The 238,459-nt window shown below is 51.8% G+C and overlaps 8 protein-coding genes and 2 pseudogenes across 16 annotated transcripts; 3 read left to right on the plus strand and 7 right to left on the minus strand.

Moving 5' to 3' along the window:
* Positions 1 to 737: 737 nt before the first annotated feature.
* PIGQ (phosphatidylinositol glycan anchor biosynthesis class Q) lies at positions 738 to 16,740 on the minus strand. Its single transcript, XM_081090371.1, has 11 exons — positions 16,607 to 16,740; positions 12,167 to 12,865; positions 9,403 to 9,534; positions 9,128 to 9,248; positions 6,976 to 7,102; positions 6,500 to 6,653; positions 6,246 to 6,357; positions 5,401 to 5,481; positions 4,685 to 4,799; positions 3,025 to 3,086; positions 738 to 2,134 (listed from the first exon to the last, which is right to left on the minus strand). The coding sequence occupies exons 2-11, from the start codon at positions 12,853 to 12,855 to the stop codon at positions 1,982 to 1,984; spliced, it is 1,746 nt and encodes a 581-aa protein (XP_080946497.1). The 5' UTR covers positions 12,856 to 12,865; positions 16,607 to 16,740; the 3' UTR covers positions 738 to 1,981.
* Positions 16,741 to 21,817: 5,077 nt separating this feature from the next.
* PRR35 (proline rich 35) lies at positions 21,818 to 23,877 on the minus strand (the record flags this gene model as incomplete). The annotated part of the gene is made up of 2 exons (XM_081090488.1): positions 21,818 to 22,513; positions 22,781 to 23,877. 2 exons carry the CDS (start codon positions 23,875 to 23,877, stop codon positions 21,880 to 21,882), a joined length of 1,731 nt encoding a protein of 576 aa, XP_080946614.1. The 3' UTR covers positions 21,818 to 21,879.
* A 9,211-nt stretch (positions 23,878 to 33,088) lies between these two features.
* CAPN15 (calpain 15) lies at positions 33,089 to 49,832 on the minus strand (the record flags this gene model as incomplete). 2 transcript variants are annotated; one of them, XM_081089536.1, is made up of 12 exons in its annotated part: positions 33,089 to 34,737; positions 34,804 to 34,982; positions 35,059 to 35,225; positions 35,301 to 35,533; positions 35,703 to 35,864; positions 36,283 to 36,435; positions 36,516 to 36,641; positions 37,449 to 37,672; positions 37,749 to 37,932; positions 38,012 to 38,220; positions 39,145 to 40,591; positions 49,651 to 49,832. In XM_081089536.1, 12 exons carry the CDS (start codon positions 49,830 to 49,832, stop codon positions 34,560 to 34,562), a joined length of 3,444 nt encoding a protein of 1,147 aa, XP_080945662.1. In that variant the 3' UTR covers positions 33,089 to 34,559. The 2 variants fall into 2 exon arrangements, with proteins under 2 accessions (XP_080945662.1, XP_080945661.1); XM_081089535.1 differs by having other exon boundaries at positions 35,059 to 35,533.
* Positions 49,833 to 65,725: 15,893 nt separating this feature from the next.
* Positions 65,726 to 173,011, minus strand: RAB11FIP3 (RAB11 family interacting protein 3). 2 transcript variants are annotated; one of them, XM_081089538.1, is made up of 15 exons: positions 172,092 to 173,011; positions 111,709 to 111,802; positions 99,199 to 99,290; positions 90,388 to 90,599; positions 86,147 to 86,296; positions 83,191 to 83,325; positions 80,204 to 80,239; positions 75,211 to 75,304; positions 74,035 to 74,138; positions 70,455 to 70,595; positions 69,106 to 69,187; positions 68,153 to 68,290; positions 67,763 to 67,918; positions 67,506 to 67,646; positions 65,726 to 67,386 (listed from the first exon to the last, which is right to left on the minus strand). In XM_081089538.1, exons 1-15 carry the CDS (start codon positions 172,698 to 172,700, stop codon positions 67,273 to 67,275), a joined length of 2,298 nt encoding a protein of 765 aa, XP_080945664.1. In that variant the 5' UTR covers positions 172,701 to 173,011; the 3' UTR covers positions 65,726 to 67,272. The 2 variants fall into 2 exon arrangements, with proteins under 2 accessions (XP_080945664.1, XP_080945663.1); XM_081089537.1 differs by lacking the exon at positions 83,191 to 83,325 and having other exon boundaries at positions 172,092 to 172,830.
* LOC308518298 (CDC42 small effector protein 1-like) lies at positions 130,661 to 130,899 on the plus strand (annotated as a pseudogene). Its single transcript has one exon. The product of its transcript is annotated as a CDC42 small effector protein 1-like (transcript).
* LOC308518024 (small ribosomal subunit protein uS8-like) lies at positions 155,090 to 157,395 on the minus strand (annotated as a pseudogene). The gene is made up of 2 exons: positions 157,125 to 157,395; positions 155,090 to 155,204 (listed from the first exon to the last, which is right to left on the minus strand). The product of its transcript is annotated as a small ribosomal subunit protein uS8-like (transcript).
* Positions 173,012 to 175,283: 2,272 nt separating the features above from the next.
* On the minus strand, positions 175,284 to 195,062 carry DECR2 (2,4-dienoyl-CoA reductase 2). 3 transcript variants are annotated; one of them, XM_081089540.1, is made up of 9 exons: positions 194,870 to 195,062; positions 194,219 to 194,287; positions 191,951 to 192,002; positions 191,209 to 191,344; positions 190,812 to 190,936; positions 190,600 to 190,693; positions 190,298 to 190,402; positions 189,620 to 189,828; positions 175,296 to 175,427 (listed from the first exon to the last, which is right to left on the minus strand). In XM_081089540.1, exons 1-8 carry the CDS (start codon positions 194,947 to 194,949, stop codon positions 189,620 to 189,622), a joined length of 870 nt encoding a protein of 289 aa, XP_080945666.1. In that variant the 5' UTR covers positions 194,950 to 195,062; the 3' UTR covers positions 175,296 to 175,427. The 3 variants fall into 3 exon arrangements, with proteins under 3 accessions (XP_080945667.1, XP_080945666.1, XP_080945665.1); XM_081089539.1 differs by lacking the exon at positions 175,296 to 175,427 and adding an exon at positions 187,228 to 188,544; XM_081089541.1 differs by lacking the exon at positions 189,620 to 189,828 and having other exon boundaries at positions 175,284 to 175,427.
* Positions 195,063 to 196,657: 1,595 nt separating this feature from the next.
* Positions 196,658 to 200,133, minus strand: NME4 (NME/NM23 nucleoside diphosphate kinase 4). 2 transcript variants are annotated; one of them, XM_081089950.1, is made up of 5 exons: positions 199,805 to 200,133; positions 198,100 to 198,233; positions 197,721 to 197,822; positions 197,509 to 197,621; positions 196,658 to 197,080 (listed from the first exon to the last, which is right to left on the minus strand). In XM_081089950.1, exons 1-5 carry the CDS (start codon positions 199,893 to 199,895, stop codon positions 196,957 to 196,959), a joined length of 564 nt encoding a protein of 187 aa, XP_080946076.1. In that variant the 5' UTR covers positions 199,896 to 200,133; the 3' UTR covers positions 196,658 to 196,956. The 2 variants fall into 2 exon arrangements, with proteins under 2 accessions (XP_080946076.1, XP_080946075.1); XM_081089949.1 differs by having other exon boundaries at positions 196,658 to 197,182; positions 199,805 to 200,130.
* An 8,746-nt stretch (positions 200,134 to 208,879) lies between these two features.
* On the plus strand, positions 208,880 to 218,523 carry PGAP6 (post-GPI attachment to proteins 6). Of its 2 annotated transcripts, none has more exons than XM_081090100.1 (13): positions 208,880 to 209,172; positions 212,391 to 212,568; positions 212,648 to 212,840; positions 213,086 to 213,213; positions 213,413 to 213,681; positions 213,769 to 214,088; positions 214,654 to 214,744; positions 214,825 to 214,948; positions 215,421 to 215,557; positions 216,330 to 216,508; positions 216,577 to 216,723; positions 217,370 to 217,486; positions 218,107 to 218,523. In XM_081090100.1, the coding sequence occupies exons 1-13, from the start codon at positions 209,052 to 209,054 to the stop codon at positions 218,401 to 218,403; spliced, it is 2,301 nt and encodes a 766-aa protein (XP_080946226.1). In that variant the 5' UTR covers positions 208,880 to 209,051; the 3' UTR covers positions 218,404 to 218,523. The 2 variants fall into 2 exon arrangements, with proteins under 2 accessions (XP_080946226.1, XP_080946227.1); XM_081090101.1 differs by having other exon boundaries at positions 208,903 to 209,172; positions 214,897 to 214,948.
* A 1,563-nt stretch (positions 218,524 to 220,086) lies between these two features.
* On the plus strand, positions 220,087 to 223,285 carry MRPL28 (mitochondrial ribosomal protein L28). Its single transcript, XM_081090102.1, has 6 exons — positions 220,087 to 220,109; positions 220,269 to 220,566; positions 221,329 to 221,481; positions 221,817 to 221,951; positions 222,037 to 222,123; positions 222,844 to 223,285. The coding sequence occupies exons 2-6, from the start codon at positions 220,279 to 220,281 to the stop codon at positions 222,949 to 222,951; spliced, it is 771 nt and encodes a 256-aa protein (XP_080946228.1). The 5' UTR covers positions 220,087 to 220,109; positions 220,269 to 220,278; the 3' UTR covers positions 222,952 to 223,285.
* Positions 223,286 to 238,459: the final 15,174 nt, after the last annotated feature.

Consider the following 238,459-nt stretch of genomic DNA (forward strand, 5'->3'; position numbering starts at 1 on the left):
GTCTCTAGGTTCTGCGACCAGTTTCTGTCCAGGATCTTTTGCCATGTTCTCTCGCTAGGTTCTGTCTCTAGGTTCTGTGGCCAGTTTCTGTCCAGGACCTTTTGCCATGTCCTCGCCAGCGAAGTTCTTCTGTCTCTAGGTTCTGTGTAGGTTCTGTGTCTAGGTTCTGTCTAGGTTCTGTCTTCTAAGTTCGGTCTCCTGTTGTCTTGTTACATCTGTATTTATATCAGTTGATTCAATCCTATCAATCTCTATTACAAAGGTTAGGGCGTTTCTTATCTCCATTCCAGGGAGTAAAGATTATGTAGCTTAAGCATGATTGTTCGTAGTTAAAGTGATTAATTACCTGCCTGGCACTTAGTTGAGGGGTTTTATTCCCTCCCTAACTTCAAGGGAAAATCCCTACCTGGGGAAACAACCTTTCTCAGAGAGGTGACCTTGGTTAAAACACATAGTGCCAAGAAGGTGAGCAAACATATTAAGAACAGTATGCCATATATGCCAGGTCTTTTGAAACAGCAAGGATGGACCAGCTCCCGGCAAGAGCCTATACACCCACTCACCAGGCCTGCAGAGTCCTGCTCCAAGAGACAGGGTGCCCAGTGCCCCCATCTTGGCATCACCAGAAAAGGTGTGGTAGTCATCTTAGAACAAATAATGGGAACCAGATGTCTGACCACCCCAGTAAAAGAAAGCCCCCCAGACCCATTGCACACAGGACATGAGAAGGCAGAGCATCACACTCAAACACATGAATCTTTAATGTCACATCAGAGAAAGACTGAGCCAGGATCTATCCCAGCAGATGCTGGGCTGGTGAGGACTTCCATAGGGGCCCCCACTGTGATCGGTACCCAAGGAGTGTGGGTGGCAGAAGTGGACAGTTCTGAGTGCCCACAATGGACAGGAAGTACTGCCCCCACCCCTACCCCCTGACTATGGCATGTGTGTGATGCCCTATCTCCAGGTTTCCTCACGCTGGGGATTCTGTGGCTCACACCCACACAGATTCTGTAGCCAGCCAGCAGGCAGATGCAGCCTGAGTGCCAGGACCCCTCCCCAGGGGCTACAGAAGCATCTGCCCAGGAGCTGCCTGCTTCTGCAAGAAGTCTGTGAGGGGAGATGGAAGAGTTGGCCAAAGGGGCTGTTCCTGCAGGGACACAGGGCAGGCGTGTGGCAGGAACAGGGCACCGGCTGGGTGGGCACTCAGCTTCTAGCAAGGCAGCTCCGAGCACCCCATATGGCCTGGCTTCACACAGGGATTCTCAAAGGCATGTGGTTGGCTCCTCCTGCAAAGCAATCTCCCCAGGGAGCATCACAAGTAACACTGTGCAATTTAGGGCATGAGGAGCACTGCCATCCAGCTTCCTGGGGGGTCCTGCCTCATTGGGGCTGTTGGTTTGGGCCAGGAGTGGTTGCTTGGATCCCCCATACTGGCCACTCCAAGGAAGGAGATGCTTGGGGGGTCAAAGTCTCAGGAAGTGTTGAGTGCAACCTGGGAGGAGCCCCTCCACCCAGGCCAGAGCTGGACCACCAGGGAGCAGCCAGACCTGTCAGCTCACCCCACTGAGAAAGGAAATGGTGGGCAGAGGTGGGATTCTGCAAATCCCTCCTGGACAGGGTCTGGGTCTGAGGAGAGTCAGGGGGGTGGGGCTCCTGGGTAGACCTGGGGGGCGAAGGGCATTGGGCTAACAGTGCCATCACAACAGATTGGAAGTGCGTCCTGAGGCAAACAGAGCTCATTTTGGAGCACAGGCCAGCTGACCAGGCTGGCCACCCCTATGACCTCAAATTCAACCTCATAGTTGGGAGGATATGTGACAGGCAAGGCTCAGTGGGGCCTGCAGAGGTCCCAGATGAACAGGGGGCAGGGAGGGTAGAGTGCAGGGCCACATGCTACCTGACAGTCAACATCACCCTGGCAGGGTTGAGGGCTGATCATGTCGCGCAATGGTGCTGGGCAGGCTGGTGGCCAGGTACCTCAGTCCTGCTTGTCCCCTCTCTGCCTCCAGGGGTAGATGAGCTCCCCGAAGAACAGCTTGCGGCACAAGGAACCCCAGGAGTGTTTGGGGTGGCAGCCACAGCTGGGGAGGCGGTAGGTGTGTACCACACGATTGTAGGGCAGGGGGTTGATCTGGAAGCACAAGGGTAGCAGTCAGCCCCCAACTCCCTGGGGCTTGAGCTCTCTAGGCCTCAAAAGCCCACACAGGGGGTTGAGGGGTCTCCCTGGGGCCAGCTCTGTGCCAGATGTGCTCTTGCCTGTGGTCCATGGGGTAGGATGAGTAGCTCGGGAGGGAATGACCTGTTCTGAGCAGGCTGCAGGGAGGAGAGTGGGCTGGGCTGGCAGAGTGCAGACCCCTCCACCCCAGGACTCAGGGAACTCCCAGGAGCCTTCTCAGGGACACACCTCACATGAGAAAACCACAAAGGGCACCGGATGCCTCCGCATCTGACCTCTCCCAGTGACCCTCAGGCCAACCCCACCAGCCTGGACCCAACACTGGTACCCAGTGAATCATCTGGGGCGGGGAGGGGGGGTTTCATCTGGCAAGTAGCCTGCTCCCTCCTGAAGGCCTGGGGCTTCAAGACTGTTTCAGATAAAAGTCCAACAGAGAAGAGATGTATGTCCCGATGCCTTCACCAAATTTGTGCTGTTCTGCCTGGAACAAGAGCTTTTGGAGCCAGGGCAGGATTCAGGGACCCATAGCCAAGTAGGCAGGAGCCCTAGACAGCCAAATGCATCTGACAGTGCAGGGGATCTTGTCCATGGGCCCTACTGGGGAAGGTTCCATGCAGAGGTCACGGTGCAGAGAGGCCTTGGGGGTGGGAAAGTCTCCCTTTGGGCTGTACCCCTCAGTTCTGCTGGGCCCTCCTGCCTATACCTTACCCTGGGCCCATGATGCCCTAAACCCAGGGCAGCAAAGAGGGGCCTGATCCCAGCTGCCCAGGAACATGGGCAGCATCATGGGGTAAGGAGAGAGATCTGTCCACAGACAGCAGCTGAGGGGTATACAGAGCCCTTACCTGCATCAGGAGGCGGAGGGGTCTGCCAGCCTCATGCTCCAGGACTTGAAACTTCACACCAGCTAGAAGGAGAGCAGGCGTTCCTGAGGACGACAGTGGCCTTCCAGGGCTCCCAGGGCCCAGAAGACAGCCCCCATCAGTCCTCCTCCTCTGTCAGCAGAGAAAGGCGTGGACAGAGGAGCTCTGGCGGTGGAGGCCGCTTCACGTCTGGGCAGCACTCTGAGGGCTGCCTGAGCTCTTCTGTCCCGCCTGTCCTTCCCATATGCCTCTGTGAATGGGTTGCTGGGCCAGTATCAAAGCTTCCTGCACAAACCCACTGAGGGAAAAACTGAGTGTCTGGCTAGCAGTGGAGCACAGCCTGTGCTGTTTTCCAAATGAGACGTGGGTTTTCCCACGGAGCCAACGGGCACTTGCCGGGCGGCGGCCGTCCTACTGGCATCTAAATGTCTTCCAAATTCTATGTGTGTGGCCAACTGGGACCTACCATGCGCCTGGCCTGCAGTTTGGACACCCACCCCTGGGCATTCCCAGGCTGAAGGTTTTTTGAAAAGAGAAATAGGAGCTAATTATTATTTGATGAAGAGGCCCAAGGCAGATTCAGGGAAGAAGAGAGGAGACAGCGGCATCTGGGGCCTTTAATGTGAAGTTAAAACAACTCTACTCTGGCAGTGAGCCAGGGCATGGGGGAGGAGGGTGCCAAGACTTTGTCTCTCCACTTGTGCTGTCCTGGCATTCTGAGGTGCAGGCTGGGGGCCGAGTGAACCTGGGCAGCACAGTAGATGGGTCCCTAGCCTGGCCATCTGTAGGGAAAGAGCCTTGTAAAGAGGGTTTAAGGGCATCCAGCAGACAGACTTTAGGTCCAAAACCCGTGGAACACCCATATTCACATCCTCTGGCTCTGAGCTGGCTGGGAGCAGCCACAATGAGCTCTTGGGTGTGTCCCAAGCTGCCCAGCTACAAACTGGGGTCAGGGCCTCCCGGGCATTGTGGTCAACTTGGGGGCCACATGAACAACTGCTGGACAGGGGCTGTGCTGGAAATCTCCAAGTGCTGTGTTCAAAGTCCCTACACCAACCCACAACCCTAGGACCAACTGGTGGGGACAGCCTCCCCTTAGATGCATGTGGCCAACCCAGAGGTTAGTATCAGCATAAAAATGGGCAGGCACTTGCACAAGGGATGGCCGGGGCAGCTGGGATGAGGGGCGCTGTCCCAGCAGACCACTGTACCAGGTAGGAGTACATTCTTGTCACACAGATCTAGCCAGCCCAGCATCTTCCATCCTGGCATGTTGCCTCCAAAATTGAGAGTTACCAGCAGGCACACACAGCCCCACACAACCACACGAGCACACATCTTCGAGCCACATGCAGGTGCTACCTACACCACTGTGGGCAGACTCAGGGCAGATATTCACACTTGTCACAGAACAGGGTGAAAAAAGGAAATCTCACCCCTGACACCTGAGCACCAGCTGGGCCCTCTACCTCCAGCTCAGTGCAGGCAACTGGTCCAGCAGATGGCCCGGGACCAGGGGTCTCTGTCCTCCCTTCCCACCCATCCCATGCACTCCACCGCTTCCAGGCAGGAGGCACACATGGTGCAGTTGGTGTTCCTGCAGGGCCCACAGGTGTGTGCCTGCCCCCCAGCACAGACCTACCTGAGAGTCTGTAGGGCCGGCAGAGCCGCAGGCCGAGCGCATACAGCGGCAGGGAGTTGACAAGGTCCACGAGCAGATGAATCAGTCCCTGCACAGTGACCACCAGGAGCCGGAGCTGCAGCACAGACAGTGCTCAGGGCCTCTGAGCCAGGATCATGGCCAGAGCAGAGCAGTCTGACGGGTTCTGGGCCACAGTGAAGGGTGACCAGGGACTCAAGAGCCTTGGGAGAGCATGTACCCCACTCTGAGGAGGGCCCTGATCCTGTTCCAAACCTGAGGCGCAAGCACAGCAGGCAGGGAAGCAGAAGGCAGGAGAGGCCGGCCCTCCCACCAGGTCAGAAGAGATGGTGCTCTGATCCTGGGAAATGAATCACTGGCCTCTCGGCCCAGGTCACCTAGGTGCTGCTCCCCTCCTTCTGAGTCCCCACCACCATGCCAGGCATGGGGAGACTACCACCACGACCTGCCCACCTTGGGTCCTGTCCTCCTTGTACCCACCTAAGTGTCCCAGTGCGGTGGGTGATGGCCCCCAGGGTAGAGCCCCGACACACTCCAGGGCCCAGCACACACTGCCCAGAGAGTTTAGAACAGCCATACCCCATTGGCCTACAGCCTGCCCATAACTGCAGGCTGGCAGGCACATCTGCTCCAGAACTCTAAGCACTGCGGGCAAGGCCCCTCAGCCAGGTGTCATGCCCCGAGCCCCCATAGCTCACCAGGGTGAACACCAGGTAGTACAGGGCCGTGGTGGGGAGCAGGAAGACCAGGATGGTGAACAGCAAAGTCCCAATGAACAGCTGCCGGGAGAAAGGCACCCTTGGCATCAGCTGGAGCTCACACTGGGGACAGCCCCCCGCTTCCCTCCCCACCGAGCCCACCCTATAACTGAGCAGAAAGGGGATGCCTGCCGGTAGGACCCTGGCTTCCTGAGACAACTCATGAAAGCCTGCTGATGACAGCTCTCTCCAGCACTGGGGGGAATGAATGCGTGCCCTCCGGACTCAGTGACACACGGGAATTGGGGGCAGAGAGAGGACGAGCCAGTAAGGTGTACAGCCACATACACCAAAGACAAAGTGTTGTAAAAATCATGCAGTAAAAGGCACGCCCTGGAGGGCAGCACTCAGGTTCCATGTGTTAGGTCTGAGCAAGCTAATGGGATAAGTCAGAACCAGGAACCCACTGCCTGGGTCACCTCCAGCGTCCTGTGCCTAGGGTCATGTCTAGGGCCCACTGCCAAGTCACTTCTAGTGCCTGCTCATCACTGACTCCCTAGGGCCCAGTAGCCTCTTGAGAGCAGGGTCCACCTCCCATGGGGATAAGGTTCTGCACTGCCTGAGGGCCCCACATGACTCTGCATCTTGCAGACTCCCCAGGTCCCCCAGGGTTGATGCCGACCCTGTGGCAAGTGAGCTGCAGGACAGGAGCAGGCTGCCTCCTCATGGTGCCCAAGCAGCTGCACTGGCCAGGCCCATTTAGAGGGGTTGGCTGGACTGGAGTTGGGAGGTCACACTGGCCAGTTGAGGCCAGGGTGCACCCTCCCCTGCATCCTGCTAAATACCTGGTCCAGGTCATAGGAGCAGGAGTCCACCCGCTGGCGCAGAACATTCCACTTCTTCCCTCGGAACAGGCGCCAGAGTGAGGAAAGGCCACAGATCTTCAGGCAGTACAGCCTGCAGGACATGGGCGCCATCAGGACTGGGCCTGGGTACTGCACCACCCCTGTAGCCACCCAACCCCAGGGCCTGTCTGTGGTGCCCAGGGTACGGAGGGCTGCACTGGGCCAGCCTACAGGGGTGGGGAGCACACACCCACCTGGCACCATAGACATAGAAGCAGTAGATGTGGAAGGTGAGGAGGGCGATGATGTCCGACAGGATGGACAGGGCAACTGTCAGGCCCAGGCAGGCTGAGAGGCCCATGTGCCACAGGATTCGCTCGATGAATGGGGACATGAGGTGGATGTAGCCTGGCAGGAGGGGGGTCAGCCCTGAGGGGGTGCTCAAGAAGGTCCTGGTCCCCCACAAGTCCTCACTGAGGATGGTGCCCGAGTCCTCTGGAAACTGTGAGTGACAGACTATGCCACTGGCCATCCCTCAGCAGAGTAGCACAGCTGGGCTCCACACACACTGGACACCAGGAGGGCAGGAAGCAGGGACCAAGGGGATGGTGCCAGGCCTGGGCCCCACTGCCCTGCTCACCCAGGGCCTGCGTCCCTGAGGGCACAGGCTTTAGGAGCCAAGTCAGGGATCCCTGGGAAGTCCCATGGGCCACCCACCCCCAGCACTCACTGATCCATAGGTGGATGTGGTACAGGAAGAAGCGGCCCAGCACCTGGTCCAGTGCCCGGTTCATCTTGAGCCCGGCAGGTGCGCCCATCAGCCACTGCAGCAGGTGCTGCAGCTCCTCGGCCACCCACTGTGAGGACACAGGGGCATGCTGTTCACAAACTGGGCCAGCCCGTCTGGGCGGGCAGAGGTAGCCCGGGCCCCCTTTCCAGGTGTCTGGACTGCCATCTTCTATCATGATGGGAACATTGGATTTCCCACACTTGTCTGGCATGGAACCCCTCTTCACAGATATTCTGGGATTCAGGGCTGAGAGGCACAACCTATGATGCCAATAGTCTGTCCCTGGCCTTCTGGATAGGTAGCCCCTGATGGGAATCAACCTCAGAATAAAGCATCCTTGCCCCATCTCACCACTCTGGCCACTGTACCCACAGAAGCCCTTAGCCCCAGACTCCAGGATATGGGACAGACCCAGGCTCACTGTGAACCTTGCAGGGGGAGCCTGTGGGCCCACCCAGTCTTCCTCCACCAAGGACCCACCCCACCACCAGCCACAGCAGAGGCCTGGGCCTGCTCTGGGTGGATGACCTCAGGTGAGGGAGAAGGTATCCAGCCTGTCAGGGGCCCAGGTAGCAGGTAGGAGAATGGGAGGATCCCCTAAAGGGAAGGATACATGGGGACCCAGAGTCAAGATCAATGTCGAGTGAGGGCCCGAGACAGCACAGGGACCCTCACCAGCAAGCAATGAAGCTGACCAGTGAGTGTCCTGGCTGCCCTAGGAGGAAAGCCAATGTCCCTGTGCCATGCCGGCGCCAGTGGGCAGGCCATGAGGACTCTCAGCCAATGCTGTGGCCACAGTAGTGACATCCCTGCATCACAGACAGAGGTATGCCACCACCACCATCCCTACCCCCAACCCCACCTGCCTTGCAGGCCGCTCCCAACCCTGTGTGAAGGCCTCAGCCGTATCAGGAGCAGTGAGAAAGGGAACAGAACATTCTTTATAAATAGAGCTTATTTAATATTTAAAGGATAAGAGCTTGGCAGAAGGAAGAGGCTTTCATTTTTCAATTAAATATTTATATTTCTGAGCAGTTTCGCAGAAAGGGGGTCTAGGGTGAACTTGGCCACAGGCAGAGCACAGAAGAGCAGGCAAAGTAGCCAAGCCTCTTTCCCAGGCCCCAGACTCTCTTTTCTCCTTCCTCTAAGCTGGGCCACTCTGAGAAGCCATGGACACTCAGCCTGTGAGGGCTCCTGCCCACAGAGTCCGGTCTGGCCACAGTAGGCCCAGTAAACAACCACGCTGGACGATGATGATGGCCAGAGGAGGCTGAGCCCACAGGGCCACCCAGTCAGGCCTCAGTCACAGAAGGCCCCTGAAGAGGCCGGTGGGTAGCTTAAGAGGCCAGAGGGATTGCCCTAACCAGGAAGACAAGCTCCCAACAGAAGTGACAGGGTCTTTGGCTCTGAGGAAGGCTGGCAGAGAAGCTGAATGCAGCAGGGGGAACCCTATAAGGATGATGTAGCAGGGAGGAGGGGAGTAGCACCCGGGCCCCGGAAACATTGCCCAGATGTGCAGGGCAAGTCCAGCAGCATAGCAGATGAGCTGGTACCTCTGGCTCTCAGCATGGGAACTACAGAACCAACGCTGGGAGCGAGGTGACCACTGAAGGATGGGAGGCCAGAGCTCAACCGCGCACAGACAGCCCTGAACACACAGGTTTTCATGATGCTGAGCATGCAGAGGTCCCAACCCAAAAGGCAGTCAGGAGAGCAGAAAGGCATGCACTGGGGGCGGCAACAGGAACCTAGGACACTGGGCCAGGCCCAGGGAGGTGGGCTCTCCCTAAAAGGCTTGACCACAAGGTGGCCCCCCACACACGGCCACCTTCAGGAAGAGAAGCTAGAAGCCAGGAGCTGCAATTTGACCCAGCGTGGGGAGGTGGGCACCTGGCAGATCCAAGTCTCCACGGCTCCTAGGGAACTGATCTAGGGTCAATGAGAAGGATTGCTCTTGTGGCCACAAAACGTGGAGGGGAAGAGCTGCTCTAGCTAGTTGAGGGGCCTCTGCTGCCACCCCCCGCCCCCCCGCCCCCCGCCCCCGGAAAACAGGGACTAGAGTCCAGACCTGGCTCCATCCCATCCAACTCACATCAGCCACGGGAACAAGGGCATCAGCCAGCTGCCCAATGCGGTCTTTCCCATGGAGCCAGGACAACAGCGTGAGGCCTAGGGCCACGTCAAGGAGCACGGAGACAAGCAAGTTGGCCTTCCTGGAAGGAGGGGTCCAAAAGGAGTGGACGGTGAGGGCGGCCTGGCCAGAAGGGGTCAGCGAGGATGGGTCTGGTGCAGAGAAGGGGATAGGGAAGGGGCTTAGCCTATGGCACATCTGGCCGCTGCTGAGAAGACCCCGGGCAGGCCCCGAACCTCATCAGCTGGGAGGCATTCTCGGCCTTCTGGGTGCTGAAGATGAACGTGAGCTGCTCCAGCCGATGCCTGAGCTGCTCACACGTGGAGAGCTTGCTGCAGATGAAGGACAGTGGCCACAGCTTGAATACCCTGTGAAGGAGCAGAGGTGGATAAGCCTTCAGCTCCTCCTGGGCTGTCCTGCCTGCCAGGGAGCAAGGGCTGCCTCAGTGTTACCAGCAGGCCTCACTGTGCAGACAGGAAGCCAGGCTCAGCCGGAGTCCCTGGTGGCACCAAACATCGATGGCCACACTGTGATCTCAGCAGGGCAGGAACACGGGTGGGAGGGCCCAGATAAGCAGCCCAGTGGGGCTCATGGCACATTCACAACCATTCACTGGGAGCCCGAGCATCTCACAAAGAGCTGATTCCAGGCCAAGTGCACCCGGCAGTGGAGAGAAAGCACGGTATTGTCACCCAGCGCCTTGCCGTGCTGGATGGGGGATCCTCGTCAAGGGTCTCTGGGCTGCCCTGGACTCCCAATGGGACTGACTTCTCTCCAGGCAAAGGAAGCACTGAGATGCTCCCACAGACATTCAAACGTTGAGGGGACACGCTTGCAAGCAAAGATGAAGACAGTGCTGGGTTGCAACTCAGCCATGCCCAGAGCCCCTTTCCACCCACAACCTTGCTGCTGGCAGGGGAAGAGAAAGGGCTGGTGCACAATACAGAGCCACCAACAAGCCGCACTTGGACTCTTCAGAAGAGGTCCAACCTTGAAAGTTTAAAGGCTTCATCTCCAATCGATGAGCTATGACCAAATCCAAAAAATGAAAAAAATAATAAATTAAGAAATAAATGGCCCTAACTGGTTTGGCTCAGTGGGATAGAGCATTGGCCTGCAGACTGGAGGGTCCTGGGTTCGTTTCCAGTCAAGGGCACATGCTTGGGTTGCGGGCTTGATCCCCACAGTAGGGGGCATACAGGAGGCAGCCGATCAATGATTCTCTCATCACTGATGTTTCTATCTCTATCTCTCTCTTCCTCTCTGAAATCAATAAAACTATATTTTAAAAAAAGATTTAAAAAAGAGAGAAAGAAATGAAACGGGTTCAGCATACCTCCTGCCCCCTCCCCATCAACTCCAATCAAATGGAAGGTGGCCTCGCACTGTGCGCACAGACCCCTGCCTGCACAGCAGTCTCCCCAGGGTTCAGACCAGCCCTGGGCAGCCTAGGCCCCAACAGCACCCTGGGCCTGTCCTGGGGGAAACAAGGGGCTTCTCTACTGCACGGTGACGGCCATGACTCATCCATACCCACCACCAGTCCTTGACCAACCTCTGACTGATGGGCTAATCCAAATTTGGGGCACATGAGTAGTCATTAACCTTTCCTGGGTCCTTTGAAAGCTGTTAAAAGCTAAGAACCTTCTCTCCCCAAAACTGTAGCTAGGCCCAGACATACTTTCACATACTTCATTCCAAGGGAATCATGAAGCTCTGAAACCCCCCATCCCTGCAGCCTCCACAATCTAAGGCGTGTCCACACACAGCTGCCAAGGTCTCTCTGCCAGAACAGGCCCTTGTCCTGATGAGCAGGCAAGGTCAGTCCCCAGACCAGACAACTTAACCCCTAGACCTAAGGGGAGGGGGTGCTCCCCCACCAGAGAGATGGCTTATCACAGCGAGAGGGGCCCCTACAGCCCTGCCAGAACTCCCTGGTGCTGCCCCGCACTCCCCAGGGCCCGTAGGGGCTTTTATGAATCCCTTGGCCAGGCCTGCAGCCGGGAGTGTTCCAGGTGATTCCAGAGTGGCCAAGGCTGGAGACCACCACACCACACCCATGACTGTCAGGGAGTGGATACACCCCCCACAGCCTCCAGGGCTGTCTCTCCTGCTGGTGCCGGGACAGGGAAGTGGGCGGGCCTAATGTGTCTAGGACAGTGATGGCGAACCTTTTGAGCTCGGCGTGTCAGCATTTTGAAAAACCCTAACTTAACTCTGGTGCCGTGTCACATATAGAAATTTTTTGATATTTGCAACCATAGTAAAAGAAAGATTTATATTTTTGATTTATTTTATATATTTAAATGCCATTTATTTTATTTTATTTTTTTAAAAAATATATTTTATTGATTTTTTACAGAGAGGAAGGGAGAGAGATAGAGAGTTAGAAACATCGATGAGAGAGAAACATTGATCAGCTGCCTCCTGCACATCTCCCACTGGGGATATGCCCGCAACCCAGGTACATGCCCTTGACCGGAATCGAACCTGGGACCTTTCAGTCCGCAGGCCAACGCTCTATCCACTGAGCCAAACCGGTTTCGGCTTAAATGCCATTTAACAAAGAAAAATCAACCAAAAAAATGAGTTCGTGTGTCAGAGGTGATAGGTGTCATAGGTTCGCCATCACTGGTTTAGGAGGATGAATAACTCCCAGGCAGGGTACACAAGCCCTCAGCCAGCAACAACCCAGTCTGTCCATTGTCTCACCTCCCTCAAAGGCTGGAGCTGAGGTTCCCCCAGTACCCCTACCCTGTGGGTCCTATGCAATCGCTGAGGTTGCCAGGAAGCCTGGCTCTTCCTCAGGAGTGCGGGCACCAGAACAGCAGCCACCACCAGGATGCCCTCTGAGATACCAGGAGAGGAAATATGGGAAAGCTGAAGTGTGGAGGACAGCCATGAGCCTCCGAGCGGCCCTGTCTGGGCCTTCACACTGAGGGGGTGGGCCTAGGACTTAGGAGTCTGACTCCTTCCTACCCTGGCCCCAGGGGTACCTACCGACAGGTGCTGGCAGCTGAGATGAGTGACAGCAGGTAGGCCATCAGCAGGCAGACGGGCCCCGAGGCCTGCTTGGCCAGCTCCACGAGAATGCTGGCCTCCACTCCCTCTGACTGCCAGTGGCTCAGCCGCACGAGGCCCTCATCAAACCGGTCACTTCGGAAGAGTGCCTCGCTTCGTGCCACTGTGTCGAAGACAGCAGCCAGGCCCCTAGTGCTGGCCGTGGCATCCCCAGCCTGGTGGTCAGGCAGGGCTGTGGGCGGGTGCAGCTGGGACAGCAGCACCTTGCGCTGATCATAGAAGATGAGCATGACTTGGTCTTCGCCGGGGGCACTAGGGGAGGTAGGCACCTGCCGGTGGGTGGCCTTGCAGCTCCAGAACTTGCTGCCCCGCTCCCGGCACAGCTGGAGCCAGGGCTCGTGGGAGAAGATGGCGCCCAGGCCTTCCAAGAAATGGCCCAGGCTCTCCTCGGGCTCCTGCCGACGGTGGCACCAGGTGCCCAGCACAGCCACGCCTACTCCGCTGGCCTGCTGCACCTGGGCCAAGAGCTCCTTGACCTGGATGGGGATGAAGGGAAAGTGCACCACGGCCAGGACCACAGCACTGCTCTGCTCGGGGACCCAGCGTCCAACCAGCAGGCCGCTGTCTGCTGAGGCACAGCACGTGGGGAAGAAAGCCTTCAGCACCATGCTGGGGACACTGGAAGAGAGGGGAGAGGCTCAGCTCAGAGCTGCTGCTGCCACCAACACCAGCCTCCATGGCCCCAGGGGGCTGGCATCCCTGTGGCTAGAGGCCACGGCCAATGTGTGGCACAAACACTCTGATGGGCCCAAAGCCCACTGGTTGGAGTAACCCAGTTTTGGGTTTGGCCATGGAGGCTGGTGGGAGGGTCCCTGGTTGTCCATCTCCCATGGGCGCTGCCCTCCCTTTGCCCTGAGCCAGTGATCGGCAAACTGCGGCTCGCGAGCCACATGCGGCTCTTTGGCCCCTTGAGTGTGGCTCTTCCACAAAATACCACATGCGGGTGTGCACGTACAGTGCGATTGAAACTTGGTGGCCCATGCACAGAAGTTGGTATTTTGTGGAAGAGCCACACTCAAGGGGCCAAAGAGCCGCATGTGGCTCGCGAGCCGCAGTTTGCCGACCACTGCTGGGCTGTTGTGAGACAGGCCCCAAATCACCCCTTATCCCCATCCCAAGGCAGGTCAATGCTTTCCCCCATTTCAGAGACAAGCAGGTCTCAGTACCACTCACAGGGGTTTTGAAGATAAACAAAAGGTTTTAACTTTTGTTTTTAAAGACACTGATTAGTTTTTTATGTGTAGCACATGGGAAAATGTAGTCTCATTAACAATTAAAGTAATGCAAATTAAAACTCTAAACAACCTTGATTTACTTACTAAGCTAGCAAGAATGAAGATGAACATTTAAACAATTGCTGCTGGGCTGAGGGAAACCAGACATGCGCACACTGCTGGTGGCTGTGGGCACTGGCGCAGACACCCCAGAAGATGCCTAGAAATGTGCCTGGTCACCTGAGCCCACCCCCCTGCCCAGTGAGCCTCCTGGAGGAGCCTCAGTGCTCAGAGAACAGGCTCAGCTCCCACAGGGCCTCCGCCTGCACCTGACCCCCAAGCTATAGCCATGCCCACCCTGCCCTGGGAGCCCCATCCACCCGCCACTCCAGGGAAGGGCTCCCAACAGGGGAGTGTTTCCTCTCGTTACAGCTGGGCACCTTCTTTGGGAAGTATTCTTCCAACCATGCGGCTATCACAAGTGGGGGTGGGAGAAGTTCACTAGCCCTGGGGAATGGAAAGACGCCATCATCTTCTCTCAGGAGAAGGGACACCAGCCTTCCTGGCCCCTCACTACCCTCACATGGCCTCTGAGCAACAAGAACAGCCCCAAGTGGGAATTTTGTGGGACCCTGAGCCTTAACTTGCCCAGAAGCAAGCTCACTGGGGATGAGGGTTTCTCAGCAATCACCTCGTTCTTCCACCTGAGCCCTCCCAGATGGGGCCTGACCCAGCAGGACCTCCCCCAGCATGGACTGAGGGCATTCATATTGAGGTGTGCCCTTTCTCAGACACTGGTGGCCCCCACCTCATCGGCATAAAGGGCAGAGCAGCCACCCTGAGCTAAGACCCCCAAGCTGGAGCCCCTACTGGAGGGAGAAAACGCAGGCCTTGGACTGAGCCTGGGGCTCCGCAGGCCCTCGGGGATAAGGGGAAGAGACACACACATGTTGGGGCAGTGTGACACTGGCAGGCACAGGGAGCCTTTTCCTGAGGACCAGGGGGCACTGGGGGGCCTCACACAGACACAAATGCCCAGGGTTTCAGAGGTCACTGATGCAGCTGCTCTTCTCCCCTGCAGGTAGCCAGCTTGGGACTGGAGGGTCGAGGCCTCTCCCAGCCAGCTTGTGAAAAGGGCCTCTCACAGCTATGGGCTCCAGCTGAAAGGGCCCCTTTGAGTCCAAAGGCCCCTCCCCCAGTGACCAGGGAGGGCAGGCAACAGTGTAGCCGCCTGGAGCCAGATCCCCATGGCCATCATCCAGGGCATCCAGAGCCAACTGGTCTTCCTGAGCCTTCTGCAGGGACTGCCCTCCTGAGAGGACAGAGCGATTCTGCCTGTGAGGGACCCGGTGTGTCTGGCTTGACAACCACCCCGGGGGACCAGCCAGCACAGTCCAAACCTCAGTGCCAGCCTGTCAGGACACCCCAGCTCAGCCAAATGCCACCATCACAGCCTTCGTGGGGACGGCTTTCCCAGGAGCTAAGGAAAACTGCTCCTTTGGGAAGTGTTCTTCCAACCAGGTGGCCACGTATGGGTGGGGGTACGGGGGGGGGGTCACTGTAGAAGCAGCAGCACAAGTGGCCCAATGGCGGGCAGGTGCTCTGAGGGAAACTGACTACACGGTATGTTCACTGCGGGGAAATCTGTCGCCTTGTACACATTGTGCTTCATCTACAAAGTTTACCGGGGAAAAAAGAAAGAAAGAAAGAAAAAAGCAGCAGCTCCTCATGTCTAAGAAAGAGCGGAGAGCAGAAGTTGATGTTCTTATCCGTGGGGCAATGAGAAAGAACTCTTAACAGATTATGGAGCAAATTCCCATCCCTGCTCCCACCTCAGCCTCTGGGAGTGAGGAGCAAAAGAAGTCTGCTCAGATCAGACAGCCAGGAAGAGATGAAAGCGCAGGCGATCGATAGCAGAGGTGCAGATTCAGAGAGAGCTGGGCGGTAACTTGGGCAACATGCACGCCTTTAAAGACTAATAAAAAAAACACCCCACAAACAACAAAAACAAGGACCCATACCTAGGAAAGCCTCCCCTGTTAGAAACGGCACCAGGTTCCCTTGTGAAACAGCCCATTCCCAGATCAGCCAGGACCTCTGGGACGCTCGCCCCTCGGAACCAGAGGCCAGTCTACCTGACGAGGTGGAGCTGCACTCCCTCCCTCATCCTTTGCACAGCTGATTCCGGGACAAAGCCCCGGTATGGCTGGTCAGGGGCATCTCGCTGGTGCAGTGGTTCTCAACCTTCCTAATGCCGCGACCCTTTAATACAGTTCCTCATGTGGTGGTGACCCCCAATTTCATTGTTACAAATGGAACATAATTAAAGCATAGTGATGAATCACAAAAACAATATGTAATTATATATGTGTTTTCCGATGGTCTTAGGCGACCCCTGTGAAAGGGTCGTTCGACCCCCAAAGGGGTCGCGACCCACAGGTTGAGAACCGCTGCGTGCAACCAACCAACCCTCCTCCGAAAAGCCTCCCGGGCACGGCTCCTCAATAGCTCACAAGAACTAGTTTTTACCCCACGCTGTTTGTGTTTAAAAAATGCATTTTCCATGTTTTGTGAACAGTGCCTCTCCCCCTCTGGTTCAGAAGCATGGCCATGAGTCCAGGATTCTGTTGTTCGCCCTTCACTGCAGTCAGGGACCAACACAAAGTGCTGACAGCCGGTGTCCTTGACCCTGAACGCCCTTCCCCAGGGTCCACGGCCAGACCCAGGCTGGGTGGGTCAGCAGCCGGAACGCCTGGCCGGGCGCCCTTCACCCCACAGGGTACTGGGCCCAGCCTCCCCACCAAGAGCACCCACAGGGCCCGGTCACAATCCGCCCGGCCTGGGGAAACGGCCTCCGGAGGGGGCCTGGGAGCGGGAGCTCGCGGGGGCCGCTCACTGCCCTCCTGGCCGGTGGCGGCCCCGTTTTACTGATGCTGAAACAGAGGCTCCGAGTGGCAAGAGGGCTGCGCCGGCCCGGGGGGAAGGCTTCAGGGGACCCTTCCGCTCCTTCGCCGGCGCCTGGTCCCGCCGCGACAGGGGAGTTGGGGTCCACAGCCCCGGGCCTGGGGCCGGGGGGAGGCGCCGGGGAGGGGGGGCTCCCCAAGGTCACACCGCACGGACATCAGCCCTCCCCGCGAATGCTCACCGGCTGCTCCCGAGAGCCGTGCCCTCGGGCGGTGGGTGCGGGATGAGGTTGGGGATGGCGTTGGGCGGGCCAGAGCGGACGACAGCAGCCGCAGTGCCAGCCCCGCTGTGGCGGTGCCTCGGGACACGAGCCCCATTTCCGCCGGCTCCCAACGTTGCCGCGCGACGGTCCGGCCCCCAAAGGCGCTCGGGCTGCCCGCCGGCCTTGCCTGAGCGTTCCGCGCAGGCAACGTTCCTGTCCCCGGAGCCCGGGGCAGGCGCGCGTCGTTTCCTTGTTTTTCCTTCCTCGCAGCGTCCTTGTTCCCCCACAGCCTCCTTGCTCCCCACCCCGCAGCGTCCTTGTCCCTTCCTGCGGCATCCTTGTGGCCCCCAACAGTGTCTTTGTGCCCCCTCCAATCCGTCTGCAGCACCCCAACACCCCTGCCTTCCAATCCTTCCACCTTCCCACAGTGGCTGAACCTCCCCGGTTTCCTCATCTGAGGGACCCAGGCTTTTGAAGGTCCCCCACCCTCCCAGGGTGAAAGGACACCTATGCCCCATGTTTAATTCCAGAAAGAGCTGCCTCGCCACCCCCAGGCTGGCCCCTCTGAACACTGGTTTCTCACCCACCCCACACCCGCCCGAGAGACAGGTGGGCTAGGAAGTTGTTGGCCCTGGAGGACCAGCCAGAGGCTTCAGGCGTCTGATCTGATCATCAGGAGTGGGCCTTGCCTCTTCTGCTCTGGGGTATAATACCCTAACACCAGTAGCAACAACTACTGAGCACCTCCTGCATACGTTTTACATTGACCCATTTAATGCCCCCGCCCACAGGGGCTGGGACGTATGGAGGGAACCTTATCAGAGGTGAATGGCCTAAAAACTACAGACCCCAATATCCTGGTGATAGACAGGAGCACCCCGTCATCAGCCTTCAGGAGCAGGACCAGGCACTGCCCCCTCCCCCTGAAGACCTCTTGCTGGCACTAGGAGCCTGTCTGGGCATCAGACTCAGTCACCCGCACTTTCCCACCGTTTGGGGGCCTCCTTTCCCTGCTGTTTTTAAGTAGCAGGAATCTGTCTTCAGCGGAAGGCTCTCCTAGACTTGACCACTGCCTGGAACCCTCCCAGCACCTCCACCTAGGAACTTGGAGCTGTTTGGTCCTGGTTTACAGAGGAGAAAACGAATGATCAGACAGCCTGTGAGATAGTGTCACATGGGAGACGTGGCCAGGGCCATGAGGGCTCCCAATCCAGCCAGGTGACACCCAGGGTAGCCCCTCCTCTGCCGCCCCCTTACCTCAGCTGGGCCACGAGAGGCTGCAGGAGGCTCGGAACCTGGGGCGTCTCTGAGGATGGGGATTATGAGGAGCCGCACCCCTGTCCAGGCCACCCAGCCCAGCCGCACCCTCCCTGCCTGCCTGTGACTGATTAGGAGGCCGGGACTGGGGCATCTGGTGGGAGATCCTGCCTGGATAAGTGCTGGCAGCTTGTCCAACACGCCGAAGATCTCCAGGCTTCAGCTGCTGGTCCCACAACTCAGGCCTCCTGGGCCCCGAGCCAGAGGGCCAGGGCCTGAGTGGACATGGGAGTGGTGAGCGCTGGGGCATGGTGAACTGGGGCATGGAGCAGACCTAACTTTGGAGGCTGGGAGGCAGTTGATCTGTGGCTGCTGACAAAGTCTGAATTCTCTCCCAGAGAAGACAGGAAGCCAGCCCAGGGCCTGGCCCACTAGGTGCTCAGCAAATGTGCAGGATCAGGAAGATATGGCTGGTGGCCCTGGAGGACTCTGCCTCTCATGGTGATCTGGAGGCCTGAGGGCTGGACCCATGCACAGTGAGGGGGCTGCTGCCATCTGAGCCCACCTGGTCAGGGCAGCTATGAGTGATGCATGTAGCTGGCCCCTGCGTCCATCACCATGAGCTGGCTCTGGGGCACAGAGGCCATGCCCAAGGGCTTCCCCGGCCCCTTGAACACCATGCAGAAGGCTGTCCTAGCCCAAGGGAAGGGTCAGCCTGACACCGCTGCTTGTCTGCCACAGTAACGTTATCCTCTGAGTCAGTGGCCACACCCAACAGGCTGCCAAAGCTGTGGCCCATCAGGCCCCCCAGGGAGCCCAGTGGCTGGCAGGCACTTCGGAACAGCTAAGCATCCCCAAACTTCTCACTCACAAAAAGCCCCTGTAGACCCCAGGCCCACCCAGCAGGGCCCCTCCAGACCCAGCCTGGAGGCTGGGACCAGCAGCTCCAAAGTGGGTGCCAATGTGAAGCTCTGTACAGCTCCAGGCACGTAGTCTGTTACCAGGAAGGGCATCCACAGCCAGCCCCCAAGGGCCCAGGAAGTGCCCACCATCACCCAGTTCCGCGGGCACTTGGGAAGTGTGCTGGAGTGTGTGGACAGCCCTGTGGACAAGTTCACTGACCACCATGAGTGCAGCAGCTTCACAGCCACATCCTCTGGCACGAAGTCCCTGAACCCTGGCACCCAGCAGGACAGGTGGCAGCAGAGGGTCCCTCAAGGCCCGGCACAGAGATGCAGGGAGCAGGCTACCCAGGGAGCAGTGCAGACCCTGGGCCCCCTTCAGCCCCGCAGGCACCTGGATCTTCCTGAGCAGCTAGGAGTGAGCCGAGTCTCCAGGACAGTCCAGAGCAGTGGTTCTCAACCTGTGGATCGCAACCCCTTTGGGGACCCTTTCACAGGGGTCGCCTAAGACCATCGGAAAACACATATATAATTACATATTGTTTTTGTGATTAATCATTATGCTTTAATTACGTTCAATTTGTAACAATGAAATTGGGGGTCACCACAACATGAGGAACTGTATTAAAGGGTTGAGAACCACTGGTCCAGAGTGAGGTGAAGGTCCTGGGGGGCAGCTGGCCAGCTGGTGGGGAAGTCCAGAGGTCAGAGCAGGAAGCCAGAAGGTGGTGTGCCACCAAGTCACTATTGTTGGGCCAAGTTTGGGGCTGCTAGAGAAAGCATGCCCCGCGGTGTACTGAGCAGCAGCTGCCTCAGCTCCCCTGTGCCCTTCCAGGCAGTGCTGGTGTTCTGTTTCTCCAGAGGAGGCAACTGAGGCGTGAAGGTGGGGGTGGTGGTGGGGGAGGGAGCTGGATTCAAACTCAGCTCCACCAGGTCCTGAGCCTGGTTCAGCCGCAAAGCCAGCAGCCAGCTGTGTCTCTAGGTCCTATTTTCCCAGCATGATGCCTGGAATACGGTTCTGGGGACATGGACCATGAAGGTTGCTGTGGGTTTTGCTCTGAGACCTGAATGAGCTTGTGGGCATTGAGATGTCCCAAGATGGGGGTGAGGGTGACAGATGAGGAGTGTTTCTCAAACTCACTTGCCCATGAAACCGTTCCTTCCTTTAGGCAGGGAAAGTGATCCTTCTTGGGGACAGCCCAAGCCCCTGCCCATTGGTACCACACAGTCCCTGGAGACTTCCAACCGCTGAGGGATGAGGCCAGGGTCCTGTCCTACGCCTCCCCACCTGCCCTTACCCAGGGAGGCCAGTGGGAAGGGTCTCCTGCCCAGGGCCAGACTTTGGACCCTGCTCCAGCAGCAGCCTCTATACTTGGAAACCAGAGCCTGAGGGAGGGGAAGGGGCCACCTTGACATGGGCAAGGAGAAGGGGGCAGGAGAAGCCCCTGGGCCCTATGGAGCCCTGACACTCCACTACGAAACCCCAGGGACTCCCAGTGCTGCTACATTCCTGCCCTGGGGCCCTTGCCCTGGCCTCTGGGACATTCTTCCTGCTGCCCCCGCTTGGCTGGATGCCACTCATGGTTAGCGCAACCAACCCCTCCCCAGGGAGGCCCCACAGCCGTCCACACCCCACACCCTTCTGCGATGTCAGTCATGGGCTCGCTCTTCAGAAGGCTCTGAGCAAACACCTGCAGATGAAGCAGTCCCACCTCCCACCCCTGTCCCCCAGCAGGACCAGGGTCCAGGTGGAGGACTTCCAGGGGTCCATCTGTCCCCCCACCCCTACAATGGGCAGGTTGGGTCCTGTCTCTCTGTTCCCATTTCTGCACCCGTGAAGCTGGGGTGACCTCCCCCAACAGGGCCAGGCTCATGTCTGCCCTGTGGGTGATGAGAAATCAGGGAGCAGCAGACACGACACCTACAGGTGCCGATGGGAGGCCCAAGGCTCAGGGCCTGGGGGTTCTCTGGACACTCCTAATGGCCCACAGTCCCCTGCGGCTCCTCTGGGAAGCCCCTGGAAGGTGGAGGGTCAGCCTCTGTCAGCAACTCACAGGTCTCCCCGCCTGGCTGGCTTACACGCCCCCTGGACACTGGCTCTTAACGCCCCTTGGTGGGGAGGGAGGCGATGCTATCTGCTGCCCGTACAGTTAATGGGGCAGCCACAGGTCCTGCTCCGACTGGCCCCAGCCCGGCTGGTCCAGCTTCGGGGAGCCGGGCGCAGGCAGGAACTGCCTTCCCTGGGGCTATTCCTGAGCGGGCCAATTCTCAGGGAGAGAAGTGATTAGCTGGGTCCAAGGGTCCCCTAGGAGCCCCTCCCTACCTGCCCCCACCCCAGCCTGTGGGAAAGGCCAAGTCCAGCCTGGTCGTGCTGGGAGGGAGGCAGCGAGCTGTGAAGGCCACCCGATGCCTATCATGACTGCAGGGGCTGGCAGGGGCCCAGTGGAGGCCATGCTGGGCAAGCAGCCCTGGGCCACAGAATGTGGGGAGCACCTTTCAACTGCGGTGGCAGCAGCCTCCAGCATGGATCTGACATCAGGGGTGCCCTGCCAGACACAGGGGCTGGAGGCATGCCTGGAGGCCCTGCCCACCACCAATGTGCTGACACGCTGGTCTGATGCACACCTGCTTCTCCTTGCTCGGCCCCTCCCGATGGAAAGCCCCCACTCTATCCCCAGGCTCTGCCCCTCCAGGGAGGGCCCAGTCTACAGGAGGCAGGTCAGGGTCTGAAGGTGGACACCCGGCAGGCGGCCCAGGACACTGCCTGCCCGGATGCAATGGCTGGTCCATCTGCACGGGGGGAAGGTGTTCCGATGGTGAGAGTGCAGCAGCAAGGGAAAGAGGAGGCTCAGACAGGGTGTGTGACGGTGGCTTCTCTTTTAATGTCCACAGCTGTGATCAATAAAAAGCCGCGACTCTGCTGTCCCTGTGTGGCCCCAGAGACAGGCCGCGGCTGTGGTGGGTGGGGTCTGTTCACGGGCATGCTGGGCAGGCTCCAGGTGTCAGCCCCTGGGGCAGAGGCAGGCAGGGGGCCAGGTGCTGTGCATGGGATTGGGGAAGGGCCTCTGTCTGTTACGGGGGCAGGAGCTGTGGTCAGACCTCGGCACCTGGGGGGCTCTGCAGGCCAGAGGCAGCCTCGGGAGGCCAGGAGCCCACAGTCCTGCCACGGGAGCCCCAGCTGCTGCCAGGAATGACAGGGTCATCTGGGGCTTGGAGGGGGAGCCCCGGGGGAGGGACACTGGAGTCAGCCTCGCACTTGGTGGTCTGGCCAGAGAAAGGCTCAGCCACTGTGGGGCCCAGCATTCTGGGTGGCTCAGGGGCTCCCTGGGCCAATACAGAACCCAGCTCTGGTTGCCCCCAGGACCCTGAGGACACCTCGGGCACCTTGGAGGGCGTCCGTTTCACAGAGAGGTCGAGTGGCACGTCTGGGGGCCGCACGGCCTGCTCCAGCGCCTGGTGGATGGTGAGCAGCTCCCTGCGGATCTTGCCCAGTTGCTCCCGCAGAGGCCGTGGGGCCAGGCCCCTGGCAGGTGCCAACTGCCCCAGGCGCTGCTCCACCCTAGCATAGTCGCCGAGAGCCCGGGTCAGGTCCTCACACACATGCCCAGGGCCCCCCAGCACCAGGCCCGGTGGCTGCTGGGGCAGCGGGGAGACAGGGCCCAGGATCTCGGGGTCGCCTGGCTCCTTGTCCTCAGGCCAGAGAATCACGGAGGGGCCATTCCGCAGGCTAGGGAGTAGGAGCCGGTCAGAAGGCTGTGCTGCCCCCCAGTTCCCCAGCCTCTGCCCCACTCTCTCTCGTGCCCCCTGTGCAGTCTGCCTCCCTGGCCTAGAGACCCGGGGCCCCGGAAGGACAGGCAGACTGGCTCTCTGGTCTCAGTATCCTCCCTGCGGCCGGAAGCACATATTCCTGGACACTAAGTCAGAACAGAGGCGCAGCCCTCCTCCCCCAACCTCAACCCACCCCCCAACATGACGGGGGGACCCTGACACCTACCTGCTCTGGGAACCAAAGTTGGCCAAGCTGGAGGGAGCCTTCGGGGGCTCCAGCCTGCTTCCCGGGGGCAGCTTCCTCTTGGGGTCACTCTGGGCCGCCAGCTCCAGCCCTCCCTCCTGCCCTGGGTCCCTGGGGGCACCACAGGGCCAGGGCCCACCCAGCCCAGGTACTGGCACTTTTAACAGCCCGGGGGCCAGAGTCCCAGGGGGTCCCTTGGGAAGAGCAGGGGGCTTGGCAGGGGCAGCGGCCTTGCCTGCCTGCAGCCCCAGGCTGTGCTCCAGGAGCAGAGGGTAGTATAGGCGGGGGATAGGGGTGGGGCGCTCTAGGGGCTGCAGGGCAGGGAAGGCAGAGGCTGGGGGAAGCAGGGGGCTGGCCGAGCCCAGGAAGGGCATATGGGCTGCTGTCGCCAGGGAGGGCCCCAGGTAGGAAAAGAGGCTGGGGCCAAGGGGGTAGTTGACTCCCAGCAGGGACAGCTGGAGACTGTGGGCCTCAGGGAACTCGCTGGAGGTGGGCGGAGGGTAGCAGGGGACGCTGCTCTCAGGGCCCACTGCAGCTGAGTCTACCACAGCCATGCTCCTGGGGCCCCTGCCCAGCCCTGGCTTCCATGACTCGGCCAGGAGCCCTCCCAGGCCCACACCCTTCTGGGCATCCTTGGCTGCAGGGGGTGGTGTCCCTGGGGATCCCTCAGCCTCTGGCTTGGGGCCCCCAACACAGCGGTGCAGGGAGAGAAGGTCAGTGACAACGAGGTCGGGCGTGGCGGGAGCATCTGGGGGCCGAGCCCCTCGGGGTCGCCTGCCGGGTTCTGTGGGGTCAGAGGGGCAGTCTGTGGCGGGCTCCAGGGGCTGGGCTGTGGCAGGGGCCCGGCGGCACGCCCAGTCGGGGGAGTCCAGCAGCAGCGAGAGGGAGTCCTTGCAGAGGCTGTACTTCATGTGGTTGTACAGGTGTGACTTCTCCAGGCAGGTGAACGGGCACTGGAAGCACTTGTAATTGTAGGGCTTCCCCCAGGGCCGCGGGATGTAGTGGGGCTTCTTGGGCTTCCGTGCCCGTGCCCGCGCCCCGGAGCCCAGGCGGCATGAGCCCGCCACCTCTCGGGACATGGCAGCCTGCTAGTGGACTGGCCACGGCACCATGGCCACCTGCAGACAAGGGGGCCCTGGTCAGTGCCTCGGTCAGCTCCCAGAGCTCCAGGGGTATAGCTGGGTATGGCATTGCCTCCTCCCGGAGCCTGGGCTTCCCTGGCCTTTTCACATGTAGCTCGGACCTAGAACACCCTCCCCACCTCCCCCTTCAGTCCCTCTCCACCCACACTTCTAGAGCCACCAGGTGTAGATGATAAAAATGCAGGTATCCAGCCCTGGCCGGTGGGGCCCAATGGCTAGAGCGTCGGCCCACACAGAAGGGTCTCGGGTTCGATTCCTGGTCAAGAGCACCTAACTGGGTTGCAGGTTCCATCTCTGCCCAGTCAGGGCGTGTGTGGGAGGCAACCAATCGATGTGTGTCTCTTACATGGATGTTTCTCTCTCTCTACCTCCTTCCCTCCCTCCCTTCCACTCTCTCTAAAAATCTATGGAAAAAAAGATCCTTGGGTGTAGATTAATAAAACAAAACAAAAGAACAAAAACAAATGCAGGATGCTCAGTTACATCTGACTCAAATAAATGACAAATACTTTTTTTTAAAGTATAATCTAGCCAATATTTGGAACCTACTATAAAAAGTATTTGTCGTTTACCTGAAATTTAAGTTTAACTAGATATCTGGTATTTTATCTCTGCCTCGGGCCCCGCGAGCCCCCAGCAGGCCCAGTTCTGGGGTAATTCCATCCAGACCTGTTTCTGTTTACCCAGCGGGCACTGGTGAGTGACTGGGAGAAGCTGCGTGTGACCAGGCCTGGTCCTGGGGGGCATCAGCTCTTCCTTGTCTTACTCCCCTGCAAAGACCCCCTGCTTGTGCCAGGAAGCTGAGATAAAAGCCACTGAGATGAGAAGCTGGCAGAAGGCTCGAGCCCCTATGTGCGCACGCATGAGTGTGTGCTCCTACTGGGTACTCGAGCTTTCTGAGGGGGTCAGCCTCACGTGGGGTGGGCCAGGCTGGGGGGCGTGGACGTCACAGCATGGCCCCCCAGCACAGCCACCTGCTCAGCCTGGCTCCATCTGGGTGGCTGCGGGCAGGTCAGCAGCCGAGCCTGCAGTTGCCGAGCTCGGCCAAGACCTCTTCCTCTTCCCATGCCCTGCATGTTCACTCAGAGCCGTTCTGCACTCCATCTGGGCCACCACCTGGGCTGTCCACCTCCCCGGTGTGTGCCTGCGCGGGGCGCCAGGAGAGTGTGTGCACACTCACGTATGAGGCTCTAGTCGAGCTCTCACTCAGTGCCTGGAGGGACAACCTCTGCCCCGCTGGGCCGAGTCGGAATAGAGTGGACCTCCAGGATTCATGGGGTCCAGCACCAGCACACCCAAGACTCCCACCACACCCCGTGTGGACATGGTAACTGCATATGAATGCACTCACAGCGCAGGCGGGGTGCGAGCAGACACTCAGACACATTCAGGTGCAATGTGCCCACACATACATGCACACTACACACATGGTCACAGACACTCTCATAGATGCAGACGAACACACTCATCCTGCTCCCCAGGGCTCAGGGATGGCCCGTGGGTTAGGCAGGGGGGCTGGGGCAGCCGGGCAGCCACAGAGAGCAGGTTTTCTCCCTGCTGGCCTTCGGGCTCTGCACATGGCAGGCAGTCATGTCTGCCGCTCTCAAACACTGGTGGGCACCCCCGTGATGGGGACGGCCAGAGCGGTAGAGAAGGCTGTCCATGCGAAGAGGCCTTTGAGAGGGGGTTAGCACGGTCAAGGCCAGGACGTGGAAGGTAGGGTAAGCAGAGATTAGGGGAGCAGTTTGTGGATGTCTACATCTGGGAGGGGATGGGGCTCCAAGAGGGGTGAGGGATTGGGAGGAGGGGGCTGGGAGCAGGAAAGGGCTCGGGGCTCTCCGAAAGGCTGCAGACTGCCCTGGACTTAGTGGTGGGTGTAGAGGCAGGCCCCAGCCCCCAGCCCCCCAAGATACAGATGACAAATGGGCATGTATGCTGGGGAGACAGAGACGGCTGTGCTGGGGCCATCGATCACCCAGCCCTGGGAGCCACACAGCTGTGCTGCCTGGTGCCACCGCCCACCTCACCTCCCAGCCCAGTCCCTGGACTCGGGGGTGGGGGGTGGGGTGCCCTCCTGGGCCCCAGGACTCAGGAGGAACGAGTGGGGGGCTTGTCCAGGAACCATCTCAGCAGCTGCTGGCCGCACAGGGACCCAGAGGATGCCTGACACCCACCTGGCATGCTATGCACAAGCATGAGACACCCCCAGACACCAGCACGCACCCGCATGCATCCAAAGGCACATTCATTTGCACACGTGTCCCAACCCGTGACTGGGTGCATGCCTCCAGAGGGGCCTGCACCCACATTGTGCCAGCCCAGACCCCCGGATCCCACTAACCTTTCCTTGTCTGGGGGAGAACTGGAGGGGAGAAGGGACGCTCAGCTCCTGGAGCAGCTACCAGCCACCGAGGGATCACAGCTCACCCATCCCGCTGGCCCCTTTGGGACTGGAGCACCCCACAAGGTGTAGGGCGGAGGGGGTGAGCAGGCTACTCCGTAAGACCCCAATCCCCTCACCCTTGCCCTCCCCAGCCTCGCCCTGGAGGGCGCCCTCCTATAGGGATGGGGCTGCTTCGCTCAGTTATCCGGGTGCACGGAGCCTGGACGCCGGGAAGTGGGGAAAGTAGTGTCTGGGATACTCCCCGAGTCCCTCCGCCACACCCCCCCCCGCCCCCTCCCCTTGCCCTCGCGCCCAGCCTACCTGCGCCCCGGCCGGAGCAGAGCCCGCGGCGCCCCGTGAAGTCTGCGCGTCGCCCCCAGGACCAGGCAGAAACTTCTCGCTCCTTCCCCACCCGGCACCCTTTTCTCCCCACCCCACGCGAAACCGGCTCAGGCTCTGGGGCAGCGACACGGACTCCCGCGGGGGAAACTGATGCCCGGTGCTGGGAGCGCCCCCCCCCGCCCCTCCGCGCGCGCGGGCTGCAGTCACTCACTTGGCAGCGAGTCCCCGAAGCCTCCGCCACCGACCGAGTACCCCGACGCCGGCTCGCACCCACTGAAGTTGGCGGCAGGAGCGGCCGCGCGTGCGCCGCCGCGCTGGGCTCCGGGGGGCGCTGCGACCTCCAACGCGGGCTCGCGGGGGCGGGGGAGAGCGGCCGCAGGTTGCGGTCTCCCCTCGGCCACCCCAGGTGACCCGCTGTCCCCCAGCCCCCGGGCACAGTCACCCCCTCGCGCGCACTCACCAGCCTGGCGCGCCCAGGACCTGCCCAGCTCGGCCCGCGGCGCCGGGAACTCCTGGATGGAGCGGTGGCCGGTGACACCAGTGGCACCACCAGGGACGGGCAGCCAGCGTCGCGGAGGAGCCAGGAGAGTGGAGGCGCAGGTGTACAGACGAATGCGGGGCGCCTGGCACCGTCCCCGCCCCCCGTCGCCTGCAGGCTGCCGCGGGGGTGCGCGCAGAGGCTGCAGGTCTCCCGGGGTCCCCGCAGCGGTGTGATGGGGTGTCAGCGGCCGAGGGCACATGGAGAGGGGCCGTCAGCACTCATCCGTCAGGGCAGGGCTCTGGCCCCTGACAGCTGCCTGCCTGAGCCAGGGCCTAGGGGCCAAGCCCCAGGACAGGGGGTGCTGTGGGGAACAGAGCCAGCCTGGGGCGGGGGGTGCTGCAGCCCAGCCCAGGGGGGGACAGCGGGACAAGAATCCTTTTCTGGCCGGAGCCGGTTTGGCTCAGTGGATGGAGCGTCGGCCTGCGGACTGAGGGGTCCCGGGTTCGATTCCGGTCAGGGGCATGTGCATGGGTTGCGGGCACATCCCCGGTGGGAGATGTGCAGGAGGCAGCTGGTCGGTGTTTCTCTCTCATCGATGTTTCTGACTCTCTGTCTCTCTCCCTTCCTCTCTGTGGGAGAATCAATAAAATATATTTAAAAAAAAAAAAAAAAAAAAAAAAAAAAAGAATCCTTTTCTGGCCAGCCCTGCCTGCCCAAGCCATGCCTCCAGCGCTGTTTCCTCTTCTCCAGACAGGAGGCTGAATGGACTGCACCCCCAAACCCTTGCCCTTCCCACTGACCCATACATTCACCCCCCACTTCCTGAAAGCATTACCACCTCCTCCAGTCCCAGCCCAGACTCCTCACTCCCCTGGCAGGTGCCCCAGGAAGATTGTGCAGCCCTCCACCTTCTGTCTGCGCTCCTCTCCACTGCTGGAGGGCCTGCGGAGGGGGAGGGGGGGCGGCCAGAGAGAGGCTTATATATCCACAGACCCACCATGCGCCCCGCTAATGTTCCCATGGCCGGAGCTGCTCCCAGCCCCACCCAGGTTATACCAGCTTCCACATTGTTCCCCAAGATATCAAATCTTAAGCCTGGGGTCCCACTGCTTCTCAGCTGGGTCCTCATGGAAATTCATCTGGCCAGCCAGTTCCATCTGGACACAGACACAGACAAGCCAGGGCAGAGCCAGGCCATGTTTCTCCCAGCCAATCTGCCTCATTCAGGAGAAAATACCAGAGGTGTGTGATGGTGCCATTCAGGCAGGGTATGGGATCTGCCGCCAAAGCGGGGAGTGCTGCTCCAGGCTGGCTCCGTGGAGGCACAGAGGGCCCCATGAGAGTTCACTTGGCTCTCCCTGTAGGCTCAGCTATAGGTTTCCTGGAGTATCCCCAGCTCAGTTTGGGGGACAGGAGTACGCAGGGGAAGGAAGGAGTACCCTCTAGGGGCCTCTGGGTGTCCCACCTCGAATGGGGAAAAGAGAACTGGAGAGAACCGGACCCAGAGTTTAGCATGTCTTGGGCCCTGTGAGCTGGCCTCAGTTTCCCAATTTGTGCAGGAGGGGGACAGGCCATGGCCCAGTTATTGGCACAGGTGTCCTTGTTCAACCAACACGTGTTCATAAGGAACAGGGTCCCGAGTTTCTGGGGGCAGCCAGTGTGAAGACACTGATGTGAGGGTGAGTGTGCAGTCCAGTCTCCCTTCTGCTCCAGTGCCACCTCCCCTGATGCCACTGGGGGTGCTCCATTTCTCCCCATCAAGTCCACGGAGCAGGAAGGGCTGCAGTGGGTGGCACAGCATGCCTGCTTTCTCCTCTCCGCCGGCCTGGCCTGGCCCGGCTGACCAGCTGACCGTGCAGGCAGCCCCGGGCCGAGAGACAGCTTGAGCAGCCGTCACGCCAGCAGTCCTGTGGAGAGTGGGGGCCAGGAGGCCTGCTCCTTTGCACACAAACCCAACCCAGGACGTGCCCAGCCAGGCCCAGGCCCCTCGTCACAGGCACTGCCCAGAGAGGGCAGTGGGCACAGGTCCCCTTGAGACAGTGTAAGTGGGGATCCCCGATCTTGGCCACGTGGTCTGGGCTCTGGGAAAAGGAGGAGGTGGCCACGGCAAGAGAGTTCAGCACCAGCCATGGTGGCTGCCATTGTGGCCTTCCCCCCCCCCTCCCCCCCAGAACTTTGGGTGAGCGGAGAGATGGCAGCGCCTCCAGAGGAACTCAGCACCCAAGGGGCATGACCTGGGTAAGTTTCTGGGCTTCCAGGCGGGGTCTGTGCAGGGGCGAAAGTGGGCCCTAATCTTGCTATCTGGGGTGGTGGTGGGGGTCCTGGGAGCTCGGTTGCAGCTGCAGCCCAGGGGCCTGTGCATGTGTCAGGCCAGTCCATCAGGTGCACAGATGACCGTCCCCAGCACCCGAGACCAGGCGAGGCCAGGACACCAGCGCCAGCCCCCCCACACCCTTGGCTTTCTGCTCGAGGCTCTCCAGGCACATCTGCTCCCGCACAGCTGGTACACACTGTGCCTGGGGCCTGTCCCACTTTCCACCCAAGTGGGGTGTGGGGGTGGGTGATATCCTGCCCAGTGGGACTCACCCCACATATTGGGGCAAACTTGGGCCCAGGGAGGCCGTCTGTCTCCTCAGGCAGTGACAGGCACCTCCGTGGCATGGGGCTTGGTCCCCATGTTGCCCTGAGTCCTGGCACCCTTGCTTAGGTCCCCTCACTTGCAGAATGGGTGGTGGAGACTTACTTATTCTCCGGATGCTTCTGGCACCAGGTCCTGGGGAGCAGCCTTCTCTCCTCAGCTGGTCCTGGAACAGGGTGGTGTGGGGACCCGTAGCACCTTCCCCTGCCCTCAGCCAGAGCTCATCTTGGCCATTAACCTGCCCAGCTTGCCCGCAGCCCCCCGCTGTCACCTCCATTAGTGCCTGAATGTGTGTGTCTGGGGGTGGGATGTGGGGGTAGAACGGACAGGGGGCCCAGGGAAGGCAGGGGGCGGTGGCACGGTGCCCAGTAGGCCTGTCTCAGCCCCTCAGTGTACACACACAGCTTTTGCCAGGACAGGGGTAGGGACTGAGTTAGCCTGCCCAGTGGATAGAGGAGTGGGGGTGGGGGCAGCGGGAGCCCCCAGGCAGGGTCTGATAGACCCTGAGAGGGGTCACACCGTGCAGGTGATGGCCGTGGCTCGCTCACCCTCTCCCTGATGAGCCCTGGGTCATATGGCAGCCTTGGTGTCCACAAGCCCCTGGGGCCCAGAGCAGGGGTCATCCTTGGCACTCTTCCACCTTGCCCACTCGAGGTGGCCTCAGGGAGCCAAGGCTGAGAGGGGTGGGCCCAGGGCTTGGCCGTAGGGGGTCATACCTGAGGTCACTGCTCCCAAGAGCACTGGGGCCCACAGCAGGGTGGGGGGAGGGGCCGAGCCGGTGATGGGGCTGGGTGTCTGTGTGGACGGGGATCCCAGCACGTGTTCACGACTCCACTGCAGTGACATGGAGCGCTGGGAGTCCCCGGGGAACCTGTGAGGGGCTGCCAGAGCTGGCCCACCGGGAGGAAAGGGGCCCAGCGGGGAGGCTTCTGATACCAGGGGCCCGAGAAGGCCTCTGCATCTGCTTCCTGGGCCAGCAGACTGTCCCGTGCCCACTTCCAACGTGCCGCGTCCTGCGTCCTCCCGCTAGCTGCCCTCCCCGTGTGCTCTGCCCCCAGACGCACCAGGCCCCCACCCACTCTGGCGTGGGGTGTGGAGACTCGGTGTGCCCCAGACTGCTGTGATGGAGGGGCTGCAGTGGGAGTGAGCTCCCCATGGTGGGCGGCATGCGAACTGGAGCAGGAGCCTTTGTATCGTTGAGGGAGCAGCCTGGCCAGGTGGGTGGGATGAGTGGCTTGAGCCCGAGCCCCCACCCAGCTTCAGCCAGCACTGGCCAAGCAACGCCCCAGGCCGACAGCAACCATATGTTGGCAGAGGAGCTGTGTGCGTTGTCCCTTGGGCCCCCGGGGCCTGGCCTTCCTGGGCCTGTCATAGCCGATTTTTCCTGCCTGAGTGGCAGGCTGGCCAGCGGGTGGGGCTGCAGAGCCTCTGCATGGCTCCAGTCCGTCCCTCATGGCTCTCAACAGGGACCTGACACCGGGGCGGACCCAGGTGCTGGCCCCCAACATATCCCTGCGCACCCCACCCTCTGTGCTCCCATCCGGATCAGGTTGGGTCCTTGAGAGAAGCCGGCGGCCGGGGGCCTCCCTCCTGCTGGTTGTGGGTGGGTGGCCAGGGGTGCACATGGGCTTGGCGCCCCAGCCCTGGGGCAGGCGGGAGAGGGCCGGGAGCCCCGGCCTTGTCAGTCCAGCGCCCAGAGCTGTGTAGAGGGAGGCGGGAGGCAGAGGCTAATTTGTACACTAAGTGCTTCTGACAGGAATGCCTCACAAGTGCGAACACATCACCGCCCGCCCTGGGAAGGCCGCCTTGGCCAATGGGTGGGCAGAGAGACAGCCTGGGAGAGGGGCCGGAGAGAGGGCCGTGGGGCACACAGGGCCAACCCAAGTGGCAGAGACAAGGAGGGGGCCAGGGGTGTTGGCAAGGGGGAGGGTGGGGAAGAGAAGGGGAGCAAGGAGCCCTCGGAAGCAGAAGCCCCAGCAGTCAGAGGGCGAGATACAGCCGGCTGAGGTGGGGAGCCAAGCCCAACAGTGAGGAGGGCGACAGTCCCATCTCGTGCCCTCTCCCTGCTGTGGTCATCTGCCCTGTCCACTCCCTGGCCTGGGGTCCAGGTGCCACCCTGTATGGCTGAGGGCACAACCGGTGGTTTACCCTCAGGCTGGGTTAGCTCCCCCACCCTCTCCCCACTAGCGGCCTCAGCCCCTCTAGTGGTTGGCCCTGCCAGCACGCCCTTCAAGCTTCAGTGTCAGGACTCAGGGTCTTGCCTGTGGGGTCCTCCAACTCCTTGGACACTGTGCCCTCTGGGCTGGGGCACCTGGCCCTTCTCTTACTCTCCCTGTTGGAACCTCTTCCCCTGCAGGCTGGGGTCTAAGGGGAGGGGTGCTGGCTGGGGTGAGCAGTGTCTCCAGGCTGGCCACGGGGATCGGCATGCAGCCCCACGCCCCACTGCGATGACCCCTGCCTGGCCTGACACCACAAGGATGCCAGGCACCCACTGGAACTAGTCCAGGCTGCCTGGAACGCCGCAGGGGTGACCGAGCAGCTTTCCAACGACTGGAGGGTCTACGAGGCCTGGCCCCTGCCCCACGGGAGAGGGTCCAGCGTGGCCAGCACAGCGCGGAGGACCAGGGCGGGTGTCTTTGGGCGTCGAGGTGAGATGTGTTGTGGCAGCTCCCCCGCTGCCCGAGGCCCGCCTGGAGCGAACACTGCTGGTGGCTTTAATTGCTTTCACATTCGATAGGCTGGCCTGTGACAGGCCTCTTACACTCGCTGCGTGCCAGCCTCTGTACCCCAGACCCCCCCACCATTCAGGGAGGAGCCTAGACTGAGACCAAAAACCGCATACCAGGTGGGGGAGCTGGCCTTGCCACCTGTGACAAGAGGATGGTGCCTCCCAGAATGAACAGGAGGGGACCCGGGGCCAGACAGTAGCAGGTCGCAACCCGCAGGAGAATTGAAACTTTTCTTCCTCAGCGGCCCCCATGCTCCATCTGCTCCTGCCTGATGACTGATGAATCCAGACAGGCACCCCCAGAAAGGCGTCGCTGGGAAAAGCCGCACATCCGTACTATCCTTCTGTCTGCATGCGGCTGAGGCTGTGTGGGGACCAGCCTGCCGACCACCACACGGTCTGGCCCAAGCCTCTGCTTGGACACTTGCTCCTTTCTGGGTCAAAAGCAGCTGGTGAGCAGGGGGGCCCTAAAGGCTCCTTGTGAGGATGAACTCCGGTACCGGCAAGCCACCCCCAACGTCATGGGTTCTGCACATCCAGGCGAGGGGAGGGGTACAGACAGATGAGGAGACAGCATTATAAAACAAAACATTTCATTTGGTCCATCAGAGCCTGAGTCTGGAAACACCATGGAGAATCATCCTACGGGGCTGGGGATGGCTGATAAAATAGTCTCTGTGTGAGAAGAGCTGGCTGTATGTACAGGGTTAAAAATATTCACAGCTCAAGAGTAAAAGGAGAAAATATAAAGGAGGCCCAAAGGGGAGTGCAGTGCTTCCTGGTGTTTCTCCAGTTGTAAACCCCCCCGCAAGCCCCAGGGAAGTGAGGGGTGGTGGGCAGAGCCGCCCACTGCCTGGGGCGGGAGGGCAGAGGCCAGGCAGGCCCCTGGAAGCTGGCCTCATGTCCACAGGCAGGTGCAGGACTTTGAGCAGCCATGGGGGAGGATGGCTGGGAGGCAGCCCAGCAACCTGGGCTTCTGAGGCAGGGGAGGAGCTGGGAAGAGCCACAACCTACCCTGTGTGCCCAGACAGGGCTGGCCAAGGATTTCTGTTTGGACCCTGGTCTTCCTGGCAGAGGTCAATGGTGCTGAGGACAAACCACCTCACCAAACGGCAGCTCCTGACCCACAGCCCCCGGGGCATGGCTTCGATCCTGACTAGTGGTCCAGGAATTGCATAGTGTCGCCAGAGGGGGCAGGCAGCTAGGACCCTCCCCATCCCTGGTCCTGAGCCCATGGTCGCCAGGCATCTGCCTCCTGGGATACACTGCTGGGATTCCAGGGACCCCTGCTTGCCTTGTGGGGCCGGAGGGGGTGGGAAGATGGGCTCTTGAAGCAAGCTGGGGATAGGAGGCTCATGCCCCACAATGGGTGGTCCCTGCTCATCTCAGGGTTCCAACCTGTCCCCCACAAGGGGGGTGGTCCCTGCTCACACTGGGGTACTGGCCTCTGACCCCCACAAGGGGGTGGTCCCTGTTCACATTGGGGTACTGGCCTCTGACCCCCACAAGGGGGTAGTCCCTGCTCACACTCAGGTCCTGGCCTCTGACCCCCCACACGAGGGTGGTCCCTGCTCACCCTGGAGTCCTGGCCTTTGACTCCCACATGGGGGTGGTCCCTACCCATCTCAGGGTCCCAACCTCTTACTCCACAAGGGGGTGGTCCCTGCTCACCCTGGGGTCCCAGCCTCTGACCTGCCCAGATTTGGTTTTGTAAATGGAGCTCTTGGCTGCCTCACACAGGCAGGAGGCCCCAGGCCCACAGGAACGGGCAGCCTCACCTCAGCCCTGGCAATCTGAACCCGGCCTCGAGGCAGGCTGGTCAGAGGAGCTGGTGCACAGTCCCCTCTCGCTAGAAGCGGGTTGGAGGTATTCTGCTTGGTGGCTGGGAGGCCCGGGACAGGAGGGGGGGCAGGGAGGAAGGCCCAGGAAGTTTGCTCTGTGGCTTGCAGCTCCCTGGGTGGGGTCCTGAGATTCTGGTTCAAGCATCTTCTGTTGGGGTCTCCCTCCTAAAGTGCATGTGGGAGGCAGGCAGGCGAGGGCAGGGCAGTCACAATGGCCGGGGCATGTGCAGGCCAGCAACCTCGGGCGTGAGTGGGGGGCTGTGGGTGCCCCTGGAAGCTGTCCAGTCGCTGAGGAAGGCCTGGGCTGCCTTGCGGTGTGCCAGGCGATGAGTGATGGAGAAGCCGGCGTTGCCCTCGAGCTGGGACAGGATCACCAGGACCTGCCTGGGGGAGGGGGCCGGTGAGGGCCAGTGGAGGCCAGGGAGTCAGAGGGACTGGGGCGGTGCCCACCTGTGCAGGGGTGGCACACTGTCCTGGGTGCGCAGGCTGCCGCGTGTGGACACCACGTTGAAGCTATCGGAGCAGTCACACTGCACATGCAGGTAGGACTTGGGGTGCCGGTTCTCCACCACCACGATGAGCCCCGCCCAGCCATGCGTCAGGTAGTAGCAGGTCATGCCCTCACGTCCCTGCAGGGACAGGGCAGGTGTGGGTAGGGTGAGGCCTCCTCCTCCCTGCCCCTCCCCTTTCCCCTGCCAACCTCACCTCATGCCGTTCCCCTCGGCTCTCCGTGAGCAGGATGATGGCGTCTGCCAGCGTGGTTGACTGGGCCTCCACGGGCTCCACCATGACCAGCCTTGAGCTGTACACAGCCAGCACATGGCCAGGTGGCTCCAGGGAGCAGCGCGGGACCCCTGCTGAGGGGCTGGAGGCTGTGGAGGGTGTGAGTGAGGGGGCCTGGGGGCTGCAGTGGGGAGGGTTGGGATCGGGCTGGGGGGCAGTGTTACCTTGTGTGGCGGCCAGTGGGCCCGGCGTGGTGGGGCTCCAGTGGTTGAAGGCACAGCACACCACGGCGTACTCGCCGGGCTCCAGCATCACGTCACAGTTGACAAACTTCTTGACGGCTCGCTTGCTGTGGGCCAGCAGGCGGCCCAGGCTCAGGCGGCCACCGCTGCCGAAGGAGGCTCGGAAAACCAGGACGCACAGGTCCAGGAGGTGGCTGTCAGCCGAGTCCGCGCGCCTACAGCCAGACCCAGGAGGGGTCACGGGCAGCACCTGCCATCTGTGGCTCTACTGCCCCATGGCCGCACCCTGCCCCGTTTCCACAAATCCCCCAGGTCCGCCTGCCCACCCCAACCAGTGCTGTAGTCCCACCCACCCTCTCCCCCACAGACCACAGCCTCCCTCACCTGCTACCCTCCTGGAAGAGGGCGAACTCCAGGGACGCACGCTCCAGCACGGTGAGCGCTGTCACCCCGATGGGCCCACTGGCTGAGCTGGGGAAGCAGCCCTGCACCCGCACCTCATGCCAGTCTGAGTGCACTTTGCAGATGTCCACGGAGTCGAAGTACCTGAGCAGTGAGAGGACAGCCCACTGAACAGCTCCAGACACAGGAGCCCAGGCACCTCCCTAAGCCTCTCCCCCTCCCCAATCTCTGCCCCACTGTGCCCTGGCCACTTCCTGGGACCAGTGTCCTACAACCCTGGTCCTGGCTGTTGCCCATAAACACCACTAGGAGGCCCCATGCCCAAGGATGACCCAGAGAGGAAAGAGTCCTGAGGGCAGAACCCAACGCCCATAGTCTCTTTTATCACCCCCACCTCCGCCTCAGGTCTCAGGGGGACAGGCCGGGCTCCCAGGTAGGACACACTGGGTCAGGGCAAGGGAGTGAGGGCAGCGACAGGTCAGGTGGGCCTAAGTGAGGGTGGCTAGAGCACAGGTGGCCATGAGGTAGACATCGGACGCCCAGTGCGGCAGAGTCCAGGTACCTGATGAAGTCGCTGTACTCCATCCAAAAGACGCCTTCACTGCTGCCGTGTGGCATGAGCTCACCACGCAGATGCCCCGGCCAGTGTGGCCACTCATCCGACCAGCTGCCGTTCCAGGAGAAGCGGCCCCATGGGTTCCGGAGGCGCAGGAGCCTGCGGACCATGAGGCTGAGGGCCATGGCTTCCACACACATCCACATGCCCTGGCTACCCATGGCCGGCCCAGATCCTACCTGGAGCCCTGGACATCACGGACATCCAGGATGGAGTAGGCGTGGCGGGGGCGCAAGCCCAGGCTCTCGTAGGCAGCATCGTCCACCTTCATGTTGCCCCCCCCACAAGAGGCGCCCATGAGGAACCTGTGTAGGCAGAGTGGCCTAGCTGACCGGGCAGGCTTGCTGAGCAGGGGTTCTTAATGATGGGGCCCCGTAGGAACCAGGAGCCTCATTCACTGAGGAGGGCTCACGCACCAGGGGACTTGTTACCCTGAGGGTGGGGGTCCTGCCTGCCTGTGGGGGAGTGCAGGTCCCAGGAACACAGGAAAGACACACAGGACTCAGGAAGTGTTGGCCTGCTCCCTACACAGTGGCCCAAGAGCTCACAGGGTTTGGGCTGGGAGTCGGGAGGCCTGGGTCCCATCAGCTCAGGGCCACAACTTCCGAGGGGAGGGGGCAGTGGTCATGCCCAGTATCAGCTGAGAGCAGGGGGTCTCAGCACCAACAAGCCATCTCTCTCGGGCTTAGGATTTGGGGCCCTCCTTACAGACACGCTGGCCAATGCGTGCGGGTCTCAGAAGGCAGCCCACTCCCCCCAGGTGCCTCCATGGGCTAGCCCCACAGGTCTCCAAGCAGGTGCTGATGGTCATCATGGCCCAGGTCAGGATGAGGCCTGCTAGGTATGGGCTGATCAGCAGTATTCTGCCTACTGCCCTGGACTGGCAGGTGGGACCCATGAGCCAGCAGTGGGAGATGACAGGGCTGCAGGCCAGGCCTTCTAATTAAGTGTGGTCAGCCCACATTGGAAACATCTTATGAAACACAGGCTGTTGGTCAGAGGGTACTTGCCCCTGAGTAGCCCACCGCTCCAGGCCCCGGCCTGGCTGTCCCCTTGCCTCCTCTTTCCTCTCCTCCCAAAGCTGCTGCCGCTGCAGCACCCGCCCCTCTTACCCAGCCTCCTTAGAACTCAGCATTTTGGCCCAGATGAGGTCAGTGTCAACGGGTTCCTCTCGGGGGTTAGTGGAGCTGACCTGCAGCGCCAGGCTCTCACAGGGGGCCCCGGTGAGGGTGGCCAGGCCTTCGATGGCGCGCCCTGCCTGGAGGGCAAAGTAGGAGCCGTGCAGCTTGGCCAGCGCCTTCTCAATGAGGGCCACCCACAGCTGCTTCCGCTGGGCCTGCAGGGAGGGGCCGAAGTCACGAGGCCCACCGAGACCCTCCCCTCGCCCACCCCACGCCCATCCTCCCTACCACCTGCGAGAAGAGGAGGAAGCCGGCCTCGTCGCAGGGCAGCATGTCATCCACCAGCACCGTCGTCCACGTGCCGTCCTTGCAGAGCCGCACCTGGTAGGCGCCCTCCGTGCACAGGCTGCGTGTGACCATCACCCGCTCCACCAGGTCAGGCCGCTCCGCCAGCACAGCTAGAGCACTCAGGAACCTGTGCAGAGCCGGGGCCTCACTAGAAAGCACAGCCAGACTGTCCCACCACCCAGCCTGAGCAGATACCCCAAACTCACCAGCAGTTGCCCAGCAGCCCCTGTAGGATGTCTGAGGGTCGGAGAGTGTGGAACACGGACCAGGAGGTGCTATGGTCCCTGAAGACAGAGCAGTTGATCTCATGTGGCCGCAGCCACTGTCTCACGCGCTGCTGGACACTGTCGCCTGCAGGGAAGCCCACAGACTTGGGCCCGGGTGGAAAGCTGTCATCCACGAAGTTCACGCTGTTCTGCAGAGACCATAGCCACATATGCTCAGGCTGAGTTGGGCCGCCCCAGGCCCAAGATGCACCTCACTCCACCTGGTAGGCCAGGACAGCACCCTGAAGATGCTACCCAAGTCCCAGAGGAAAGGGGGTAGGTGTGTGTGTAGCTCCCCTGACCCCTGTGGTGAGCTCAGCTGTGCAGGCATGGGGGACTGTAGCCAGCCATGTCACTGAAGCCTGGCGACAGGTCAATGGGAGGTATGTGTGCCTCAAAGAAATGGTGAAGCCACCAGCCTGGAGGCTGCAGAGGTGGAGGGCAGGGGGCACAGGGAACCGGGCAGCCTCCCCAGCTGGTCCATGGCCCACCACTTAAAGGCCCCAGGAAGAGAGGTGGGAGGACCCAAGTGGGATGGGGAAGGCAGGACAGAAGACCAGAGGGGCCGTGAGGGTGGGTTATTGGCAGTGACAGGGGCAGCAGCCCCCCTCCCCCAGTTGACCTGAGGGTGACACTATCCTGGGCTCAGGCCTCCCACAGCTCCAAGGGCAAGAGAACCCCGAGTTCTGGCCATGTCTCCACAGCTGAAGGAAACGCAGGGCCTGCCTGCTGGCATGAAGCCTGTCCCCACCTCCTTGTGGCTTCAATGGCTATGGGAAATCACACCTGAGAGGGGTCAGGACCATAGGCTAGGAGGCCATGGACTCTTGTGGGCAGAGAGAAAAAAGGGACAAGATGTGGATAGTGGGGGCCAGTCACTCTCAGGTGAGGGGTGAGTAGGTGCCAGGCTAATGCTCAGAGCTGGGGAAGAGAATGCTGCCTCTCTAGCCGCTGGTCCCTCCCTCTCCGTGGCTGGAGAAGGGCCTGCAGGAAAGGACAAAAGACGCAGAGAGAGGCCCACGGGAAGGGGAGCATCAGCCCTGGTGGGTGGCTACTGTCCTGAGGGGACTCACCTCCCGGCAGAAGGCCACGATGTTCTCCCAGAGGGCCTTGGCCTCGCCCTCGTCCGTCTGCCGGCGCTTCTCCACCAGCATGCTCTCCCTGCGCCGCAGGGGCACCGCACCCCTGCGCTGGGCCTCCAGGAGCTGCGGCGTGTGGCAGGCGGCACAGTGCTTAGCCCGTGGCCCATTGAGCAGTGTGCAGGCAGGGCAGGCCCACTGGCCCGGGCGCTCAGGTGCCTCAGGAAAGAGGCGGCCGGCTTTGTGGGCAGTGCAGAGGCTGGGCTTGTCGGCGCTGCAGTCAGGGCAGCGGACAGGGGGCTCGCTGTGCTCCTGGAAGCCATGTAGCTTGGAGCAGCCACATGCAGTGCACCTAGGGGCCACTGTGGGGTTCTTGAGTGTGCACTTGGCGCACGACCACGTGGTGAAGTCGGGGCTGGAAGGGCTGGCCGGCGTGTAGCGCACGGCATCGCCGGTCAGGTCGATGACATCGCTGCCTGGAGCGGAGGCACAGGCTTCGCACAGGCTGGAGGGGCCAGGGGCCGAGCAGGAGCTGCAGCGGCGCAGCACAGAGCCGCCCTCGGCCTCCTCCTCCTCCAGAGCGCTCAGCCGCTTGCCTGACAGCAGCTCTGCCAAGCGGGAGGCCCCAGTCGAAGTCCACCCTGGGCTCTGGGGAGGCCCCTTGAAGCCAGCAGGGGGTGAGGGCTGGGTGGCCTCAGGCACCGGTGGCTGCAGCTGGGGGGGTACCTCACGGCGGCTGCGAGGCACGGGGTTGTTCTGCAAAGTGGGTGAGAAGGGGCTGAATGGTGGCACCCGGGGTGGCTCCTGGTCAGCAGCAGAGGGAGGGTCGGCCTCAGCACCTTCCCCCGGCTGGGGTGGGGCAGGTGTGATGTGGAAGCCGGCGGGGGCCACAACTTCAGGGACCACTAGGGCCTCAGGAGGAATCCTGGGCAGCGAGAGTTTCCGGGGGCCGCCACAGGCAGAGCAGGAGCTGGCGACGGGAGTGTTGTGCAGTGTGCAGCGAGGGCAGGCCCAGCCGCTCCCAGGTTCTGCTGCCCCGCCCTCCTCCTCCGGCCGGCCCGCAGCTGGCTCCATGGTCACTAGTTCTTCTGTCTGCACTGGACCCGTCTCCTCCTTGCAGCTGCCCTTGGGCTCCACCAGGATGGTGGGCGGCTTGGATAGGACCCCGTTGATGACTGGCAACAGGGAGGTACCAGGCACGGGCTCTGGGGCAAAGCCACACACCTCGCAGGCCTCCTTGCCCAGGAAGTTCCGGAATGTGCATCGGGCGCAAGACCATTTCTGCTCCTCCACGCTGAGCCGCAGGATCTGGTCGAGGTCAGGCTTGTGCCGGGGGGCCTCACAAATGGAGCACTGGCGCTGGCCGGCCGGGTTCAGGAAGGTGCAGCGCGCGCAGGACCACTCTCCAACCGTGGCCATGGACCCGGGCGAGTGCGTGTGGCTGCAAGGGAAGGCCCCAGTCAGTAGAGGCCCACAGGATGGGGCCCAAGTCTCCACCTGGGACGAGGGGGGGGTCAAGCCAGCAGGATCTGTGCCTTTCTGGGTTGTGACAGACATCATGCCTGTGAGGGGCTTGAGGACTCTGAGGAGTAAGAGGCCCCCCAAAGCCTCCGAAGAACCCCACAGCTCTGTCCTCAAATCCTTTCTGGAGGGTGGACCTGTGGGCAGAGGAATGCGGCTGAGCCACACCATCTCAGTAACCACAGGGCTCTGCTTGTGCCGCCACAGGAAAGGACTGTACTTGCCCCACAGGATAAAGGGCACCAACAAAGCACCCACAGTGAGCAGCATGCCCTGAGGTGGAAGAATGCATGCTTTCCTCCAGGTCAGGAACTCAGCAATGCACGTCAACATTATACTGGAGGTCTAGCCAGCACAATTAGGCAAGAAAAAGAGATAAAAGGCATCTAATTGAAAGGAAGAAGTAAAACTATCTCCATTTGCAGATTAAATAATCCTACATAAAATCCCAAGAATCTACAAAATAACAACTACTAGAGCTAATAAATGAATTCGGTAAAGTTTAAGGCATGAGAACAACACACATAAATCAGCAATATTTCTGTGCCAGCAGTGACCAATCTGAAAAGGAAGTTAAGAAAACAATACTGCCCTGGCCAGTGTAACTCAGTGGTTAGAGCATCGTCCCATATCCCGGAGGGTCATAGGTTCAATTCCCGGTCAGGACATATACAGTGGGGCCTTGACTTACGAGTTTAATTCGTTCCGAGACCGAGCTCGTTAAATCAAATTACTCTATCAACTCAATGCAAAAAATCGGCCGAGAGACAGCTGGTATCTCAAAAAACTCGTTAGTCGGGACACTCGTAAGTCAAGGCCCCACTGTACCATGTTTTGAGTTCGATCCCTGGCCGGGGCACATGCGTGAGGCAACCAATCGGTGCTCCCTTCTCACAATGATGTTTCTTTTTTTCCTCTCCCTCTCCCTTCCTCTCTCTCTCTAATCAATTAAAAAGCATGTCCTTGGGTGAGAATTAAAAAGAAAGAAAGAAAACAATACCACTTAAAATAGCACCTAAAATAAGAAAACATCTAGGAATAAATTTAACCAAGGAGGTGAAAGACTTGTATTCAGAGCTACAAGAATTGCTGAAATTAAAGACCTAAATAAATAGAAAAACATCCTATGTTCATGGATTAAAAGACAATATAATTATGATGACAATACTACTGAAAGCGATCTATAGATTCAATGCAATCCCTATCAAAATCCCTATGGCTTTTTTTTTTTTTTTCCAGCCATGGAAAAAGCTGCTTCTATAATTCACACCATATTACAAGAGCTTCCAGGTGGCCAAAATAATCTTGAAAAAGAGGTAGAAAGTCGACAGTGTGGTACTGGTGTAAGGACAGGCTATATGTCTATACTATGTGGCTTTTATGACCAATGGAACAGAATGGAGAGGACAGAAATAAACCCTCACATATATGATTGAGTGATTTTTTAACAAGGGTTCCAAGACCATTCAATGAGGAAAAGATAGTCTTTTTTTTTTTTTTAAATATATTTTATTGATTTTTTACAGAGAGGAAGGGAGAGAGATAGAGAGTTAGAAACATCGATCAGCTGCCTCCTGCACATCTCCTACTGGGGATATGCCCGCAACCCAGGTACATGCCCTTGACCGGAATCGAACCCGGGACCTTTCAGTCCGCAGGACGATGCTCTATCCACTGAGCCAAACCGGTTTCGGCAGATAGTCTTTTTAACAAATGGTGCTGGACAACTAGATATAAACACTAAAGAATGGAGTTGGGCTCTTAGCTCACAGAGTATTCAAAAATCAACTGAAAATGAACCAGTGACCTAAATGTAGGAACAAAAACTGCAGAACTCTTAGAAGAAAATATAGGTAAAATTTCATGACCTTGGATGTAGCAATGGATTAGCTGTTATGACACAAAAGCATGGGCAAATAAAGAAAAAAACTGGACTTCAAAAATAAAGTGAAAAGACAACCTGCAAAATGGAAGGAAATATTTTCAAACTGTATTATCTGATAAGGGTCTTGTATCCAGAATATGGAAGGAACCCTTAAAACTAAACAACAGAAAACAACCTGTTTTAAAAATTCACAAAGGACTAGAATAGACATTTATACAAAGAAGAAAACAAATAGCCAATACGCACATGAAAAGATGCTCATCACTAGTTATCAGGAAACGCAAATCAGAACTTGCTGTGAGACACCACTTCACACCCACTAGGACGGCCAGAATCAAACCTGCTGGTAAGTGTTGGTGGAACTGTGGAGAAACTAGAGCCCTCCCCGACATGGCCGATGGGAATGCAAAATAATAGTGCAGCTGCTTGGAAAACAGTCTGGCAGTTCTTAAAAAAGTTAAGTTGACCTACCATATGACCCAGCAATTGCACCCATGGGTATCTACCCCAAAGAATTAAAAAGTAGTATTCTAACACACACACACACTCTCTCTCTCTCTCTCTCTCTCTCTCTCTCTCTCTCTCTCTCAATTCATAATAGCCAAAGATGGAAACAACCCAAATGTCCACCAATGAATAAAGAATGAAATTCTGACGCATGCTATAACATGGTTGAATCTTGAAAACATGCTAAGTGAAAGGTGCCAGACACAAAAGACTACATGTTGTATGATTCCATTTACAGGAAACATCCAGGACAGGTAAATCCATGGAGGCAGAAAGAGGACTGGTGGTTCCAGGGACTGGACTGCAATTGTATGATGGGCACAAGGTTTTCTTCTGGGGTGATGAAAATGTTTTGGAACTAGGTAGAAGTGTAGAAGTGATGGCTATACATTGTGAATTTACTAAGTACCACTGAATTGTTCACTTTGAAACCGTTTTGTTACGTGAATTTCATCACATAAAAAAAGCCTGAGTACATGAGAGGGCAAGGGTGTGCATGGTCATCGCCACGCTGGCTCCCAGCTGCCTCTCTGCTTCTGGAGTTTCCAGGAACCCCCTGGGTAGGAGCCCATTCTGACACGTGCTGAGGGTTACAAGTATCTGACCATAAAATGCAGCCTAGCAGTGTTTGCAGCACCCACCGAGTACATTCCTGTCTAGCGGAGGACACAGCCCTTTATCCCTATGCCAAGGCCCTTGGACTGACCATCTCCAGCCATGGGTAGTGACCCATCTGCACTTCAGCAGCCCTTGAGCTCTGCAGGGGCTGAATACTCTCCACTCATCTGCCCACCTGGACCACTACAGGCCCCGTTCTGCCTGGCAGAGGTTCAAGGAGGCAGCTCAGTGTCTTGAAGCAACATGCAAATCCTCTTCCTCTCGTAGCCCGTGTCCCAAGGTGGTGGGGGCCAGGCTGCCGAGCCTAGGGAGAACGAGTGTTTGTGGGGAAAGGGGAGGGACACCAGTGTCCTGAGCAGCCTGTGCCAAACTGCTAGCTACAGCCGGACCTGAGAGGTCCTGTGTGCAGCAGGGCACTGCCCTTCTGGGATGGACGGAGACTGGCTGGGGGAAGGCACCTGGGTGTGGCTGTAGAACGGATAACATTCAGGGTGGGCTCCACCACCTGGAGCTTCTATCCCAGGAGGCCTCTGGCTGTGCATCAGGGGGTAGGGAAGCTGCTGTCAGACATACCCAGGACAGGTTTACACTTCAGGGGTATGGCAGACCCTCAGGCCCTGGTCCTGGAGTAGGGCCCCCAAGGGAGCCTTGTACCACAGGCCAGGTGTGGCCAGAAGACACGGTACTCCAAAAGTTGCCAGGCCTGAAGGACAGGGAGGTGGGAGTCAGGAGACCTGCACTTGGCTCCCACCTCCCACCTCCCACCCCCTTAGAGTCCCCTTGCACAGCCTGCCCGGAAAGCTGCTTGGAGCCTTGGAATGCAGCTCCCTTTGCTGGCGGGTTCTTGGGCATCTGGCCTGCCCACCTCCCCCAAGGCTGGGCCTCGGCTCCTCCCGGTGCAGAAGAAAGGCGTCAGGCCAGCAGCAGGGCAGGTGGGATGCTCCCGAATGGTTCCTCCCACCCAACATGGGTCACAGGTCTGAGGGGAGGGGGAGGCTGACCCCTTAACCTGCCTCTCAAGGGCTAATCTGGCTTCAAGGGGGTGTCCATACACCACACACACTCTCCTACACGGCAGCTCTGCTGGCAAAAAAATCAATTGTTCTCTACAACAAGGCACGAAGCTTGTGCTTCTAATGCTAGGCTCACACCAAGCCCTTTTGGTTTAGGAAGAAAGAAAACTTGCCTCTGCGATAACAAATAGAAAAACCCACCCTGGGCAACACAACTGTTTCCCAAGGTCCAAAGCAAGCTCTGTGAGCCGCCTTCCTGTGTGACTCGGCCCCGGGGCGAGTGAGTGGGCACCCAGCACCAGCACAGTGGGCCGGCCAAGGGCCAGCTCAGCTTTGGCCCTGGCTTTGGCGCTATGTAAAACCTAAGAAATCTGCCTGGACACCACTCTCAACCCTCTTCCCACTGTTCCCCATTAGAGAAGGGCCCACAGTCAAGATGTGGCATACGGTGTTCCCACCCCCACCACGTGCACGCACAGGTTGGGGCCTAGGCAGCCTCCACCCCAACCCCAGGCTCAGGGGATGGTCCCCCGTCCTGTGCACCCCACCTGGCCTGGGAGGTCTCCAGAGAAAAGACTCAGGACCCTCCTAGGACGCACCTGCCTTGGGCTCCAGGCGCCTGCAGGTCCCAGGCACGCTGAGCAAGGAGAGCCTGGCACACACTGGGAGGACAAGGACCCCAAGTCCTGCTCACTGTGTAACCCACCAGCTGGCCCGTCCCTGGCCTGGGCTGGCTGCACACAGGCAAGGTGTCTGCTGGTCCTGGACGGCACCTGGGGACAGGGCAGGTTCCACAGCTGCCCTGGGGACATGGAGAATCAGTAAGATTCTGTCTGGAGTTCAGAAAGGTTTAAATGAAAATAGTGCCTAGAAATCAAATTTAGCCCTGGGGAAAGTGAGCTGGGCGGCCTTCTGGCTAGGAGGCTCTGGGGATGGTGGTGGCACAGCTACAGGACTGGCACAGTGCCCCCTCACCGACCGAGCAACCCGCACCTTACAGCTCACACCCATCTTGGTGTCATTGGTGGTGAGAAGTGGCTCAGGGGTCAGTCAGTGATGAGTAAAGGAACCCTGAGCAGGGGAGCAGCTGCTCTGGGCCACCCTGACATGTCTCAGGCCCAGGAGACACTCAGCGAGACCCAGAGACCTGAAGTCCCTGGAGTGTCCAAAGGTGAGGCCAGACCGCCAAGTAAAGCCTAGAAATAAGAGAAGGTTGGGAACCTGGAGTCAAAGCAAACCCTCAACATAAAATGTTCCCAAGTTCTATGACACTCACTCAGAGGCTCCATGACACAAAAGCCATCACTTCCGGGGGAGGAAACTGGCTGCCCGAGCTACTCCTTCCAACAGAAAGACTGAGTAAAATGGAATATTGAGACAACTGCCCAGAAAAATTCAACAACAAATACCTTCTCTACCCTCATTATCCGAGTCACTAACACTCACTTCTAATTAAAAGGGAGGTTACAGAATTGCTCTTGGGGCTCCCTGTGAAGTCCACACAGTGCCCAGGACATGCATGTTTGCAGGGACGTGGAGCGGCCCCATCCTGGGAGATGAGCTTTTTGCTTCTCTGGAAAGCTGAGAGCAATAGTGTCCACACACAAAGCCAAGCCACTGGACCTGAGGACCTGCGGCTGGGCTCCTGGACTCCCTGCTGGTTCCAAAATGTGCTGGAGGCCTCGTCTAGAGGTCACCTTCAGCCGGCCTTGGGTCATCCTCCTCGTCTCTGTGTCCCAAGGGAAGGCCCAGAGCTTGTACACAGCCAATGCTCACACCAAACATTGTTTGTTTGCTTATTTACTTATCTTTGTTATTGATTTCAGAGAGGAAGGGAGAGGGAGAGAGAGAGTAGAAACATTAATGATGAAAGAGAATCACTGATTGGCTGCCTTCTGCACGCCCCCTTCTGGGGATCAAACCTGCAACCCGGGTATGTGCCTTTGACTGGAACCCTTCAGTCCGTAGGCCAAGGCTCTATTCACTGAGCCAAACTGGCCAGGGCCCAATAGTTTATTGATTAAGATGAGGAGCTCCTGGGGCATCAAAGTTCCTGCCCCCGACTTCCAGTGAGTTCTAGGAGATGTGGCCACGCCTGCTCTCTTTGCTTCACCACTGCAATGGGGCTCTCCTGGCCACGAAGGCCACATGCTGATGTGGAGGCAGTTTCTTAGAATGAGAAAAGGCAACACCAAGTCACCAGGCTGTTGGTTTAAGGGTGTGAGTCAAGATCCAAAGTCTACACACACACACACACACACACACACACACACACACACACACACACACACAATGCTCGCAAGGCCTCAGGAAGCTGCCTGGCCAATGCCACAGGGTCCACAGCTCGGCTGCTGCTCACCCGGGGGCCCAGCCTCTTTCCCCGGGACCCAGTAATTCTACTCCTACCAACTTATCCTAAAGAAGTAAGTGAAAATAAAAAGACGTGTGTAGATAGATGGACATTTGAATAGATGCTCAACATCACCAACCATCAGGAAAATGCAAATCAAACCACCACGAGACACCACCTCACACCCACAAGAAGGGCCAGGATCAAAACCATAGAAGATACGTGTTAGCCAGGATGAGGAGAAACTAGGGCTCTCCCCTACATTGCTGGTGGGGAGGCAAAATGGTATAGCTACTGTGGAAAACAGTCTAGCACAGGGGTGGGCAAACTTTTTGACTCGAGGGCCACAATGGGTTCTTAAACTGGACCGAGGGCCGGAACAAAAGCATGGATGGAGTGTTTGTGTGAACTAATATAAATTCAAAGTAAACATCATTGCCGAAACCAGTTTGGCTCAGTGGATGGAGGGTCGGCCTGCGGACTCAAAGGTCCCAGGTTCGATTCCGGTCAAGGGCATGTACCTGGGTTGCGGGCACATCCCCAGTGGGAGATGTGCAGGAGGCAGCTGATCGATGTTTCTCTCTCATTGATGTTTCTAACTCTCTATCTCTCTCCCTTCCTCTCTGTAAAAAATCAATAAAATATATTTAAAAAAAAATAAATAAATTCAAAGTAAACATCATTACATAAAAGGGTACGGTCTTTTTTTTTTTTTTAGTTTTATTCATTTCAAACAGGCCGGATCCGGCCCGCGGGCCGTAGTTTGCCCACGGCTGGTCTAGCAGTTTCTTAGAAAATTAAATATAGCACGGCCGGCATGGCTCAGTGGTTGAGTGTCGACCTATGAACCAGGAGGTCACGGTTCGGTTCCTGGTCAGGGCACATGTCAGGTTTTGGGCTCAATCCCCAGTGTGGAGCATGCAGCTGATTATCTATCTATCTATCTATCTATCCATCCATCCATCCATCTCTCCATTTCTGAAATAAATAAAAATGTATTTTTAAAAAGTTAAATATAAATTTGCAATAAACTTCAGAAATTCCACTCCAGGTATCTACCCAAGAGAAATGAAAACATACATCACCCCAAAACTTACATACAAATGTTCAGAGAAGCGCAATACTTAAAAAACAAGAGGAAACAACCCGATGTCCAGCAGCTGAGGAGTGGATAAACAAATGTGCTCCGCAGACAATGGAATGTTACGCAGTCATAAAAAGAACGAAGCATTAACACACGCTGTACATGGACAGACCTTGAAAACATTATGCTCAGTGAAAGAAGCTAGACACAGGACACATAGGATTCTGCTGATGTGAAATTTCTAGAAAAGGCAAATCCACAGACACACAGGAAGCAGAGTGGTTGTCCGGGGATAGAGAGGCATTGCAAACAAGCAGGATCTTTGTGGGGCATGAAGATGCCGAAAAACTGGATTGTGGTGATGGTGTCACAACTCTATAAACAGACTAAGAAAACCTGAAGTGTATACTTGCTGTGAGGGGTGAATGTGACAGTAGTACGTAAGTTATATCTCAATAAAGCTGGGATACAGAAATGTTCACTAGTACATCATCAACACAGTAACAAGGAAATATTCTCTAATAATTCACTATACCGCATTCCCAACTCTCACTAGTCCCTCCACCGTCCTGCTCCCGGCACGCCCTTTTGGACCTCAAGCCTCGACCCCCTCCCTCCCCATTCTTGCCTACTAGGTAACTTACAGACCGCCAAGACTCTCCCACTCAGCTCTGCTAACCCCTCCACCCCCTCCCGGATGCCTCCTCTGCTAGGGACTCAGGCCTCAGCTCCAATGCCACCCCAGGAGGCTGGCCCCACTCCTGCAGGCCCATTAGGACCCTGTTTGCTGCCCACCTGGCAGGAAAGCCCAGGATACACTTTTGAGACAGGAAGATGTCTATTACCCATTGAACCCACGCTGGGGCACCCTGAGAGAGCAGGGGCTACCACCACCTCTGCTCCAAGGTCTGCGGAACCTGAGCACCGGCACCCCTCATCCAGCAAGGCCTCGGGACAGGGTGAAAGCAGGGGCGTCAATGCCAGGGTGGGACATTGGAGCCTGACCTGCCTTCACACTAGTCACTCCAGCACCTCTGAGGGGTGACCCAACCGGTAGCCTGAGCTGAGAAACTTGGGCCAGTCCGGCCGCATGAAGGGAGCTGGCATGTGACGGTCAGCCCCTGTGGCACCACAACCCTGCCCCCCGCAGGCAGCCATGTCAGAGCAGGAGTGACACACACAGACGGGTTCCTGAGCAGTGTCCCCCAAATCCGGTGGGAAGCAAGCCAGCATTCTCAGCGCGTGCCAGCACCACCCAGGCCTGGGGTTGGCAGGCTCCCCACCCGCCAGGCAAAAAGCTCCAGAAGCTGCCCCATCACAAGCACCAGACGGAGACCCAGCCAGCTCCTCCGCCAAGCATGGAGCCACCCCAGAGCCTTGCAGGTCTCGTGCCATTAAAGGGAAGTGAGTCACCAGAGGACCCTAAGATATAGGGTCCCCACTTCTCTGCAAGCCCCTCTGCCAAAGGAGGGGCGCCATCAGAGCAGCACTCCCACCCCTGGGGGCCCGCCATCTTTCTTACCTTTGGGCCTGGGGGCGTGGGGTTGGGTGCTGCCGGGTAACCAGGGCACTGCCCCAGACAGGTCCCCCGGAGCCGCTCCTACAACAGCCGGCTGCTGCCGGGGGCCCTGGGAAGGACGGCCCCCCGGGGAAGCTGTGATCCGACTCGGTCTCGGTGGCCAGCGAGGAAGCGGAGTTCCCCATGGCCCCCGTGACGGCAGCCGCACCGAGAGCTGGGCCTGGTCACATGCGGCCAGAGCATGGAGGGAGGTGAGCACCCACACAGGAGACAGGGTGGCCGGCTGGTCAAAGTCACACAACAAAAATAAAGAGAGAGAATAAAGAGAAAGAGAAGAAACAGCATGACTCACGGGAACAAAGCCCCAGGAACTCTGGGAGGCCCCCCAGTGCAAGTGGCCTGGAGGCAGGAAGGGGCAGCCATGGGGCAGGAGCTGAGGGCCTGCGCCTGACCCAGCAGCAGGCACCCTGCAGCACCCACTCCAGGTTCCTCCACAGCAGAGGCCCCCACAGGGCGGAGGGACAGGCATCGACAGAGCTGTACCCCCAACACGAGGCACACTGGGGCCGGGAGCAGGGCTGCAGGCGCTCAGCCCCTGCCCCGCCTGCCCCATAGCCAGCACCCCTTCTCTGTTCTTGAAAACCCCTATCAGCCCGTCAGCTGCCCATAGGGAAGGATGAGGGTGCCACCAGCCACTGGTCTTCAAAGAGAGGCATCTTCAGTGAGAAGAGAAATGACACAATTTTGCTTTATTGTGGAGGAAAGAATCGGGGATATTTAACCGAAGGAAGAGGAAAAACAAGGGAAGTGAGCACAGTGGAGCTGGTGCAGCCCTCAAAGCCAGGCAAAGACCTGCACAACACTGTCTCCCCACCGCCCTTCTGAAGCCCCCTGAAGGAGACCGCCCTGTCCCAGAGAAACGTCAGGGCCCAAGAGGAGATGAGTGACTCGAGAGGCACTGGGAGGCTGGCCAGGCCTCCAGTGGGAGCCCATCTACACTGCAGGGGAGGCCCTACCTCCGCTGGCCAAGAGGAGGAATGAAACACAGTCCAAGAGCATCCACCATGAGATGGAGGTGGCACATCTACTTTCAAACGAGGCATCACAGTCAGGTTAGGGAAGATGCCACCCAGCCTCCCCTCACCCACTCAGCCAGGCTCTGGGCCAAGGTGGGCATCTGCTTGGCTTTCCAGCTGTGCAGGTGACCACCAGCATAGCCCCATCCCTAGGCCCCCTGTTACCACTGACACCCTTCTCCCAGCTCCCAAATAAGCCCCACGGTAACGGGGCCAGGGGCTGGAGTGAACCTGGGGATGCATCCTTGCGGCGCAGGCCTAGGGTTTGTGGGTGGGACTGTGCAGGACTCCCTGCACGGGAGTGAGAAGCAGCGCACACAGTTCTGGGAACCAGCAGGGGCCAAGCACCATGGATGGTAGAAGCCTGTGACCCCTACCCCGTAAGACGGGCCGAGGACCCCTGCAGCAGTAACGTTTGCCCAGATGCCTTTTCTCCAGGGGACATGGGTGGACAGAGCAGCACCAGCCCTGACCGGCCTGCTGGCCCCACAAGTCACCTGACACTCAGGCCTTCAGCACAATTACAGCTGAGCAGTGTGGCAGCGACCCCGTGGTGGTCCACAAAGCTGGCCCCAGGACTGTCTGCTGGCTCCAGTCTCCAGGAACACTGTTCAGTAGGAGCACCATGCAAGCCACAGAGGTTGTTTCCAATTCACCAACAGCCATGTAAGAAAGGTACCACAGACAGGTATGGGAATCTCGGTAACGTACCTCACATAACCCAACACATCAAAAATGTTACCGCGTCAGTATGAGACCGGTGAAGCCACGCGGGAGTCCCGTGACACCATCCTGGGTCAAGGTCTTTGGACTCGCTCTACTGTGGTCCATGCTCATCTCTGCATGGACGGGCCACGCGTGCCGGGAGCTTCCGTACTGGAGAGCATTAAGCAGGCACAGGGCACACCACCCGGGGTCAGTTCCACATCAACCTGGGTCACTCAAATCACCAGCCTCATGTTTACACGTCGGACATCAGAATGAGAACGGCCCCCACTCCACACAGGAGCCCCTTGAGGAAAGAGGGCCCAGGTGTTTCTGGCACTCCCCTTTCGCAGCTAACCTGAACAGGTGAATAGAGAGAGGGGAGAAGACAGGTGAGGCTTGAATTAGGGCCATGCCCAGCAGAGGTGCCATGGAGCAGAACTGCTCACGGTCCAGGGCTGGTCTGTCCCTGACCAAGAGCTTGGCCTATTTCTACTGGGAGAACAGAGGGTTAGGCAGTGTGGGGAAGCCTGGCCTAAGAACGCCAAAACCATGGTGGGGGACAGGGTCCACAGTGCCAACACCTGGCCCATGCCCCTGGTGACACCACCACGGGCATCTGATGCAGGCAGAGCCAAAGGCACAGCCAGCCCCAACGCAGAGTGAGGATGTGGCCCCGGGTCTCCCAGGGACAGGTGTGGGGCCACGGGCGCCGGGCTCTGCCTGGAGGAAGGAGCAACAAGGTCCTGTGCGAGCTGGATGTGCTGCCCAAAGGGCAGGCTCCCAGAGGACCCACCTGCTCTTCAGCAGTGCCCTTGACAGCAGGGCAGTGAGAGCTCAGGCCGGTCAGACAGCTGGGTGTGTGCTGGTCCCCCAACCCTGCGCACAGTGAGAGCAAGAGGCACCTGAGCAAGGCCAGCTCCCTGACAGGCCTTTAGGAAACGCTGACCCTGCAGACCCCATCTGGGGCAGGTGGGAGGCCTGAGGGGTGGGCTATGTGGTAGTTGCCAGATTGCTCCCAAAGGGAAGGGCAGCACAGGCCCTTCACTGGGGGCTTAAGGAGGACAGAGGCGGCCTGGAAAGCCCCCCAGAGAGAGCTGGTTCCAGAAGGGCCTCTCTGGGGATGACAGTGCCCCAACACCCACACCCTATCTTGACCCAAAGGGAGTGGGGAAGAGCTCCCGGGAGTGAGTCCAACAAAGGATTGCCCTGGTTGGGCAAGGTACGTGGCCAGTGTGGGCTCTGCTAACCCGAGGGTCCCACCTGCATGGCACTGACGTGGGAAACTCTGCCAGGGCAGGGTGGGTCTGTCCACAGCCGCTGACTCCTCCTCAGAATAACCGGGGATGGGAGCTTTACAAACACTGTTGCCCAGGTACTGACCTTTGATACGGAACCCCAGGGCCACCTCAGAGCAGAACAGACCCTGCTCCCAGGTGACAAGCCTTCTCCTGCAGAACCTGCTCTTCCTCTCACCCCAGGTGAGTGTGTGGCGAGACCATCTGCCAGCCCTGCACTGGGTCCATTCTTTTATTCCTTCATGTGCTGTTTCATTCATTCAGCAAATGCCCATCAGGGCCCTGCTGTTTCCCAGGCCCTGTTTTAGGCACTGGATACGGCAACACTCAGGAACTCTGCTGCAGGGTGCTCACTTTTTGGCTGCTGTGCCTTAAGAAGAGCATGATGTATGTCACACATCTCCAGGCAGAAGCCAGAGAGCACAGATGATGGCAGCACCAGCCTCCTGGGTTGTGCAAAGGGACAGGACTCCGAGACAGGGCACCTCAGGAGGAGCAGCTCTCCCAGAGCCCCGCCCCCACCCCGTCCTCCTGCCCTCACTCAGGAACTGCTGCCCTAGATTTAAATGGGGCGGAGGCCTACATCTGGCCTTGGAAGCATGAAGGTGGGGCTGCTGCCGCCCCCAGAGCGCGGGTGTTTGTTAATCCACAGGAGCTCACTGGTCTGTCCGCCAACTCTGGGGCGAGGCGTGTGCCTAGAATGGTGCTCGAAGGACAGCTGGGGCCCATCCCCCAAGATGAGGATGGCCCTGCATGGGGTGCGCCTGTCTCAATCACGGCAGGTTGGATCCCAGTAACGACAGCCCACCTCACCTGCTCCCCACAGCGCTGGGGGCCCCTGAGGGTGCGCGCTGAGACCTCAGCGTGTGAGGCAGGAAAGGGTACTTCCCTGTGGGTGGCAGGTGAGTTGCTCTCACCAAGTGAGTTTCCCTGGCCCAGGGATGGGGTGAGCAGACACCAGCAGCCGGCAGCCATGGGCCCATAGAGGGGGAGGTGTGGGCCACAACCAGATCCCAATGGAGAGGGATTGGGATTTACGCCCTGTTGTTCCAGCGCCCACTCCTGGGGCGCCCTGAGTCTGTGCCCCCTAGGCTAGCCTGTGCAGCACAAGCCCCGTTGCCCCATCCCCCAATCATGGTCCTTCGCCAACTGCAGCACCCTGACAGGCCACCGGAAATCAGCCCCGGGACGGGGGCCCAGGAAGGGGACAGAGGGAGAGTGGCTCACCCAGGGGACACCAAGCTTTTCTGGGGCATTGTTGCTTGTGCCCGGGAAATCCATGGCCACCACCCACCATACCCAGAATCACACCCACCAGACGCGACGTGAGAGCTTGTAGATCTGTCCCTGCGGCCTGAGGACGCTGCTACCGGGGCGGACACCGAGGACGGGAAGCTCTTGCCTGAGTGAGGGAGGCCTCCCGTCCCTACCAGAAACCAGGCTGGGATCCCACCCCGGAGAGGGCCCCACCCCAGGGAGGGCCCAGACTTTGACCTCCCGGCTCCCGGGGACTGGCAGGACAGCATTCTCCTGCTGCCACCTGCTTCCTCAAGTGAGTTAGCAGCTCCCCCACATCGACAGCTCCACTAGAGATGGAGGACAGTAGGGCAGAGTCAGGGGATGGGCCCTCTGGGACATGGCTGTTCCATCTGGGGGAATACCAAGGGAAGACAGACGGAGCCAGCAAAACAGGTCTGACTTGCGGTGTGCCCCTGAATGACAGGACCATGGCCCCAAGCCTTAGACGCACAGCGCTTGCCAGGCCATGAGAACCAGGCTTTGTCAGGGCAGGGGGCTGGGCAGAGGGGTTCTGTGAACCAAGGGTTCTGCAGAGAGAGGGGGCACCCACACTGCACTCCAGCCCCACCATTCTACCACTGGTCCCATAGCCCAACTAACCCACAGCACTGGGAGGAGACTCACCCCCCACTGTGAGAGGCCTGAGCTCTCCCAGAGGTCAGTGGCACAGTGAGCTTGCCAACAGCACATCTACCCAGAGGACATGCCCCTCTCCTGGAAGGTTCTGGACTCTGGCCTTGGAACAGACCCAGCGCCCAGTCTTAGTGGCTCAAGCCAGAGTCCACTGAAGAGCAATGGTGACCAGCCATATGGTCCAGGCTTGGTGGCACCCGTGGCTTTTGTGCTGGGCCATGTCTTCAGGCCAGGCCACATGGAGGATGCCCCACTTCCACACACAAGGCCTGAACAGGGAATTGCCCTCAGTTGCCCTGAGAATATTCCCATGGGAAGTGGCCCAGGGACTACGCCTCCCCCCCAACCCCTTTAAAATCTTTTTATTGATTTTCAAGAGAGAGGAAGGGAGGGAGAAAGAAAAACATCGACGTGAGAGAGAAACATTGATGGGTTGCCTCCTGCATGCATCCCAACCAGGGACCAAAGCCGCAGCCTGGGCATGTGCCCTGACCGGAATCAAACCAGTGACCTTTCAGAGCATGGGATGACACTCAACCAACTGAGCCACACCGGCCAGGGCAGGACTACATCCCTTTTGAAGCTGTATCAGTCCCTTACCCAGAAGAGGCCAGAGGTCGCCTGGGATTAACATGGCTCAGCCAGCTCCTCACTGCCTAGTCCAAGGCCCTATCTCTGCGCCAACCAATGTGGCAGGTGGGGCTGTTCAAGATCCCAGGGCCCAAGGGAACAGGGCCTTGCTTAGCTACCAGGGAAAGGTGTCCACGTGGGACAGGGCTCTGGACAAGCAGCCAGGCACCCACTGAGATTCACCTGGATCCAGGGCCCGGCACCACCAGGCGGCTTTAACCTCCAACCACTGCTGCAGGCTGGGTGGCTCCAGCCTGTCCCCGTCCTGTCCTTCCTAGTGTGGTGCAAGGGCCCAGAGGCCTGCCTTGCTGCAGCCTCCCCCACCCTCACCGTTGCCCTCAAACACCGAGGACGGGCACTCCCCACCCGAAGGGCCTGCCACCACCAAGAGTGCTGACCTCTGAGAGGTTCAGGAATAAGAGCTGTGGGCTCCAAAAGTGTAACTCGCACTTCTTGTGAGCAAACTTGGGAAGAAACACACCGGTCCCAAATACCTGCCCATCAGACAGGGATGTGCGGCCCAAACATGCTAAAAGGCACTCTTCTCTGTACGTCAAGCTCTTCAGTCCCTGAAGGTCCAGGCCACCGGCTCTAGGACAGGAGTCAGGGCTCCTCGCCATGTGCCCCCGCCCCCGCCCCCGATGTTTCCTCGGCCCAGGCTGAGCACCTCTGAGACACTACCTACTGACCCTGGTCACTGTGACGGACCAGCTGACAGGTTAGATTTGCTCTACTTTCTGAGGCACCTGCTTTCTGGGGTGGGAGGAGACAGGCCTCTCAAAGTCAAAGGCACAAGTGAGGAGGCCGGAGGACACCCACACGGGATGTGGGGCTGCCTCCTAGGAGGTGAAAGGGTCCCCGTGTGTCCTCCTGAATCTTTGGAGCCGTACACCACCTCAGTTGTGCATCATAAAAAAGGAAATTGTTTTTCATACGGTTCTAGCAGAGAAACGGGACACTCCCAGGATTTTAATTTCTAGTTCACAAGTCCAATCCTGGCTAAAGTTGAATACTATTTTTAATGGGAAAAGAGAAGGTACCAGACAAGCACTCTTGTTTTTTGGCACTTCTAACACTTATTTGCCAAGTGGTGGCAGCCCTGCTGGCACCCACCAGCCCAAACCGTTTTGGGGGGTGGGGGCATGGAGCACTCGAGCCTTCAGCTCACCCCTAGGAAGGCAGATGGGGGGCTCTCTGCAGCCACCTCCAGAACGGCAGGGGCTCCAGGACCCGCTGCCTTTCCTGCGATGTGGCAGGAGCACAGCATCAGGCAGGGGCAGAAGGTCCTAGATCTAGAGACTTCATCTGCCCACGTGAACTTAATTCCAAAGGACAACTTTTCGGAGAAGGGTGGGTGTGAGCAGGGACTGGCCTGAGGAGGAATTGCCTCTGCTTCAGGTCTGGCTGTGGTGACACAGGAGGAGCAGGAAGCTGCAATGACTGCCTTCCTCTGGACGCAGACACACGTGACAACTCCAAGGAGCAGCTATTGACCAGCTTCCCTCCTGATATCCGAGCACTTGTCCAGGCACAACCCCCAGCCCAGCCACCAGGGAGGTGGGATGCAGCCCTGTAAGCTCCCCCGATGTCAGAAAAGCCAAAGAGCAGGGCCTGGAGCTGCCGCCGCCAGAGGGTAACAGTGTCTGCAGGACAGGAGGTCTGAGAGCAATGCAAGCGCACACTCTACTGTTTCCTGGGAACCCACCGGTGCTGCTCCTGGACAAGTCCTTGCAGAGGGACAATACATCATTGGCTTCTAGAGTAGCCCCTCCTTTGGCATCAGGAGGCCTCACACTGCCCATCCTGGGGCCTCTGTGCTGGGCTAGGACACCTCTGTCCTCCCACAACCCCTGGCTCTCTGCACCCTGGCAACAGGCCATCTGCAGAGTCCCCACTCAGACCCCTCCAGGGAGGTGAACAGGGTCCCTGTGTGTCCTCCTGTGTCTTTGGAGCCGTACACCACCTCAGCTGCGCTTCATAAAAAAGGAAATTGTTTTTCATCCAGTACTGCTGCCATGACCCACAGTGACATGATGAGGTGTGGCTGGGCAGGTCCCCAAGCCTGAGAAGTGGAGGCAGCCCAGCCTCAATCTAGAGCCTCCGTGAAGCCCATTCAAAGAGGGCAGAGGCCAGTGAGTCTACTCCTCATCTCCAAAGAAGCCCTGGGGTGCCATTCTAGATGCCCTAGGAGTTCCCTTTGGACTTCAGAGCCAGGGTGGCCAGAGGTGCCTGCTGGCAAGCAGCTCACAGAGGACACTCACTGACCATCTAGTGAGTGGAACAATGCTGGCAGCCAGGTGCGATGTCAGAGCCCAGTAGAGTGGGAAGAGGGGAAGAGAGAGAAGCTGTGTCTGTTCTGAGAGGTCTGGCAGAAGAGATTCAGTGAGAAACGAGATTATGTTACTGCTGTGAGGCAGTCCCATGAGTGCTGATGCTGAATGGGCACAGATGGAACCAGAGAAATAGGTAGTGAGGACGTGCCGGGCAGCCCAGGCAACACGGGCAGCGAAGAGAAGCTGGCTGAGCCAAGAGCCCCCTCAGAGTCCTGGGGGCATGGGGTGTCCTTGCTCAGGATCTGGGTGTGAACTTTTAATGTCAGATGAAGAAACCACCCAACCCAGAAAACGCACCCCACCAACTCAAACCGTTTCCATTTAATCGTGCCACCTGCCTTGCCAGCACCCTTCTGTGCCTGGGGTAGTGAGCAGTGTGCAGAGGGCCAAACCAGAGGCTGCTCTATCCCCAAAGGCCATGACTGTGGGTAGTTGGCCCCACCAGGTTCTTCATTGACCAGCTGGGACTCATGAATGACATCTTGGTTTGGGGCATTTTTAGGGCTGCTCCTCAGTAAAATGGGGCTTACTAGAGCGCTGCCTATGAGACAGGCCTGGAGAGCTTGGTGCAGAGGGGTGCGAAGGGGCTTCAGTAAACGTTACCACTGTCAAGCCAGTCAGGTCTGGCCTCTAGGTAAAGGGCAGAGAAACTGGGAGCTTCCAGCATGACCGGGATAGGGAGGGTCCTATGCGGATGCAGGATTAGGGGGTCTGGTCACTTCCTGCTCTCAGAGCTCAGGTCTGGGGGGCTCAAAGCAGACACAAGATCAGATGGGTCCCTGCCTATAGCCCTGCAGCCACTAAGCCTTGGGCCCAACAGAGCTTAAACCCGTTTCTCAGAAGGTCATGAGGGCATGGGCCTGTCTGCTTAGGAAAAGCAGCTCCAGAAATTTTCAGATGCAAAGGGGAAGGAGGAGGAGAGGAGTGCTTGTCCTGGGAGCAGACCAACCGGGGAGGAAGTAAGATGTGCCCATCCCCACGGCCGGGCTGCCCCGGCTTCCTGCAACACCACCAGCCAGGCCACAGGGCCCAGGTCCAGGCTCCCCTGACCCTGAGGCTCTCCTGCAACCTGGACCGGGAAACACTATCTCTCTCTCTTCACATCTGAGAAAGTCACTCAGAGAAGAAGGATGGAATTACCCCACCACCTGCCCAGCGTCTGGGGGCTGGAGATAGTCACTCTCCACACCTAACGGACACGCACAGCCATCCAGACCTGGGCAGAGGGAGGATTCCAGGGATCCCCAGAGGAGGAGTTCCTGGGAGGAGCTCAGACCCAGTTCAGCACCGAGCTGAGCCATTTCCCCCAACTTGCAGGACCCCAAGCTCCCTGGCCTGGTTACATGGAGTTTCTGTTGCCTGCAGCCTGGTCCCTGAAAGCCATCCAGTCAGGGCCACGCGACCACGCAACAGGGGTTCACTCCTCAGGGCCAGGAGGGCCCCTTTGTGGCCAACAGGAAGAACCGGATCCGCCCCGCAAACATTCTCAGGGATTATCCTTTGTAACTTCCTCGTGTCGCTCCAGCGCCAGGCCAGGGGGGAACAGGGAAGAGGAAGCGTGGGGTGGTCAGTGGGCACACAGGACGCGCCTGCGCACCCCTCCCCCCATTCCATGGGGCCACCCCCAGGCAGCGTCCAGAGTCCTTCAGTGGGGAGGGCTGCGGGCACTACGGGGCACATCACATCCCCTAATGCAGCCGAACCAGGACGTTGCCTGGAAGTTAAGGGCACTCAAGGGCAGGCAGGGGCTGAGGCCGCCGTCTGTGTCCGCAGCCATCCTGGGGCTGGCTTCCCAGGGACCAAGATGACCCGGCCCCCGTCTCCCCTCTGCAAGCAGTGAACCCATCCCTGCCCGGACTCTGTCTAATGCCCAGGAGGCGCCAGCGAAGCAGCAGGTTGACCTTCGCTCCGAGGCCGGCAGCCCTGCCGCTGAGAAGCGCTGCCCACCAGGCCCGGGCTCCGGCGAGGGTCCAGGCCGCGCCCCTGGCCCGGCTGGCCGGACTCACCTCTGCAACCCGGCGGCGCCTCCTCCGTCCGTGCGGCCTGGGCGAAAGGGCCCCCGGCCCGCTCGCCCCTGCCGACTGACTTACAACTTCTGCCACTGGCCGCCCTGCCCCGCCGGCCTGCCGCGCTGAGTGGAGGAGCCGCCAAAGCGCCCAGACCCTGCTGGACACGGCCCGCGTCCGGAGCCTAGCCTACGCCGCCTCCGTAGCGTAGCGCCCGGCCCGGGCCCCGCGGCTACGGCGCGCCCGGGGCGCACGCGGCGCTGTGAATCGCGCGCCGGGACTACTGTTCCCACAGGGCAGCGCGGCGCCGCCAGGCAGAAAGCTCGGAGCGGTGCCGGGGGCGCGAGGCAATCCGGGAGTTGTAGTCCTCGGGGTGGCGGTCTCTGAGGCCCCAACTAGCGCCCTCCAGGCGCAAGCCGACTTTCTGGGCCTCTCCACCCACCACCGCCACTGGAGATGGCTGAGCCCCGGGCATCGGGGAGCACTGCGTGCCGAGTTTATCGAGGAGTAGCAAGGAGATGAGCTGAGTATGAGACTGGGACTACAGCTCCCAGGATGGCCTGCGCCGGAGGAAGAGACGGGACCTCAGTATCCGCCTCTTCCTAAGCGCATCCGCCTGCGCCTTGCAGGTAGAAGCATGGGGCTGCGGCTGCCGACTGCAAGCGGGCTCCCCGTACCAGCACCCAGCTCCGCTCTGGCCCTATGAGTCCACGGGGCTCGCAGACCTTCCTTCCTCCAGAGCCTCTTCAGTCCCTACCCCACCCGTCCGCTACCTCGAACCGTCTCTGCAACTTCTCCGTCCCTCGGTTCCTCTCTAGGGCTTCACAGTCACATGCTCCAGTTTCGGTGGGACCGACCTGGTTCTAAGACACGGCCTTGGCACTTAGAGTGTGACCATGTGCGGCGGTGGAATCAGGGGGCAAGTTCTCTGAGCCTGTTTCCTCCTCCTTAAGAGAGGGAAACCAGTAACTAATTGGGCCATTGGGAGGACGAATTGAGATACCACCACCGAGCAATTAGCCCAGTGCCTGGCCGGAAGGAAGTCCGGAGACGTGGGAAGCTGGTGTTACTCCGTAGGGACAGAACCCGCCCCCTGCACAAGGGAGCCTCCTCAGGCTCAGTCTCCCTTAAAGTTCCCTGTGCGCACCTCTGAGGTCAGTCTCACACCCAGCTGCCACGAAATTGGAGCCCTTCTGCCATCGGTTGCCTAGATGCCCTGGAGGCAGCAGGACATGCAGGAGAACTGAGTCATCAGTTTACCAGACGCAGCTGAGAGGCGGCAGTGGGAAGTGGAGATGCAGAGCCCCAAGGACTCTGGCGCTCAGGGACGGACACATGGGGTTCACGGGAAGGCACTGGCCATGCAGAAGGAGATACGGAAGCAAAGCCCATCAGCTAAGATTCAGGGAGTATTTTTGGTTGTGGTTCAATTCTGCCTCAAGATGGAGTGGAGTTTGACAAATAGGAGGTTGGGTAGTGTTTGCGCCAGTGCCCATAAAGGCTGAGCTGACCTCAGGAGGACCTTCGTGGACAGGGGTCTGCTCCTGGGAGAACATTCCTGCCCCAGGGAAGCTTCCGTCTTACCCTCCAGATGCCGCAGTGTTCCGATGTAGACTGGGGCTTCAGCTGCAACCAAGGTGGAGCTGCTTCCTCAAGGCTCCAAGGTAACCTGCCTGCAGCACTGAGCTGTAGAGTGACTCAGCCCACCCCCAGCTTCCTTTCCTGCATTAAGGTGACGAGGCTTCTGACCATGTGTGGCTGAGAGGACTGAGTCAAGGGCTGACTCCCCCGGTTCCCTTCCCTGAGAATGTTTGCGGGGCAGATAGGGGTGGTTGTGTCAAGGCTGGTGTCCATAACCTTGTCACCTCTCAATAAAAGAAAGTTGGTGTTGAGCCAGTGATCAGCTAGCCCATGTTCCTGCCAGCTCACTGCAGGTTTTTGAAGAGCCAGGCCATGCAGGGGGGTAAGGAGAGAGCAGAAGCATCCTCGCCCTCCCTAGTAAGGAACCAAAGCCTACTGGGGAGAAAGCCCAGTCACCAGAAGAAGGTCTTGGGAGGCGTCTTCTCGTCTGTCGAGGTGTGTACTGTCCCAGCAGGGAGCTGGAAAGGACGGGTTCAATGTGCAGTGGGCTGCAGGAGGACCAGAGCAGCAAGACGAGGGACACATCTGTAGAGTCAGCTTGTGATCATTTTAAATATTCTGAGGCACACAGATGTAAATTTTAAATAACTGTAAAGTAGAAGGTAAGTGACCTTTGACCACCCAGACCTTGACCGGTACCATCCCAGCCAGTACCCTCACAACTCTAAAGATATAGAAGATAACTCGGCCAGTGTGGCTCAGTGGTTGAGTGTCGACCTATGAACCAGGAGGTCAGGGTTCGATTCCCGGCCAGGGCACATGTCCGGTTGCAGGCTCGATCCCCAGTAGGGGGGTACAGAAGACAGCCAGTAAATGATTCTCATCATTGATGTTTCTCTCTCTCTCCCTTCCTCTCTGAAATCAATACAAAATATATATATTTAAAAAGATACAGAAGATAGATCCTATGAGGGGAGGAGGGGGGAGGTGTGAACCCACCTAGAGAAGGGGTAGGAAGGGCCAAGCAGAAAGATCAATACAACCATCCCTGTGCAAATCTACTTGTACCCACACTGTCTTTGAGACACAGCAGTGAACACATCCCAAATGCCCTGTGGAGCAGAGATTAGCAGGATGGGGACACAGGAACCTTTATGGGTGTGACAGGCATGTGTGACCCAAGGCCAGCAGGCAGGCCCAAATGCACCTGTGTTGGGACTCAGGTGCCAGTTGACTTTATGGAATGACGGGTAATCAACTGCCCACTCTGTGAGATGCCCTCACAGGAAAAAGTAAGGGTCTTTCTCTGAGCCTTATCTCCAATCTCTGAAATGCCAGCAGGTGGAGCGGCAGGTCCTGGGGCAGCCGAGCTGGGAGCAAAGACAGGTACTCCTTTTTTTTCTTTTGTTAATCCTCACCCGAGGATCTTTTTCTATTAATTTTAATTTTTATTTAATTTTTTAAAATAGGTATACTTTTAAAAAAATATATTTTATTGATTTTTTACAGAGAGGAAGGGAGAGGGATAGAGAGTTAGAAACATCGATGAGAGAGAAACATCGATCAGCTGCCTCCTGCACACCTCCTACTGGGGATGTGCCTGCAACCAAGGTACATGCCCTTGACCGGAATCGAACCTGGGACCTTTCGGTCCGCAGGCTGACGCTCCATCCACTGAGCCAAACCAGTCAGGCTCTATTAATTTTTAAAGAGTGGGAAGAGGGGTGGGGGGGAAGAGACACATTGTCTCCCGCATGCACCCTGACCAAGGCTGGGGATCAAACCTGCAACCCAGATGTGTGCCATGAATCGAACCTGAGACCCTTCGGTGCGCGGGCCGATCCTAGACACTGAGTGACACCAGCTAGGGCCAGGAATTCTTTCAGCGGGGACAAGCTGGAGCAGGCCTGAGCTGAGGGCCCAGGCGGCGCACATGGGACAGCTGGAGGAACCAGGGACTGCCATCAGCCTTCTCTCAGGGGAGGGTCAGAGCCTTGCTCTGTGCTCGTCAGAACTGACCACTGTGGGGGGGAGAGGGGGGCTTTGTGGCCAGGCACCTCAGGGTTGGAGGTGAGCATCCCCACATGGGAGGGATGCCCTCGGGGCTGGGGGGTGCATGCCTTGACACGTCCCACTGTGGCCCCCTCCAGCACACTCTTTGGGGTTTGCCCAGGGCCCGCCCCTCCTGCCCTGCCCTCAGCCACCTGGAAGAAACTCCAGGTAGCCCTTCCTGGGCCGCAGCCAAACACTGCCCTGTTTCCACTGACAAGGAATTTTCATCCTTTGTTCACCCAAGTATTTCCCATGGGGCTAGACTCCTCTCTGCAGGGCCAGGGCAGGGATTTTAGCATCAGCTGCTGGAGGGCCACCAGGTGTTTAAGAGCGCACATGCACGGGAGGGGCTGGCAGGCCTCAGTGGGGTAAAGAGGAGGAAGCAGCTCCCCACCTCCCTTTCCTGGCTTTGGCCCCCCCTGATGGAGAGGACCCCTCCCCACTTCCAGCTTCTCCTCCTAGGCAGACGTGGGTCCTGCAGGCGCCGGACAGACACAGGGCAGGTGGGAGGCAGGTCATCCAGCGTCAAAGCAGAGGCCCTGGCCGCCTCCTGGGCCAGCAGGCCCCTCTGCAGCAGGCTGGAACAGGCCCTCTAGGACCCCCACTGACACTCTGAACCCGCGGCGGCAGTGCTTTGGCGCCCCCCAGTGACTGAGTGGGCCCAGAAGCCTGGGGTTGAAGCCAACACCCCAGACACAAGGTTGCCCTCTTGGCCAGGATTGGGCCCAATGGGTGGCCTGGTGCCAGTTCTGCCAACGGTCTCTCTGATGGCGGCCTGGGAGCCTTATCTTCTGAGCACCAGGAGCACAGGTGGGGACCAGGCGTGTGCTCCACATTGTCCGGCCCTGCCCTGGATTCCGGGTGGGAGGCTGGCTCCAGGCAGAACCACACCCTCCCAAGCTTCTTCCGTAGTGCCACCCCACAGTGTCTGGGGCTCCACTCTGGGCACCCCTGGAGTCCTGCTACACCCTCACTGATGAGGCCTCTGGCCCTGCCTACTGCTGGGCAGGCTGTATCCACCTGTCACCATCCTCAGGTCGTAAAGCCCATGGAAAGCAGCTGGGGCCAGCAGACCTGAGCTCAACTCCCTTTTGTTGGCTGGGTGGTTGGGACAAGGTCCTCAGCCTCCCTGGGCCTTAGTTTCTCCATTTGTACCTGGCATGCAGGCAGCTCAGTGTAAGGGTGGAGGGGGGATGCAGTTTGGGAGTTTAGCTAACTCCCTTTCAAGTGAGATTTAGTAACCTTCTTGTTGGTGTTCCTGTGACTATGGTGGCAGCTGAGCTCTCCTCCCAGCCTGCCTCCCCTTTGTCCCTCCCAAGCCCAAGCCTGTTGGGGTCTTGGCCTTTTCTGGGCCTTTGATTTGGGTACTGTGCATGGCCTCACCTGGGGTCCTGATTACATGTCCCATGGGACAGCCTGTTCACGAACCCGAGACTTGCAATGCTGCCCACTCAGCCCATCTGGCCCTGGGTGTCATGTTGGCAGCCGGGCTGCACGCAGGGGCCAGGTCCTACCATGATCTCATGGCCCCATGTGGCCCTGCTCCAGGAGTGCCTTTGGACAAGCTCTGCAGGGGGCCCAGCCTGCAGGTGCCATCCTGGGACCTCAGAGGTTTACAGCGAGGCCAGAAAGATCAGGAGGGGCTGGCTTGACTAGGCCGCCTCCTGCTGTCTGAAGTCAGATGACACACGGTTCCCAGGGCCTCAACCACCACCAGGCGGTGCTGAGCCAGGCCCACGGCACGCCACCTCTTGACCCCCACAGGGGAAGGAGCCGACTTCTGTGTGCGCAGCAACAGCTTTAATCTGTGGTGACACTGTCCTAGCTTCGCCCTTCTGCATCCAGGCCCCTCACTCTGCTTGGAAGAGTTTTTTTTTTTTAATAATATATTTTTATTGATTTCAGAGAGAAAGGAAGAGGGAGAGCTAGAAATATCAATGATGAGAGAGCATCATTGATCGGCTGCCTCCTGCACGCCCCCCACTGGGGATCGAGCCCAAAACCCGGGCATGTGCCCTTGACTGGAATGGAACCCGGGACCCTTCAGTCTGCAAGCCGACGCTCTATCCACCGAGCCACACCAGCTAGGGCTGGAAGAGTCTTTTTTTCCCCCAAAAAATATTTTTATTGATTTTAGAGAGGAAGGGAGAGGGATAGATAGAAACATCAATGATAAGAGAGAATCATTGATTGGCCGCCTCCTGCACGCCCCCCATTGGAGGGGATGGAGCCTGCAACCCAGGCATGTGCCCTTGGCTGGAATTGAACCTGGGACCCTTTAGTCCACAGGCCGATGCTCTATCCACTGAGCAAAACCAGCTATGGCTGGAAGAGTCTTTCTTGAGAAGATGAAAGCAGGGTCACTGTGCAAGTCAGTGCCTGGTGTTTGTGTGAAACATCTCTGGGCAATTTGTCTTTAGTTACAGTACTGCTGAGTGATGGACAGAAACAGACCCAAGGCTGTGTCAGCAGGGTGAGGCTGGGCACAGAAAGCAGAGTTCCCATATTTATTATCATACATACATACATATATATATATTTCATGTGTATACACAGATAGTTTTCTCTCTTGGAAGTATTAAAAAAATTGATCAACCTTCAATCTATAAAAAATACCTACTCTACATGATAGAAAAATCTCTCCTCCAAGTTTACACTGATTTACACCCAAGGCTTTCCCCAAAATATACAATACGAGGCAACGTCTTAAGTCTTAGTGTAGAAGGTGGGCCATGTAGAAGATGGAGGGATGCAGGGCAACACACATGCTTACACGCACACACACATGCATACACCTCCCATACGCGGTCACACACAACAGTAGCCAGTTGGTGGTGGGTCCTGGCCCACCCGGGAGTGGAGGCTCCTGGCCAGTGCTCGGGCTAAGGTGGGCGGCAGGCCCAGCATCCCTGTGGGGGTGACACTGCTGCTCCTGGCAGCGCAGGTGCTGGGCAGTGGTAGTGTAGAGCTGGGCAAGGGAACCCCCACGCTGCTGGGAAGGCCTTGTTCTCTGCTCTTGATCTGTGTCCTTGGACAGCCTGCCCTGCTCAGCCTTCTGCAGAATGTACCTGGGGAAGAATGATGACTTCTAATGACTTTGGACTCCTGGAGGAAACATTTGGACTCTGGCCTGGGAAAGTGGGACTTTACCCGAGGCAGCAAGATCTGCACAGAAAATGGGATAATCCAGGAGGCCAGGAAGGCCACGCCCCTGGGAAGGTAGCACCTCACCCTGGCCCTGTCTATACCTCAGGAGTCAGAGGGGTCTGGCAATGTCCACCCCTCCCAGATAGTACATTCCACACCATTAGACTCTGAAGTCCTGATTTCAGAGCAGAGGCCCCAGCTCCCACAGGTTATTGTAGAGAGGGTCCAACTGTGAGAACAGACGCATGGCCGGAAGCCCCTGGGCCTGAAGCTGGACTGAGGGACAGCCTGAGCAGCTCAGGGAGACAGCCTCAGAAAGGCTTGGGGGAAGAGGGATGGGCTACAGCTTCTGGTCAGACCCTGACTCGCACCGGCCTCACTGCCTGTCTCTTTCACATACCACCGCATCTGGGGCCTCTAGATGGTCCAGGTGCGGCCGGGCCTTGAGTGGCACCAGGTCAGGATGCCTGTGCTGACATGCATAGCTGCACCCCAGGTGGGGACCCATTTCCTTCTTTTCCCCCCTGACAGGGCAGGATAACGGGAGGGTCTACTATGTGAGAGGGAGCTTATGGAGAGGCTCATCCCAGCATGAGACACTGTCCTCACATCTCTGAGAGGAGGGGGCAGGGGAAGGCCAGAGCTGAGAGCAGGCCCAATCCCACCTGCATCTGCTGTGGGTTCCAGACCAAGGGCTTCTCTCTCCTTCTCCCTCTTCCACCACCCCATCTTTATGTGCCCCAGCTCAGCTGTGCGCTCTGGGCTCGGTGGCCATGGGACCTGCTATTCTTGGCCCACGTGCGCCGCGGCCATCTCTGTGGTGTTGGTGGAGTCCAGAATCACCCTGGGCTGGGCTTGGCTGCTTCTACTTGACCTCCAGGATGGACGGGTTGGTCTCCATGATGGCCACGATGATCCTGTCAATGTAGTCCTGCAGGCGAAAGTTGATCTCTTCCTGCTTTTGAATCGCTTCCATGAGCTGTGGGAGAAGCAAGAGGTGGGCACTGGGCACAGACTATGGGCACTTTCTTGTTTTCTTTTTCTTTTTGAGACTGTGGGCACTTTAGAGCCCCAAGCCTAGGGGAGTGGATACATTACCTCATCGCGGGAGACCGAGCTGATCTCTGCAGCCAGAGACTCAGAGAAGGAGGTGGAGAAGAGGTTCTTGGCGCCCTGGATGCTCAGGTTTATGATCTGTCCATTGAGCTCATCGTTCTGCTCCTTCAGGTTACGGTTATCCTAGGGTGGGCAGCATGACAGTGTCATTCCTGGGCTGTCACCCTCCAGAGACCCCTCTTCCAATGCGGGTTGCCAGTAAGCTTCTTCCAGGTATAAGGGTGTCTGCCCAGCAGTACCTGCTTCAGCCTGCGGACCTCCTGCTCCAGCTCGCTCTCCCGGGTACGGCTATTGTACTCCTGTAGGCCTACACTGTTGCTCCGGCCCCTCCTCTGCTCCGCCTCCAGCTTGAAGAGCTGTAGGTGCTCCAGCTGCTTCCGCAGGTCCTCAATTAGCTGTGTGGAACCGCAGAGTGAGCAGCCAACCCAGGCCCTGGTTTCAGAACCTCTGCATCGGTCTAAATGCCATTTCTGAGGAGGAGGAGGAGGCCACGCTTCCCAAACACCACCATGCACCCAGCACCTCCCCCACCCGCACCCCCGCTGAGAGCAGCGGGCTCCCAGCTCACTCCAGACGGGCCCTGTGGATTCTGGGACCTCACTAAGTGACAGTCCTGGGCCTGTGTTCACCTCCTGGGTTGCCTCCTTGTCCTTCTGGAATTGGTGTCTCTCATGACTCAGCCTGTCCCCCAGCTTCCTCCTGTTTTCCTGCTCGTCACTGAGCCGCAGTGACAACTCTTCAATCTCATCCAGCAACTTCTGTTTCTCCTGCAAAGTTAAACACTTGCCATGGTCACACTCACCTGCCACCCCATACACATGGCTTTCCTCAGCTGCATGTGTCCCGAGTCTCAGTTCACTGACATCCACAGGGCTGCACCGGAGCCTTCCTGTCAAAGCCCAGGTGCACACACACAGGCATGCGCTCTCAGGGCTGGTGCCTACCCCGAGTGCAGTGCATATGGAAGGTGGGTTCTTGGTGTGGGCACCTCCCCCCAACAGTACTGCTTCTAGGGGAAGGCAAAAGCAGACCCTGCCCCCTGGCCACTCAGCAGGTGGTATTCGACTTGCTCAGGGTTCAGAGCTTCCCAGGAGGCACTTGACAGGAAGTGGAGGATGGGGGAGGAGAAGCCTCTCAGTGAACATCTGCAGAATAGGGCGCGAGGGGTCCAGCTGAAGTCGGCCCCTCAAAGACATCCCTGGGTTCAGACCGTGGGTCAATCGACGCATGAACCTCTGACCCAAGGATCCTGTGTCTGTGGGAAAGCTGAGCAGCCAGGCAGGCTCCAGCATCTTCCAGCAACGGGCAGTGGCCTGAGCTGAGCTTGTTCCCTCACACACAGACCCAGCATCATCAGCCTGCTCTTTGGAGCACCAGTTCCCCAGCCTGTGCGCACCCCTTGGCGGGCCATACCCCTGCACACCCATTAGCTGGCTGCGAGCGCCCTGCTTTGGATAACCCGTCTCAGCACATCCCGGTCCAGGGGGTGTGGGGAAGCATGTAGGCCAGCATGACTGATCTTGGTGACCACACAGTGCGAGGCCTGGCCCTGCCCACTCAGCGCTCCTGGCAGGCAGCTTACCTCCTCCAAGTGTTCGATGTTGGCCTTCAGACAGGGTGTGCAGGACCTCAGCTCACTATTCTCCTCGTCCAGTTGCTGCAGCCTGGGATATAGAATGAGGCTGGGACCCACTCCCTAGGAATTCATCTCCTTGGGGTGAGGGAGGCTGAGTGTCTTGGAAATCTCAATAGGGGCTTCCCAGGCACCCACAGAGGCTACTCCCCAGTGCCGACAGCCCAGCCCTTACACACACAAGTGCTCTGGGCCAAAACTTTTCATGGACTAGGACAGCTGTTAAATACACTCTGGGTGTGGGGATAATTTCAGGTTTATAGAGTAGTTCCAGACACAGTGCAGAGTCCCTGTGGACCCTTTCAGCTTCCTCTTGAAGCATCTGCTCATCACTGCAGCAGGTTCGTCACAGCCCGCCCACCCCCACCCCAGACTCTGGTCACCAAACCATGGATGCAATTCAGCTTTTCCACAAGGGCCCCTCGGGGCTCCCTCCCGGGACCGCACTGCACTTAGTCGTCTCCACTGTCCCCTGCGCGCTGGGCCGTCTCGCAGATTCTCCTGGTCGGTCATTACTCTGACGGTTTTGAGCAGCCTGGTTACGTATTTAGTAGAACGTCCTTCCAATTGGGTCTTTCTTGTGCTTTCTCATGATTAGCTGGGTTATGGTTGGGGAAGAACCCCACAGAAGTGAGGCGCCCCTCCTGTCACATCAGATCAGGATGCCTAAGTCTAAGTGGGTGATGCTGACCTGGGCACCTGGTTAAGGTGTCTGCCAGGGTCTCCTCTGTCAAGTTCTACTTTTCCCGCCTATTCTCCGTATCTGGAAGACGGTCACCGAGTCCAGCCCACGCTCCATGGAAGGGAGGACTCAGCGCCACCCCCGGGAAGAGGGATCTCCATGTATTAGTTGTAATTCCTCTGTGAGGAAGGTGCCATCACATTTAGTTACACTTTGGGTTGTGGGCCAATGCTATCAGTGGTGTGTGTCCCACCTTTGACCTTCAGTTGGCTCATGTAAGGCTTATGCCTCCAGAGAAGCATAAAGGTAATTTTAATTTTGTCAAGTTGCCTTAAAAAAAGATGGATACTTTGACAGAGATAAAATCCAACTAGAGATAGATTTAGAGAAACTGCTATCTATGGAGGGTCATTCTTTGAACTTAGATCTTTTGTGGCCTTCAGTAGAGTTTTACAGTTTTCTTCACATAGATTTTCCAATTTTTCTAGAATAAAATTTGTTCCTAGACACGGTACCTTCCCGGGGTGGGAGGGTGGGGCTGTTGTTCATGAAAGCATCCACTTTTCACTCTCGTTTCTCACTGACTTGGCTGGGGGGTCGCGGCGGCCTTGCCTACCTGGCCTGCAGGCTCTCGATCTCGATGCTCTTCTCTCTCTCCATCTTGCACAAGAGCTCCTTCTGCTTCCGCGCCTCTTCCAGAGCCGTCTCATAGGCCCTCAGCTCCTGCTCCTTCAACTGCTCCTCAAGGGCATTGGCTCTGTGAAGGCCAGGGGAGGAGGTGAGGCTTCCTGCCCTTCGACCAGGGCCAGATGCGCATCGGGACCCGGAGAGGGATAGGAAGGCTGTGAGCTCTAGAGCAAAGGGCAGTCTGAAGCAGGAGGTGCCCCACCTCCAGTCTCTGCTCCCCCTACACTAAGAATGGCATGTGGACCGGAGACACCCTGATGGGCACAAGCCCCTGAGCGCCCCTTGCAATGACACTCCAGGATCTGGTGTACAAACCAGCCCCACCCAGTTCATCAGCAGAGGTAAGGGTTCAATAAGAACACATGAACAAAGGGAATATTCACATGGGGATCATGGCCTTGGCCCTTTCCCAGACCATTATGCCCAACCACAGGAGGCAGGAACTGACCATCCCAAAGAGAAGGGCTCCAGGCCCTGCCCACAGATGGCATGGAGCCCATAAGCTGTCCCTGCACACAGGGCTTCTCATCACTTCTTGGTGCCTCACACCTAAGAGTAAATGGATGGCCAAAGATCACCAGCTACCACAGGAAAGCTTTTAACAGAGTGGCCAAAGCAAACAATAAAAGGACCTCAAAGGAAACGCACACCATGCAGGCAATAGGAGGAAAAGCCTTGTGACTAACAGAGCTAAGATACCACATCCACAAAACAGAGGTGATGTCCCTGAAGGAACAGATGGCAAAAAGTAACTTAGAAATTAAACATATGAGGAACATCGCCCTGGCTGGTTTGGCCCAGTGGATAGAGTGTCGGCCTGCGGACTGAAGGGTCCCGGGTTTGATTCTGGTCAAGGGCACATGCCTGGGTTGTGGGTCCCATCCCCAGTAGGGGACGTGCAGGAGGCAGCCTATCAGTGATTCTCATCATTGATGTTTCTATCTCTCTCCCCTCTTCCTTCCTCTCTCAAATCAATACAAATATATTTTAAAAAATATGAGAAACATTTTAAATTAATAGAAGAGTTGAAGAAGAAAACCAAGGGAATTACATAGAGGGGAAAAAAGAACAGGAAAGTCAAGGATATGGGAGGAAAGGCCTAGAAGGTCTAATATTTGAGGAATAGAAGTTCAGATTGCGGCCGGAGCTCCATGGCGCAATCGGTTAGCGCGCGGTACGTATAAGAAGTTCAGATAGATAAGAAAATGAAAGACACTGGAGAAACTCTAGAAATCTTCCTGGAGCCGAGGGCACACTTTCCAGATTTAAGTTGAAAACCACGTGCCCAGCACAGGTGACAAGAGGAAGCCCTCATGTGCTGAGGATGAGAACAGGGCTACACAGCGGTGCCCGGCATCCCACCCACAGTTCGGGCTGGAGGTAGCAGGGCCATCAAGTTCCCAGGGAACCTACTTCCAAGGAGAATCCCAGCCGCAGCCCCACTGCCAGTGGAGGGTGAAACATAGTCTCAGATATGCAAGGTCTCAAAGAACCCGTTTCTATGCACCCTTTCCCAGGCAGCAATGGGTGATATCTTCACAATATGAAGAAAAATGGGGAATCCAGAAAATAAAGAACCAAATGCAGAGGAAGCATGTGGAATTCCTGGGATGGTGGCAGGAGAGCTGTGCCGCAGGGCTGGTATGGGCTGACAATGTGACACATGGGGACACCAAGAAACTGCAGCAGAAGCATGCTGTTTAGGAGAACTGGGGCCAACACCAGAAGAAACATCCGCAGGAACTGGGGCAGGCCCTCCTGTGAAAACCCCTAGAGGGTCTCGACTGCACAAGAGAACTCGTTTTAACTTCATTAAAGTGATGTAGCCCTGGTTGGTGTGGCTAGGTAGTAAGAGTATTGGTCTGTGCACCAGAGGGTCATGGGTTCAATTCCCAGTCAAGGGCACATACCTGGGTTACAGGTTTGAGCCCTGGGCATGTGGGAGGAAACCAATCAATGTGTCTCTCACATAGATGTTATTCTCTCAATTTCCCCCTTTCCCCCTCCCTTCCACTCTCTAAAAAGCAATGGAACAATATCCTCGGGTGAGGATCAAAAGAAAATAAAGTGATGTGTCAGTAGCATCCAGGATGAAAACATTACGACAGGAACCAAGCCTAACCCTGATGCCTATGGTGCGCATGCCATGGCGGTGTGTGTGGGCCTATGTTCCACGCTGTTAAAAGCCCTGAGTCCACTTGTTCAGGCCATGGGTGCAAAAACAAGGCTTCGAAGACAGGGCTCTTCTTGCCCGCAGTCACAGAGTGTGTGGCAGCCCGCTTGTGTAGATCCCCCACACACCATGCTCCCCGCCTCTCAGGCCCCTCACCAGATGCACTGAGGCAGCACACCTGGCGGCTGATGCTTCTGGGCCAAGCTCCTCATGCTCAACAAGAAGCACGCTGCTGCAAACAGCATGAGGTTACACAGAATGATGAGTTTCAAGACATTGAAACTCACACAGGATTCTATAAAAAGTCTGCACAGCAGGAGTGGGGAAGTAACCCCGCCTCCTCCATGCGCACAGTAGCTCCTCCTCAGTTCACACATCTGTTATTTCTTCACTGTGCTCTCACTATCAGGATCAGACTGCGCATCCCACCATGCACCCAGCGGTTCCTACTCGCTTCTTGTTTCTGTGGCTAAGTATCTGTGAGGACCTGCATGTCCCAAGGACAGGTCACGCTTCCAATGCAAAGGGCTCTGAAGGCACTGGCTCCCTCCCAAAGCCCCCACTTGCTGTCTGTGGCCCTGGCAATCATGTCATCTCCCTGAGCCTTGGTTTCCTCTGTAAAATGGGGACAGTAGTATCTGCCTCGCAGGGATTGTAAAGATGAAACCAGCCAAAACCGGTTTGGCTCAGTGGATAGAGCGTCCGCCTGCAGACTAAAAGGTCCCAGGTTCGATTCCGGTCAAGGGCATGTACCTGGGTTGCGGGCACATCCCCAGTGGGAGTGTGCAGGAGGCAGCTGATCGATGTTTCTCTCTCATCGATGTTTCTAACTCTCTTTCTCTCTCCCTTCCTCTCTGTAAAAAATCAATAAAATATATTAAAAAAAAAAAAGATGAAACCAGATGATGTGAGAGAAGTGGGCAAATCACAGCAACTCTCAAAGCCAAGGAGCCCAAGTCCAGGAACGAAGGCCTGTGGTTAATACTATTTCCCCGGGATGGGCTCTCAGAGTGGGGACACGAGCCAGAGGCCTCACATTAGAACCCCAGTATGCCTCCTCTCGCCTTGTAGCCTCTGCCACCCCTGAGATCAGGCTCCCTCCACCAGGCACTCTGTGCAGGCAGTGTGGGTGCTGGCCTCAACTGCTCCTGAGGGAGGGGTGAGGCGGTGCCCTCTCCACACTCTTTCCTTTGAGGCCCTAAATGGGTTGAAGACAGTACTAAGTTGAAGCCACGCTCAAAAGGCAACCCCGCACCATCCCCTGGGCTGGCTCCCAGCAGCAGGATGGAGGGCAGCTGCAGGTGAGAGCCAACCTCTGCGCAGCAGCCATGCTCACCTGTGCACCAGCTGGAGATTCTCCTGCCTCAGTCGGCTGTGTTGCTCCCCATTGGCAGCGGTGTCCTTCTCCAGCTCTGACACCCGCTTCTCCAAGAAGACAACCTTGGTAGCAAGACAGTGTTCATTTGGCTCCAGTGGGTCTATCTTTTTCATGGAGACTATCCCCATAAAAGAGGTAGTATGGCCCCCACAGGCGTCAATATGGATGGGGAACACGCCATGGCCTCAAAACTACAAGTGCAGATGCCAGCAGGTGGCCTGGAGGTGGCACGACAGTGCCTTTGTGATGAATCTGTGATGGCTTGTGGGGCACCTGCTCTCTGCCAGACCCAGCCCGTGGAGACAGCCCATGGCAGGGGACTCAAGGAAGAGAAAGGCCCTAGGATTTGGTACCTCCCTTCTCAGGGAGCTCACTAACAAGATAGTAGACAGATACCCACATAGGTGATAAACAGAGGGAGACCTGCAAAGTAGATATTGTAGGTGCTGTAGAGAGGAGGTGAGGGGAGACAGGAAGGGTACAGGAAGAGATGAGGGAGTACAGGAGGAGGTGAACAGGGGCGACAGGATGGGGTGAGGGTACAGAATGGGGGGAAGGGTATAGAAGGAGGTGGGGGGGGGCAGGAAGAGGTGAGAGGTGTGTGCTGCCACTTTCCTCTTCCCCTCTTTCTGAAGCTGGTCCCTGTGAAGTAGGGGCTGTTACCATAGATGGCCTGTCCCCACAAAACCCATTTACCAGGCTTCTCTCAGGGAACAGCCCATTCTACACACTGTGTGATGGGGTGAGTGCCCTCCTCCCCCAAACCTCCAGTGCCCCCAAATCCTGCCTCCATGGGCCCTGGTGAGCTGGGTCTGAGTCAGTGCACCCTGAGCTGACACCTACAAACACGGGCTGAGCCACTGGCGCTCACCGTTGTGTTCCCACGGCCGCTGTCCCCTCTGCCTTGTGTGTGAAATGCTGGAGACCGCAGGCCTGGCAGAGGGTCTAATGAATTAGCCCTGTGGAGCTGTCACTACTCCCGACGCGCTCTATCTGCTTGCCAGGATGAGGCCTGGTCCCCAAGTGCACCTCAACAAATACACCCCAGTGTGGGCCCACACCCCGAGCACAAGTCCTGAGACTGGGACCGTGTTGTCCACAGGAGGTCCTCTGGTCCCCCGATCCAGGGCCTACCTTGTCCGCAATGTCTTCTTCCATGCCCTCCAAAGGGTCTGGGGGAGGGTCCTGCAGGGCTTCCATGGTCAGAGCCCCTGACTGCTGCAGGTGCCTGTGGAGGAGAAACAACAGCCCAGTCCAGAGAAGGTCTTTCACCAGAACAAAGAGAGAAAAGAAGACGGGAGAGACCAATCCAAGTTCTTCAAACATGAGCATTTCTAGGTCAGTCTGAAAAGCAAATCCCAGCAGCCTGGGACCCAAGTGTCCACCGAAGGGAGTTCTGGGCAGGACGCTATTACCGAGGGGCTAGAGTAAGCCAGCTGGACTATGTGTCCAAAGAGTCCTCCAGCTGCTCTTTGGAGCCTGATAAGCCCAGCCCTCTCCCACCAGCTGATGGGGCAAGGGTACTTTGTACTTGGGTAATAAAATAAGAGGTGGTTCCTCCCTGAGATACGATATAATCACATCTTCCACTGTGGCCCATGAAATACTAATTCGGGATCATGACTTCTGCACACAACGTCACCTACATGCATCTTGATATCTGATTTTTCAAATGTACTCCCAATAGCAGCAATAGTGAGAGGCTGGGGGGAGGGGGGGCTGTCTTTCTGGGAAAGGCATACAGGCACGATGCCCCCTGCCAGAGCAGCTCCAAGCACTTAGCACCAGTGGGCACACGTCTCCAGCCATGTGGGCCATGCTGGGTGGCGTGCAACCTAGGACATAGGTGAGCACAAGCCCCGGCTGTCCTGTGGAAACCCCTGGGGCTCCACACACTTTAAAGCTCTTTGCTTCAGTCCTCAGCCATTGGCACCTTAGCAGGTACTCAGCAAATACATGTTCACTCACCCTGGAGATAATCTTATTAATTGTAGTGATACTATATCAGCTGTTATTTACCTGGTGCATGTAAAACTCTCAGAGCATTTGGACAGAGTCTGCATATACTGACCCAGGTTCCCAGTTGACAGTCTGATACTCAGAGCTGTGTGACTTTGAAAAAGCTACTCACCCTCTCTGAAACCTATTCTCCTATATAATGGGGATCTGCAGGCTATTATTTAAATTAGGTTTTATATATATATAAACAGCTCCGATAAGGACATAGCACAGGGTAAGGATTCAATAAAATACTATTAAAAGTCACATTGAAATTTTCTACATTATCTTTATAAAAGGTATCACCTTCTATTTCCTTTTTATTGCTGACTTAGATTGTATATTTCTTAAAATTTTTTTGACTCCAGAAATGTTCTAAGGGGAACAAAAAAGAAGGGCATCTTCATCCCTGGGGACCACGAGTCCCTTAAATGTGTCCTTGGTGAGACACAGGAGAACCCCTTGCATTTCATCTGATTCCCCAAAGGGCACTGAACCCTAAGGGCAGGGCCACCATGTTCTTGTCCAATTGATGTTCTCAAACACCAATGACTTTGACCCCAAACACAAGCTCCTGATGCCAATCCTGGGATAGAAAGCTGCCCACCCCAGACCCAGAGACCATGCTGAGGAGGGCTATGGCCTAGGGCCTGTCCCACAAACCCGAGCTCCTACTAGGGGCTCACGGCACTTCTGAACAGCTGAACCTGGGAATGGGCGGTTGTACCCAGTCCCCAAGCACCCAGCATGTGGCTGCCTCAGGGAAAGGCCAAGGTTTCCTGGCGCTGTGGCTGAGGGTCTTGTTTATTTAAACCCACCCCTACTTAGGAGGCCTACCCGGAGAGGGGACTATGGGAAATGCCTGATCATCCCAAAGGGAGGCAGGTAAAGTCCGGCAGGTGCCAAGACACTCCGTGTCAAGACCTGCTTTCTGCTCTGGGCAGTCCCACTGGCGCTCCCTCTGGTCCTGAGGCTGGCTGTGTGCCAGTGCGGTTCTCGCTGGCACACCGACCCCAGAGCCCTTTCCATCCTTGTTAGATACAAGTCAGGTCACAGAGGCCAGAGCTGGTGGCTCCAAAACCCATACTCCAGCCACACTGTCACGTGCAAAGAGCTAAAACACTGTGAAGAGTGAAATTACAACAGTTATTTTGCGTTTTCTTAAAATTCTGGTGGTGGTATTGAGGGCAAAACAGCAGCAGATTAAAATTGTATCTGCGAGGTATGTTTGTACCGACCACAAAATATGCCTCTGTAAACTCTAACTGCACATTCCTGCAGATTTGGCTTTTCTATACCAAAGGGTATCTGTGAAGGAAAAATTAAGTTCTCAGAGGGTGTTTCACGGAGGGAGCAGGCACAAAGCCCAACCATCGAGGCAGCTTGGGCCCTTAACAACCCCAGGGGCCCTCAGTGTCCCAGATGTGGGGGGCTGAGAGGAGGTGACTCAGATTTTCACCTTCCTTAGTTTCACCAGCTGTAGCCTATTTGGGATAAAATATGAAAGTGGTGTTATAACTGTAATAAAGTGGGGTTTGGAATTAACATTATACCCCTAAGAGCCTGGATGCTTTTCTGAAAGGGGTGATGTGAGAAAACAAATGGGGAAGGTGAATTGGTGATATGCAGCTATGCTTGCTCTGGATCCTAAGCCCTCAAGATGATAGAGGAGAAAAAACCACACGCCACACACAAAATGTTTACATGCCCAAGAACAAGGAGAACAGAAGAGGAAATGGCACCAGGAAAGAGATGTCCAGTGGTTAGAGCACCGGCCCACGCACCAGAGGGTCGCAGGCTGGATTCCCAGTCAAGGGCACATACCAGGGTTGCAGGTTTGGTCAGGGTGCATGCGGGACGCAACCAATGTCTCTCTCTCCCACTGATGTTTTTCTCCTTCCTTCCCTCCCTCCTTCCTTCCCTCCCTCCCTCCGTCTCTCCCTCCCACTCTCTCTAACAATCAGTGGGAAAAAAAGCGACAATGTCCTGGGCATGGAGGGCAGAGGAGGGCCGCAGTGAGCCAGTGAGACACTGGAGCCAGCGCTTCCTCTGGAAAGCCCAGGAAGGACTGGCACCTGAGAACAGGGCAGTAGAGATGAGCAGAGGATGGGAGGGGCAGCACCCACTGCACCCTTGAAAAGGACTGTCCTAGACCAGGAGCAGCCCTGGACTCAGGACACATGGCTTACAAACAGAATGCACCCCCAGTCTGCAGACTAAACGGTGGGCCCAGCACAGCTCCCCAAACGCTGGCAGCAGGCAGCCAGGCAGAACTCACTCTGGGAAAACTGGCCAGCCTGGCTGGAGAAAAGATCTACTGACACAGGGGTCTGCCCACACCGCACGCGGGCCAGCGGTGAGCAACCACTTCAATACGCACAGAGAGGGCACCCCCAGTTGTTGGAGAGAGACCTGTAACAAGAATGGCAGAGCCCAGATGAGAACCCAGGGAAGAGATGGGGAGGAAGAGCCGGTGGCATGGGGGTCACAGGAGACAAAGCCAGAGTAGAGAGAGGCATAGGGGGAGCAAGGATGAAGGCATGTGGAGCCACAAGCAGGAGTCCTAGAAAAAGCAGAAAGTGGAACAGAAAACACTGTCAAAGAAACAGGCTGACAAAGCTCCCCAAAACTAAGGGACAGAAGTTTCCACAATGAAATGGCACAGCTTTCATTCAGCCCAGCATAATTAAGGGGAATAAGAACTCACAGGACTGATCCCTACCAGGATATAGAAAACATCTTAAAAGCTCTCAGAGAGGGAAAATGAGAAAGCATTAGACCTCTCAGCAGCAGCAGCAGTCCTAGTACCAGAAGGTAATGAGCAACGTCTTAAAACACTATAAAGGGAAATCATTTACAATCCAGATTTCTAGACTAAGCCAAACTATAAGAGTAAAACATTTAGCAAGGTCTCAACATTTATCTCCTGGTGGGGGTTGGGCGGGACTTATCTCCTGGGTACCTCTTTTTCCAACAAGCTACAAGAATATATGCTGGACAAAAAATGCAGATTAAAAAAAAAGGAAGACAGATTATCAGGGAGTGAGATGACCCAACACCTGAAACAAATATCTGGATCCCACAACGTGTGTGGGAGAAACAGGACCAGGGCAATGCAGCCTGCACACACCTGTGCAAAGGGCAGAGGCTCTGGGAGGGAATGGCCAATAGGCCCAGGGCTGCCGCGTGGCCCTGTGAGAGGGCTGGGCAGAGCAGCACAGAAGATGACGCAAGGGCTGGGTAGAGGTGGGCTGAGAGGTGCAGTGGGGAATGGGGACATCTATATTGGTGTCAACAAAAAAATAAAACCTAACCAATGGACACAGACACCAGGGGAGTGAGAACATGAGTGGGGGGGTGGGGGGGCAGTGGGGGGATAAGGACACATATGTAATACCTTAATCAATAAAGAGAAAAAATAATTAAAAATGAAATTAAATTTAAAAAGAGTTGAGAAAACACAGAATATTACTTTAAAAAAAATAAAAGATGAAGCAAATAAAAACATGAAGACAATCACTGACTCCAGGAGAAACAATGGCTTGTCTTAAAAAGGAAATATAGTACACGGTTCCTCTAGAGAATGCTGGCATCTTATAAACCCTGTGGAAATTGCTTTTAGAACTAGCATAGTAGGGGAGAGGATAAATGTATGTGCTGTCATCTTTCACTGTAGGAAGCCAATAAACAGTATCCAAAACTAAAGAATGAAGAAATGATCACAGAAGCATGTTCTTTAGAAACCCAGAGTTAGGCACTTCTCCTTCCTCTTCTCACCCTGGTGACCCAGGGGAGGTGCAAAAGGCAGATCCAGACCTGGACTCCATCATGTTCTGGCTCTGTGAAATGAGGCCCCTCTCTACAGCATACATGGATATATGGGCCCCCTTCTGGACCTTGTTGGTGAAACACTTTCAACATAAACTTCCTGGTCACAAATTCAGGTCCCAATCCACAGCTTTGAAAATTCTTCTGAAAATCCATCCCCTTGAATTATTTTTAATCTCAAACCACGAAAAGCAACTTTCAAAAGTTTAAGACAGTATTTTCTAAACATGTTTTTGAAAAGAGCTATAATTAGTGATACATTTCAGAAGAACATCTCAATAAGTAACCAATGGTTTCCTACCTTGCCACCTTCTTGCTGGAGAGCCGCTTCGTTGGACTGTGCAAAATCAAAATAAACAGGAAAATCGTGTCAGAGAACAGACAGGGAGGAACGGGAGGAAACAGGAAATTCAGGCTGAAGAGATACGGGGATGGGGGTGCGTCCATAGGCATGCAGCACCGTGCTTGCCAGGCCAGCTCCATGCACAGAAAGGCCCACTCAGCAAAACACTCAGGAACATGGGCGCAATTGCAGGGGCTTGTCAAGGACTCAGCAAACTGTTATTATTTCACGCCCCAAAGAAACTTCCAATAGAGCCACAATCAGACCTCAGTCAGAGGCTGACCCCGTGTCTACACCCTCCAGCTGGTGGCACTGGGTCCAAGTCATTGGCCAATGCCACATCCCAAATGCTTTTGAAGCCAATTACCCTCCAAACAGTGGGCCCCCACATGAAACATGACATGGGCCTGTTTGTAACATAAAGTGTTGTCATCGGTTTTAACTTAGGCACTAATACTTTAAAATCACCCCTGGGCAACTTCCCTGGTGCCAGCACCCAGCAGCTCCCAGTGCCCAGCAGCTTCCCCTGACACATCCTACGGCAGTTTTGTAGCAAAATACTTTTGGTGAGACTCCTCCCAGTGAATAGCTTTCCTGGCAGCCAGAGAGCAGATTTCCAGCAAGTTCTAGATGGTAGATCCAAAAAAAGTCACATCCCCACCGCTTCTCACAGCCCCTCATCCGTGAGGCACAGTGACATACTTGCCACCCAGTTTGCCATGGCTACACCTTCTACGCAGGGTCGGCTCTCAGCCCTGGGTGAGCTGGGTGGGCTGGCTGTTTTGTACAGACGCTTTTCCTACATTCCTCCAAGTTTTCTCTACTCTTACTAGCTGACCCCTTGTTATAGTTAGCCATAATTAACCAACCTCTCAGGGAGCAGACTGGCAGTTCAGTGACTGGGTTTAGAATTTGAAAATATGCCTCTGGGTAAAGCAGACATCTGCAACATTTTTGTAAAATTAATTGTTTTTACAGAGGGTCCCAGGTACCTGGAAAACATGATAGCTATCAGCATCTTCTGAAGCTCACAGAGTAGAAATTATATCTTATGTCAAAGCATCCAGGTACAGTTTGGATTAAATCACCTTTTATCTTCCACCAAATACATTTATTTTGAGGCAATTCCATGGGCACCAACAGGCAAGATTCAGATATCTTTAACTGAGTGTTTACGGGGAAATGACTGACAGCTGTGTCCTGATCATAGTAATAACTTTAATGATACATTAACCAACCTGGTAGAGTCTTTCTTAGGGAATGGGTGGCTGAAACTGGAGGTGAGACCCCCCTAGCCTTGCTGGGTGTACTAGCCACGTCCCAGTCCGTTATCTGCCCCACAAAGCCTAGCAGACAGAGGTGACCATGTCAGTCCTGGGACAGATTCTCCACACGGGAAAAGATAATTTCTATGTCAAATATCTTCAGAGAATAAGAGATGACATACCTGTACCGGAACCTACATAACATGGAAAGGATAAATGACCCCTCACCAGAACACCAACGTGAAACAGAGGTTAAACTGGCTTTCCCTAAAACAGAAGCTACTGGGTCTTTGGGATCACAAGACACCACATTTTTTAAGTCTCCCTGGAAGGCACCCCTCAAAGAACACTTCCAGTTTCTCATCAGTGCTGCTGGGAATCCACCAGACTCCCTTCTGAAGCTGCCAATGGGCCACAAGTGCTGGGGCCACCTAACTGGGCCCGTGCTGGACTCCAGCCTGTGTTGGCATGTTGCACAGAACATAAGAAAAAGTGTCAAACATGTAAAACGCACTGGAATTGGAACTAGAGGCAGAACAGCAGGTACAACAGGGCCAAGTTCACAAGGACCCACCAGAAAGGCCGAGGGGGCCTTGGCTGAGGCCCCAAAGGGGGAGGCTCCTCAAGATATGTAAGAGGTTTTTAGAAGGCTACTCTAAACACACTGAAGCCATCAGGGTAGTTCAAATTTCTGCTAATTTTTATGTAACCTTCCACCCCTTCTTCCAAGAAGCCTCCCTGGATTGTTGCCTGGGAGCCTACAGCCCTGATCAGCACGTACCAAGGGGCCCACCCAGGGGTTTGCCTATATGATCAGCTAAATCAACAATATGTTTAATGAGCATGTCAATATATGCAAACTACCCAAAAACGTTTTCTAAAACTAGAGCTTGTGAAGTTGTGAGAAGCCAGCAAAAGGAACTGCTTCCTCCTGAAACTCTGACTTGAGCTGGGATTGGGTATTGGGGATGAAAAGGGAAGCAAATGGTCTGACACAAACTGGACCCAGGAGAGAGAGGAGAGAATACAGACGGATGAGGGCAGAGAGCAGCAATACATGCTGGGGTCCTGTTTTAAAAACAGGGTAGCCAAGCTGGATTCTTCTTGAAACGGCGTCTGAGGCAGCCTTACGAAAGCAAGTTCAGTATAGGGGCTCACCTAGAGAATGCGTAATTGATTTAAAACAACATCCTGAAAGCTAACTGCAAATCTGTTTTGAAAAGACCAAATCTTACTTTAACTTTCCCATGTTGTTTCATGTGACTCCCGATTAAAGAAATCTTTTAGTAAAATGAAGAAAGTAGCTCTTTCTAAGAACAGACTTTCATGAGTTGGACTTCCTTACGCAGGATACATAGCAACTAAGATCGTGTCCTCCCTCGTTTCCTCCCGAAGGGAAAGAAGCAGCTGATTAGACTGCGGCATGCACACAGGAGCAAGTAGGGTGAAGGGCACCAAACAGGCTCAACGCATGCAGGGAGGGAGAGGCAGGGCTAGGGAAGAGTCCGGCGTCTGCATGCTCACCTTCACGTCAGGACCACTTCCAGAGGAAGTCCCCCCACCCCCGGAGTGGGCTAGCCCAAGTGAGTGGCACCTGGGGCCAGACCAGCCAGGGGCAGCTGTGGACAAGAGTCCCCTCACCCTGGAGCACAGAGCAGGGCCAGGCACTACATCAGTTACCTATTCTTTTCAAGATCATTCAGGCGAGCAGAAAGGTCTTCGAGGCGGTTGATTTGCTTATGGCACTGGCTACAGTAAAACTCAAAGGCCTCATCAGTGAGGATGCTGTGCAGCTTTGTGGCAAGCGGGTCGGCGCTAGAGAGACAAGAAGTGTCAGCTGAGGAGACAGCCAGGACTGTTCAGGTTACCCGTGACTCCACACAGGGCGAGAGTTGGCCAGGCAAAAGCATATTGTCAGGTAACTGGCGGCGGAAGATTCGGACTCTTAACTTTCAGACGGCTGTAAACCCACCTCCCTCACCGTCACCTGTGACCCATGACATACACCCGCTTAAGCTGCAGGGGCTCAGCCACACACCTGCTCCTTCCTGGTCAGAGGCTCAGAGGATACAAAGTGGCCCATCAAGTACCCTTAACAAGAAGTAAGTGCATGGACACACTGCTTCCTCCTTGGTTAAGCACTCATCAATGTGAGCGCAAAGCATGTCTCCAGGTGCAGTTTTACTCACTATACTATAACTGCTTTAATACGCTCTGAAAATCACCAATATCAGCCCTGGTCAGTATGGCTGTGGTTAGAGTGTCGGCCCACGCACCAAAGGGTCTTGGGTTCAATTCCCGGTCAAGGGCACGTACCTGGGTTGCAGGTTCGCCCCCTACCCCTTGTTGGGGCACCTGCAGGAGGCAACCAGTTTATGTGTTTCTCTCATACCAATGTTTCTCTCTCTCTCCCCCTCCCTTCCACTCTCTCTAAGAAGCAATAGAAAGCCCGGCTGGTGTTGCTCAGTGGTTGAGTATCAACCCATGCACCAGGAGGTCATGGGTTCAATTCCTGATCTGGGAACATGCTCTAGTTTCCGGCTCAACCCCAGTATGGGCTGTGCAGGAGGCAGCTGATTAATGTTTCTCTCTCATCAATGTTTCTTTCTCATTGATGTTTCTCTCTCTCTCCCTTTCCCTTCCTCTCTCAAAAAATCAATAAAAACATACTTTAAACAAAACCCACCAATATTAAAGACTACACATGAATTATGAATCACCAGCAATTCTGTTATTTTTTTAAGACCTTTGTTAAAAAGTCAGAATTCTATTAGCCTCCCTGGGCTTTCAGGGCACTGGTGATGCACTGGCCAGAAGGCAGCAATGTCCCTGGGGCATGAGGACCCACAGGCTTTGAAAAGCCAATTTGGGCCCTGGCCATGTGACTCAGTTGGTTGGAGCATCGGCCCATACACCAAAAGGGTTGCAGGTTCGATTCCTGGTCAGGGCACATACCTAGGTTTTGGGTTCAATACCTGGCTGGGTTATGTATGGGAGGCAACTGATTGATGTTTCTCTCTTACATTGATGTCTCTCTCTCTCTCTCTCTCTCTCTCTCTCTCTCTCTCTCTTCTCAAATCAATAAATATATCCTTGAGTGAGGATTAAAAAAAAATTTTTAAGCCAATTTGGAAGTTCGATTTGAAGAAAGGTTCAAGTGGCCCTGGCTGATTTGGTTCAGGGTATAGAGGGAGTGTGGCCTGCGGACTGAGGGGACCTGGGCTCGATTCCGGTAAAGGGCACATGCCCAGGTTACAGGCTCGATCCCCAGTAGGGGATATGCAGGAGGTAGCCGATCAATGATTCTCCCTCATCATTGATGTTTCTATCTCTCTCTCCTTCTCCCTTCTTCTCTGAAACAAATAAAAATATATATTTTTTAAAAGAACATTTAAAGTGAAATATCAATTGTAGCACAGAAGTCACACTTGAGACAAAAATCAGTGAGACACTGGACAAGAGACAGGGACAAACTAAACAAATAGGAAGAGATTACCAAACAGGACAGAAATGCACACTTAGCAAGGCCAAGTCCCTTGGCCTTGACTTTAACACCAACACACGTGTGCATATGGGAAGAGGAGAGCTACCGAAAGAAAGCTACCACCTCACCCACTCACACTCCTAGAGATGCCTTTGAAAGGCTCCTCTCCCCATGCCGGTGGGCAGCTTAGGGGACACACATGGAGAAAGCAAGGGGGGACCCGTCAGGCAGACCCTCCTGGCACTGGCCCCCACCCGGGTCTTCTAGGTGTGGGCTACAGTCTGGGCAAAGGAAGAATCTTGCAATTGATGGTTTCAAGATACTTGGCCTTTGCTGTCAGCAAAGGTGGAGAATTTCAAGAACCAGGTGCAAAGGAGAGAGGTGACTGAAGTGCAGTCTGTTCAGCCAGGCAGGGATCTCACCTGAAGAGAAGACATGTTCTCTGATGTGCCGCCACCAGTGAAGGCGGCCAGGCCCACAGGACAAAGCACATTTAGACCCCTTGTTTGGATACAAGTGCTGGCTTTCTCCCAGGGCCTCCCGAGGGGAAGGACAGCTGGGGAGTAGCCAGCTCCATAAGCGTGGATCTCACCTTTTAGATATTTCAGTGCAAAGCCAGAACTTTCCAGACGGTTTGGGGATGTCAGATAAATATAAGGAAATGAATCAAAGAATTGTTTGTGATGTTCACGGCTCCCTCAGAGGCTGGTCAAAGGGTACATATTTTTAGCTGCAAGAGGAATAAGGTCTGAGGATCTAATGTAAAACAGAGAGCAGAACTTACACGCTCTCTTATACATACATGCACACATTCATATAGCTTCCTCAAAGCCAGCTACCAACCATAATGAGATCACAACTAGTGGCTAAGGAACCCACAGAGCCGAGTGTCCCAACACAGGTTCCGTGCCACGTGGTTCAGCTGAAGCCTCATAAATATGGAGCAATCTGGGAATATAAGTGGATGAGAAAAACTTTGCTACCTTTCACTGAGGCATAAAAATAAAATTTTGACTGTGTATGTTAGTTATATTACAATGAATAAAACAAGTTCTCTCTTGCCAATTTATGAACCAAAAGGGGAAACTTCCCCACAACTAAATATGGGGTGAGCAGGAGGAGGACACGTGCGCCAGTGCAGGGATGCATTACCTGGGGGTGAGAAAAGTAGGGTCTCTGCAGCCGTGCTCTCCATTGCAGAGGGTCTCTGGGGACAGTTCTGCCTCACTGCCCTCACCATAGTCCTCAAAATGCTCCTCATCACCTATCACCGTGACGACAGACTGGCTGTGCAGGTGGGATCTGAAAGGTAAAACAGAAAAGACACATTGTGCTCAGGGCCATGACAGCCCTAGAACTGAAGGTGTGATGAGCGCTTTCCAGCAGAAATGAGTTCAAATGTTCTAGTAGGCACCTCATGGGACCAAGGCGACACCTGCACAGGAGGAAGGAGGAATCTTTTCAAAATAAGGCTGAGTTGTTTGGATATCAATGTGGGGAAAATTATTCCTACCTCACATCATACACAAAAAAGAGAGATAATAGATCTGTAAGAAATGGACCTCTGTGATCCATTCCAGCATGGTCAGCTTCTGATGGAATTTGCTGAATTTCCCCAGGGCAAGCAGAATGTGGGGAGGAGGGAAGAGGATGTAGGAACAAAGAACTGCATGTGGGCCAGCATTATGGTGGAAACCCCCCCAGGGGGTCTGCCTCAGCTAGACAGGGGAGGTGGAGTCAGCTAGAAAGGCCTTAGCCCAATTTTTTTAAATGGCCCAATGGGAGACGGCAAGACCTAGGTGACATATGAGGAAATGGGTGACCTCATAGGACTCAGCCAATGAGGAACCGGAGGAGGGACTAAATAAATAAGCTGTGCCCTAGTCAGTTTGGCTCAGTGGATAGTGGATAGAGAATCGGCCTGTGGACTTAAGGGTCCCAGGTTTGATTTCAACCAAGGGCACATGCTGGGGTTGTGGCTCAATCCCCAGTAGGGGGCATGCAGGAGGTAGCTGATCAATGATTATCTCTCATCATTATATTTCTATCTCTCCCTCTCCCTTTCTCTCTGAAATCAATAAAAATATATTTTAAAAATAATAAATAAATAAATAAGCTGTGTTCCCTGTCCCATGTGTGAGCCTGTACAATGGATGCCCACTCTCAAGCGCGTATGAAAGGTCTCATTTTCTCCAGACCTCCGCTTCCGAGTCCATCATTTGAAATTCAGACAGGTGAGCTATTTCTCACAAGATCTGAACATGAAGGCAAAATAACAGGCTTTTAAAGAGCAGCAGAAGTAAACATTACAGTGATGTGGAGGTAAGCAAAGATTTCTCAAACAGAACACAGAAGTGCTAACTACAAAAGAAAAAGATAAACTGGACTATATAGCAAATTAAAAACATCTGTTTCTCGAAGACATCACCAAGAAACTGAAAAGGCAACCTACAAAGTAGAAGAGAGATCTCTGTGAGACTCTCTACAGAGCACGCTCGGTCCTTCCCCAGGGTGAGCTCATCGCCCTCCGGCCCCCAGCACGCTGGAGCCTCTCCTCCCTCTCTCCTCCCTCAAGTCCATCTCTGTCTCTCCTAAGCTCCAGGGGCCCTCCTTTTGCTGTAACTTGTTTCCTGAGCCCATTTCTTCTAGGGCTCACTTCTGCCTCTGTGACTTTCTAAATAAATTTTCTCTTATTAAAAAAAAAAAAAAGGTACCTGCAATCCCATGAGGTTGAATAACACTGGATAAGGGACTCATCTAAAATATATGAAGAACTGCTACAAACCAGTAAGAAAAAGACAGACCCCAGGACCAACAGACGTTGAGAGACCAAATACCACCTACTTATGTACCACTTTGCACTTCAACAGCACAGGTGAACAGCAGCCAGCAAGACTATATGGCCAAGCCAAAAAAAGTTTTATTATCTGGCTTTTTACAGAAAATGTTTACAAAATGGGTAAAAGACATAAGACATGAAGAGCAACTTCACAAAAGAGGATCTCCAAAGAGGCAATAAAGGCAAGAAAAGACACAGAAGGTGCTCACCCTCATGAGTCACCTGGGAAATGCCAGTAAGAACTATCCCACACCAACATTACATCCATGCTCTCCAGAAAGCAGACATGAACAAAGCAGCTCATGCCAAGCGTCGCTGAGGACGGGGAGCAACCAGAACCCACAGCACTGGCATGCTAACTACTATAAGCCCTGACTGTAACTATCAGTAAGTAACTAACTTCTAAAGCTGAACATGTGTGCTCCAGATGCACCACTAAGACATGTAATGTTTACAGCAGCTTTAGTCATAAAACCAAAGTACAAATCAACAGTAAATTAAAAAGCTGCAGCATATTCATACAATGTAATGTTCTACTAATAAAATAAATGATTTACAACTGTGCACAAAAATATGAATAAATCTCATAACTACAATATGAAAGGAAAGAAGTCAGGTGTAAAAGATATTTTAATCTTAAGGTACAAAACCAGGGAGAGTGATACTGCCATTAAAAAGCCAGGGTCCGGCTTGCGGACTGAAGGGTCCCGGGTTCGATTCCGGTCGGGGGCATGTACCTGGGTTGCGGGCACATCCCCAATAGGAGATGTGTAGGAGGCAGCTGATCGATGTTGCTCTCTCGATGTTTCTAACTCTCTGTCTCTCTCCCTTCCTCTCTGTAAAAAAATCAATAAAATAAAATAAAAATTTGAAAAAAAAAAAAAGCCAGGGTGGCCGAAACCGGTTTGGCTCAGTGGATAGAGCGTCGGCCTGCGGACTGAAAGGTCCCAGGTTCGATTCCGGTCAAGGGCATGTACCTGGGTTGCGGGCACATTCCCAGTGGGAGATGTGCAGGAGGCAGCTGATCGATGTTTCTCTCTCATCGATGTTTCTAACTCTCTATCTCTCTCCCTTCCTCTCTGTAAAAACTCAATAAAATACATATAAAAAAAAAAAAAAAGCCAGGTGGCCCTACCTGGTTTGGCTCAGTGGACACAGTATCGGCCTGAGGACTGAAGGGTCCCAGGTTCAAATCTGGTCAAGGGCACATGCCCTAGTTGCAGGCTTGATCCCCAGTAGAGGGCGTGCAAGAGGCAGCCGATCAATGATTCTCAGTCACCACTGATGTTTCTATCTCTCTATCTCTCCCTTTCCTTTCCTCTCTGAAATCAATAAAAATATATTTTTTAAAAACCAGGGTGGCTCTAGACAGTTTTCTCAGTGGGGAGAGTGGGTTTGATTCCAGTCAAGGGCACATACCTTGGTTGCAGCCTCAATCCGGCATGTGGGAGGCAACGTGTCTCTCATATCGATGTTTCTCTCTTTCTCTCCCCCTCCCTTCCACTCCCTCTAAAAATTAATGAAAAAATATCCCGGGTGAGGATTAACAACAAAAAAGCCAGGGTGGCCCTAGCCAGTGTTGTTCAGTGGATCGAGCATAGGTCTGCACACCGAAGGATTGTGGGTTCCATTCCAGGTCAAGGGCTCATACCTGGGTTTGATCCCTGGCCCCAGTAGGGTTGTGTTTGGGAAGCAGCCAATCGTTGTGTCTCTCTCACATCAACACATCAATGTTTCACCCTCTTTCTCTCTCTCCCTTCCTATCTCCCTTCCACACTATCAAAAATCAATGGAAAAATATCCTCGCGTGAGGATTAATAACAAAAAAAGCCAGGGCCCCTGGGAGGGAGCAGGAAGGGTCTCCTATGTGGCATGTCTGTACTATTATGACAGGTGCACTTGCATGTCATTATATAATACTTCAATTAAAGAGAAAAAATGAAAAACTCTATGAGGACCAAACAAAAAATGAAATAAAATAAGCTGAAAATAAAACTCAACCACTTCCAAGGGTGCTAAGCATGGTGGCTTCCTAAGTAGCAGAGGGCAAAACCATAAGCTGTCATTCAGGTCCACATGGGCCATGGGCACCTCTCCCACCCTCCCCCTTTCTCTCACTGGTCCTCAAATGCATTGGGGCACCAGGAGTGGTAGGGGGAAGCAGGTCTGATTAGGGATGCCATAAAGACAAGGTTCTAAGATCCTGACAGAAGACATTTACTGAATATTGTGTCTTGCCTGGTTTACAAGAATTGTGATGACAAAAATCCAAAAGACCAAGTTAATGTTTTCTCCTAGAATTTCGACTTTTGTGGCCAAAGAAGTTGTGCAGCATTTATAACCACTATAATCTGCTGTCACAGGAGGGGCATCTCCTGACAGGGAAGTCAGCTGTGACCAGGAGATGGCTCAGCCATTCTGCAGGGTCCACATTCTCTCCCACATCCTGTGATGATTCTAAACCACTCTGACACAAACCCCTATGTGAACCGAATCTGCCCATCAGACACATCTTATGCACAATATCCAGACCGTGCTGGGGTGGATTACAGACCTGCCTGGGAGCAGCAGCAGAGCACCATGGCCAGGCTCCTCCATGGCATCCAGGCACTCGGAGGGCATGGCTGAGCCGCCTGCACTATCCATGTCCCCTTCAGGCTGTAGCTCAGGATGCACCAGGGTGCTTGTGTCCTCATCGGTGAAGGTCTCACACTCGCTGTAGGTGCTCTCGGAGCCCATGTATGCGCTGTCTGTTACCTCATTGGCCTAAAAGAGAGTGCCAAGAGTCAGTCCTGGCACCTGGAAATAACAATGTCCATGTGCGGCATTCAGTGCAAAAAAACCCAACACCCAACATAACACACTGCTGCTGTGGAAGTAGAAATGACCACGTGGAGGGGGGAGCTCTCACACATGAAAAAAGTCCCTACTATATTTCTAAGCAAAAACATTAGCTTACAAAACAATTTAATATTGTTTTAAAATGAAATACAGGCAGTATGTCCAAGTACAGAAAACTGTTGGAGTAATTTTTTAAATACATTTTTATTTATTTTAGAGAGAGGAAGGGAAAGGGAGAGAAACATCGAAGTGAGAAACACTGATTGCCTTCCACATGCCCCCATACTGGGGATCAAGCCTGAAACCCAGGCATGTGTCCTTACCAGAAATGCACTGGCGGCCTTTTGGTGTATAGGACGACGCTCAAGCAACTGAGCGTATGCACACTGGCCAAGGCTGGAGTAATTTTTAGAGTTAGTTAATAATATACTTAAAAAAGATATAAAGCATCTCAATACATGGTATATCCCAGAACAATCACCCATTTTATGGCTTCCAGCATTAGAATCATTTATATCTAAGAATTAGCATTCATAGTGTAAGAATATGTCTTTTAATTTAAAAAGCCACCATGAAGCCCAGGCTTGTGTGGCTCGGCTGGGCGTTGTCCTATGCAACAGAAGGTTGCTGGTTCGATTCCAGGTTGGGGTCGTGCTCTCACATCAATGATTCTCTCTAACAATCAAGAAACTATTCTTTAAATATATATAAATATATATATACACACACACACATATCTTTTTTTATTGATTTGAGAGAGGAAGGGAGAGAGAGAGATTGAAATATCAATGATGAGAAAGAATCATCGATCAGCTGCCTCCCAAAGCCCCACACTGGGGACTGAGCCTGCAAGCTGGGCATGTGCCCCGACCTGGAATTGACCCATGACCTCCTGGTTCATAGTTTGAAGCTCAACCACTAAGTCACGCCGGCCAGGCAATAAACTATTCTTTAAAAAAAAAATGTTTTTAAAATAAAAGTCACCATGAAGCCCTGGCCAGGGTGGCTCAGTTAGCTGGGCGTCATTTGGTGCACTAAAGGGTTGCTGGTTCAATTCCCGGTCACACCCACGTTGCAGGTTCAATCCCGGATCGAGGTGCGTATGAGAGGCCACCAACAGATGTTTTCTCTCTCCTTCTCCCTAAAAAAATCAATAAAAACATATCCTCCGGTGAGGATTTAAAGAAAAGAAAAAATTCAAAAAGGTATCATGAATACCTATTATGTCTGTTCAGGCTATGGCAATGAAATTCAATTACGTGCTCTAACTTCAAAGTACTAATTAATCAAATTTTTAAGCAATTAATTATGTTCACTGGTTAAATGTATACTTTCCCACTAAACATATCTTTATTTTTACCCATGTGGACTCAGCACCTAGCACAGGTCTGGCACACAGCAGGCAGGAAGTATCTGTGGACTGTACAAATTAACTTAAAACTAAAGAACTGTGAAACGCCATTTTCAGTTTATAATCTGAGCTCTAATTAAAACATAATCGCAATGGTTAAGAAATGTAGCCAACATGTCATGCTTACAAGATCCCAAGTTTAACAATTTGCAAACAGGTAAGATTTCAGAAAGTAGCTGGGGAGAAGTGCACTTTGTACTCAGGTTCAGGTATCACGGTTGGACAGTCTGCTCAGATGTGCTGGGATAACAAAAAGTCACAGTCCTTGGCTATGTTTGGGGGCAACTAGAGCCTCACAGTGCTGCACCCCCGAGGCTCCTTGCCCCATGGAAGAGGGGCAAAGGACCATGGCCGAGCCAGTAGGAGCCTGGTGTGGCTCACGAGAGGCCCAGGTCCATCCTCAGTCTGCTGTCTACCAGCCATTTAGCACGGAATGGGGGCTCAACCACTCTGAGCCTGTCGTCTCATTTGTAAAAGGGGGGTTGTAAATGCTGATCTCAACAGGTTGCAACCATATGGGATCAAGAGAGACCACAAAGATAGGTCCCGAAACAGAAAATGAAAGACTAAGTTCATGTGTTACTGGGGGGTGGAATCCCTGCCAGCTGCTTGTAAGGCCAGGATAAAACAGGGAATGACATGAGGTGTACCTACTGAGATGTTCAGTGATGTTACTTATGTTTTTAACAGAAAACCCAATCTTCCTTGGAATCTATGGCAACTAAATTCACTTCAAAATCTGAAACCAGGAAATCACTTCAAGAGGCTCTCGTCCTACTCATCATCCCTGAGCAGGCTGGCTCTGTGCTTGTTCTGCAGGTAGCATAGGCAGAGACGAGTTACCTGAGCTGGGAAGGAGATGCCACTATGTTAGGGAGTAGCTAGAAGGGGGAACACAACCAAGAAGGCACAAATACAGTCAATTCCTGATGTCCTCCGAGGAATGGCTGCTAACTGGCTACCCAGTGGCGCTGCTCACTTGCATGGGACACTACCCAAGCAACACCCAAGGGCACTAGGAAGATCCCCACACCACACTTCTAGTGATGACGGCAAAGACCAGGCAGCCATTCAGTCTTCAGCTGAAAACTCCTACGAGAGCACTGCTCCTTACCTGCAGGACGATCCCATGGACCTCCCGCACCTCAACCTCAGTCCTTAGACTGAGGAAGCAGGCAGGGCCCACACGCCCTAATCCTCACTACACAGGGCTATTGAGGCCCCCCAGATACCCTCTGTAATAGTTTCCTGTGGAAAACAGAATTTGACTCTTAAAAAAATTATTTTTAATGTATTTTGATTGATTTTAGAGAAAGAGAAAGGAAGAGAGAGAGAAAAAACATCAATTTTTTGTTCCACTGATGAATTTGGGAGTGAGGGAGGGAGTGAGGGAGGGAGGGACATTAATTTGTTGTTTCACTTATTTACGCATTCACTGGTTGATTCTTGTATGTGCCCTGACTAGGGATTGAGCCCACTACTTTGGTGCATCAGGATGATGCTCTAACCAACAACTGAGCTGCCCAGTCAGGGCCAGACCTTGACTGTTAAGGTCAGCTTTTAAAAAGCTAACCATGCCCTGGCTGGTGTTCTCAGTGGTTAGAGCATCAGCCTGCACACTGAAGGGCCGTGGGTTCGATTCCAGGTCATGGGCATGTAACTGGGTTGCAGGTTCAATCCCCAGCCCTGACTGGGGAGCATATGGGAGGCAACCAATCGATCTCTCTCTCCCTCCCTGTCCCCCTCCGTCTTGCCCTCCCTTCCACTCTTTCTAAAAATCAATGGAAAATATATCCTCAGGTAAGGATTGAAAAAAAAAAAGGCCAACCAACCAGCCCTTCTAACAGATGCATGATGCTCTTCTCTGGGCTGCATGGACCCTCGATGGCAGCTCAGCATCTATAAGAGCAAATCAACTCAGCACCCAACATTTCTCTCCAGGAAAGAAGGTCCGGGCACTTGGGACTGTTTATTTCACCTGAAAGGAACTGCCATCATCTGTGCAGCTGAGACCGGGGCTGCAGGTGAAACCCCCTTGGAGCTTGGCCAGAATGGAAATAGTTCTCCACTGACACAGAAACAATGAGGTAGAAGCTATAAAACTCGACTGTTTCAAGCCAGGCACTTACACACTCCATTCTGGGTATCTCCCCACCTTTTAAACAGATAGAGGGCAAACACTCCCCCACCTTCACCCTCCTTTCTAAAGCAAACCCGTTCCCCTGCACCAAATGAGTCCCCCTGCACCAAATGAGTCGTACGCTGATGAAAATTGTTCACCACTTCACAAAAGGCTTTGTGTTTGAACTTACACCTTAATTTGCCCAAAATTATAAATAAATAGGATGGTGAAGGTCCTGTCCCCACAGCACAGCTATAAACATGCAGAAATCCTGGCGAGGGTATTGGTAAACAGTCTCTTATCTGGAGCTCCCTACACAGACCAAGGCCATGACAGCAGCCCAAAGGGGACAACAGACTGGTCGGCTCCATGAGCACCTAGAACAAAACCCAGGGAGGGTCAAGCAGCCAAGAGAGGGACAACTCGTTTCCCAGGTGCTGCCCCACCTGCGCAGCCCCTGAGGGTCAGTTTCTATTGGTCAAAGCTGCCTCGAATAAATGTCGGCCAGCATGTAGTTTTCCAGGGCAGCTGGGTAAACACCTACTTTTCACGAGAGGTGGAAGTCATCTTAGATCATGGCGCATGCTCACCCACAGTCTACTAGACAAAACATGAGAGCAGCTCACAGACATGCCCCATCCATTCATTATTTGCCACTAGACAGGACCTAGCTTTGCCCAGAAGCCCACAAGTCTATGCCACCAACTATAAAAATGTTTACAAATTACACATGTTAAGATGAACTCTTGTGCATCTTAGAAAACTTTACATGTTAATGGTACTTTCACCAGTTAACAATCTGCCAACAGGCAATAAGGAAGGCTGCATACAGAGCCACCAGTAAGGAACTCATGTGTGGCCAACCCTGCCTGGGGTGCCCACTGCCCAGGTTGTGGTCCCTCAGAGGAGAACGAACTGCTGGGCATGGTGTGAGCCTGTGTCCCACCACAACACAGCCTCCTCTTACCCTCAGATGCGAGCCCGCACCAGCTCCAGCTTGGAGACAGCTTCCCCATCATATCAGAAGCGAGAGGGCCTTCCGTCCAGACTCTCAACAGACAAGTTGTGCTGGGGTTTCTGCCAAACCTGTGTGTTCACCTGAAGGTACATCACTGCCAGGGAAAAAGTTTAACCTGCTCCCAGACATGCTCTGTTAAACCTGCTGTGCCAGTGGTGGGTGTGGGGGTGTGGAGGTAGGGGCAAAGTTCAGGAAGTGCCTTTGCTGGGTTCTTAACAAACAGTCATATCTCAAAACAGAATGGCTTTTGTTTTTGACTCTCTAACCTTTCAGATACAGTTTGTACAAAAGACACATTTCCCTGTTATATTTTATTAAGGCAGCTCTTTTCTCTAGCTGCTGATAGTGGGAGAGGGAGGAACAGAGGAGGTACAGCAGGGACAATTCTTATCAGTTCTGTTTGTGCCTGTTCCGTGACTTTCCCATCCCCTTCCAGAAATCCTGGCACACGAGATCACCCCATGTAGGCCTCCAGCACTCCATCCTCTACCTCACTCAGACTCTCAGATGAGGAGCTTTCCTCTCATTCCCTGAACGTCAGTGGTAACCCTAAGTCACTTCCTCACTTCGTCCCTTCTCAGACATGCCACAACAGTGACTTTCTCCTAGGAATTATGTTACAAGCGACAAGCCAAAGGGATGCTCAGGGAAATGCTGGGAGCTACGCAACCCACTGAACAGCCCTGGCAGGAAAAGGACCAGAAGCAGCAGCGCATCAGTAGTTCTCTGCACAGGGTCCCCTGACCAATACTGTCGTGTGCCCAGCCAGAAAAATCAATAAAAGGCCTGTCTCTGAAGATCTCCAGCAGAGGATCTCCAAATGTGGTATTTGGATGTAATGCACATATTTTCCACTCCTATTTTTATTGGACTTTTAACGACTATACAATGTACATTTTTTTAAAAAGAGAGCAACCTTTTTGTAAGTTTCACAGTACTAGTTTCACTCCCCTAAAAATGACATCTAAAAACCTTAAAAAGTATAAAAAGACATGGAGGAATCTTAAATGCATATTATTAAGCGAAAGAAGCCAGTCAGTAAAGACCATACACTGTAGGTCTTTATGTGACATGTGATTATGTGACATCCTGGCAAGGCGAAACCATGGGGACAAATAAAAGATCAGTGTGCTGGGTGCTAGTGGGTGGGTGGGGGAATGACTCATGGGATCACAGAGGAGTTAGGGCAGTGACACTGCTCTGTATGATACTATAACAGTGGATACAGGACATTGTGCATTTGTCAAAAACCACAGACTTACACCCTCATGTAAACTATGAACTTTAGTTAATAATAATGCATCAATATTGGTTCATCAGTTTTAACAAATGTACCCACTAAGGCAAGATGTTCATGAGGGAGAAAACTGTGTTGGTGTGTGTACAGGGGCGAGGGGGAGTGATAGGAACTCTTTGCCTATCAGCTCCATTTTCAGTAAACTTAAAACTGCTAAAACATAAAGTGTATTAATTTTAACTAACAAAAAAACTTTAAAAAAATTTCCTCCATTCTAAAAAAATTGGGATTTAAAAACCTGAGACGCATTCCTTTGGCATACTCTTTGAAATGACAGGTTCCCACCATGCCATCCAAATGCAAGAGGTGGGAGGTGGCTCACCCCCAGGATGGAGGCAACCACAGAGGCGGGAGGGCCACAGTCATGTGGGCTGAGAGGGCGATTCACCCACTCAGAGGACAAAACGGGGTCATGGTCAAACAGCACCCCTACCTGCTCTACCCAGGTTTCGGGGGAGGCAGCCCCACCGCAGTGACTCACTCTTTTGGACCAAACAAGAACTTTAAGTACAAAATGTGTTGATGCCGTTTACTATCCTGAGTAATCAAACACTATATTAGTTTCCTAGGGCTCCTGTATCAAATTACCATAGACTGGGTGCTTAAGACAATAGGAGTGTGTTCTGACAGTTCTGGAGACCAGAAGTCTGAAATCAAAGTGTCAGCAGGGTTGAGTTCTCCCTTGCTGCCCCTTCCAGCTTCTGTAGGCTCCTGGCGGTCCTTGGGCCTGTGGCTGCATCACTCCGGCCTCTGCCTCCATCTTCATATTGCCTTCTCCCCCCTGTGTCATCTCCCTTTCTCTTCTAAGGACACTCTATTCAGCATGATCTATCTGATCCTGAGGTCATTAACTCAATTACATCTGAAAAGACCCTTTCCTTTGGAGAAATAGGGTCACATTCACAGGTTCTGGGTGGAAAAATGGCAGCAGAGTAAGTGGAAGCTGCACGGACATGCTCCCAGGAACAAACTGGTATTCAACTAAAATGCAGAAAAACTTCCTGAATAATCAACGGAAAACTCGCAAGAGAGAACCCTGACCACCGAAGTGGAGACGGCAGAGAGGCGGGTGGGAGAGGCAGAGGCACAGGTTCTGGGGGATGTATCTTTGAGGGCCACCATTCAATCCACTACACGTAAAATATTTTAAAAACTGATGTAATGTCCTAGCAGAAATATGAGAGAGGAATAAAACACAAACACTGATGATAAAGCATATGCTCTTGAGACATGATTAAGGACTCAGTGCTGACGGCATAAGTAACAGGATCCTGCCATACTGCTGGGAAGGCAATTCTCCAGATGCTCCAAACAAAAAAGGAAGGCTCTCCCCTGGTCTAGCTGCATTCCTGAAAAATTCAAGATGTGTCAAACCTCACAGAACCTTCCAACTCAGGCCTTGTAAGCAGCCTCTTCAGTCACAGGAGCTGGCAGTTCATCTGAAAGCTGACACATCAGAGTCATGCACACCCGGGGTCCCCCGCCTGGCCACACTGTGCCTTGCAATCAGTACAAGTCCCATCTGGGTACTGGCCTCCACATGCCAGGACTGGGCCTGGCACTGCCCACTCACACCCAGAATGCACACAGGGGACAAAAAGTGGGTGGCTCCTGCCCTTGCGGGGGCTCAGGCTCAGCTGGTACTCTGGGACAAAGCTGTGAAGGATGAACAGGCCCAGGTGGCCTGGGGGGGGGGGGGTCTCTGCTGGCAGAAACGATAGTCAGGAAGTGAGCCTGCATTTATCTGAGGGGTCACCAATACCTGGGCAGTTCCTCACGGGAGGGGCATGAGACAGAGAAGGAAAGCAGTGGAATTCTGACGTGAGCTAATATTCAGAGGGAATTTCAGAATCTATTCTGAACAGCCCCCTCATTTCACAAAGGAGCCAAGGTTCAGAGGACTGATGTGCAGGGCTTCAGGCCCAGTGGGTCACAGCCTAACCCTGCCCCCTCACTGGTCAACAGAGGCTGAGGGGCTAGCAGTGGCCACCACAGCCTTCCCCAATAGCTCTTCAAGGACTCAGGAGTTTCCAGTGTATTAAAAAAAATTCCAGACTCAGCCACCTGGACTCTCCCAGCATTGCCCCAGCCCACCTCTCCAACTAGTGGGACACAGTGATAGTGGTCTGTCTCACAGACCTTCCCCAAATCTTGGAAAAATCACCCTCAATTACCAGCAACACCATGTAACCATAGCAACGCTGGCTTCTTCTGGGGGTAGGGGGCAGAGTAAAGCAAGGCATTAATCAAAGGTCTCTAGTAGACCCAGAAAATGGTTTGAAACGTGATAAAATAAAAACCTCAAAATGAGTCCCCTGCTCTGGCCTTGCTTGGCAGCCTGACAGAAGGTGACAATCTCACGAGAGTCCTAACTGCTCAGCCTGTCACTCTACTAACAATGAACCCAAGGGCGCCTCTTGTTAAGGTTCTCAGTTATGTAACACTCAGAGTAGACACCTATCGACTGTGTGCTGGAGCCAGGAGTCCCCCAAAGCCCACCAACCACAGTGCCCCCCACAGTGTACACAGGGCTGCAGAGTAAGTCTTTCCCTGCCCTTCCAGCCATTTCCTATATAAACAGCCAGGGAACCACTAAGTGAAGCAGGACTTAAGAGTGCACAGAGGAGTAGGCGTAACATCAAGTTCGCTCTCAGCTCTCTTGTGAAAAACACTTGCCTCAAAGGTAACAAAGTCCTCGAACTCATCAGGGCAGGCCTGCGGCTCCTCGTCCTGGGCAGGTACAATGCTGCACAGCTGGCCATCAGAATCTGCGGGAGAGAAGACCCAGACTTAGCAGGAAACCCAGACCACCCAGAGAGGGCAAGGGGGAAACGATGTGAATGGCAATGGAGCCTGGACTGGCTATGAGAAACCTGGGGGAAGAAAGGTTAGGACAGGAAACAACACTTTGTGCCGGAGTTCTCAGGCAGTGGTGTGGAGGCCAAATGGTAACTACTTCTTAAAAGAGCTGGACAACATTGTAAAAGAGAAAGAGCATGATACTAGCTCTGTGACACCGCCCACGGCTTTCAAAAGTATTAGATGCAAGAAAAAAAAAAAAGTATTAGATGCCAGATTTAATTTTTTTTAAACTGTACATGTTTGGGGAGGAGTGAGTATAATGAAATATTACCAAAATAACACCTTGTCCTCAGTGCTGGACTCACGGTCAGTTTTTATTTTCTTCTTTTTTTGCTTAACGTTATCTTCTACAATATGTTTTATTTTATAACTAGAGGCCCAATGCACGGATTCATGGACATTGAAAGGAAATTAATTAGAAGGTAGCCAGTGGGATGGGACTGGGCAAGATGGGCCAGACATGCCCTGGAGCCAACCTCCCACAGTCCTTCCCTGGCCGACCGCACCTGGGGAGGCATCCGAAGTGAGCGGGGTCCCTCCAGCAGGTGGGGTCCCTTGGCTTGGCCTGGGGGTATTGGGCTGAAACCAGAGTCCAACATCCCCTGAGGGGTCCCGGAGTGTGAGAAGGCACTCTGCAAAGTTGCTGTTGCTCGGCAACTTTGTTGAGTGTCTGCCCCTTGTGCTGAGCTCCTGTGTTGAGTGTCTGCCCCCTGGTGGTCAGTCTGTGTCATAGCTACCAGCCAGCAGGCTGGTCATTTAGGCTTTTATATATATAGACTAGAGGCCTGGTGCACAAAAATTTGTGCACTCGGGGGGGAGAGGGGGTCCCTCAGCCCGGCCTGTGCCCTCTTGCAGTCTGGGACCCCTCGGGAGATAACAACCTGCTGGCTTAGGCCTGCTCCCGGGTGGCAGAGGGCAGGCCTAATCCCTAGGTGCAGCCCCTGGTCAGGCTCAGAGCAGGGCCGACTGGGGAATTGGGGCGCCGCACCCTGTCATGCACAGAGCAGGGCGGATTGGGAGGTTGCGATGCCACCCTCAGTCACGCTCAGGGTAGGGCCGATTGGGGGGTTGGGGCACCGCCCCCTGTCACACTCAAGGCAGGGTCGATGGGGAGGTTGCGGTGCCACCCCGTCACGCACAGAGCAGGGCCAGTCAGGGGGTTGGGGCGCTGCCCCCTGTCATGCACAGAGCAGGGTCAATCAGGGGGTTGGGGAGCTCCACCCTGTCACGCACAGAGCAGGGCGGATCAGGGGGTTGGGGCGCCGCCCTCTATCACCCACAGAGCAGGGCCGATCAGGGGGTTGGGGCGCCGCCACTCTCACACTCAGGGCAGGGCCGATGGGGAGGTTATGGCTCTACCCCATCACACACAGAGCAGGCAGGGCCCGTGGGGGGCGGTTGGGGCGCCGCCACTCTCACACTCAGGGCAGGGCCGATAGGGAGGTTATGGCTCTACCCCGTCACACACAGAGCAAGGCCCGTGGGGTGGGGGGGTTGGGGCGCCGCACCCTGTCACACACAGAGACGCAGGGTGATCAGGAGGTTGGGGAGCTCCCCCCTATCAGGCACAGAGCAGGGCCCATCAGGGGTTGGGGCACCTTCCCCTGTCAGGAACAGAGCAGGACGGATAGGGAGGTTGTGGCCCCGCCCCCTGTCACACACAGAGCCACAGGGTGAACAGGGCGTTTGGGCACTGCCCCCTGTCATGCTGATCCCGGTGCCGGGAGACCTCGCGGCTCCGCTGATCCCGGTGCTGGGAGGCATATTACCCTTTTCCTATATAGAATAGAGGCCTGGTGCATGGGTGGGGGCTGGCTGGTTTGCCCTGAAGGGTGTCCAGGATCAGGGTGGGGGTCCCCACTGGGGTGCCTGGCCAGCCTGGATGAGGGGATGATGGCTGTTTGCAGCTGGTCACACACTCTTCAGGGTGGGGGTCCCCACTGGGGTGCCTGGCCAGTCTGGGTGAGGGGCTGAGGGCTGTTTTCAGGCTGGGACTTAAGCTCCCAACTGCTCCTTTTTTTCTTTTTTTTTTCTTTTTTTTTAATTCTGAGCCAGCTTTAGCTCTGAGGCTCCAGCTCTTAGGCCTCCGCTCCTGAAAGCAGGTATCTGGTTTGTTTAGGTTCTACAATCGAAACTCTGTATCAACTCCAGGTCTGAGATCCCTGCTAGCTGAAAGCTGGCTTCTGGGGTTTTGTTTAGCTTCTATTTTTGTAACTATGTTTCAAACTGCCAGCTCAGAGGCCTGCAGCGGCAGGCGGGGAACGTTGGAGTCCTCCGTCACTGAAGCAAGCAAGCCTCATGTTAGTTTCAAGCTGCCTGGCTGCCGGCCGCCATCTTGGCTGGCAGTTAATTTGCATATCGCCCTGATTAGCCAATGGGAAGGGTAGCAGTCATATGCCAATTACCATGTTTCTCTTTTATTAGATAGGAATAAGAAAAAGTTAAAAAGAAAAGCAATCTTTCATGATGGACAAGCTATAATTCTGACGTCAGCAATAGAAACATCACTTTTCAAACACAACCAATGCCCACAAAGAAAAGGTACTGGCTTCCACTGTCTCCTGATCATGTTCAGGCCTAACACTTTCCAAAGAGCGTGCAAGTTATGGAATTATGTTTCCTGATGTTGCCTCACTACAGTATACTGTCATATCGTAATAAATATTTATTTGGTTTTTATCCTCAGTCCTGACGTAGAGCTCCTAAATCTCTGGGAAATTCCTTGTGATGGGATGGAAAGAGTATCCGTTGTTATTCATTAAGAAGCCCCTTTCTGCCTTACCTGGGTTTAAACTAATGAGGTGACTCTTGGAGGACGGGGGTTGGTTAGGGAACCGAACTTGTGATTAGAGGGCTACAACTTTCAGTTCCAACCCGTCTTCTCAAAATGAGGGGGTTCAGAGAGCTGGGTTAGTGAACACATCATATGGGGAAAATAGCTCATCCCAAACTCCACAGGGACAGAAGCCCCTACATTGTGGACCCTCCAAACCCACCCTATATACCTCTTCAACTGGCTGTTCATTGTAACCTTTATAATAAACTGGTTACAGAACTAAAGTGTTTCCCTGGGTTCTATGAGCCATTATAGCACGTTATCAAACCTGAGGAAGGAGTTGTGTCAAACAGAAGTGTGGGTAACCTGGGCACCTGTGGGGTCTGCGCTAACTCTGGGCAGCTGACGTCAGAACGAATTAAATTGTAGGCCACCTGGGTGGGGTCTGCAGAGAAAACCACACATTGGATGTCAAAGTGTGAGCAGAAAACAGATCACAACAGTACCTATTTAAAATGTATCAGTTACTTATTCAATATATCTCACATAATCTAACATAACATCAGTCACTTATTTAAAAAGTGGAGTAGAGTCTTTAAAAGAGCTGGACAACATTGTAAAAGAGAAAGAGCATGATACTAGCTCTGTGACACCGCCCACGGCTTTCAAAAGTATTAGATGCAAGAAAAAAAAAAAAGTATTAGATGCCAGATTTAATTTTTTTTAAACTGTACATGTTTGGGGAGGAGTGAGTATAATGAAATATTACCAAAATAACACCTTGTCCTCAGTGCTGGACTCACGGTCAGTTTTTATTTTCTTCTTTTTTTGCTTAACGTTATCTTCTACAATATGTTTTATTTTATAACTAGAGGCCCAATGCACGGATTCATGGACATTGAAAGGAAATTAATTAGAAGGTAGCCAGTGGGATGGGACTGGGCAAGATGGGCCAGACATGCCCTGGAGCCAACCTCCCACAGTCCTTCCCTGGCCGACCGCACCTGGGGAGGCATCCGAAGTGAGCGGGGTCCCTCCAGCAGGTGGGGTCCCTTGGCTTGGCCTGGGGGTATTGGGCTGAAACCAGAGTCCAACATCCCCTGAGGGGTCCCGGAGTGTGAGAAGGCACTCTGCAAAGTTGCTGTTGCTCGGCAACTTTGTTGAGTGTCTGCCCCTTGTGCTGAGCTCCTGTGTTGAGTGTCTGCCCCCTGGTGGTCAGTCTGTGTCATAGCTACCAGCCAGCAGGCTGGTCATTTAGGCTTTTATATATATAGACTAGAGGCCTGGTGCACAAAAATTTGTGCACTCGGGGGGGAGAGGGGGTCCCTCAGCCCGGCCTGTGCCCTCTTGCAGTCTGGGACCCCTCGGGAGATAACAACCTGCTGGCTTAGGCCTGCTCCCGGGTGGCAGAGGGCAGGCCTAATCCCTAGGTGCAGCCCCTGGTCAGGCTCAGAGCAGGGCCGACTGGGGAATTGGGGCGCCGCACCCTGTCATGCACAGAGCAGGGCGGATTGGGAGGTTGCGATGCCACCCTCAGTCACGCTCAGGGTAGGGCCGATTGGGGGGTTGGGGCACCGCCCCCTGTCACACTCAAGGCAGGGTCGATGGGGAGGTTGCGGTGCCACCCCGTCACGCACAGAGCAGGGCCAGTCAGGGGGTTGGGGCGCTGCCCCCTGTCATGCACAGAGCAGGGTCAATCAGGGGGTTGGGGAGCTCCACCCTGTCACGCACAGAGCAGGGCGGATCAGGGGGTTGGGGCGCCGCCCTCTATCACCCACAGAGCAGGGCCGATCAGGGGGTTGGGGCGCCGCCACTCTCACACTCAGGGCAGGGCCGATGGGGAGGTTATGGCTCTACCCCATCACACACAGAGCAGGCAGGGCCCGTGGGGGGCGGTTGGGGCGCCGCCACTCTCACACTCAGGGCAGGGCCGATAGGGAGGTTATGGCTCTACCCCGTCACACACAGAGCAAGGCCCGTGGGGTGGGGGGGTTGGGGCGCCGCACCCTGTCACACACAGAGACGCAGGGTGATCAGGAGGTTGGGGAGCTCCCCCCTATCAGGCACAGAGCAGGGCCCATCAGGGGTTGGGGCACCTTCCCCTGTCAGGAACAGAGCAGGACGGATAGGGAGGTTGTGGCCCCGCCCCCTGTCACACACAGAGCCACAGGGTGAACAGGGCGTTTGGGCACTGCCCCCTGTCATGCTGATCCCGGTGCCGGGAGACCTCGCGGCTCCGCTGATCCCGGTGCTGGGAGGCATATTACCCTTTTCCTATATAGAATAGAGGCCTGGTGCATGGGTGGGGGCTGGCTGGTTTGCCCTGAAGGGTGTCCAGGATCAGGGTGGGGGTCCCCACTGGGGTGCCTGGCCAGCCTGGATGAGGGGATGATGGCTGTTTGCAGCTGGTCACACACTCTTCAGGGTGGGGGTCCCCACTGGGGTGCCTGGCCAGTCTGGGTGAGGGGCTGAGGGCTGTTTTCAGGCTGGGACTTAAGCTCCCAACTGCTCCTTTTTTTCTTTTTTTTTTCTTTTTTTTTAATTCTGAGCCAGCTTTAGCTCTGAGGCTCCAGCTCTTAGGCCTCCGCTCCTGAAAGCAGGTATCTGGTTTGTTTAGGTTCTACAATCGAAACTCTGTATCAACTCCAGGTCTGAGATCCCTGCTAGCTGAAAGCTGGCTTCTGGGGTTTTGTTTAGCTTCTATTTTTGTAACTATGTTTCAAACTGCCAGCTCAGAGGCCTGCAGCGGCAGGCGGGGAACGTTGGAGTCCTCCGTCACTGAAGCAAGCAAGCCTCATGTTAGTTTCAAGCTGCCTGGCTGCCGGCCGCCATCTTGGCTGGCAGTTAATTTGCATATCGCCCTGATTAGCCAATGGGAAGGGTAGCAGTCATATGCCAATTACCATGTTTCTCTTTTATTAGATAGGAATAAGAAAAAGTTAAAAAGAAAAGCAATCTTTCATGATGGACAAGCTATAATTCTGACGTCAGCAATAGAAACATCACTTTTCAAACACAACCAATGCCCACAAAGAAAAGGTACTGGCTTCCACTGTCTCCTGATCATGTTCAGGCCTAACACTTTCCAAAGAGCGTGCAAGTTATGGAATTATGTTTCCTGATGTTGCCTCACTACAGTATACTGTCATATCGTAATAAATATTTATTTGGTTTTTATCCTCAGTCCTGACGTAGAGCTCCTAAATCTCTGGGAAATTCCTTGTGATGGGATGGAAAGAGTATCCGTTGTTATTCATTAAGAAGCCCCTTTCTGCCTTACCTGGGTTTAAACTAATGAGGTGACTCTTGGAGGACGGGGGTTGGTTAGGGAACCGAACTTGTGATTAGAGGGCTACAACTTTCAGTTCCAACCCGTCTTCTCAAAATGAGGGGGTTCAGAGAGCTGGGTTAGTGAACACATCATATGGGGAAAATAGCTCATCCCAAACTCCACAGGGACAGAAGCCCCTACATTGTGGACCCTCCAAACCCACCCTATATACCTCTTCAACTGGCTGTTCATTGTAACCTTTATAATAAACTGGTTACAGAACTAAAGTGTTTCCCTGGGTTCTATGAGCCATTATAGCACGTTATCAAACCTGAGGAAGGAGTTGTGTCAAACAGAAGTGTGGGTAACCTGGGCACCTGTGGGGTCTGCGCTAACTCTGGGCAGCTGACGTCAGAACGAATTAAATTGTAGGCCACCTGGGTGGGGTCTGCAGAGAAAACCACACATTGGATGTCAAAGTGTGAGCAGAAAACAGATCACAACAGTACCTATTTAAAATGTATCAGTTACTTATTCAATATATCTCACATAATCTAACATAACATCAGTCACTTATTTAAAAAGTGGAGTAGAGTCTTTGAAGGTCAAATGGAAGAGCAAACCTCCCTGGACGCTCCTGGGGAGAGTACTCTGAAACGGTCATCACCAGCTTCCTTGGCTAGAGAACATTCTTCTTTGGCAACTGGACCATGTGGGGAAAATGCTGCCCTCCACATCCCCAGCCAGGTTCTGAAGGGCCAGTGGTGTGAAGTCACTGACAGCCAGTATAAGTGGGAAGGGAGAATGAATGTTGAAGGACCCTCACCACAGAGCAATAGCTAGACACGTGGCTATTCCGTCCAGTTCCTAAAGAGCTCTCTCAATTTAAACAATGATGCTTTTCCTCAATAATTATGAAAATTCAAGCATTTATGCATTTAGTAATTATGAGATGTCTTTGCCAATTCCATACTGCTTTGCAGTAGTAATTAAGGCCCTTAAACCAAAATCCCTTATGTGGCTGCTGTTTTGTATTGTTTTCCCTGGGAGTGTGACTAAATATCTGAGGGCTCAGGCTATGGCGGAGTGAGAGCCTCAGAGCACGCAGGCTGACAGCCTTGGAGTCCCCTGCACTGGAGGGTTGGGTCTTTGGTGCATGTGAACTACAGCAAACTACATGTGCCCTTTTTTTTATATATATTTTTATTGATTTGAGAGAGGAAGGGAGAGGGAGAATAGAAACATCAATGATGAGAGAGAATCATTGATTGGCTGCCTCCAGCACATCCCCTACTGGGGATCAAGCCCACAACCTGGGCATGTGCCCTTGACCGGAGTCAAACCCAGGACCCTTCAATCCGCAGGCTGATGCTCTATCCACTGAGCCAAACCAGCCAGGGCTATATATGCTCTTTGTGAAGGGGGAGAGGATTGCTGTGGACAGAAGTTTTTGGTTTCTGTGACAGGAAGTAAAGGAGGACCATTATCCCAGTGGTCACACATCTATAATAATAAAAGGGTAATATGCTAATTAGACCGGACATCCTTCTGGGCGTCATTTCAGACAAAGCCAGGGCCAGAGAGAAGAGCCCGGGTCTCGGGTGCCTGCCAGTGACTGGAAGGAAGCTTGGGTCCCAGGTGCTGGAGGGAAGCCGGTGCCAGCAGCCAGGGGAAGGAAGGCCTACTCTTGCATGAATTTTTGTGCATTGGGCCTCAGTATTTTATAAAAGGCCAGACTGTTTGGGGCCTATTTTCCCCCTCTTAAATGTTAACAGTCTTGCTTGCACTTCCAAAAATTGAAACACAGAATTTCAAACTCTTAAAACTTAGCGAATCATTTCAGACATGTAGACATGTGCTCAGATTCCAGTGGTGGGCATATGATTTAGGAGTCTTGCCCGACATGGTGAAGAGAAAGACGTGAACATAGCTGATGTTTTTCTATTCTTGATGGGAACTAAATAGGACTCTTCTTTCAGTTTTCTTCTACAAAAACTAAAGCAATTTTCAATTAAGTAGAAATTTTTAATGTGCATTTACCTTATTCTTTCAGAGTCAATTTGGGGGGGGGGGGGGGCGGAGATGAGCCAGAGCAATGGCCTATTTGTAATAATTCCCTCTCTATCTCATTCTATTCCTGAAATAAGGCCTGTGGTTATGACAGTAACAATCTCCTTGCGCTTTCCATGCAAACTGGGTCAATATATCGTGTCACTTGCTATGCTGCTCCTGGATACAGAATAAAAGTCTGTCAGACAAGACAGGCTGTGAGCAGCGATGATGGCACACTGGAGGGAAGACTCAAAGTGCGCGTAATCATGCTTTCCACTCTTCCAAATGCTATGAAATAACATTTCACAATCATCTTTGACTTGCTTTGATCCTAATTTTATTTTCACTCTCCCTTCCTAACAAAAGTTAAATGATAAAGAAGTCAAATTACAAAAAAAATTTGCAAATTACCAAAAAAGTAAAGCCAAGCCCACAGCTCTGAGCAAGACCGGCAGTATATCCGATGCACAGGGTTGGGTGTTGCTCACGCACACGCAGCTGCAGTCACCTGGAGGCCCTGCCACTCATGTCCACTCCAAGACATAGACCTGCTCTGCTGGTGTTGAGCCAAAGGGCCTCTCAACAGCCCTTCCAAAGGGAGCCTGGGGTGGAATTGAATTGTGAGGCCTCTTGACAAGAAGGTCAAGTCCTCCCACAGAGCCCACAGCCCAGTCATGCCCCCACCTTCTGATCCTGGTTACCCAAACCAGCCACAGTGACCTCCCTTCAGCTCCCAAATGTGCAGGGCACACTCCCCTCATGTCCCCGACCTGGACCCTGCCACCCCTTGCAGACTTTCTCAGGGAGAATTCCATGGACCACCTCTACCATCACCCTCCTCCTGAGCTCCTGTTAGCTCTCATAGCTCTACGGCCTCAACGTGTATGGGCTGTCCTCCACAAGAATGCCGGCTCTCAGGGCAGGGGACTCTACTTCCCAGAGTCTGGAACAATCCAGCTCAACAGTGTCCACACCCACAGTCCTTCCAGGTCTAAGCTGTGCCCTCCCTTAGCTACTGCCCCTCCATCCAGCCTGATTCAAGCTCTCATCACTAAAACCTCCCTTCAGCCCACCCACTCAAGGACCCTGTCCCATCTGCTGGCAGGCCAACCCTATCCAAAGCCTCCGACCTTTCTGCCTCCTCAACCACACACCCCAGCAGCAGACTGTCCCTCATATTCCAGAGTCCACTACCTCACTTTAGAAGCAGAGGTCTGTTCTACACAAGCTAAACTCAGGGTTGGGAGGACAGTACCTACAATGCACCTCCCAATATAGTTTCGTGTTGAGACCAAGCCCCAAGCCTCGCCTTCTGGGGATGCTTCTATTCCAGAATGTTCTTGCCATTGGAAAAACACGGCACCATTTCCTGAAGATATTCATAACTCCAGGACTGACTGGGGGGGGGGGGTGTCTTATTTTTAATTAAATCAAAGTGGAAATATTACCAACAAGAACAGAGACTTGCAAAAACAGAGACTCAAGCAATCCCAGCGGGGTTCAAAGGTGTGTGGGCTAGACAGAGGCAGGCCTTTCCCTAGGTGAACTGACTTTGTGGGGCTTGGAACAGCAGGAGGCTGCTCCCCAATACAGAAGAAGGCAGCTGCAGTTAGCCAGCTGCCTGGGGAATGGGGACAGAGCAGGTGGAACAGGACATGTCAGCCAGGAGAGGTTAAAATGGGAGCGCAGGCTGGAGACCTCTGGATGTGTGTGACAGAAGAGCCCTGGCCAGCTCCGCTCAGGCAGAGACACAGAAATCCTACCTCGTGCTTCTCTCTGCCAGCCCCTGGGAAGGACAGAGAGTGCCTCAGCTTCAGTGGGAGTATCCCAGGCAAAGGCAAGGAAGAGGGCGGAGGGGTGGGGTGCGCAGGCAGAGGTCCTATCTCAGCGGATCAGGGTGATGGTTAACCATTAAGGAAAGATCAGGACTCAAGGAGACAGGCCATTCTCAGGTGACCATTTCTCTCACTAGATTGATAAATATCTACACATGCCTTAAGTCCCTGAACTTCAAGACACATGCAACCCACGAGATAACTAAGAGAGTCAGCAGCCAGCAACCCGTTCTGTCCGACATAATCAGCCCCTGCAGAGACAGCTCCTGGCTCTCAGTGGGCAGGTCAACGGCCCGAGAGTCTTATTACAGCGACTGGTTGTGCCTGCCTGGATCAAGCTTTCCGGGAGCATATGACCCCTCCCTCCCAGGAACTCCTGCAGCGGAGCCTACTCCATTTCGCACTAACCGTGGCCCGAAAGAACAGAGAGCAGCCACCAGCCTGGATTCTGACTAGAGAGAGCCTCAGAGTTTGACCACACAGATGGCCCAGGCTCCACCTCTCACTGACCACTGCCCATACCCATGAGCCAGCTGCCACTGCTGCTCCCAGCCTTGCCACTTGAGAGGAATCTGGGCTCCTCAACTACCTGAGTCCGGGGACGCCCAGTCTCAACCCTCGGCTGGAAGGGCAGAGACTACAAGGGGCGTGTCCAAGGCCCAGAGCTCCTCCGGGCCCTTTGATTTGTGCCTCAGGGAACACACTGATGCCACCATCCCTGTGCTAAGGTTGTGCAAGTCAGCCCCCACCCGCACCTGCACACTGACAGCAGCACCTCCCCTGCTGCTCCCTCCCTCGTTTCGTGCTCTGTGTGCACCAGGTCCCTGGCTGCCTGTTCACCATGGTCTCCGGGCTGTGCTGGTGTTCAGATCTGTGTGGACTACCTAGGTGAAAGAAGTAACACACGGGGCTCCAAACACAGAACGCTACCCAAAACCATCTGGGATTTGGTGTTTTAGGAAACCCAGGCCCTATGTGACACTGTCGGGCAATAATTTTCGGGATGTAACAGAGAAGACAGGTGAGACTCTATCAACAACTGCTAATAAGACCTCGGGTTCAAAGGTACCCCCCCTTGACTGGACCACCATGATGACCATGGGCTCTGCCGAGTCTCTTTATGCCCCTCTTCCTCTGACAAGGTGCAAGGAGGAGGGAGACAGCCTGTGACTGGTGACTTCCCAACACTGCACTCCTGACACCACCGGGCCCAAGATGGGGAATGAGAAGGAAAGGTCTACTCAGAGCTTCAGAGTTTCATTTGAAGAGGAAAGTGCTTGGACAACTGGTAAGAGAGTAAAATGGTACAACTACTTGGGAGAACATCTGGCAATTTTACACGAAACTGAATTCACATGCACATGACTAGCCACCCCACTGTCCCGTACAGGCCCCCAACACATGAAAACATGTATCTACATAGACCTGCCCACCAATTTCACTAGAAGCTTTATATATAACCCCCAACTGGAACCATCTAGCCCCAAACAAGTATCCACCCATGAGGTATAAGCACATGATGGAGCACTACTCCATAACAGAAAAACAGACTCCTGACACAACACAATGAATCTCAAAAACATCACACACGGGGAGCAGCCAGATAAAAGAGCAGATATGGATGATCATATTTACATGAAGTCCATGAAAGGCAAAACTAATCCATGGTGACAAAAATCAGCAAAGAAGGTACCAATAAGAGGGAGGAGATTACTAGAAGGCCATGAGGGAACTGCCTGTGGTGATGTTAGTAACTCTTGGCAGTGATTTGCATTACCAGACACAAGAACTTGTCAAAATTCACAGAATGGCACACTTAAGGTTTCACTGTAGGTAAATTTTACTCTAAAAAGACTGCAGACAACTATTGAACTCTGGGTAATGACTGATAGCATGCTGAAAAGTTTAGGCTGAAGTGTATGGAAGTATACTGATTTGTAATGCGTCCCATTAGAAAAAAGAGAAAATAGATAGGAAGGTGGATGGATAAAGCAGATATGGTAAAATGTTGCCTGCAGAATACAGATAAGAGATATACATATGAGTGTTCACTGTGTAAGTCTTTTAATATTTTTGTGTGTGTCAGTTTCCATTAAAAACTCTTTGGGGAAAGTGGCAGTAGTTTTCTAACATTATGGATAAGTAGTTGAGTCAATCAATTTTGGAAGATAGGGTATGTGAAGAGCAAATAACAAAAAAGGAGAGAGAGCATCCTTAAACCTGGGGCATTTTAGGGACTTCAAAGGGAAGACATTAAGCTCAGCAAAAGGAGTCTGAGGCGTAATGGTCATTAATAAGGGGTGGCTGAGCAAGAGGGAAGGCCAGAGGTAGAGTTGAGGAAGGGGTGAGGCGATGGAAGCACAGGGGTGGGGGGAGGCGGGGTTACTGACCTCCATTTCTGATCGCCGTGATCCCTTGGTAGAAGTCTTCAAAACTGATCACGCCGAGCCCACTGGGATCCAAGTATTTTGTTAAGTCCTTCACCTGCAATTGCCAAGTAAAAATATGTTACCCAAGCCTTTACAAAATTGGAAGGGGTATATCATGCACTTGACCTTTCACCATATTTAGAGAAGCAGCCTACTTATAAGGTGCCATGTTGAAAATAAGAGCCACTGGTTCCTCTGATCCCAAGGCCACCGACAGCTCCAGACAGAAAACAGGCGGTATCCTAAGAAGGTGCCAATGACACCTGGGACAATGAGTCAGGAATAAGATCCTGCTTTCAAAAGTCAAGAGCCATGCTTCTTGAGTAAAAAGATAATCCAGTGTTAACATTTTAGTATTATTCTAGCCATTGTCTAGATTACTACACATAGTAAAGACCCACCCATCCTTTCCAACAGCTGTGCAGAGTTCTTAGGAAAGACAACGTAGGCAAGTAGATCTAAAAATCATAAATAGTAAGTCAATAATTCACACATGGGTGTTATAGAAAATGAAACTCTTTGAAAAAAGACATTTGTATATCCAAGTATAAATGGATTTCATCAAAATTTTAAAGTTTTGCACCTCAAAAGATATCATTAGTAAAACTAAAAGATAAGACACAGACTGGGAGAACATATTTATAAATCATATATCTGATAAAGGACTTGTATCTAAAATGTATAAAGAAATCTCACAGTACAACAAAAAGACAAAAAAACACAATTTTTAAAAAAATAGGTAAAAATTTTAAACAGTTGCCCTGGCCTCATCCCATGCACCAGAATATCATGGTTCGATTCCCAGTCAGGGCATATGCCTAGATTGTGGGTTCAGTCCCTGGTTGGGGTGCATATGGAAGGCAATTGATCAATGTTTCTCTCTCACAATGACGTTTCTCTTTCTCCCCCCTCCCTTCCTCTCTCTCTCTCAAAAAAAAAACTTTAAACAGTTATTTCATCAAAGATATACAAATGGCTTATAAGCACATGAAAAGATGCTCAAGATCATGAGTCCTCAGGGAAATGCAAATGAAAACCACAGGCTTTCACTCACTAGAACAGCTGTAATCAAAAGTATTGACAATAACAAGGATTGGTGAAGTTGTCGAAAAATTGGAACCTCATTTGCTAGGAAGAATGTAAAATGGTCTGGCTAATTTTGAAGATCATTTGGCAGTTTCTTGAAAAGATAAACATAAGCTTAGTATACAACATAGCAATTCTACCCATAGGTATCTACCCAAGAGAAAAAAATAGGGGGAAAAAGATGTATATGCAAATATTCATAGCAAGCAGCATTATTCACAATAGCAAAATAGCAAAAGCAATTCAATGTCCATCAACTGAGGAATGGATAAACAAGATGTGATCTATCCAAAAGACTATTATTCAGCCATTAAAAGGAATAAAATCCTGATACATACTACATCATGAATGAACCTCAAAAACATTTTGCTAAGTAAAAAGCCAGACACAAAAGATCACAAATGATATTCTTTCATTTAAAGGAAATTTTCAGAAAAGATAAATATATAGAGATATAAAGCATATTAGTGGTTGCCTGGAAATTGTGGGGTGGAAGTGGGATGATTGCTAACAGCATGAGAACTCTTTTTGGCATGTGGGAATGTTGTAAAACTAGGCTATGATGATGACTGCATAACTTTATAAATTTACTAAGATTCATTGATTTGCACATTTACAGTGGGTAAATTTTATGGCACCTATATTATACTTAAACAAGCTCTTAAAAACAAATGAACAGTCCGGCCGCCTTGGCTCAGTGGTTAAGCCTCGACCTATGATCCAGGAGGACATGGTTCGATTCCTGGTCAGGGCACATGCCCAGGTTGTGGGCTCGATCCCCAGTGTGGGGAGGGCAGGAAGCAGCTGATCAGTGATTCTCTCTCATCATTGATGTTTCTATCTCTCCGTCTCCCTCGCTGAAATTAAAAAATATATTTTTAAAAAATTATATTTAAGAAAACGTCCCTAAAAAAATTAACTACATATTGAAAGACTACGTGGGGTACCTAAGAAAATCAACTCCCAATCCCAGAAGACCTACTCTAACACTTAATCTGATAAATTTTTTGGACTTTGAAGGAAAAAAAACACCTTTGAATAGCTATGTGAAAATCAAATGATTTTATAAAAGAAAATTAGATTATCATTAAACTTTTCCACAGCAACACAGGAATATTCTAATTCCATTATTCCAAGTGTTGTTGAGGACTGGGATCCTCCACATCACCATGAGGTATCTATCACACACAATGTTTTAAAAATGAAACAATAAAACCCTTCTAATTGTGTGCAATTAACGGTGAGCACCTGTAGCACCTAGGTTGTGATATTTAAATTCAATTTCCATTGAAAGGAATCAGGACACTTGGAGAAATGCCAGGAGATGTGCAAGTTAAGCCTGGAATATCTTGTCACACCTGAAAGCAAAGCCTTTACTAGGTCACATCAAAGAACTCGGGAGCCAACCTAAACAGGATTTTATTTTTAAAATGTATTTTATTGATTTTTTACAGAGAGGAAGGGAGAGGGATAGAGAGTTAGAAACATCAATGAGAGAGAAACATCGATCGGCTGCCTCCTGCACACCTCCCCACTGGGGATGTGACCGCAACCAAGGTACATGCCCTTGACCGGAATCGAACCTGGGACCCTTGAGTCCGCAGGCCGATGCTCTATCCACTGAGCCAAACCGGTCAGGGCCTAAACAGGATTTTACAGTAAAAAATGAAACAATATGAGCATTGATGAGAATGAAAAATACAGCAGACTGAAATATATCACATTTTAGTCAATTAAAGCATAATTGTGGTTAAAAAACAACAACAACTAGTCATTAGTGGAGGACACTAGTGAATCAATTTATCACTGTGAAAACTAGGAAAAGGAAAGAACCAAGCAGTTAGCCTGCCTCCCTATACAAACTGTTAACTCAGGGTAAGCAACGGTAGTCATGAGGGGAAGCGTCTCTTCAAGAATCATTCCAGCCCTGGCCTGAGTGGCTAGGCTGGTTGGCATCCTCCCTTTCACCGAAAGGCTGTTGGTTCCATTCCCAGTCAGGGCACATGCCTGGGTTGTGGGCTCGATCTCCGGTAGGGGGGCATGCAGGAGACAGTCTATCAATGTTGTGCTCTCACATCACAATGTTTCTCTTCTCCCTTCCTCTCTCCTTAAAAAGCAATAAATTATTCTTTAATTTATTGATTTTTTTTTTAACAGAGAGGAAGGGAGAGGGAGAGGATATCGAGTTAGAAACATCAACGAGAGAGAAACATCGATTCAGCTGCCTCTTGCACGCCCCCTACTGGGGATGTGCCCGCAACCCAGGTACATGCCCTTGAGCAGAATTGAACCTGGGACCTTTGAGTCCGCAGGCCGACGCTCTATCCGAAGAGCCAAACCAGCTAGGGCTATTCTTTAAAAATAAATAATCATTCCAGCCAATAATCCAAAAAAGGAATGATGGGATTCAAATGTCACCATCCTGCAGTGCTTGATGAAGAAATGGACATAATCAATGACCCTCAGTGCTTCCCAAGGGCACAAAAAGACAGACAATAAGACACCAAATGCCTCCTGATGGAAGTATGTGACGCCACCTGAATCCAACTACCAATTTACAGGAAATACAATGATCAAAGCAATGTGTTTCAAGAATATCACAGGGATGTAATCAGCAAAACCCAATTCATGAGGACCTTAAAAGAGACAGATAATGCGCTAACCGGTCTGGCTCAGTGGATAGAGCATCAGCCTGCGGACTCAAGGGTCCCAGGTTCGATTCCGGTCAAGGGCATGTACCTTGGTTGTGGGCACATATCCAGTAGGGAGTGTGCAGGAGGCCGCTGATCGATGTTTCTCTCTCATCATCAATGTTTCTAACTCTATCCCTCTCCCTTCCTCTTTGAAATCAATAAAGATATATTTTTAAAAAATACATCTACATTAAAAAAAAGAGAGAGAGACAGATAACTGGCCCGGCCAGTGTAGCTCAGTGGTTGAATGTCAACCTATGAATCAGGAGTTCATGGTTCGATTCCAGTCAGGGCACGTGCCTGGGTTGCGGGCTCAATCCCCAGTAGGGGGCATGAATCGCTCTAGTCATTGATGTTTCTATCTCTCCCTCTCCTTTCCTTTCTGAAATCAATAAAAATATATTAAAAAAGAGACAGATAAGTGACCTGTTATTTTCAAGGAGAAAAAAAAAAGATGGAGAAAGTAAACCTTTAAGAAACTTAGTAGCCTGGCTGGCATGGAGCAGGGGCTGAGCGTCAAACTATGAACCAGGAGGTCACAGTTCAATTCCCAGTCAGGGCGCATGCCTGGGTTTCGGGCTCAGTCCCCAGCAAGGAGAGTGCGGGAGGCAGTCAATAGATTATTCTCTCTCTTCACTGATGTTTCTATCTTTCTCTTACTCTCCCTTGCTCTCTAAAATCAATAAAAATATATTTTGAATGCTGATCCTGGATAATGAATATTGACTGAATATTTGATATTAAGGAACTGTTGTTGATTTATGAACAGTGTTTTTTATATATTTACTAAAATATTTAGGGATACTTTAAAAACCTGGGGGCTGTCCTGGCCAGTTTGGCTCAGTGGATAGAGCATCAGCCCACAGACTAAAGGATCCCAGGTTCGATTCCGGTCAAGGGCACGTACCTTGGTTGCAGGCTTCATCCCTGGTGCTAGACGGGGTGTGTGCAGAAGGCACACTCTCTGTCTCTCTCCCTCCCTTCCACTCTCTCTAAAAATCAATAGAAATCCTCATGAGAGGATTAACAATCCTATATAATAAAAGCCTAATATGCTGTCCAGTCATCCATTCAACCAATCAAAGCGTAATATGCTAATGATATGCTAAGGCCACTCAACTGCTCGCTATGACTAGCACTGACCACCAAGGGGCAATCAACCAGTCGCTGTGACATGCACTGACCACCAGGGGGCAGATGCTCCAACTGGTAGGTTAGCTTGCTGCTGCGGTCTGATCAGGACTGAGCGAGATAGGCCAGACAAGCCCTGGAGCCCTTTCATGGTCCCTCCCCGGCTGGCCAACCTCCCGCATCCCTGCTCGCCTCGATCATGCACTGGTGGGGTCCCTCAGCCTGGCCTGTGCTCTCGCAACCCGGGACCCCTCGGGGGATGTTGGAGAGCTGGTTTCGGCCCGATCCCGCAGGCCATGTCAAGGGACCCCACTGGTGAACGAATTAATAAATACAAACCAACCAACCTGGGGCTGTCCTAGCCTGTTTGCTCAGTGGTTAGAGTGTCAGCCTGCGGACTGAAGGGTCTTGGGTTCCATTCCAGTCAAGGGCACATACCTCAGTTGCAGGCTTGATCCCTAGTCCCAGTTGGGGCATGTGCGGGAGGCAAACAACTAATGTTTCTCTCTCGCATCCATGTTTCTCTCTCTGTCTCTCTCTAAAAAAACCTGGGGCTCAGGTACATACGGCTAGTGTACATATACATAACCAAATGGCCATAACTGACAGCTACTGAGGCTGGGCATGGGATCCTGGGGAAGCATTACACTATTCTCTCTACTTTTGTATAGAATTGAACTTTTCCATAATGAGAACTTTTTTTGTTTTATTAATCCTCACCTGAGGATATTTTTTTCCATTGATTTTAGAGAGGGTGGAAGGGAAGGAGGGAGGGGGTTAGAGAGAAAGAGAAACATCAATGTGAAAGACACATCAGTTGGCTGCCTCCTGCACACACCCCGAACCTGGGCCGGGGATAGAACCTGCAACCCATGTATGTGCCCTTGACCGGGAATCGAACCCATGACCCTTCAGTGCATGGGACAACACTGTAACCACTGAGCAACACTGACCAGGGCTCCATATGAAAGCTTTAAAGAGAAAGAAAGAAAACAAGAGAGAAAAAGAGCAAGAAAGGAAAAAGAGAGTGTGGAGGGAGAGGGGGGAAAAGGATGAGTTGATTAGCCAGGGAGAGGTGACCTTTGACCACAAAAGGAGGGAAGGACAATACAGGAAACAAGAAAGGTAAGGAGGGTTTCAGCATGTGAATACTTAGGACTAGAGTGTAGGCAGGGTATTTCAAAGGCAGAGAGTCAAAGCTAAGGCTATGATGGGCATGCGCCCTGGCTGAGACCAATCCATAATCCACACCACCCACAAATATCGCTCAGGGCCTCCTCAGGCAGGCTAGGCTGGCAGATGCTGCAACATACAGCCCTTTCAACATCATCTGTTGATGCCGTGCGACATAAAGTCAGACTAGAACTGGACCAGCTCAAACTGACTGACTGACTGTAACAATCCAGGATTCTCTTTTTTTCCCATCGGGGGTCAGCACATCGGAGGGCAATGGATAAGCCTCGCCCTGGGAAAACCACCTTTGTGATCATGGTCTGTCCCCGCCAGGTAAGTACACAATCCAGGGTCCCTGAGCCAGAAACCGAATCTCCCTTTTCTCCCTCCACAACAGGAAGAGATGGCAGCCCCCATCCCTCCATCTCAGGGCCCTGGGTGTTTGAGACACTGGGCTCAGAAGTTTCCTCATCAGCTGATTTCCTGAAATAGCTGAATGACTCCCTCCTTATCTCACAAAAGCCTTCATTCCTAAAGCACATGATGTCTAGTGAGAATCTTGCTGGGTATTTAACCTGGAATCCACAGCGGCCAATCTGTCCTTAAGATTCCTAAGAATTTCAACAGTGAAGCTACTAATTGAACACAAAGTACCAAGTCATTCATCCTGAAACATTAACCCAATGCTTTATAAACAAATAAGTAACTGAAAGTAGGCCCTTTTATATGTTACCATGTTAGAATGAGCAAAGATGAATCAAAGTATACATTTTTTAAAGACCACTTTAACTATATTTTCTTTGGAGAATAAATCAACAATGATTTGGGGGTGGTTCTAATGATCCAAGTCCAAAGTTCTCCATTCACAGGCTTTCAGAAAAACACACAATAAGATTGGAATATCATAACCTGACCTTTCTTGGAAAATCAGCAGAACCACAAAAACAAGCCAAGAGATGTACACCAGGGCAGTCAAAGTAAGCCAGCACTCCTCCCTCAGACGGACTCAGCAAGTTGCACAAAGGCCACAGGAGATGAACCCACTCTGCCACCAGCTACCAGGGGAAGGAGCTGGCTCCCACAGGATTATTTTAATATGAGAAAATTACTAACAAATTTTATTGTTTCTGCTTCAGATGTGGAGACATAATCTGCAAGAGAAGATAGCAGAACAAGCTCTCTAACCTGTTAATTCCAACTACAGAAGCACGGCTCACAAAAACCACACTGAAAGCACAGCACTTTACAGGGAAAACTACCCCCATTTCTGCACCTTGTTGTGACTTGAATTATAACATTTTCAAAAAAAGCTCATCTTATCAAAAGCCATGCACTTCAACCTTTAAGCACTTCAACCTTCCTAACATATAGAACACTCCAGCCAAAGAAAGTAGAATACATATTCCTCTCAAGGAAGTGCTCGTGGAACTTTTACCAAGACATATACGTTCTGGACCACAAAACAAATTTCATTAGATTTTTAAAATTTCAAGTCAATATTAGCCATTAGGGAAATGCAAATTAAAATGACAATAAAGTACATAAACATCTACTTGGGTAGCTAAAATTAAAAAGACGGGCCATACTGTGTACACCAAGTGTTTGGAAGCATGTGGAGGAACAGGAATTCTCATACACTGATGCTGTGAATGTAAAATTACAGAACCACTCCGGAAAACTATTTAGAAATTCCTTAAAGGGTTAACCATATATCTACCATAAGACCCAATCATTTCACTCCTAGGTATTCACCCAAGAGAAATGAAAGCATGTGTCCCATTTGTGACCTGTTTCTTTGTCTCCACATTTTGGCTGCTTCCCTACATTTGTTTCTATGTACTAGGCATAACTGCTATGTCTCCCAGACTTGGCAGAGTGGCCTTGTGTTATAGTAGGTGACCTGTAGGGCCCAGCGGCACCCTACACCCGGGATGGGTGCTCCAAGTGCACCCGCTTTGGCTGTGTGAATTGTCCTGATGTAGTTGAGCCTTGATTGCTGCTGATGTTACTGAGAGGGACTGACCGCCAGGCTGACGGGCTGTGAGGACCAGCTAAGACAATAGCAGAGGAGCTCTGTGCAGGAGCTGAATCTCCGGGGCAGGACTTGCTTCAATGAACTTTGGTGCCTGCCAAGTCCACCCCTTGAGTGTGTCGCTCGAGGAGGTGGTAGGATTGTAATCTGGCATGGTCGGAAGCTCTCCACTAGGCGTAGTAGCTCTGGAGCCTCCCAGGCAGTGTAAAGGTCAGCCACCTCCTGTGCTCTGCCTGAGGATTCCTGGCAGGAGCTACAGAGTGATCTGTAGATGGCTGCTACTTGTGCTGGGCTTGGAGGTGCCCTGGAGAGGCCAAGATGCAAACCAAGACCAGCTGGCACTAGTGCCAGGCCTGAGGCCACTTAACAAGAGGTACGGGGAGAAACAGAGAGAGAGAAACATCACTGTGAGAGAGATACATCGATTGGTTGCCTACTGCACATGCCCAATCGGGCCAGGAATTGAACCTGGAACCAAGGTATGTACCCTTGACCAGAATCAAACCTGCAATCCTTCAATCCACAGGCCTATGCTCTACCACGGAGCCAAACTATCTAGGGCAAAACATTAACTTTTAAAAAACTGGCCAGCTGTGTGGACACAAAATCAAGGCTCGTTTTCTCCCTAAACACCTTAAGCCCTCTGGAATTACTGGGTCCTGCTGGGGAAAATGAAGTCATATAAGTATATCTAATGTTTACCTTTTGGGCAATTTAAAAAGCAAGGTATGTTTGCTTTTAAACTTATATTTGAAAATAAAACAATAACATTAAGAGTTTTCCAACACTGAACGTGCTCATTTGGAACTCAGTTTTTCTGCTTGAAGTATAAGAACAACTTCCTACATCACCTGCGATAAACTGATTAGCCACCCTTATTTAGGAGGTAGGGCTTACAAAATTCTAGAATAAAAGTATCATGCTGGTCTTATAAGGAAAAGGTCATCACATATGCCCCCCAAGAGGCATGTATACCATTCAGGAATACATTTTTCTCTTTCAGAAATACATATTGCAATGTTACCAGCTGTACCTTCCATCACTGGAAGGAGCCTGTTCAGCATCCAGGTATAGCAGTGCTTGGCTAACTCTTCTTGATGTTCCTCAGACAGGGACGTGGGTTGCCTCTAACACCAGAAGCTGCTTTCTCCCTACATCTGTCACCACTGGGATTCTGGCAGATTGCTGCTCTCCAACAAGTCCAACACCCACTCTGAAGATGTCGGTGGAGGAGTGGGTGGGCTGCAGAGAGACCAGGCTCCAGGGCAGTTCTGACTCTCCATGTTAGTTCTGTTAACATCGTTATGGAGATATAATTCATTTACCACGTAATTCATCCATTTAAAGCAAGCATGTCAAACTTGCGACCCGAAGGCTGTGAGTTTGACATGCTTGATTTAAAGAGTACAATTCAGTGGTTTTTAGTATATTCAGAGAGCTATCTCTGTGTTATTTTAAGTACAATAAAACCTTAAAATGTACATGAGAATCCTCAAAAATAGTCAACTGGACACATTCAAGCTCCATGTAAACATACTAAAGAAATGAAACAATTTACAAAAGTTACCAAAGAACACATACATTTAACATTCATGTAACCACATTAATTGGAGGAAACAGTGGCACTTCAGGAAGCAGAAACCACTCCTCCTTGTTCCTACATTTCAGGTCTGGTATTGGGGAGAGCTGGAGTGCCAGAGGAGAGAAGGGGAGCAGCTCTTAGGAAGGGACACTCTTGGCCTGTGGCCCCCTCCAAAAGCCTATAAAAATATCCCCTGTGGCTTTTCTCTGGAATGCTAACCAATGGGATAAAGGATGATGCAGCTTACAGAACTCCACTACAGGCCGTGTGAGGGCAGCATGGGCTCTAGCCCAGTGGTTCTCAACCTTGGCTGCACATTAGAATCACCTGGGAATCTTTTTAAAATCCTGATTTCTGGGCCTCATCCTCCGGAAATTCTGTTTCTTTGTTATGGGGTGAGGCCACAACATTAGTAACAAAGAAACAGAAAATATCACGTGCAAGCGCGCACATACAGTGCAATTGAAACTTTGTGGCCCATGCGCAGAAGTCGGTATTTTGTGGAAGAGCCACACTCAAGGGGCCAAAGAGCCGCGTGTGGCTCGCGAGCCGCGGTTTGCCGAGCCGCGGTTTGCAGACCACTGCTCTAGCCTATCCAGATCACCTCTCTGTACACAATAGAGAAGTGGAGACTTTATTCCTTAAGGGGACACCCCTCAACTCCTGGTCCAACCTAGACCCCTGAGAGAGTAAATAAAGGAGAGAAAAAAACAAACAAACTAAAAAGTTATCACATGCAGGTACATAGTTCAAAAAGTCACAGTGATGTAAGACATGGAACCAGACACAGCTCCTGCCCCTCTCACCCACCTGCTCAGGGAAGCCTTTCTTTCTGCTCTTTAGCTGTTTTTTGTTTGTTTGTTTTTTAGCTTAATTAAAACAATTATTTATTCCAAGTTCCATCCGTTTAAGGTTTTTCAGAAATTATTACAGAAATGAATACTGAAATATAGCGGTTACAATAAAGTTAATATCTACACGACCTTGACTTAAAAGATTCAAGGTGTTTATGTCATTCAGAACCCATGAGGAAAGTTTCCAAGTCAAGATCCAAGTCAGACGAGGACAGTTACAAAGTCATCAATAGAAGGGCACCTCTGAAGCACACTTTCACCATGAGCATGGGCTGCGTCCCCACCATGGGCAAGCATCTCTCTTCGGAACCCCCCCCCCCCCCCCCCGTCACCCTGTTATAAGGATCCTACAGAAAACATTCCTTCCAAACCATGGAAGCTACTGCCCTAGACATCAGGTAAGAGTAATATTTAGCACCACCGCCCACGAGGTGACTGAATCGCAGCTGCCAGGCAGTGTTTGGAATGTATGGTAAGCCATAAAATTTCTCCTGTTTCCTTGAGAATGTCTGTGGTTGACCTCCTCAGGGGATGCGTCCCATGGTAAATTTGATCCAAAGTGGCATAACAGGCCTGAAGTGGCATATCAGCTGCAGCACAAACCTTTTCAGATTCACAAAGAGGAGACACCATGTTTTGGGGCATTGGCTGCCCTGTTTGATGTCTGGCAAACTGGTTAACCACTCCATAGTCATTTGCAAAGTGCTCCATCAGAACAGAAGGAACCTCAGCAAAATCAGTGGGGCACCTGGTCCCTGGTTTCTCAACGGAATGTAAGTCTCCCATCTGGAACAATTGGGTTCTCTACCAAGTTGGTCAAAGAAAAATGTCTTGCTCTTTAGCTTTTTGGAGGGTCTATGCCTCCATGTCTGAGAACATACTTCTGACACTGTTTCTTGGCTTTTCAAATGTACGTTGCATTTTGGCCTCCTAGAGTAAAAAAGGAGAATTTAGCACTCTTCCCAACACCCTCCTGAGTTTGGCTCGGTCTTCTGCAGTGTTTACATCATTGACTACACAAGTGTTTTTCGCTGCTGAACCACATTTAGGCTATGGCACTGCCTTTCTTATATAATTTTTTCCTATATTTAGCAATTCCCTTGCTTTCCGTTGCTGAATTTCCTACATACCAACTGCTCTAACATCTCTGCAGGATTTTACATGCCTCCTTTAGAGCCCACATGACCAGGCCCCTAGGGCCTCATGCCTAGATACTGCCCCTGCACTCCCTTCTCTGTGCTGGGAGGCCTCTAAGTGGCCTTCCTGAGAAAGTGTGTGGTATGCACTTTGAAAGCATTCTTGTCTGAAGCACCTGCACTCTTCCCTCCCTGGCAGGTACCTGTGTACAGAACTGTAGGTTGGAAATGAGCCCCATAGTATTGGGAAGGCTGCTGTCCCGGCCCCGTCTCACTCCTGCTGGTGTCACAGAGTCTAACACTGCCCTGTCCTGATGATGTGTGGGACCTGTTTTAACCTCTGGAAGCTGCTGAGAACCTCCTCTCCAACAACAGGACTTGCTGTGTTTGCTGGGGGCACTTTCTCCTCACTGCTCTGAGCACAGGAAGAGCCTTTTCAAACAGAGACACAGCCTGGAAGAGTTCCTGAAGGATCCTTTTGATAAGGACCCTGCCCCCTTCCCCAACAAGGCTGTCAGTCGGACACTATGCCTAGTTAATCACATACTTTCCTTATCTTTTATCTCCTACTAGTGGCCCGGTGCACGGATTTGTGCACATTGAAAGGAAATTAGAAGAAATATTTTAATATCGCTATTTGCCCTTTCTCTATAATAGAAGTGTCAGAGATGAAAGAAAATTAGTAAAATGTATATGAAAATAATATATAAATTGGTTAATAAATAAACAATAACATAATATAACAACAAAGACATGATATAAAAACAACAAAAACATGATATGAAAACAACATTGATAAAAACAATGACTGATAAATTGATTAAACTTATTCTAATATCTCCCTGTATACCACATTAAGAGTATAAACACTTTCAGAGTGCTTGACTGATTTCCCTTGTGATGAAGTATTTGCACTTTAACGCCACATGCTCTTCAAACTCGAGAGAAAGCAACATATAACTGACCATGTCCGAAAACGGGTTCAGGTAGGCTACTGTCCCACTCTGTCTAGAATTTATCCTTATGATTTATTAATAGTCATTGCAAATGCTGGCATCACGGGAAACTGTCTTCGAATTAATTTAGATGGGAGGCCAGTGTCAGATGGAGCCAAATCAATTATTGGAATCAGAACAATCATGATTGACAATGACAGATCGAAACACATGTGTGCGATTGGCGCTAGCGAGAGCTTTGTATGTATCACGCATTCGCAAGTTAATGTTCCTTTTTTAAATTGCCAGTGTGTGTCATATGTACCGGCTGGTTAGTTGGTCAGACAGACATATGGTTGGTCACTTAGCCTTTTATATATATACTAGAGGCCCAGTGCACAAAAATTTGTGCACTCGGGGGGGGGGGGAGGGGAGCCCCTCAGCCCGGCCTGTGCCCTCTCGCAGTCTGGGACCCCTCAGGGGATGACCACCTGCTGGCTTAGGCCCACTCCCCGGGAGATTTGGCCTAAGATGGCAATCAGACATCCCTCTGGCAGCCCGGCAGCCCTTGGGGGATGTCCACTTGCCAGCAGGGAGCAGGCCTAAACTGCAGTCGGACATCTTAGCACTGCTGAGGAGGCAGGAGAGGCTCCCACCACCACCGCTATACTGGCAGTCATCAGCCTGGCTTGTGGCTGAGCAGAGCTCCTCCCATTTGAGAGCGCCCTGACCACCAGAGGGCAGCTCCTGCATTGAGCGTCTGCCCCCTGGTGGTCAGTGTGTGTCATAGTGACCAGTCATTCCCAGTCCTTCTGCTGTTAGGGTCAGTTTGCATATTACCCTTTTACTATATAGCATAGAGGCCTGGTGCACGGGTGGGGGCCAGCTGGTTTGCCCTGAAGGGTGTCCCGGATCAGGGTGGGGGTCCCGCTTGGGTGCCTGGCCAGCCTGGGTGAGGGGATGATGGCTGTTGCAGCTGGTCACACCCCCTTCAGGGTGGGGGTCCCCACTGGGGTGCCTGGCCAGCCTGGATGAGGGGATGATGGCTGTTTGCAGCTGGTCACACCCCCTTCAGGGTGGGGGTCCCCACTCGGGTGCCTGGCCAGTCTGGGTGAGGGGCTGAGGGCCGTTTTCAGGCTGGCAGGTGACTGAAGCTCCCAACCTCTCCTTTTTTTCTTTTTGTTTTTTATTCTGAGATTTATTTACCTTCTATGGCTGTCACTGGAACTGAGAGCCGGCTTTAGCTCTGAGGCTCGGCTCCAGCTCTGAGACCTCGGCTACTGAAAGCAGGTATCTGGGTTTGTTTGGCTTCTATCATTGAAACACTGTTGCAGCTCCAGCTCTGAGGCCCGGCTGGCTGAAAGCAGGTTTCTGGGGTTTGTTTAGCTTCTATAATTGCAACATTGTTTCTTAGAGTGCAGCTCAGAGGCCGGCAGCAGCAGGCGGGGAACCTTGGCTTCCTCCATCACTGGAGCAAGCAAGCCTCCTGTTCGCTTCAGCTGCCTGGCTGCCGGCCGCCATCTTGGTTGGCAGTTAATTTGCATATCGCCCTGATTAGCCAATGGGAGGCGTGTCGGAGGTATGGTTAATTACCATGTTTGTCTATTATTAGATAGGATATATACTAGAGGTCCAGTGCACGAAATCATGCATAGGGGCGAGGGGAAGTCCCTAGCCCGGCCTGCACCCTCTCCAATCCAGGACCCCTCAGGCGATGTCTGACTGCTTTTTTATTTTTTATTTTTTTCCGAATTAAAGAGTCACGTTTATTGCAATCTGGGACTATGAGGGGGCATCTTGCTTTCCCAAATCTCATAGTAACAAGATGGTCGCAGCTCCAGGGTTATATAGGCAAAAAATCACAAAAGTATTGATTACATCCCAGAGTTTGGAATGAGGAAACTAGTTTGCAAAAAAGCAGTTTACAGAAGCAGAAACAGCATGTTACCTAGAGCCCTTGAGTAACCTGGGTTAAACTTAAGCATGTTATCTAAATTACAGTTTTGGGTCTAGAGCCCTTGGGTAACCTGGGTTAAACTTAAGCATGTTATCTAAATTACAGTTTTGGGTCTAGAGCCCTTGGGTAACCTGGGTTAAACTTAAGCATGTTATCTAAATTACAGTTTTGGGTCTAGAGCCCTTGGGTGACCCGGGTTAAACTTAACCATGTTATCTAAATTACAATTTTGGTTCTAGAGCCCTTGGGTCTAGAGCCCTCTGACCTTGGGATAACTGTGCTGTCCTTCCCAGGTAAAGGAAAATGTGCTTTCTAAGACCAGTATGACCACAACCCATGGGATATTCACATTACAATCAATAAGGCATTTAATCGAATGGGTGTTCGACTGCCTCTTGCAATCCAGGACCACAGGCTCCTAATCGCTCACCTGCCTGCCTGCCTGCCTCATCACCCCTAACTGCTCCCTTGCTGGCCTGATCACCCCTAAACGCCTCTGCCTCGTCCTGCACCCGGACCCAGAACTCCCTCCTCCGGCCAGTCACAGGCACCCAGGACCCAGGCCGGCTCATCCGGGATGGCTGCAACAACAGGGGACCATGGGCAGGCGGCTTTGCCCAGGCTGCAGGCACAGGCGCCCAGGGCCGCGGGGCACGCGGCTTGTCCCTCTCCCGGGCCGCAGCCCCAGCCGCTGGCACCTGGGACCGCAGGATGGGCGGCTTGTCCCTCTTCCGGGCCACAGCCTAGCTGGTCCCCATTCCTGTCTCCCCAGTGTTGAGTGTCTGAGCCATGATGGCATGAGGGCATGATGACCATTTGCATATTAGCTCTTTATTATATAGGATGATACTTGGCTATCTGGGTAAATATTATATTACTTCTTAAAAGAATGTCTGTGTAAAATGGTAGTGATATCTTCTCATTTCAAATCCTCCCTTCACAACTATTGATGCTTTGAATTTATATCTCCTCTGTTTGTAACTGGTTGTCTTCCTTTCTTGGGCTAAGTAAACTTTTCCTTACTGTATTAATTTCCTATTGCTGCTACTATAACAAGTTACCACAAACTTAGTAGCATAAAATAACAGAAATGTATTCTCTGCAGGTCAGGAGGTCAGAGTCTGAAATGAATCTTACAGGCTAAAGTCAAGGAGTCAGGAGGCTGGTTTCTACTGGAGGCTTTAGGGGAGAATCCATTCCCCCATCTTCCAGGTGCCAGCGTTCCTTGACTCATGGCAGCAATACACTAATCTCTGTGTCCATAGTTACATTCCCATCTCCTCCTGTGTCATCAAATTTCCTCTGCCTCCTTCTTATAAGGACCCTTGGGATTGCATTTATGGCCCACCAGGATACCACAACTCAAAATCCTTAGTTTAATCACACTCGCAAAAAAAGTCCCTTTTGCCATATAAAGTAACATTCACAGTTCCAGAGATTGCAACCTAGAAGGAGGCATTATCAGCCTACCACACCCACCTTGCTTTTTTACAAATAAGTCTTTTTTCCACTCTATTGTTTTAAGTCAATTCACTGTGTTTTTTAAACAAACTCAGCATATCTGATGCTGATTTTAAACCTTTATTCTCACCCTTTTTGGGAAACCACTGACATGTTCATATTGTTCACATTAATCAGGCCCGGGTTTTGAGCATGACTCTAAATAAACTTTGGTAATAAGGTACATATAGAATTTTAGGTTAGGCTTTGATGAACATCAGTTATGTTAACTTACATCTGATGTCATAAATATGTACTTTTTCCTGGGCTAATCTTCAGGTGGAGGATTTCTTTTTTTCTAGAAAATGTTTCTGAGTCCTAGCCAGTTTGGCTCGGTGGATAGAGCGTCAGCCTGCGGACTGAAGGGTTCCAAGTTCGATTCCGGTCAAGGGCATGTGTACCTTGGTTGCGGGCACATCCCCAGTAGGGGGTGTGCAGGAGGCAGCTGATCGATGTTTTGCTCTCATCGATGTTTCTAACTCTATCTCTCTCCCTTCCTCTCTGTAAAAAATCAATAAAATATATATTTTTTAAAAAGAAAATGTTTCTGAAAAAATAATGACTTGCACAGAGAAAATGGTTCATTCTATGAAACAACCTTTAAATACATATCTGTTATTGAATATTCTTGCACTTTGTAAATACAGTATATCTAAAATATTTAGGAAAAACCTGGAATATTATACCATTTTGCTCATTGCTGCACCCAAGGGCAAGAATAGTGTTACCGAACTCACTTGGTCTATTAAAAAACGAGATGTGGTTGTCACAAGGTAGCTTTATTTACTTGTAGCAAGAAAAGGACGATTCATATCCAAAGCTCTGCCTCCCCGAAGGGAGACTTAGCCATTCCTTATATGTACTATTTGATTTCTTCTTTGCAGTTCGCTATACTTATCAGGCTGGGTTCCTATACAGCTTATTCTGTTTACAGCTGCTCTGCAAATCATTGTGCTACATTTTAGCATAGCATTTAGAATAAGAATGGCCCAGACCTTGAGACCCTTGTCCTACCTAACAATAGTGCCTGGTCCACAAGAGGTGCTCAGTAAACATTTACTCGGTAAACATTTGCTTCACTTGGACAACCAATTTCTGAAAGGAGTGATCCATCACCATGATAAGAAGCTGGAAGCAACAACGGGAGGCTGGTCCAGGGAAGTCAGTTTATCCCTACAATGGGACTGCATCCGGCCAATAAAACCATGCCTTGGCAGAACACCTGCCTCTCCTGAAGCTGTCTGCTGCCTGGAGTGGATTTTAATGTCCCCCTTATATGGTAACAGATCCCCACCTCCCCACTGGGAAACCCAACACCCTCTTGGATCCTATGCTCTCCCTCAAGAAAAAGTCTCTCTCTCTCCTTTGGTGGAATGGAACCCCAGTGCTGCCATGCGGAGACAGCCTGCCTAAGAAAGATACCAACCACAGAAGTCCAGGCTCATAATGGTGCCTCCAGGCTAAGATTTAATGAGGCTGGTGCAGAATGCTCACAACAAGATCTGCCATGTCATGCGTTGTCACTAAAAATAAGCTCTTGCACAATTACAAGTAAGCCATGGCACAAATAGTCATTTTGTTTCCTGGGAGGGTATATACAAGCACAGAAAAGAACTGGGAAGGTACACACACACACATTTCAGTGCTCTCTAGCAGGCATGGATCCTGGAAACATGGCAAAGCTGCTGATTTGAATATGCTTACTTTACTAAATAAGAACTTTACCAAGTAACAGCTACTTATGCCATTTGAAACAGATAAACTCACTGTAGTAAGGTACCTAACTGCCCACTGTCCCCACTCTGATCTCTGTGTGCTCCAGACACTTGAGAACCCGAAGCTCTTTCCCTTGTGCCTTTAGCTCTTTCCTGGGTAAATCTGAAGGCACAAATTCACAAACAACACAGATATGTCATTATGTGATTTTTTTTAAAAGACATATTTTTTAAAATTACGTTTTAATTGACTTTAGAGAGGAAAGGAGAAGGAGAGAGAAACATCAACTGGCTGCTTCCTACACGCCCTTTACTGGGGATCAAGCCCGCATCCCAGACATGTGCTCTGACCAGGATTCAAACCGTTGACCTCTTGGTACATGGGCCAATGCTCAACCCAATTGTGCCACACTAGCGAGCGCCATTATGTGATTTAAAACTTAAAATCATTCTGCCTTAAAACAAAAGCTTTGTTGCCCTGACCGGTTTGGCTCAGTGGATAGAGTGTTGGCCTGCGGACTCAAGGGTCCCAGGTTCAATTCTGGCCGGGGGCATGTACCTTGGTTGTGGGCACATACCCAGTAGGGAGTGTGCAGGATGCAGCTGATCGATGTTTCTCTTTCTCATCGATGTTTCTAACTCTCTATCCCTCTCCCTTCCTCTCTGTAAAAAAATCAATAAAATATATATATATAAAAAAAAAAAAAAAAGCTTTGAGAATCACGTCACCGCCGTTTCCGCCCTCGGCCAGCCTCACCTCTCTCTGCCGAAGAGCGAGCCCAGGACCCCACACTGGCGGGCACCGAGCAGGAGCCCCCAAGCAGCTCTAGCCAGGTGCCTCGATGCCGGAGCCGAGCAGGGTGCCAGGCCTGAGGAAGAGAACCGTGCGCTTGCCAGCCCACCTCACTCCCTGGCCCTGCTGGTTTCTCAGGGTCTGAGACACGGGCCTTTCCTGCCCAGCTGAGGTTCCGAGGACTCTCCTTTCTCTAGCCCCGTCCTGCAGCGTGAACCCAGGGTGTTGCGACACCTGAAGGGAGTGAGGAGTGGGCGGTCAAGGCACCAGGGCAAGAACCCTCTGGGGCCTTGGGCAGCAGAGTGAAACTGGAACCATCAGGGAACATGAGTGAATTTTGGCACAAACTGGGCTGCTGTGTGGTGGAGAAACCCCAGCCGAAGAAGAGGAGACGGATCGATCCGACCATGACTGGGGAACCAATGAATTCTGTCCACCTGACTCACATTGGCTCTGGGGAGATGGGGGCCGGAGATGGACTTGCCATGTCCATCTTGTCGTTCAGGAGCAGATGAGATCCAAGGGAAACCGAGACAGGCCATGGAGCAATTCTAGGGGCTTGTAGCTCCAACAGGAATGTTTTTGCTGTCTGAAGTCTCCACTCTGTGCCCAGCCCAGAAGAGATGCTGCCTCCACCAGATCCTCCGAGAACCAGTGTCCTCAAGGCCCCCTTTTTTCCTTATCTGCCTGATAGTGCCTCAAAAGTCTTGGGGGCTGGACTCCCCCCTCCCTCCTCTGGCTGTAGCCCCTCCTGGAGATGGGGTCAAGGCAGCAGGACTGACCAAGTAACTACTGGTTGGCCAGAGGAGCTCAGCTGAAGCCCTGGACACTCTCAGATCTGAAATGGGAGTTTCTGGAAACCTGGAATAAGTTCCCTCCTCCTGAATGACAGTCTGGGTGCTACCTGTTTTTAATCTATTAGCCTGAACTCCTTAAATGGCAGGTGGGTGAGGTTACCAAGCTGGAGCTGGCTTTGCTGAGAGCTCCCTACCTCTCTGCCCTTCTCCTTCCTTCTGGAATGAACTGAAGCAAACCTCAAGCAGGGCTGGAAGGGTGACCACTGCCTAGTCGACTCTCTTTAAATCTCAGACCTTAAGCTCACAGCCCTTCAATATCTCTGCCAATACCAGCGTCTTTCTCTAGTTAGGCCTCTAACCCTGTTTCTGTAGCATTGCTAGCTCCCCAGTATCTTTCCTTTTTAAAAATTAATTAAAAAGTAAATTAAAAAAAAAAAGCTTTGAGCTATATGAAGCAGCAGCACCATGTGAACACATCTTCACGCTCTGGAGTGCTCAGGAGCCATCTTAACAAAGACATCTTTTGAAAGACATGTCCAGACACTGGCCCACAGCAGCAGAGCTCCCATCTGCAACTGGCCCTGCAGGTGTACTGAGCCCCTACAACGCAAGCAAGCCTAGTGAGCAGTATTGAATGGCACTCGGGAAAGACACCTGCCAAGTGTCACTCTAAGTCAGTGATGGCGAACCCTTTGAGCTCGGCGTGTCAGCATTTTGAAAACCCTAACTTAACTCTGGTGCCGTGTCACATATAGAAATTTTTTTGATATTTGCAACCATAGTAAAACAAAGACATATTTTTTCTATTTATTTTTTATATTTAAATGCCATTTAACAAAGAAAAATCAACCAAAAAAATGAGTTCGCGTGTCATAAGTTCACCATCACTGCTCTAAGTCCTTCTGAAGGAAACATCCTCTATGAAGGAGAGCCTACCCTACAAAGTCATCACCAGAAACAAAGCAAACTTTGATGCCCCTGACCATGAGTGGGGCCATTGTTTTGCTTCACTTGGAAAACCAACTTCTGATATGCACCACAGAGGCAGAGACACCTGCTTAGGAAACAAAGAGATGAAAAGGCAAAAGCATCCTCACCTGCAAGTCCAGAATCACCAGAAAGACCAATACTCCTACCCCCAATTATCATTAGGATGCAATTCCCCCAACTACCATCCTGCACCATGGTCTCTGCACCTAGAACTAGTCCTTATCCCCACCGGCGCCACCCCAAGCATGCAGGAGCTTGTACCTAAGCCTCAGGACTCATCCAAAGGACACCTTTCCTTGGTAGGCTTCTAGGTGCACGTGTCGTAATGTTCCATTTGCTCATCTGCCTCCCAGGCAAGGACCAGGCCTGTCCTGTCCACCTCTGGGAGCCTGTACCTGGACCAAGGTGATACAAGTAACAGCCTGATGAACACACAGCTGGGAAGGAATGGATGAGTGCCTAGGAGACAGGTTTTATTCTGAGGCTCCCTCAGGACTTCTGGCAGAAACTATCTCTCCATAGCGAACCCAGCACAGGAGCCAACAGTTAACTGGATTCAGGCTTCTCATTAGCCACCTGAGTGGGAACGACACCCCTCAGCTCTCATTCCCGGACACCAGAGGAGATCAGAAAGAATCACATGTCTACTTCATGGTTGCTTTTTCTTTATGTTCTTTTGAGATTTGGTTTAAATCTAAAAAGTGACAGTTCCTAGATTAGGATAGTACCTAGGACCCAAGCTTGAGAGGACTAAAAAATTCCAGCTCTAAAATTCTGCGCTTTATTAAAACCTTTGTGTATCAGACCAACACTGCTGAATAAAGTTAACTGTAGAACTGGCCTAATGTCTATGATTATCATAATTTTTTTATTATCAAAAAGATCACTCAACAGTGGAAAAAATGTTAAGTCGAAACAAAATGAAAATTCTTCAGGCTCTCATTCTGTCCAACATCATCCTGGTTTTCTCTGCTTTCATCCTCTGCACTTTGCTCTTTAAAAGCAGAATGTTATCCGTGGCTGGTGAGGCTCAGCTGGTTGAGCATTGTCCTGTGCACTGTAAGGTCGCTGGTCCCATTCCCAGTGGAGAACATGCCCATGTTGTGGGTTTGGTCCCCAGTGGGGGTGTGTACAGGAGGCAGCCAATCAATGTTTCTCTCTCTCTCTCTCCTCTCTTGCTAAAAAAATCAATTAAAGCTGTAGCCAGTTTGGCTCAGTGGATAGAGCGTCAGCCTGCGGACTGAAAGGTCCTAGGTTCGATTCCGGTCAAGGGCATGTACCTTGGTTGCGGGCACATCCCCAGTGGGGAGTGTGCAGGAGGCGGCTGATCGATGTTTCTCTCTCATCGATGTTTCTAACTCTCAATCTCTCTCCCTTCCTCTCTGTAAAAAATCAATAAAATATATTTTTTTTAAAATAAAATAAAATAAAAAAATCAATTAAAAACTAAATAAATAAAAGCAGAATGTTAAACCAAAACAAACAGTATTTATTCCTAATTTAATGGCATAGGATGGCATATATCTGAAACAAGAAAGAAAACCACAAAAGAAAGGAACTCTACAGAAACTCATAACATTTAAAGGCTCCACAATATTTTATTTTATTTTTTTTTAAAATATATTTTATTGATTTTTCACAGAGAGGAAGGGAGAGAGATAGAGTTAGAAACATCGATGAGAGAGAAACATCAATCAGCTGCCTCTTGCACATCCCCCACCGGGGATGTGCCCGCAACCCAGGTACATGCCCTTGACCGGAATCGAACCCGGGACCTCTCAGTCCGCAGGCTGAAGCTCTATCCACTGAGCCAAACCGGTTTCGGCGAAGGCTCCACAATATTTTAGAGGCTGCCTGAGCTGACCCTCACATCACAGGTTAAGAAATGGAGGTCTCATGCCAGGTCAGTGTGGCTCAATGGTTGAGTGTTGACCTGTGAACCATGGTTCAATTCCCAGTCTGGGCACATGCCCGGGTTGCGACTAGATCCCCAATGTGGGGCGTGCAGGAAGCAGTTGACCAATGATTCTCTCTCATCATTGGTGTTTCTATTTTTCTCTCTCTCCCTCTCTCAAATCAATAAAAATATATTTTTTAAAAAAATGGAGGTCTCAGGCCAGGTAACACTCATGTTATGACACAAAAGATACACATGCACAAAAGTACTTATTCACTAACATCTAGAGAAACTTCAGCTCAAATACACTCACAAGAAAAAGGCAAATTAAAGCTACAATGATATACCATTTTTCCTTTATCAAGTTGGCAATACTTTTCTAAATACTTTTCTTTTAAAATCCTTTAAAATCTATATATCTATTCCCCCTGCAATTTCATTTTTAAGACTTTAACCTAAGGAAATAATAAAGATTGTGCAGGAAGATTCAATAAAGCTTATTATAGCAGTAGAAAAGTGAAAACCTAAAATACCAAAGACAGAGAATTAATCAAATAAATTCTAGCACATTCATTCATATAAAGAAAAACTAGCCATAAAAATCGTGTTGTAAATGGAGGGATCTGGAGAGTATTGTGCTAAGTGAAATAAGCCAGTCAGAGAAAGACAAGTATCACAGGATCTCACTTATATATGAAATTTAATGAATAAAATAAACTGACAAACAAAACAGACCCAGAAACACTGAAGCATGCAACAAACAGGTATTTCGGGGGTAGGGTATTAACCAAAGAACTTATATGCATATATGCATGACCATGGACACAGACAATAGTGTGGCGAAGACCTGGGGAGGACGCTGGAGCAGAGTAGAGGCCTCACTAATTGGGAGAGGGGGGAAAGAGACATCTGTAATACTTTCAACAATAAAGAAATTTTTTTTAAAAAAAATCGTGTAGAAGTAGATATATTGACATTGAGAGAAAATGAAAATATATTGATTTGAAATAGGTTAAAATTGCAAACTAATTATGACGTTGGTTTTACCTCTCTTATATAAATAATAATTTAAAAGTCTAGAAGACTGAAAAGATTCACACAGCTGAATGGGATTTTTGTTTTCTCCTTTTTTGCATGTTTTATTTAAATGTGCATTTTCTGCCCTTGTTTTCTTTTTAAGTTTCTTTTATTGCTTTAATGACAATACCAACCAATGAGAACAAGTTCCTTTTATTTTTTAAGAATTTTATTGATTTGGGGGGGGGGGAGGGAGGAGGGAAGAGGGGTGGAGGGAGATGGGAGAAGGAAGAGGGGATAGGGGAGAGGGAAGAAACATTGGGACCTCCTCCTCCACACCTCCTACTGGAGATAAGCCAGGAATCAAACCAGCAACCTTTTGTTGCATAGGATGACACCCAACCAACTGAGCCATACCGGCCAGGGCAACAGATTCTTTTTTTTTTTTCCACTGACCTATGAACCAGGCGGTCATGGCTCAATTCCCAGTCATGGCACATGCCTAGGTTCCGAGCTTGAGCCCTAGTGTGGGGAGTGCAGGAGGCAGCCAATAGATGATTCTCTCTCATCACTGATGTTTCTCTCTCTCTCTCCCTCTCCCTTCCTCTCTGAAATCAACAGAAATATATATTTTTTAAATGCAACCTTGTTTTTCTTAGATTTTAGTAAAGTAAACCAACCCACCCAATGCTGGGATGAAACAGAACTTTTTTAAACAAGTGAGAGAAGAAGGTGAGAGAGAGGGGTGGGAGAAGAAAGGAAGAGGGGGAGGGGAGCAAACACTGTGGAGGTAGCTGCTCCAGCATGGTCTCTCCTTACTCTTCTTACTCTCCTGGAGAATCACACCTGACAGGAAAGACTATCCACCTTTGTGTTCACAGAGCCACCTGATGAAGCTGCCGAGTGGAACTTGAGCTCCTGCCCACAAAGGGCCACTCATGGGTGCTGCCTTTGAAACCCAAGCATGATGTAACACCATCCCTGTGCTTCTGGGCAGCAAACAAGGCCTCTCCGTCAGAAAACAGCCCAACAATACCGAAAAAAACTCAGCTTCTACTTAACTATCGCTTAGTGCCGCTGTAGAAGCAGAATCCATAGAAGCATCCAATGGAAGTGAGACAGAGCTGAACAGGAGAGAGAGAGAGAGAGCCGCTCATGAACACAGCCCAGGGCAGTCGTCCATACCTTTGCAAATATCCACGGCCTTCATGAGAATTATCACAGGCTCCAAAATGAAAGAGAAAAAAGTACTTTTGTATCAAAGCATGTGCACCACACCTACCCTGTCCTTCACACGGACTGAGCCTAAGCCTGGCAGGGGTCAGGACAGCACAGTGACAATCACAAAGGAAGCCTGTGCCCAAGCAGCAACTTTTAAGCCTGACCACAAAACAAACTTTACGTTTCCTGATTTTGCCCTAGTCAGTGTTGCTCAGTGGTTAAGAGTGCCGGCTGCACACCGAAGGGTCTCAGATTCGATTCGCAGTCAATGGCACATACCTGGGTTGCAGGTTGGCTCCTCAACACCAGTTAGGGGTCAAGGTGCACACAGAAGGCAACTGGTCGAGTTGTCTCTCTCTCTCACACATCAATGTTTCTCTCCCTCCCTCTATTTCTCTCTCTCTCTCTCTCTCTCTCCTCTCTCTCTCTCTCTCTCTCTCTCCCCCTCACCCTTCCTCCCTTGTACACACTCTCTGAAAAGCAATGGGAAAAGTATCCTCAGGTGAGGATTAGAAAAGAAAAAAAAGTTTACTGATTACTTACTGGCAACAAAGGCCCCACTGACTCACCCAGGCTAGCAAGGGCCCACAGACCACCTAATACACAGCTCTGGGGCTTTTCCCCGAAAGGGCAGCACCCCGAAGTTGAAAACAATCGGACTTTGGGTTTGACAGTTCCAGGTTCAAATGCAGCGTCTCTCACCAACTGTCTTTCTGGCCTTCTCAGAGCTGTTCCTCAACAAGCTTCCTAGGCTAAGGTGATGTTACTTGCCCACAACACAGTCTACACCAAGACCCACAAACAAGGCACCCAAACCTGCTGTAAGTTCACGTGCTCCCACCTGTGTGAGGACAAAGGCTATCCTCCTCATCAAAGTTCTCAACTTCCCAGAGTGCAGAACGAGGTTTCCTGCTCTCTTCCTGGACCCGCCTCCTGGGTCTGACGGAACCGATCTTCAGCACAGCTCTGTGGTAATGCTGTGTGCAGCCTGGGTCAAGAAGCACTGCTTTGGGGAACACTGCTCGGGAACTAGTTAGGAATGCCCCACCCAGAACTTGCTAGAAGAGAAACCTGCTGATGAGACCTAGCACTGGTTTTAATAAACCCTCCAGGCGGTGTGATGCCTCTGGAGCTCGAGAACCTGTGAAGTGCAGGGAGGAGTAGAGGTCCAGTAACTGCATGTAACACCCCCAAACTCCCCCGGGACACCCACACGCAGAAATATTAACCCACTTCAAAAATCAGTCATTTAGGGAACCTCCTATTTCACAGGTTGTGAGTATGAACCTGGGTTCTTCCTTCTTTAAATACACAAGTCAAGGGTACATGCCTGAACATCAGTCACTCAAAACCTGTGTTATTACATCATAGGAAGAGAGAATGAGACCTGAGCATGGGGACACGTGTGTGTGTGTTTGCTGAATGGTGGAAAAAAGCAGCGCAGGGCAAAGCGTATTGGCCTACTGGGTAGCAGCACTGACTGTGGGGTCCCACCTCACATTAGGGTTCATGCACATAAAATCAGCTTATGGAGGAAACTATAGAATATCAGGCACAGGGGTCGTTTTATTACTATTACAGGACATTTCAAATACCTGATTTATTTTCATCACTTATCTACATGTGTGCATGAAACTAATCAGAAGCACTTTCTGGGGAGTAGTTGTGGAGAAGTAAATTTATCCCAAATAAGAACGCATTCTCATTGTTAATAGTGACTGGGGAAGATTTTATGTCCTATGGCATGCATTTCTGGAACATTTGTTTATTTATTTTAATAGTAAACAAATATGACTTTAGTTATCAGGAATATCAAAGACTGAAGAAAACGAATCCAAGTCACTTTCCTTCATTTTTAAAAAATGTTTTTATTGATTTTAGAGAGGAAGGGTGAGGGATAGAGAGTTAGAAACATTGATGAGAGAGAAACATCGATTAGCTGCCTCCTGCATACCCCCTACTGAGGATGTGCCCGCAACCAAGGCACATGCCCTTGACCAGAATCAAACCTGGGACCCTTCACTCCGCAGGCCGACGCTCTATCCACTGAGCCAAACCAGTTAGGGCTGACTCTTACTCTTTACAAAGCACGACCCAGAGTCAGAAAGAGTTTAATTATTTCACCTGCCTTATGCATCGCTCACAGCCACCTTTTAACTAGGTACCACTTATTTAGAGAGAAACCTAGAGCAGTTGAGGAACCTGTCAGGGCCCTTAGCCTAACTTAAAATAAACACCACCCTCTGCCACTCAGCCTCCCCCTCCTCAGCCTATTTGCAATCTCTATCCTGTGATTTCCACTCTGTTCCCCTGCTCCTCCCGCTGGCCCTCAAAGGTGCTTTTTCTAAGCTCTCCACTGGCAACTCTAGCTGAACACCATTGCTCAGTGCCAGCTGGTCCCAACACTACTCACCCTCTTTTCCTTGCTGACAGACTCTAATCCCGTTCAGGTCTTCCTTCCTTTAATTCAGCAAATACCTCGGAGTGCTACTACACTCCAGCCCACCAGGCACATTCATGGAGGGTGGGTGGGAATGGAGGCAGAGATGACAAATAGGAGAATAAATAAAACACAGAGTTTGCTAAGATAATGGTAAGTGCTAAGAAGAACAATAAAGTGGGCAAAGGGGAATGGAGAGTGTTGGAGGCAAGGGAGGCCCCAGTAGGGAAGCTGCCTATAGTCAGGCCAGGAAAGTGATCTTGACTGGTTTAACCCATGGTTCTCATACTCTACACCAGTAATGGCGAACCTATGACATGCGTGTCAGAGGTGACACGCGAACTCATTTTTTTGGTTGATTTTTCTTTGTTAAATGGGATTTAAATATATAAGATAAATATAAAAAACATGTCTTTGTTTTACTATGGTTGCAACTATCAAAAAATTTCTATATGTGACACGGCACCAGAGTTAAGTTAGGGTTTTTCAAAATGCTGACACGCCGAGCTCAAAAGGTTCGCCATCACTGCTCTACACGCTCCAGCATGAGTACTGCGTTTCTAACAAGCCCCAAGACAATGCTAATGTAACGGTGCTGCTGCTGCTGGTCCAAGGGCTCCACTTGAGAAAGTTCTGCTCAAGCCAACTGTGGCGCCTCCACCTCTTTGCAGGGACAGGCCTGAGGAGCCAACAAAGGGGAGGAGGGTCGGGGGCTTGGGGAGGACTGTAGAAGAGTTTCTTAAACAGAGACACAGGGAGAGGATTCTTTCTTCCTCGGGATGCTGGCTGCTACAGCCACAATCATGAAATCAGTGAGCTAGCATGCTGAGTAGCATAGACAAGGCCAGGTCTAAAGGACACTGTTAGAGTGTCACCTGCCTAGGGCTTGTCCTGTGTAAATGTTCTTCTTAATCCTTGGAGCCATTTACAGTCCAGCTTTCTGTTACTTTCTGCTGGACTCTCAGACTACATCTCCAGCCCAGACCTCTTCTCTGAGGTCCAAGCCCAGAGAACACTGAAAAGCCCATGGATATGTCCAGAAGGTCTACAATTGAGCTCCCACCTCCCCATCCCTCATCCCCACCCTCACCCACAACCATTCAGCCATGGGGGTCACATCATTATTGCCTCCCAGAGCTTATAGCTCCCTCTCAGTTCCATCTCCTTGAGCACCACTAAGTCCAAGTAGTCACCAGCCCTGCGCTTACCTCCTGACCAGTCTCCCCCATCTACTCCTGTCCTCCATAAACTGCGCCATCATTTGAAAAAATAAATCATAGAAGAACCAAGATGGCAGTTAGGTAAATGCCTATACTCACCACCTCCCACAACCACATCAAAATTGTAACTAAAATACAGTACACCCATGATTCAGAACTGCCTGAAAGCTGGCTGAATGGAAGTCCTACAGCTAGAGAAGTAAAGAAGAAAGCTTATTGAGACTGGTAGGAGGGGCTGAAGGAGCTGGTCCAACACCCACGTGAGCTGCATGTGTGCTCACGCGCTGCTTTGTCTCTGTGGAGGCCTCCGTGAGAAGCAAGGGGTCTCAGCCCCACACCAGCCCCCCAGCCCAGGATTCCAGAGCTGGGAAGAGAAGTCCCCATAACTACATGTTGTAAAATCCAGCGGAGATTGTGGCTGAGAGACACTGAGGCTGCTGGAGCCCCTGCTGTTACATTTAAAGGGCCAGGAGAGCCGAAACCGGTTTGGCTCAATGGATAGAGCATCGGCCTGCGGACTGAAAGGTCCCAGGTTCAATTCCGGTCAAGGGCATGTGCCTGGGTTGCGGGCACATCCCCAGTAAGAGATGTGCAAGAGGCAGCTGATCAATGTTTCTCTCTCATTGATGTTTCTAACTCTCTATCTCTCTCCCTTCCACTCTGTAAAAAATCAATAAAATATATTTAAAAAAAAAAAAAAAGGGCCAGGAAAGAAACCAAGATGGCAGCATAGGTAAACACCGGAAACTGCTGCCTCGCACAACCACTTCAAAACTACAACTAAAAGACAAAACAGACATCATCCAGAACCACAGGAAGGCTGGCTGAGTGGAAATTCTACAACTAGAAGGAAAGAGAAAAGCATACCGAGACTCAGAGGAGGTGTGGAAGTAAAGTGCAGAGGTACGGAGGCACGCGCACACACGTGTAAAGGGCTGGCAACGGAGGACACCGGTGTCTTTTTCTATCAGGAGGGAGTCTCAAGCTCCCGACGGCTCTGAACTCCAGTTCCAGGCGCGTCTCTGGGGACCCAGATGCATGCGGGGAGAAACTGGACTGTCTGGCAGTGGGCGGAACTCTAGGGCGGCTATCTCTCAGAGGTGCTTGCAGCAATTACCTCGGGACACTGAGACCCAGGGGCCTCTTAGGACAGGGCTGAGGATCAGCCATAGCTGTTTGCTCCACCCTGTTGATTCCCTGAGACCCCGCCCCACCCAAGCTGCTAGCAGAGGCTTTTACATATGAATGGGCTGGCCCTTTGAGATCTAAAATTACCTAACAAACTGCAGCTGGGTCAAAGAGACCCAGAACATCCAAAAGAAGGCCCAAGGCCCCACAGCAGCTTGCACTGCTTCACAGCTGGGCCTCATCTAAGCACCTCCAAACCCAAACAAGAAAGAGGAACCTGCAGACCTCTCCATAGCTCCTGCTGGGTTGACTCAGGAAGAGGCTAAATTAGCACCTCCTTAGAGATCCAAGTGCCAGTGTACCCAGTGGTCAGAGTGGGACCATACAGATTACAACTCCTCAGATCCATAAGGGACACACTCAGGGGGCAGACTCAGTGAGCACCAAAGCCCCACTGAAGCAAGTCTTGCCTCGTAAGGGTGTCTTCAGCACAGAAGTTCTCCCACTATAGACACAGCTGATTCTCACAGACAATTGGCCTGGAGGTCAATTCCTCCCAGTGATACCTACAACAATCAAGGCTTAACTACAACAAGACTGTGCACACAGCCCACAAAGGGGTGCACCAAGAGTGTCTACCTCGGGTAATTGGGGAGGCTGAGCCACTGGGCCCTATAGGACACCTAGCACACAAAGCCACTCTATCAACACAGGGAAGCATAAAAAATGAGGAGACAAAGAAACAGGTCACAAATGACAGAAATGGAGGAAAGCAAACTACTGGATATAGAGTTCACAGTTATAAGGTTTTTCAAGAATTTTCTAGAAACTGCTGATAAATTTAGTGAGACCCTCCAGGTTATGAAAAAGCATCAACTAGAAATTAAGCATACACTGACTGAAATAAAGAATAATATACAGAGATCCAACAGCAGACAAGAAGATCCCAAGAATCAAGTCAAAGATTTGCAATATGAAGAAGCAAAAAATACCCAACCGGAAAAGCAAAATGAAAAAAGAATCCAAAAATATGAATAAAGTGTAAGGAGCCTCTGGGACAACTTCAAGCGTACCAACATCCGAATTATAGGGGTGCCAGAAGATGAGAGAGAGCAAGATACTGAAAACCTATTTGAAGAAATAATGACAGAAAACTTCTCCTACCTGCTGAAAGAAATAGACTTACAACTCCAGGAAGCGCAGAGAACCCCAAACAAAAGGAAACCAAAGAGGACCACACCAAGACACATCATAATTAAAATGCCAAGAGCAAAAGACAAAGAGAGAATCTTAAAAACAGCAAGAGAAAGAAACTCAGTTACCTACAAGGGAGTACCCATACGACTGACAGCTGATTTCTCAACAGAAACCATGCAGGCCAGAAGGGAGTGGCAAGAAATATTCAAAGTGATGAATACCAAGAACCTACAACCAAGATTACTTTATCCAGCAAAGCTATCATTCAAAATTGAAGGTCAGATAAAGAGCTTCACTGATAATAAAAAGCTAAAGGAATTCATCACTACCAAACCAGTATTATATGAAATCCTGAAGGGGATTCTTTAAGAAGAGGTAGAAGAAAAAGGTAAAGATACAAATTATGAACAACAAATATGCATCTACCAACAAGTGAATCTAAAAATCAAGTGAATAAAAAGTCTGATGAACAGAGTAAACTGGTGAATACAATAGAATCAGGGGCATAGAAAGGGAGTGAACTGACAATTCTTGGGGGGGAAAGGGGTGTGGGGGGTTTGGGAAGAGACTGGACAAAAATCATACACCTATGGATGAGGACAGTGGGGGGGTAAGGGCAGAGGGTGGGGTGGAAACTGGGTGGAGGGGAGCTATGGGGGGAAAAAGAGGAACTGTAATAATCTGAACAATAAAGATTTAAATAAATAAATAAATAAATAAATAAAGGGCCAGCATACAAACTAGAACTCGGTATCTCTGAGCTCCAGCACCAGGCAGCTCTGGGGTCCAGACACATCTGAGGAGGAACTGGACTGTCTGGCAGCAGAGCAGAAACTTAAGGGTGGCTTTCTCGCAGACACGGGTGCTCACAAGGGTCATTGTTCCTGTACTGGGACCTCCCCTGATGCAGGGCTGACTGGTAGCCATAGTGAGTCTCAATCAGCCTGGAGGACACTGTTAGCTCTGCCCTGGGGATTCACTGAGACCCCAACGCATCCAATTTGCAGCCCTACCCAAGCTGTTTGCAGCAGTTTGTTCATATCAATGACCTGTCCTGGCTCAGGCTTCAGACTTTGCTAAAATCCCCCAAACAAACTGCAGCTGGTGATAGTGTGCCCCAAACCTATCAATAAAAGGCCCAAGGCCCAGCACTAGCACCAGCCTGTCTTGCTTCACAGCTGGGCCTCACCTCCTGCACAAATCTCCCGCTGTAGATGCAGCTGGTCCTCACAGCCAATTGGCCTGGAGGTCAACTCCTCCCAGAGACACTAACAACAATCAAGGCTGAACTACAAAACTAACACACAGCCCACACAGGGACATACCTAGAGTGCCCAGCTCAGGTGACTGGGGAGGCTGAGCCACTGGGCCCTACAGGACACCTACTACACAAAGCCACTCTTCCAATTCCAGGAGACATAATAGCTCCACCTAATACATAGAAACAAACACAGGGAAGCACCAAAATGCAGAGACAAAAAAACATGTCACAAATGAAAGAAATGGAAACAAGCAAACTATTGGATACAGAGTTCAAAACCAGGGTTATAAAGTTACTCAAGATCTTGATGAGACTTTTAAGGAATCTTACTGAGAATGCCAAAAGGCATGGGAAAAGACCACTCAGAAATTAAGCATACACTAACTGAATTAAAGACAATTTACAGAGAATCAACAGTAGAGGATTCTGAGAATCAAATCAACCATATGGAATATGAGGAAGCAAAAAACACTCCATCAGAGGAGCAAAAAGAAAAAAGAATCCAAAAATATGAATAAAGTGTAAGGAGCCTCTGGGACAACTTCAAGCATACCAGCATTTGCATTATGGGGGTACCAGAAGGCGGGGAAAGCAAGATATTGAAAACCTATTTGAAGAAATAATGACAGAAAACTTCCCCTACCTAACGAAAGAAACAGACTTACAAGTCCAGGAAGCACAAAGAGTCCCCAAACAAGAGGAACCCAAAGGGGCCCACACCAAGACACATCATAATTAAAATGCCAAGGGTTAAAGACAAAGAGAGAATCTTAAAAACAGCAAGAGAAAAACAGTTAGTTACCTACAAGGGAGCGCCCATATGACTGTCAGTTGATTTCTCAATAGAATCTTTGCGGGTCAGAAGGGAGTACCATAAAGTATTCAAAGTGATGAATAGTAAGGACCTACAACCAAGATTACTCTCCCAGCAAAGCTCTCATTTAGAATTGAGGGTCTGATAAAGAGCTTCATAAACAAGAAAAAGCTGAAGGAGTTCATCACCACCAAACCAGTATTATATGAAATATTAAAGGGTATTATTGGAGGAGGAGGAGGAGGAAGAGGAAGAGACAAAAAAAAATAACAATAAAATGGCAACAGATATATATCTATCACCACTCGAATCAACAAGAAATCTAATGAACAAAATAAACTGGTGAACAAAACAAAATCAGAGTCACGGAGGCATGGAACAGACTGACAAATAACAGAGGAGAGAGGGGAAGGAGGCTGGAAAGAGATTAACCAAAGATCTTACCTATGGGCACAGACAGTAGGGTGAAGGCCTGGGGAGGGGTAGGAACCAGGTAGAGGGAGGCAAAAATGGAGACATCTGTAATACTCTCAACAATAAAAAATTTTTAAACTAAAAAAGATAAATAAATCTTATTAACTATCCTTCTCTACTTACACTTTTTTGGTAAGTTTTTATTTTTCAATTACAGTTGACATACAATGTTATATTAGTTTCAGGTTATACATAACATAGTGATTAGACTTTATATAACTTATGAAGTGATCACTCCAATCAATCTAATACCCATCTGACAATTATTACAATATTGACTGTATTCCCTATGTTATATTTTATGTCACCATGATCATTTTGTAACTACCAACTTTTACTTCTTAATCCCTTCTCCTTTTTCATCTATCCCCTCTTAACCCCCCTCCCATCTGGCAACCATCAAAATGTTCTCTGTATCTCTGAGGTTGTTTCTGTTGTTTGCATGTTTATTTTGTTTTATAGATTCCACACAGAAGTGAAATCATTTAGCATTTGCCTTATTCTGTCTGACTTATTTCACTCAGCACAAGAGCCTTTAATATTCCATTGTATATATGTACCACTTCTTCTTTATCCATTTTTTTTTAAATATATTTTATTGATTTTTTACAGAGAGGAAGGGAGAGAGATAGAGAGTCAGAAACATCGATGAGAGAGAAACATCGATCAGCCGCCTCCTGCACATCCTCCCCTGGGGATGTGCCCGCAACCCAGGTACATGCCCTTGACCGGAATCGAACCTGGGACCCTTCAGTCCGCAGGCCGACGCTCTATCCACTGAGCCAAACCGGTTTTGGCTTCTTTATCCATTTTTTTAAAATCCTCACCCAAGGACATGTTCATTGATTTTTAGAGAGAGGGGAAAGGAGAGAGAAAAAATAATAATATATGTGAGAAAGAAATATCAATTGGTTTGCTTCCCACACACACCCCAACCGGGCCAGGGATCAAACCCGCAACCTAGGCATGTGCCCTCACTGGAATCGAACCTGCAACCTTTCGGTGTGCGGGACGATGCTCCAAACCAACTGAGCCACACCGGCCAAGGCTATCCATTCATATATTAATGGACACTTAGTTTGCTTCTACATCTTGACTATTGAAAATAATGCTGCAATGAACATATGGGTGCATATGTCTTTTTGAATTAGTGTTTTGGGTTTTTTTAGGTAAATACCCAGAAGATTTTTTAAAATAAATACCCAGGTAAGTTCTTTGGAATTGATGGGTCTTTCTTTGTCTATTATTATAGCCTTTGTTTTAAAGTTTATTTTGTCTGGTATAAGATTTGCTACCCCAGCATGTTTTTTTTCCCTTTTTCATGAAATATCTTTTTCCATCTCTTCACTTTGTGTGTGTCTTTTGATCTGAAGTGAGTTACTAAAACTCTTTAATGCCTTCTAACCACTCTGGTACTAAGGACCAACATTCCCAGTGTAGCCCTGTGATGTCTAGCCCATCATCTCCTCCAGCCTCACTGTTCCTCATCCTTCTCAAGTGCCCTATTTTTTCCCATTCAGGCCTCCCCATGGGTTGCACCTACACCTGGAATGCTCCTTACTCTCCCACCCTTTGCCTTACTAATTCTACTCAGCTTCAGAATGTCAGCTCAAAAGTTGCCTCAAAAAAAAAGAAAAAGAAAGCCCTGGCCAGTGTGGCTCAGTCTTTGGAGCGTCAGCCTGCACACCAAAGTGTCATAGGTTCTATTCCTGGTCAAGAGCACCTACTTGGGTTTCTGGTTCCAGGCCCGACCCGGTTCAGGCACATGCAGGAGGCAACCTATTGATGTGTCTCTCTCACATCGATATTTCTCTCTGTCTGTCAGTCTCTCTCTCTCTCTCTCCATTCCCCTCCCCACTCCCTTTCACTCTCTCTAAAAATCAATGGAAAAAATATCCTCGTGTGAGAATTAACAAAAGATGAATGAATGAATGAGTGAATGAATGGTTATTTCCCTGAGGGAAACTTTTCTAAGGAGGCCAGATTCCCTGTTACACAACTCAAGTAACCTCTGCTTTTCCTTCAGAGCACTCCTATCAGCTTGTACTTAATAATACAACCTTTGGTTTTTCTATACAACATTATGTTTTTACTTGTTTAGTTTTCTACAGACTAACAATAGTTTTTTTCTAGCCTGTATGCAGGAATCTCATTGTTCAGTACACACTCTTGGACTTCCATTGTTGTATACTAGTACTAGCTCCCCTTGTCACACAGGGGCTCCACCCGCCCACCCCCCACCCCCCCATGGTCCTGTGGGCCTAGTGTCCTGCTTTGGGTGCATCCCTGGTTGTCTTTTCTGATTTAGCCTTCTTGCCTAGGTTCCATGTCAGACAAAAGCCAGGCTTTTTTTTTTTCCAGGTACAACACCGATGTCCGTTCTGCTTCCTGTGCTTCACTGGATTGTCTGGCATCCCCTCTGAGTTTAATATCTTGAGCAAGGCCAGGAAATGGGTTAATCTCACTCCTACCTTAATAAACATCATCACGCACATTTGCTGAGTGAACAAATGAGAAGTGGCTGAGCTAGAAACAAAACCACGGTCTGTCTGATTCCAAAGCCCCAAGGACACCCTTTTGTTTCCTTTAATGTTACATATAACATCCGTTTTATGGATGGAAGTACAGCCCTTACATAACTGAATACAAAAGAACATGACATTCAGGACACCTGGCCAGAATACCATCACCTACAGCACCTATTCCTCAAAGGATTCGTTATGCACAGCAGCTCATCAGACATTCCGTTCCCTAGAGCTTCAAGCACCCACAAGAGCACTGCCCAGGGCCAGGCTCCTGCAAACTGGGCAGGGGAAGGAGATGCCTGGAGTTACTCAGTTTACAGCTTCAGGGATTATATTTTAGAGCCAGTAACAGGAAGCTCTTGCTGAAAAAATGAGGTATTTCCAGAAGCTCAGCCAAGGACTCCTGCCTCCTCCCTTTATTACCTACTCTGATGCCACAGAAAAGCTCTGAAATGCTAAGAACGGCTGGCTAAAGAGCTTCAAAATATCTACAACTTCAAAGCCCAAGACAGTGTCCTCAATGTTCCCAGCACAAAAATTAGGTCTTGCTAGAAGTTAGATACGTGAAAAGTAACCAGTATGGTTGGAGATATAGTGATATTACTCCTAGTAGAGAAGAACTGGACAAAATAAATGCCTAGCAACCATACTACATTAACATAATGAAATACTTCAGAGTTACAAAAAAACTAAGTTGAAAACTTTCACACACAAAATGCAAGAAGAGAAAAGCTAAACCAAATAATTTGTTGATACAGATTTCCTGCAGATTACATTTGGGTGAGAATAGAAAGGGGCAGCAACATCTGAGTCCCAGCCCTGCCAGCCCCAGTTCTGAGACACTAACAAGTCTTGCTGTACGGTATCACACAACAATGGTGGGGGCAGTGAGGAAAGTGCATAGGCAGATTCCTAAGCTAGTCTGACAAATACATGGATGGGGTGTTGAGGGAGAGGAGCTTAAAACAGTTAGTGGGGTGAACACATGAGTTTCTCTCCACTCCCTCCCTCCTGAAAGTCCACTGGGAAAATGCAGCCCCAATGTTCTGGAAGATGCCCAGGGATGGACAAGTGGAACTCAGAGCAAAGAGCACATAAATGTAAGATCCAGAGAGGGGGTGTCATACAATCCAGCAAAGCACAGGAAGCAGAACGGACATCGGTGTCGTACCTGGAAAAAAAAAAAAAAAGCCAGGTTGAGTGTCTGACATGGAACCTAGACAAGAAGGATAAATCAAAAAAGACACCCAGGGATGCACCCAAAGCAGGACACTGGGCCCAGAGGGCCATGGGGGGCGGGGGGGCGTGGAGAACCCCTGAGTGACAAAAGGAGCTAATACACAACAATGGAAGTCCAAGAGTGTGTGCTGAACAACGAGACTCCGCAGACAGGCTAGAAAGAACTATGGCTAGTCTGTAGAAAACTAAACAAGTAAAAACATAGTGTTGTATGGAAAAACCAAAGACTGCATTAGAAAGGAAAGGTAACCACAGCACACCTAACAGGTATGAAAAATATCTACAATCAAAATAGATAAATACGGGGAGAGAAACCAAGATGGCGGCATAGGTAAACACCGGAGTTTGCTGCCTCGAACAACCACTTCAAAAATACAACTAAGAGATGGAACGGACATCACCCAGAACCACAGGAAGGCTGGCTGAGGGGAAATTCTTCAACTAGAAGGAGAGAGAACTGCATACTGAGACTCAGAGGAGGCGCAGTGCAGAAAATACAAAGGTGCGGAGGTGCGCGCGGAGCGGGCTGGTGGCTGAGGGTGAGGTTGTCGTTTTCAATCAGGAGGGAGGCTCAGGCCCTGAGCTCCAGCTCCAGGCGAGTCTCTGGGGACCCAGACTCAAACGGGAGAAGCGGGACTGTCTGGCATCGGTCGGAGGGCGAGGGCAGCTTTCTCTCCGAGGTTTGCAGCGGTTGCTGGGACACTGAGAGGCAGAGCCTCTGGAGACAGGACTGAGAGCAGCCATAACTGCTTGCTCCGCCCACCCTGTTGATCCCGTGCTACTCGCCCCACCCAAGCCCTGCACAGAGCCATTTGCCAGATAGCCTCAGGCAAAGGCTAGATTAGCACCTCCCCAGAGGACAGAAGTTTTCCCACTGCAGACACAGCTGATTCTCACAGCCAGTTGGCCCGGAGGTCAAATCCCCCTAGTATTAACTACAACAATCAAGGCTTAACTACAACAAGACTGCGCACAAAGACCACTAGGGGGTGCACCAAGAAAGCATAAAAAATGCGAAGACAAAGAAACAGGACAAAATTGTCAATGGAGGATATTGAGTTCAGAACCACACTTTTAAGGTCTCTCAAGAACTGTCTAGAAGCCACCGATAAACTTATTGAGATCAACAAGAAATCTAATGAGACCCTCGATGTTGTGATAAAGAACCAACTAGAAATTAAGCATACACAGACTGAAATAACGAATATTATACAGACTCCCAACAGCAGACCAGAGGAGCGCAAGAATCAAGGTAAAGATTTGAAATGCGAAGAAGCAAAAAACACCCAACCAGAAAAGCAAAATGAAAAAAGAATCCGAAAATAAGAAGATAGCGTAAGGAGCCTCTGGGACAGCTTCAAACGTACCAACATCCGAATTATAGGTGTGCCAGAAGATGAGAGAGAGCAAGATATTGAAAACCTATTTGAAGAAATAATGACAGAAAACTTCCCCTTCCTGGTGAAAGAAATAGACTTACAACTCCAGGAAGCGCAGAGAACCCCAAACAAAAGGAATCCAAACAGGACCACACCAAGACACATCATAATTAAAATGCCAAGAGCAAAAGACAAAGAGAGAATCTTAAAAGCAGCAAGAGAAAGAAACTCAGTTACCTACTAAGGAATACCCATACGACTGTCAGCTGATTTCTCAACAGAAACTTTGCAGGCCAGAAGGGAGTGGCAAGAAATATTCAAAGTGATGAATGCCAAGAACCTACAACCAAGATTGCTGTATCCAGCAAAGCTATCATTCAGAATTGAAGGTCAGATAAAGAGCTTCACAGATAAGGAAAAGCTAAAGGAGTTCATCACCACCAAACCAGGATTATATGAAATGCTGAAAGGTATCCTTTAAGAAGAGGAAGAGGAAGAAAAAGGTAAAGATACAAATTATGAACGACAAATATGCATCTATCAACAAGTGAATCTAAGAATCAAGTGAATAAATAATCCGATGAACAGAATGAACTGGTGATTATAATAGAATCAGGGACATAGAAAGGGAATGGACTGACTATTCTTGGGGGGGAAAGGGGTGTGGGAGATGAGGGAAGAGATTGGACAAAAATCGTGCACCTATGGATGAGGACAGTGGGTGGGGAATGAGGGCGGAGGGTGGGGTGGGAACTAGAAGGAGGGGAGTTATGGGGGGAAAAAAGAGGAACAAATGTAATAATCTGAACAATAAAGATTAAATTAAAAAATAAATTAATAAATAAAACAAAATATATAAATACAGAATGTCTATTTAGGCAAGATTAGAATTAATTGTATTGAAAGAATGGAGGAGACAGAGAGAAATATGTGGGTGTACCTTCGACAAAAGAAACTCAACAGAAACTACCTAAAACTGGGGTGCAAGGGGGAACACTAGAAGGCAACAGCCAGGAGTCTGGAAGTGGGAAGTAAGGAGAGTATAACTACTCTTTGTTATATAACGTGTAGCTCACTATTTGATTTTTTTAAATTATACACATGATGCCGAAACCGGTTTGGCTCAGTGGATAGAGCGTCGGCCTGCGGACTGAAGGGTCCCAGGTTCGATTCCGGTCAAGGGCATGTACCTGGGTTGCGGGCACATCCCCAGTGGGGGATGTGCAGGAGGCGGCTGATCGATGTTTCTCTCTCATCGATGTTTCTGACTCTCTATCTCTCTCCCTTCTTCTCTGTAAAAAATCAATAAAATATATTTTTTAAAAAAAATTATACACATGATAAAAATTAAAATTAAACCAAAGTATAAAATTAAAATAAATAGCAAAAAGAGTGCAACAAGTTGAGGTCAGAGGGTAGCTGAGACATGTCAGAAAGAATAGGCCAAGGTGTGCTGCTTTCCCAGTTTGGGTCCTGGCTTTTCACCTGACCTTTCTACCACGACAGAAAGCAGGGAGGGCGGAGGGAAGCTCTGAGGCATTCTGAGGAGCCAGCAGAGTGGGTCCCAAGTAAACATTTATGAAATTAACGTGTCAGAATAAATACCACAGTGAGGGAAAGAGCGATGTTAAAATAAAATATGACGGGATGGGGGAAGAATCTTTAAAGAGATGCAAACATTTTCAAAATTTTCTAGAAAACTGGCTCTCTGAGTGACACACCAGGACCAACAACAGCAGCATCACCAGAAACTAATTAGAAACACACTTCTTAGCAAGCCTCACCTGAACCAGATAAATCAGACACTCTGGGGAGGGCCCAGAAGTCAGGTTTAAGGAGATCTCCAGGTGATTCTGAAGAGAGCCAGTGCGTGAGATCAGGTGACAGCGTGGTCCCTACAGTGGTGTAAAGCAGTCTCTCAGCAAGTGGTCTAGAGATCCCGAGGGAGCCTGGTGTCCCGGGGAGCAGGGTATCCACATCCATAACAAATTTCATAACATGCCAAGACATTCTTTCCTTTCTCTCATCTCACTCGCCCACAAATGTACAGTGGAGTTTCCACAGGTTACATGACACAATTGCTTGCAGAGGCAGATATAACAATCCATTCTCACCCAGCCTGTGTGACTCAGTAATTGAGCATCGACTCATGAACCAGAATGTCACTGGTTCAATTCCTGGTCAGGGCACATGCCTGGTTGTGGGCTTGATCCTGGGGTGTGTAGGAGGCAGCCTATTGACGTTGATGTTTCTCATCGATGTTTCTCATCGATGTTTCTATTTCTCTATCCCTCTCCCTTCCATGCTCTCTAGAAAACCAACAAAACACCTATTTAAAAAAAAAAAAACATAAAAAAAAAGAATCCAGCTCTCTTCAATTAAGCCAGACATTTAAGAGACTTGCAAAAATGTAAAACAATGCCACTCTTCTCACTATTTTAGAAAATAGTTATTTTGCATAAAAATGTCATTAATGTTAACATGTAATGATTTATTTTTATTGTTTTTAATTTATTGATCTGAGAAAAAGAGAGAGAGAGAGAGAGAGAGAGAGAGAGAGAGAGAGAGAGAAACAGTGATTTGTTATTCCACTTATTTGTACATTCATTGATTGCTTCTTGTATGTGCCCTGACCAGGAATGGAACCAGCAACCTTGGTGTATTGGAATGATGCGCTAATCAACTGGGCTACCCGGCCAGGGCTGTAATGAATTATTTTTAACAGATAAATAAAAATAACTTAGATTTTTTATTTTTTTAGTTTTACTTTCTAATATAGCAAAGATCAATAGATATAACTCACATAAACAAAGGCTCTTTGGTACTCAGTAACATTTAAAAATGTAAAGGAGCCCAGCCGGCGTGGCTCAGTGGTTGAGCGTTGACCTATGAACCAGGAGATCACGATTGGATTCCAGTCGGGGTACATGCCTGGGTTACGGGCTCAATCCCCAGTGTGGGGTATGCAGGAGGTGTCTTATCAGTGATTCTCTGTCATCATTGATGTTTCTACCTCTCCCTCTCCCTTCCTCTCTGAAATAAAGAAACATATATATATAAAATAAATAAAAATGTAAAGGAGTCTAAAATAAAAAGTTTATGAAGCAGTAGTCTAAGGCTTGAATGACCTAAACAAGGAATTTCCTGATCATCACAGTATGTATCTAACCAAATTTTTTATCCTCACTGAAGGATATGTTTGATTTGAGAGAGAGAGGGAGAGAGAAACATCAATGTGTGAGAGAAACATCAATTGGTTGGCTCCCATAAGTGCCCCAACCAGGAATTGAACCTGAAACCTTTTGGTGTTTGAGACGATGCTCCAACCAACTTACCCACCTGGCCCAGGCTGTATCTATAACCAAATTTAAATGCTTTCTATGTCACTAACAGTGAGAACAGGTAAATTTGTGGCTTAATCCAAACCCAAACCACAAATCTAATTTTATTGCACGTTGTTGATACCAAAATGTACAACGAAACCCCACAACTTCTGCATGTAACATCCCCTCACATATACCCAAATACTCTACAATAGCATCCACCTGACCACTGCCATACCAAGACAAAATAGAAAGCAGAAAATGTAGTTAGCCTGAAACAATAAAATAATTTTTAGGTACCCTAAACATTTCTAAACTCTTTCACACATTTACTCAAATCTGGACTTATCACATTTGAAAATTGTCAATAGGAAGGGAGTTCTCTCGTAATTTCCTTTTGAAGGAGTCTGTATGTTGAACAAGATATTTACATCCCTTATGGAGCACCATCCCTTGATAGAAAAGAATATGGTTAAATCACATTCCTAGTGTAAGAGGAGTTTGGATTTCCTATTTCAAAGAGAGGGGTCATTTCACACCCTGTGTACTACAACAAATGCTAGATTGGTTGTTTAGTTAAAAAGTAAAGCCTGTGTGCCTATGTGTAATATTCCTTTACTTATTTGGGACAAAGAGGTTTTATGTTTGTTTTTGTTGGTTGTTTTTAAGATTAATAAAAGCCACACAACCAAATGTACATTACAAGATGAAGTGTAGCTCTGGCCAGTGTGGTTCAGTTGGTTGTCCCGTATACCAAAAGGTGCCGGGTTCAATCCCTGGTTGGTGCCTGTGAGGGAGGCAACTGGTTGATGGTTCTCTCTCACACCAATATTTCTCTCTCTCTTCTCTCCTCTCTCTCTCTCTCTCTCTCCCCCCTCCCTCCCTCCCTCCCTCTCTTTCTTTTTCTCTCTCTCTCCCTCCCTTCCTCTAAGATCAATGTTTTTAAAAAATCTTCCCATATCTTTTTTTTTTAAATGTTTTTACTGATGTTTAGAGAGAGAGACAGAAACATCAATCAGCTGCCTCCTGCAAGCCCCCTGCTGGGAATCTAACCTGCAACCTGGGCACATGCCCTGACCTGGAATCAAACCAGTGACCTCTTGGTGCATAGATCAACACTCAACCACTAAGCCACAACCACTGGACTTCCCATATCTTAAAAAAAAAAAATGATGAAGTGTAGGTTATCATCACTGAACTTCCCATATTGTGTTTTTCCTTTTATTTTGAAGTATGTTGAACCCACTGTAAAATTCAAAGAATATAAGAAACAGCTATATATCCTTCCCCTAGATTCACCAATTATTAAAGTCCTTCCACATTTTATGTCTCTTTCTACACACGACTTTTTGTGTGGAACTATTAAAAGTAAGCTACAGACATCAAGATACCTCCCTAAGTCCTTCTAGCACAGCCGTGGGCAAACTACACCCGCGGGCCGGATCCGGCCCGTTTGAAATGAATAAAACTAAAAAAAAAAAGACCGTACCCTTTTATGTAATGATGTTTACTTTGAATTTGTATTAGTTCACACAAACACTCCATCCATGCTTTTGTTCCGGCCCTCCGGTCCAGTTTAAGAACCCACTGTGGCCCTCGAGTCAAAAAGTTTGCCCACCCCTATTCTAGCATGTACTTCCTAAGAACAAGGACCACCCTCCTTCATAATTAAAATACCATATGACACCAAAGAAATTTAACACTGATATTATCAAATATTCTGTCTATATTTAAATTTTCCCAATCATCCCTATAACAGCCTTTACAGTTTTGCTTTGTTTTCTTTTTTGCTTGTCTATTGAGGCATTTTATTTGCACATATGTATTACAGCTCTAGAAAAAGAATCCCAGGATTTTCCTTCTGTATTTTCGTCTGGCTTCTTCGTGGTCCATGATGCCCTCAGAGACTGTCAGTACAATGAAACCAAACTGATGGGACATATCTACACTAATAAAAGACAAGCATGCAAATTGACCATACCTTCGCTATGCCTTAAGCCACGCCCACCAGCCAATCAGAGCAACTATATGCAAATTAACCCAACCAAGATGGCCCCCGACAGCCATGGAGCAGGAGCAAGCAGGAGGCTTGGTTGCCCCAATGATGGAGGAAGCCAAGCTTCTCGCCTGCCGCGGCCGGCTCTGAGCTCCACTCAAAACAACAAAGTTTCAATTATAGAAGGTAAATAAATCCCAGAATTAAAAAAAAAAAAAAAAGGAGAGGCGGGGAGCTTCGGTTGCCGAGGGGCTTGGCCAGCCTGAAAACGGCCCTCAGCCCCTCATCCAGACTGGCCAGGCACCCCAGTGGGGACCCCCACCCTGAAGAGGGTGTAACCAGCTGCAAACAGCCATCAGCCCCTCACTCAGGCTGGCCAGGCACCCCAGTGGGGACCCCCACCCTGAAGGGGGTGTGACCAGCCTGCAAACAGCCATCAGCCCTAACCGGTTTGGCTCAGTGGATAGAGTGTCAGCCTGCGGACTCAAGGGTCCCAGGTTCGATTTCAGTCAAGGGCATGTACCTTGGTTGCGGCTACATCCCCAGTAGGGGGTGTGCAGGAGGCAGCTGATTGATGTTTCTAACTATCCCTCTCCCTTCCTCTCTGTAAAACATTAATAAAATATATTATAAAAAAACAAAAACCAGCCATCAGCACCTCACCCAGGCTGGCCAGGCACCCTAGTGTGACCCCACCCTGATCCAGGACACCCTTCAGGGCAAACCGCCGGCCCCCACACGTGCACCAGGCCTCTATCCTGTATAGTAAAAGGGTAATATGCAAACTGACCCTAACAGCAGAAAGACTGGGAATGACTGGTCACTATGACACACACTGACCACCAGTAGGCAGACGCTCAATGCAGGAGCTGCCCTCTGGTGGTCAGTCGCTCCCACATGGGGGAGCTCTGCTCAGTCACAAGCCAGGCTGATGGCTGCCAGTACAGCGGTGGTGGTGGGAGCCTCTCCTGCCTCCTCAGCAGCGCTAAGGATGTCCAACTGCAGCTTAGGCCTGCTCCGCGCTGGCAAGTGGACATCCCCCAGGGGCTGCCGGGCTGCCAGAGGAATGTCTGATTGCCAGCTTAGGCCCAATCCCCCGGGGAGCAGGCCTCAGCCAGCAGATGGTCATCCCCCGAGGGGTCCCAGACTGCGAGAGGGCACAGGCCAGGCTGAGGGACACCCGCCCCGGCCCCCGCCGAGTGCACAAATTTTTGTGCACCGGGCCTCTAGTCTATATATATAAAATCCTAAGCGACCGTTATGACTGGATAACTGGCTGGTAGCTATGATGCACACTGACCACCAGGGGGCATACGCTCAATGCAGGAGCTGCCTGCCAACCTCCCATGGTCCCTCCCCCTCAGCTGGCCAGCAGCCCTAATTGGGACTGGGTGAGAGGGCCAAGCGGAGGAACCCCATCCGTGTACAAATTCATGCACCAGGCCTCCTGTGACCCAACCATAAAATTATTTTCATTACTACTTCCTAACTGTAATATTGCTACTGTTATGAATCGTAATGTAAATATCTGATAATGCAGGATGGTCTTAGGCAACCCCTGTGAAAGGGTCGTTCGACCGCCAAAGGGGTCGCGACCCACAGGTTGAGAACCGCTGCTGTAGTGTGTTAGTGTGTGTGTGTGTGTGTGTGTGTGTGTGTGTGTACACATATATATATTTATTTTTTATTTCAGAGAGGAAGGGAGAGGGAGAGAGAGATAGAAACATCAATGATGAGAGAGAATCATCGACTGGCTGCCTCCTGCATGCCCCCCACTGGGCATTGAGCCCACAACCTGGGCATGTACCCTTGACCAGAATCGAACCAGGACCCTTCAGTCCGTAGGCTGATGCTCTATCCACTGAGCCAAACCGGCTAAGGCCATTTTTCTCTATCTTTGAGTTGCACATCAAATCGGAGGCTGATTATTCCACACTTACCTAACCTGCCTGTGAGGTTCACAATTTTCCCAGCTCTGTGGTCATCAATAATTTCAAATTCGCCAATGTAACCATGCTTCATCATTACAGTAAGAGACCAGATGATGACTTTGGAGCATGACCTAATAAGAACCTAGTGTTTGCCTCTTTTTGGCTTTACTGACACTCTTGAGAGCATCAGCCACGACATCCATGAGCACCATATTCAAGCACAGAAACATGGCGAAAAGTGCTGTTTTGTTTTCTTTTAATCCAGGATCCAATCAAGGGCCAGGAATTAGTTGTTATAATTCTTTGGTCTTCTTCAATCTAGAAGTGTCCCAACCTTTTTTATGACAGTGACATTTTGAAGAGTTCAGGCTGCTGATGTGTAGAATGCCTACAGTCTGGTTTTATCTGATATTTTTCCGACTATGTGACTCAGTTTAAACATTCTTTGACATCCAAAAGCACATAATCTATTATTGGGGAGTCTGAATTTGATCACCTGGTCATGGTAGAGTCTACCACAGCCATGGACAAACTACGGCCCGCGGGCCGGATCCGGCCCGTTTGAAATGAATAAAACTAAAAAAAAAAAAGACCGTACCCTTTTATGTAATGATGTTTACTTTGAATTTATATTAGTTCACACAAACACTCCATCCATGCTTTTGTTCCGGCCCTCCGGTCCAGTTTAAGAACCCATTGTGGCCCTCGAGTCAAAAAGTTTGCCCACCCCTGGTCTACCAGGTTTCTCCAATATAGAGATATCTTTTTCCTTTTGAAATCAATCATCTGTAGAATGATACTTTAGACTGTGTATCCTGTTCGCCACCCCAATCGCAAATGTTTACACAATGTTTCTTGCCAACCACTGATGATTGTTGCCTGACTCAATTATTTCCTTGGTGGTTGCAAAATACTGATTCTCTAAATCTTTCACTCTTTCTACTGTAACTAGCATTTGTCTGTAAGGAGCCCAATACACCCTTTGGAGTATCACTGGGACTGATTTTTACTCACTATGTGCTGTGAACTTTAAAATTCAGTGTATCCTTTATCATACCATCATGATTCTTTTTTTTTTTTTTTTTTTTTGTGCTCAAAATGTCCCAGATTTACCCAGTGGGAACCCATTTGAGCTGCTCCCGTTTCGGCATGTCTCCATCAATTTTTGAACACTTCCTTGCTTTCTGGTACAAAATAATCCAGGTTCACGTTGAATTTTGTCCGCCCAAAATCTGGACTATTTCTCCAAGGATCTTTGTTTCTTTTAGTGGGAAGTGATATTTGGCAACCAAGATCTGGGGCAAGGTGTACTCATAGCTACTAGGATGTCATTGCCCCCACACCCTCTCAGAAGACAGAGCTGGGAATTTTTTTTGAACATGTATTCATACTGCTACCTCTAATTTAAGTCCCAAGATGACAAGGTTCTTCCCCACCTTTTCCATGCCATATTTTTATCTCCTTTCTCCCAGAGAACTGTGGTTCCCAACACTAACCAGTATATTTACTCATTGGCACTATCCCAAAATATAACCAACATAATTTCAAAATTACTACTGCTGATCTATCAACAACAAACCTACTTTGTAGTTTACAAATCTTTTTCTTTAGAACATAATCCACTAAAGGTATACATAGCACTGTGTTCATGTGACTTGAATTATATTCCTATAGGGTTATATTATTAATCCAATAACTTCTAGGTTCATTTGTTTCTATTTTATTTTATTTATGTTATTTTTAAAGAGAGGGGAGATGTTTTATTTTTTTATTAAAGAATTTATTTTATTGATTTTTTGCAGAGAGGAAGGGAGAGAGACAGAGAGTTAGAAACATCGATGAGAGAGAAACATCAATCAGCTGCCTCCTGCACATCTCCCACTGGGGATGTGCCCGCAACCAAGGTACATGCCCTTGACCGGAATCAAACCTGGGACCGCTCAGTCCACAGGCTACGCTCTATCCACCGAGCCAAACCAGCCAGGGCCATTTGTTTCTATTTTAATTAAATTTTAGGTTTTTTTCTATTATTATTGCTTTAATTGTATTTTTTTGAGTATTTAGAATATTTGTATAGTTCATGCCCTTGACCGGAATCAAACCTGGGACCTCTCAGTCCACAGGCTGATGCTCTATCCACCGAGCCAAACCAGCCAGGGCCATTTGTTTCTATTTTAATTAAATTTTAGGTTTTTTTCTATTATTATTGCTTTAATTGTATTTTTTTGAGTATTTAGAATATTTGTATAGTTCAAAAGTCAAAATTATATAAAAAGGCATACTCAGCCTGGCCGGATCGCTCAGTTAGTTGGAGCACTGTTCCGTACCAAAAGGTGTTGGATTCAATTCCCAGTAAGGGCGCATAGCGAGGTTGTGGGTCTGATCCCTGGTTGGGGCACATGCAGGGGTGTCCGATGTTTCTCTCACGTCAATATGCATTGATATCTTTGTTTCTCTCTCTCTCTCTTCCTCTCTCTCTAAAAAATCAATATAGATGAAGTTATAAGCCAAACCAATGGACATGGACAACAGGGGGATGGGAGCATGAGTGTGTGTGGGGGAGGGAGGTTGGGGGTTAATGGGGGGATGAGGACACATTTGTAATACCTTAACTAATAATAATAAAAAAATAAATAAAATAAAATAAAAATTTTAAAAAAAAAAAAAAAGGCATACTCAGGTTTCACTCTTATCCATTATACCTTTGTCCCCACCTACCGGAATAAGTTATTTAAAATTAGTTTCTTGTCTATCCTTCCTGTGTCTCTTTTTGTGGAAGCAAATATATACATATTCTTATTTGCCCTTCTTTTATTCTTTTTTAATTGATTTCAGAGAGGAAGGCAGAGGGAGAAAGAGAGAAACATCAATGATGAGAGAGAATAATTTATCAGCTGCCTCCTGCACACCCTCTACTGGGGATCAAGCCCGAAACCAGGGCATGTGCCCTTGACTGGAACTGAACCCAGGACCCTTCAGTCTGTAGGCCAACACTCTATCCACTGAGCCAAACCAGCTAGGGCTCCCCTTCTTTCTTATTTCACATTCTTTCTTTTTCTTTTTTTGTTAGTCAGATCCTGCTGGCCCAGGCCTGCCCTGGAGCCTGTGAGTATGGAAACCTCAGATGGGTTGAAGATTATGACTATATGACCAGGAGGATAAGGGCAAGGAGATAGAGGCCTAGTCTGGAGATTGGTAAGGTATGGTTTCTTACTCTACCTGTGAATTCCTCTTCCTCTGAGCTGAAGTCCATCATTTAGGGTTCTGGGCCTCAGACCCCTCACCTTTTTTAAAAAATTATAGTAAGTTGCCGGAACCGGTTTGGCTCAGTGGATAGAGCGTCGGCCTGCGGACTGAAAGGTCCCGGGTTCGATTCCGGTCAAGGGCATGTACCTGGGTTGCGGGCACATCCCCAGTGGGAGATGTGCAGGAGGCAGCTGATCGATGTTTCTCTCTCATCGATGTTTCTAGCTCTCTATCTCTCTCCCTTCCTCTCTGTGAAAAATCAATAAAATATATTTAAAAAAAAAATTATAGTAAGTTAACCATTTTAAAGTATACAGTTCAGTAGCATTAAGTACATTCACATTGTCATACAACCATCATTCTTACCCATCTCCGGAACTTTTTCATCTTCCCAAACTGACGCTCTACCCATTAAACACTAACACCCCATTCCCCTCCCCTGGGAACCACCATTCTACTTCCCATCTCTATAATTTGACTATTCTAGGAGCCTCCTATAAGAGGAACCATACAATATCCATTCTTTCTTACCACATGTTATGTGGTAATTTGTCCTTATTTCCCCCCACTCAATATATCTTAGAAATCACTCCCTACCAGTTCATAGGAATCTTGCTCTTTTATTTTTGCAGCTGCACAGTCCTCTGTTATGTGGATGTACTTCACTAATCCTGATGGCCTTTGGGTTGTTTCCATATTTTATATCACAGATAATACTGCCATGAATAACCGTGTGCACCTGTGGTTTGTATTTATAAATAAAGGTACATCCTAGAAGTGGGCCTGTTAGGTCAAAGGATAAATGCATATATAGATACTACTAAATTCCCCTCAATGAAGACTGTACCATTTTGTACTCTCACTAGCAATATGAGAGTGTGCCTATTTCCCAAGAGCCTGACCAACTGAATGTGTTCATGCTTTGCCAAAATGATAAGTGAGAAATGCTATCGCAGTGATTTTAATTTGTGTTCCTCTTATCATGAGTGTAGCTGAGCATCTTTGTTACCAAGCAAGGGTTCACTGCCTGATGCACATAAAAGCCAATAAATACTATGGCACCAGCTTTTAAGAAAAGTCTTTATATGTGAGTTGACTGGTAAGGAGAGAGGAGGCAAGGTTCAAATCTATCTACTTCGATCCAAGATTTGGGACAGGATTTTAAGGGGTTTCACCAACAGATCTTCCTGGACAATGGACCCTTCACTTCTGAAGGGATTCAAGTTCTGGCCAGATTCCAGTCCTTTGGTTCTGTGGGGAGAAACAGTCAAGTGTTCACAAGTGCTACTCACAAATGGTGTATCCAAGGTTTAAACTTTGGTTCTGGGTCTTGTTGGAAACAGGATAGGACCAGTTTGAGCTGGTTCTGCAGTTACATTTTTGTTTTGTTGTGGTTTTTGTATGTCTAAGGGCTATTTGTATATCTTTTTCTGTGGAATGTCTTCATATCTTTTCCCATTCTCCTATCAGATTCAGGTCTTTTTTCCCTTTGACTTTTAAGAGTTTTTATATCGGCCTTTCATCTGTGACTCATGTTTTTAAAAATCTTACCTAAGAACACATTGGTCAGGCTGGCTATGCCCTCCTGAATCTTCTAGATGAAGATCTGAGGTGCCTTCACTGACATAAGGAGGAAGACCAGGGATCAGACTGTACACATAACCCATAGACGTTAACAGTGCTCTGAGCAGAACCAGGAACCTAGCCACCCTCTGCTTAGATCTCTCCCACAGTTCACAGCTTTCTAGCCATCCCTCATCTGTATTTCAACTTAGAAAAATGTTCTCACTGGCTGAAGTTTTTTTGTTTGTTTGTTCGTTTTTAAATGGTTTTTATGGGAGAGTTATTTTTTTTATATATATTCCATTGATTTTTTACAGAGAGGAAGGGAGAGAGATAGAGAGTCAGAAACATCAATGAGAGAGAAACATCGATCAGCTGCCTCCTGCACATCTCCCACTGGGGATGTGCCCACAACCCAGGTACATGACCTTGACCAGAATCGAACCTGGGACCTTTCAGTCCGCAGGCTGACGCTCTATCCACTGAGCCAAACCGGCCTCGGCATCACTGGCTGAAGTTTTTAAAGGACACTTTAATAGGCTTTCAAAGGAAATTCTAATTTCTCTAATCGATGTGGATTTTTACCTATTTGTATTGAGGCTCAAGCAATCTATTAGTAAAGATTAAATTATTGTTTAACTTTTTAAAATATAATTAACCAGTTCACTGGCAGGCACCTTAATCTAAAAAAAAAAAAAAAAGTCCTTGGAATGTCCATGGATTGCTAGAGACAGTAAAATGTTCTGTTTACTGTCCAATGATTTACAGCAATGAAGGTCTTTATAATCCTGAACAATTCCTCTTGTCAAAACAGATAAACCACCTAGCCAACAGTCTTAGCCAACAGGTACCACTTCATTCATAACCTGAGTTTTAGGCTTTAAATTGATTAAACTTTCTTAAAGAGAAATCAGAATAAATTATGTTAAATGAAAAACAGTTCATCATAAAACCCTCGGACAACAACACTGATAACCTCCCAATACCATGAAGCCCTAGCTCAAAACAGAGATATAAACCGGCACGCTCACTTTTGACTACAGCAAGTCTACTTACAGGTGAGCACAGAAGGCTCTAACACTTTAGTAAAAGTTTTATAAAAGCATCCAACAAAACGAAAAGTACAATAGATCATTTAACAAACTTAAATCTTTTGAAGACATGGGTCTTTAGAAAAATAGCTAGAATTTCAAGAAAATAACTAGAAGTTTTAGAAATAGCAAGTTTCACGTTATCAACATACAGATGATGTGTGCAAAAAGTACTTAAAATAATGCAGTGATAGTGTTTCCTCTATTTACAGCTAATAATGCTAAAATGTTACTTGGCCCTTCAGTTTGTCTCATATTTTAGAGCATCCATCCATGACACCATGCCCACAATGTCCCTGCAAAAAAGGACACACCACCCATTCCAGGCCTGCAGTTATTGGCTCACGGATCAGCTTGCCCAGCAGGAGGCTTATAGACAGGAAACTAAGACACCTGTTTCAGCAGCATAGACAAGACTTGGCTCACTATTAGCTCTGGTTTTGAACATAAAAAACACAAGAACACAGTTGTAACTAGAGTAATACCAACTTGCCTAAAACAAGCATGTTAATATTTGGACAGAAAAATAAAATTGTACCTACTGAAAAAATGTATTTTCTTTACTAACCATAATACTGAATCCCTTTAACCTAATCTACTAGTCTCATGAACTTTTTAAATTACAGGGTAAGTGTAACACTTTCTGCCAGGAATTACTTAGAGTTACTTATTAGATATTGATGAAAACACAATGGCCAAATGGAAGCCAACCTTCAAGAATTATAGGCGCCCTAGATGGTTTGGCTCAGTGGATGGAGCGTCAGCCTATGGACTGAAGGATCCCGGGTTTGATTCCAGTCAAGGGCAACATGCCTGGGTTGTAGGCTTGATCCCCAGTGGAGGGGCATTCGGGAGGCAGCCAATCAGTGGTTCTCTCTTATCATTGATGTTTCTCTCTCTGAAATCAATATAAAATCAATAAAAATATTTTTTTAAATATTTTTTATTGATTTTTTACAGAGAGGAAGGGAGAGAGATAGAGAGTTAGAAACATCAATGAGAGAGAAACATCGATCAGCTGCCTCCTGCACACTCCCCACTGGGTATGTGCCCGCAACCAAGGTACATGTCCTTGGCCGGAATCGAACCTGGGACCCTTGAGTCCGCAGGCCGACGCTCTATCCACTGAGACAAACCGGTTAGGACAGTAAAAATATATTTTTTTAAAAAAAAGAAGAATTATAGGCATTTTCACCCAGCCACTGTGGCTCAGCGATTGAGTGTCAACCCATGAACCAGGAGGTCACGGTTCGATACTTGGTCAGGCCACATGCCCGGGTTTCAGGCTCGATCCCCCGTGGGGGGTTTGCAGGAGGCAGCCAATCAATGATTCTCTCTCATCATTGCTGTTTCTAATCTCTCTCTCCCTCTCCCTTCCTCTCTGAAATCAATAAAAATATATAAAAAAACTAAATAATAAAAGATAATGGAAAATTTCTTTTTAAAAATGTATGATGTAAGGCATGGTGAATCTTTAAAAATAAAAGTTTATATTACATTGGAGACTTAGCAATTATCACTTTTAAGGGCCACATAAGTCTTCAGTGGATGCCTAATTCTTTGTCTGATATTTCAATTATAACTAATGTTTAGACTCTATTTCCAGAATTCAAACAAAATAACTGCTTGGAAGGGAAGAAACCCATGCTTACCTCCCTTTAGAACAGTGGTTCTCAACCTTCCTAATGCTGCGACCCTTTAATACAGTTCCTCATGTTGTGTTGACCCCCAATTTCATTGTTACAAATTGAACATAATTAAAGCATAGTGATTAATCACAAAAACAATATGTAATTATATATGGGTTTTCCGATGGTCTTAGGCGACCCTTGTGAAAAGGTAGTTCGACCCCCAAAGGGGTCGCGACCCACAGGTCGAGAACCGCTGCTTTAGAAGCTTGTTCGTGTAGTCTACATGGAATTAAATTCTTCCTATATGTTAGCTCCTACATTGTAATAATCCCTAACAAATCTGAATCTTCCTGGGACAAGTAAACCCTAGACTTCCCTTAAAGTATACACCTAATACCAGAGATCTTCAATTTCAAAAAATTGGTCAAAAAGCAGGTTCAAAATAACAGATATTGAAATCATACAATTTTTGTACAATGAAGCATTTATTATATACATTTTAATTTACATACTAAATACTTAAGTAGCTATCTTTCTAGATGGCATTATAGTGATTCATAGTTTTCTGATATTGCTTACTGATATTTACTTTCATCTTTTAATTTTTTAATTTATTTTTAAATATGAAACACTTTACGAATTTGAGTGTCATCCTTGCACAGGGGCCATGCTAATCTACAGTTTCCTTCCAATTTTAGTACACGTGCTGCTGATGTGAACATTACTTTGATCTTTTTAAGCAATGAACATCTATTAAAATGACTTAGCTTCTACCCAATGATCTTAATTGTGTATTTTTATACACAGTCGTGTGTGTGTGTTGACAAAAACGTTGAGAAGAGCCCCACCAGTATGACTCAGTGGTTGAGGGTTGAGGGTTGAACCAAGAGGTCACTGGTTCAATTCCTGGTCAGGGCATATGCCTGGGTTGTGGGCTCAATCCCAGGAGGGGGTGTGCAGGAGGCAGCCGATCCATGTTGATTTTTCTCATCAATGTTTCTCTCTCTCCCTCCCTAAAATCAATAAAAACATATATTTTTAAAAAGTCCAGAAGGCCCTAACTGGTTTGGCTCAGTGGATAGAGCGTCAGCCTACGGACTGAGGGGTCCCAGGTTCGATTCCGGTCAAGGGCATGTACGTTGGTTGCGGGCACATCCCCAGTGGGAGGTGTGCAGGGGGCAGCTGATTGATGTTCCCAACTCTCTATCCCTCTCACTCCCTCTCTGTAAAAAAATCAATAAAATATATAAAAAATAAAAAATAAAAGTCCAGAAGGAAATGCACTAAAATACTAACGGTATTTTTATCAGGATAATGTGATTGTTAGTCATTTTTTGTTTTATATTTTACTAGTGGCCCCATGCATGGATTCATCCACATTGAAAGGAAAGTAATTGGAAGAAATATTTTATTTATTTTTTTCTTAAATATATTTTATTGATTTTTTACAGAGAGGAAGGGAGAGAGATATAGAGAGTTAGAAACATCGATGAGAGAGAAACATTGATCAGCTGCCTCCTGCACACTCCCTACTGGGGATGTGCCGGCAACCAAGGTACATGCCCTTGACCAGAATTGAACCTGGGACCCTTGAGTCCGCAGGCCAATGCTCTATCCACTGAGCCAAACCGGTCAGGGCGGAAGAAATATTTTAATACTGCTATTTGCCCTTTCTCCCTCAGTGCCTGGTCACTGTCTGCGGGGTGATTGGGCCCTTGTTCACACCTGCCTTGGCCTGGTTCACCTGCTCCACCATCCCGCAGTGGTCCCGCTCTCATCAGGGTCCATTGGGGACAGCAGTGCCTCCACTGCTGCCCGCTGCCAGCACCCGCCACTTCTGCACCGCCCCCTGTTGGTCAGCGCCCATCATAGCAAGGGGTCAAACTCCCAGTTGGAAGACTGCCAGAGGGGACAATTTGCATATTAGGCTTTTAGTAGATAGGATATCTCTCTGTATTTTCCAGGGTTGCTTTTTTTTAAATAAGCATGTACCCTGGCTGAGTAGCTCAGTTGGTTAGAGCATAATCCCGATACGCCAAGGTTGCGGGTTCGATGTCCAGTCAGGGCACACACAAGAAACAACCAATGAATGCATAAATAAGCGGGAAAACAAATCAATGTTTCTCTCTCTAAAAAAAAAAAATCAATCAAAAAAATTAAAATAAGCACATGTTATTTTTATAATATGAAAATGACTTTTTTTTTTAAATATATTTTATTGATTTTTTACAGAGAGGAAGGGAGAGAGATAGAGAGTTAGAAACATCGATGAGAGAGAAACATCGGTCAGCTGCCTCCTGCACATCCCCCACTGGGGATGTGCCCGCAACCCAGGTACATGCCCTTGACCAGAATCGAACGTGGGATCCTTCAGTCCGCAGGCCGACGCTCTATCCACTGAGCCAAACCGGTTTCGGCAAAAATGACATTTTTTAATACACTAACAAAATTGCCTATGATCAAGCATATAAAGAAACATTTCTGGCCCTGACCAGCATGGCTCAGTGGTTGTGCTTCAGCATATGAATCAGGAGGTCATGGTTTGATTCTGGGTCAGGGCACATGCCTAGGTTGTGGTCTTGATCCTCAGTAGGGGGCGTGCAGAAGGGAGCAGATCAATGATTCTCAATGTTTCTCTCTCATCATTGATGTTTCTATCTCTCTCTCCCTCTCCCTTCCTCTCTGAAATCAATAAAAATATTTATTTTTAAAAAACCATTATCTGTCTTTTACCAATTCATCTGACATACAGACCAAGAGATACACATACAAACACACTCACACACACAAAACAGAAGCTCCCACATGCACCTGCTCTCACATACTAGGTTCATTCTCTCACACACACTAGCTCCCACATGACCTGCTCACACAAGCACTCATTCTCTCACGCACACAGACACGCTCACACACTTACATTCAAGGCTAGGGTAGAAACTAGAAAGGACACTGAAGCACCTAAAAGGTGCAGCCAAAAGAAACAAAAGGTGCAGCCAAATGTCCCTAGAGACTTCCAACTCCTACCAGCAGCGGTACAGGAATGAAGAGCAGGAGACCTGAGTATCAACACTTCCCTCAGCAGCCTACTTTGCAAGTAAGAGGACAGACAATGCCTACAAGGTTACTGAAGGGCATTCATTCTGTGCTTCGATGTGTAGGGTTCTCTGGAAAGGATCAGTGACTATCAAAATGTAAATGCTTAAGTTAGGGTAATAATACAATATGAAGATAATCTTTACAATTAATTCCTTTGAAAAATAAAACCAAAATAAATCAATCACTTCCACAATGCTCTTAGAATGTATTCTATAATTTCTGCTTTACAATGAGTTAGTGGTGACTATAAAAGCATCAGTCCTCTCAGTATGAAGGGATTGTGTTGATGAGAAGTGATCAAGCTTTAAAAAAAAACAACCGATTCCAGCCCTAGCCGGTTTGGCTCAGTGGAAAGAGCATCAGCCTGCAGACTGAAGGGTCCCGGGTTCAATTCCAGTCAAGGGCATATGCCCTAGTTGTGGGCTTGATCTCCAGTGTGGGGCGTGTAGGAGGCAGCTGATCGATGATTCCCTCTCATCATTGATGTTTCTCTCTCTCCCTCTCCCTTCCGCTCTGAAACCAATAAAAACATATTTTTAAGAAAACCTATTCTAAGTTCACAACTAGTGCCGGGGTGCACTGAGTCCTGTTTCACTGAGAAAGCTCTACAGTAGTCCTCTTTCTCCTTTCCTCTGCTGATTCCTGCTAACACTGTTACATTACACCACACCTGATCTATCACCAGATGAGGTAATGAGATCCCAACACACCATGACATTGCTGAAGAGGGACACAAAAGCCATCTGTATTATAAATGGGAGCGAGCTGCTTATATTAAAATTTCAGCTATAGCACTTAAATAATTTAAAATGTTTTTTCATAAACAGATTACATAAAAGATACTGAACATGCTACCTTTGAAAATTTTGAAATAATCAAGATAATCTATTTGTTATCATCGAGGACAGTAATGTGACCAGCCTAAGAGTTTCGTGCACTCAATATTTTGAAATCTCAAGGTGGAAAGTACAAAAATTTATGGTTTTATTGCTGTTATCCAGTTTATCTAAATAGTTTCTAGGGTTTTAAAAAAAATCATGAAATGTTTTTAAATGAATTCTTATCTTTTAGAGATATATACTGAAATATTTACGGATGAAATAATATGTCACATACGTGCATCAAAAATAAAAATCCAGGGGTGCCCAGCCAGTTGAGCGTTGGCCGATGAACCAGGAGGTCACAGTTCGATTCCTGGTCGGGGCACATGACCAGGTTGCAGGCTCGATCCTCAGTGTGGGGCATGCAGGAGGTGGCCGATTGATAATTCTCTCTCATCACTGATGTTTCTACCTCTCTCTCCCTCTCCCTTCCTCTCTCTGAAATCAATAAAAACATATTAAAAATATTTTTTAAATAATAATTCAGGGGTGGCGGGTTTACCGTTGAACCAAGACTGGTGAAACTGAGCAATGGCTAAGGAGCAGGGAGATGGGGGGCGGGGGGGGGGGTGGAGTCATTAGACTAGCCTTCTTCTCTCTCTACTTTTGTATATGTTCAAGACTTTTCACTTAAAAGTTTAAAAATATTCATCATGAGGTAGAATTCTTCTCTTTTCTCTAAACTACGTCACTATCAGAGACTATTTCTTCTTTTTGCTCCTCTATAATGTACTCTGATAATGGACTTGGGAAAAGCAAGCCTAAATCATAATAAAGGATAGCAAAACTTATACACACACAAAAGTCAACCTTTCATTACGCTGTGAATTACCTGCTCCAAAACAGGAGCTCTCCTCCACCATCCCAGGGAGCTCATTCAAGTCCAGGTACTTAGATCAAGTCTAACACTGCTTCCTCCTGAGCAGTCTGGGAGAGCAGACAGAAGGGGCAATGCCACAGGCCTCCTTATACTCGTCTATCCCCACTAAACCCAAGCCTTACCACCAAATTTAAAATTCCACCAGGACCTATCAGGGCAAAGAATTTCAATTCATTTCTACTTTGAAATTACAAGAAAGTTCAGCCCCCAAATAACAACTCAAAGTTTTTCCCACTGTGTTCAATAAGGACAGTCACAACACAACAAAAGGTGTTTCTCAAATGAAAAGGGTTTTATGGAAGTCAGTAAGATGAAACTTCATGGGAATATTTTGAGACACCAAATCTAAGAAGTTGAGAGCCATCTAAAGATTATAGGTCAAAAGACCTAGTTCTAGTCCTTGCTCTAGCACTGACAATTTCATTTGTGGGGTGTTGGGAATTATTTAAACTTTCTGGACTTCTGTTTCTTACCTGCAAAGTGAAATGAAGCCTATTACTACTTCAGAGAAAGGTGGTGATGACCTAGTGAAGACATAAATGAGCCTGATATAAGCTGTAAAGTACTTTATCAAAGCCAGGTTATGGTGAAAAGAAAAAAGAAAAAAAAAAACGTGGTATTTTTTAAACATGTTTGGTGTAATGAGAACGGGTGTGCTTGGAGAGAAGACACGTCACACTAGCAAACACAACCAAGGTGCTTTCTGACCCAGGGGCAAGAAGGAAAAGTATCAAAAGAACTTGGACCAGCAATCACAATCCCTTCTAACCAGACAGGAAATTATACCATATATCTCTCTGCCCATTAGACTAGGATCGCGAGCCACATGCGGCTCTTTGGCCCCTTCAGTGTGGCTCTTCCTAAGCCTTAGGAGTACCCTAATTAAGTTAATAACAATGTACCTACCTATATAGTTTAAGTTTAAAAAGTTTGGCTCTCAAAAGAAATTTCAATCGTTGTACTGTTGATATTTGGCTCTGTTGACTAATGAGTTTGCCGACCACTGGACTAGGACATAGGAGACGCATCTGAGCAATGTCTTCCAACTAAGAGCTTAACAAAAGCAGTACAGTGATGCCCACAGAAGCATGCACATCTTTCTGGGCTCAAGGGACAAATGGGAGGGTGGGAGGAAGCATGGACCTCTTATCAAGGTTCCTTTTTTAAAATTTCTTTATTTTTAAAATTTTATTTATGTATTGACTTTTAAAGAAAGAGACGAAGGGGGGGGATGGGGAGGGGAAACATCGACCTGCAGTTCCACCTACTCATGGATTCCTTGGTTGTGCCCTGACCAAATCAAACCCCACAACCTTGGTGTATGGGGTCCACGCTCCAACCAACGGAGCTACCCGGTTCTTAATGCTGTGTCTGACACCCTAAATATTAGGATGTCAATTTTACCTCTTTTCTTAAAGATCTCTTGGCTTCAACGTGCATATGCACTTGAACACCCACTTAACAAATGTCTGCATGTGTTGAGAAGTCAATAAAATACAAAAACTAGAAGATCAGCATTTTAGGGATTTCTTACTACTAAGTGAAATATTTAAAAGTGCACACCGGTAACCTATTTGCTGTCTACCCAGTTATTACCAGAACACACACAGCCGTGCTGTAGTCACCTGGAACTTCCATGAGTGCTGAGACAGAGCGGAAGGGCTGCTCTCCCAGAGCAGCTCAGCCCTTGGAGACTGCGTGGTACCGGTGCCACCCTGCACTGTGCATTCCCACTGCTGCCTGTCCACACATCTCACATCTCCTGCAAAAGTGGGGGTGGCCCTGATGGAGTGCTGCTCAAGTCTGTATTCACCAGCCCTAGCGGGATAGTTCAGTTGGTTAGAGCATCCCCCCAATACACCAAAGTTATGAGTTCCATCCCAGGTCTGGGCACGTACAAGCATCAACCAACCAATAAATGCATAAATAAGTGGGAAAACAGTAAGTGGATGTTTTTCTCTCTCTCGCCTCTTCTCTAAAACCAATACATTAAAAAAAAAAAAGAGTGTGCACTGTCTCCCAAACAATAAAAGATGTGTCTACCGAGAACATAATGCCCAAACGGTGTCTATTCGCATGATCGTAAGTAGCCAAGCGCAGCCTGGGCTTTGAGATCTGAAGGAATGACTTCCTTCAGCCAAACCTGACCTGGGAGGCACCGCCAGGCACCTCTTCATTCAGGGAGCTCTTCCATCAGGCAGCTGGGCCTGTCCTCATGCCAGGACCTAACTCCCCTCGGTTTAGGCAAGACCCAGCTCGGGTGGCGCGGGACCGGGGGTGGTGGGTAGAAGGGGGGCCGCAGTGAAAGAATCTGACTCCCTAGAATAGAACCTCTTCAAAGGAGGAAAAGAAGCTTTAATAAAATCCAACCAACAGTAAAGGCAGAAGCGAATAAAAAGAACGTGCGGGACCATGGGTCCTAACCGTGCATTTCCCGACCACCGAGGACCGCGTCGGCCCGGAGGAGGCGCCCAGGGCCAGGCTCCCACGCTGCGGGCCCGGACGCGCTCGCCGAGTTACCTGCTCAGCCCCGTAGACCGTGGCGAACTGGACGAAGTCCTCCATGCGGACGAAGCCGTCCCCATCCCCGTCCAGGGCATCGAACACGGTTCGGAGGCGGGGGCCGTCCTCCGCACACCCCGCAGGCTCGCTCGTGAGGGAGCGGGTCCGGCTTAAGTCCGAGGGCAGGTGCGTGTCCACGGGACCCACCTCCAGCGTCAACTCGCCCACCGAGGCCGAGGGCAAAGAAGGGAAGAAGTCGACCTCGCCCCTCCGGTGGGGGCTGTCGCTCAAATCCTGCGCGCGGAGAGACGCGCTCTCCGGACAACTTTGGGAGCCATAGTCCTCTGACTCTTCAGTCCAGAAAAAAAGCGGGCCGAGTTCGGTCAACTGCCGATCGGGGTCGGGGTCGGGGTCGGGATCGGGGTCGGCGGCCTGACTCGGCAGCAGGTACGAAGCCCCCAGAGCCCGACCGGCGCTCAAGCCCGCAGGGTCCGGCGGGCCCAGCCCAGGGCGCGGGGCGGGGTCGGCGGGCGTAGGGGCGGCCCCCGGCCAGTCGGGTCCGCCGGGCTCCGGGTCGGGGCCCGGGCCGCCCGTTGGGGAGGCCGACCGGCCCGGCTCCATCTTCATGGACGCGACCCGGGCCGCGGCGCGGGCCCGGGAGACCAGTGGTGAAGCGGGCGGCGCGGGCGGCAGACAAAGGCGCTCAGGGCGCGGCGGCGGGCGCGGGCATCCCCGCGGCGGCGCGGGCGTGCGCGCGCGGGGCTCCCGGGCTGCTCCGGCTGGCGCTCGGGCCCTGCTACGCCCTCGCCCATGTTGGCGCCGCGCTTCAGCTGCCCTCGGCCCCGCGGCGCGGCGGATGACGGCCCATGGCGGCAGGCGCTGGGAGGGCGCGGAGGAGGACGCGGGGCGGCGTGAGGCCGAGGGGCCGAGGAGGCCGACCGAGAGGACGCCGAGGAGGACGCCGAGGAGGGTGAGGAGGTAGGATGAGACGCCCGAGGTACCCAAGCGAACGCCGCCGCCCTTGCCCCGCCCTCAGCCGGCCTTACGTAAGCACGCCCCGACGCGGCCCGGCCCCGCCCCCCACCGACTGGCTATAAAAGGCGGGCGGTGGGCAGCAGGGTAGCGGAGCGGACAGTCAGCACCCGGTGTGTGGGCGCTTATGCTCCTGTTCTTTGCCGGGCCCCAGCCTGAATCCCGGCCCTCGGACTCAGGAAGAGGCTGTCTTCCGAGGCTGCAAACGCGTACTTGATGTCACCGCCTGGGGGTGCGGATGAGTAAACTGCGCCGAGAAGAGAGCGGAAAACCGAAAGTGCACCTGTCGCACAGGGCCTGAGTCCTCCCGGAGCGTAAAGCGCTCTCACACACGGATAAGCAAAGAACACGATCCTAACGGGAGGGGTAATGCGCGCGGCACTGAGCGCAGCCCCCGCATGGTACCGCCTACCGGCGCACCTGCGCTCGCTGTGGCCGCCCGGCTCCTTCGGCAGCCCGCACGCACCCGCTCCGCAGACGCCGGTAGCGGAAAGAGGTCGCAGGCGTGCACAGAGGTGGGCACAGAGGTTGGCAGAGGCAGGGGCTGGTCCGCGCGGTCCCTTTCCAAGGACTGGAGAGCCCGGGAAATGCTGTGTATTTTCACTTCTAACGGAAGGCACAAGTGGTTAAACACAGATCTTTTTTAAGCCTATGAAAAGTGTTTTTCACAGGATGTAGAGTTGATCGCCAGTCTGCAGTCAGGCCTTCCCTGCACCGTGGCTGTCTTTGACAACTAGCATCTGTTTCTCGAGCTGTCGCTTTCATCAGCGAGGACACGGGACGACAGACAGGAACATGAGTACCCTGCAGCAGGCATGAAAGTGGAGACATGCTAGTTAGAAGCAGGTGAGCTGCCGGGCCCCAGGCGAGGTGCTAAATTTAGCCTGTAACTAAATGTATCGAGGGAGTGTATGAAATGATATTTTTAAACGCTGTGGGCACCCAAATCAGATATGTTTCATAAGCAGCTTTGGCAAGAACCAAAGGAAACTGAACCTCTGCTTCCAAGTGTACAGTGTTAATTAACTGAGTCATCGTCCATGACAAAATCCCAGGGTACCGTGGTATGGGATTTTGTGAGGTTGGCCTTGGAAAAAGAAAAGCAAGGAATTCCACCCTCCCCAACTATATTCTCAATATCTTTTAAGAGCTGTATGCTGCCCTAACCAGTTTGGCTCAGTGGATAGAGCGTCAGCCTGCGGACTGAAGGGCCCCAGGTTTGATTCCGGTCAAGGGCATGTACCTTGGATGCAGACACATCCCAGTAGGGGGTGTGCAGGAGGCAGCTGATCGATGTTTCTCTCTCATCGATGTTTCTAACTCTCTATCGCTCTCCCTTTCTCTCTGTAAAAATCAATTAAATATATATTTTTTTAAAAAGAGCTGTATGCTCTACTCAGGAAGATTCTGTGTTCAGAGAAAAAATACCATCTCCAGTTTTGGCAAGAATTCGAAATAGGACTGATGCCTTTGGCCAAATACAGTTTTCCGAGGTAGTTATAGTGATGTGTCAGCCTTTCTAAATAAGGGGGTTAATGTGGGTGAGGTGAAAAAAATATATATCAGAGCTGCATGCTGGGGAAATAGGCATTCCTCCTGCTGCAAATGCCCCCAAATTCGGCATTCCTAGGCTGGCTGATGTGCCAAAATGGAACCCCAGCATGGTGAGCTTGGACCAATTCAAGAGGCTCTGTGTGTGAAACATGAAAAGTGACAATTCTGCCGTTACCGGTTTGGCTCAGTGGATAGAGCGTCGGCCTGCGGATTGAAAGGTCCCAGGTTCGATTCTGGTCAAGGGCATGTACCTTGGTTGCAGGCACATCCCCAGTAGGGGGTGTGCAGGAGGCAGCTGATCGATGTTTCTCTCTCATCGATGTTTCTAGCTCTCTATCTCTCTCCCTTCCTCTCTGTAAAAAAAAAAAAAAAAAAAAAAAAAAAAGAATTAATAAAATATATTTTTTAAAAAAAAATAAAAGTGACAATTCTGGGTCAGTCATTCAGACCTCAAGTGTCCCCTTTGTGGCCTATGGACATTGTTATTGGTAGCAGTCAGATGAAATGAACCAGCTCAGTACACACAACCCCTCTTGCCATTTTGACTGACTCCTCCTATGCACGGTTTAATTCAAACAGGTATCAGGTACACAGAAGAGGAAGGGAGGGTGGGGTGCAGCTCACATCTGTTGGTTTTGGGGTCTGAGCGAATGTCTGGGAATCTCCCTCTGTGAATGTTTTCTTTTGAAGTTACTTGGGATAAACATTTCTTTGGAACTCTCTAAGCAGGTAGGTCTCCTAGATCCCTCTTCCCGGGTGACTTTCGGCCTGTGGAGAAAAATAGGAAGGTGATTCAGCAGATTCCTGGCTGTGTGGCACAGCCCTGTGGGACCTGCCAGGGGAGTGGAGGGAAAGTGGGTCAGGAAACCTTAGTTAAAGTAGGGCCTCTCCATCATCTGGGTGAGATCTGGCCACTGACAAAAGGAGGGGGAGGGTTATAGGAAAAGCTCAATTTCGTTACAAATCCATTTTTTTTTAAATGCACATATTTTTAAATAAAGAGGAAATACCCAAAATTATAGTAAACATTACATATGATTTCTAGCCTGACAACTTAAAATGTCATCTCATCTTCTCTTTTAAATATATATATATATATCATATTTAAATATATTTTTAGTGATTTCAGAGAGGAAGGGAAAGGGAGAGAGAGATAGAAACATCAATGATGAGAGAGAGTCATTGATCAGCTGCCTCCTGTATGCTCCCTACTGGGGATCCAGCCCAAAACCCTGGCATGTGCCCTTGATTGGAATCAAACTTGGAACTCTTCAGTCCACAGGGCAACACTCTATCCACTGAGCTAAACCACTTAGGGTTCATCTTCTCTTATTCGAACTTCACTGAATGCTAATGTTTCTTACTCTTATATCTGTGAATTGCCCAGGAGTAGTGTTATAATGTACCCCGCGAATCACAGAAGGACGCCTCAAGAAGTTGAATTAAAGAGTCACATTTATTGCAATCTGACTACAAGGGGACATTTTGCTCTCCCAAATCTCGCAGTGAAAAGATGGCCGCAACACCAGATTTATATAGGCAAAAATCACAAAGGTATTGATTACATCCCAGGGTTTGGAATGAGGTCCCTGGTTTGCACAAAGCAGTAACAGAAGCGAGATTGAGCCGATTAGTTATCTACAAAGATTAATTATAGTTTTGGGTCTTTGGGCCACTGAGTTGACAGAAACACATTATCTAGAGCCCTCGGGTCTTGGGACCACTGAGTTGACAGGGAAACATTATCTGGAACCCTCAGGTCTTGGGATAATTGTGCTGTCCTTGTTCCCAGGTACAGAGGAATGTGCTTTCTGAAACCAGTAAGATCACAATCAATGGGGTATTCACATTACAATCAATAAGGTATTCAACCGAATGGGATGATTTATGCAATTCAGAAAATCAAAGTAACTTTTCTATTGTTAAACAAAGCAAATAAATATAGAAGCCAAACAGCAGGGTTAAATTTAAACTATAGTTTCTACCTGAGATGATTGCTACCATACTTCAGTAGAACTTGCTTATTTTTTTATTTGATTCTCTGACCTTTTTCTTCAGATAAAATCCCTCATCAGCCCTGGCTGGTGGCTCAGTGGTTAGACCATCAGCCCTGGCACTGAAGGGTCCCAGGTTGATTCCTGATCAAGGATAATATCAGGGTTGTAAGTTTGATCCCTGCCTTTGGGAGGCAACCACTCCACTTGATGTGTCTTTCTCACATAGATCTCTCTTTATCTCCCCGCCCCTCCCTTCCACTCTCTATAAAAATCAATGGAAAAAATATCCTCTGGTGAGGATTAACCAAAAAAAATCCCTTATCAGTTTTTGATGTTGTAAATAACTTCTCCCTGCCTGTGACCCCTTCATGAACTCTGTTGGAAAATTAAACAGAAATATTTAATTTTTAAAAATATATTTCTTGCCGAAACCGGTTTGGCTCAGTGGATAGAGCGTCGGCCTGCGGACTGAAGGGTCCCAGGTTCGATTCCGGTCGGGGGCATGTACCTGGGTTGCTGGCACATCCCCAGTAGGAGATGCGCAGGAGGCAGCTGATCCATGTTTCTCTCCCATCGATGTTTCTAACTCTCTCTATCTCTCTCCCTTCCTCTCTGTAAAAAATCAATAAAACATATTTAAAAAAAATATATATATATATTTCTTTATTGATTTAAGAGAGGAAGGGAGAGGGAGGAAGAGATAGAAACATCAATGATGAGAGAGAATCATTGATTGGCTGCCTTCTGCACGGTCCCTACTGGGGATCAAGCCTGCAACTCGGGCATGTGCCCTTGGCTGGAATCAAACCTGGGACCTTTCAGTCTGCAGGCCAACACTCTATCCAGTGAGCCAAAATGGCTAGGGCAGAAATCTTTAATTTTGAGTAGTCAACCCAATAGTTTTATCCTTGATGGCTTTGCTAATCCTAAGGAAAGGATGGACTGTTCCATAGCTGGTGCCATTCATTAATACAGAAACCTCATAACTAGATCCCTTTATCACATCAGATGCAAAAATAATTACAGAGTAATCAAAAGCATAAAGTTGGAAAGAAAAACTTTTAGAAGACATTGAAAAATATACTTAGAACCTTGGATCAGGGAAATTTCTTACACAAGAATAAAAATTGCAAACTATTAAAGAAAAGAATGATTCAAATTTAAATACTTCCAAAAGTATAGGGACAAAAATCAGACCAGTGGGGACTGGAGGACAGGGGAATTTGTTGGAGTGAAAAAAATGTTCTATACCTTGATTGTAATGGTAGTTCTATATTGTATGTGTTTTCCAAAACTCACAGAATTGCTCACTACAAAGGGTAAATTTTACTGTATGTAAATTTTATTTTAGAAAAAAATATTTTTTTAAATTGGCCTTCTGTTTGACAAAAGACACATCATAGACTAGTGCGTTAGTCTGCTTATGCTGCTATAACCAAATACCATGCACTGGGTGGCTTAAACAACAGACATTTACTTTTCACAATTCTGGAAGCTAAGTCCAAGATCAAGATGGCAGCAAATTCGTTCCTGTTGAGAGCTTTCTTCTTGGCTTGTGAGGGCTTCCTTCTAGGTATTCCTCACCTGGGAGAAAGCCATTTCTCTCACTTCCTCTTCGTATAAAGCCACTAATCTCTTCATTGGGGCCCCAACACATGACCTCATCTAACCCTTAATTACCTCCCAAAAGCTCCATTTCCAAATACCATCAAATTGGGGGTTAGAGCTTCAACTAATGAATTTGGGGTGCACAATTCAGTGCATAGCAACTTGGAAGAGATTTAGAACAGATATAACTAATAAAGGATTCATTACCAGAATACACAAAGAAATCCTAAAAAAAAACAACAAAAAAACAGTAAAATAACAGCTACCCCTTAAAAAAATGAGCAATGAATAGAATAAGCAGTTCCGGAGGGGGAAACCCAAGTGGCTAGTAAACACAAAAAAGATGCTGAACCACATTGGTACACAAGGGAATGAATTAAAATAGCATTTGACACCAATCAGAGTAAAAATTAACTCTGGTCCTAGCCGAGTATGGGATTCACATTACTAATACAGCACTTCCACTTCCGTACCGTCCAACGCACAGGTTCATGAGGAAACAGGATAGAGAGGTTCAGAGGCCGAAGAAGAGAAAGGAAAGGGATGTCCCGGCAGCGCTGGCTTTCATAGTCCCATGAAGAGACCGCTGGCCCAGTCGGTGTGGCTAGTGGTTGAGCATCTACCTATGAAGCAGGAGGTCACGGTTCAATTACCGGTCAGGGCACATGCCCAGGTGTGGGCTCGATCCCCAGTAGGGCGTGTGCAGAAGGCAGTTGATCGGTGATCCTCTCTCATTGATGTTTCTATCTTTCTCTTCCTCTCCCTTCCTCTCTGAAATCAATAAAAATATTTTTTTAAATATATTTTATTGATTTTTTACAGAGAGGAAGGGAGAGAGACAGAGAGTCAGAAACATCGATGAGAGAGAAACATCGATCAGCTGCCCCCCACACATCCCCCACTGGGGATATGCCCGCAACCCAGGTACATGCCCTCGACCGGAACCAAACCCGGGACCCTTCAGTCCGCAGGCCGACGCTCTATCCACTGAGCCAAACCGGTTTCGGCAAATATTTTTTTAAAAAAAAGATTGCTGAGTGGTGGAGCTGTAATCTATTGTAATGGAATGCTATGTAGTAGTTTCCATGATTTAACCACATCTGCCACATCACCGTGGACGGACTTACAAAACAAGTGAAAAAGCAAGTTGTAGAACTGTGTAATGCCATTTTTGCACAGTCTAAAAACACATCCTCAATGACATCTATTGTTTTTAAGCATCTTTATTTGTAGTAAAAATACCAAAACAAGCATGGGAATTATATTGAGGGGGACAGAAGAGGAAAGGAGTGAAAAGTGAAATTTAACTCTTCTTATAAAATTTATTTCCTTTAAATGCAGACAAATTGGAAGCAAACAGGATCAAGATTGGTTAACCCAGCAAAGGATCAAATTCTGGTGGTGAACATGTGGATGTGTCTTGTTTTTTTTATTGTTATTAAATCTTATCCACATCCTATATAATAAAAGGCAAATATGCAAATTGACCAAACAGCAGAACAACCGGTCAGTATGACGCGAACTTACCACCATGGGGCAGACGCTCAACTCAACAGGAGCTACCCCCTGGTGATCAGTGCCCTCCCACAGAGGGAGCACCGCTCAGCCAGAAGCCCAGATCCGGGATCATGGCTGGCAAGCCGGTAGCGGTGGCAGGAGCCTCTCCCACCTCCGCAGCAGCACTAAGGATGTCGACTGCCGGCTTAAGCCCGCTCTCCACAATGGGACATCCCCTGAGGCTCCTGGACTGTGAGAGGGTACAGGCCAGGCTGAGGAAACCCCCCCCCCCAAGTGCACAAATCTCATGCACCAGGCCTCTAGTATTTTAATTTCATAATTAAACACTTTTAAAATTAAGTGAATCCTCTGCCCAGTGTCAGATACCTGCTTAAATGTATAGTTTTCCCTTTGACACTATGACTTTAATCCACTTGGAGTTTTTCTGTTTCAATGTGATGTAAGGTAGGCACCTGAATTTATTTTTCTCACTTACTGAGCCAGTTTCCCCCAGACTATCTGTTCTTTCCCCATGTATTTGTGAGGTCACCTCTACCAGCCATTTTATTGTAATATTTGAAAATGATTTGTGTCAAAAGTGGTGTTATAGTAGGAACCCAGATCAGAGAGTTGGGGAGCAGGCTCTGGGAGGCTGTCTAAAGAAGCCCTCCTCCCAAAGGGGACAGTTCCAGATACATCCGTGGCAGGCCCTGCTCTCAATGAGCGCTGAGGGCCATGTAGGGCTGGACATCAGTCCATGTAGAGAGCCCTGTGTCCCAGAGCACAATGGCCAAGGCTGAGCCAGCCAGTGGGCAAGTGGGAGCCTCCTGCAAGGTGGTTTGGGGCAGCAGGCCGGGGGCAGCTTTGGTGGCCCTGGAGATGGACAGCAGGAGAGAGACTGCCCTGTGACAGGGGCCAGGGTCAGGAAGGAGAGCCAGCACCAAACAGCCTGCACTGGGATTCCTTAACAGTGGTCCTGGACCCAGCTGAGTGTCTAGCACAGGGGTGGACAAACTTTTTGACTCGAGGGCCGCAATGGTTTTTTTTTTTTTTTTTAATATATTTTTATTGATTTTTCACAGAGAGGAAGGGAGAGAGATATAGAGCCAGAAACATCGATGAGAGAGAAACATCGATCAGCTGCCTCCTGCACATCTCCTACTGGGGATGTGCCTGCAACCCAGGTACATGCCCTTGACCGGAATCGAACCTGGGACCTTTCAGTCCGCAGGCCGACACTCTATCCACTGAGCCAAACCGGTTTTGGCCACAGTGGATTCTTAAACTGGACCGGAGGGCCGGAACAAAAGCATGGATGGAGTGCTTTTATAAATTCAAAGTAAACATCATTACATAAAAGGGTACAGTCTTTTTTTTTTTTTTTTTAGTTTTATTCATTTCAAACGGACCAGATCCGGCCCGCGGGCCATAGTTTGCCCACGGCTGGTCTAGCACCTCTTCCTACTATTCCCACCTTTCAGCCAGGTGTTCTCGATTCCCCTTCTCCTCGTGGAACCTTTTCTCCCACATGTTCACTCCCTTTCTGGCTGGTCTTGCCCTCCCAGGACCTGAGCTGTCATCCTGGATGGCTCACCAGTTCTTCCCCACTGTCACCTGAGGATAAGGGTGAGGGAGAAGCAGAGGGGAGGATTACCAAGGGACTGGAGGAAATGGTTTGCAGGTGATGGGTATGTTCCTTATTGTGATTGTTGCACAGGTAAAGATGTATGTCAGAATTCATCAAATAATACACTTTACGTAAGTGCAGTTTATTGTACGTCAAGTATATTCAAGCTATAAACAAAAACTGCTGGATATATCTATATCTATATATCTATATCTATATCTATATCTATCTATCTATATATAGATAGATAGAGATAGATATCTATATATATATATGTGTATATATATATATATATATATATATCTTTAATCATCACTAATCCTCTCTAAGGACATCCTTAGAGAGAAGAAGGGAGAGAGAGAGAAACATCAATGTGAGAGAGAAACATCCATGGGTTGCCTTCCAGATGTACCCCAACTGGGGATCGAACCTGCAACCCAGGCACGTGCTCTGAACTGGGAATCGAACCAGCAACCTTTCAGTGTCCAGGACGATGCTCAACCACCTGAGCCACTCTGGTCAGGCACCAGCCAAATATTTTTATTTTACAATTTTGGAAACAACATTCGCATTTTGTAAAGAGAAGTCAATTTTAGATCTAGATCACACACTCCCCCTGTAGCCTCCAGCAGTTAAGAGCACAGATCCACACTCGTGTTTACTGATATTTTATTCAGTGGGATAGGCTTTTTTCTCACCTTCAAATTTAGTAAAGTACACTTCTTAGAGTAAAAATAAAATGAGTTTGAACGGCACAGTATAGTCCCTCCTGACTCAATCAACGTTTGGATGATTTTCCTATTTTACCATCCATCTCACTCTGACGTTGCTGGCACCTGCTCCCATCTTCCTGTGAAGACAGGCATCTCTAATCCCCACTGTGCCCAGAGCGCTTCAAAGCCCACCTTTTGCACCCAGCTCATCTCTCCTGCAGCCAAAATCACAGCTGGGGGAGCCGCACTGAGGGGCAGTGAGAAGTTTGTGTGTGGATTCAGAACTTCCTTTTTTTAGCCTCAGGTCACATTTTCCAAAGAGGTGAAGAGCTAATCCACGTCATTTTCTTCCCATTGTGTAAAAATTGTCCAAATGACATGTGATGGTGGAAGAGTTAAAAGTTAATTCTGAGGCCGAAACCGGTTTGGCTCAGTGGATAGAGCGTCGGCCTGGGGACTGAAGGGTCCCGGGTTCGATTCCGGTCAAGGGCATGTACCTGGGTTGCGGGCACATCCCCAGTAGGAGATGTGCAAGAGGCAGCTGATCGATGTTTCTCTCTCGTCGATGTTTCTAACTCTCTATCTCTCTCCCTTCCTCTCTGTAAAAAATCAATAAAATATATTTTTAAAAAAAAGTTAATTCTGAGTTCTGTGTATTTATCATTCCTTCTTCAACGGACACCTGCCAAGTAATGTCTTATCGAGATACTCTGACTAATGGATGTGGTGAGTACTCCAAAAAGCTCCCAGCCCTGAAGATAATGTTATCCTCTGAGAGTTCAGTTCGTGAAATCCATACTGATTATGTTTGTCACCTGAGAAAATAATGCAAGAGATAGCCAGTAAGTAAAGACTAAAGAGCCCTCTACACCTCTGCCTGCTGACAAGGTGATGTAGGTCTCATTCCAGGGACCTGAACCAGAACCCAATGCTAAATAGGAAAGCAGCAATGCCCTGTCTTTGGGGGCTGTTTCGCTCAAGGGTTCCATTGGCATAAGCAAGAAAAACAGAAGTCCAAAGAAGGATCCAGTCTCCACCATGGTCCCTAGCACAGAAGAGCTGAGTTGGGCAAAGTCCTGGCCCCAGATATAAGTGGGAAGCTTGTGTAGATCATCCGAACTTAGGCAACCTCTGCCATCTCCCAAGTGGCCTTTGGGTTTCACCAGAGAGGGAGACCTGAGACTCATCCAATCACTGAAAAGGAGTACACACAACACAGACTCTCTCTCTCTCTCTCTCTCTCTCACACACACACACACACACACACAGACTCACACACACTATCAGCTTAAGGGGCTACACGTAAATTTGTTTTTTTAATTTATTGAAAGAGAGAAACATCAATCTGTTGTTCCACTTATTTATGCATTAATTGGTGGATTTCTATTTTATTTTATTTTACTTTTGGTCATCTTCAACTGAGGATATACTTCCATTGATTTTCAAAGAGAGTAGAAAGGAGGGAGGAAGGGGGAGAGACAGAGAAAGAGAAACATGGGGATCGAACCTGAAACCCAGGCACGTGCCCCTGGCCAGGAATGGGACACATGACCCTTGGAGCTGTTTGATGCTCCAACCACTGAGCTACACAAGCCACATTCTTGTATGTGCCCTAACTGGAGATCGAACCCATGGCCTTGGTGTTGGGACAATGCTCTAAACCAGCGGTCACCAACCTTTTGGACCTCGCGGACCACTGGTGGTCCGTGCACCACCGCTTGACGACCGCTGCTCTAAACAACCGAGCTGCCTGGCCAGGGCCTACACATTGGTCTTTAGTGAGTTTGTTTGGTGTGACTTAGGACCTACAGTAGATGGTCTGCTATAACACACATTTTCTAAAAGCAGCCCTTGTCCAATCAAATCCACGACTATAGTGGGAGTTGCCATGTTTGTATGATGTGAGCAATCCTTGGCCAGGGTTTAATGAACAAGAGCCGGACACCTGACCCAGACCGAATGACCATGCACATTTCTTCAGGAACTCTGTGTCTCTCTTCAAGGAGCTGGACTACAGGGTATACCCATGGCAATGGGACCAAGACATGGAGACAGCTGATGTGCAGGGAGGGGAAGCTGCTGGCTCACAGGGCCAGGTGAGGGTGAGAGAAAAAAGGGACCCCAGAGCCCTGGCTCCAAGCTTTATCCTGGAGCTCCAGTGCATCCTATCCTTGGAGCCAGGATCTTCCCCATACATTCGCTCTTTGGCTCTAAACAGCCAGAATAGGTTTCTGCCGCATGCATCCATCAGCAGCCAACCTAAGCATCCTGAGGGACATGCCCACGGGGCCCATGCCCAGCCAGCTTCCCAACATGGGAAGCCCTGAGCCCTGAGAGCCCATCTGCCCTGTGCAAGAGGACATCGCTGCCTAGCTGAAGCACTGGGAAGAAACAAAAGATTGTTCCCAGGGAACAAAAGATGCTCACCTGAACTTGGAGCCCAGGGTGAGGGCTTGACTTGACTGACCCACAGGATGAGGACAGAGGAACATCCTCTGACCCTCAAATTGTTGAGGTTCTCAGGGATGTCTCATGTCTCTCTTTCCACTTCTCTCAGTGTGGACAGAAAGCAGGGAAGTCCAGGAGGGTCAGAGTCCTGTCTGGGTTCCCAGCCAGGGGGCTGGGCAAAGCACGGGCTCAGTGCACATAGAAGGAAAGGGGACAGGAAGACAGAAGGAGGTGTGGAGGGTATGACAACTCAGCAACTGAGAAAACAGTGTGGCATTTGGGAAACCACCATTAGTGCTAGGTGTCTAGCCTCCAGGTCCTCCAGAGATGACCCGAAGGATAAAGCTAGCACATGCAAGCCAGTCTAATTCAACCAAGTTACCATGGGAACAAGAGTCAGCAGAGAGAAATGACCTCAAATTAGCACTGGTTATTTAAGGCAACTCTAAGATTTTCTTTGCTTTCTGTAGATATAAAGATGAATGAGCCCAGAGAGTCATTGCATTATAGCAACATCCTATAGCAGGGCTCCTCAAACTCTTTAAACAGGGGGCCAGTTCACTGTCCCTCAGACCGTTGGAGGGCCGGACTATAGTTTAAAAAAAAAACTATGAACAAATTCCTATGCACACTGCACATATCTTATTTTGAAGTAAAAAAACCAAACAGGAACAAATACAATATTTGTATTTGCATGTGGCCCGCGGGCCGTAGTTTGAGGACCCCTGTCCTATAGCATTATAGGAATAACATCCGTGATTCACAACAACATAGTGGGCCGTTCATTTATTCATTCAACAAACACAGTGTACAATGCTTTTCAACATGTCCATCTGCTCCCTGAGAATGAAGATATGGAAAAAGGGCTGCAGGGTCGTACCCCAAGTGAGAGCTTCTTTGTGGGGGGCAGTCCTCTGCCTTGGCTGATGTTTTATGTATAGTTTTTTTTTTTTTTTAAAGCCAGCTACTTATTTTCTTTTTTAAATATATTTTTTATTGATTTTTTACAGAGAGGAAGGGAGAGAGATAGAGAGTTAGAAACATCGATGAGAGAGAAACATCGATCAGCTGCCTCCTGCACATCTCCTACTGGGGATATGCCCGCAACCCAGGTACACGCCCCTGACCGGAACCGAACCTGGGACCTTTCAGTCCGCAGGTCGACGCTCTATCCACTGAGCCAAACCGGTTTCGGCTTATGTATAGTTTTGAAAGGATGACAAACACCCTCACCCCATCGAAGGGGGAGCCAAGTTGGCAGGGCTGTAAATCAGCTTCCAAGGCTAAGGTTGAAGAAAACTCTGACTAGGGCTCACATATAAAACAATTATCCTTCTTTTCAGAAAACCTGGCATTTTCTAGGGGCATTTTTGAGATGAATGCGAAAGGGGATAACCTAGTTCTTTGCCAGTTGCCACTGAGCCCGAGTGCCACTGCTGGGACTGATGCCACACCCTGTGCACCTGGCCCTCCTCACCAGCTTGCACTTGGGATCACCAGCCTCACCACCAGCGAGAGAAGCCTGCTGGACCTGCTTGTGACCCACGAGCCCCCAGTGGTCATCCCGTACCTACAGGATGACAGCCTGGGCTGGTAGACTAAGCCAGAGGCTGATTTCTCATAACCAAACTGACCAGCATGTGCAGGAGATGGAGTGTGGAGACACTTTACTGTATGCACCTGTGATGATCAATGTTATGTGTCAACTTGACTGCACAAAGGGATGCCCAGATAGTTGGGTGTCTCTAGAAGAGATTAGCACAGTAGAGTGAGTGAAGATCCACTCTCACCAATGTGGGTGAAATCACCTCATCCAATCCACTGATGGCAGAATTCTCTCTTCTGCCCTTGGCCATCAGAGCTCCTAGTTCTTAGGCCTTTGACTCTGACTGAGTTATACCATTGGCTCTCCTGAGTCTCCAGCTTGCAAATCATGGGATTTCTTGACCTGCTATTTAATCCTTCTAATAAATTCCATATATATCTATATACATCCTATCAGTTCTGTTTCTGGAGCACCCTAATCCTATCTAATAATAGACAAACATGGTAATTGACCATACCTTTGCTACACCTCCCATTGGCTTATCAGTATGATATGCAAATTAACTGCCAACAAAGATGGCAGCTAATTTGCATACTGCAGGCAGGGCGGGACAGTGCCATCCCGCCTGCCCCGCCGCCATCCGGGCCTGCTATCTGCAACCTGGGGCAGTGGGCGTCCCGTGTGCAACCCGACCCGGGGTGGCCAGGTGGGGCAGTGAAGGCTTGAAGGCGGCTCCGGCCTGAGCAAAGGCCTGGGTCCAGGTGACGGAGGAAAACCGGTGCTGGCAGCCAGGGGAAGGGAAGGCCTATTGCATGAATCTTTTCATGCAACAGACCTCTAGTACAATAATAAAAGGCTTACCCCTGGAACCTGCACCTCAACAGTGCATCCCAACATTCAAAAGCAGCAGAGCCTAGTCATCCATGGTGGGACACCCTCCCCCTCAGGCCATCCCCGGGGCCTACTCCTCAGGAAGAACAGCAGGCCCAGGCTCGCTGGCATATGGAGAGGGGTCCTCAGGAGTGCCTCTGCCTCTCACTGGCCAGGTCTCCCCAGTAACTGCTTTCACTCTTTTGTCTTCTCCCCCCAGCAGTATCATAAGGACCCCTCTGTCTTTTTTTTTTTCTTTTTAATATATTTTTATTGATTTCAGAGAGGAAGGGACAGGGGATATAGAATCAACAATGAGAAACATTGATTGGCTGCCTCCTACACGTCCCCTACTGGGGATAGAGCCCGCAATCCGGGTATGTGCCCTTGACCGGAATCAAACCTGGGACCCTTCAGTCCGTAGGCCGATGCTCTATCCACTGAGCAACACCAGCGAAGGGCCCATTCTGTCTTGCTGGTGAACTTGATGCACCACATTTTGGTCTCCCTGACAACAGAGAGCACCTTTAAATAGCAAAAGGTGCTCCCTCTGCCAGGTGGCCTCCCAGCTGGGATGGCCATGGGGTTTCCCTGCTACTCCCTTGCACATGTTGAGGAGAAGTGGTCTCTTTTCATAGAATGAAGGGACTTGAACAAGGGACAAGTGAGCATGGTCCTCTGGGGCACAGAACTCACACTCAGCCCCCTAATGGCAGTAGGAACAGACCAAGAGCACATGGGGACCTTGCAGGGTGTTCAGGCATTAGATAGGAAGCATTTTCTAAACTCTTCACAGGAAAAAGATAGGAAGGAAACACTAAATGACCAGGTCACAGTGATTCTATTCAAGTATCTTCCTTTTCCTTCCAAAAAATTTTGCAAAGTCCAATGAATAGATGTTTTATAATAAAAAATATTATTCTTTAAGGAAATATATTTTCTGGCAAAGCTCTAGGATCTTTGCTTATACAAATTGGTGATATCAACAAGGAAGGATGGAACTGTGTGCCTAACCAGAGGGCTGACCTTGAGGCATCCTACTGTCTCCAGGAAGGATGGGGGGGCGGGGGGTCATCCCAGAAGCCTGCTCCAAACCTGGCTTCACAGTGTGACTGACCTGTGAACTCCTGCGCTATGCCTTCACATACACACCCCCTCAGGTGGGACAGGAAACAGGCAGGAGGAGGCCAGCCCAGGCTGGGACTAGGCAGAGCAGGATAGCCCCTAACCCTAGGTCAGGGGGTGAGGGGTGTACCCCAGCAACTGGTCTGCACCTCCACTCTTGAGGGAGCTCTGGAATGCCAATCACCCCTTGGCAGATATCTGTGTGGTGCGGGCAGGTCAGCAGGCTGGCCTCACTGCCTGGTCACGCCTGCCCATGCACAGGAGATGGGCCATGGGAAGGGGACGGGAACACAGAATGGTTCTCAGAGGAGGGGTTAGTCTCTGCTTCAGCTGCTCTGCTGGGTGGTTGGTTTGGCGTTCTCAGCTGAGTGAGAGGCAGGGCCCAGGAATCCAAGAGTGGGTTGTGAACCAGCCTCCCCTTCAGAATGCCTTCTTCGCTTCAGCTGTCCAGCTCCTGTCAGAAATGCCAGCAGACACCAAGGTCACAGAGGACTGAAGCGCACCAGGGCCCATCTCCTGCACAGCCTAGGGAACGGTATCTGCCATCTGGGCAGCACCCACAAGTGACCGGGAGACGGCAGTGGGCAGCTAAGCCTTGTGTATCCCCTGGGGGGCAGACACCAGCAGTCCCCTTCTGCCCTCTTCCAGAACTCCCCTAGATGAGTGCTCCTCACCCCAGTGGATGGTTTCCCAGCCCAGACTTCCCCCACCCCCCACCTCCAGCTGCCTGGTCACTCACGGGCACTTCAGAACATGGCTGATGGCAACCAAAGCACAGAGGGCCTCAGAAGAGGGGCTTCTCAACATCACTGTGCTCACAAACCCGTCTCCAGGAAGGATGGTGGGGGTCATCACAGAAGGCTGCTCCAAACCTGGCTTCACAGTGTGACTGAACCGTGAACTCCTGGGCTATCCCCTCACCATACACACCCCCTCAGGTGGGACAGGAAACAGCCACAGTCTAGGACATTCTACCACCACCCTGTGATTGTGACCCAGGAGGTTTGATGAGGTGTTCAGAGGCATGAGTTGGGCCTCAGCCTTCCTCAGAGGAAGCTGCTGCTCAGAGAACCAGGACAAGCAGGCTTCATGGACCAGCCACACCACTGGGATTGGGGGAGGGGGGAGGCAGAGAGCAGTGGCACCCTTGCATGGGCTCAGACAGCCCTCAGGCCTCCGGAGAGGGTCACCGAGGGGAGCTCCCAGAGAGAGAGAGAATTCCTGTCTGCCAGGCAAGCCATGCCCACCCTGGTTTGCAGGAGGGCCCTGAGATCTGGGGTAGAGCCTCATTGGCTGGGCCCCCTCCCAGTACCACCCAAGAAGACCCCTCCCCAGTTTGACCTACATATGGCCTGGTCTGTTGGAGTAGTGGAAGCCCAAACATGCCCAAGAACATGTCTCGAAAGATGCCCAAGGAATTGAATGAAAACGTATCAGGGCCCAAACAGTGACCAAAAGCCCACAGGGTGGGGTCTTGGGAAAGGGCCATGAACACAAATGACACCCAGAAGGTGGGAGTGGCACATCACCTAGAGCTTAGCAGAGAAGGATGCAAAATCCGCCAGCAGCTTCATGTCATTAGGTAACGTCAGCCATGCCCCACCGTCAACCACCAGCAAGGCCCCTGTCACGTAGGATGCCAAAGGGCTGGCCAGGTAGAGTACACTGTGGGCGATCTCCGTCTTGTTCCCCAGCCTCTGCAGGGGGCTGGCCAGGATCTTGTCAGCGTGGGGACCACCTGGGAGGTCAAACCCTGTGAGCCACAGGATCTCAAGGCCTCCCACCCTCCACGGCCCAGCCTTCTCTAAACCACATCCGAGAACGTTGTGGGCACTGTTAGCACCATCCTCGCAGAGAAGGGACACGCCAGGTACCGAGTAACACTGCCAAAGAACCGGCATAGGGCTTTTCGATGGACACCCTGCCAAGGTTCTGGAAGCTTCAGTGGAAGCCCCACTTTGGTTCTGACTCAAACATCAAGGTCAGTAGCCCTGTGGCCTCGACCTCAAGGGAGCGGTTTCCCAAGTCTAGTTAATCCTTAGTCCATTGCTGCTGTGTGCTAACCACAAATGGCTCCTTGCCAGCCCCAGGGAGCCATGAAAAGTTGGCACTTGTCCCAGCCAGGTGAGAGGGGAGCCCAGGGAGGCACTGTGGAGCCTGTACCTAGGGGAGCATCCAAGAGAGCCTGGGCTTCCTGAGAGCCTTACCTAGCCGCCGGATCCCCTCCGTGCCACTGATAGGGCCGGGGGCAAGGCTGTTGACTCGGATGTTCTGTGGACCCCACTCCACGGCCAAGTGCCGCGTCATTGCATCTGCATGGAAGGAAGGCAGGCAGGCATGAGGGAGAATGCAGGGCTGCTTGGACTTCTGGGGTGGCCTGGGTTGAAGCGGGGACTCAGGGTCAGGGCTGGGCCTCTCCACTGCCCACTCAGACACTGTTGGCCTCCAGGGACAGGCAGGAGAGGGACCCTAAGGAACCCAGGAGAGCAGACCAGAAGGGGTGCCATACCCACGGCCGCCTTGGCAGAGCCTGCGTGCACTTGGAGCACCTGCCCCCGGGTACCCAGGGTTGCGGTGATGTTCACGATTACTCCTCCATGGTCCTGCAACACATGGTGGACATGGGGGCGGGGGGGGGGGGGGTTGGGAGGTGTGTGAGGAGGGCGCTTGTCAGCGAGCAGACCACCAGAAGAGGGGAGGTCCCAACCAGAGAACACTCACTCGGAAGAACTTCTTGTAGAGCACGTGAGACGCGTTGAATGTGCCCAAGGTATCGATGTCCATCACAGTCTTGAAGGCATTGAAGGACAATGAGCTGGCTGGGCACAGGAAGTTTCCGGCTGCACCTGCAGGGTGGAAGGAGACACAGATGGTGCAGGATCCCTGGGCAGGTAGAGCACACAGACTTCAGGACGGCACAAGCTGGACAGGGAAGGAGGCTTGAGATCGCCTCTGACTCTGATTCGGCCAAGTCCACACTGAAATGCCTTGGAAGGAACAGAGTTGGACCAAGACAGTGGCCTGGAGCCCGGGATAAAAGTTCTGGGACTTCCAAGAAGGAAGGTCTAGCATCGCTGACTCATCAGAAAACCTCTGGCCTAGCTTAACAGTGACTCACAGTTTATGAGAATGTCGATTTTTCCAAACTCCTTCAGTGCCTGGTCCACGGCAGCCACGATGGCTGGGGGATCTCGGACATCCATAGACACGGGGAGGCATCGCTGGCCAGTGGCTGCAGCCAGCTTTCTGGCAGCCTAGAAGTCAGACAGGAAGGGAGAGAAGAGGTGGGCATCAGCCAAGTGGCCTCAGCCCAGAGAGAACAGCCCTTCAGCATCCAAGGAGGATGTGTCCAGGTTCTGCTGGGAAGCCAGGGTTTGTTGCTGGACTCCACTCTTGAGAGATGCAGCTGGCAGGTAGCCATTCCCCGGGTCCACTACCCCTCATGGGCATTTCTAAGAAATTCAACACTCCTCCCTCCACATCACCTTCCAGGCCACTGGTCATGGGTCAGTGGCAGCTCTAGCGGACTTCCCGTCCCTGCCCAGAGACCCACTGTGGCAGGGGTGAGACTTTCCTCCTGGGTGGGTAGGACATGTGGACCGTTATTATAACCCAGCTGAGCTCAGAGATCTCTCTTAGCATCAGTACCACTCAGCATGAGGGTCCCTCACAGGACCCAATAATTAAACGTTTTTAAAAGCCAGGTGTTTTCCTGGGAGACAACCTCCACCGAAGCTTGATATTTGGAAGAGGAGCAGCTTTTGGAGTCAACATCCTCTGGGCCTCAGGACCCTCCAGGTCCAGGCTCTGGGTCTCCACAGCCACCCATGGATGGGGTAGGCATAGTAGAGACACCTTACCATTGATACTCTCGGAAAACTTCTGCTGGCAATGACCGTGTGGCAGCCGTGCCTGCAAAGCCAGAGGGCAGGAGTGAGGATGGCAAGGCGCAAGAGATAAACCCAGATGGGCTCCTGCCCAGAGCTCTAAGCAGAGCCCCCTTCCCCCAAGGGTCTCTTGGGCTGAAACACCAGCTCAATGTTGAAGGTACAGCTGTCAGAGGACACAGGGGTCTGAACACAGCTAAGCCACTGTGGTGAGACTGTAGATGGCTGCCATTAGTCCCACTCCCAGCATTTCTGGGCGGGCCTCAGGATACAGGCCCTGCCCCGAACTCCATGTGCACAGCACCCAAGCAGCTGTGAACATCAAACGGGGGCCCACGCATTTGCATGAGGCCCTCTGGGTCCCCCTGGCATGGCCCCACGTGCTCCTGTCCTCTCTCCCTGTGATGTTGGAGATGGACAGAAAGCCCATTCTGAGGTCAGGGCACCTGCCCTGTGCTGAGTATGGTAGCAATCATCTCAGGTAGAAACTATAGTTTAACTTTAACCCTGCTGTTTGGTTTCTGTACTTATTTGTTTACTAAAATAATAGAAAAGTTATTTGTTTTCTGAATTATATGAATCACCCCATTTGATTAAATACCCTATTGATTGTAATGTGAAATCCCATGGGTTGTGGTCATACTGATTTTAGAAAGCACATTTTCTTTTTTCTTTTTTTTTTTTAAATATATTTTATTGAGTTTTTACAGAGAGGAAAGGAGAGAGATAGAGAGTTAGAAACATCGATGAGAGGGAAACATCGACCAGCTGCCTCCTGCACACCCCCCACTGGGGATGTGCCTGCAACCCAGGTACATGCCCTTGACCGGAATCGAACCTGGGACCTTTCAGTCCGCAGGCCGATGCTCTATCCACTGAGCCAAACCGGTTTCGGCGCACATTTTCCTTTACCTGGGAAGGACAGCACAATTATCCCAAGGTCAGAGGGCTCCAGATAACGTGTGTCTGTTGACTCAGTGGTCCCAAGACCCGAGGGCTCTAGATAATGTGTTTCTGTCAATTCAGTGATCCGAGACCCAAAACTATAATTTAGATAACATGCTGCTTCTGCTTCTGTAAATTGCTTTTTTGCAAACCAGGTTCCTCATTCCAAGCCTTGGGATGTAATCTATACCTTTGTGATCTTTGCCTATATATACCTGGTGTTGCGGCCATCTTATCACTATGAGATTTGGGAAATGCCCCCTCATACTCCCGGATTTGCAATAAATGCGACTCTTTAATTCGACTTCTTGAGGCGTCCTTGTGTGATTCGCGGGGTACATTACAACAGTGTCACCTCCTCACAGTGTTGGTAGTAACAATAGCAGCTATCACCTTCTAAGCATGTTCTACCTGCTCCTCAAAATGACCCTAACCAGCCGAACCGGTTTGGCTCAGTGGATAGAGCGTCGGCCTGCGGATTCAAGGGTCCCGGGTTCGATTCCGGTCAAGGGCATGTACCTTGGTTGCAGGCACGTCCCCACTGTGGGGCGTACAGGAGGCAGCTGATCGATCTCTCTCATCGATGTTTCTGACTTTCTATCCCTCTCCCTTCTTCTCTGTAAAAAATCAATAAAATATATTTAAAAAAAAAAAATGACCCTGACCAGCTAGTCATACTCTGTTCAGAGAAGCAACAAGCCCCAAGCCACCAGTTTGGCAAAAAGTTCACCTAGAACGAATGATTCCCAAAATCTTGTCCAGTGGGGCTCACCTCCCTGGTATGAAAAGTGAGGGTCCAGGAGAAACTGGAGAGGGTCCCTAGGATATCAACAGGCTCCCTCTCCCCCAACCCCAGCCTAACTCTGGGCCCTTCCCAGGTCGGGGTGATAAATATTCGATTTGGGCCTGAGGCCATGGAACTTGTGTCTCAAGAGACAGTGTGTTCCACATGCAACTGGGCCCTCCCTGACTCTGGCTCACAGCCAGGCCCCAGGGGGCTCTGCAAGGGAGTTACCTCAGGCTGTGGAACCCTCCCTCTTTGTATAAATGAGGGTGCTCAGACCACAGCCACACAGTCTCCACTGAGGTCTGGGAGAGGGCCCTGGAGTCCTGCCTCCCCTAGGACAGCACTTGACGCCTTTCAGATGTTCTTAAATGGCTCATTGCCTAGAGGGGTTCCCTCACCCACCAGCCTCTTGCCCGAAATCCCAGGATCCAGCGGGAAGGTGTGAGGAAGTGTGAGAGTCAGTAGTGGAGATGGGGTGGTGGGCACAGATCAAACAGAGGAGTGCTCACCTCATAAAAATCTCAGCAATCCGGAATCCGATCCCAGAGCCACCGCCTGTGATGAAGGCGACTTTGTCCCTGGGGGAAGAAAACACGAGGCTTTTTTGGGGGTGGGGGCAGCCAGGGAGAGGTCAATGGAGGGGGGCGGTGTAAGGAGACTTACGTAATACTTTAAACAATAAAGAATTAAAACAACAACAACACGAGGCTTTTTAAAGATATCCCCGTAAACCGGGGAGTGGGGGAAGGCTGTGGCTCTGGGAGGACTTTGACCCTACGAACTGGGCACCTCTATCACATTTAGACTGGTAACAAATAACGTGGGTGATTTTTGTAAGAAAATAAAACGCTAAAGCCTGCATGCCTAGGCTTTCTGGGTCTCCGGGCCATCCAATTTCAGCCTCAAATTGTCTATTCATAAAGTTGTCAGTTCAGTGAGTAATGTTTTCAAAACATACAAGCCGTCCTCCACCTGCCCCTCCCTCCCTCCCTCCCAGAACTGCCATTCGCAACATCCCCCGGCGCGGGCCAAGCCAAACAGAACGCGCGCTCCACAGTGCAAGGATCAAAGGACCGGAGCACTCGGACGCCCCGAACCCCGGGCCCCCCTCCCCAGTTCCTGGCCCCGCTCTCAAAGGCAGACCAGGGCGAGGCCCTCACCGGAGCAGGTCGGGGCAAAAGAGGTGGCGGTACTCCGGAAGGCAGTCGTCCTCGCTGACATCGGGCGGCGGCTGGGCCATGGCGCTCGGCACGGACCCGCGGCAGCGAGGACAGCAGGGACCTGCTTCGGATCAGAGCACCAGCTGCCACCACCGGGACTAGCGGCGCTCTCGCCACGTCACTTCTGAGCACCGGTAGAGTCCGGGGAGACGGAGGTCCCGCCCCATCGCCGCCTCCCCTCCCGCCGGCGCCCTCGCTCCTCCCCGGACGCCCGGCCCGTAGCTGCCTCTGCGCTCTTCTCTGGACGCCCGCCCTGCACAGTGGCCCCTCGCTCCGCCCAGGACCACCGCCCCCTCCCCCGTTAGCCCTACCCAAGGCTGCCTCCCAGCTTTTCCCAGGACATCTTGCAGCACTGTGGCCACACGCCTGCCGAGAATGGGGTGGCTGGTCTGTCCCAGAACCGCGGCTGCAGGCGGATTTCTGTGGCCAAGGCCAGGTGAGTGGGCTTCCAAACTGTCCACAAGACTGGGTGTTAGTACCGTGGTCGGAGCCAGCCGGATACAGCGGACACTCCTTCCCGGGTTAAGGTCAGGCCGGCCCAGCTGTGCATTTAAAACAGCTGGTTGGGAAGTGCTCAGCGTTTAAATGCCCTTGCCTCCCAGACACCTGCCTACCCTGCTGCATAAATATCAAAGAGGAGGAGGGAAGGAGACTTCGGCCAAGGAAAGCCTCAGGAAGGCCTCTGCTTCACTTCTCCAGGCCCAGTGCCAGTTCCTAAAATGACCCGTTTCAAGAGCAATAAATGTCAGGGCAACCATCCTTCATCAAGAAGGAAAAAAAGCCCGGCCAGGTGGTTCAGTGGTTGAGCATCAACCCATGGACCAAGAGGTCGCTGGTTTGATTCCAGGTCAGGGTTTGATCCCCAATAGGGGGCATGCAGAGGAGGCAGCCCATCAATGTTGATGTTTCTCTCTCATTAATGTTTCTAGCTCATTGATGTTCCCATCTCTTTAAAAACAAACAAACAAAAAAAAAAAACCTAAAAAAGAACTGTAAGAAGGAAAAAATATCAAATGAGGACCAAGCCAGCCCTAGCTGGTTTGGCTCATCGGATGGAGCGTCGGCTTGCGGACTGAAGGGTCCTGGGTTTAATTCCAGTCAAGGGCACATGCCTGGGTTGCGGGCTCGATCCCCAGTAGGGCGTGTGCAGGAGGCAGCAAATCAATGATTCTCTCTCATCATTGGTGTTTCTATCTCTCTCTCCCTCTTCCTTTCTCTCTGAAGTCAATAAAAAATATATTTTTTTAAAAAAGAAAAGGGACCAAGCCAGCCTTAGCAGATGTAATGATGTGCAGTGTCCAGTACCTGTCAAGAGTGAGTAGGGACACCTGGGGACCAGGGGTGAGATGTAGTGTCAACATGAAGACAAGTAAACAAACACCAGGCAGCCTCGGCCACATGAAGCCATGAAGAGGGGAGGAGGTTATGGTCACCAAGCTTTCTGCCCTGAGGGTGGTCTTAGCCACCACCTCCCCAGCCACCCGTTCCTGCCACCCTCCAGTCCTGTCCAAGGCAGGAAGCTCCTTCTTCAGTGGAATCAGAATGAGTTGGTGTGGGGACAGCACCAGCTTCAGGGCCCCAGCTTGGATTCCCCCAGACTTCAGGTTGGAGGTCTCTGGATCTCTGCCTGAGTCATAGGTTCTATTGACCTCGTACTGGTTTATACAACCTTGTGTAAAGGCCTCATTAGTACCTAGCCACTGACATAATGAGCGCTCCACCCCCATGCACAGCACAAGGAATTTTAATGTGTCCCCTGTGGGGGAGGGGAGGTTAAACCACTTTTGGAGACCCCCCCCAAAAGTGGTCTGGCATTTTGGTATGGAAAGGATTTGGTCCAATCTCTTGCTGGTTTAAGATACCAAAAGGCACATAAAGTTGGCTCAACTGCTCTGGGCTGAAGCCGACGGTGAACAGGGAAGTGGCCTGGGGACAGATGGGCAGAGCACAGTGTGGGCTCAAGTTCTTGTGGACAGAGGTAGTTGGTCCTGGGTGGATGCTGGGGGCAGCCTAGGGCAGCCTGAGGTTCAGGCGGTGTAGAGGCTGCTCCGGTGGCCTTCGTCTGCCCAGTCAACCAGCTCATTGCTCTGGAACCACAGCTGGATCTCCCGCTGGGCCCCCTCCACGGAGTCGCTGGCGTGGATGATGTTCCTGTGCCAGGTAACAGGTAGCAAAGGTAAGGCACAGGCTTCCACATGCACCTGGGAGGTCCTGGGAAAGGTCTGCTGATTCCCTACTGTCCAGAGGAGCAAGCTGATTATGCAGAGGGGAAAGGAAGAAGAGGGGAGCTAGAAAACTGGGTTCCAGCCTGGCCTCAGCCTCTTACAACCTCATGGACCAGCCCAGGCTGTTACTGGGAGCCTCATTTTCCCACCAGTCCTCCCGCAGATTACCTGGCAAGATAGAGTCAGACAACAGACCATGATGACGGAGTACATACACAACGCTCAGGGAATACTTTATCTCCCTGAGACTAGCAAGTAAGAGGTGTGATATCCCACATTAAAAGTCTCTTCTGGCTTAACTTTCACCCAGCAAAAACAATGAGCTTGTGGCTGAGTGTGCCAGGGCCCCAGTACCTGCTGATGTGGAAGCTGAAGTCGCCTCGAATGGTGCCGGGGGCAGCCTCGGCTGAGTCCGTGTGCCCTATCATCGCCCTTGAGGTACAGACCACATTGGGGCCTTCCCAGACCTGCAGCACAGAGATAAAGGTCAGGAGAAGGGGGATCACCAAGGGCTCGGCAGCTCTAGGCTCAATCCAGGGCCCTCCACCCCTTCCACCAGGTCATACCATGGCCACCACGGGGCCAGAGCTCATGTAGCTGATGAGGGCTGGGTAGAAGGGCTTCCTCTGAAGGTCGTGGTAGTGCTCAGCGAGGATGCTCTCTGGCGCCTGTGTGGCATTGGGAGGAGGAGTGAGAGGAGTCCCTGGAGAGGGCGCCCCAGTGGGCACTAGGGCAATGACTTTGCAGAAAACACCTACATGAGCCGGCGTGTCAAGCACAGCAGTGCAGGAGATACCAACTCCACCTCTCCATCCCTCCCCTTGTACTTCCACCAGGACACTCCTCCTGGAGCAGGACCGACACGAAGGGCTGAGGTTCTGGGGTCTGTAAGAAGCCCTCCCCCTAGTGCACTGAGGGACACCCACAGGCCAAGAGCCCTGGTACCTGAATCATCTTCATCCCCACCAGCTTGAAGCCCCTCCTCTCAAAACGCCGGATCACATCCCCAACAAGCCGCCGCTGCACCCCATCTGGCTTCACGGCCACCAGGGTCCGCTCCAGGGTCCAGGAGGGCCCTCCTTTAGAAGAGGAGGGTTCAGGGATGCTGCCTCACCTTTTCATGGCTCCTGACCTGTGTTCCCCTGCCGGGACCCAGATGTCATTTGGGCTACGGTGTCTGCCTCCGCCAGGGCAGCTCTGGAGGGGGATAAGTGTGGTCCCCGCAGCCAGGAATCGCCCAGCAGGGGGCTGCCTGTCAGGGATAATCAGGGCACTGGATTCCTGGGGGCTTCCAACCTGTTGGAGGGGCCATAGCTCCCTCCCAGGCAGTAGCAGAAGCTGCTCATGATGGAGCTGGTGTCCCCTGAGAGCCAGGAGACCCAGGGATGACTCACTGGAAAGAAAGCATGACTCCTGGCCTCACTTTTGACTCCTGTCCTTGGGGGTGATAGCACAGACACTGCCACATCACCAAGGACCCAGAGCCCATCTTCTGGGTCTCAGGTGAAAGAATAGCAGAAAGCCAGGGAGAAACCCACCGGGTAGGCCACAGACGCCAGGACAAAGGGACCCGGGGGGATTGAGGAGGAAGGTAGAGAGGTTCCTGTCTGCAGGTGAGGAAGCCTGGAGGACTTCTCTTACACCTCACTGGCCAGGCAGGAGCTCTGTGCTGCTGTGAGGTTTAAGGCGGGGAGCTTCCAGAGCCAAGGAGAGCATTGCGCCCGCCCCGACACAGCTAAGGAGACGGGAGGCTGCATCACCCTCCTGCAGCCCAAGCCCCTTCTGAGTAATGCAGACCCACAGCACTGGATCCAGGCTCAAATGTGCTTTTGACGAGAGCCCAGACCCTGGATGTCCTGCAAAGGCCTTCGGAGACAGAACTGGTGGAGAAATGAGAATAAGACTGGAGCCGGCCAGCGTGCCAGGGGGCATCTGCAGCTGCCATTCCTCATCCCCAGGAGGAAACTAACCAAAGTCTGTGCTGTGGGTGACCTGCTGGCACATCCTTTCAGGGCCAAATGAGGCCCACTGGGGAAGAAGCCCCCTGACTTGTTTGTTCCCCCCAAATCCAGAGCCTCGGGACCTGCTGTCTAGCCTAGCCTGGGAAGATGGCAGTGCGCTCTTGCCAGCGTCTGGAACACATGGCATCTGGCTCTCAGTCAGGGGAGAGGACCGGTTACAGATAAAGGCCCCAGGGCCCCAAGGAGGTCCGGCCAGGCGGACTTAGGGCCTAGAGAAAACACCACAGCGGTTCCGAGGGAGGAGTTTTCGTCTGGTCTGCGGAGAAGGACTTCCCTCTCAGGAGCCCCAGCTCCGCAGGGATCCCTTCGCCACCCAGTGCGGCCACGAGACCTCTGGCTCCCTTCTGCTCCAGAGTCCCTGGGTCCCTCTGCCCCGAGGCAACCTGGGGAGGTGGGCGGCAGGCGTGGGGGGTTGGAGGGCAATGAGAGGCGTGGGAGGGATGCAGGACCCCGGCCCGCCCCAGCAGGAACTCAAGGAGCGCGCCTTCCGGGACTTCGATCGCCCCCCACACCCGCTCGGCGCCCCAAGGCTTCCCAGCGAGTCAGGAGGACTGCGGGGTCTGGGCCCCCAGCCCGTGCGCCAACCACGGCTAGGAGGCGCCTGCTGCCGATCCCCTCCCCCGACTCACCCGAGCAGGGGCGCACGAGCAGGCTGGGCACCCAGGCCCGCGAGCCGCACACCACCTCCCTCAGCACCGCGCGCCCGAAGAGGCCGCTCATGGCGCCCAGGCCGCGGGCGCTGGCTGAACACTGGAGGAGGGAGCGCGGGGATTACAGCGCTTCCAGGGAGGGAAGAAAGGAGGGGGGCGGAGGGACGGAGAGAGGGGCGGGGGAGGGGGAAAGGCAAGGGGAGCGGAGGGGTGGGGTTGGGGGAAGGAAGGAGGGGCGGAGGGAGAGATGGAGGGGAGAGGAAGGATAAGGTGGACAGCCTGGAGAAGCGCTGGCCTCCTCCCCCTCTATCCCCGCCCCTTTCCCTGCTCGACCCCACCCCCGACTGTTCTCCGCTTGTAGGGCCCAAGGAAAAATATGTCAATTTCTGTTAAAATCGGAAGAAAAAAAATCGATAATAATATGAACTCAGCATGGATCATATTCGTTTTTTTTTGTTTTTTTTGTTGTTGTTTTTTTTAAAAATATATTTTATTGATTTTTTACAGAGAGGAAGGGAGAGAGATAGAGAGTTAGAAACATCGATGGGAGAGAAACATTGATCAGCCGCCTCCTGCACACCTCCTACTGGGGATGTGCCCGCAACCCAGGTACATGCCCTTGACCGGAATCGAACCTGGGACCCTTCAGTCCGCAGGCCGACGCTCCATCCGCTGAGCCAAACCGGCTTTGGCCATTCTTAAAGAATGATTTTTCTGGATATATAATCATGGATTGACAGGAATTTCTTTTTTTCTTTATTGACTAAGGTATTACATATGTGTCCTTAACCCCCCATTTCCACCCGCCCACCCCCCCCACCCCCGCCTTATGCTCTCACCCCCTGGTGTCTGTGTCCATTGGTTATGCTTATATGCATACATACAAGTCCTTAGGTTGATCTCTCCCCCTTACCCCCACCCTTCCCTACCTTCCCTCTGAGGTTTTTTTTTTTTTTTTTTTAATTTATCTTTATTGATTTCAGAGAGGAAGGGAGAGGGAAAGAGAGATAGAAAATCAATGATGACAGAGGATCACTGATTGGCTGCCTCCTGCACATCCCCTAATGGGGATCAAGCCCGCAACCCAGGCATGTGCCCTTGACCAAATCGAACCTGGAACCCTTAAGTCCGCAGGCTGACGCTCTATCCACTGAGCCAAACCAGCTAGGGCCCCTCTAAGGTTTGAGCATCTGATCATGCTTCTCTGTCTCTGGATCTGTTTTTGTTAATCAGTTTATGTTGTTCATTATGTTCCACAAATGAGTGAGATCATGTGATATTTATCTTTCTCTGACTGACTTATTTCACTTAGCATAATGCTCTCCAGGACCATCCATGCTGCTGCAAATGGTAGAATTTCCTTCCTTTTTATAGCAGTGTAGTATTCAAAGGAGTTTCTTTTTTATTCCAGCCCTAGGTGGGTAGCTCAGTTGGTTGGAGCATCTTCCTGTATACCAAAAAGGTTTCCAGTTCAATTCCCAGTCAAGGCACATATCTAGGTTTTAGTTCAGGATGAACCCGGGTCGGGGAATAGCAGTAACCAATTGAGTTTCTCTCTCACATTGATGTTTCTCTCTCTCCCTTCTTTTCTCTAAAAATAAATAAATAAGAAAAAAATCAAGCCCTGGCTGGTGTGGCAAAGCTGTTTGGAGCATCATCCTGTGCACTAAAAGGTGGCAGGTAGCAGGTTTGATTCCCAGTCAGGGCACATGCCGGGGATTGTGAGCTCAATTCCCCGTAGGGAGCAGCCCATCAATGTTTCTATCTCCCCCTTCCTTCCTCTCTCTCTAAGGCAGCGGTTCTCAACCTGTGGGTCGCCAACCTGTGGGTCGCGACCCCTTTGGGGGTCGAACGACCCTTTCACAGGGGTCGCCTAAGATCATCGGAAAACACATATATAATTACATATTGTTTTTGTGATTAATCACTATGCTTTAATTATGTTCAATTTGGGGGGGGTGTTTTTTTTTTATATATATATATATATTTCTTTATTGATTTCAGAGAGGAAGGGAGGAGAGAGAGATAGAAACATCAATGATGAGAGAGAACCATTGATTGACTGCCTCCTGCACATCCCCTACTGGGGATCGAGCCTGCAACCCAGGCATGTGCCCGTGGCTGGAATCGAACCTGGGACCCTTCAGTTCCCAAGTTGACCCTCTATCCACTGAGCCAAGCTGGCCAGGGCAACTTATGTTCAATTTGTAACAATGAAAATACATCCTGCATATCAGATATTTACATTATGATTCATAACAGTAGCAAAATTACAGTTATGAAGTAGCAACAAAAATAATTTTATGGTTGGGGGTCACCACAACATGAGGAACTGTATTAAAGGTTGAGAACCACTGCTAAGGTCAATAAAAACTTAGGTTTTAAAAAGAGAGGATAAATAAGAACTACTTGCTGAACTTTAAAAAACAAAACTAACCTTTAGACTTCGCCAGTTTGGCTCAGTGGATAGAGCATCGGCCTGTGGACTAAAGGGTCCCAGGTTCAATTCCAGCTAAGGGCACATGCCTGGGTTTTGGGCTTGATCCCCCCCCCCAGTGGGGGGCTTGCAGGAGGCAGCCAATCAATAATTCTCTCTCATCATTGATGTTTCTATCTCTCTATCTCCCTTCCTCTCTGAAATCAATAAAAAAATATATTAAAAAAATAAGTGGAACAACAAATTGATGTTTCTCTCTAGCTCTTCCTTCCTCTCCCTCTCTAAAAATCAATAAAATAAAAAAAACTAACCTTTATTTAGGCATAATTCTGAATGTATGTACTTCCTACTTTAGGTTGGAAAATGACTTTTTTTCCTCATTAAATTTTGTTTTAATGGGTCTCAAAATTCTGTGGCAGATTTTTGGTCAAGCTGTTTCTTTCCATTTAAAAGTACTGATTTTTAAAACTAATAACAAAACCTGCCACACAAGCCAGGTCGGTGTGGCTCAGTGGTTGAGTATTGACCTCTGAACCAGAAGGTTACAGTTGGATTCCTGGTCAGGGCACATGTCCTGGCTGCAGGCTCGATCCCCAGTGCAGGAGGCAGCTGATCAGTAATCCTCTCTCATCATTGATGTTTCTATCTCTCCCCCTCTCCCTTCCTCTCTGAAATTAATTAAAAATATATAAAAATAATTTCATTAAAAAATAAAACTGCCACATACACACAAAAACAAAACCCAAATGGTCCACAAATCATTCTCCTTTCCTTCTGAATGCTTTACAGTGCATTGTAATCATTAACCAATCTTTTTAAAAATATATATATATATTTTATTGATTTTTTACAGAGAAGAAGGGAGAGGGATAGAGAGCCAGAAACATCGATGAGAGAGATTGATCAGCTGCCTTCTGCACACCCCCCAGTGGGGATGTGCCAGCAACCAAGGTACATGCCCTTGACCGGAATCGAAGCTGGGACCCCTGAGTCTGCAGGCCGAAGCTCTATCCACTGAGCCAAACCGGTTCGGCCATTAACCAGTCTTTTGCTATTAAACTTAAATGGCCAATTGAGACAAACAGTTCTGGAACTGTTGAAAATGACTTTTCTTTATGAAATGATGATAATAGATGATAATAGTAGTTAGGCTTATTAGACTTAAGAAAAACTTTGGACCTGGCACATGTGGCTCAGTTGGTTGGGCGTCATCCCTTGCACAGAAAGGTTGCTGGTTAGATTCCTGGTTAAAATCCCAAGTGTCCTGAGTCGATCCCTGGTAGGAGACATGTAGGAGATAGTCAATTCATATCTTACTCTCACATGGATGTTTCTCTCTCTCCTCCCATCTTCTCTCTGGCTTAAAAAAAAAAAAAAAAAAAAAAATTAGCCCTAGCTAGTTTGGCTCAGTGGATAAAGCATTGACCCACGGACTGAAGGGTCCTGGGGTTTGATTCCGGAAAAGGATACATACCTTGGTTGCAGGCTTGATCCCCAGCCCTGACTGGGGCACGTGCAGGAGACAACCAATTGATGTATGTGTATCTCTCTCTCTGTGTCTCTTCCCCATCTTTCTACTCTCTCTAAAAATCAATGGAAAAATATCTTCAGGTAAGGATTAACAACAATGACAAAAATCAGCCTGGCAGGAGTAGTTCAGTAGTTGAGTATCATTGACCTATGAACCAGGCGGTAATGGTTCGATTCAGATCAAGCACATGCCCGGGTTGCAGGCTCAATCCCCCGTAGGGGGCTTACAGGAGGCAGCCAATCAATGATTGTCTCTTATCATTTATGTTTCTATCTCTCTCTCCCTCTCCCTTCCTCTCTGAAGTCAATAAAAATACATATTAAAAAAATAAATAAAACAGCTCTGCCGGCGTGGCTAAGTGGTTGAGCATCAACCTATAAACCAGGTCATGGTTTGATTCCTGGTCAAGGGCACATGCTCCATCCCCAGTGGGAGGCATGCAGGAGGCCGCTGATCAATGATCCTCTCTCATCATTGATATCCCTATCTCTCTCCCTTTCCCTTCTCTCTGAAATAAATAAAAATGTATTTAAAACATCAATAAAAAGTTATAATTAAAAAAATTGTTTTGGTAAAATAGACTCAAAAACCCCATGTTGTTCATAAAACTTTTGGGGAAATTATCTATATGAAACCAGATGTCTGGGCACCCTGTTCTAGTTTATGCTGGGACAAACAGGGAAACTGATTTCCACACCCACAGTTCCCTACCAGACCCCATCAAGGTTTTTTGTTTGTTTGTTTTTTATTTAGTTATTTTTTTTTAGAGAGAGAGGAAGGCAGAGGGTCACAGAGAAAGAAACACCTAGGTGCCACAGCTCTTCCTACAATTATTTGGATAAAATTGATTTATAGTGGGGTGTGTGTTTTTTTGGGGGGGGTGTCTTTTATTAACCTTTGAAAAAAATTTTTTTGTTAATCCTCACCTGAGGATATTTGCTATTGATTTTTAGAGAGAGTGGAAGGGAGGGGGAGAGGCAGAGGGACAGAGAAACATCAATGTGAGAGAGACATATATCAATTGGTTGCATCCGCAAGCATCCCTACCAGAGCCAGGGATTGAGCCTGCAACCCTTGACTGGAATCAAACCTGGGACCTTTCAGTTGAGGGCTGATGCTCTATCCACTGAGCCAAACCAGCTAAGGCATCTTTGAAATGTTTATCCGAAGTAAATATAATAATGCTCACTGTGGCCAGACACAGACTGTCTGTGGGAAAACATCTGTGTCCTCCCCCCACCTCCCCATCCCTCTAGCAGCCCTTCCCTCTGGGTGGTTGGACAGCACTCCACTTGGTCCATACTCAGAGAGCTAGTGAGAGGCTCTGTCCCAGGTGTTCCAGTCTGAAAATGGGATGTATCCACATTATCCAGCAACTGGATTTTTTATTTTATTTATATATATATATATATATATATATATATATATATATATATGTTATTGATTTCAGAGAGGAAGGGAGAAGAGAAATAGAAATATCAATGATGAGAGAGAATCATTGATCAGCTGCCTCCTGCACGCCCCCCACTGGGTATCGAGCCCACAACCTGGGTATGTTCCCTTACCAGGAATCAAACCATGACCTCCTGGTTCACAGGTCAACTCTCAACCACTCAGCCGTGCTCGCTGGGCTCATACTTTTTAACCCTCAGGTGAGGATTTCATTGAGTCTAGAGAGAGAAAGGAAGGGAGGAGAGAAACATTGACATGAGAGGATCATCCATTAGTTGCCTCCAGTACCACTGGGGATTGAACCCACAACCTGGGTATGTAGCTCAACTGATAATTGAACCCTTCCATACACTGGACGACGCTCCAACCAACTGAGCCACACTGGTCAGGACCTTTCATACTTTTTATAGTTACATAACATTTTAAAAAATGTAGTAAAATAAGTAACTTTTCCTTCCTGGTTTCCCAGTTTCCTGTCCATGTTGCTTACGACCTTCTTTCCCATCTCTGTATTCTAAGTGATGCATTCGAAGTTTCCTTTTTAGCATTTTATACTTGGCAGTTGACCATCTGATCTAGTTGGAATTCATTTTTTTGTATGCCATGAGATAGAATACAGAACTGTGTATATGCAAATGCCTCTAGACCTGTGGTTCTCAACCTTCCGAATGCCGCGACCCTTTAATACAGTTCCTCATGTTGTGGTGACCCCCAACCATAAAATTATTTTCGTTGCTACTTCATTACTGTAATGTTGCTACTGTTATGAATCGTAATGTAAATATCTGATATGCAGGATGTATTTCCATTGTTACAAATGGAACATAATTAAAGCATAGTGATGAATCACAAAAACAATATGTAATTATATATGTGTTTTCCAATGGTCTTAGGCGACCCCTGTGAAAGGGTGGTTCGACCCCCAAAGAGGTCGCGACCCACAGGTTGAGAACCGCTGCTGTAGACAGAGTTCCCTGGTTGCTGGGCCTTGGTTTCCAATCTTGAAAATGAAGCCCCTGAAGGTGGGTTCTGGAGTTCTTTCCATTGCTAACGCTGCTATTTAGCAAAGATCTCTGGACTCCAGTCTAGGGCTCCTTGTGTTCCTACAAATTAACCAACTCCCTAGATAGAGGGCTGAGGGCTGAGGCACCTGCTACTTTCCCCTCCTACCTGGTAGGGAACTTGGGCACAGGAAGCTTAGGAAGTGGCACACTCAGGGGAGGACCTTGGAGTGAGGAGGGCTGGTGGGGGGCCTCTGAGCCCAGCCTGGGGCAGGAGATGGGTCTGGGATGGAACAGTCCCCAGTGTTGACCACAGCTGCTGTCCCCAGCATTTCTGAGTCATTGTAGTGTGCTAAAATCACAGCTCTACAAAACCCAGAACTGATATCTGTCCCTTTAAATTCCGAACAGCAGGAGCCTCTGCTGCCAGGGGTGAGGAAGGCCCAGACTGAAAATTCCAAAGGAACAAAGGGTCTCTTTTGTGCCTCTCACCTCTGGCTTCCTTCTTCCTTGGGCTTCCTTCCTCCCCAGTCTCCAGCCTCCACCCCCCACTTCATTAGCCTTAAGTGGCCTTGGGCTGGGTGGGTCAGCTTCTCCTCCCTCCCTCCAGTTTACCTCACCCCTTCCCTCAGCATAAAGTTCAAAAGGTACAAACAGGTATAGCACCCCACCCCTAGCCCCAATCCCATCACTAGCCACATGGTTCCCTCCAGGCTAACCCTGTGCCCTTGCTGCTGGAATCTTATTCTATGCCTTTGAGACATGCAAATATATATATATATTTTAATTTCCAACAAAAGAGGTAACTTTCTGCCCTTTCCTTTTCTGAGCTAAAGCTAAATCTGGTAGATCATTTCCAAACAGTACACAGAGCTTCCCAGTTTCCTTTCGCAGTCCCATTATTTTATAGTGTTTGTTTGAGTCGCGGTATGGGCATCCATGAATCGAATATCCCAACCCCTCAGGACCAATCTCCACAGGGAAAACTCACAGCAGTGGAATAACGGAGGCAAGGCTACGCACTCAAGAGTTCAGAGGCTTCCCAGAGGCTCACTACACATAAGAATGTCTGTTGGCTCACAATCTCACCCGTAATGTTTGATTAAATTTTCTGATCTTTGCAGATTCGTGAGGTGAAAGAAAAAAAAGAGGGTCTGGGAACTTTTTCATTTGAACTTAAAACTATAAGGAGGGAAGTGGAGCCTGTTCCTGTTCACTTGCAGTTCCTTTCCAGTATCCTCAGATCCTTTTGTATTGGAGGATGGGTATTTTCTCATTGATTTGTAGGGGCTCTTTATTACTAACTAGAGGCCCAGTGCACCAATTCGTGCACAGGTAGGGCCCTTAGTGGCTGCCAGCTGCCAGCTGGGGCCTCCCTTCCCCAGGTGCCTGCTGCCACTGCCTCCGGGGTAGGGCCATGGGCAGTTGGCCACCTGGCCTACCCCCTGGTCAAACTCCTGGTTGAGGGGACAATTTGCATATTAGGCTTTTATTATATAGGATCTTATTAAGATTGGCCCTTTGTAATACAAGGTGCAAGCCTGTCCTCTCCAGTTTATGTCTTGGGTTTTGTTTGTTTTTTACTTCACTTACCTAGTTTTGTTCTGCAGAAAACATTTTCCCCTAGTGGAATTTTCCAGTGTTGCCTCTAAAGACTTCTGAGTTTGGGGCCATATTTAGACATGCCTTCTCTTCTCCAAGACTCTAAAATCTTACCCAAGTTTTCTTCTAGTCCCCATCATTTCCTATTTATGCTTAAATCCTTAGGGTTTGGGATCTATCCCGAGGTAGAGGGTGAGGAGTTAGTCCCACTCAACAATGTAAAATTCCCACATGTCTACGGAGCCTTTCATCTTTCAAATGTGTGTGTGTGTGTGTGTGTGTGTTTTTACACACACTCATTTTGACTTTGCGGAGTGACAGCCCGGAGTTCAGCTCTGGGAAGGGCGCAGCCCTGGGGAGGCAGACATGGGTGTGGGGCTCGCCAGACTGTGCGGCGGCTCCGCTCGAGCCATTCCTCGGCCTGCCCCGCCGCGCCTGGCCCACATTCAGCGAACACACCCACTCGCGTCCCGTGGGACCACCCAGCGCCTCCAGGAAGCCTTTGGAGCTCTCCGCGCCTCCCCCGCCGCCTGGAGTCTCCTGCGCGTTTTAATTCCCGCCCCGAATTCCTGCCTCGGTCCCTTGTCCCCCGCGCGTACCGCACGACCGTCCATCCACCCCGCCACGCATACCCCTCCTGCGCGAGCGGTCACCCTCAGCCCACGACCTCGCTTTGACCCTTTTCCTCGTGCACCCCTCCGTCCTCCTGTCGGCCCTGACTGCGTCTGCCCACCTTCCCCCAACCCGGCCTCAGGTCCACCTCCCGGCCCCGCGTCAGCCCAACGGCACACGTTGCCCAGCCCCACACCGCACCCCGCCCCGCGTCACCCTGATCCATGTAGCCCCTGATTCCGCATCGCGCCCCGTCCCGCTCCCAGCGCGGCGTCGCTCAGCAACCCCTCCCCACCCCCCACTGCCCCCCCACCCCCCCGCCGCGTCCCCTTCGGATCCCAGTCCCCGCGCGCCCTGCGCGCCCTGCGCTCCCAGCTCCGCGTTCCTCCGGCGCCTCTCCCGTCGGCTCCCGGCGGGGCGGGGCCTCGGAGGCGGAAGTGCCGCGGGCGCCGGTGTCTGGGACCGGCCGGGACGATGGGAGCCCGGGGCAGCGGCGGCAGGGTCCGTAGTGGCGGCGGTGGCTGCCCGGGCGGCGGCCGGAGCAGGTGGCCAAGGACGCGGTCCGGGTAGTGCCGGGCCGAGCGCAAAGCCATGGGCTGGGTTGGGCTCGGGACCCGGGGAGCTGCGGTGGCGGTGGCAGTAGCGGGGCCGCTGTTGCTGCTGCTGCTGGCTCGGCCCTCTCCTGCCGCCACCCGCGACATCAGTAAGAGTGGTGAGAGAGCGGGGACGGTGGGTGCCAACCCGCCGGCACGGGCTTGGGATGGGGTGGGGGAGCGGCCGGGAGGCGGGGCCGGGATTGTGACTCACCTGGGGGCATTTTTGCGCTCACCTAGCGCGGGCTCAGTGCCCAGGTCTCCACCCCGGGTTGGGGGTTTAGGTCAATCCCTTTCGTGTTCGAGCGATCGGGGTGTAAAGGACGTGCTCGACCCCTCCTCTGTCCCCAGGGTCGGGTTCGGCCTAACGGACCCCTGGAACGCGCCCTCCCTCTCTCTCCCTCCTTCTAACACTGGGATGTGGGCGGATCGAGGGGTCCCGGGGGACTCAGCTCAGGCTCCAGCCGAGAGGCCGCTGAAAAGAAGGGTTAATAAGCAGTGTGATTGGGTGGGGGGAAAGGGGGGGATCTGGTCTGGAGAAGGGGCAGAGTTAAGAGAAAGTTGCACAGATCCTGGAGTAGGGGCCCAGGTGGGTGTCATGTTTCCACCCCTCCCACAGTGACCACCAACCCTAGTGCAGTCTTTCAACTGCTGCCTTGCTTCCTGGAGGGCCGTGGCCCTGAGGAACTTGGTAGGGGAGGATGATCTGGAGGAAATGGGTACTTCATTGGTGTTGGTGAACTTGCTTCCCTCCATTTGCATTTCTGCATCCTTGAGAGGCCCCAGTCTTCCAGGACCCAAGATGGTACCTAGGCAGGAAGTGCTGCCCTTGGGGTTCTGCCTGGGGCTTGGGGGTGTTGAGTAAGCTCCCCTGACTCCTATGGCCTGGGACTCCAATGGGGCCATGAGGCCAGGCTGGCAGGGCTGCTGCAAAGGCCAGATGCCTCCCCCCCCCCCACCCCCTCTCCCTACCCTCGCCCTCCCTGGGCAGTTAGGCAGCCATACCCAGCACAGCCTGGGACTAACTCACCTTGATTTTTGTGCTCCCAGCCCCTCCTCCTTTTCTGAAATCTTGCTCCTCCAAGCTCCTATTTCTTTGAAGACTGTGCCTTTGGTTTCTGAGCTTGAAATGGAAGGCGGTTTCTCCGAGATGACTCCTGATTAAGTTGCTCCATTAGATACTGCCACCCTCATTTTCTCTGTCCTGGAGGAGGGGTGGAGTGGGATGAGGGGTCACTGGTGGACAGTTTCTGGAGATGGAAACCTGGGGCAACCCCTTACCTCCCTGGCCAGCTTGAGGGGCAGACAGCAATGTAGCCCTGGCTTCTGGAAACTATGGGTGTGCAGGGGTCCTGGTTTGGAGGGTGCCCTCACTCAAGTTCCCAGGTCAGGCTCAGGAACGTTCTTTGTTCTCCCCACAACCCTGTGTCCTTGGAGGGGGCTATGGGCAGGGCAGGGGTACATACAGCACTTATTCCCTGTTATCAGAGATGTGACTTCCACATTAGGCTCAGACTGATGTGTTAATGGCTTGGTATGTTTACCAAGATAACAGTGTGAGCATCTTGGGCAGGGAGATGGGGCTGCAGAGATAAGGGGGTGTCCTGAAGGGGCTCTATAGCCCTGGGAGTGGGGACCACTGCATCTTAAGGTGACCTTGAGCACATCTCTGATCTCTTGTGCATCTGCTGAAACTTCACAGCTACCAGCTGGGTTCCAGGTGTCCTCAAGCTGGCACTGCAGGGCTGGCGGGGCCAGAAGGACTTGCCTCTCTCAAGTCAGAGGGCTCCACAGTGCAGTGTGACCTCCCCTTTGGGGTCCCATCCAGAGGCTAGCCCCACTGGCTGACTGTAGCCCCATGGTCCTGAGGTGGGGGTGGGGAGCTATCCTGTTTCACCTCCCAGCCTTTGGCCCTTGTCATATCATCCTAGGGGCTGCAGGAGCTTTAGGAAAAAAGTTTGTGCTAGTTCAGTGGCTCCTAGCCTCCTCAGGCCATGGCCGGGTGAGTGGAATGTGGTGGCCAGCAGACACCCAGAAAGCCTGGAGTGTGTCCTACATGGAGCCTATCTCTGCCTAGCCCCCCATGTTGGGCTCCTCTGGAGCTCAGACTGTCTTTGAAAGTAGGTTGTTATATTTTCTCAAGGTTCCTCCATTGGAAGGTCAGGAGGCTGGCAGGAGAGCCAGCTGCTCAACTGGCTCTCTCACCTGCTCACCTGACTCACACTGAAGGGGCCCAGGGCCTGCTGCTGGGGTTGTGTGAGCCAGCAACTCCTAGCAGGGTAGAGGGAGGCACCCCCAGCTTGGAGGAGAGTGAGGCTGCCCTCTGCTGTGTCCACAGGGTATTTCTTTCAGAAGCACTTTAGCATCCCTTAACCTTGGAGGGAGGGACACCCAAGGGGAGGTGCTAAATCCTGGACCAAATCATGAGGAAACTGGGACACAGAGAAAGGGTTGGATACCCAAGGTCACAGGGGGCACAAGGCCTAAGCTGGTACTGGGTTCAGGATCCCTGCCATCCATTCTAGGGAGATGGCGGATCCCAGGCCTGGTAATCCACCTATGGGAGTGCAGAGCATGCCTGTTCTGTGGGAGTCCCAATAGGGAGGGGCCTGGGCGGGCACCCTCACTCACTCCTGGGGCAGGTGATTATACTGTAGGACCCAGATATATGCTGTCATGGAGGTGGTGCCCTAGTCAGTGGACACCCTAGGAGGTGCCTAACCTAGATGGGGCTTAGGCCTTTGAGCTGAGTCTCAGAAGCTCCTCAGAGCTGCTCCAGGAAATGTTGGTATGACAGGAAGTGAGCAGTGAGGGCAAATTTTTGGAGTGTGTCAGGGAAGGGAGCAGGGGGCTGAGGCCACAGAGGTGGGGGACTGAGAGTCACTGTAGGGATTGGGGTGTGGGGAGCCCCAGGTAAAGCCCTGGGCAGAATAGGGGCCAGCTGTCCTCTGGTCCCACAGCTGGCTAGGCTTCCAGTCTGGGGTCCCCTCCACCCCAGGGTCTCTGCTTGCCACCTCTCTGGGTGAGGGGACTCAGGCTTCAGTCCAGCTGTGTCCCAGATCATCACGGGCCTGAGCTGCCTCACTTGTCAAGTGGGATCGGTTGCCAGAGGCAACTTCCAGGGGCTGGAGGGGAAGGGACAATAACGTTTGCCAAGGTGAAAGTTGGAGAGCCGGGCATGCCAAGGGCTCTAGACCAGCCCACCATGGCTTCCCTCATGCTTTCTCTCTGGGGCCATGCCGGGGGAGAAGGCCTCTGATTCTCTGTTTGCTCCCCACATGGAGGTGGGGGCGTTTTGGGGCACCCTGGTCTGGCTGACAGTGCTTTCTCTCCGCAGGCATCAGGCTGGTGTCTGAGCAGTTCTCGCAGGCCCCGCAGAGGCTGTCTTTCTACAGCTGGTACGGCAGCGCCAGACTCTTCCACTTCCGAGTGCCCCCGGATACCGTGCTGCTGCGCTGGCTGCTGCAGGTGTCCCAGGGTGGTGACCCCACGTGTGCGAAGGTGGAAATCACCGTGTAGGTGCCCGCCTGCCCGCCTGCCCGCGCCTGGCCCAGGGCCGACATCTGATGCCCGCCCTGCTATCCCCACCTCCAGGTACTTCCGATATGGTGCCCCTCCTGTCATCAACCCACTGGGTACCAGCTTCCCTGCCAACACCTCCATGCAGCCCTCCTTCCTCATCAAGATGCTGCAGAGCAATGCTTCCATCAACATCTCCCACCCAGCACCTGGGGACTGGTTTGTGGCTGCCCACCTGCCCCCCTCATCCCAGAAGATTGAGGTGAAGGTGAGGGGTCTGCTGTCCAGAGATAGAGGGGCAGGACACATGCGTGCAGGGATGGCTGGTCCCTGTTATTTACCTCCTCGGGGTAGACCTTGTCAAGGTTCTGCTGCAGCCCTGCCTCCCCACCAGCCACCCCCAGCTAGGTTCTCTGGTCCTGCCCTTCCCCCCGCCAACCGGTCTGGGCTCTCTGCTCCTGTCCCATCCCATGCCTATGAAATTCCCTCCCCCACCTCTCCTTCTCTCCCTAGGGCTTTATTCCCACCTGTGCCTACATCTTCCAGCCTGACATGCTGGTTGTGCGGGTAGTCGAGGTCTCCATCCTGGAGCCCAACACACCCTTGCCACAGACCCTCCTCTCCCAGCCCAGCTACCTCAAGTGAGTGGGGGTTTGGGGGAGGCCCAGCCTCCGGGTTTGATGGAGCGGGTGTTGCCACTTCCTCACTGTGGGTGAGAAAGGTTGGGTTCTGGGTCTTGGGGTCGTACTGGGAAGTGGAGCAACCACCCTGAGTGTGACCAGTGCGGGGAGGTCATTGGAAGTCACAAAGCTTGAGCGAGGCCATCCCCCTTGGCTGCAGAATCTTCGTCCCCGAGTACACCCAGGAGCTGCTGCTGGAGCTGCAGGGCTGTGTGTCCAACAGGAGCCTGGGCTGCCCTGTGCACCTCACTGTGGGCTCAGCTACTCTGCCCAGCAACTTCCAGAAGGTGCTCACCTGCACTGGCCCCGCCCAGACCTGCCGCCTGCTGTTGCCCTCGCCGCCCTGGGACCGGTGGCTGCAAGTGACAGCCAAGAGCCTGGCAGGGCCTCATGTGTTGGTGGCTTTCAGCACTGTAGCTTCTCTCACAGGTGGGCTGCATGGGGAGGCGGGCTGGGGGTGGTTCTGCCTTCGATCCCCAGCCCTTTTTCCAGCTGAGCGCCTTGTCCTCCTGACAGCCTGCAGGCCTTGGATCATCAACTTCCAACATCTCCTGCAGAACAGTCCAAACCAGAGTCGCAACACTTCCAATGGTCTGCTGCCCCCGAGCCCTGGCTACCAGGACCTTGGCAGGAGCGGCGCTGTGGGTGGTGGTCCCTTCTGCCTTCTGAGCTACCAGGTCATGCGGGAAGACATGGATGTAGTGTCTGTGCACTTCAGGCCCCTAGACAGGGTCTCAGTGCTGGTGCGGTCGGACGTGCCTTCGGTGATGCGGCTGCACCTTAACACGGGCATGGACAGTGGGGGCTCCCTCACCATCTCCCTGTGGGCCAACAAGGTGAGCACCTCCGGGCCCAGCTCAGCTCAGGGCTCAGATGTTCCCAGGCTGGATGCTGCTGCTTAGCCTTCCTGCACTGACATTATCATGGACACTGGGTTGGGGTGGCCTTTCAGGTAACAGAATGAGCCCAAATAGGCATTGGACCAGAATAGGAGCACCACTTGCAGAAAGGGAAGCTTGTTTGTTTGTTTTTTAAACCCTCATCTGAGGTTTGTTTTTCACTAATTCGAGAGAGAAAGGAAAGGAGAGGGAGAGGGAGAGAAACATAGAGGTGAGAAGAAACATCGATTGGTTGCCTCCAGTACACGCCATGGTCGGAAATTGAAGCCACAACTCAGGACAAAGCTCTAACCAGCTGAGCCACACCAGCCAGGGCTGAGAGGCCTATTTTATAGGTCCCTGTCAGCAGTTTGAGGGCTGTGCCTCTAGAAATGGGTGGAATCAGAGGCTGGGTGTTGCCTGGCCTGCAGGGGAGGGTCCTGGGTGGGCCTTGGGCAGTGGGAGCCACAAAGAGCGCCCAGCATCAGACTTAGGATTGACGCTGCATGGCCACCCCTTTCAGAGTGTGATCTCCAACAACACCTTGGTGAAGATCTGCGTGAACGCTGCCTCGCCCTTCCTCAGCTTCAACACTTCGCTCAACTGCACCACAGGTACGGGCAGGAGCACCTGGCTAAGTGACCCGCCAGCCTCTCCAGCCACCTCTTACCAGGCCTTCCTGCTCCTCCTGCAGCCTTCTTCCAGGGGTATCCCCTGTCTTTGAGCACCGTGTCTCGCAAGGCCAACCTTATCATTCCCTACCCAGAGACCGACAGCTGGTACCTCTCCCTGCAGCTCGTGTGCCTTCAGAGTCCTGAGTAAGTAAACTTGGGGGCTAGGGTGGGAGCCACCCAGAGCTGCCAGGTGGGGGAGTCATTGCATTCGGGGCCATGATCGGGCTGCCTGCATCTGAGTCTGAAAGTGACCTAGCTTCCTATACGCCACACAGGATAAACTGCCTTCCGGGAGTTACGAAGTTCTCCCCTTCTCCACATGGCCACCCTGCTCGGGCAGCCCTGGGAGTCAGCGTCCCAGTCTGTCTAGGGCTGTCCTGAACCAGGCTGTCCTGAGGGGACTGGCTCAGCACAGCCCTAGACAGACTGGGATGCAGTGTGGTGCGAAGGGGAAGGGGCATCTTGGCTTCTGTGGATCTCACAGCTGCTGTCTTCCAGGGCTCAGGGCCTAGGGACCTCAATTCTGGGCTCATGTGTCCAAAACCTGACTGGAGCCCTGGCAGAGACGCGCCAGCAGACCTCGGCAGCCAGCTTTCCTATGGCCCCTTCCTCGCAGGGAGTGTGAGAAGTCCCCGGTCCTCGTGGAGACGACCTTGTCTTTGGTGCCCTGCTTGAATGACTGTGGACCTTACGGCCAGTGCCTCCTGCTACGCAGACATGGCTACCTGTATGCGGGGTGTAGCTGCAAGGCAGGTGAGGGCCAGGCCTGAATGCCTCCAGACAATACTGTCGTTGACTTCTCAGCCCTGTGCCTTCCTCTAGGAGCCCATCCCCCTCTGCCAAGGCTGGAGAGCACCCTCACAGAACAAGAGCAAGTGCCTTCTCCCCACTCCTGCCACATACCTCCCCCATGCAAGCACAGAAAGGCACCCCCAGAGATGGCACTGCCTCTGATCTTGGCCTCCTCTGCCCACACCTGCCCACAGACATGTCCCATACCTGACTCACACCTGCCTACATCTGCTCCATACCTGCCCACACGTGTCCCACACCTGCCCCATACCTGCCCCACACCTGCCTCATACCTGCTCCACACCTGCCTCATACCTGCCCCACACCTGCCTCATACCTGCCCCACACCTGCCTCATACCTGCTCCACACCTGCCTCATACCTGCCCCACACCTGCCTCATACCTGCCCCACACCTGCCTCATACCTGCTCCACACCTGCCTCATACCTGCTCCACACCTGCCTCATACTTGCCCCACACATTCCTATACCTGTCTCACACCTCTTTACACCTGCCCATGCCTGCGTCATAGCTGTCGGCCCCTGCCCACACTAGCCTATCCTTACCCACACGTGCCCCACTACCTACACCTGTACTAGCCTGCTCCTAGGTGAGAAGGGACTTCTCTGCAGGGCCGTGGGTGAGGGTGGGCTCTGAGGTTCAGAAGTGCCTCCCCCATTAGCCTGGCCTCAGTTGCCCAACCTCAGCCCGCTCAGCATTGCCCTGCCCACAGGCTGGCGTGGGTGGAGCTGCACGGACAACAGCACAGCCCAGTCTGTAGCCCAGCAGAGGATGGCCGCGCTCCTACTCACCCTCAGCAACCTCATGTTCCTGGCTCCCATCACCCTCTCTGTGTACCGCTGCCTCCTGGTGGAAGCCTCCGTCTATGCCTACACCATGTTTTTCTCCACGGTAGGCTTGCCTGCTCCCTTGGGGATGGTGGGGAGGTCTGGGCCTCCGCTCACCGCCCTGCCCTGCAGTTCTATCACGCCTGCGACCAGCCGGGGGAGGCAGTGCTGTGCATCCTCAACTATGACACCCTGCAGTACTGCGACTTCCTGGGCTCTGGAGTGTCCATCTGGGTCACCATCCTCTGCATGGCACGGCTGAAGGCAGCCCTGAAATATGTGAGTGACCTCCTGACACCCAGGTCTGGGTTCTGAGGGAGCAGAGGCCCCTGCCTGCTGAGGAAGAGATCAGAAAGAGGATTCAGCTGCTGCCATTAGAAACCTCCCATCTTTCGTAATGACCAGTCTCCCTCTGGAAGAAGCCTCTGGCAGCTGGAAGGGACAGTGCTGGCTGCTTGGAGGATTCCAGGAAAAGAAGGTGGAAGATAGGGTTAGGCAAGGACCTTCCTAGCCTGTTTCCTCTCTCAAGCTCTATTTAAAGGGATGCCTAGAGCCCCAACCCAGGCCAGACCTCCCTGAGAAGTCCCGGATGCGCTCCTGGGGTCTCTGGTGCTGAGAACACTTTGGAGTTTTTTCTGCCACAGCCGGGCGTGGCTGATGGAGACCTGTGACCCGGTGCCTGCCTGGCTAAGCTGTGTCTCAGGATGAATCGGTGTCTAGAGGAGAGGTGCCTCCCTCCCTGACAGTGGAGCAGAACAGTGTCCAGCAGCTCCAAGGGTGCGGGCAGAGGTGTTGGGGGGCAGTGGGCCAATGACAGGATGACCAGCATGCCCGGGCCACGTGCTCCTGCTGGACCTTGTGCCGTCATGGACAGCGTTGGCCTCGGGTTTCTGTGACCCTGTGATTGTCTGTGTGCCTTGCTCAGGTTCTGCTGCTCCTGGGCACGCTGGTGTTCGCCATGTCCTTGCAGCTGGACCGCAGGGGCGCCTGGAACATGATGGGGCCTTGTCTCTTTGCCTTTGTGGTCATGGTCACCATGTGGGTAAGGAGCTCTTGCCCAGACCCCATCTCCTGTTAACTGGAATAAGAGAATGTTGTCTCCCCCGTAGACCCCCCGCTCTGGGAGAAGAGAGTCTGGCCACGGATTCTGGCCATGTTCCTGGTCCTGAGTCTCAGTCCTCCATATATATATTTTTTTGGTTAATCCTCACCTGAGGATATTTTTCCATTGATTTTTACTGAGAGAGCGGAAGGGAGAGGGAGAGGGAGAGACAGAGAGAGAAAGAAACACCAGTGTGAGAGAGACATCAATTGATTGCCTCCCCCACATGCCTGACCAGGGCCAGGGATTGAGCCTGCAACTGAGCCTGTACCCTCGACCAGAATCAAACCCAGGCACCTTCAGTCTGCAGGCCAACGCTCTATCTACTGAGCCATGCCGGCCAGGGCAAGTCCTCCCTGTTCGCTGAGGCCTGGGCACTGGTACTCAAGGCCTGCGTGGCTTCATGCTGAGGCCCAGGCCTGAGGACCCATCAGGTCTCTGTGCCCTTGAGCCCCTTCCGAGTATTGCACATCCCTGGTCCTGCTACGCAGACTTGGGTGGGCCCCTGGGAGGTACAGCTGCAGCCCCTGTGCCAATGCTCTCGTGATGGTTCCCTCCAGGTGTACCGCTGTGGGCACCGGCGCCACTGCTACCCTACCTCCTGGCAGCGCTGGGTCTTCTTTCTCCTGCCTGGCATCTCCATGGCCACTGTGGCCATTTCCATCTATGCCTCCATGATGACCAGTGGCAACTATTACTATACCCACAGCATCTGGCACATGCTGCTGGCAGGGAGCACGGCGTTCCTGCTGCCCCCACGTGACAAGCACACTGAGCCCTGGGCCTGCTCACAGAAGCTCACCTGCCACTATCAGATCTGTAAGAACCACCAGGAGGAGCTGTACGCGGTGACATGATGCAGCCAACTCAGGGACATGCACAGCTTTGATGACAACCTCTTCAGCCAGGGGCAGGACCACGGGAGAGGGACCTTGTCCGGATAGATTGCCAACTGAATAAAATGGCCCTGCTCACCCATTTGCTTCCTCCTGCCGAGGAGAGGACCACACCCCCCAATTCCCTAGTCCTTCGTGGCTGCCAGCTGACCCCATCCTCTGCAGGCCCAGCTGGTATCTGCAGTGGCCCCTGGGGCCAGGGCCTGGCTGCCTGGAGACCACAGGTGCCGTTTGGAGGCAGGCTCTGTGTTCTGCCGGCCAGGCGACAATTGGAGATGTGGAGAAAGATTCTCTGATCACCCTGTTCTCCTGTGAGGCTGTGATGTGAGACCCAGGGAGGCAGAGGAGACTTGAGCCCACCTCCCACCGGCCCCCAACACACTGAGGCTTGGAGCTGTGCCCCTAAATGCCAGTTTATCTTGGGTATGGGGATGCCCTCTGCTGATGCTGTTGCCCTGGGGAGGGGTGACCATGGCCACCAGAGAGCTGATTGGCACTGGGGGACATAGGGTTCAGCTGCCATGAGTGCTGGCACAGGAGAGGCTGGCTTCTGGCTATAGTGCCCTCTCCTTCCCCTTCCTTTGGTTCTCAGCTTTGAAGCTGCAGGCCCCTGAGAAGAGCTTCCCGGGAAGGGGGCTGCTGAGCTGCTCTGTGGGTGCCAGCAATGTAGGGTATACTCTGCTCCAACTCTGTGTCCCCTCTCTTCCCCTGGGGAGCATCCTCTTGATTTGCTGTCAGGAGGGGAGGTGATGGCTGCCCCCCTGCACTGGCCCAAGCACGTGTTTGGTTAGGGGGCTGCCAGAGAGACCTGGCCCACCCAGCCTTTCTCCCTCTTCTTGGGGGAAGCATGGTAAGGGACGATGGCTGCCCCAAGGAGCCGTGCCCTGCCCCTTCCCAAGGCAAGAGCACAGCGGCTGCTGTGTGAGGGATGTGGAACAGGGCCAATGCGAAGCCCGGTCACTGAGGCCGGGCTCAGAGCCCTTGGGGCTACCCTTCGGGGTCCTGTCCAGGGTGTGTCCTCACTAGAGACCTCCCCCCACGTCCAGTCACTCTGCATATGGCCAACATAGCATTCCCTAGGCTTATAAAGGGGAAACATTTATATATGGTGTTTTTTGGGGTAAAAATAAGACTAATATATTTTTATGTAGCTCTGATTTCACTGTGATTGGTTAATTCAATACTCCACAGTTATATATACTTTTAAAATCCTCACTCAAGGATATGTTTAGAGAGGAAGGGGGAGAGAGCAACGAGAGTTGCCTCTCCTATGGGCCCTGACTGAGGATCGAACCCGCAACCCTTTGGTGTATGAAATGGCGCTCCAACCAAATGAGCCACCCCGCCGGGGCTACGGTTATATTTCAGGGCAAGAGTTTTTGCTTTTTTTTTTTTTTTTTTTTTTTTTGCGCTCCTGGGAGGAAAGCAGGTAGACCCGGGGATGACAAGGCCTGTCCCCCAGGCTGCTGCTCGCCCCAAACCGGCCTTTCTTGACGGTGCCTAGCGCCGCCTCAGGCTTCGCGGGGCGTTTTTCCACGGCCCCTTAACGGCGGAAAAGTGGGCGGGATAGCGATAGAGTGACGGGCTTTGCGGCCAGCCAGAGGCGGGTGGAGAGCACGTGGCCGCAGCACAACTTCCGGTTCCGGCGGGGCGCGGAGCTCGGAGAGGTACTCGGGTTCTAGCGGGTTGTCCCCCTGGTGAACGTGGGGGTCGGGAGCCGGGTTAGCGCGGGGATCTGAAGCCGGGGTTGGGGTAGGGGCTGCGCTAGAGTTCGGGTGAAGTTTAGCCGGGCTGCGTCGTGATGGCGGTCTTCTGCCTCCCGCCAGGCTGGCCGCGATGCCCTTGCACAAGTACCCCGTCTTTCTATGGAAGCGGTTACAGCTGCGGGAGGGCATCTACGCCCGCCTGCCCCAGCACTACCTTCGCTCACTGGAGGAGACGCGGACGCCCGCTCCCGTGCACTACAGGCCACACGGGGCCAAGTTCAAGATTAACCCCAAAAATGGGCAGCGGGAGCGCGTGGAGGACGTGCCCATTCCCATTCACTACCCCCGCGAGTCCCAGCGGGGGCTCTGGGGCGGCGAGGGCTGGATCCTGGGCCACAGATATGTCAACAACCACAAGGTGGGTGAGCAGGGCAAGCTTCAGGCGCGGGGGGGCTTCCCCGGGGTTTTGCTGCTCTGGACACCGTGCTGGGCTCCGAGGGATCTGGGGAGCCAAAGGGAGACCGGCCAGTCCCAGGAGGCCTTACGGTCTGGTGAGACAGCTCCCTCAAAGGAGCACGCCAGAGGGAAAAGGCACAGTCCCAGGGAACACAGCTCTTTGTAAAACCAACTGGATATCCTGAGACAGGGGGATCCATGATGGGGGAACAGCAAGTGCAAAGGCCCTGCGGTTGTGGCACAGCTCAAGTGTAAGGATGGGGAGGCCTGCGTGGTGAGGGGTGAGGGGTGAGGGGGGTCTGCAGTCACCTGTCAGCTTGAATCACCATAGTTTGTCTCTGACACTTCTGCTGACACAACCACCTCCTCCTGGACGGGGACACTCACCTGAGGGCACGTCTCCCAGGTTTGTGGCCAACACCTGCTGCCTCTGGTGGTAAACCCGGAGGGACCGCTGAGCCCTCTTGGGGAGGCCTCCCAGGCTGGCAAGGGCTTCCCTTTGCCTTCTTGGTCCCTGGTGTGGAATGTAATAACTCGGGAGACATGGAGTTATGATTGTGTGTGTGGTGTGTCTGGAACACACACCAGCAGCCTTGGCAAAGCCTGGGGTGCCACATTGGCTGGGTAGAAGCTGACTTCCGGATGGGCAAACAGGTCTGTGTTCTGAGTCTCTATGCTTTGTTGGGAGGAGCAGCCATACTCATGAAGACTCTTGCTTTCTCAGCTCTCAAAGAGGGTAAAGAAGGTGTGGAAGCCACAGCTGTTTGAGCGCGAGCTCTACAGTGAGATCCTGGACAAGAAGTTCTCCGTGACTGTGACTATGCGGACCCTGGACCTCATCGATGAGGCCTATGGGTTTGACTTCTACATCCTGAAGGCAAGAGGGGTCTGATGGTCAGGCAGAGAGGGGAGGCTAGATCACAGCACCCACTGGGACACGCTGGTCTCTGGAGTGGAGGGTCACCGATGAGATGTGAGTGGGACCATGCCCCTTTTGGGGCAGCCCCCGTGGGGGCTTTCTGCCCACAGGGAAGTTTGTTGCTGTGGGCGGCTCTGTTGTTCTCCAGAGCCCAAGTGGACACAGCCTCCTCTTTTCCTGTTCTTGGCTCTTCCTTCCTCTGTTCTGGCCTGGGGACTGCCAGCTGCTAGGGAGTATCCTGGTGGGTGGGACCCTGCCAGCAGCACCTGGCCCCATTCATAGCTTCCTGCCAGACCCCAAAGGAGGACCTGTGCTCCAAGTTTGGGATGGACCTGAAGCGAGGGATGCTGTTGCGGCTTGCCCGACGGGACCCCCAGCTGCACCCAGACGACCCTGAGAGGAGGGCAGCCATCTATGACAAATATAAGGTGAGGGTTTGGGCCTGGACTTCTGCTCATGGGCCCCAGTGACTGACCACCAGGCCTCACCACATGCTCCTTGTCTGCCTGCCAGGAGTTTGTCATCCCAGAGGAGGAGGCTGAGTGGGTCGGCCTGACACTGGATGAAGCTGTGGAGAAGCAGAGGCTTCTGGAGGAGAAGGTGAGCGTGTGTGAGTGCCAGCAGCTCTACCCTCTTGGGTGGCACAGCGGCCAAGCAGACAGTTGGGGGAGGGAGGAAGTGCACTGCCTTGACTGAGGGGCTGGCCACACCATGTGGGCTTGGGAAAGAGCTGCTCCTGCCCAGCGCCCCAGCCGGAGCCACAGTCCGGTGGATTCCACATGGCACATGCCCTCCCCTCATGGCTCTGCCCCTCTCCTGCTCCCTCTGGCCCACTTCATAGGTGCAGGGACAGAAAGTCTCTCGGTGATAAGAGCTGGCATCGCACACCGTTGGTTTACTTAGCCACTTAGCATCCCTCAGGGTCTTCCCAGTTGAGACCTTTGTGTCTCTCCCTTAGGAGGGTGTGAAGCGTGTGTAGCCGCCGGGACAGAGAGCTCCCACCCATGGCAAAGCAGCTGTCTGCCTGTGTTCCCTCTGTTTTGTTTTAGCTGTTTTCATTAAGCCCCAAGGCAGGGAAACCAGAGGCAGGAGCCTGATTCCTGCATCCCCAAGGGAAGGCTATCTCTGTCTCATGGACAGGACACTATCCTCTGGACTGGGGGCTAAGGGGTGACAAGCTGAGGGGCCTCACTGGACCCTGTGGCCAAGCCTGAGAGGCCCAGTCCTCTCATTCCTCGTTCCTCTTGGTGTTTGGCCAAAGGCAGCTGGGTTTCTGTCCTCCCCAAAGTGCCTCACTGTGACCCCGTCTTGCCCCTGTAGGATCCCGTCCCTCTGTTCAAGGTCTACGTGGAAGAGCTAATTGAGCGGCTTCAGCGACAGGCACTGTCTGAGCCGGCGGTGATGCAGAAGAGAGCCAGCGGGAAGTGACCACGTAGTGACTGACGCACGCCTGATAGCCAGGCTCAGTGTCCCTTGTCCCCCGGCCAGCCCACCGCTCCACCTTTTGGCACCATAGACATGGTCTGGGGCGGTGGAAGAGCCACTTGTGGGCAGTGGCTGAACCGTTCCTGTGTGTGCTGGCTGTGAAGCTTCTGGGTGGGGTGGACTTTGTGGAGGCCCTAATGGACCTCTGGTCCCAGGATCCCCAGCGGCCTGGGGCCTTCTCGCTGCCTCTGAGGTCTCTTTTCCGCCTGCAGGGGGACCCAGTTGAGGAAGGTTCACCACATTTCGGGGTCAGCACAAGTAAAGTCTTGAGCTGGGCCATGTGTGTGCTGCTTGCTTAGAGGATTGAAGCTCTCCTGCATATTCCTTGACCCCATTACCCCCCTGCCCAGAGACCCTGGACATGGCTGAGAGGGGCGGTGGTGCCCAGCTGAGCTGTGGGACTGAGGTTTGTTTTGGGTTTTTCTCTCCTCTGGGAGAGAATCCTGAGAAATTGAAGGTGTTCTGCAATAGGGTTGGATGGTGCTTGCCTCTCCACATTGCACATCCTGCCTGTTTTGGAATGTTTTCCAGAGCAGAGGCAAGGAGGCTGTGGTCTGGCTCTGGGAGTGACCAGTGTCCATGCCGGCATGCTGTTTGGTGTGGTGAGCATCTCCCACCAGCTCAGAGGTGCAGAGGCCCTCGAGGACACTGTAGGTGGCAGTGTCTCGCAGGGAGAGCCTCTCACAGGAGCTCTCGCAGCACAGCCACCTGGGCCTGCAAACCCACACTTGATTTTGGGCCAGGCACCCTAAGGCCTTTTTGCTCTGAGATTTTGGGGTGACTTGGCCCTCTTCCCTGACCCTTACCTGGAAGTCCAGCATTGAGACCCATTCAGGGCCCTGGAAGCACAAGGAGGGGTTCCCCTCACTTGGTCCTGACAACTGGCTGAGGGATACTGGGCTCCCCTGAAAGGTGATGTGGAAGTGACAACACCTGGGTTGTGTTCTTGGTGACGGAGGCCAGAGAGAGCATGCAGTTGGCCAGTAGGGATGGCTGGCCAGTGAGTACAGCTGCAGGAGAGCCCTGGAAATTTCACGGCTCATGAGGTCATCAAGGGTCAGAACCTGCCTGGGGGGCATGTCTCCGAGATCTCTGTCCATAGCTGGGTACAGTGTCCTAGTCCCACACGCTTCCTCCTTCCACACACCAGTGATCTCTCATGTAATGCCCCTACTTTATGAGCAGTATTTTTTAAAAATATTTTTATTGATTTAAAATCAATAAAAGCAAGGGAGAGGGACAGAGAGATAGAAACATCAATGAGAATCATTAATTAGCTGCCTCCTGCATACGCCCTACTGGGATTGAGCCCTTGACTGGCATCAAACCTGGGAGCCTTCAGTCCACAGACCCTTCTATCCATTGAGCCAAACTGGCCAGTGCAACAGTTTGTTGTTTTTTTTTATATATGTATTTTTAATTGATTTCAGAGAAGGAGAGAGAGATAGAAGCATCAATGATGAGAGAGAATCATTAATCAGCTGCCTCCTACACTTCCCCTATTGGAGATTGAGCCTGCAACCCAGGCATGTGCCCTGACCAGGAATTGAACCGTGATCTCCTGGTTCATAGGTTGATGCTCAACCACTGAACCATGCCAGCTGGGCAACAGTTTTAAATATTTAAAAAATTTTACCAAAAGCTGACAATTCCCAGTCTGCCCCTGCCCCAGCTCCGGTGGACCAGCATGACCAAACCCAGTTGTCTGAACTACAGCCTCTGGCTTAAGCCAGATTGGCTATATTCTGGATGGGCCAGTCCTCCCCATATTCATGTCCACATCACAGTTCACATCGGCCCTGAACTGAATCAAACTGATCCCTTTCCAGCCCCTCAGCCTGTGACCTGGGTCTCCCCAGTGGTATGCACCCCTAAGGTCCCCAGTTCATTGACCTTGGCTCTCAGTCACCCCTCACTAACCTGTTTTCCACCCCAATGAAGGCCACAGGTAAGGGAGCTCCTGCCAGGACCTGTAGGGCTCCTGTGTCAGATTCCTGCGGTCCCAGGGGACTTGGGGCTGGCACAGGGTAGGGGCAAACTTGGGCATCTGTTTCCCTGTCAGCAGTGGTGGCCCAAGGGAGAGTGTCCCGAGTCCTGGCCTGCTCTGCTCCCCTGGCTTCTGGTGCTGCTGGCCAGTGGGAGGAGCTCGGCCTGGCTTTGGCAGGTCACTCATTTCTCTGTAACAGAGGATAGACTGAGGTGGCAGTCTGAGTGTAGCCTTGGCCCTGAATCTCTGAAACATGAGCTCTCTCCTGGAGGGAGGCAGCATCCGTTTGTTTCCTCAAATGCCCTTGACTCAGCAAAGGTTAAGAAGCCCTCAGTGATTGACAGAGTCCTCCCCCACCACAAGTAAAACAATAACCCCGCTCTGGGACAGGCCACTGGCAGACTGGATGCATCATACTGTTCCACCTTTTAGGAGATGGAGGTGGGGAGGGGGCACAAGGACTACATGTGCTCGCATGTCATACGGAACCAGGAACAACCATTGGAGCCCATCTAGCCACATGTCCCTGCCCCCCATATATTCCTCCTTCCAGGTCCTGTTCATCTCTGTTGATGGGTGTCTTTCTGGGAGCCTCCAGTTCCCTCTCCATGAGGCCCTGCAGCCCCCTCAGGCCCCTGGATTGGGGGGTCATTTGTACTGACCAAGGTCAAACGTGCAGAAGCCAGACTTACCCTGTGCTGCCTGGGTCAGACCCTCAGCCGTCTAGAAGCCCTCTTGATCCCCATGTGTCCCCTGTGTTTACAGGACAACAGAGCGCAACCAGTCAGCTTCAGTGGCAAGGGCCATGGTTGGGCTGTGGACACAGGGTAGACCATCACTGGCTATGGACTGGGGAGGGGTCCCTTGGGACTGGGGCAGTAGAGTAGCCATCAAGACCATGTTATGTCCACTGTCTCATTCTGGTGTCTGTCTTAAGTCCCAGGAAGGGTGCCCAGTCTAGGGCTCCTCTGTACCTCTCTTCATCCTGAGGGTGTCACTCGAGTCCTGCTCTAGTGTACACTGGCTGCATGGTGGTGCATGTGGAGAGAGCAGGCAAGGCCTGGGCACCTTTGTCCCTGCCCTGGGTCCTATCAGAGTTCTGGGAGCTCAGAGGAGCCGTTGTGAGGCCCACCCATGTGCACCGCCTGCCCTTCCCTGAGCCTGTGTTTGAACTTCGTCCTCAACATCCATTGCCACCCCTTTGAACCTTCTGCCGGCTCCAGACTCCCTTCAAACCCCTCTTCTCCAACAACTGCCCCTAAGCTGGAGCCGTATGCCAGATGAACCCCCTTAGCCTCAGCCCTGTGCTGTCCTGCGTTCTGCCACAGCAAACCAGAGTCCTTCCCAGCTCATTCTGACCCCCAGGTTGGAGCTGCAGGTCCAGGGCCCTTTATCACCATCAGGTGACCCAGCTTTACCCTTGGATTAGTCCTATCTGCTGGTGGCATCCTACCTTGCAGGGGAGGCCCTTAAAGTTGGGGGCTCAGTCATGTGACCAGGTAGCTTAGGGTGGAGGCAGTGTGAAGTGTAAGCAAGTTCAGGGGGCTACCTGAGCAGCCTCCTTGCTCTATGGTTCTGGGTCCAGCCTGGCCTTCCCTGAACGCCTTCCTTCAGGACCCGTGTTGATCTGTGTTCTAGGCTCCTCCAGCTCCTGGGTCTTCTGGCCTCCTCAGCAGCCTCTTGGGCCCCAGAGACCTGCCTTAGTCCTGGCCACTTCACAGGGGCTTGAGGCTTGCACCTACTCCTGGTAGCCCTGCAGCTGCTCCTTACTCAGCCTGTGTTCAGCAGGTATGGGCTGGGCTGGGCCAGGAAGCTGGGCTTTCAGGTGGCCTTGGGGACCTTGACCAGGTGGTGCTCATCCCAGGAACATTCGGACAGGCCAGGGGCTGTCACAGAGATGAGGTATGAATTGCTCTTTGCTCTGCAGCACCCAGGAGTGATGTTGTGTTGTGCCCTTTCTGAGAAGTCCTGGTCTTGAGACATCTGGGAAGGCTTCACCAAAGGGCCTCGGGGAAAGAGCAGGTGCAAGGTCCCGGGCGTGTGACCAATTTCTGCAGGGATGGAGAGTGTCTACTTAGTGTGGCTCAAGTCCCAGAGTCCTACAGGTGGAGGCACAGGATCTGTAGGCAGCAGAGCTCTGCCAGGGCCTTTGAAGGCTGACAGGGGACTGTGTAATTGTGTGTTCAACAGATTAGTGAGAATACAGAAGAGCGGTTGGCAGTCAGAGATAGAGCTGGCAGGCCCTTTGGGGTTTGAGGTGGATCAAAAGCTTGGCTCTGTCCACCTGGGGTTGGGCAGTTCCTTCTCCTCTTCCTCCCGTTGCTCTCACCCATTATTTTCTCATGAGACTGAGCCTGGCCTTCAGCCCCTGGGGCAAGCCTAACCTGAAGTCCTCCTCTTAGCTGGGGCTGTAAGGACACTGTTTCTGCCTCCACTGAGGGGTCAGACAGGGTATGGAGCAGCCTGGGACATGTTCTGAGAGGGACAGGGATCCTTTGCACTGGACATTCATGAAAAACACACACACACACACATGAAAGCACTTAACAGCTCATGCGGGAACAGCCACCATCCAGCCATGCCTGATCTGACCCTCTGAGGGGACCCTGGCGTGGACCCATCAGAGGCGCTGCCTGCTCCCTCAGCTGTCAGGAGTGGCTTGGGGGTGGCGGTATCTAAAGGGGCTGGTTGCCATGGCTACCATAGGGTTCTGAGGCCGTCATCTGGTCCCTGCCTCAGCCAATCGGCGGTGGGAGCCCGAGCTGCAGCCTAGAGTCACGCTTCTTCCTCCCAGCCACACAGTGGCCAAGAGCAGGGACTCGCTTCCTGGAGTGGCTGAAAGTGCTCAGACGGACAGCCAAGCCCATCATGGCGGACCGCAGGATGGTGGGGCGCGAGCAAGCACACAGAGCCAGGCAGGTGAGGTAAGCTGGGCGGGTGGACGGACAGATGGATGGATGGGCAGGCGGACAGGTGGACATGCTCCCTGCTGCCCTTTGTTCTTATGGCCGAGGCCCTGCCCTCAGCCGACCCTGCCCTCTGCACCCTCACATGCATGTACACGCATAACCGCACCCTCACTCTGAGGCCTTCTCCCCAAATGTCCCAAGGAAGGGTCATGGGAAGAGAGACAAAGGAAACAGCACGAGGCAGAATGAATCCACCGCACTATGGTTCCGAAAATCGCTCTCATGGTCTTTCACATTAGATTTCACATGGAGGCGGCATCAAAGACCCCCAACTGGTCAGGCCCTTGGCATAAAGGCTGCCTGCCCCTCTCCCAGCCACCATTCTCAGGACTAGGCGGCAAGCCATGTGAGGTTTAAGGGATAATTTTTCGAGAAGGAAAAAAAAAAGTAAAAAAGTGCAAAAAAAGGGAAAAAATGTCCACCTATAATGGCGAGCGGCCAGCTCAAGATGGATCAGAGGAGCCAAATCCCATTACTCGGGACTTCAGAGGACAGGCCCCGAAAAGACAGCTGCGATTAAGAGCTTGTAAATGGAGTGTCCTTTGGAGATCAAAGAGGGACACGCTTTTGTGTGTGTGTGTGTGTGTGTGTGTGTGTGTGTGTGTGTAGGAACGTGCATCATGGGGCGACTGCAGGGGGGGCTGTGTGCCATGGCATGGTGAAGCCTGGAGTGTCACCTGCTCATCACAGCCATGTTGCTGTGTCCTTGTTGCTGTGTGGACATGCGGACACGCCCAGGGGGCCCAGGCTGGGTGTAGTCTGAGGCCTGGTCTATACCACCTACACCTGGCCTCATGCAGCCAGCCCTCTAGAAGGGGGTCCTTATTAGGCCTTGTTCCCTCCACCTGGGCCTCCGCCTTCTCTTGGAGTCTGGTCCGTCCCCAAGTTCAGCCCAGAGGGGCCTGGCAGAGCCAAGAGCACAGGCCCAGACACACACAGAGCTGGGTGTGAGGGGGGGTGGTGGCTGCCTCTTATGACCCCAACTGCCATCCCACTGTTCACAGAGGCCAAGAACTCCCAGATGGCCTGGCAAGCGTGTCCAGAGGTTCAGAGCCTCTGTCGGCACGATTGTTAGGTTATTAGTTAAACTCTAAGAAGCAAATCTTTTAATCCACTGTGGCTAATCCAGTGCACTTTTGTTTGCCAGGACAGATTCTGCAGCAACAAAGGGGCCGGGGGGAACCCCAGCATGCATAATCACATACTTATAACTTGGCAGTGGCCACGCAGGGCTCCTAGGCAGCAGAGAGAGACATAGCAGGACAGCAAAGTGCAGGATGGGCAGTAGAGGGGTCAGGGGTGCGTGCAGGCTGACCCGAAGGGCATGTGCTGTGGTGATGGCCTGTCTTCCATCACGAAGTCACCCAGCTACCAGCTCAAGAGGTTGCCCCTGGTCCCTGGAACTGCAGGCTCGGGGGAGGGGAGACTGCGTGAGATGCATCAAGTGGGGAAAAATAAACTGCAAAGGATTGTGAGAGCCCCCAGCACTGGGAGAAGCCTTTGGGGATGAAGTGGTCAGGTTGGGGAAGGGCGTTCCAGGGGAGGGAACAGTGATGACAAAGGGGGAAGTCCCCCTGGTGTGAGGGTCAGTCCAGCCAGAGGAAGGCATGCCCAAGACCAGAAGGGGAAGTGGCCCAAGGCTACTCGGGAAGGTGAGACTTCATCTGCTGCTTCTAGAAGTCTGGTCAAGGCCCCTCAGGCACAAGACCCTTTCACTGGGACAACACCTTTCTTAGGAAATTGGCGCTGAGGTTGGGGAGTCTAACAGCTCTTCCTTCTGCTTGTGATCTGTCTGAGACACAAGACCTGGGGCCACAGCCAGCCATGGGCTCCATCCCATGGCCCAGGCCCTTTCACAGAGAGTTGCACAGGGACCTCTGAGGCCAGTGGGGCTGGGTCAGGGCCCTCACTTTGTTGAGGAGGATATTCTGGCTCAAAGAGGTACCTACCTTGCCCAGAGCCACCAGCTAGCCCAAGACACAGGCAGACTGTCTCCAAGGAGCCAGGAGCTGGGCCAGCTCTGGTCATACCATTGATGTCCCTGAGGCTCCCAAATAGGAGTGGTACTGGGTTGGTGGTAGGCAAGCTACTCTCCCCTCCTCTTTCCCAGGCCCCTGTAGCTGGCAGGGAGCCTGAACCCTCTAACCCTAAGCCTACTTGACCATCTCCTGGACCCGTGGACACATCCCTGGGGTCAGAGTCCTCCAGAAACGCCATGCAGGAAGGTGTCTCTGCTGTGTCCCTCATCCTGGAATGAGAGGACCCCTCTCAGGACACTGAGGATGAGACCTGAGTTGGGGAGTAGGTGGAGGGCACCCTGGTATAGAGTGTGCTACCCTTGGGGCTCACAGACCTCTGCCATGCCACTGCTTTTCCGTTGGCCTTGGGGCCGGCAGGGAGGTGGGGGGCTGTGTCATGTCTAATGGTGACTTGTCCATGCAAGGGACATAAAATGAGCAGGAACCATCAAGACGGGATGACATATAGCATCAGGGTTAGAAGGGGACAGTCATGCCAGGTATCATGTATGCAGTGGTGGACACTGAGCTGACATTGGAGCCAGCTTGTTTGAGGCAAAGCCCTGATGCTATTCCTATAATTCTCCAGCTTGGCATTGAGGCCAGGACCACTCCTGGGGCATCTGCCTCAGGCAATATCATCTGAAGGGTAGGTGAGAAAAATACAAACTGCAAGAGGAATGCAAAATGTCAGCCTGGACAACACACCTGCCCCACAGATACGGAGGGTCAGAGGAGGCAAACATGAGGACAGGTGGGGGGCTGCCTGATACGGGGTTGCCCAGGGGTGACCCCAGCCGGAGTGCCCATAGGTCATCCCAGGAAGCTCGGGATGGCACCTTCTCATTGGTTCTGGGGCCCAAATTGAGGTGGCTGCAGCAGTCATAGGACAGTCCCCCACCTTTCCTGCCCAGTGGGTCGGTTCTGTCGTCTCCCCCAGAGTCCTCACCCCTGTTGGTCTTGCTCCGACTACTGAAAGGTTAACACCTGCTGCAGAGCTCTGTGGTCTTCCTGTGATCATCATAGTGATATCACGTAGAACTTCCTGAACACAGAATGGAATCCACCCCTAGTTCTGCTCTCCAGCTGTAACCTGGTATTAATGCCCTGGGGCAGTTCGTTAGTCTTCTTCCCTTTATATGCACATGTTCTTTATTCACAAATACGGGCAACCTGTGCGTGCAGTCTCCTAGCTTTGCTTCTTGGTGTTACATCTTGCGACCTTGGTGCAATGATTCCACGTCCTTGATTGGCTTAGGATGGAGGCTCAAAACAATACCTGATCCCTTCCCAAGTTCAGAGCTGATGGAAAAAGGAGGAGGGAGAGAGAGGCCAGGGCTAAGTTTATGGTTGGGAAGGCGGCTGGCCAGTGCTGCTGGAGCTGTGCTCCAAAGGGAAGTCCACTCCTCTCTTCAGAACTGGATGAGCCAAGGCTTCCCTCCCCCTACCTGCTTACCCACTCCCACCTCCCACACCTGTGGTCTGGGTGGAGGGTCCAGGGAATGGACAGCCTGAAAGGGGCTCAGTCTGAGGCTCCCATCTCCCTATAGAAGTTGGAATCAGTACCCTTCCTCCTTGTCCTGTCCTCCCAGGAGGAGGATGGGATCTGCACAGTATCCCATCTCTGAGGCTAGTCTTCTGGGCATGAACACATGTAAGGCTTCAAAGACCATTTTATTTCAAAGTATGTCTAAATTGAAGAAAATAATTTCATTTCTGCCGAAACCGGTTTGGCTCAGTGGATAGAGCGTCGGCCTGCGGACTGAAGGGTCCCAGGTTCGATTCTGATCAGGGGCGTGTGCCTGGGTTGCGGGCATATCCCCAGTGGGAGATGTGCAGGAGGCAGCTGATCGGTGTTTCTCTCTCATCGATGTTTCTGACTCTCTGTCTCTCTCCCTTCCTCTCTGTAAAAAATCAATAAAATATATTTTAAAAAAAAAGAAAATAATTTCATTTCTGCTCCTAAGTCTTTTGTTTAGTTCCTGGAGAGCCTGAACAAATGTCATCTACAGGTAATCAAATCAAAGCCTCTAGTGGCAAACTCCTGCTCCCAGGGACAGGGGGTTCATTTTAAAGGACCTTTGTAATGAAAAGGGGGAGCTCCATCTCAGAGTTTACCTGTTCAGAACTGAGATTTCTGTAGATGAATCTGGTTTCAGCTTTAGGTGGCTAATGCAATCTTCTTGCCAGGTCACCTCTGCTTCATGGCAGGCCCCTAGTGCGGCCCTCCCTGCCTCCTTCTTTTCAGAGTCTTCCTGGAGCTTTCTCCTCTGGTCTTCTTCCTCCCACCCCCCACCCTGCTTGGGCAATCTCCCGTCCATGCTCATAGCCATAACCCACTGTAGAGTGCTGTCGCATTTTCTCCAGGCTTTCTGACTCCCTTCCTGTCTCTGCAGGGCAGGGACCCTGAGGAGCCGGAGGCCCATGGGCCCTGTTCTGGTCCCAGGGCCTGGGGACATCTGCCATCATGGGCCAGGAGGAGGATGGATGTGGATACAACTCCAGGAGCCTGGCCTGGCCGCAGCTGCTCTTCAGAACCAAGGCAAGTGTTGGGGCCCGTGATAGGAGAGGGGAGGTAGTCTGAGGATCATTATGTGGGATGTGCTGCTGTCTGTTCAGTCCACCTAGGACTCATGCACCCCACAGTGACCCTGATGTGCCATGAAGGCCACCCATTCGGTATCCTCTATGCCTCAGAGGCTGAACAGGGGAGAGGAAGGGGTGCAGGGACACCTACTATGCCCAGCACTGTGGGGCCTGAGGCCATCCTAGCAAGGGAGAGTGACACCTGCTACCAGGACTCTAGTGGGGCCAATGTGGGTTCAGACGTATAGCTCCTAAAATATGCTGTCCTCTCCACAACCTCTGCCCCTACCCAGCCTGCCCCTAGGCATGGTGATGGCCCTTGAAGGTGGCCTGGGTCCTTAGCAGGTTGGGGATGCTTCCAGTGGCCTCCATCACTCACTGCTCCCCTTTCCTACAAAATCCTGGGCACCAGATGCTATGTTGAATCCTGGGAGAGGCAGGCACCACTGGTGGGCCGCTGAGTGGGAGGTTGGCTGGTGGCTCAGGCAGCCCTGAGCCGGGATTTCTGTTCCGGCCTGGGTGATATACATATAGGACGATGGTGGGCAACAAGGGTGAGCAGTGTTCAGGAGATGTGTTGACATCAGAGGTGACCTGGGGGCAGCTTAGTGGAAGCATGAAGTGGGCAAGAGCCCAGATGTGTCCAGGAGTGTGTGGTGTGGAGAAGAAACTACCAAAGGGCCCTGAAGGGCTGTGTGCACCAGAGAGCAGGCTGTTGGAGAAGGTGTGAGTGGATGAAGTGTTGTGGAACCCTGGGCCAAGAAGAGGTGAGCCGGCCCCTATGTGGCTGGAGTGGCAGCTTCCTTGTCTGTACAACAGCAGTATGGCTGTCCCCTGGAGGCTGCCAGGGACATTTCTCCAGGTGCTAGGCCCAGTGCTCTGCAGGGGACAGGGTCTTGGGTGATCCATAGGTGATGGCAGAAGCAATTCCTTAGGGGCAGTAATCAATTCTGGGTGCCAACATCCTTCCCTCAGGGAGGGGATGGTGGTGGGGGTATACAACACAGATTTGGCAGCAGCTGTTCTTGCAGGTCAGGCAAAAGCTGCCATGGTGACAGCGATGGGGGGAGGGATGGTGGGTGCAGGAATCAGGACTCCCAGAAGCCCGTGTTCTCAGGCTGGCCTGGGCAAGTGAGACCCCCAGGCAATGGTGGGAAGGGGAGCCCTTGTCGGGACCCTGGATGGTGCCTGGAAGAAATTGAGGCAAGTGGTCCCAGCCAGGGTGGGGCTTCAGCTAGTCTCAGCCCACAGCTCTTTGGAAGTTGGGGCTCCTGATCAAGTGACAGCTAGCATTTATTGGATGCCTAATACTACCTTCTGTGTGCCCTGGCTTTGAGTCCAGATTGCCTGAGGACTCAGAGAAGGCAGAGCCCCAGACCACCTCCTCAGCGTCCTGGCCAGCTGGGTGGAAGTGGGCATGAAGAAGGGAGAAACCTGGGCTGGACATAACCAGGCGTTCAGCTCCCGGTCAGCCTGGCTCTGCCCTCTAAGTGCCCTACTCCTGGACACCTGCTCCCTTCAGTGCTCTGGACAGTTGTGAGGGTATTCCTGTCCAGGGCCAGCCAGCCCCAAGTTCTCCAGTCCCTCTAGTTACCCAGCCCACCAGTGCACCAGCTTGCTCCGAGGGCTTGTGGGTGCCGACCTTGGTAACCCTAGGCTGGTGGATATTGTGTGGGCAGCAGAAAAGAGCTGCAACCTGGCATGCACCTCGCGGAATCGGCCATTAGCTTGATGCACCAGCCCAGACCTTCCTGGTGACCACAGTCTTTAAGAAACGTCGCGGGGGCGTCTCCGCACGCCGCTTTGCTCCCTTCCAGGTCCCCTTCTACAGCGTCATAGCTTCGCCCCGCCCCGCCCATAGCAGCACAAGTAACCACGCCCACTCATTCCGGCCCCGCCTCGCGTCCCAGGTCCGCCGGAAGGCTTTTGGCCCCGCCTCAGAGCTCAGGGCCAACCCACTAGCCCAGGCCCCGCCCCTTCGACCGAGGCTCCACCCACATGATCTTAGGCCTGCCCATCGCTCCGGCTCCGTCTTTCTCTGCCCCGCCTTCACGTTCTCGACATCAAGCACGTGACCCGGCCCTGCCTCCTTGTTCGAAGCTCCACCCCCACACTGGGGGGACCCTCCCCCACTCTCTTCGCCTTATCCCTGCGCTCGGGCTCTGTCCCGCGCTCTCGGCCCAGTTCTCACTCTTGGTCCCGCCCTCACGTTTTTGGCCTTGCCCCCACGTTCTTGTCCCACCCCAAGTCCCTGTCCCGCCCCGCGCTCTCGGTTCCACCCCACGCTCTCTGCCCCGCTCCACGCTCTGGTTCCCGCCCCACGCTCTCGGCCTTTCCTAAGCTCGGGCCCCGCCCCTAGTCCCGGCCCCGCCCCCGCACTTCCGGGCGGCGCCGGCGGGGGCGCTCGGGCCTGGGCTTCGGCACTCTGGGCTTGAGCTCCCCGCTCGGGGAAACGATCGCTGCTGCCGCCCCAGGACCGGCCGGAGTCGGGCCGGACTCGTATCCTCGCGGAGCAAGCCGGTGAGAGTGGGCGGCCGGCGTCGGCGGCTCCGCCGCGGCCTGCCTGCGCCCGCCTCGGGGCCGCCGCGCCGCCGCTGCGATGGGGGCCGCCCCGGGCCGCGCCCCCGCCCCGTCCCGCCCGCCGCGCCGCCACTGAGCGCATGGGCCGCGCCGCGCCGCGCCGTGCCGCGCCGCTTCGGGAGCCGGGCCCGGGGCCCCGCCGCCGCCGCCGCTGCCGCGCGCGGGTGAGTAGTGTGGGTAGGTCGCGCATTCCTGAGGGGCGCGGGCCAGTGCGGCCGCCTTTTGTAGGCCGCGTAGGCCGGGCCGGGCGCGGGACCCGGAAGAGGGGCTCGGCGGGTGCGGGCCCGGAGCAAGTGCGGGGAGGTTTTGCGGGCCGGGAGTGTGTGAGGGCAGGCTGTGCGGACCGGGCCCGGGTGAGGGGAGGCTGTGCGGGCCGGGAGTGTGTGAGGGGAGGTGTGCTGGAGTGCTTAGGCTGTGCATGGAGGGTGTGCAGACTGCGGTGATGTTCGATGAAGGTGCGTGTGGCTAAGGCTGTGAGGGCAGGTGTGTCAGAGAGGGGTGCTCGCAGGGGAGAGAGGGGGCCAGGGACGTTAACGCTGCGGGGAAGAGGGCTGGGTTTGGTTCCGAAAGGTGAGTGGAAGGGTGCAAGGAAGACCCAGGATTCCGAGGAGGGGTGGGAATTCCTCCCGGAGGAGGCTGGGGTCTGCAGCTGATGTGTGTGATTGGACGATGCCAGGTGCGTGTTGTGGTCTGTGGGTTTAGGCATGTTTCAGGGTGGGGGCAGCGTGCAGAGGAGCTGCTGGGGTGGGACACTGTGCAGGGATTCTGGAGAGAGGCCGGACAGAAGGAATGCCTCTTTTTCCTAACCCCCGCAAAAGGTAGGAATGAGCGAGTCTGAAACCCAAGGAGGGCACTCGCTCCCTCCGAGGCAGAGGTGCCTTCGCAGGGTCTCTAGGCTGTTGTTTTGCTGATCAGAGTGGCTGTACTCTTTCAGGTTGATGCACCCAAACTCTTGAGAGTCTTAGATTCTACCTCCACACCGTATTTTGGAATTCATCTTTCCTGAAACCAGAGCAGTACAGCCAGGGCAGTGAAACTTAGTTCCGCACCAAGGACAGTAGAGAAAAATAAATCAATTCTCTTGGGATTTTTCTCAGCTCACCTCTCAGATTTATAGAGTTCTTAAGTATGCATCTCAGCCTCTCTTTTTTGCTCCCACTTTTGTACTCTGCGTCTTCAGGAAGAGTCTTAAGCATACTTGGACCCACAGGCCCTGTTTTAGAGAACACACACAGTCTAAATCTGACCTTCCAAGATAACAGTATCAGGGAGTCACTTTTTTTTTTTAGTGTATTTTTATTGATTTCAGAGAGGAAGGGAGAGAGAGAAACATCAATGATGTGAGAGAATCATTGATTGGCTGCCTCCTGCACGCCCCCTACTGGGGATTGAGCCTGAAACCCAGGCATATGCCCTTGATCAGAATCGAACCTGGGACCCTTCAGTCTGCAGGCCCATGCTCTATCCACTGAGCCAAACCGGCTAGGGCTGGGGGTTAATTTTTAAGAACTTATGTTCAGGAACAAGGATGGGGAAGCATATTCAAGACAGTGTTTCTTATCAGGTCTTGGTGTTTCTTGGATTTTTAATTTCAGAAAAGCTAGGTGGGCTTTTTTTGGTTACATTGGTTAGAGAACTTAGGTTGTGGGGGAATGGATTACATGTAAAACGGTAGCCCTTAATCTTTCAGGAGTTTAATTAATGGACGGTTGGGAAAATGTCAGTCATGTTGTAGTGCTTCCACACTCCACATAAATAAACAAGATGGTCAAAAATTATATTTGAGCTAAATAAATAAATAAATAAATAAATACACATCTCTCGCATCGAGCTGGCTGCCATGGTACCCAGGGGGTATGTCGTCTTGGCAGTGACCAAAGGAGATTTTAAATGTGGTATCCGAGTTGTAGATTCCTTTCATGGAACCCCTTTATTGATGGTGGTTATATGCTGTTGGTCAGATTCAGTGCTGTGGGTATTTGACTCTAACCTGAATTAATATAACTGCTCTATGTGTGGTGTGTACCTGTGAGCACACTAAATGCTTGGTGTGCTTCTCTGTGGAAACCTGGAGGTTGTGGGAATTGGAGCACATTTCAATAATGTCAGTAATTTGGGGAGATGTTCATGTGCTTCCAGAAACACCAAAGGTCTTCCGTCAGTTGACAGTCAAAATAGATGTGAATTTTAAGAAATGTTTCTTTTGGGCAATGAAAAATAGTTTAAAATGATTAGGGGGACTTGTTCACATGTGAATTAAAATGTCAGTCTTTTAAGACAGCCCGTTTGGTAATAAAGGGCTAGATCTTGAATTTACTGCTGTTTCTGTTGCATAGTAGTTCATTATCTGTAAAGAGGTAACACTTGGCATCTGTGGCAAGTGTCATTTTCCTTTATGCCAATGAACTAAATATTTATTGGTGTCCATTAGTTGCCAGACCTTGTGCTAGGTGCTGTGAGTCCTGCAGAAAATGTTTAAATTAGGTTGCTACAGATCTTTTACATAGAAGTCATAGCACCTTAAGAGAAAGTGACAGATTCATAAGTAGCTTTCCATTCGAACACAGTGACTTGATTCTTTCTTAAGGCCAGTGAACTACAGAGTATCTCTAAGGGTAAGGCTCAAGGGCTGGGTTCAGGCCCTCTTTCCTGAAATGGTGTCCTGGACAAGAAGACGTTAGACATCCACAGCTGGTGTGGAGCTGAGACACCATAGGTATTCATTCCATGTTGATGGTGCTCAAAGAAAAACAACTTGGCAGTTGACGTGGTCCATGAACAGCAGGGTGCCACAGCACACGGGTCTTGACCTTAAGAAGCAGGCTGTTTCTGCTGAGGCTGAAATTACAGCCTACCCAGTTGTTTTCATAAAAAGTCATTAGCTGCAGAAATGTCATTTGGCGCCCATAATTGTGACCTCCATCTGTGGATGCTTTTCATTCTAGCCGTTAGCAGCTGTGGGCAGGTGAAGTGTGTGCAGTGTGAGAATGCAGGTGTTAGGGGAGGATTACATGTAGGCCAGGGCCCAGAGTGGAGTGATGGCCAGAGAGAGCTACCCTTTGTGTTGGTACCAGGTTGTAGGGTTTTATTTTGCTGCTTCTGGTTTTTTCAGTGCTCCAGGCATTTTGGACCTGACATGCTTCTCTCCAGCCCACCTCTAGGCAGACCATTTACATCATGGCAGTCACCCCCTTGGCCAGGTTGGGAGGCATAGCACAAGCTTGTGGTCCCTCAGAGCTGTAGGAGGTGGCAGGGAGGACCGAAGAGCATGGCAGAATGCTGATCCAGGGCAATCTTCCCTCAAACCTAAG

The sequence above is a fragment of the Myotis nattereri genome, assembly GCF_964212035.1.
Source record: "Myotis nattereri genome assembly, chromosome: 4".
Lineage (NCBI taxonomy): Eukaryota > Metazoa > Chordata > Mammalia > Chiroptera > Vespertilionidae > Myotis > Myotis nattereri.

Bases quoted from the DNA above. Each gene is read 5' to 3' on its own strand.
- PIGQ (XM_081090371.1), bottom strand. From the start codon at position 12,855: ATGGTGCTGAAGGCTTTCTTCCCCACGTGCTGTGCCTCAGCAGACAGC. The intron at 7,103-9,127 runs GTGAGTTGGATG...GTGTCCTCACAG, and splicing joins CCCTTGTTCCCGTGGCTGAT to TGGGTGGCCGAGGAGCTGCA. The intron at 4,800-5,400 runs GTGAGCTATGGG...TCTGTGCTGCAG, and splicing joins ACTACCTGGTGTTCACCCTG to CTCCGGCTCCTGGTGGTCAC.
- RAB11FIP3 (XM_081089538.1), bottom strand. From the start codon at position 172,700: ATGAAGATGGAGCCGGGCCGGTCGGCCTCCCCAACGGGCGGCCCGGGC. The intron at 111,803-172,091 runs GTAACTCGGCGA...TGGCAATTGCAG, and splicing joins CGGTCTACGGGGCTGAGCAG to GTGAAGGACTTAACAAAATA. The intron at 90,600-99,198 runs GCAAGTGTTTTT...ACTCTCTTTTAG, and splicing joins AGGACTTTGTTACCTTTGAG to GCCAATGAGGTAACAGACAG.
- DECR2 (XM_081089540.1), bottom strand. From the start codon at position 194,949: ATGGCCCAGCCGCCGCCCGATGTCAGCGAGGACGACTGCCTTCCGGAG. The intron at 192,003-194,218 runs GTGAGCACTCCT...CTGGCTTTGCAG, and splicing joins ATTGCTGAGATTTTTATGAG to GCACGGCTGCCACACGGTCA. The intron at 190,937-191,208 runs GTGAGTCACTGT...TCCACCCTGCAG, and splicing joins AATCGACATTCTCATAAACT to GTGCAGCCGGAAACTTCCTG.
- NME4 (XM_081089949.1), bottom strand. From the start codon at position 199,895: ATGAGCGGCCTCTTCGGGCGCGCGGTGCTGAGGGAGGTGGTGTGCGGC. The intron at 197,622-197,720 runs GTATGACCTGGT...TCTGTGCTGCAG, and splicing joins CTGGCCCCGTGGTGGCCATG to GTCTGGGAAGGCCCCAATGT. The intron at 197,183-197,508 runs GTACTGGGGCCC...CTGCATAATCAG, and splicing joins TTCAGCTTCCACATCAGCAG to CTTGCTCCTCTGGACAGTAG.
- PGAP6 (XM_081090100.1), top strand. From the start codon at position 209,052: ATGGGCTGGGTTGGGCTCGGGACCCGGGGAGCTGCGGTGGCGGTGGCA. The intron at 213,214-213,412 runs GTGAGTGGGGGT...CCTTGGCTGCAG, and splicing joins TCCCAGCCCAGCTACCTCAA to AATCTTCGTCCCCGAGTACA. The intron at 215,558-216,329 runs GTGAGGGCCAGG...CCCTGCCCACAG, and splicing joins GGGGTGTAGCTGCAAGGCAG to GCTGGCGTGGGTGGAGCTGC.
- MRPL28 (XM_081090102.1), top strand. From the start codon at position 220,279: ATGCCCTTGCACAAGTACCCCGTCTTTCTATGGAAGCGGTTACAGCTG. The intron at 220,567-221,328 runs GTGGGTGAGCAG...TTGCTTTCTCAG, and splicing joins GATATGTCAACAACCACAAG to CTCTCAAAGAGGGTAAAGAA. The intron at 222,124-222,843 runs GTGAGCGTGTGT...TTGCCCCTGTAG, and splicing joins AGAGGCTTCTGGAGGAGAAG to GATCCCGTCCCTCTGTTCAA.